The sequence below is a fragment of the Tubulanus polymorphus genome, chromosome 4 (genome assembly GCF_964204645.1).
Source record: "Tubulanus polymorphus chromosome 4, tnTubPoly1.2, whole genome shotgun sequence".
In the NCBI taxonomy this organism is placed as follows: Eukaryota; Metazoa; Nemertea; class Palaeonemertea; order Tubulaniformes; family Tubulanidae; genus Tubulanus; species Tubulanus polymorphus.
The window spans coordinates 17658654-17946013 of record NC_134028.1 but is presented as its reverse complement, the minus strand read 5'-3'; the positions used below and the strand labels follow the sequence as shown (position 1 = coordinate 17946013).

General features: G+C 35.9%; 3 protein-coding genes, 1 long non-coding RNA gene and 1 pseudogene across 8 annotated transcripts; 3 read left to right on the top strand and 2 right to left on the bottom strand.

The window, feature by feature from the left end:
• Positions 1–38036: 38036 nt before the first annotated feature.
• Positions 38037–39297, bottom strand: LOC141904354 (protein NYNRIN-like). The gene is made up of 3 exons (XM_074792939.1): positions 38861–39297; positions 38408–38766; positions 38037–38293 (listed from the first exon to the last, which is right to left on the bottom strand). The coding sequence occupies exons 1-3, from the start codon at positions 39295–39297 to the stop codon at positions 38037–38039; spliced, it is 1053 nt and encodes a 350-aa protein (XP_074649040.1).
• Positions 39298–61236: 21939 nt separating this feature from the next.
• On the top strand, positions 61237–262158 carry LOC141904732 (von Willebrand factor A domain-containing protein 8-like). Of its 5 annotated transcripts, XM_074793377.1 has the most exons (40): positions 61237–61431; positions 67252–67436; positions 67520–67600; positions 67902–67957; positions 71825–71899; positions 72138–72248; positions 81056–81223; positions 84458–84672; positions 85649–85757; positions 85830–85934; positions 91626–91754; positions 95489–95617; positions 100952–101190; positions 101272–101385; positions 123599–123842; positions 124040–124155; positions 124559–124668; positions 124738–124844; positions 124923–125071; positions 125423–125634; positions 141599–141718; positions 141823–142028; positions 154240–154391; positions 154898–155139; positions 155541–155758; positions 176839–177032; positions 191472–191597; positions 191705–191775; positions 202672–202805; positions 203047–203342; positions 203485–203686; positions 203789–203891; positions 207611–207767; positions 235551–235659; positions 235745–235870; positions 241348–241506; positions 247167–247244; positions 247618–247716; positions 258684–258922; positions 261399–262158. In XM_074793377.1, the coding sequence occupies exons 2-40, from the start codon at positions 67256–67258 to the stop codon at positions 261499–261501; spliced, it is 5784 nt and encodes a 1927-aa protein (XP_074649478.1). In that variant the 5' UTR covers positions 61237–61431; positions 67252–67255; the 3' UTR covers positions 261502–262158. The 5 variants fall into 5 exon arrangements, 3 of the variants coding, with proteins under 3 accessions (XP_074649478.1, XP_074649479.1, XP_074649480.1); XM_074793378.1 differs by lacking the exon at positions 247167–247244; XM_074793379.1 differs by lacking the exons at positions 247167–247244; positions 247618–247716.
• LOC141903285 (uncharacterized) lies at positions 76834–79493 on the top strand. The gene is made up of 9 exons (XM_074791383.1): positions 76834–76952; positions 77112–77301; positions 77391–77675; positions 77804–78044; positions 78149–78326; positions 78571–78753; positions 78894–79065; positions 79145–79290; positions 79417–79493. Exons 2-9 carry the CDS (start codon positions 77132–77134, stop codon positions 79491–79493), a joined length of 1452 nt encoding a protein of 483 aa, XP_074647484.1. The 5' UTR covers positions 76834–76952; positions 77112–77131.
• Positions 114107–114911, bottom strand: LOC141903284 (uncharacterized; annotated as a pseudogene).
• Positions 211278–216382, top strand: LOC141903077 (uncharacterized). Its single transcript, XR_012619043.1, has 3 exons — positions 211278–211388; positions 211819–211858; positions 216268–216382. It is a non-coding gene; the product is annotated as an uncharacterized LOC141903077 (long non-coding RNA).
• Positions 262159–287360: the final 25202 nt, after the last annotated feature.

The following is a 287360-nucleotide window of genomic DNA, read 5'->3' as shown; positions in this document are numbered from 1 at the left end:
TGATATTACTTTTGTGCACAACTAATTACCTAATCCAATTAATACAAACAACTCATCGATGTTGATGCCCCATTTCACATATCAATATCAGGCTGATTAATTTACAAGAGAATTATATTTAGCATTATCAAACAATATTACATCCACAAGAAACGTTAATATACACTCCGATAAAAATCCAAATTAAAGCAAGGAAATGTACTGCATGATACACCTCCCTTCTTCGAAAACTTTTGCCCCAAAAGTTTCGGCAGAACTTCTCACTAAGAGTTAAATATTTTAGTCTTGAATCATTAAAACGAATATTATTGAATTATTTTTCTGTAGCGTTTCACGCCGTACTCCAAGAAAATTTTACGGTTTTGATTATTCGGTAAATAACGAATTGCGAGTTCCTCCGGTAATAGATATGAACTTTTTTTGGTTGGCATCGTTACAATGAATACAGAGGAATGAATTTCGAATTGCACTGATAACTCAGTAAGCACATCAGAAATCGACAGAGATTTTAGCATTTCTCTCAGGAACTCAAATTCAGATTCTGGAAAATTGATTTCATACTCATTTTAAGATCAGAAACAGTGTCTTCTGAAAATGGCTTCAAATTCACCTCAACATAAATATCTCGAATATTTTTGTAAGTTTTTGGTTTGAACACTGGAAACGTATTACACTCATTCATAAGTTCAAAACGCGGGAATCCCTCTAGGACGGAGTCTGAGTCTGATTCAGAGGTTGTTTTACATGGTTGTGCACATTGAACTTCCTTAGATTTATAAAAATTCAACTCAGCTTCCGCTTTATCCAATTGTTGCTCCACAAATTTTAACTGATTTTGTTGTTCGAGTAACTTATTTCCAAAACCGACTGATTTTCTTTAAGTTCCTGTAGTTCCCGATTCACTAATTTACAATCGCATTCAATGTCACACATAACCGCTTTATGTTTAATCTTTTGGAAGTGTTTAACCGGCAATGTCTGAACACTAATATTTGAAACCTCTGACTGGCACATTATTTCTTTATCAAATTTTATAACTTCACTTGTCTGGTTTGCCGCATCACATTTCGAAACAGAAACAATAGTCTGATTTTGTTCGCAATTAACAACACAATTTTGTAACGGAAATTTTGACTTCCTCGTACAGTCCACGCCTTGAGAAAACCAATATGAGTAACATACCCTGGCATAGTGTCCTATTTTGCTGCAATTGTAACATCTCTTGGAATTTGCTGAGCACTGATGTTCCTTGTGATACCATATATCCCAGACTCTAAATCCACACGAGAAGCACTTCTTTTTCCTGAAAGTTCTTCTACCATTGTTATATACACCGTTGAAACTGCTATTCCGACGTGATTGGTACATTTTCCTGACTTGGGCAACTTCTAGCTTCGAGAGGTATGGATCGGGCAGTTACAGTTTTACAACTGCCCACAGGTTCTCCACCAGTGTCATGACGTGAATATCTTGTCCTTTTCTCATCATTGAAATAACGTCATGATCTTGAATTTAGATGATTTATTTTCAACTTCTATTTTACAACTCCAACTAGAAAACTGTGTGCTTAACATTATTTTTGTTTATATATAATGGAGAGAGTACTACTGTATGAGTACTGCTGACATGTTTTGACACTGACATGTTTGTGACACTGATATTACTTTTGAGCACAACTAATTACCTAATCCAATTAATACAAACAACTCATCGATGTTGATGCCCCATTTCACATATCAATATCAGGCTGATTAATTTACAAGAGAATTATATTTAGCATTATTAAACAATATTACATCCACAAGAAACGTTAATATACACTCCGATAAAAATCCAAATTAAAGCAAGGAAATGTACTGCATGATACTAGTCTTACGATTGACCAAGTGGAATAGGAAAACAATATTAACCAGCGAAAGAACGACAGTTATGCAAGTTTAATTATGGGCATTTTGGACTTGACAATTTTGATCCCTTGAGGCAATGACATAAAACAACTAAAACTCAAACTAAAAATATTAACTACTCGGGACAAACAAAATCAGAAGATGCTATATAAGTTTTTCAAATTTCAGGGCAGTACGTATTAAACCAGGACGGCCGGTTACTGTTGAAATCAAGTTCATCAACTGAGTGAATGTGGCTTTCAATATTTTCATTCATGATGTCACGACTCATGTGATAGTGTTTATAGTTAATGTTTATGACGGGAGAAATATGTAAATTGTCTCATGATATGTCACATGTTTTTGAGTCTTTGTGGCCAAACTATGTGGCGGTATACAGAATAAATCAGTTTTCATCCAGAATTAGCAGTCAACTTCTTTCGTATGTCCTAGTACAGTCAGGATATTTGGTCCCACGAGCCGGGAAAAACTATCACAGGGTACAAAGCTTCCATGACCTATCTGATTCAATGACTTTCCATGACCTTTTCAATCCCAATTCAATGACCTCTCCAACCCTAATTTCATATCTGAAACCCCGAGGAATGACCATGAAACGACAAACTTAACTATAAAAGAACAAACGTTAAAAAGACAAATTATTAATTTGTTAGAATATTAATTTTATTTCATAATTATATACTCATATACTTCATGGTGCAGACAAATGATTAATCTTTTATTTACATAAACCTAAACCGGTAAAGCATTGATATATCAAAGTAACATCTTAAAGTCCTTTTAGTGCTTCTTGTTTTTTATCAATAAGTTCTGAAATGTCATTAATTTCTGCACGTTTATCATTGGCCGATTTGCGGAATGACACTGATTTCGTAATCAGTGGACGAACATCTTTTAAAGCTGTTGCCTGTTCTGCTTGCTCAATAAACTTATTTGCGGAGGTGGTGAGCGACTCGATGTCAATTTCAAGCAATTTCTTTTTTCGTTTTAATTTCTCCAATTCGTCACATTCGGCTTTACGCTTAATACCCCTAGCACTTTTTTCTGAATCAGCCTTACATTTCTCCAGATAGGCCTTGTACTTCGAATATGCCTGAGATGCGGAAAGAAGTAACTCCTTGGTAATTTGTACTTTCAGCACACCACCTACGGATCGAATGTGGTCTACAATCATTCTTTGAGCTTCATACGATTCATTAGCTAGGTTTTCAACCTCGATCTGCTTATTTACCGAAAACCCTCTCTACAGAAGCCTGCCCATGAGATAATAACAGCAGGTTGCTTATAACTGACCATAATTTATCAAATGATGAATTGCATTGCATATGTTTATGATAGAAAGTATCTAATCGATCTGTTTTTTTGTTGAAGCTCAAAAAATCCGATTTAGTTTTTACGACTACGCTATTGATGAATTCGTCCATATGGTTTAACACGGTATCACAATCCGAATCATCTATATGATTCGAGCTCGACAATAAACTTATTATTCTCTTGAACTGAGCGCGACTTTGGTCACAATTAGCGGCAAGCTCGTTCGGATTTAAACATACCATATTTCTAACCAAAGAATATTGGATCGGCGCTTTGGCTATTATTTTATCCACTAAACTGATAAGAAATTTTCGAGTGTTCATTCTCAGATCGAGAAACTGGCGCTGACTTGCTTTTCCAACTGCAATAAGTTCCTTAACTTTTGCCCCCGCGATAAATCCGATGTCGATTTTAGAATGAACGCAATAATTCGATTCCTTTTTTGTATCTATCTTGATCAACTTAGTGAAAGTATCTGCTTCCCGAATTATATCACTTTTGATGAATCGCTTCATCAGTAATCGGAGAACATTATGTATGTCTTCCGCCAAAAATGGCAGCATTGGCCTGTCCGTCTGGTAGATGGTTAAGAACGGTGTAACTGTTTTTGCAATATATACATACGCATGCAGTCTCGGCAATACCATATCAGATGACGCTAAGTCTTTTATGTATAAATATGGTTTCGATGTCGGTATGTTAGCCTTTTTCAAAGTTTGAACGTGCTCCACGAATTTTATGATATACGGCCATAGTTCAATCGCACGTTCTGCAGCTGGCAGGTTATCCAGCCATCTAAAACAAAAATAGAAATGTTGAGTTTAACTGCTAACATACGGCAAGGAGATAAAACAATAATTGATAACCAGGGTAATTTGGATTGCCTAATTAAGTACATGTATTTTAATAACAACTAAAATCCAATTCACTTACCTAGTAGAGCAAAATTTATATGGAAACTTCTGACTACCAGTGACCTCAGTAAACATTTCTCTTCTGACAGGAGCATCTTTGAACAAATAACGCAGGTTGATAAGAAGTGACTCCAAATCCCAGTCAGTAGCATGGTCGCCGGCTTTGAAGGCATTATGCATGACATGTAAGCCACAGCTGCCTATGTTCAGAATAGACTTTCGAGTATTACACATACTTGAAATTTCTTGTTGCAACAATTCATAAAATTTCCAATTCACATTTGGACCATCCATGGACAGTTGATAAAGATTGGAGTAATTGAGATCTCCAAATGTGTCCATAAATGAATGCAGCATATCTTTTGCAGTCGCTCGTCCAATGAAGTCTGAACCGTAATACGAAGACCTTACTACATCATGGTCCCAGAACCTAATTAACACATCCAACTGTTTAGTTTGCGTACGCTGATTCAATGATTCGTCGAATAGTAACACGTATTGTTGGTCTTTGATTTTCCGTCTCATTAGATCCTTTACATGTGGCATAATACCAAAACGAACTAGATATGCTGCTTTCTGTTGACTAAGTGAAAACATCTCGGCTATTTGACTGTCTGGAAAGCATGCCTTAAGTATGTCATTCATTCCAGAACAGGAATTGTAACTGTGGTGATTGTTTATCATATTCAAAGCATAAATTATCTCGGATTTCAGGACAGTATCTTTTGCAATATATGAGTCCATTATTGGCCTGCAAAATAAAAATAATAATTGTAATAACTAACATAGTTGTAATAAATTCAATTGTAAAATATTAACAATTCTGTATATTAATGATTAACTTACCTTGATGTTTGACGATTACTTGCTGTCAAAATACTGCTTGTTGTATTACTCGAAAACATGTTAGGAATACCTCTTGTTGAATTAGCCAAGGTCATCGATGACACATGGAGTTTACTTTTAATGTGACTTTTCAAAGCAGCCTCTCCCATATTTGCGATGCTGAAGTTCCGAAGACATTTCATACATCTGGCTTCATATTCTGATTTTGTTTTTCCTATCCAAGGACTATAATCCTCATGATTAAGCCAGGAATCTTTAAATCTACACTTTCCGGGCATACTGAATATTTCTTTAAGGACTGAACTCTGATGGATGTTTCCTCATGCAGATGCAATACATATCTAATGAAAGGCCCAGTTTTGCTAGGCCTATTATTTAGTTTCAGAATGAAATATTTAATAAATTAACCATGTGAAATGCATTGTTCTAACAGACCCAGTTTATGTCATTTAGAAATTAATCACAGTTATATATGTTATAGGTAGGCATAAGTAGAGTCTGAACACTGAAACGCTACTAATTTAACTGCTAATTACCAATTTCATTACAATTCAAGCAATTATCAAGACTAACATTATTTAGACTGCAAGCCTTTACAATAGAAGATTGAATTGAGGAATGAGCCATCATAATTAACACACCTCTTCAATGGTATACTTCAATGGTCAATGCATTCAGAGTGCAATTTATAGTAACTTAGGTCCCCAGGGCTTAGGATATGTATTATTCATCAATTAAGTGGGTCCCAGTCTGGAATACACAATGATGCATGTTGTTGGATATAGGCCTTTAAACATGTGTCAGGGTTCTGTATCCTATGCACAGGGTTTATGGAAATGCAATTCCATGACCTTTCCATGACCTAGGGACATTTAGGGGCAATTCAATGACTTTCCAGGCCTGGATTTGACAATTTTTGAATCCATGACTTTCCAGGAAATCCATGACCGCTTTGAACCCTGCTATCAAGATGTCAATCGATTACGACAAGAAACTAGATGTGACTATATCGTATCACTCACAACAACCTTTGCAGGCTAGTTGGGCTTAGGTCTAATTCCAATTCAGTGGCTCTAACGCATGCGCATGAAGGTGTTCGACTGTACAAAAATTTAACGATAGTGGAAAGATGATGAAGAGAAAATAGAATGTACTGAGTGATACTCGAACCCGGGTCAATTGATTGCAACTTCTCCCCACTAGACCACTGAGCTCGACGAGATCCCACTGAGTGCCTCACCTAACCCTAACCCTAACCCTCTGCAACCTTTGCTCACCCTCTTGAGGCGTTTGACCCTAACGCAAAACCCTAACACCTATACTAGTACCTATATTTTATTATATTTTATCATATATAGAGGGCAGCAGAATCGATGGATAGGAACTAGACCTAGCCATCAAAAGGTGGTTGTGAGTGATACGATATAGTCAAACCCCAAGAATCTCGGAATCAGAAAGGCGGTTTCTTCAAAACGCAGAAATGCAGAAACGCTAAACAAAATTGGTGTGTTAATTTTACGGATAATGTTAAGGTTTCATCAGAGCTGCATATGTAGTCGTAACCAGTCTGTGGTTTATTTTCACGATCGGATATTTTCACAAACCAAATGTTGTAGCCAATCCGATTATAAAAAGCTTACCACCAAACGATTGGGACTAAATAAGCTGCATGCAAACATATTTTTACTACAGTTGCATCCAAACGAATTTGACCTACGAACTCACTCACTCTGCTTGCTCGTTTACGATTTGGTTGCTGAGAAAATAAACATTTTTGTCTCATCAGCGGGCTATTTATTTACCACAAGTTTATCTGTTAAGCTGTAGATGGAAACGCTCGCAAATTGGTTTGGGTGTCTAATTAGAGAAAAAGATCTTCCGATTTTTCAACGATTCTTTTGAACCACAGCAAGTGTTACATCTTTGATATGATGAGTTTCCTTTTTCGTCGGTAAATGATTATCTATGAGACGCTGAGTATTACATTTGCAGGTTATGCATAAAAATATTGCCCCCTTCCAAATCTTATATGATTTGATTTTTTTTTGTGAGTAAGGTAATATCTACATTATTTCTAAACCGTTGTCGGCACTTTTTTTGTTTTTGTGCCTCTCGGCATTGGGTTTTGAATTCTTTAGAAGCAGCGCATAAATCTCAGTTTTTTTATTTAATTGTAAATCATTCATCGTGGCTCATAACGATTGTGAATTTGGCTATGTCGTCTGCATCATTTCAAAAACAAAGAATAATAGAAATGATTACTGAAATTGAGCTGGATAAAGTAAAATTCAATTTAGTATTATTGTCCGTAAAATTAACACACCGATTTCTGCATTTCTACAATTTGAAGAAACCGTCAGAAAGGCCGACCGTGATCAATTCACAAAAATCTATACAAAATGTGAGTAATTGGGAAAGTAGGCTTTCATACCAGAGGTCGAGCGGTCGAGACACCACTCATCACCACAAGTAATTTTTTTTCCTAATAAATGGGGGAGAATGAACACCAGCCAGAAAACAATAATGTTAATAAAAATCAATATTATTGCCAATATTGTAAAAAATACATCGATAAATCCCAAAAATCACGACATGAAAAAACTGAAAATCATATAAAAAATGTAATAGATTTTGAAACTCCAGAAAATTCCAATGAAAGAAAAGAAAGATTAGAAAATATGAATGAAATAAAATGTGAAGTTTGTAATGAATTTATAGTAAAAAGGAATTATAATAGACATCTCGAATCACAGAAACACCGCCAAAATTTGAGTAATAATGTTTTAGGAAAAGATTATTTTGATGATAAACCTCAACAAGTAAAAAAACCAACTTCAAAAACTAAATCCATTTTAAATAAACCTTACATGGAAAATGTTAGAAATTATATTGATTCACTAGAAATAAAAGATACAATTGAAATTTTAGAAACATTACATAGTAAAATTGGTCCTGCAGCTATTATATTTAGATTTTTTAAAGGAACAACAATAGAAGATTATAGTAAATTTAATGAAATAATAGAAAAAATACTAGATTTGATAACAGATGTTGAATATCCAAAAATTAGTATCTCTGGGAAGGTAAGTTTTATAAAGTCAGAAGAAAAAATGAATTATAATATTCAAACACACTCTGAAGAAATTATTTCAAAAACACAAATAAAAGAGAAGTTAGAAAAAATATTTAATGAATTTAAACGTCATATTGAAGAAAGATATTTTGATGGTTCTGGCTTAACATTGAATTAAATTATATATTTAGATTTAAATGTTTACAATACAAAAAGGAATAAAACATCAAAAAGTAATAAAATGTTTAAAAATGATTCAAACTTTACAACAGAAATGGATATTAAAGCATCATCTTATATTAAATTACCATTTACAACAAAAGCAGTAATAAATGTTCAAAATGAAGATAATAAATGTTTTCTATGGTCAATTATTAGTTGTTTACACCCAACAGAAGATATGACGCATAGTTTTAGAATAACAAATTACCGGAAATATGAAACATTATATAAAATTGATCAATATCCAGTAACTATAAAAATGATTCCTAAAATAGAAAAAGTTAATAATTTAAAAATTAATGTATTTGAATTAATGCAATTACCAAAGACAAAAGAGGAAAATATTAAAGATTATACATTGGAAGCTTTATATTTAACAGAATATTATGATGATGAAAATGCTATAGATTTGTTATATTACAAAAAAGATGAAAATGAACATTATATGTGGTTAAAACAAATTGATTTATTCTTTAGAACAGAAAGTGATCACCATAATAAAATTTATCTATGTAGAAAATGTTTATCTAAATTTATGACTGAGAATACATTATTAAAACATAAAGAATTATGTGATAATAAAGATTTTTGCAAATTAATAATGCCAACAGAAAAAGATTATAAATTGAAATTTACTAATCATAAATTTAAGAATATTGTTCCATTTGTAATTTATGGGGATTTCGAATCGTTGAATAAAGAATTAACTGATCAAGATAGAAAAGAAATATATAACAAAAAGCAATTATTAAAATCAATGGATAAAGGAAATGAATTAAATGAAGACACAACACAAGACCCACCAATTATAAATACAATTAAAAAAGTTCATCAAAGAGCTGCTGCTTATGGAATTTATATAAAATCAAATTATCCTGAATTATATGAAAGTCAATATATTTCTTTTAGAGGTGAAAATGTAGTTAATGATTTTTGTGATAAAATGATTGAATTAGAAAGTGATTTTGCAATATTATTAAACAAAAATAAAAGAATAGTTATGACAAAAGAAGATGAAATTGATTTTAATTATGCAACTCATTGTTGTTATTGTGAAAAACGTTTTTATTCATTTGATAAAAAAGTTAGAGATCATGATCATTTAAATTCAAAATATCGTGGAGCTGCTCATGAAGATTGTAATTTACAAGCTAAAAAAGTAAATTTCGTTCCAATATTATTTCATAATTTATCAGGCTATGATACCCATCTATTTATAAAACAATTATCAAGGAAATTGGGCACAATTAATCAAGAAATAGAAGAATATAATGCTTTGAATGGTGTAAATGTAAGAAAATATGATTTTAAACTATTAGCTAAAACATCTGAAAATTATATTTCATTTCAATTTGGTTGCATTAGATTTTTAGATTCTTATAGATTTCTAGCAAGTTCATTAGATAATTTATCAAAAAGTTTAGTTGATAATGATTTTGTTATAACTCGATATTATTATCCAAATGAACAAGATTTTAAATTATTTAGATATAAAGGCGCAATTCCTTATTCATTTTATAAAACACACAATGATTTTAATGTAACAGAATTATTAAAAGATCAATTTTATGATCAATTAAAAGAGGAGTATGTGAAAAACGAAGTGTTTAATAGAACATTAAATATTTGGAACCATTTTAAGATGAAAAATCATGGTGAATTAGTTGATTTATATTCAAAATCAGATGTTATGATATTGGCTGACATATTTGAAAAATTTAGAGAAGTTAATTTGAATCATTTTAATGTTGATCCTTGTTATTGCTACTCTAGTTCTGGTTTACCCCGGCAATGTGGTTTAAAATATACAAATGTAGAATTAGATTTATTAAAAGAACCAGATATGGTTTTATTATTTGAAAAATCAATTAGAGGTGGAATTAGTGGTGTTATGGGAGATAGGTGTTTTAAAGCAAATGATGAATATAAATTATTATATATTGACGCCAATAATTTATATGGTTGGGCAATGATGCAACCTCAACCATATAAAAATTTTATATTAACAGAAGTTGAAAATGATGATTAAACTAATTGGGAAAGCGCAATTATGAGTTTAGAAGATGAAGCACCAATTGGTTATTTCTTTGTAGTTGATTTAGAATATCCTGAAAATATAAAGTTTAAAACAAGAAACTTACCTTATTGCCCAGAACATTTAACTGTAGATGACAGTTATTTAAGTGAATACCAGAAGAAAATAAAACCGAAAGATCATGTTTTTACAGAAAAATTAATACTTACTCAAAATAAATACAATTATATTGTTCATTATAGAATGTTAAAATTTTATCTAAAACAAGGAATGAAATTAAAGAAAGTACATAGATATATTGAATTTAATCAATCGAAGTTGTTAGAAAAATATATAGATTTCAATACTCAACAGAGAACCATATCAAAAACAGATTTTGAAAAAGATTTCTTCAAATTAATGAATAATAGTTTTTATGGTAAAACATGTGAAAATATTAGAAATAGAAATGATATTGAATTAGTAAATAATTCTGAAAGATTAAGACATTTACAATCAAGTCCTAGACATTTAGGAAATAAAAGATTTGAAGATTATTTAACAGCAGTTAAATTAAAAAGAACGTCAATGAAATTTAATAAACCTATATTCATTGGTTCAACTGTTTTAGAAGTATCAAAATTATTAATGTATGATTTTTATTATAATGTTTTACAACCACTTTTTGGGGAAAAGTATATTGAAATATTATATTTTGATTCTGTAACAGCTGACACCCCAATATTATTAAAATGTAATGATAAAATATTGATAAGAAGAATTTCAGAAATAATTCCAAAACAAAATGACTGTTATATTTCATATGGTGAAAAAGAATTAATACAAATAAATGGATGTTTGGACAAGAAATGGGTGGAAAAAATTAAAGAATATTATTAGGCATAAAACAAATAAGAAAATCTATAGATTTAGAACTAAATTAGGGTTTGTAGATGTTACAGAAGATCATAGTTTAATTAAACGAAATGGTGATGAAATAAAACCAACTGATATAAAAATTCTAGATGAATTATTACATAAAAGATTTTTCCAAAGAATGAATCATATGTCATTTGATGAAATTACTGATAATACTTATAACATAGAACCCGAAACATTAGAAGAAAAAGAATATTTTATCAAAGGATTTTTCATGGGAGATGGTTCAGCAGGTGTGTATAATTATGTTTGGGGTAATAAATATTGTAAGTATTTATGCAATCAAGACTTAAAATTATTAGAAAGAATTAAGAAATTCTGTGAAGAAGTTTATTCACATAAAACATTTAGAATCATGGATCATATGAAATCAACAGCAGTTTATAGAATACTTGTAAACAATCCTAAAGATTTTGCTATAAAATATAATGATGAATTCTATATTCATGCAATAGTTAAAAATAATACTTCAACTAAAGAAAAGATAGTTCCAGATTATGGTTCTTCATTGGATTCTACGCAGCAGATGGTGCTAAAAAATTTACAAAGGATAAAAAGATAACCTTTGCACAGAAAGGAAAAGTTGCTACTTCAGGGTTAAATATATTATGTAATTCATTAGGCTTCAATATGAATATTGGATTGATTAAATCTAAACCAAATTGCTTTAATTTAAGCCACACAGAAAAAGATTTAACTGAAGAAGTTAAAGATTTATTTGAAATATATAACCCAACAGATTATGTTTATGATTTATCAACTGAAGATGGTACATTTAACTGTGGATTTCCATTAATAGCCAAAAATACGGACGCCTACATACTAAAAATCAAGACAAATGACATAACAAAAGACTTAAAAACATTAAAACATCATTTTGATTTTAGCAATTATCCCAAAGATCATGAACTATTTAGCAATGATAATAAAAAGATTCCTGGTAAGTTTAAAGATGAATTAGGGGGTGATGAAATGATTGAATTTGTTGGGATAAGAAGTAGAATGTATAGTTACAGAACATAAGATTATGAAAAAAAATGCTAAAAAGTTAAAAGGAATAACAAAACATGTGGTTGATAAACATATAGAATTCCAAGATTATATAAAGTGTTTATATAACTCAATGTAATGAAACACAAAATGAATTGTTTAAGATCAGAAGATCACGAGATGTACATTAATGAAGTTGAAAAAACTAGTTTGAATCAATTTGATGATAAAAGGCATATTTTAGATGATGGTATAAAAACATTACCTTATGGCCATTAAAACAGAAAATCAATATCATCATACTCGAAATCACTATTGGCTTCTTCATTTTCATTTAATTGTTCTTGTATAATTTGTGTAGGTTCTTCCATTTCATTTTTCTCATTTAAATAACGTGTTATATTATTCCACATTTCATCTCGCTCTCTTTGTTTCCTTTTGTTTGTTAATTCGTCAAATGGAATTATAATATCGATGTTCAAATAATTTACAATCTTATTTAAAAAGAATTCATAATTAATTGAATCTGTTAGTCTATTTTCCAAATGATACATTAATATTTGTTTGAATTTTTTTTTTATATTTTCCATATCTTCTTCTGTTAATTTAGGTTTTTCATGATAATCGTTAAATAATAAATATAAATACATTTTCTTTTGTTTTGTGTTAAATGTTGATGGAATAATTGTTTTTATAATATCTTTTTTAGTTATTTCACCATTTTTATTTTCTATTATTTTCATTTATTCAAGCCATTGCATATATTCTGGTGTATGATCTTCTATAGAAAATATTTTAAAAATTTCATCAAGATAATTTAATTTTGGTTCTATGAGAAAATCTCTAGTTTTTTCTTCACCCCATAAATTCTTTTGCCATCCACATTCATTACAAAATAACACAGTACCTTCTTGTCTTAAGGTCGCATAACTACATTGTGGACATTTTCGTTTATAATTTATTGGTAATAGATCTTCATTAAGCTCTTGGTATTTTCTTACGTTTTCTTTATGTTTTATTGTTCTATTATGTAGATTGCTTGTTGTAATAATCAATTTACAATATTTACAATAATATGTTTTTCTTGTTAATTCATTATATTGTTTTTCTAACTTTTCAACTGTTTCTTTATTATCTGGTAACGTTTTCTCATATTTTATTTTTTCTAATAAACTATTTTTTCTTTCATTGAATTCAGTTTCAAATTTATTAGAAATTTTATCTATATGTACTTTACGAAATTGATGATTCTCCCAATCTTCTATATTTTCAGGGTTATATTTTATTCGACAAGGCTCGCAGAAATGATCTTTTATATTATCCTTGTCATAGAATAAGAAAGGTCTTTTCCAATTAATTTCAGGTTCAACTTCAACAGAATTACTATTACTTTCATTACTATCAACATTAGCCGTTGCGCCATTAATTTTACACTTCTCTGAATGTTTTTTAACATAATTTCTTGAGAATAATTTATTAAATTTTGGACAGTTTAGTTTAGGGGGTTTATAATTTTCATCATGTTTTTTCATATGTCGAGCCATATTACTTTTTCTTAGAAGTTCACCACAAATTTCACATGCTATCTTCTCATCCATTTATTAAGGAAAAATTTTATTAAAATTAATTTTTTAAGTAAAGAGCGGTAATTTTTTTATGTTATAAATAATGGTAGAATTAAAAGAATACAGAATATTTGTTGATTCTAGAAAACTTACAAATTATAAATCACATAATTTACTAGTTCAATTAGATAGAGAATTTAAGAATTGTGTAGATTTAAAATTAGTAAATATAAGTTTATGTAACTCATTTTACAATATATCGGATAAAAGTCTAGAACATTTAATTTTTTCAATCTTTTACAAAAAAAGGAATAATGGTTTTTTATATATTTAAAACCAGGATTATATAATTTAGATACATTAGCACAAGAAATTAATAGAAAAGCTCGAGCTAAATTAGGAAGTGATTCCGGATTTAGTATTAGAATTTTAAAAAGTGATAGTTCTAATAAAATAAAGATTAGGTTAGCTAATGACGAACAATTTAAATTTACAGTAAGAAAATCGTTAGGTAAACTGTTAGGAATTAACCCAGATATTGTTACAGCATACGCAGAAGGTCAAACTTAATACCTGTTACACACTTTTATATTAATGCAATTTAATTGATCCTACAAAAACATTCGAAGCAACTAAAGATACAATTTGTAATTCTAGTATATTAAATATTTTACCATTAAAGAATGTTAAACAATTTGGAACGCAAATAAATTATAATTTAACTGAATGTGATTTTAAAACTTGTATTCCACATTTCAATAATTTTAAATTAGAAATAAGAAATCATAATGGTTATTTAATTGATTTGAATAACTTTCCTGTAATTTATGAATTAGTTATAAGATGTAAAGAGTAATTTTTTCATTATATAAATGAATATAACTGTTGGACCGAGTATATGTTTTGGATTTGATTTTAAACGGGAGAAAGAAATGAAATTTAACATTAATGATGTAATTACACATATCAAAAATATTGCATTTTCTAATGAAACAACATTTGAGTATGAAACAACAATAGATAAAGAAACTTTAAATGTAGAAAAGATTACTAATTTAATTAGAGAATCTTAAGATTTTATGAATTAGATGAAGATTTTATCATAGATGATATTAAAAACATATTAACCGAAATATATGATAATCATGAAGTAGTAATGAAATAAATGTTGAATTAATCATCACTAAGATAACTAAATATTTTGAAGATAGTAATTTTTTTTGATTAATAAATGAGTGATAATAAGTGGATAATAACTGGATTATATAATGGCGCCTTACTATCAGTTGGAACTGTTGGTTATTCAATGGTATTAAAAAAAGTATTTAAAATGGGAAGAGTTAATGTTGATAGATTTGATATAAATGATATTTTAAAATTAACGTTAGCAGTTACTTTATCTAATTTAACTATTGATTATTTAGAAAAACAAAAATATATTCCTCCCATATAAATGCATAATTTTTTTGCTAAATAAATGGCTTCTCCAATTATAACTATTATAGGATCGGCAATTGTTAACGCTTTAGCATTTACTGGTGGCGGTTATTTATTTAAGCATATTGATAAAAATAGTTCATTAGGAGAACAAAGAAGACATAATTTAGCATTAGAGAAATATAATAAAGCAGCAGAAGAATACAGAGAAAAACGAAGAAACTATATGGATTATATTAACAAGGAATTATATGATCAGAAGATTTCACATAGAGATTTTCAATCAGTTGATGATGCAATGAGTTTATATAACGCAGTAACCAATAAAGAAAAATTACATCTATACAAACCTAAATTATCAGATTATTATACCCCAAGTAAAGAACAACAGAAATATGAAATAATTTGGATTTTAGGTGGAACAGTTATTGTTATATTTGTAGCATATAAATTTACTAATTAGTAATTTTTTTTCTAAATAAATGGAAGATAAAGTTGATAGTATTGATATTATTCCTCATGATATGTATAAAATTAAATTGAAAATATATTTAGAAAAACAAATATTAGAATTTGAAAGTGACTTAAAGATAAAAAAGAAAAAATATTTAAAAAGTAAAATTATATATTATCTTATTATTAGTGGTTCGGTTACAATTAGTTCTGTAATAACATTTCTAGCAATATTCAGTCCATTAACACCTTTAGCTATATCGATTGGTGTATTAGGATTAAGTTCAAGTGTTTTAACTTGTATAAGTTCAAAATTAAATATAAAAAGTAACAAAGAAAAAATTAAACTAATATAAAAGAAATTAATAAATTGAAGAATACACTAGATTATATAATAAGTTTAAATGGTCATATAACAGTTAAAGAACAAGATAAATTATTAAAAGAATTAATAAATAATTAATTTTTTAATTAAATAAATGGTAGATAGTTTTCCAAAAGCTTTCCAATATAATAAATCAATTAAATATAATATTCCAGCAATAGATTTTAATAAAGATATTACATATAGAAATGAAGTTTTAGATTCATTAACTAATTTAGAAATTTATGTTACTGAAACTAATAATTTTAATGCAAAGATGGAAAATATATTTCATGTATATTTAATTAATTTAAAAAAATTGAAAGATGAAAAACAATGGTTATTAAAATCTAATATGAAGTATTGGCAGAACCAATTAAATTTTGCTGTTTATTGTGCAACAACAGGTTGTGGAATTAGTTGGAATGATCATTTGAATAATTCTAAATATAAATTAATTCAAAGTTTATTTAGATTTCATACATACTTTCAAATCAGAATAATATTAAATGAATTAGAGTGCGCTTTACCAGGATCTAGATATTTTAAAGAATTAGATAATAATATTAATTTATCAAAGTTTCATAAAACTTGTAATGAATTTAATATAGATATAAATAATTCTGATTTTAGAACAAAAATTGGAACAATAAGATCACTTCCTTGCCCTAAAAAGATTGCAGAATATTGTGCACTTCCCATACCATCTAATAGCTTTTATAATATCTATAGTAATAAATTAGGTTATGGTAAAATAGAAACTAAGGATTTAGAAACATTAAATTTCACTAAATTACCGAAATTTTATGATAATTTAAAACAAGAAAACAATAATGGTTAGGTTTATTTCATTTTAGAAAATAATGAAGGTTTTACAAAATCAGGTATACAAAGAATAAATCAATCTATTAGACCTTATTTGATTTGTATTTTAGGTGCGCAAGTTGAAACAAGATCCCCAATAATTGGAAATTTAAATACATCATTTGATACACAGAAACAATTCAAAGTTTTATTTGAAGATTCAATTCATAATGATAAAAATAGATCGATTCCAGAAAGCATTGTAAGATATCAAAATCATTTAGATAAATCTCATGTAAGACTAAATTATTGTATAGGCCCTAATCTATTAATTATTTCTAATGATTTAGTACTAAAGATGGGAAACATAATTGGTTACAATAATCTAATTAAAACTGCAACAATAAATAATTCATTTGGATTAAATGATATAAATAAAAAGATTATTACCGCTCCAAAATTAATGGAAGGTGAAAAAAATAAAAAACATATTCAATCAACAGAAACTAAAACTAAGAATATTAAATTAAATAATGATTCTAAACCGGATTATAATACATCAGAAAATATTAAAACTGATAATATTCAACATGATATAATTAAAACTGATAATGATAATAAATCCCATGAAAATACTAAATTAGCTTTAACTTGTATAGGAATTGTTATAGGAGGAATATTATATTTTAAATTTTAATTTTTTTATTATATAAATAGATGTAGAAGGTGGAGAAGATATTGGAATGGATAATTTTGATGAATCTGGCATAACTGATGAACAACAACCTGATTTTAGTGAAACAAGTTATAATGATGGTAATGAGCCAGGATATAATAATGATTTAAATATGCCTGATTATATTAAAAATGCAGAATCACAATTAAATCATGAAAATTTAGATCCAGATTTAGTAAAACAAGATTTAAATAATTTAAACAAAATAGAGAAATTAGAATATATAATTGAAAATTCTAAACTTAACATAAATGATGAAGACGTTGGACCTTTAGCAGATAAATTAAGATTTTTAGATAATGGTAAATGTTATTATCGTTTGAAAGGTGATTATTATATTGATATCACTAATCAAAGGACAAAACTTAAAAAAATATTAGTTGAATCAACTTTGAAAAATTTAGAAACATTTAGAATTAAGAGAATAAGTAATAGTAATGAAATAACTGATGTTACACAAAAAGAAATAGATGATAATATAGACGTATTTAAACAAAGAATTAATGAATTATTTGAAATAATCAAAAAGAAATCAGAAACAGAAACATCTTCTGAACAGAATATAACTTCCAAAACTAGTAAACTTAAATCAAATAAAGTTTCAATTGAAAAACTTTTACCGAATGGATTAATTGATGCAGCAGATCAAGAATTAGAAGATTTAAATAATATATTTTCTGTTGAAGCAATTAGAGAAATTAAAAGTATAAGACTTGCATCTGATAAAATTGCGCATGATAAAAATATAAGAGATTTTAAAATTAGAACTTTAGAAAAAGAATTAACTGATAAAAATAAAGAAATAGAACAATTAAAGTCTGATTTAGATCATCAAGTAATTTATGAAATAGAGTATAGGCAAAAAGAATTACGATTAGAAAAAGAAATTAATAATTTAAAAGATAATTTAGAAGTACAGAAAGAAGAAATTAAATAATTATTAAAATCATATGATTATAATATTAATAGATTAAAAGTTATTTTTAAAGATTTGTTGATAAAACCAAATTCTGAAATATCATTGAAAGATAGAATAAAGTTATCATTTAAATTAGAAGGAATAACAATTCTTTCAATTCTAACAGCTGAAACTATGTTATTTACAACAATTGGTTTAGCAATATCAAATGCTTTAAAATCTACTCCTACTCCAAATAAACCAGATAAACCCCCAGGTAATAATTCTATACAAGATAAAGTTAAAGATGGTTTAAAGAAATTAGGAAAATATTTATGGGAACTATCTAAAAAATCTGCTGCAGCTTTACCAGGAATTATTGCATCAATTGTTGGTTTTATATTGAAATCTGCTGGGAATATTCTTAACTTTGCTGCTGAACATATTATTTTATTTTTAATTACAGTTGTAAGTGCTATTATTTTTGGTTTAGTGAATATGATTAAAAATAAATAATTAATTTTTTTGTTAAATAAATGAGTGGGAGTTATATAAGTCCTTCTAAGATTTCTAGAATATCTAATGCTATTAAAGCAGAAAGATCGCATCATATAATTACTCATAATCCTTCAAATATTAATCCCGATGAAACTTTATAAATTAGAATTCCTAGATAAACACAAAATACTTTTTATGTTCCAAATAGTATTTATTTATCAGCTGATATAAAAGTAATTGGTCATGATAATAATTATGTTGTCGATAATGTTGGGAGATATTTGATTAAAAAATTAACTATAAAGATTGGTCCAGAAACAGTTTTCTCATTAGATGATTATAATTTATTTATGCATTATAAAGATTTATGGTTAACTAAAGAAAATAGAAATAATATGATATTTCAAGGCATTCAATCGGAAAATCATAATAAATTAAGATCAGGAGCTAATGACGCAATAGTAACTCGTGCCACAGATAATTTGATTAAAAAGATTTATGGAAGCAAATATAAAATTCCATTAGACTTTGAATTGATAAATAATAATGCACCTTTATATAAATATGTAATTCAAGAAGATATTATATTTGAGATGACATTTGCTCCTGTAAATGAAATTGTATTATCTAGCGTTGTTAAAGATATGGGTTATAAATTATCAAATATATGTTTAGAATATGACACAGTAACTAATGAAAATATTGCTAGCACAATTCAAACTCAATACAATCAAGGATTTTCATTATTATATGATTATATTGATAAATTTAAAACTGTAACTATTAATGCAAATGATGAAATAATTAATGAGAATATTAACTTCCCAAGAAGATCTATTAAAGGTATATTAATATTTTTACCATTGCAACATATACTAATGGCGCAATAAATGTTGATAATTATTATAATCCTGAAATAACAAAAGTAGAAATAACTATCGAAGGAATAGCAAATAAAATATTTTGATATTAAATATTTTAATATTAATCAAATTGATTATTATACCGGTAATAAATATGCATTATGGTTAGATTTTAGAACAACAGAGGATGATTCATTACATGGTTCTGGGAAAAAACTGCAAAATACTAAAGATGGAATACAATTATTCATGGCGAAGAAAAGAGGAGACAAAAATTTCAAAATGCACATTTATATTATATCTGACGCACAATTAAATATTGTGAATTCACAATTAGATAGTATTCAATATTAGAAATATAAAGTTAAAATTAACGATATATAAATGGGCGGTAAAAAAACTCTAAAGAACAATATTTAAGAAATTTATATTACAACCCTGAGAGTTCGGTTGCTTATTCTTCTAATATAAATGATAAATATAATTGATATTTTTAGTCGTTATGTATGGAGCTTCCCACTTTATAGAAAAGATGCTGTACAAACATCAAATGTTTTAAGAAAATTTCTTTCGAATGAACTAAAACCAGAAAAAATACAATTTGATGATGGAAAAGAGTTTGATAATTCACTTGTTCATGAACTCTTAGATAATCATAATATTAAATATTTTAATACAAAATCGGATAAAAAAGCAGCAGTTGTTGAACGATTTAATAGAACATTAAGAACAAGAATGTGGAAATATTTTACAGCAAATAATACTTTTAAATGGATTGATGTTTTACCAAAATTGATAGAAGGATATAATAATTCTTATCATTCTTCTATTGGAATGAAACCTATTGATGCTAGAAAACCTGAAAATGCTGAAATTGTTTGGAATAATTTATATGGAGCATTTCTTGTAGATGATTTTGGTGAACCTAAATTTAAATTTGGTCAAAATGTTAGAATTTCTAAGTATAAAAAGATATTTGACAAAGGATACGATCGAAATTTTACTAGGGAAATATATAAAATAAAAAAGGATTACATTAATTTAGATAGTGAAGAAGTTGATGGCTACTTTTACGAAGAAGAATTAAGTTTAACTACTGAAAATCTAGAACAAGAATATAAAATTGAAAAAGTATTAAAAACAAAAACTATTAAAAGAAAAAAATATTCTTTAGTAAAATGGGTTGGATGGCCAGATAAATTCAATGAATGGATATTATCAAGTAAAATTAAAAATATATAAATGAATAAGGAATTATTAATCAACACCCATTTAAATATGAATTTATTTAAATTCAACTAGCTTGTTAATCTAGTTGAATTCTAGTTACATTCTAGTTGAATTCTAGTTATTGGTAGTTGTAACAAAAATCAACTAGATTTAACAATATTTTAACTAGCTTGTTAATCTAGTATATTTTTAGTTACATTCTAGTTGAATTCTAGTTATTAGTAGTTTGAACAAAAATCAACTAGATTTAACAAGAAATAAATAAAAACAACAATATTTCAACTAGCTTGTTAATCTAGTTGAATTCTAGTTGCATTCTAGTTGAATTCTAGTTGCAACAACACAACTAATTTATTTGTTATATAAATGGGAGGTGAAAAGAAAATAAAATCTAAAAATGGTGAAGTTCCAATCGAAAAAACTTTAGATGATTTAGGAATAACAGAAACAAAATTAACTCCAGATGATGGTGCTTTAAATAATGTTACAACAAATAGTAATTATGAATATTATCTTTATTGTAAACATCAATTAGAAATATTAATAGCATCTGGAAAATGTAAAAATTTAACTTATAATGAATTAGATACAATGAAATCAGATGAAATTATTAGATTATTTAAGATTTATGAAGCCGCGAGAACAGCTAGAATTAATGACGCGATATCAGAAAATGTAGTAAAAGGTTATAGTAAATTATGTAATTATATACTACCAATTGAAGATGAAAATAGATTATATTCCGATTTAAAAAATGGTTATTTAGTTATGACTGAATTAAATAAATGGATTGGATATTTATCATTTCAATTAGGTGGATTTATGACATTATTATCAACTGGAGTTATAACATTTTCAAATATTGAAAGTAAAGATATTTCTATAATAAATGAACAAGGTGGAAGAAGTAGAGGAATTAACTGTGAAGAAAAAACCGAGATCACAGAAACAATTGAATGGTCTCGGCAATTAGGAATTAAATCACAAGAATATAAAAAAAGCTGTAAAAGAAAAAATAAGTAATAAAAATGTTAATAAAAATGGTGAAAATATTGTTATTTCTACTCCTTCTAATGATAGAATATTTGATAAATGTCTATATTTTACAGTTGGATTTGTAATTGTATTCATTTTGATTGGGTGTAATTGGTATAAGAAATCAAATAGAATTCATGATATTAATAATTCTGAAACAACTGCTATCAAAAATGAAAATACTTCTGAAATTCCAAAATTGACAATAAAAAAATGGATTAATATTTTAGAAAAAAAGCAAAAAAAATAATTGAATATCTCACTACTTTCGTCTATCTATGCGGAGCAATTAAATTGTCCAGATAAGTCATTTTGGATTCTAGATATTCATTATTTTTATTAATTTATCTTGTTTTTTTAATTTGAAGTTTTTACTTGAATATTGTATTACAGTCGTTTCTTATTATTAGTTTTTTCTTAAATTGAAAGATGGCAGCACTGGGTGAAATGGTAAAATGAATATTTGAATTTGAATTTGTTAATCAATTAACATGGTAATTGATTACTAATTTGATTTAAAATTATATCATAATTAAGTTAAAAATCCATAATTCATTTATCAGTTTTCATTACTATATTCTTTTCATTCGGAATAATTCATAATTTCAAATTTCACATATTTCTTTAGTAAACGCCAACAACATTTACTTAGGTGTTTTAGCTAAGTATATAAGGCAATTCATTCCAACGCTGAAGTAGCTCTGGCCAGCAGAGGCATTTTGAAAATGCACCTTCGTCCACTCTCCGGGTTTCTCCTTCGGTTTCGAATTTCGAGATTGGTAGAAATTACATTAGGCGCCTTTAATATAATGTGATTTCTGCCAATCATTGAAGGAGATCCCGGTTGACGTGGGTCGCGGATGTGTAAGTAGAAATGCTTGGGGATAGGTATCTCGTGGCGCCTCTCAATAACGGGATGCTTATCCCCTAAAAACTCTGCGAGTCAAGTCGGGTGGTTTTGTTAAAACTTACCGTAAAAAACATTGAAATATTCCTTTTAATCACGAGAAACAATGTATCCTCCTGTCCTGTGTGTGTTGTATGTACTGCGTGCTTATTATATAACTGCTATAACAACAACGTTGAATTGCAACACCTGTTTGATCGATCAATATTCAAATGAAGCACTCTCTTATAATAACATGTAACAGATGTTTGACTGTATGATTGAAGTTGTTTGTAAAACGACTAAGGTCATTTTGGATTCTAGATATTCATTATTTTTATTTTTTATTTAATCAATAATTTCTAAATCATGATGACCGTCTTCATTTTTCCCATGATAGATTATTTTAAATCCTTCTAAATCTTTTAATTCCTCTGTACTCAATGTAACCCATTTATCAGGTAAAAACACTTTAAATTCTCGCGATGTACTAATATTACAGTAGCTTGAATTCGCTGATACTTTCTCTCCATATATAGTTTTTATCTTTTCTAATTTCAATATTTTATGTTCAATTTCTTTTGTAACATCAACTAACTTTTTTATTTCAAATTGTTTTTTTGCTGGTTTAATTCTGTTATTTATTGTTGCTAAGAATGCTTTTCTATCTCCCATTTATTAGGAAAAAAAATTACTTGTGGTGATGAGTGGTGTCTCGACCGCTCGACCTCTGGTATGAAAGCCTACTTTCCCAATTACTAATGTGAGGATTCTTTGCAGGAATTGCAGGCTCATTCGTTCAAGGTAACTTAAAACTTACACCGCGAAACTACTTTTTTCTGGAAAAGTTAGATGATGAGATAATCAACAACGCCGAATTCAAAACCACTGACGAGCTGTCGAATTTCGTAATAGAAAGTGATGATTACTAAAATGAGAGACGAACGAGGCTGACGCGTTTAGAATTTGCATGCAACGAGCTCTCGTTCCAACAGTCTACATCGAATCAAAGGCCAAATCAAAAGGGAAATCCGTAATCCGAGTCTCTCGGTCGAATCACTCTACCCAAAATAGAATTACCGAAATTCTCTGGAAACGTTCTCGAGTGGCCCACATTCTATGATTTATTTACTACGACCGTTGATTCTCGGTATCCTTTTCTTATCAGATATCGAAAAGCTAAGGCATTTAAAGTGTCATCCTGTTGATGAAGCGAAATTATGTATTGAAGGTTTACCGTTAACGTCCGAAAATTACAAAATCGCGAAAGAATTGCTCATCCAGAGATTCGGTCAACCGCGCCTAGTGATCGAAGCTTATTTGAAATCTCTTATCGAATTAAGAGCACCGTTTAGGGATGCTACTTCGATGCGCAATTTCTACGATATATCCGTTTCCCCAGTGACATCAACTCCCCCTATGTATACTCGTCTACTATAGAGTATTGGGAGGAAATGACTTTTCGCGGACGAATGTACACGGAGGCAAGAAAAATAGATATAGGGAGGGTGGGAGGGAGCCAAAAAAGCGGATCGTAAGTCAACACCAGAGGGGAAACGCGAGGGTCCACCCAGCCACAATACGGACTCAGTAATAGGGAAAGTGTTGTTTCATACCAAAGGTCGAAGGGTCGAGCTCATAAAAAATAGAAATAAATTCTCGCACGCTCGAATTTATTTTTATTTTTTATTCACTCAACCCTTCAACCTTTGATATGAAACTAAACTTTCCCTATCACTCTAATAATATTCATATATATGAACATTATATAAATGAATATTATATAAATGAAATCAATTTTAATAAGAAATATGTATAAATAAAGGTTCAATGGCCCTGTGGCTCACCATTAAATGAATGAGTGTATATTGTCAAAAATACTATACTAACTATGAATTAATTTGGATTGCAATCGAATGTAGAATTACCGAATTAAAACCATCAAATGACGATATGCTGTCCCCGAACAAACAACAATCATTTATTCTAACTCTGAGAACTTCATTAATTCTTAGCCCCTTATTACACGATTAATACAAATAAGTGATTATTATACTACATGTAAATCAATTTGCATATTTTATTATCCTTGAATAAAAATATGCGAGCGGCGCAAGTTTCCCAGTCTCCTGTTTCTTTTTTTAACAGCACGTGTGTGACTATGCTGTACATGACTATTGATCGCTTCGCACGGATTTCCGAAGTACATTAGCGATGTACATGTACATGTAAAAGGTGTATGTGTGTTGACTAGCTCCCACCTATAAATCGGTGTTGAGAAACTGACTGTTGATTAGATGAAAAGCTGAGAGCATTCCACTGCCCGCTATTGTCTACTGGCTGTTTAGTCTATTAATTCATCACCGCTCACAATTCTACCTAAGAACGTACTAAAATTGAATAGAGTAGAGCAGTAACACGGTTCACAAAAAAAGCCGACCGACGGCCGCGGTTAAACCGTGCGCGTTAGCAGGTCTTTAAGGCATTGACAAGACAAATCTAAGCCAAAACTCCATTGGTATCATCATATTTGCAAGTTTGGATACTGAATTGAATAGCCTACTCGGCTATTTTCGTAACACCGGACAAATTATAAGCCAACATACGATACCTAGTCGAATGAAATTCTCGCCATTTTGCTTCAGCGAGTTCCACATGGGGCTTTCCCAATGGGCTTTCGCAATTACATCAGAAGCGCTGAAATTCCTGGAATTTCCCGTATATCCCACAGACAGCCAATCACATTCATTGTAGCTCAGGAAACAAGGTCAACTCAAACATAAAGAAGCTTGAAAATTTAGGGGGTTTATAAAGTGAGGGCCTGTAGGTCGAAAAGTAAATCGAGATGAGTCGCACAAAAAATGGCAACACTTCCGGGAAGGATTGAACTTTTATATATTTCAATTCCAAGTATGCAAATTGTCGTATGTAAAAACGTGCCACTACTTAGTGCTAAAAAGCAGGGTTTTTACGTGTTTTTCAAGAATAAGTCCCTTAAAAATAACTCGATCACTATGAAATTTCTGTGGGCTCAAGAACTCACTAAGCCAAACCATGACACCAAAAATCAACACTATTGGTTCAACAGCCAATGTTTGTGCCTTGTTGACACACCGGTACTCTATTCATTTTCAATGAAAACTGCTTCACCAGACTGTTTGCATAGGCAAACCTACGGTTCGCCAAAAATGGAGAGTAAACAAATACACAGTGATATAGAATTAAAGATACTACAAATGTCAAATTTGTAGATTATAAATTCAAAAAGTTAACAGAATTAACATTACATAAGAAATATTTAATTACAAATATTGAAACAATTACTAATAGATATGGTAATAAATTAGTAATTCACTTAGAATATGAAGGATTAAAAGGTAATAAATATAAGTTCAGAACATATTTACCAGATAGATTTCATAGATTATCAAGTGAAGATCTAGAAGAATTATATTCTGGTGATTTCTATTTCATATAGTGTGAGAATGAAAAAGGATGTCATGATATAGATTTCGAATAAAAAAAATATGTGAAATAAATGCAAGATAAATTAAAAGAATATAGAATATATGTTGATTCTAGAAAACTTACAAATTATAAAACACATAATTTACTAGTAAAATTAGATAGAGAATTTAAAAATTGTGTAGATTTAAAATTAGTTAATATTAGTTTATGTAATTCGTTTTATAATATATCTACTTCTAATATAAGTCTAGAACATAATACTTCTTAAATTCATATTAGAAATATAAATAAATGGTTTCATCTATTTTTAAAACCAGGATTATATAATTTATAAAAATAAGCGCAAGAAATTAATAGAAGCGCACGATTAAAAATTAGAAGTGATGATAAATTTTCAATTAGATTTATAAAAAGTGTTAGCAAAAATAAAATTAAAATAAAGTTAGATGATGAAAACGAACAAGCATTTTTAGTTAAAAAACCAATAGCTAAAATGTTAGTAATTAAACCGCATATTGTTACTGGAAACGCAGAAGGTAGCTCAAATATAATACCTTTTACACACTTTTATATTTATTGAAATTTAATTGACCCAACAAAAACTTTCGAAGCAACTAAAGATACAATTTGTAATTCTAGTTTATTGAATATTTTACCATTAAAAATGTTAAATAATTTGGAACACAAATAAATTATAATTTAGCTGAATGTGTTTTTAAACCTTGTCTTCCACAATTTAATAATTTTAAATTAGAAATAAGAAATCATAATGTGTACTTAATTGATTTAAATAATTTCCCCGTAATTTATGAATTAGTTATAAGATGTAAAGAGTAATTTTTTGTTATATAAATATGAATATAACAGTATGACCGAGTATATGTTTTGGATTTGATTTTAAACGTGAGAAAGACATGAAATTTGATATTAATGATGTAATAACACATATTAAAACTATTGCATTTTCTAATGAAACAACATTTGATTATGAAACAACAATAAATAAAGAAACTTATAATGTAGAAAAAATTACTGATTTAATAAGAAATTCTGTAAGATTTTATGAATTAGATGAAGATTTCATTATCGATGATATTAGAATAATAATAACTGAAATATATAAAAATGGAACTTTTAATATCATCAATGTTGAAATAATTATAACTAAGATAACCAAACATTTTGAAGATAGTAATTTTTTGATAAATAAATGAGTGATAATAAGTGGATAATAACTGGTTTATATAATGGAGCATTACTATCAGTTGGAACTGTTGGTTATACAATGTTATTAAAGAAAGTATTCAAAATATTAATGTTGATAGATTTGATATAAATGATATTTCAAAATTAACATTAGCAGTTACTTTATCTAATTTAACTATTGATTATTTAGAAAAACAAAAATATGTTCCTCCTGTATAAATAAATTTTTTACTAAATAAACGGCATCAACAATTATAACTATTACAGGATCTGCAATTTTTAACGCTTTCGCATATACAGGTGGTGGTTATTCATTTAAGCATATTGATAAAAATGATTCATTATCAGAACAAAAAAGACATTATTTAGCGTTAGAAAAATATAATAAAGCAGCAGGAGAATATAGAGTAAAAAGACAAAATTATATGGATTATATTAACAAAGAATTATTTAATCGGAAAATTTCACATAGAGATTTTCAATCAGTCGATGATTGAATGAGTTTATATAACGCAGTAACAAATAAAGAAACATTACATCTATATAAACCTACAATATCGGATCATTATACACGAAGTAATGAACAAAAGAAATATGAAATAATTTGGATTTTAGTTGGAACTGCCATTGTTATATTTGTAGCATATAAATTTACAAATTAATTGTATATTATTTTTTGCTAAATAAATGGATGATGAAGTTGATAATATTGATATTATTCCTCATGATATAAATAAAACTAAATTAAAACTATATTTAGAAAAACAAATATTAGAATTTGAAAATGATTTAAAAGTTAAAAAGAAAAAATATTTAAAATCTAAAATTATATATGATAATAATAAATACTAATAATTTATTTACTTATAAAGCGCATTTCTATAAAACAAAATCATTGCACTTCACATTATTAAAACAGATAAGACAGAAGCAGATTAAAACACTAATTGTACAGATTTCTAAAATAAAAAGTTTTTAAACGTGATTTAAAACATGAGACAGTTGGACTTTCACGAATTTCCTGTGGTAAGACATTCCATAAAGTTGGTGCCATGAAAGTAAAAGCTTTACGTCCAGCAACACGACTGTTATTAAGTTCAACTAAAATTGTTGGGTCATTGCTAGATCTAAGAGGTCGACTTGGAACATACCTAGTTAAATCAATTAAATCAATTTGCTAAACAATATCACTCGGTAATTTCTTGCGAGCTTGAGGGGACGGCAGTACAGCAAAGTCAGTTTTATCGCCATTAGCCTTAAGTTTATTCACATGCATCCAGTTAAAGAGTACTCTGACTGAATTACTGAGTACAGACAGCGTTTCATACACTTGCTCGATGTTATTGGGATTAATAACCTTGTACAACTGGTCGTCATCAGCATATAATGGTAGGGATTATTAAAAGACCTTATAATTTTACCAATAGGCTGCGTATACAATGTAAAAAGTATTGGCCCCAGGACTGAACCTTGGGGTACACCACAGAGTAATGGTTTGCTAGACGATTTAGAGCCATTTACTACCACAGTTTGAGTTCTGCCAGTAAGAAAGGATGATATGAGTTTCAAAATATTACCATTAAAACCGAAATCTTTCTGAAGGCGATTTAATAACACAGAATGATCTATAGTGTCAAAAGCAGCTGACAAGTCTAGCATAACTATAAATACAACATTGCATTTATCAATTGCACAAGATATATCATTGCACACCTTAAGAAGAGCTGTCTCGGTACTGTGGGCAGCCCTATATGCGGACTGATAAGGTTCATAAAGATTGTTAATTGTCAGATGATTTACAATACGATATATTATTTTATTATTAGTGGTTCAGTAACAATTAGTTCTGTAATAACATTTTTAGCAATATTCTCACCATTAGCTATATCAATTGGCGTTTTAGGTTTAAGTTCAAGTGTTTTAACTGGTATAAGTTCAAAATTGAATATAAAAAGTAATAAAGAAAAAATTAAATCAAATATTTAAGAAATAAATAAATTGAAAAATACATTAGATTATATAATAAGTTTAGATGGTAATATAGCAATTGAAGAACAAGATAAATTATTAAAAGAATTAATCAATTATTAATTTTCATTGCAAGTTGCAGTTTTTTAATATTAGACACAGATGTACCAGCCAACAGAGAGTTTGCATAGTCTAGCCTGGAAACCACTAAAGAGTTAACAGCATTTTTACACGTTTGGTCATCCAGAAGGTGACGAATTTTGCTAATGCAATAAAGATGATAATTTGCTTTGCGGCACACATTATTGATATGATCTGACATTGACATGTCCTGGTCAAACAATACCCCTAGATTATTAATTACTTTACTAGGTAGAATCTCATCATCATCAATTTGCTAAACAATATCACTCGGTAATTTCTTGCGAGCTTGAGGGGACGGCAGTACAGCAAAATCAGTTTTATCGCCATTAGCCTTAAGTTAATTCACATGCATCCAGTTAAAGAGTACTCTGACTTAATTGTCAGATGATTTACAATACGATATATTATTTTATTATTAGTGGTTCAGTAACAATTAGTTCTGTAATAACATTTTTAGCAATATTCTCACCATTAACACCTTTAGCTATATCAATTGGCGTTTTAGGTTTAAGTTCAAGTGTTTTAACTGGTATAAGTTCAAAATTGAATATAAAAAGTAATAAAGAAAAAATTAAATCAAATATTTAAGAAATAAATAAATTGAAAAATACATTAGATTATATAATAAGTTTAAATGGTAATATAACAATTGAAGAACAAGATAAATTATTAAAAGAATTAATCAATTATTAATTTTCCTATTATATAAATGGGTTTTCCAAAAGCTTTCCAATATAATAAAGCAATTTAATATATAATATTCCTGAAATCGATTTTAATAAAAATGTTTCATATAAAAATTGAGTTTTAAATTCATTAATTAATTCAGAAATTTATGTTACTGAAACAAAGTTTTTTATGTTTAGAATGGAAAATATATTCAATACATATGAAGTTACTTTTACTCGGGATGAAAATAATATATATAAAATCTAATATGAAATATTGGCAGAATCAATTAAATCTTGCTGTTTATTGTGCAACAACAGGATGTGGCATAAGTTGGAACAATCATCTTAATAACTTAGATAAAAATTTGAATATTTCTGATTTAAAATTAATTCATAGAATATTGAGATTTCGCACGTATTTTCATATTAAAATTATATTAAATGAATTAGAATGTCCTTTACCTGGATCGAAATATTTTAAAGAATTGGATAATGATATTAATCTATCCAAGTTTTATAAGATATGTAATGAATTTAATATAAATATGAATAATTCCGAATTAAGAGCGCATGGTAAATTGCATGGTGTTGGTGAACAGTTTAGAAATATAAAGAATTGATTATATGCATAGAGTTGGAGCTTATCATAATTATAAAATTGATAATAATAATGGTTGGATTAATTTTATTTTAGAAAATATGAAGGTTTTTCCAAGCCTGGAATACAATGAATCAAAGATCAATCTATCAGAATTTATTTAATTTGTATATTAGGATCACAAGTTCGAAACAAGATCCCCAATAACTGGAAATTTAAATATATCATTTGATACACAAAAACAATTCAAAGTATTATTTGAAGATTCTATTCACAATGATAAAAATAGAATAATAATTGATTCCAGAAAACATTGTAAGATATCAAAATTATTTAGATAAATCCCATGTAAGATTAAATTATTGTAGAGGTCCTAATTCATTAATTATTTCTGATGATTCAATATTAAAAATGGGAAATATAATTGGTTATGATAATTTGATTAAAACTGCAACAATGAATAATAAGTTTGGATTCAATGATATAAATAAAAAGATTATTACTGCTTCAAAACTAATGGAAGGTGAAAAAATTTAAAAAAAAAAATTCAATCAACAGAAACTAAAACTACAAATATTAAATTAAATAATGATTTCAAAATAAAAGATTACAATACATCAGAAAATATAAAAACTGATAATATTCAGCGTGAAATAATTAAAAGTAATAATGATGATAAATCACATGAAAATACTAAATTAGCTATAACTTGTACAGGTATTATAAAAGGAGGAATATTATATTTTAAATTTTAATTTTTATATTATATAAATTGAAGTAGAGGGTGGAGAAAATATTCCAATGGATACTTTCGATGAACCCGGTATAACTGATGAACCACAACCTGAAACTAATATTGATAATGATAATGAAACAGCATATAATTCTTATTTAGTTGATGATGATGATGAATTATATGGTAAAATAATAGAATATTCAACAGCTCCTTAAAGGGGCGTAATTAAAACTAGAACAGAAAGAAAAGATTTAATGAATAGATTAGTAAAATCAACAGAATTTCCTAAAATATCAAAAGGATTATATTTTATGAAAAGTAGAGTAATAGATACAGTTGTAAACGAATTATTACCAAGAGATGTAACAGATAAAGTTGATTCGGAATATATTGTAGAACAAATTTTAAAAGATGACCCACATTTCATGTATAATTTAGAATTTAAAAATGATGCATGGTATTATAATGTTGAATTAAATAACAAAATTGTATCAATATAATTATCTAAAATACGAGAAGAAAATATGTTTGAACCTGGAATGTTAGCAAGATCTACTATTGAACATTGAAAAGGTGGCTCAGAAATTCTCAGAATAATATGGAATGCACTCGATAGAATAAATGAAGAGAAACCAAATGTTGTTATTGATATTAACAAATATTCACCATTTAAAAATCCAAATTTAAATCCTTTTGATGTTGATCTAGAAACTGATGAAGAGTTTGCAAATAGATAAGATAAATTAAGATCTTCAAAACCAGAAACATCGAGAATAGACACTCAACCAATTAATAATGATTCAAGTCAATTACAATTAGTAAAATATTTGGATAACTTAATAGTTACAATTAATTCATTTGAAGAAGATATGAGTAGTATTTTAGATACATCAGGTACTGAAACCGGAACAAATCAAATGCAATCTTTATTAAAAAAAGGATTTCTTGATTTAACTGATGGAGATTTAGAAACATTTCCTGAACAAGCACGTAGAGAAATTAAAGGTGTGCAAAAATCAGCTGATAAAATTGCGCACGATAAAATAATTAGAGATCATATAATAAACGCTTTAGAAAAAGAATTATTTAAATCAAATAAAGAATTAAAACAATTAAAGTTAGATAGAGATAGTAACGTTATTGAATAAATTGAATTTAAAAATGTAAGTTTAGAGAAAGAAATTGATGATTTAAAATATAATTCAGAATTACTGAAAGAAGAAAAAAAAATTATTAAAATCATATGATTATAATATTAATAGATTAAAAGCTATTTTTAAAGATTTGTTGATAAAACCAAATTCTGAAATATCATTGAAAGATAGAATAAAATTATCATTTAAATTAGCGGGGTATAACAATTCTTTTAATTCCAGAAGCTGTAACTATGGTATTAACAACAATTGGTTTAGCTATATCAAATTCATAAAAATCTACACCAAGTCCTAAACCACCTGATAAACCACCAAATGATAATAATTCTATATAAGATAAAGTTAAAGCTGGTTTAAAAAAGATATCAAAATATTTATGGGAATTATCTAAAAAATCTGCTGCAGCATTACCCGGAATTATTGTATCAATTGTTGGTTTTGTTTTAAAATCTGCTGGAAATATTATTCGTTTTGCTGCTGAACATATTAGTTTATTTTTAATTACAGTTTTAAGTGCAATTATTTTTGGATTAGTTAATAAAATAAAAAATAAATAATTAATTTTTTTCTTAAATAAATGAGAATTCTATATAAGTTATAAGAATTCTGGAATATCTATTTCAATTAAAGCAGAGAGATCTCATCATATAATTACTCATAATCCTTCTAATATTAATCCTGATGAAACGTTATATGTTTGAATTCCTCGATTAACACAAAATACTTTTTATGTTCCAAATAGTATTTATTTATCAGCTGATATAAAAGTAACTGGTAATAATTATAATTATGTCGTAGATAATATTGGAAGATGTTTAATTCAAAAATTAATTATAAAGATTGGACCAGAAACAGTTTTTTCATTAGATGATTTTAATTAATTTACGCATTTATGGTTAACAAAATAGAATAGAAATAATACGATATTTCAAGGCATCCAATCAGACAACCAAAATAAATTAAGATCTGAAGCTAATAATGCAGTAGAAACTAATGACGTAGATAATTTAATAAAAAAGATTTATGGAAGCAAATATAAAATTCCATTAGACTTTGAATTGATAAATAATAATGCGCCTTTATATAAATATGCTATACAAGAAGATATCAAATTCGAAATAACATTTGCTCCTGTTAATGAAATTTTATTATCTAATGTTGTTAAAGATATGGGTTATAAATTATCGAATATATGTTTAGAATATGACACAGTAACTAATGGAAATATTACTAACACAATTCAAACTAAATACGATCAAGGATTTTCATTATTATATGTTTATATTGATAAATTTAAAACTGTAACGATTAATGCAAATGATGAAATAATTAATGAGAATATTAACTTCCCAAGAAGATCTATTGAAGGTATATTAATACTTTTTACCATTGCAACATATTCTAATGGTGCAATAAAAGTTCATAATTATTATAATCCTGAAATATCAAAAGTAGATATAACAATTGAAGTATAGCAAATAGAATATTTTGTCAAGGAATGAGAATGATAGATCAGTGGGTAGAAATTAAAAAACATTTTATGAATGAAAAAATAAAATCATCTGAAGATTGTAATATTAATCAAATTGATTATTATACCGGCAATAAATATGCATTATGGTTAGATTCTAGAACGACAGAGGATAACTTATTGCATGGTTCTGGGAAAAAATTACAAAATACAAAAGATGGAATACAATTATTCATAAAAAAAGAGGTCTAAATTATAAAATGCATATTTATATTATACCTGACGCGCAATTGAATATTATAAATTCTCAATTAGGTAGTGTTATGTATTGATAAAATGTATTAAAATTTTTATTTTAATAAAAAAATGTAAAAATAAATGAATGAAAGTAAAGTATAGAAACATATACCATACAATGATAGACATGAAAATAATGATGGTCTATATTATATAATACCTTGTGTAACAAAGTTTGTTTCAAATTAAAAATCAGATGGTATAGATTTATATAGAGATTTATTACATGATTTTTTATTTAAGGAACCTGAACTCAGTAAAGCTGAAATAGATTTAACTGATGCGAATCAAATATTAGGATCAAACATTGTAAATAGAATATAAGGGTCAAACACTAAGAAAGAGGATAAGGAAAATATAGTTACACGTAAAAATATTGATTATGATTAGGGAGGTTCTAAGAAATTGAAAATAGAAAATAAATTCATGTTAAATTTCGATATTGGTAAAACGTGATCTATATGGAAATAATTTCCATGATTATCTATATTCATTTTATCATTAGATTGATATATAATCCATGAATATAGAATCGCGCCTTTATATCTCATTAATTGAAAATCATCATTATTTGGATAACGTTGTTTTAATATTTTTAATTCGTCATTAACTTATGATTTTGATAAATTATCTAATGAACAACTTAAAAATCTATATGAATCTATAAATCTTAGACATCCAAATTGAAAAGATATATAATTCTCAGATGTTTTCGCTAATAGCGAATATCTTAAACAAAGAAGGAAAGGATGGAAGTAATCTGTACCAGGTTGCACTGTATTTCAGATGGATGTCGGTTGTGTATAACCCGGCAGTATCCGATTTCCCCAGGTTAAGATTTCTGGATTCACGCCCGGGTAATATATTTCATCCCTAAAGCGTTAATAGTTTGGTTCTAGACAGAGTAGATAGATGGCGCATGGACTGCTGCGTTCGTTTTCGAAACACAGTAGACTGTTTAGGTGGTTTTACTGTTAAAATGATGAAAAAACGGCACGGTTTTTGTTGAATGCCAAATCCGGAAAAGTTCATTTTCAAATAATTTGATCGAGTAATGGAAGTAAAATTATTAATCTGGTCAGAAAAAAAATTATATCCTCGGAAACGTCGACACGCGGTCGTTTCATTTCAGGCCTCACAATTGTGGAAGAACTTGTACGACCGTCTTTTCCGAGATATTAAAGCGGTGTCGCGCTCCAACCAGCTACGGGTTTATTTAAAATATTAGGCAAACCGGTATTTATTCATGTAAATTTGGAAGTTTAAAAATCCATGCTTAGCCATTCCAATTTTATATCAAACGATAGAGAACGTTTTAAACTTTTTAAATGTTGCCTCACAAATTTTTAACTACCCACTGAAAAAAAAATTACAGAAGTAGAAAAAAGCATTCTATTCATTTCTATTGAAACTGTCAATCGATTTTGCTGTGTCGCCGAACGTGCGCATTGATGGATGCCGGTGAAAGTTCGACATGTAGGCTACATGTAAACCAAATATCAAGACTACGTTGAAGCTACACAAATTCCCAGAATAACTGGGTAATTCCGTCTAGTTAACATTATCTGAACCCTAACCCTCTAAACCCTAACCCTCTAAAACCTAAACCTCTAAGCCCTAACCCTCTAAACCCTAATCCACTAAACCCTAACCTCTAAACCCTCTAGTTTACATTATCTAAACCCTAACCCTCTAAACCCTACCCCCTAAATCCCAACCCTACCCTAACCTAACTCTAAACTATTCTAAAAGAAATGTAAGGATAGTAGAATAGTAGAAGAGTTAACTATTCTAAAAGAAATGAAAGGATAGTAGAATAGGGAAGTAGAATAGTAGAATAGTAAATTATTCTAAAAGAAATATAAGGATAGTAGAATAGGGGAGTATAATAGTAGAATTTTTTACTATTCTAAAATAAATATAAGGATAGTAGAATTGGGGAGTAAAATAGTAGAATAGTTTACTATTCTAAAAGAAATGAAATGATAGTAGAATATGGAAGTAGAATAGTTGAATAGTTAACTATTCTAGAAAAAATATAAGGATAGTAGAATTGGGGAGTAAAATAGTAGAATAGTAGAATAGTTAACTGCTCTAAAAGAAATGAAAGGATAGTAGGATTGGGGAGTAGAATAGTAGAATTGTTTACTTTCCTAGGTCCGGCAAACAGGACAAAACACGATATATTTAACAGAACATATGATGTTTATTTCTGCTTGACTATCATTACCACGTAGCATACAGTACACGTATACAGAATCCGGTTTTCAGTAATATACGGATTGGGTTAAGGCAATTTAGCAATACAAATATGATCTAACTTCAACATCCCCCTTTCCTAAGATATTATGACCCATGCAAACTATCAAACTACAAATCTCTAATCCTAAATGCAAATTAATCAAAGTTATGAGTGTCTTCTTATCATAACACAATATCTAAAACAAAATACCAATATTACTAAATTAAACATGCATAGGTGATTGCTAACAGCAACTGTATGGCTACGTATCGACTTGATGCATACTAATTAAAATTATCAGCAATCTTAACTCAAATTATGTGTCGATTACATAGTCCTTCAAGTGCTTGGGTTGTTTGCGGCACGGATACGCTGCGGCCGGCAGATACGGTTTCCAGAGTATCGTCAGGACTCTCACCAGCCACAGGGCTGTCATTTTCGCGATCAGCGGGTGATACAGTCGTTTCGTGATTCTGAGTTTCAGACTCAGATACGGAGGAGTGAGCACCACGGCTAGTGTCACTTGCTCTCAATTCCGCATGTTTCGGAACTATCGAACGTTCAAATAATACGGTTTCGCTAGGATCACCGACTAGCGGACGCGGTTTGACACAGGTTGGGCGGATATCACGGTTTCTGCGATACACGCCACATGACGCACAGTGTAGGTACGATCACCATTCGAATCAGTGATTTCACCTAAAACCCATCTTTTTCCCTCCTTGTGCTCGAAATACACGATTTGACCCACTCCGAGAGGGTGGAGGTCGCACGCGCTTTTGTCATGGTGACGTTTTACGGTTGCTTTACGTTTGACTCGCTTCTCTGCTGCACGCGAATACCAGGTTCCATTGGCGTTTCGCCACAAAGATGGAAGCAACGAACGATTACCACGACCGAATAACATCTGCGCAGGACTAAGATCGGTGTCCTGCCTTAGAGTGTTACGCTGCTCCAAGAGAGCGAGAGATTGGTCAGTACCATATCTGAGCGCTTTCAGCATCACGTGTTTCATCACTTTCACAGCAGCCTCGGCTTTTCCGTTGGCTGAGTGATGGCCGGGTGAGGACATAACGTGAATGAATCCCCACTATCACGCAAATTTCGCAAATTCCGACGCAATAAATTGCGGACCTGGATCGGACACAATACATTTCGGAGTGCGGAATCTGGCAAAATGCTTCTTTAATTTCTCAATGACCGCTGAACTTGTCGTTGACGACATGCGACCTACCTCAATGAAGTTTGAGTGGTAGTCGATCGAGACTAAAAAGTTTCTCCCTTTCACCTCAAATAGGTCTACGCCTACTTTGTCCCACGGTTGAACATCCGCATGTTGTTTCAGAGATTCTTAATGATTACGCGGACGCATCTCTTGGCACAACTCACAACTGTCGCTGAGCTGCTTTATGTCGTGCGCTATTCCGGGCCAAAATACCGTGTTTCGTGCACGATGCAACATACTTTGGTATCCGAGATGTGCGGAATGAAGGCGACGCTTCATATCGGAACGGAGTGCAACCGGAATAAACACGGCTCCGCCTTTTACGATGACACTGGAACTATCGATACTCATTACATCACGCATATCATAATACGGTTTCGCGCAATCTGGCACGAGGTCCTTGCGGTTTGGCCATCCGTCCAGGATCAGTGATTTCAGCACTTCCATGGACTCATCAGTGTCCATAGCAGTCATTATTTCTTCAACGAGCGCATCAGGAATTCCTCCAAACTCTCGGACTTCAAGAATTCTCGGGCGATTATCATCGCCGTCCGCACACGCCCGACTTAGCGTCCACGAGCTTGGATCCCTCCAGGAACTGAAATTCGATATCGTAACGATGAACACGCATCATCAATGCTTGAAGACGTTTTAGTGCGAGATTTAACGGTTTTTTCAAGATCGACGCTAACGGCTTGTGGTCATTCTCGACAGTGACGCTACGGCCATACGTACACTGGTCGAATCGTTCCAACGCAAATACGATCGACAGCATTTCCTTCTCGATTTGAGCCCAATTACGTTCGGCAGAGGTTAGGCTACGAGAGGCATATTCAACGGGATGTTTGTCTTGTAGTAAGACGGCTCCGAGCCCATCCTTGCTGCTGTCCACTTGCAGTTCAACCGGTTTAGCTGGGTCGAAGTATGCCAATGCAGGTGTGGTCGACAGGCTTTGCTTGACTTTTTCGAACGCAGCTTCACACTCAACCGACCAATTCCATGGGGCATCATTTCTGGTCAGTGCACGAATGGGTTCAAGGTCACTTGCCAGGTTCGGCAGAAAACGAGCAAGGTACTGCACCATACCACACAACCGTTTGATACCGGTGACATCTGTGGGTGCAGGCATCTTACATATTGCTGCAATCTTTGACTGGTCTGCCTTGACAGCCTCATTCGGGAACAGATGACCATGTATTTTGATCGCTGTCTTTCCGATCTCAGCTTTGTCATTGTTCAGAATTAGGCTATATTTCGCTCTTCACACCGCTTGTATATTTTTTCTAGTTTCCCTTGATTATCGGTAGTCGCTTCTGCCATCGTATTGCCGCATCCAGCAACAGTCAAATCATCAGCGATCGAGAAAACACCCGCAATACCGGACAGCGCTTCATCGAGCCGCCGCTGAAAACATTCACTGCTGACCTTCAAACCGAATGGCAAACGCGCCCATCGGAACCGGCCTAAAGGTGTGATCATTGTGGTTAGCAGACTTGATTCCTGATCGAGACGAACGTGCCAAAAAGCTTCTTTCACATCTAGCTTACTGAATACCTTCGCATTCCGTAACATGGGTAGGACATCATCTACCGTCGTCAGCTTGTAATGTTCGCGTTGTAACGCATCGTTTAGCGGCTTCGGATCAATACATATGCGGAGGTTACCGTTCGGTCTACGGACCACTGCCATCTGGCTGACCCATTAGATTGGTTCGGTAACAGGAACCAGCACACCGTGGTCAACTAATCGCTCTAGTTCATTCTTTACATCGGCATGTAGGGCTAACGGTATCTTCCTACAAGAGAGCTGTCACGGGCGAACATCAGGATCTACAGTCAGGTTGGCTATGCCAAGATCACCCAGTGGTTCGGGCTCTGTTTTCACTGCAGAAATGAAATAATCATTATTCACAGTTATTGAATTCATGTCTTGTATCGTTTTGAGACCAAGTAGACATATAAACTTTTTCGGCACGACGGTATATCGGACTCGATGTTTCTCGTTGTTACGCAGATTAGTCACTGTCAACGTAGTTTCACCAAGAGGCTTCATCTGAGTGTGGTTCCACATTATGAGATTCTTCGTTGTTTCACGAACTTGTTCCTTTCGTACGAAACGTTGGCAAATAGTGTTCACATTTGCACCGCTATCGACTTGACATTTGATATCGCAATCATTCACTTGCATCCGTGCATGTAAAACCGCTGTGTCAGCCTGCACGGCATTAAGCCAGCAGTAGTCTCCATTTTTGAGCGGGTTTACACTCGAAATATCGACTGTATGTATTTTCGACTTCTTACATTTTGCTTTAAAATGATCCCGACCGTTACAGTTCTGACAGGTTTTACCATACGCGAGACATCTTTCTTTTCCAGCTGCATGTTTGTAACCACAGAAATCGCAGTCTGTAATTGGCTGGTTTTGATTCTTCGGTCTTCCCTTTCCTTTTGCAGCATGTGCAGCTCTTGGTTTGGAAACCATCTGGTTCGTACTGATTCTGTTCACTTTAACCCCATTTCCGGATTGAACATGCGCATCGCGGATTTCTCTCGCATGAGATAACGATTGTTCATATGCTCGGCATATGTCGACCGCTTTCTTTAGGTCCAGCTTAGGTCCAGTTTTACTGGAACGGAGAAAACGATCTTATCATGAATCATTCGATCTTTCTCCTTAAAATTACACTAATCCGCTCGAGTTCGAAGCTCGGTGAGAAAAACATCGAATGGTTCCTGCCATGTAATTGACTGATTGATTGAAACGATGAGTCATCAGCTCCTCATTCTGTCTTGGGTTGCAATATTTCTCTAATGTGCTCAGGACAACATCTGGTTTTAACTCATCCCCTTCGTTTTCCCATTCAAACTGGTCATATATCTCGATGACCTGCGGTCCGGCACACTGCAGAATGATGCCAGTCTGTCTCGCAGGTGGCTTCTCTTCGGCACCACTCGCTTGCAAATAAAATTCCAACCTTCGTTTCCACTTTCGGAAATTTTCCGCAATGTTCCCCTCCGCTATATTAAGATATGTAGGGGGCTGAAATACAGCAGCAGAATCAGCCATCGTCTCTTCTCTCCGATGACGATAACAGCAAAACGAAACACTTGTTTTTGTTAAAATCAAACCGGTTACTAACAGGACCAGCGATTAATTACCAATTTACCATATGAGTCAGTGAGTACGTTTCGACTTACGCTGCCACCATGTTGACTTTCCGAGGTCCGGTAAACAGGACAAAACACGATATATATTTAACAGAACATTTGATGTTTATTTCTGCTTGACTATCACTACCACGTAGCATTCAGTACACGTATACAGAATCCGGTTTTCAGTAATACACGGATTGGGTTACGGCAAACTAGCAATACAAATATCAGGCCCGTAGCGTGGGGGGGGGGGGGGCTTGGGGGGTTCGGACAAAGTTCATTTGGTTTGCAAAAATGTCATGATTCTTTTCTTACATAAATACACAGTACGGCATTCAGTATCCTAGTTTGATCTACGAGCAATTATCTAAATAGATTTAGATAATTGCTCGTAGGTTTGTTGTTGTCTGGCCAGCTGTCCGCACGTGTGTCTTGCACTGTACTACTGTTTTGACTACGGTGTAGAACCTGATGGAACTGATAAAAAACTGTTTGATGTGCCGCACTCAAGTTCGAACACCCTGTTCAGTTTGTGACAGAAAGTTTTCTGATCGTGGAAAGAAGGCTCTTCCAATCGTGATCGGTCCCCTCCCCTAGATGGGCTCTTTCACCCATAACAAAGTCAAACATTTCAATTGAATTAGCATGGAATATATTCAAATTTAGTAAGGTTATTCATAGGCGCCTAAATGTATTTTGCTTATTCTACTCTACTACTACTGTTTTATGTATCGGTTAGGTTTTCGTCGTGAAAAATGCGGTTCCTGAACTTCGCTGAAAAAGCTGAAACACTGAAAAGCTGAAACGCTGAAATAAAAACGCTGAAATTTCAGGGAATTTCCGAAAAACGCCGAAATTTCAGGGAATTCCCGAAAAACGCTGAAATCGTGCTAGGTACCGACAATACACGTTTTGAAAATCATTCTGGGCCGGTGTCTGCTGACGAGTCCTGAACCGTGTTTTATGCTCTTCCTTCGGTTACAGAGACATGCCTTAAGGTCGTCGTCATGATTGACTTGATCGATTGCGTGGATTGTTAGATGTGTTTTTTGCCATAGTTTTATTTGCATATACCGGTACGATCTAACAATGAAGTTATCACTTCATTTGAATAAATTCTTAATTACAGTAATATTAATTCACAATATTTTTTCTTATGTTTGGTGATTTCTTGCAACTTATCATTGCCAAGTCTCATACAAGTAGTAGCTGAATGAAAGTACAGTTAGGCTGAACCTGATAACCCAAATTAAGTGCTAGCATGGAACTAATGATTATTTTGATTCTATTTTCGGTGTCATTGAAATTCGTTAATAAAGGTTCAACCGTCATAGTATACTGTACTTAGCATAGCTACGATTGGGTGCCATATTTCAACAATTTCTACCAGGAGGAAGGAGTCTTTAAGTGTCTTTGTTCCCCGGTAGGGTATGGGGTAAAACCTGGTTTACTTTCTCTTTCGACTTGCCGGAGACTATTATCTGCAATGTATTGCATGCTTTGATTTGTCTGGCCTATAGGAGTCGAACGATATTTTCCCATACACAGGCTTGGCTTTAGTGTAGATGAAGGCTAGGCACTGCACATTGTGGATTGACTGGAACTCTTAACTCACAAAATTAAACGAGTCAACAAGAAAGATCCAATAATTGGACGTTTGTCTAACTATATTATTTAACAGCTTGAAATAATACATATTCTGCAAGAGTACACAAAGGAAATCAGTTCTTACATTAGGCTATATCAGAATCAATAGTTCGCTTAACTCTGGCTAGAATTCTGGTTCCATTGCTTCATATTCTAATGAAATCCACTAGCATACCTTAGAATATCGCTTAGCTTAAGACTAAAAATTAGGTACCAGGAAACAGGGAAGAAAAGTGCGTGTACTGTACATCCACAATTGACTTATTTCTCTCTGGTTGAATCAAGTTATTATTGAAATAGCATTCGAATAGCCATTTTATTTTTTAAAATTGTGTCGTTCAGCTATCCTGCTGCAAATTTCGCAGTTGAAGTTTACTGGTGCCATCTGATTTCTCAGTATCTCAAAGAATTTGCACATTCTAAGCCTGAATCTAAAAATAGAAAAAGGTGCATTTTAGTAGGATATAAAAGAATAGTGGCTAATACACCCTGGACTATATAGCCTATGGGGTGGGCCTAGTTTGAAAGCACTGCGGTCCGAGGGAACAGCACTTAATAAATAAATACTGAAATTAAACTTACAAAACACCAAGTACTTGAGATGATGTACTTGACAAGAAGTGTCTCCAGCTAAGCAAATCAACTTTGTCTATGACTCCTCCTTTTATAGATTCAGTAGTAGTCTAAAAATAAGAATCGGTACATTTTCCTAACAGTTGGTATGTCATTTCTTTAAAAAAAACTAATTATTATCACGCCACAGCAAATAAATTATTCACAGTTGTTGAATGGTTCGCCCGATTTAGATTAATTGGTTGACGCTAATCAGTATGACCCATACGTAGGGGCCTACTGCATGCCATTGGCGTCAATCCATTCCATTCCACAGTGTCAGTGAATTAAAAAGAAATTTAGTTAGATCCCTTTTGTCCAAAAGCTGCATCACTTATATAACTAGCTGTCAAATTTAATTTACCTCCTTCAGAGAATACCATAATAGTCCGTCGCCCATCAACGTGTTGACAAAAGAAAAGTTGCTCCATGTTTTATACATGAACGTTCAAATAAGATATTTTGCGTCTTGCAGGCAATATTGAGCATAGTGTTTAAGTTGGCTTGCACGGTTTGTGAATGGGTTTTCCTCATTATGCTGCCTGTATGCATTAAAAATCCGGATTTCAAGCGAATTAATTTGTCCAACAAGTGGCCCTCTAGAAGTATACTCCACACATACTGTCCATGCATGTCTCTGTAACCGAAGGTAGACCTAAAACACGGTTCAGGACTCAGCAGCGGACACCGGCCCGGAAAATATTTCAAAACGTGTATTGTTGGTACCTAGCACGATTTCAGCGTTTTTCGGGAATTCCCTGAAATTTCGGCGTTTTTCAGAAATTCCCTGAAATTTCAGCGTTTTTATTTCAGCGTTTCAGTGATTCAGCTTTTTCAGCGAAGTTCAGGAACCGTGAAAAATGACCCTTGAAATTTGGTCCACAGACTCGCTCAGAAAACGTTTTATCACTTCTTTTTGAAAAAGTTTTCTGGGGGTCGGACTCAGTGGGCGTCGCACCTGCGGCGCTCGCGCTGTAGGCTTCGCCTCCAGCTTAACTCACGATATGGTCCATATTTATAGAAAAAGAACCCCCCCACCGAAATATCACGCTACGGATATGAACTAACTTCATCAACAAGAATAGGTTAGGCCTACTGTCTGTCACACATGCTCTTCGTGCGACGTTTTGGTCCGTAATTTCGTTAATAATCGGTTGATCTGTAAATATTATGCATCAATTTGTTCAGTAAGGAATTTGCATTCAGAAATAAATCATGAACTGGCAGAAATTTGTTTGTGTTTTCTTCTATCAGCGATAGTTTACCTAGCATACGCTCGCGTAATGCTGAAAAACGGCTTTTATGGCCCGTCACGTGGCGCCACCTACTGTATTTTGATATGCTAATGAGCTGGTGATGACGTCACTGTAACGTTTCCGAGCGTCCACGGAGCGGATTTTTCAGCATTACGCGAGCGTATGCTGAGTAAACTATCGCTCATAAATGAAAACAAAAACAACTTAAGTGAAAATTGTTGTTTATTTCTGAATGCAACCAAAATATTGTTTTGTCGCGGGTGACAAAACCAAATTAATGAATTGTCGCGGGCGATAAAACCAAAATAATGAATTGTCGCGGGCGATAAAACCAAAATAATGAATTGTCGATGGCGATAAAACCAAAATATTGAATCGTCGCGGGCGACAAATCCAAAATCATGAATTGTCGCGGGCGACAAAAACAAAATATTCAATTGTCGCGGGCGACAAAACCAAACTAATGAATTGTCGCGGGCGATAAAACCAAAATAATGAATTGTCGCAGGCGATAAAACCAAAATATTGAAGTGTCGCAGGCGATAAAACCGCGACAAAAAGAAAAAAAAATTGTCGCGGGCGATAAAACCAAAATAATGAATTGTCGCGGGCGATAAAACCAAAATATTGGATTGTCGTGGGCGAAAAATCCAAAAAATGAATTGTCGCGGGCGATAAAACCAAAATCTTGAATTGTCGCTATTGTCGCGTGCGACAAAACCAAAATAATGAATTGTCGCGGGCGATAAAACCAAAATAATGAATTGTCGCGGGCGATAAAACCAAAATATTGAATTGTCGAGGGCGACAAAACCAAAATATTGTTTTGTCGCGGGTGACAAAACCAAATTAATGAATTGTCGCGGGAGATAAAACCAAAATAATGAATTGTCGCGGGCGATAAAACCAAAATAATAAATTGTCGCTGGCGATAAAACCAAAATATTGAATTGTCGCGGGCGACAAATCCAAAAGATGAATTGTCGTGGCAGAAAAACCAAAATCTTGAATTGTCGCGGGTGACAAAACCAAATTAATGAATTGTCGCGGGCGATGAAACCAAAATAATGAATTGTCGCGGGCGATAAAACCAAAATAATGAATTGTCGCGGGCGACTAAAACCAAAATTATTGATTTGTCGCGTTATTTTAGTTTTGTCGTTTTGTCATAATGTCGCCCTCATTTGCATATACGTATTTTTTTTACGCATGGCCCTTATCAGCCACCATACTAAAGCCTTAAGGTCGCGTATCGAGTTTTACGGTAAAACTCGATAAACACTTCAAGCGACACAGCGAACGATCTCCTTTCCCCCACAGCGAAAGCTTAACCTAGTAGAGGCTACTAGCCTATGTAGGCCTATGTATATGCGTAGGCCTAACATCCGGACAGATTGGTCGTAGGCCTATTGAATTTAACAACCCACCTAAATATCTTTTTTTTAAATAATTAATTTTGTTTTGAAGTTCAATCCAATGAGTCCGTTAATAAACGCAACAATTGTACTGTGTTTGTTTGATACAGTAAAGCTCAGTACCGGTAGGCCTAAAGCCGCGTCAAACTCGATAAACACTTCAAGCGACACAGCGAACGATCCCTTTCCCCCACAGCGAACGCTTACTCCGAATGTCAAGTGTGAGTTCAGCATACGGATAGGAGTGTGTTATATACTTGTATTTAGTAAACACCTTGTGCATTTGACAATGATCGCTATGTACTGTAAGAAATATAGAGTATTGATGGTATTGATATAGAGGTTGAAGCCCGCGGCCGAATAAAGTAATATATTCTTTTATTTTGATACCTCGTCGACATAACAGCTTTTCTCCGCTATATCTCTTCGGCGTGTTTAGTTTAGGCCTACGATTCCCCGGTACACTAAAGATTTATCTTAGTAAATGCACGGTTAATTCGGTAAAGAAAAATAGAAATTGTTGTACTAACTCCTTGAAACCCGCAGCCAAATCACTGGTAGTAATAAATTAATTTGTACTCGATTTGATTCTCATGATGAGGAGAAACTCGCAGCTGATCCCCGGAACGACGATGTAGTAACACACGTCGATTCGTCGATGTTTACGGCTCGACAGTGCTTTTAAAATCTAAAGTAGTAAATTTCCAGTGTATCGGTAATATGATTTGATGAGGAAAATGGGCTATTGTAAAAATCACTGTTTGAAGACCGCGACTGAATTTGAAGTCTGCGGCAATAAATTAGTTCATTTATACTTGAATTGATAATCGAAGTGACAGTCGGCCTGCGGGTTGATTTCGGGATGATGACTCGAAAAACATGTCGCCCCATTGAATGGGGCTAAATTTTCGATGTTTACGGCCGCTATTTGTAGATCTCAGTAAGCTGAACGATATTATATGGATTGTATATGAAACAGCGGTAAGGTAACAAAGCCTATGTTCTTTTGGTAAAAATAGTGTGGAAGAAAATAATAATAATAATAATCACGCGGATATCAATAGGGTTTTCTGTGAAATAACAGAAAACCCTAATAAATGAGTGATGATGTTAAGAAAAAGGCTAGATCTGAAAAACAAATTAAATGGGCAAGAGAATTAGGTAAAAGATCTTCAGAATTAAAAAAAGCTCAGAAAAAGAAATTAACTGATATAAATGAATCACAGAAATTATCTGATATTAATTCAAATAATAATCCATCTGATTCTTCTAATGCTGGAAGTAATTATAAATTATATATTACAATTGGATTAGTAACAGTTATTATATTATCCGGTGTAATATATAAATCAAAATTCAAATCTGATGATAAATATGATTCCAATGACAATAAACCTATCATACCAGAAAATAAATCAAATCATAAAGCCATTGAAACTAAATCTAAATTATTATTAATGGATTAAAATAAGATGAAAAAAGAACAATATTCAAGAGATTTATATTATAACCCAGAAAGTGAAGTATCATATTCTAACGTTACAGAATTATGGGGTAAAATTAAATCTGATAAGGAAAATGGTAATATAAAATATAGTGAATTGAAATCATGGTTACAAATCAACCAACATATCAAATCCACAAGAAAATGGATAAAACTTATTTAACAAGAAAAGTTATGGTTTTATATATCGATCAACAATGGCAAGCAGATTTAATTGACATGAAGAACTTAGAGGAATACAACAAGGGATATTTCTGGATACTGAATGTTATAGAAATATTCAGTAGATACGCATGGTCAATTCCAATCAAAAATAAAACTGGTAAAGAAGTAACAAATGCTTTTAAATCAATATTTAAAGAAGCTATTCCAGATAAGATACAATTTGATGAAGGTAAGGAATTTTATAGCAAACATTTGAAAAAACTATTATCTGATAACGATGTAGATTATTTTTCAACACACTCAGATAAAAAAGCATCTATTATAGAAAGATTTAATAAAACATTGAAAACTAGAATGTGGAAATATTTTACTGCTAATGAAACATATAAATATATCGATGTATTAGATGATTTAGTGAAAGGTTATAATAATTCTAAACATAGTTCTATAAATATGAAACCTATACAAGCTAGAAAAGAAGATAATTCAGAAATAGTTTGGAATAATTTATATGGCGCATTTGTTACACATGATTTCGGAGAACCTAAATTTAAAATAGGACAACACGTTAGAATATCTAAATATAGAAAAACATTTTATAAAGGTTATACCCCTAATTTTACAGAAGAAATATTCAAGATTAAAAAGATAATATTAACTAAACCATTTGTTTATAAATTAGAAGATTTAAAAGATGAAGAAATATTAGGTTATTTCTATGAATAAGAATTATCATTTGTACCAAATCCAGATGAAATAGAATACAAAATAGAAAAAGTATTGAAAACAAAAACTCTTAAAAGAAAAAAGTATTCTTTTGTGAAATATAAAGGATATGATGATAAATTTAATGAATGGATTTTATCTAGTAAAATTAAAAGAATAAATGAATAAAGATTTATTTATATTTGAACCGTATAATATGTTAGTTACTGGAGTAACCAACTGTGGTAAAACACATTTCATATTAGATTTGTTAGAAACTATTTATAAGAATCATTTTGATAATATAATATTATTCTGTCCTACTTATGAAATGAATAAAACATATAATAGAGATATAGTTAAGATAAAAAAGTTTATTATATTAAATCCTAAAACAGTAAAAGAAAATTTAGATAATTGTATAAAAATAGCAATTGATACTTATAAAGGATCAAATACATTATTCATTGTAGATGATTGCGCAAATTTACATGATTTAAAAGTGAGAGAAAGTGAGTTATGTTATTTAGCTTTCTCTGGAAGACATTTTGGGATAACAACATGGGTTTTAAATCAAAAATATAATTCAATTGTTAAAGACTTTAGGGAGAATATAAGATTTCTAGTTTTATTCTACAATAAAGATATAAAATCTATGCAACAATCATTGGAAGAAAATCAAATTATACCTACTGAATTACATGATGAATATATGAATAAATTAAAGAATAATAAAGGTTCAAAATTATTACTGAAATTACATTTTCCCTATGAATATACATTTATAAAATAACTATTTGTATACCTATGTATTAGATACCCTAATACCTTAGATACCCCTATTAGATACCTTAAATACCCTTTTTAAAATAAATATTATTTATACAATTTTCAACCAATTAATTTTTATTTTTTTCAACTAATATATGAATAAGTTTGAAAATAATAACGGTTATTTATTATTACTGAGGTTTCAATTTCCATATGAATATAAGTTTATAAAATAAGATATTTTATGTATTAGATTGTATTAGATTGTATTAGATATGTATTAGATACCTTAAATACCTTAAATACTTAAAACCCCATTTTTTATTTACTATTATTTTATACAATTTTCAACCAATATTATTATTTGTGTTAAATGTAATTAATATCTTAATCACTTTCATCATCAGAACCTAACAATTTATTCAAACTCTCTACCGTATCATCATCAATAGTTGTTTTATTTTCATACTTATTCTTCACCCTTTTTACCGCATCATCCATAGTTGTTTCATTGTTATGCTTATTCATCCAATCAAATTTATCATTATTTTCTACTTTATGTTTCATAGAATCTTTATTATCAATATCTGTAACTATATCACCATGTGGGTGCCGTATGGTACCATTTTCATTATTATCTTTATTAGTGTTTGCTCCTAATATTTCATTTACAGTGTTTGATCCTAATATTTTATAAGCATCGGTTAACTCTAATTCATCTTTATTAGGTGTTGCTAATAATAAATCTTCATGTAATTCTTTACCATTTACTTTTTTATTTGAAACAAATTTTGTAACATATCTAAATGGGTGTTCTATAAATTCTCTTAAACCAACACGTTCTATAACATTAGTAATATGTACCCTTGTATTCATATGTTTATTCCAATTTGATGGAACGTTTGAATATTCACCTTTACAATATCCACAATAATTTCTATTTTCACTAACATTTAATATTATTTCATTATTTGAAGTAGAAGGTATTACATTATTAGATGTAGAGGGTATTACATTATTAGATGTAGAAGGTATTGCATTATTAGATGTAGAAGGTATTACATTATTTGATGTAGAAGGTATTACATTATTAGATGTAGAAGGTATTGCATTATTAGTTGTAGAAGGTATTACATTATTATCAATTACATTACTTAAATTATCAACGACACCACTTTTATTATTATCGATTTCTATTAGTTTAGTTTTATAAATTTTGAAAATAGGATCAAATATCAAAGCTATATTACAAGGTATTACATAATATAAACCATCATTATTTTCATGTGTATCGATGTATGGAATATGTTTATATACTTTACCTCCTTCCATTTATTATATAAATTTTTATTAAAGTTAAAATTTTAATACATAACACTATTTAATTGAGAATTTACAATATTTAATTGCCCGTCAGATATAATATAAATGTGCATTTTGAAATTTTTGATTCCTTTATTCTTTGTCATGAATAATTGTATTCCATCTTTAGTGTTTTGTAATTTTTTTCCAGAACTATGTAATGAATTATCCTCTGTTGTTCTAAAATCTAACCATAATGCATATTTATTACCGGTATAATAATCAATTTGATTAATATTACAATTTTCAGATGATTTTACTTTTTCATTCATAAAATGTTTTCTAATTTCTGGCCATTGATCAATCATTCTCATTCCTTGAAAAAATATTTTATTTGCTATTCCTTCGATAGTTATTTCTACTTTTGTTATTTCAGGATTCTAATAATTATCAACATTTATTGCGCCATTAGTATATGTTGCAATGGTAAAAAATATTAATATACCTTTAATAGATCTTCTTGGGAAGTTAATATTCTCATTAATAATTTCATCATTTGCATTAATAGTTACAGTTTTAAATTTATCAATATAATCATATAATAATGAAAATCCTTGATTGTATTTAGTTTGAATTATACTTGAAATATTTTCATCAGTTACTGTATCATATTCTAAACATATATTCGATAATTTATAACTCATATCTTTATTAACGCTAGATATTACAATTTCATTAACAGGAGCAAATGTTATCTCAAATATAACGTCTTCTTGAAATGCGTATAAAGGTGCATTGTTATTTATCAATTCAAAGTCTAATGGAATTTTATATTTGCTTCCATATATACTTTTTATCAATTTATCTATAGCATTAGTTATTATTGCATTATGTGTTTCTGATCTTAATTTATTTTGGTTTTCTGATTGGATGCCTTGAAATATCATATTATTTCTATTTTCTTTAGTTAACCATAAATCTTTATAATGCATAAATAAATTATAATGAGAAAACTGTTTCTGGGCCAATCTTTATTGTTAATTTTTTAATCAAATATCTTCCAACATTATCAACAACATAATTATTAATATTACCGATTACTTTTATATCGGCTGATAAATAAATACTATTTGGAACATAAAAAGTATTTTGTGTTAATCGAGGAATTCTAACATATAAAGTTTCATCAGGATTAATGTTAGAAGGATTATGTGTAATTATATGATGTGATCTTTCTGCTGTAATAGCATTAGATATTCTATGATTCTTAGAAGGATTGATATAACTCCCACTCATTTATTTAACAAGAAAATTAATTATTTATTTCTTATCATGTTTACTAAACCAAAAATAATTGCACATACAACTGTAATTAAAAATAAAATAATATGTTCAGCAGCAAAGTTAATAATGTTTCCTGCAGATTTCAATATAAAACCAACAATTGATGCACTAACTCGTGGCAATGCTGCAGCAGATATTTTAGATAGTTCCCATAAATATTTTGCTAATTTCTTTAAACCATCTTTAACTTTATCTTGTATAGAATTATTATCTGGAGGTTTATCTGGTTTATTGGGAGTAGGAGTAGATTTCAGTAAATATGATATAGCTAAACCTATTGTTGTAAATAACATAGTTACAGCTGTTAGAATTGAAAGAATTGTTATTCCTTCTAATTTAAATAACAATTTTATTCTATCTTTCAATGATATTTCAGAATCTGGTTTCATCAACAAATCTTTAAAAATAACTTTTAATCTATTTATATTATAATCATATGATTTTAACAATAATTTAATTTCTTCTTTTGTAATTCTATGTTATATTCTAAATCATCTTTTTCTTTTTCTAAACGTAATTCTTTTTGCCTATATTCTATTTCATCAATTACTTGATGATCTAAATCAGACTTTAATTGTTCTATTTCTTTATTTTTATCAGTTAATTCTTTTTCTAAAGTTCTAATTTTAAAATCTCTTATACTTTTATCATGCGCAATTTTATCAGATGCAAGTCTTATACTTTTAATTTCTCTAATTGCTTCATCAGAAAATATATTATTTAAATCTTCTAATTGTTGATCTGTTGCATCAATTAATCCATTCGGTAAAAGTTTTTCAATTGGAACTTTATTTGATTTAAGTTTTGGAAGTTATATTCTGTTCAGAAGTTGTTTCTGTTTCTGAATTTTTATTGATTATTTTTAATAAGTCATCAATTCTTTGACTAAATTCTAGTATATTATCATCTCTTTCTTCTTGTGTAACATCAGTTATTTCATTACTATTACTTATTCTCTTAATTCTAAATGTTTCTAAATTTTTCAAAGTTGATTCCGCTAATATTTTAGTTAGTCTTGTCCTTTGATTAGTGATATCAATATAATAATCACCATCCAAATGATAATAATATTTACCTTTAAAAAGTTTTAAATTTTCTACTAAAAATCTGGCGCCTCTATCATTTATATTATACCCAGACCTTTCAAATACAGGTTGGAAATTATATATAAATTCATTATTTTCTAAATCTTGTCTTGATAAACCTTGATTTTCATTTTCAGGATTTATTCTCGATCTAGTTCTTCTAATGTAATCCTCAGTTGATGGGGCTTTAGAACCACTATCTGCTAAATTAGAATTATATGCTGATTCACTACCATCATCAATATTAGTTTCATTAAGATTAGCACCTGCATCATTATAATCATCATCAATATATCCTTCATTATTATTTCCCATGTCACCCAATGGAATATCTTCTCCACCTTCTACATCCATTTACATAATAAAAAGATTAAAATTTAAAATATAATATTCCTCCGATTACAATTCCTATACAAGTTATAGCTAATTTAGTATTTTCATGGGATTTATTATCATCATTTAGTTTAAACATATCATGTTGAATATTATCAGTTCTAATATTTTCTGATGTATTGTAATCTTTTATTTTGGAATCATTATCCAATTTAATATTCTTAGTTTTAGTTTCTGTTGATTGAATATGTTTTTTATTTTTTTCACCTTCCATTAATTTTGGAGCAGTAATAATCTTTTTATTTATATCATTTAATCCAAATGAATTATTTATTGTTGCAGTTTTAATTAGATTATTATAACCAATTATATTTCCCATCTTTAATACTAAATCATTAGAAATAATTAATAGATTAGGGCCTATACAATAATTTTGTCTAATATGTGATTTATCTAAATTATTTTGATATCTTACAATGTTTTCCGGAATCGATCTATTTTTATCATTATGAATGGAATCTTCAAATAATACTTTGAATTGTTTCTGTGTATCAAATGATGTATTTAAATTTCCAATTATTGGGGATCTTGTTTCAACTTGCGCACTTAAAATACATATCAAATAAGTTCTAATAGATTGATTTATTCTTTCTATACCTGATTTAGTAAAACCTTCACTATTTTCTAAAATAAAATAAACCCAACCATTATTGTTTTGTTGTTTTAAATGATCATAAAATTTCGGTAATTTATTGAAATTTAATGTTCCTAAATCCTTGGTTTCTATTTTACCATAACCTAATTTATTATTATAGATATTATAAAAACTATTAGATGGTATGGGAAGTGCACAATATTCTGCAATCTTTTTAGGGCAAGGAAGTGATCTTATTGTTCCAATTTTGTTCTAAAATCAGAATTATTTATATCTATATCAAATTCATTGCAAATTTTATAAAACTTTGATAAATTAATATTATTATCTAATTCTTTAAAATATCTAGATCCTGGTAAAGCGCACTCTAATTCATTTAATATTATTCTGATTTAAAAGTATGTATGAAATCTAAATAAACTTTGAATTAATTTATATTTAGAATTATTCAAATGATCATTCCAACTAATTCCACAACCTGTTGTTGCACAATAAACAGCAAAATTTAATTGGTTCTCCCAATACTTCATATTAGATTTTAATAACCATTGTTTTTCATCTTTCAATTTTTTAAAATTAATTAAATATACATGAAATATATTTTCCATCTTTACATGAAAATTATTACTTTCAGTAACATAAATATATAAATCAATTAATGAATTTAAAACTTCTATATGTAATATCTTTATTAAAATCTATTGCTGGAATATTATATTTAATTGATTTATTATATTGGAAAGTTTTTGGAAAACTATCTGCCATTTATATGATTAAAAAATTAATAATTTATTAATTCTTTTAATAATTTATCTTGTTCTTCAACTGTTATATGACCATTTAAACTTATTATATAATCTAGTGTATTCTTTAATTTATTAATTTCTTTTATATTAGTTATAATTTTTTCTTTATTACTTTTTATATTTAATTTTGAACTTATACCAGTTAAAACACTTGAACTTAATCCTAATACACCAATTGATATAGCTCAAGGTTTTAATGGACTGAATATTGCTAGAAATGTTATTACAGAACTAATTGTAACCGAACCACTGATAATAAAATAATATATAATTTTACTTTTTAAATATTTTTTCTTTTTAACTTTTAAATCATTTTCAAATTCTAATATTTGTTTTTCTAAATATGTTTTTGATTTAGTTTTATTTATATCATGAGGAATAATATCAATATTATCATCCATTTATTTAGCAAAAAAAATTTCTAATTAGTAAATCTATATGCTACAAATATAACAATAACTGTTCCACCTAAAATCCATATTATTTCATATTTCTGTTGTTCATTACTTGGGGTATAATAATCTGATATTGTAGGTTTATGTAGATGTAATTTTTCTTTATTTTTTACCGCGTTATATAAACTCATTGCATCATCGACTGATTGAAAATCTCTATGTGAAATCTTCTGATCATATAATTCTTTGTTAATATAATCCATATAGTTTTGCTTCTTTTCTCTATATTCTTCTGCTGCTTTATTATATTTCTCTAATGCTAAGCTTTTTGTAGGATCGATTAAATTGCAATAAATATAAAAGTGTGTAAAAGGTATTAAGTTTGGTGTAGCTTCAATATTTGTAAAAGATTTATCTGGAGGAATTCCTAACAGTTTAGCTATAGGTTTTTTTACCATAAATTTATGTTTTTCAATATCAGCCAACCTTATCTTTATTTTGTTAGAACTCTCACTTTTTAAAAATCTAATATTAAACCCGGAATTATTACCTGACTTGTGCCAGGCTTTTCTATTAATTTCTTGTGCCAATGTATCTAAATTATATAACCCCGGTTTTAGATATATATATAGGCCCATTCATTTTTATTTTTATTAAAAATCAAAAAGGATCTATGTTCAACAGTTTTATTCGATATATTATAAAAAGAATTACATAAACTTATATTTACTAATTTTAAATCAACACAATTTTTATATTCCCTATCTAATTGAACTAGTAAATTATGAGATTTATAATTTGTAAGCCTTCTAGAATCAACAAATATTCTGTATTCTTTTAATTCCGCCATTTATTTTACATATTTTCTTATTCGAAATATTTCATGGTGCCCTTTTTCATTCCTACCTTTGTATACGAAATAGAAATCTCCAGAACATAATTCTTCTAGATCTTCACTTGATAATCTATGAAATCTATCCGGTAAATATGTTCTGAATTTATATGTATTTCCTTTTAATCCTTCATATTCTAAGTGTATAACTAATTTATCTCCATATTTGTTAGTAACTGTAACAATATTTGTAATTAGATATTTCTTATGGATTATTAATTCTATTAACTTCTCAAATTTATAATCTACTGATTTGACATTTGTAGTATCTTTAATTCTATCTAGAAATGATTTGTTGTTCTCACTGTGCGTTTGTTTACTCTCCATTTATAATACATATTTTTATTAAAATTTGATTAACACGTTAGAATTCTTTTCATTATCTCGTTCTCTTTTGTTTCTTCTCTTTTAAATTTTAAGTATTCATCTAAATTACAACCATAAGCAACTGTATGAATTCCATCATCTAAAATATATCTTTTATCATCAAATGGGTTTAAACTTATCTTTTCAATTTCTTCAATAAACATTTCATGATCTTCAGATCTTAAAAATCTCATCTTATGTTTTCTAACTTCTTCATTGAATAAACAATTGATGTAATCTTTGAAATAAATATTCTTTTCTACTACACTTTTGGTTATTCCTTTTAACTTTTTAGCTTCATGTTCTTTAGTTTTATATGAATAAATTTTAGATCTAATACCGATGAACTCTATCATTTCTTCGCCATCTAATTCATCTTTGAATTTACCGGGAACTTTTTTATTATCATTGCTAAACAATTCATGATCTTTAGGATAGTTACTGAAATCAAAATGATGTTTTAATGTTTTTAAATCATCAGTTATGTTGTTAGTTTTTATCTTTAATATGTAACTGTCAGTATCAAAATATAGTATTTCTATATGTTTTTCTCCAAAAAGTGGTTGTAATACATTATAATAGAATTCATACATTAGTAATTTTGATAATTCTAAAACTGAAGCGCCAACATAGATTGGTTTATTAAATTTCTTTGATGTTCTTCTCATTTTAACTGCAACTAAATTGTCATCAAATATTCTGTTACCTAAAAACTTAGGATATGATTGTAAATGCCTTATCCTTTTACCATTACTAACTAACTCAATATCATTTCTATTTCTAATATTTTCACAAGTCTTACCATAGAATGCATTATTCATTAACTTGGAGAAATCTTTCTCGAAATCAGTTTTAGCTTCAGTTCTCTGTTTGGTGTTAAAATCTATATATTTTTCTAACCACTTAGATTGACTTAATGAAATATAACTATGTACTTTTTTTAGGATCATTCCTTGTTTTAGATAAAACTTCAACATTCTATAATGTACTACATAATTATATTTATCTTCTTGAGTAACCATTAACTTTTCTGTATGAATATGATTTTCGGGTTTAATTCTTTTTTGATAATTTGATAATTCTTCATGAGTTACAGTTTTATGTTCTGGACAGTATGCTAGATTTCTAGATTTAAATTTAACATGTTCAGGATATTCTAAATCTACAACAAAGAAGTAACCAGTATCTGAATCATCTGCAATATCTAGGATTCTTTTCTTCCAATCAAATTTATCATTATTTTCATGTTGTGAAACTTCACTTATTTCAAATACTCCATAAGGTTGTGGTTCCATCATTGCCCAACCATACAAATTATTTGCATCTATACATAATTACTTATATCCAGAGTTATCATTTACATTGAAATATCTATCACCTAATACACCTGAAACTCCTCCTCTTATAGATTTTTCAAATAATAATAATTGATCTATATTTGTTAACAAATCCATTTTTATATCTGTAAATTTTAATCCACAATCCCATGTTAAACCTGGACTAGAATAACAATGACATGGATCAATATTGAAATATTTTAGGTTTACATCTCTAAACCTTTCGAATATATCGGTTAATAATAATACATCTGATTTTAAATATAAATCTACTAATTGCCCATGATTTTCTATTTTGAAATGATTCCAAATATTCAATGTTCTATTATATACTTCATCTTTAACATATTCATTTTTTAATTCATCATAGAATTGTTCTTTTAATAATTCAGTTATATTAAAATCATTATGGGATTTATAAAATGAATATGGAATTGCGCCTTTATATCTCATTAATTGAAAATCATCATTATTTGGGTAGTGTTGCTTTAATATTTTTAATTCATCATCAACTAATGATTTTGATAAGTTATCTAATGAACTATTTAAAAATCTATATGAATCTATAAATCTTAGGCAACCAAATTGGAATGATATATAATTCTCAGATGTTTTAGCTAACATTTTAAATTCATAAGTTGGTATTTTATCTTTTGATCTATTTGAATTTAATCTTTCTATTTCATTATTGATTTCTTCTATTTTATGGCATAACTGTTTGATAAATAAATGTGCGTCATATCCTGATAAATTATGAAATATAACTGGAACAAAGTTAATTTTCTTAGCTTGTAAGTTACAATTCTCATGTGCAGCGCCTCTAAACATTCCATTCAAATGATCATGGTCTCTTACTTTTTTATCTCTAAAATTAAATATATTTTCACAATAATAACATTCATCTGCAAACACAAATTCTTCTTTATCTTCTTCTGTCATTATAATTTCTATATTTGTATTCAATAATTTACTATATCTTATTTCATATTCAATTAATAAGTCACAAAAATGATTGATAACATTTTCATTTCTGTAATTATAATATTCACTTTCAATTAGTTCTGGATAATCAGATTTAATATATAACCCGAAAGCAGCAGCTGATTGATGAATCTTTTTAATTGTATTTGTTTTTGGTGGTTCATCTGAAAAATCATTTTCATTAGAATTTAATTTCATTATTTTATAATATATTTCTTTTCTATCTTGATCAGTTAATTCTTTATTTAATGATTCAAAATCTCCATATATTACAAATGGTACTTTATTTTTGTAATCATATTTTTTGAATTCTAATATTTTATCCTTTTCATTTGGTAAAACTAATTAACAATAATCATGATTTTCACATAATTGTTTATGATTTAATAATGTACTTTCATTACTGAATTTATGTAAACATTTTCTACATAGATATATTTTATTATGGTGATCACTTTCTGTTCTAAAGAATAAATCTATTTGTTTAATCCACATATAATGATTCTCATAATATAATATATCTATAACATCATTTGAATCATAATCTTTTGATAGATATAAAGGTTCTAATGTATAATGTTTTATATTATTACCTTTTGTATTTGGTAATTTGATTAAATCAAATACATTTATCTTTATATTATTATCTCTTTCTATTTTTGGGATGTTTTTAATTATAACAGGATACTTATCTATCTTATAATTATTTTCAAATGGTTTATAATTAGTTAATCTACAAATATTATAAGTTGCAGGATGTAAACAACTTATTATAGCCCATAGAAAACATTTATCATCAAAATTTTGTACATTTATTACAGCATTAGTTTTAAATGGTAGTTTAATATAACTCGATGCTTCAATATCTGGTTCTTTATAATATGATACATTATTTTCATCTATTGGTTTTGATTTAGTTAACTTATTATATTTTGTGTTATAAACATGTAAAGTCATAAATATTATTTCATCAAATATTAAACCAGATCCTTCAAAATATTTCTCTTCTATTTTAGTTTTTACTTCATTATAACATTTATCTAATTTATCATCTATATGTTGTTTATATATAATATGTTGTGAATGAGAATTTATATTATATATTGGTTTATCTTCAGATTTTATGAATTTAACTTTTGATGAAATACTTATTTTAGGATATTCAACATCTATTATTATTTTTATTATTTCTTTCATATTTTCTAAATGTTTTTTATTTTCTTCTAATGTTTTTCCTTTATGAAATTCAAACTCGATAGCTGCTGAGCCAATATCACTTTTAAATGCTTCGGTTATCTCTATATCTTTTTTATTATCCAATAAATTAATATATTTTCTTACATCTTCCATGTATGGTCTTTTATTGTTTAATTTATTTTTTATGCTTTTAATTGTCTTCTGTTTCTTATCATTATCTTTATCAAAATAATGTTCACCTAAAATATCATTATTCATATTTCTAATATGACTTTTAGATTTTAAATGTTCTTTATAATATCTTTTATCACTGAATGATTGATTACATGTATCACATTTATATATTTCTTATTCATTCCTTAATTCATCTAATTTAGTTTCTAATATATCATCTTCATATTCTAGTTTCAATTTATTCTCTAAATGTGTTTTAGTTTTATTGTGTCTTGCTTTTTGGGATTTATCTATATTGATATTACATGTTGGGCAGTAGTACTTATTTGCTTCCATTTTAATACTAAATTTTTTATTAAAATTGATTTTAGAAGTTCAATGATTTATATCATGTATTATTTCAATCACACTTTACTAACACTTTTAATGTTAAAAAATCTAACTCATACAAATATGAATATTGAAATAATGTTTAAAATGTATCTATATATCTATTCTATAGGAGCTTACACTTTTATATTGAATAATCTGTCAATTTAAATGTTATTCATTTATATTTTATTCATGTATATGTGAATATCTTAAGAGTAATAGCGGTAATGGGCTTTCAGGTTAAAGGTGAAGGGGCGAGTGAGTAAAAAATGAAAATAACAATAATTTACAGTTGAATTAGGAGTGTGCGCGACTAATTCAACTGTAAATTATTGTTATTTTCATTTTTTACGAGCTCGCGACCGTTCGACCTTTGATCTGAAAGCCTATTACCCCTATTACTTATACCGTTTCCTTCATTCGATCTTTTCAATGAAAAGTTTAAAAAAATCTAATTGACTTTTTAAAATTCTTGGTAGGTTTCACTGATCGTTCTTCAACCATTTATCACATGCGAAAAACGAATCCGATACGCGCCGTAGTGTTTTAGTTCAATTCATCGACTGCGATGGCGCTATTGTACGGTAGGGTCGAGACGGGAACGGGTCGAGACAGTAGGCATAACGTAACGGGTCGAGACGGGAACGTGGATGGCTCATGGAAAATTCAGTAATTCTCTGTCATGTCAACATGTCAGGCCTACAGGGAATCCAGCCAAGTTAAGAATTTGTATCTATGAAGATATCACTTACTATCAACATATCACACTACTAAAGGCAGACTGAAATATCCGAAAGGTACCTAAATCTAATGGTGGGTGGTTGGTGTAAGGCTCGTGTTATTTTGCGTAGGCCTGTCTAATAAAAGTAACGAAGTGGATAACCGTATACCAACGGCAAAGTGTTTACTTCCGCTATTTTTGCCGTACATATGGTATTCACTATAAAGTAACAATGAAATCATTTTATCGGGGTTAGGGTTCCGATTGGTTTCTAGGGTAAAGCACAGGGGTTTGGCGATAGGCTTGGATTTTATTTCCAGGTTGTTGATAATCTCGCGAGAATGGCGCTAAATATGAACTGCGAATAAATTCAAAATATCATGGAAATAGGCCTACCTTGTGTTTAAATTGTTAATTTATCCGCTATAAAGTTCCGATGAAAAATTGGTCGTTAAGGATCATCACCAGGCGGTCGTCACGCTTTAGGCCTACTATATAAAATCACAAGGGATGAAACGCATTTCAATTTGTGCCAGCCAGAAAGTTGGGACAGTCACATGACTTAGCCTAACGCTTCTTATTTGACTGAATGCAAACCTGAAGCATCTAAGATGGAAACTATGATACGAAAAATATTTGAGAATAACTTAGCCTACATTCAAATGCATTTTTGTCTATGAATTATATATTTGATCATAATTTATTCTTTATAAGTTATTAATTTCATATGAATCATAATCTGACAATTAGCCTAATTGATATCGGTCTGTGAATATGTTAACTTTTCATGTTAAAGTTTTAAATATGATGACATCATCAAAATGTCACGTGACTGTCCCAACTTTCTGGCTGGCACAACTCTGAAGGCGTAAGCGAGCTCGGTGGTCTAGTGGGAAGACGCCGCTACTAATGACTATTTCAACCTGACTTAAGAGCATTCCGGGTGGCCTAGCTCAGTCAGTTTTGGTAGTACATACCTAAAGTCTATTTATTTTTGTTTGTCCTCGATCTTTTTGGGATATTTCGCGTAATTTTCAACGTACATACCTCAATTAGGTCTTAATCGAATCAGTAGAGTTGTGCAGTCCAGAAAAATCATCGTTTTTATATCCATTTTGTACCGAGTGGAAGGATTGATTGAATATTCTCGAAAGTTGAGCTTTAAATCGGCGAGAAAGACCGCCATTTGGTTCCAGTTTGTTTACTTCTTTATGCAAATGAGCAGTGTGTACCATGTGATCTGGGAAAGTTAATTTTTAGCCCACTTGGGACTTTAGTCCCAGCGGGCTATTGCGTTCACTTTTCGTCCGTCGTCCGTTCGTCCGTCCGTAGACGGAATCCAGTTATTTTGGGAAGTTTTGGAGACGCTTCAAGGTAAGTCTTGATATTTGGGTTACACATGTATCTACCCTAGACACATCTTCAGCCCAAAAACTGGCCCCGTCAGATTCAAGATGGCCGACTGGCAGCCATTGTTGTTCGCCAAAATCAGCACTTTTTACACATTTTTGAACTTTCTGAGGGAAATTTTGAAGACGCTTTGATCAATTACCTTGATCTTTCGGATATATGTGAATTCCCCCAGGGCCCATCAGCATAACAAAAATTGGGTCGATCAGACTCAAGATGGCCGTCCTATGACCTTTTTAGTGCCAAAATTTGGGCAATTTTGGCCCAAATTCTGAGTCCTGTAGCTTCCTACTGGTTTATCATTTCTCATTGCAATTTGTGATGGTTATTCTTTGGAAAGGGATGTTTTATACCTGAGACAGGTATTTTTCATCAGCCAATTATTACGCAATTGGCGGCCATCTTGGTGTCAACAGTACTCATTCGTAAGTGGGAAAAAGTTTTTCCACATTATATTGATACCTAAGCGTATTTTGCTACCACAATCATTTAGAAAGTTGTAGCTCATAACGTGTTCTATGATTGTGGTGAGTTTCAAGGTCATTGGTTTTTGTATATGGCAACCAGGGGGCGTTGAATAATGCAATATCTTAGTATTTCTATATTATATAAGTATCAATGCATATTTTGTAACCACAATCAATTGCAAAGTTGTAGCTCATGACATCATCTATGATTGTGGCAAGTTTTAAGGCCATTAGTTATTCTATATGGTCACCAGGGGGCGTTGAATAGTAGAATAACTTAGTATTTCCTTATTATATTGGTACCTAGGCATATTTTGTTACCATGATCAATTACAAAGTTATAGTTCGTGACATGTCCTATGATTGTGGTGAGTTTCAAGGTCACTGGGTTTTGAATATGGTCACCAGGGGGCGTTGAATAGTAGAATAACTTAGTATTTCCATATTAAAGTGGTAACGAGGCATATTTTGTTATCACAATCAATTACAAAATCGTAGCTGCTGACATATTCTATGATTGTGGTGAGTTTCAAGGTCATTGGATTCTGTAATGGTCACCAGGGAGCGTTGAGTAGTAGAATAACTTAGTATTTCCTTATGATATTGGTACCTAGGCATATTTTGTTACCATGATCAATTACAAAGATATAGTTCGTGACATGTTCTATGATTGTGGTGAGTTTCAAGGTCACTGGGTTTTGAATATGGTCACCAGGGGGTGTTGAATAGTAGAATAACTTAGTATTTCCATATTAAAGTGGTAACGAGGCATATTTTGTTATCACAATCAATTACAAAATCGTAGCTGCTGACATAGGAGCCTATTCTATGATTGTGGTGAGTTTCAAGGTCATTGGATTCTGTAATGGTCACCAGGGGGCGTTGAATATTGGAATTGTTAGATTGTTGAGCATTTGGAACCACTTCCCAAGTGGGCATGGTGTCCCTGGACCCCTAGTTTATGGGGAGAGTACGTTGCTCGCACATGTTTCACTACGTGGGTACGGCCATAATGGTTGCGCTATCATAGGCCTTAATCAATGCCAAACCACATTGTTTTGATACCTTTGACAAAGCCGGCTTTCTAGAGTAATATTGTGAGTCGTTGATTGGTCTCTTGGCGACAAGAAGCTGCTACATCCCCATGATATAATTGACGCATCCTCGCCTCATTGCGCATGTGTGCAATGCCTCATTTGCATAAAGAAATAAGCAAAAACGAACAAAATGGCGGTCTTTCTCGTGGATTTAAACCTCAATTTTCGAGAATATTCATCAATCCTTCTAAACAGTGTAAAATGGATATAAAAACGATGATTTATCTGGACTGCACAACTCTACTGATTCGATTAAGACCTATTTAAGGTATGCACACTCAAAATTAAGCGAAATATCCCAAAAAGATCGTGGACAATCAAAAATTAATAGACTTTAGTACATAGAAGTCTTATCAGGACCAGAATGCATTGGCAGTCGACCTAAATCATCATTTTTTAATCCATTTGAAACTGTATTGAAGGATATCCAAAAAATATGCATTGAGAGGGGTTCCTGAGAGAAAAGAGACTCCATGATTTGAAAGTTTAACAATATGTTTCCATGCCTACGTATCAAATTTTAGTTGGTAGGCATGGAAACATATTGTTAAACTTTCAAATCATGGAGTATCATGTATGTACTACCAAAAATTAGCGAGCTAGGCCACCCGGAATGCTCTCAAGTCAGGTTGAAATAGACATTAGCAATATAGGTAGGGCCTAGTGACCTTCCCATTCCTGACTGTGGTTTGTGAAAATATCCTATCGTGAAACTAAACCATAGTCAGGTTACTGACTCAATTTAGCCAAGAAAAAAAAACATTGTTTGCTGGTAGCCTCCCCTTAGGAGACAGCCACAGGTCAGATAGTCATGTTTTTCGCAACCTATGTCTATGATAAGATGATAGGCCCTATTCATCAATATTTTCAGAGTCACATAATCTGCACACATAGGCCTATTCATTTCTGTACATCTAGGCCTATGTAAAAGGCATCCTAGATAGGTTGAAGTTTCTGCATTCCTTTTAGATATAGAAAATAGATAGGCCTAATATTCGTTATTATTAGGCCAGCCGTAGGCTGAGCCTTTTACCATACAAATGGAGCGAATTTAAATGACATGGTTCCAGATCAAAGGGTCTTTTACTGTGCAACTGAGCATATATTCATACAAATCATTCATTAAAGCATTATCCATTCTCCAAACTCTACGCAGCTGAATTTTGAAAGAGGGCCTCGTTAAAATTTATATGAGCTTTTTGGCGAATATCTGATTGCAAAAATATTGGTTTTGAAAAGCCAATCAGAAAGCAAAGACTCTTCTGATTGGCTTAGCCGCAGAAATCAGCAGGTGTTCACGTGAACCCGCGGTATCGTCTACTGTTTTACTTTTGGGTTGTATTTTAAGATCTAAAATTGTATTTCAAGATCGATTTCTGTGAAAGCTTTAGTTGATTTGGTTTTTGGGAGGAATATTTTTATTTTTGGAAGACACTTAATTGTTTTTTCCCAAGAACATTCGCTGAACATCAATATACAGATAAAATAAATTCTCTTAGTTTGATCATCTTGAGAATCAAAATGAAATCATCATGACCACAATTTCCTCTGCTTTATCTTAACGGGCCAACTCTGGTCCCTTTGGTTAATGTTAATTGGCCAACACTCTGGTCCCTTGCTTAATCTGAACGGGCTCCGGCCCCCCGTTTAATCTTTTTTTTTTTTTGATCTTAAAATAGGGATTGTCCCTGTTGTTTATTTGGTTTGTAAATTTTGTCAGATTTTTTGATTGAGTGTCCCTTACAGACCCACCACACCTGCCGGGAGCGAAACAGGGGGTTTGATTTTGAAATCGGAAATCGAAGTACAGATATAGTTGTTTGCTCGCGGTCTAATTTACAAAATTTTCTTTTTTAAATCGAAGTACATAATTGGAAATTCGGTTCCGGTTCATTCAAACAATCTTCCAAGCAGTCTAAAACGGCAAGCGACTGATTGGGGTGAATGAAAAACTGGCCCTGTCAGAATCAGGATGGCCGACTGGCAGCCATTGTTGTTCGTCAAGATCAGCACTTTTTATACAGTTTCAGACTGCCAATCCGTACGGTTTCTCCGTATTTTCATATACGGCTGTGGGCTTTTTGTGTACGGTGTTGTGGTTACTCTCTATTTAGTAGGGTTTTGAATAGAATTTTGAGCCACTTTAAAATAATTGACTCAATAGTCAATAGTGGGCCTACAATTAGCAGTTTAGCCATTTCGGTATTGAAACATATCATTTTTCCAAATAGTCCAAAAATGATTTAAAAAAAGTATAGGGGGAGGTCCGGCGCCATTGGTGATCGGGTGAACCGTTCAGCGCCTGTTTTACTTATCGATGCGTATTGCATTGCAACGCTGATTTTGTATCTACTACGATATGTATTTATTTTATCGATGGGTTGCAGACATGTGCGTGCCGCAACAGTAGTAATGTATATAGGCCTATTACTGTTGCCACACGCGTACGTGGCAAACACCTTAAGATATTATACACTGTGTGATGATTTTTAGTGAGCATTCATGAATTAATGAAGATGTGCCACATTGGAAATAGCCATAACCTTCCAAAATATAATAGTTGTTCATGGGTTCAAGATCGCTCTAAGTGTTTGGAAAACGCTTTTAATTTCTAAAATTATCTTGGGGGAGGGCCCCCAAACCCCCCCAAAATATTCAGTGCTATAAAATTTTGCACGTTCAGAGCTGTGCCTTAATGTGCTTGCCTTATCTAGCGATGATGTCAAATTCATTTCAATAGAAATCTTTGATGGCATAGGCCTATATATTTTGTTTTGGTATAACAAAATAGCTGAAAATTGACCTATTGTTTCAGAGTATCAATACGTAAAAACAGAAACAACCCTTTGGTTTCAAACTCAGTGCTTTGCTTATACATGTACATATAGATATGAATCTTCTATTGGTCTTCTTTGTTTTCAGTGAAATGCAGTTATTACACTCAAATATGTCTGCTGTCAGTGGTCGAAATATAGTTCGGAAAGTGAAATGTATTGCAAAAATTTTATTGAAGGCCAATTATAAAACTCACTCACGTGCCGCAATGTGGGGTGTCGAGTGCCAGCAGCATAAACATTACAGCTCATTATCTAGTCATAATAAGCGAGGTAATTATTCATAATCTATTAATCTAACACAAGAAAAAGATTATTCTATATATACATATATATATGTATATATATTGTTGTAGGCGGTCGAACTATTAGCATTGGAGATATAGTAGCTCAATTGAAGTCGCCTACAACACCTGAGTTGGTGCCTAAAGGTTACTGTAAGTATTCATGGACCCTTACCAATCCCTGAACCAATCAGCTAGCTCCATTCATATCGCCGCACACCTTGAGTTTGTATGGTTTCATAGCCCTTGCAACACCAGGGTTATTGTTGTTTGTTAACCCTTACTCTAGGTTTGCTTGGGCTAGAGGTGGTCAAATGATCTCTACATGAAGCCCTTTTCTAATGAACTAATAAGAGATCCTTGTTCTGTCTAAGTGACAATAAATTCCTACATGATCCACCGAGTAACCCCTTAACCTTTATCTCACATTGAATATTCACTTACTATTTTGCAGTACCAGCGGACATTCCACAATCTGTTTTACATCATCTAAAATGGATGATACAAAAGGTTGGCAAAAATAGAAGATAAAAACATTCAAATTTTGTATCAGATAAAATGTGAACATTGAAATCCTATAATTATGAATATGCCTGTATTTCTTATAAACTATTTTTGTTACCTGAAGGTTATAAGATGGTAGTGAGTCGATGATGTCATTTTCGTGTCGCCACTTATAACTTGTTGGTGGGAGTTCAGAGGAAGATTTGTCAAACGAATAAATACTTAAATCTTTTTTATTGCAGAGTGTGAAATTTGTTTAAAATATTTCCCTAAATTATTAGAAAATGCTGATAGTAAGACCGTAGGAAAGTTTTTATCGTTGAATGGGCGAATCGCGGCGGCAGAGTGCACCTGTGGTTTATTAACTTTTTTCAATTATAGTGCTGCTATTTTCATAATCAAATTGCTAGATTTCGATCGTTTCTCTTGTAATTCAAGTGTGAAGAGATACATCGTGACTAGCGTAGTGAATGGCGGCGCCATTTTTAAGCTGCGCGTCAATCGTTGAACAGTGGAATTATTGGGTGGAATTATCTTGATTGTATCTATACGAAGTTTATTAGCCCACTTGGGACTTTAGTCCCAGCGGGCTATTGCGTTCACTTTTCGTCCGTCGACGGAATCCAGTTATTTTGGGAAGTTTTGAAGACGCTTCAAGGTAACGTCTTGATATTTGGTTTATACATGTATCTACCCTAGACACATCTTCAGCCCAAAAACTGGCCCTGTCAGAATCAAGATGGCCGACTGGTGGCCATTGTTCGCCAAAATCAGCACTTTTTACACATTTTTGAAGTTTACGAGGGAAATTTTGAAGACGCTTTGATCAATTACCTTGATCTTTCGATTATATTTGAATCTACCAAGGCCCATCAGCATAAGAAAAATTGGGTCCATCTGACTCAAGATGGCCGTCCTATGACCTTTTTAGTGCCCAAAAATGTCAATTTTGGCCAGAATTCTAGGTCCTGTAGCTTCCTACTGGTTTGCCATTTCTCATTGCAATTTGTGATGGGTATTCTTTGGAAAGGGATGTTTTATACCAGAGACAGGTAATTTTGATCCGCCAATTATGACGCAATTGGCGGCCATCTTGGTGTCATTAGGCCTAGTACTCATTCGTAGGTGGGAAAAAGTTTTTCGACATTATATTGATACCTAAGCATATTTTGTTTGAATTAGAAAGTTGTAGCGTATAACGTGTTCTATGATTGGGATGAGTTTCAAGTTCATTGTTTTTTGTATATTGCCACCAGGGGGCGTTGAATAATACAATATCTTAGTATTTCTATATTATATTTGTACCAATACATATTTTTTTACCGTTTTGTTGTTTGACATCATCTATGATTGTGGTGAGTTTTAAGGAAATTAGTTATTCTATATGGTCACCAGGGGGCGTTGAATAGTAGAATAACCTGGTATTTGACTGACCTTGCTTGAGCTTTCGCTGCCGGCGCACCGCTTCAAACTTATGAATAAAGTATTATATAACTATATGACATACAACAAATTTACCTTTAAAGAAAGGAACTTAGTGTCTGACATTCTACAAAAAATTCCGGATTGATTCACCTCATAGTTTTTTCATAGCAGGAATTTTAGTATATGAATCAATTAAGATGATTGACGGACGCGGGTGCGGTTGTATCGGCTTTGAAGACAATCGATGTAAACAATGATTTTAACCACGTGCGCGATGAAAACAGGGACATCAAACTAAGAAGAATTGAATTTTTTAATTACATGTGATTTGAATAGGCATCTGTGCTGGTTTTTCAAAAAGTCAAATCTTAATTGACTGCTATTGCATAGGCCTAAGCCAGACCCTTTGGAATTGAATTGAATTCGACACAGTAATTCACCAGTAATTTGCGATGAATCTTTTTGAAAATTAGCTTGAAGATTGGGTCTGACGAGATGTCCACCCCTATTGTAAAAAAATGTCATTGGTGATCAAATATGGCTGCCATTTGGGTGGCCATCTTGAATTTCTTGTTTGCACGATGTAGCCTGCAATTCTTGATGGATTATCACAAAATTTGGTGTGAGGATCAGGGTAGATAAGCTGTCCATGCCTTTAGTATTTGGAGGTCATTGGCTTTCAAATATTGCCGCTAGGTCAGCCATCTTGAATTTCTTGCACGAAACAGCCTGCAATTCTTGATGCATTTTCATGATACTAGGTGTAAGAATTTTGGTAGGTGAAATGTCTACCCCTTAAGAAAATTGAGTTCAAGTATGGTCACCAGAATTGCCATCCATCTTGGATTTCTTTTCAGCACGATGCCTACACCAATTCTTGATGCATTTTTAGCCCACTTTGGACTTGAGTCCCAGCGGGCTATTGCGTTCACTTTTCGTCCAGTTATTTTGGGAAGTTTTGAAGACGCTTCAAGGTAATGTCTTGATATTTGGGTTACACATGTATCTACCCTAAGCACATCTTTAGCCCAAAAACTGGCCCTGTCAGATTCAAGATGGCCGACTGGCAGCCATTGTTGTTCGCCAAAATCAGCAATTTTGAAGTCGCTTTGATCAATTACCTTGATCTTTCGGATATATGTGAATCCCCCCAGGGCCCATCAGCTTAACAATATTGGGTCGATCGGACTCAAGATGGCCGTCCTATGACCTTTTTAGTGCCCAAAAATGTTAATTTTGGCCCGAATTCTGAGTCCTGTAGCTTCCTACGGGTTAACCATTTCTCATTGCATTTGTGATGGGTATTCTTTGGAAAGGGATGTTTTATACCTGAGACAGGTATTTTTTATCAGCCAATTATGACGCAATTGGCGGCCATCTTGGTGTCACCAGTACTCATTCGTAAGTAGGAAAAAAATTTTCCACATTATATTGATACCTAAGCGTATTTTGTTTCCACAATCATTTAGAAAGTTGTAGCTCATAACGTGTTCTATGATTGTGGTGAGTTTCAAGGTCATTGGATTTTTTATATGGCCACCAGGGGGCGTTGAATAATGCAATATCTTAGCATTTCTATATTATATTCGTACCTATGCATATTTTGTAACCACAATCAATTGGAAAGTTGTAGCTCATGACATCATCTATGATTGTGGCAAGTTTTAAGGCCATTAGTTATTCTATATGGTCACCAGGGGGCGTTGAATTGTAGAATAACTTAGTATTTCCTTATTATATTGGTACCTAGGCATATTTTGTTACCATGATCGATTACAAAGTTATAGTTAGTGACATGTTCTATGATTGTGGTGAGTTTCAAGGTCATTGGGTTTTGAATATGGTCACCACGGGGCATTGAATAGTAGAATAACTTAGTATTTCCATATTAAATTGGTAACCAGGCATATTTTGTTTTCACAATAGATTACAAAATCGTAGCTGCTGACATGTTCTATGATTGTGGTGTGTTTCAAGGTCATTGGTTTTTGTATATGGTCACCAGGGGGCGTTGAATATTGAAATTGTTAGATTATTGAGCGTTTGGAACCACTTCCCAAGTGGGCATGGTGTCCCTGGACCCCTAGTTTCATGTAGTGTGATCTTTGGGGCAGCTAAAATGGGCTTGTCTTTTCATGTAAGGATATATTAACAGAAAATGAACATTATCATCACATAGCCTATACTATCTTAACTATTTTAAAACTTGTTACATCGTTACAATGTCAATCTTTCTGTAAAACTTTGAATGCTGAATCTTCTTTTACTGCCTCATGAAGTATAAGGCCCGTGGGCCTCTTGTTTATTCATAATTGTGGGGTTTCATGTTTACTACTTCATCGTGATTTTATTAATTCGTGAGATTAAGTTATTTCACCAATCAACCATGATGTAATTTTCATGCGATAAAATTGTAATAATTATGTGTTTGATTCTTCATGAAAATAGGATTTGTTGGGTCAGGATATGTTTTTAATTGGTCCACCTGGGCCTTCACGTAGGACTCTAGCCATGATGTATCTTGTAAGTTGAACACAGAAGACTTCAAATATTTGTATAATTGTACGCAAAAATTTCAAATTTCATCTGTGGAAATAGATGCGGAATAACAGTGAGTCTAAAACTAATTGTCAATGAATTCAGTTCAATTCTAGAACTGTTGTTTCTTAACTTTTTCTATGGATGGAATTTAGACTCAGCTGACCTCATCAGTTGAAAGTAAATCAGTAAATTCAGCACCGGTAATTTCTTTTTATTTTAGGAATTAATGCAGAAAGAAGTAGAATATGTATCATTATCTAGAGACACGACAGAATCAGATTTAAAACAAAGGCGTGAAATTAAATCAGGTTCTGCCTTTCATATTGATCAGGTCTGTTGCCACAACCAGAATGTACATATGTAAATATTTGCTATGGGTGTGGGGGACAATTTAACCTAAATTCTTGACAGGGTACAACGAATGATGGCTAAGCAGCATTATACAATATTTTAGATTTTGTATTCATGAGTACAATATTTTAGTTTTGCTGATGATATCTTGATTGATTGAACTTATATCGGCCTGAGGTTTGAGAAAAAATGTATTGAATTTAAAATTTACTATAGTTTAAGTCCTGTTCATAGTCCCTATTTCAGTTATGTGCATTTTAAAAGCCCAATGCAGCTTAGCCCACTTGGGACTTTAGTTCCAGCGGGCTATTGCGTTCACTTTTCGTCCGTCTGTCTGTCGTCCATAGACGGAATCCAGTTATTTTGGGAAGTTTTGAAGACGCTTCAATATAATGTCTTGATATTTGGGTCTCTTCCCTAGACACGTCTTCAGCCCGAAAACTGGCCCTGTCAGAATCAAGATGGCCAACTGGCAGCCATTGTTGTTCGCCAAAAGCAGCACTTTTTACATGTTTTTGAACCTTTTGAGGGAAATTTTGAAGACGCTTTGATCAATTACCTTGATCTTTCGTATATATTTGAATCCCCCACCAGGGCCCATCAGCATAAGAAAAATTGGGTCGATAGGACTCAAGATGGCCGTTTAAGTGCCCAAAAATGTCAATTTTGGCCCGAATTCTGAGTCCTGTAGCTTCCTACTGGTTTGCCATTTCTCATTGCAATTGCTGATGGGTATTCTTTGGAAAGGGATGTTTTATACCTGTGACAGGTTTATTTTTATCAGCCAATTATGACGCAATTGGCGGCCATCGTGGTGTCATCAGTACTCATTCGTAGGTGGGAAAAAGTTTTTCGACATTATGTTGATGCCTAAGCATATTTTGTTACCACAATGAATTCAGGGATGAAAATCTTCCGACCATTGACGGACTTCTGACCTTTTCTTACATTTTCTTTATTCCTGAGAACAGTGTAAATCACCTCAATCCCTTAAATCGCCTCAATGGCGGGCGTCACATCGGAGCGCTCCGTAGTTAGGAGTGCTCCTTAAGACAGTTTTTGGCTTTTGTAAGCACAACTGTGGAGTCGGAGAAACCAATATAGCGTCTCATTCACAAAGGGCCTCTAATTCAGGCCCAAACTATTAACATTTTGACCAAAAGGAAGTAAGTTTTTTGGCTAAAAGTTACTGATTTTTGTGCCCCAAAAAAATTCTTTTTTTTGGAAATATTTTCCGACTTTTTCAATATGGGCCGTTTTCATCCCTGTGAATTAGGAAGTTGCAGCTTATGCGCCAGTCAATGAATGTCCCCGTCCTACGGGGGCCGGGAAACGAAAATTAGCGCCGGCGCTAGGATCGCTCAATCGGGACTTTTTCCACGCTACCGGTAACGTTATTTTTATCGCTACCGTAGCGCTATGGATAGCCTACACACACGGGGATTCCTGCGCTATGGATCGCTTAAGTATGTGGGGAATTGTGCGATAGGATCGCCGTGGGGTACCGGGAATACTTGAACACTAAAAACTGGCATCTGCAGTTTGAGAACTGTAAAAATTCTGAAATTCGATTTCTCTAAACAGTATCATCAGAAAAATATTACAAACCAATGTTTGAAAAAGTGATCTTATTGAGCTCTTAAAAACGGTAAAAATACGAATTTATGGAAATAAAAAGTTTGTTGTGGAAGATGGTGCTAGCTAGCGCTGTGGATCGCTATGGATGGACGTTGCGGGTGAGGACGTCAGCGCTATTTGACACTGTGGATCGGGCCCGTACATAAGGACTAGTCGCTAAAGCTGCGCTGTTACCGGTATGTGATCCACTCATTTTTTCGCTCTATTGCCTCTGTCCCGGCGCTATGGAGCGCTAATTTTCGTTTCACAGCGCCCGTAGGCCGGAAAATTTCATTGACTAGTGCATTATAACGTGTTCTATGATTGTGGTGAATTTCAAGGTCATTGGGTTATGCAGATGGTCACCAGGGGGCGTCTAATAGTAGAATAAGTTAGTATTTCCATATTAAATTTGTAACGAGGCATATTTCGAGGATATCACAATCAATTACAAAATCATAGCTGCTGTCATATTCTATGATTGTGGTGAGTCATTGGTTTTTGTCCCAGCAGGCCATTTCGCTCACTTTTCATCTGTCCATAGGTTGAATCCAGTTATTTTGGGAAGATTTGAAGACACTTCATTGGGTTGTCTTGATATTGGGTTCATGCATATATCTACCCTAGATACATCTTAAGCTCGAAAACTGGCCTTTTGAGCTCAGACCACTTTTCCAAAATCTTTTATATCCTATGGTAAAAACTATTAGTTAAAATGTTTAGTTCATATGTAAGCACATAAATTCAGGGGGAATCCTGCTTATGGCTCATAGGCCAGCATCTTAGCTAGGCATTAAAGTTTTTTTCACCCCACATACAAAGCCCTAACTTTTGAAATAATCAAACCTTTAGAAAGGAGGGGCATCCCAGTACAGGTATGCCAGTACATCCGAGCTGAATATCTAAGGGAATCCCCCACAGTGTTTGGTACCCTTACTCCAGGCAAGAGAAATCCAAAGAACATGGGCGGATCTAGGATTTCTGGAGGCAGTGGACAGTACAAAGTGGGGCACAGCTTTTGAAGGCAACATGGGAGTGCCGTAGGCGTGAAGCCTCCAAGGGGGGCTTGGGGGACCTCCCCCAGAAAATTTTGTGTTCTTAAATGTGTTTTCCGGCATTTCAGAGCGTCCATTCTAGGAGAAAAATAAGTCAGTATTTAGACTGCATTTTATAACCTTAGTGTCCAGGAAGGTTCCACGGATGGGGAAAAACAAGCACATAAAATTTGAGTTTCACACACGTCAAAAACTCTTTTTAATTATACTCTGCATAATGGTAATTGCACAAAAACACTGTAATCCCACAATAATTTGTCAGGTTTTATTGCATTATTTTCCTCTGAAAAGAAATTATAATTTTAAAAATAAAGTTAAACTATTAAAGCATTTCTTACAAAGGTCTTAAGGTCATAGACTACATACAAATTTTTAACAAACACCCCATGGAAAGATGCATCCTCAATGAATACGATTGTCAACGAAAACCTTCAATTTCACAAGCTTATCTCTTATTCTTTACTCTCGGTATCAAACAACACATCAGCTGTTTCTGATAATGGCCGCAAATTAGCATCTGCACCAGAACAGGCAGTTTTTGACTTTCCAACACTTAAATGAAAGCAATAGATTAAAGGGTAACTGACAGATATTTTATTCTGGCATAATTTCCTTGGAAAAAATATATAGAATACGGATTTGTAAAGGTTTTTTGCTCTAAAAGTCATAGATCTATTAAAAATAGTACTTTAGTAACTGCATTTTCTTGCGGTGTGTTGAACTAGTTTCCGTAAACAAACATCGGCAATTTCCGGAATTCTCAAGTGCGTGACGTCACTACATGTACCAGGAAGTCTTTTGTCTCAGCGTTTATCTATACAAATGATTATTTACATGTTTACTTTTCCAATATGGGACTTCGCTGTGTCGCTTATGGGTGCAGTCATGGCAGTGCTGACAAAACAAGTACATTCTACTGGCCAAGTGATGATAAGACGAGGGCCATGTGGACGAAATTTGTATGCCAGAAGCATTTAAACTGGACAGGGCCGACCCGGTATTCGGTCTTATGTCGGTATCATTTTGAAGAAACAGCTTGTGCAAATAAGATGATGTTTGACGCAAATTTCGCGAAAAAGTAAGCTTCATAATAAAACCCTTGAAATATAAATGAATAAATCCAGCCCATATGACTGGAACCTCCTGATTTAGGAGTATAGTATAGGATTTGGATGATACTGAAGATTTATTATTTTGATGAGATGGTCCCCGGACAACCTGGCCTGTAAAAAGCTATAATAGCGCTATCATCATATGCAGGCATGGTACTACAAAAAGGGACCATTTCACAATATTAAATCTATGAATTACTGAGTGAAAAGTATCTTTATCTTATAATAATAGACTACTCCATTTATTGAAAACAAGATAAACATAGCTGTCCTAGTAGGTCATAGGTAGCACAGGCCACAAATCAAAATGAATATCAAAATGCAACATATAATATCATTATGAGAGCTTTGCCAAATGAACTGATTTCTGAAGAAAATGTTTTATTTATTCAGGTTACTGCTAAAGTCAGGAGCTGTACCAACAATTCATATGCCGGTACAGCCAAGTCAATTAAACTCAGCTGACGAAACGCTTTTTTCACCCCCCAGACCAAAGGGCAGGGCTGCATATGAAAAAAGAGAAAGAAAAAGAATATTTAACAATGTGGCGAACCCTCAAAAAGCCTCAGCTGTAATTCCCGATGATGAATCTTCGTTTCAAGACCCGGACTGCCTAGTTGAGTCCAACATTGCTGCCAAATCTAAAGAAATTGGCATACAAAGTGCACCAGATTGTGTGTCGAAAGGTGAGTATCTTTTTCAGTAGTGCCTTTTTCATTGTTGATACTGGTTTTTCACAGAGCAAAAGTTTAATTATTGATCTTTTGATAAATTCAGCTATTCAGACACTTAAGACACCAGCAAAACCGAAAGTAGTAGTAAGGTACAAAACAAAACCTGTTTATGTATTCAAAAAAGTACGCCAAACCTCACGGGGGTTCAGAACTCCTGCAACAAATAGTAAGCACTGTATTTAGGAAATATTTTCAATATAATCAATGAGTGACTAATTTCTTATCAGATTTGATCACAATCCTATATCAATACTTATAATGAAAAAGTAAAAAAACTTCATTTAGGCCTATAGACTATTTTAAAGTTTTCAACCATCCATTTCAGCGATTGCCACAGGGGTAAATATGACGAGGAAAGGTCGGCCCCTTGGAAGCAGCAGGAAGACCTTTGTTGTTGATAGCAGTTCGTCTGAGGATAATGATTCTGATGATGAATACATTCCATCTGAATCTGACTCGGGTAGTGATAATAACTATGATTCTGATGAAGAAAATATTATTTTTGATGAAATGAGGTAACTTTTTTATGAGTATGTCTCAGGTAATGCTTATTGCTGATGATTACTAGTGCCACCCTACAACGATCTATCTATCCAATTTTCAGAGATGACAGCCGGCTAGATTATGGGAAACAAGCTAAAGTAATCGTTTTGGAGCATAAACTTTTTGAACTTTTCCGTCATTGTAATTCTTGCGTTGGTTATAACAAGATAGAGAAAAGAACCAAAGGCACATTACTAGTTGTTCAAACAACATGCCAGTTGTGCTGGAAACAGAGTAGTTGGCAGAACCAGGATTTCATTGCAGGGAAACCAGTTTTGAATATTTTGATAAGTGCGATGATCTTGCTTACTGGAAACTGGCCAACAAAATCTATACGGTTGTTCAAGTAAGTCACCAGAGATGTGAACTTCTGATATTGTTAAATATTCAAAATTGTGTCCTAAATTCATTTAGGCCTAATATCCTCTGTTTCGATAGTTGAAAATTGATAGTGGGAACATAATTTTTTTCCAGGTTGCTAAATATTGCCATTCATTCAACGAGATCGTTTTTCCGCTACCAACAAAATTTCTTTCATGGAGCAATTAACTGGGTTTGGGAAGTCAGCAGAAAAACAATTTTGGATGGTTTAAATGGTGAGCGATTACTCGGTGGTGATGGGAGATGCGACTCCATGGGACACTCTGCCAAATTTTGGAGTTACTCCATCATGGACATCAAGGCGAAGAAAGTTGTTTCACTGCAACTAGTGCAGGTAGATATACTGACGTAAAAGTTTTCCGATTGAAGTTGTGAGTTAAAATCTATTTTTTTAATAGCCATTGATAAAAAATGCCATATCGTGCAATTCCTTTCTAGTCAAATGAAGTTAAAAACTCAAATGCCATGGAGTTGGAGGGCCTAAAACGCTGCACAACAGAATTAGGGAATATACCGGTAAAGGCATTTATATCAGATATGCATTTGCAGATTGGAAAATGGATAAGGACAGTATGGAAAGTTAGTCACTATTATGACTGCTGGCACGTTGTCAAAAGTAAATTAAAAAAATCTTTGCATAAATGTCTGTATAAATTATAAATGCAGAAATACAAATTTGACTCAAATCTATGATTTTCAAAACTATTTGATTGAATTGATAGATCAGTTTCGAAAATTGCGCATAGAATTGAGTCAAAATGTAAAATACCCTCTTAGTTTTTCTTCACATTTTGGGTCTTTCAGCAATCACTTTTTATATCGTTGGATAGCTTGAAAAATCTAATAATCTATAATTTCAGGTATAACAAAAAAGTTAGAGAAATTAGCGAAGACGAAAGCCTTTGTGGACATTCAAGACTGGGTGAAATCATTAAAATATCATCTATACTGGTGTGTTTCGTCTTCCCCGAAAGACGATAAGGAATCAATCAAGAAAAAATGGCTCTCAGCTGTGGAACATGTTCAGGGGGTACACGTCAATTTTTAACACAAACCTTATGTGGCTCAGAAAAAGTGGTTGTTACCAGGTATTTAATTGAAAACCATGTACTAGATAGAATAGTTCTATACCCAATCCTGATTTAGAAAAATGTGGAAGTAATCTATCAATTTAATCGTCTAGGTACGCCAGCAGGTGACAAGATTGAAGAAGTTTTGAAAGGAACAAGATTAGTGAACAAGGTCACCAAAATGTCACCATATGGACAGACAAGCCAATTAGAATGTTTACATTCTGTCTTCAACCATTTTGCCCCGAAAATGCTTCAGTTTTCATACAGAGGACTCCTCTCAAGGTCAGGCAAAAGCTCAAAACTGAATTATGCTATTAATTCTATTCTAATATGCTATTAACATATTTTAATATCATTCTAGGCTCCACATTGCAGCATTGCATTTCAATGAAAACAGCTCCAGGATGCAAAAACTAAAAAAAGATGGAACTGGTCGTGTGTCATTGATATACCCAAAATATAAGAAACGTCATGTGCTTCGATTTTTGCTAAATGATGCAACTTATGGTAAGAAATCCATATTAGATTTGCACTGACGTCTGCAGTTAAATGATTCAAAGATAACTTTGTCGCTTAAGGTGTCTTAATGTCAATTGAATAGCATATTTTAAATCAGTATTCTATTTTCTTCAGATTATGTCAATGATTGTTTGAATGAAATCATAGGAGATATCAAAAAGAAACAACATACTAAAAAAAAATATTGTTAGCGTTCCTCAAAGCCTGACCAGTGGTCGAGAACGAGTTTCAAAGGAAGAGGCTTTGGAACTGCATCGTAGTAGATTTGAAAAGAATATGAAATGAGTTGAAAATGAAATGTAGAAAGATGAAAAATTTTTATTCTGTGATAAAATTTCATATAGAAAATTTAATACTGAGGTTATTTAACTAAATGAAATGCTATGGCAATCAGTCTTCTTTTTCTTCTAACGCTGGCCATCGGAAACCTTTGTACAAATCCTCATCCCCATCTTCAGAAGGAAAATGAGCCCGGATGCAGGAAACGACACAGGACGGCAAAATAACACGATTTTTTCTGCCACAGTATCCCAAACACCATCGGGTAAATTGTCGATAGGCTATGTGTCAATATTTCCATATTGTTGTTTGAATGTTAACCAGGCTACCTGCAACACCCATCTATCTGTACAAACAGAGGCAAATGCATTAGTGTCAGTAATGCATTTAGGAACGGCCTCGTGGTGTTCAAATTCCAAAATTTCTGCCAATTTTTGAGTGACCTCTGGACTCTCCTGGCAACAGCAACATTCTGGTTCTGTGGGCAACACCTGGCAGTGAGTACACGAACACCTTAAAATAAAAACAATTATTGCGAAAATTAGACTTGGGTTCTAGAAAGTGTCCATAAGTTCAGCTCGGCCCTAACCTTATAGATTTCTACTGACAAGAAAATAACAAGCAACCCAGTACGGACACAGTACACGACGACGGTACAATGCTATGAAAATTTATTTTTGGTCTTATTGTTATTGAATTGCATGGCATGCATCAATGATAAAAAAACAGGGTAAGTTTCTATCAGGGTTGGTTATTTTAACCATAAAATGTGCATTATCAAAAATGCATTTATATATAAAGATACAAACACATATTAGCAAATATCAAACCCACCATTCGTGTAAATTATCCAGGTTCAGCCTATTGAGTCTGTCGGGATTGTTCGATGGAACAATGGATACATTTGTCTCATCTGGCTCCGGTTCGTATAGATACGGCCCAATGACTTCTTCATTTTCTGAATCTCCAGATGTTGAAGACATGATATCTGACACATCAGAGTTGCTTGTTGAACTATCAGATGAATAATCTGACGGACTGGTGTTCGAGTTCGAGTTATCAGTAGACGCCATGCTGGTTCGATGTTGTTATTCATGCTGTGACGTCAGCATGACACGTGGTTAATTCGCACGTGTACAGTCGGAAATATGTAAACAAAGGCGACCGCTTTTATATGATAATTGAGCACACCGAGTTCAAATACAATTTTTTTTTCTTAAAACTTCTTATGTAGTTTCTATATGATTTTAGACATCTAAAAATACCAGATTGTAATTATCTGTCAGTTACCCTTTAAAAATTTACCCATATTTTCATACATTAAAAAATGTAAAATCAACTGACTTCAGCAACAAAGATGCATTTCATCCTAAGAATACCACCGTTACAATACATCGCTACTGTTCCCGCCCGCCAGCTCTCAGGGAAAGCTTTGTTGGCACTCATTATTAGAGCAGGCTGTTGTTTATTTTAGTGTGCTGTAAGGGCGGCACTGTATGGCAGAGTTTTGATACTAGACGGAATTGAGAAAGCAGAAAGAAATGTTTTACCCGTTTTAAATAATCTGTTAGAGAATAGAGAAATGCAGTTGGATGATGGGAGATTACTGGTTTGTGCGGATAGATATGACAAACTATTACAGGTACGAATTGATAGACCCAAATTCATCTCTTTTTAGCCCCATTGGACTTAAGTCCCATCGAGCTATCGTGTTCACTTTTTGACCGTCATCCATTTGTTCATGCGTAGAGGGTGGATATCTCATTATTTTGTCACATTAATAAGTATTCCTGATGACGACTTTTAGGATATACATGTAGTAGAAAAGTTGAATTAACTATTAGCTCAAGGAAACATTTCAGCCTTGATTTTTTAGTGGGATTTTTAGCCCACTTGGGACTTTAAGTTTTGAAGGTGCTTCAATGTAATTTCTTGATATTTGGGTTACAAATGAATCTACCCTAGACACATCTTCAGCCCAAAATGACATCTGTCAGACTCAATATGGCCGACTTGCAGCCATTGTTGTTCGCCAAAATCAGCACTTTTTACACATTTTTGTACTTTTTGCGGGAAATTTTGAAGACGCTTTGATCAATTACATTGATCTTTCGTATGCATTTGATACCCCCAAGTGCCAATCAGCTGGAGAAAAATTGGGTCGATTGAATTCGAGATGGCCATCCTATGACCTTTTTAGTGCCCAAAAATGTCAATTTTGGCCCGAATTCTGAGTCCTGTTGCTTCCTTCTGGTTTGCCATTTCTCATTGAAATTTGGTGATGGGTATTCTTTGGAAAGGGATGTTTTATACCTGCGACAGGTATTATTGATCAACTAATTATGGCACAATTGGCGGCCATCTCGGTGTCATCAGTACTCATTCATAGGTGGGAAAAAGTTTTTCCACATTATATTGATACCTAAGCATATTGTGTTACCACAATCCATTGTAAAATTGTAGCTCATAACGTGTTCTATGATATTGGTGAGTTTCAAGGTCATTGCTTTTTGTATATGGCCACCAGGGGGCGTTGAAAAATACAATTACTTGGTATTTCTGTTTCATTTTCGTACGTACGCAATTTGTTACCACAATCAATTGCAAAGTAGCTCATGACATTATCTATGATTGTGGAGAGTTTTAAGGACATTAGTTATTCCATATGATCACCAGGGGGCATTGAATAGTAGAAAAACTTAGTATTATATTGGTACCTAGGCATATATTGTTACCATGATCAATTGCAAAGTTGTAGCTCATGACATGTTCTATGTTTGTGGTGATTTTCAAGATCATTGGGTTTTGCATATGGTCACCAGGGGGTGTTGAATAGAAGAATAACTTAGTATTTCCATAGTGAGTTGGTAACTAGGCATATGTTGTTATCACAATTAATTACAAAATCATAGCTGCTGACATGTTCTATGATTGTGGTGAGTTTCAAGTCATTGTTTTTTATATGGTCACCAGGGGGCGTTGAATATTGAAATTGTTGGATTGTTGAGCATTCGAAACCACTTCCCAAGTGGGCAAGGTTGCTCTGGACCCCCTAGTTATAGATTTACCTGCGTCTGAATACGCTGCCGCCGCCAGGTATGTTACCAGCCTAGAGGCTACAATTGTTAACTGATTTTAAGTGCCGCTGTAACCGAAAATCAGCGGAGATTCAATCAGCGGGAAGATCTGTTAGGCCCTATCGTCTGTCCATCCGTCAATATTTGCTTCAATTTGCTACTAGGTTTCTGATCTTGACCCAACTTGGGATGAAGCTAATATGGGCCAAGTGCAAAAAAGTTATAGGCCTAGAGCTTTTTTCCCAATTTGACCTTTAGGGGCGCTGTACAGGTGGCGCTTGTAAAATCTTTAAATCGCTACTCGTCCTACACTCATTATCTTTTCTTGACGAAATTTGGTATGTAAATACTATCGGCCATGGGCTTAAAAGTTATAGGGCCATTTTCCGATTTAAACACTACGGCGCGCTGTGCAGGTGGTCCTTAACATCGTATTATAAAACAGCTGAGCAGTATCAGCCAACTAGTAGGGCATTACTTGGGTCAGAAACCTGATTGAAATTTGGTGAATTCGATCCAAGTTATGGCCATCAGGGGCTAACATGAAAAACAACGTTAACAATCAAGAGGCCACAATTGTTGACTGATTTTTAGCCCAGTTGGGACTTAAGTCTCAGCAGGCTATTGCGTTCACGTTTCATTTGTCCGTCCGTCCTTAGACGGAATCCAGTTATTTTGTTTAAGACACTTCAATGTAATGTCTTGATATATGGGTTACACATGTATTTACCCTAAACACATCTTTAGCCCAAAAGCTGGCCCTGTCAGAATCACGATGGCAGCCATTGTTGTTCGCCAGAATCAGCACTTTTTACACATTTTTAGGATCAACTGTGTTGATCCTTAAAGAATGGTTCTGAGAGTAACTTTCTGTTAGCTCTTGGTGGCACAAATTGTAATCACTGGATATAAACAGCTGATATTTTGTCTTTAGACGGGAAATAGGTTCCATCAGCTCTAAGCCATTTGGATTGGATGTGCTAGGAGAGAATGTTGAAAATTTCAAAGAATTTTTCCCCGATTCTACGAATGGATGCTTGAACTAGTTTCATGACATCACAGGGAAAGCCCTTCAAATCCCTCTAGAAGGGCTTTGCCAGTGCAGATCTGCCAACCGTTACGGTTTCGCCGTAATACGTTACAGTTGGTATGCCGATAATACGGCGTTCGAATCTGAATGAAAAAAATACAGTGGAAAAAATAAAGTGTTACGTTGTTCTGTTTTGGTTCTTTAAAATACGATTGAACTGTAAACATGTTACGTTGTTCTGTTTTATGTCTAATAAATTACGGGTTTGAGTTCGTCAGCGGCAATAAAATCCAATTTTTTAGCCCACTTGGACTTTAGTCCCAGCGGGCTATTGCGATTTCCATACCACAGACGGGATACTGGCATACACAGTCTCTCGGGAATCGCTCTGGGGGGTGCAGATGCGTGCGTTGGTGGTTAATTTTATAGGAGAGCGTTCAAATGATGTAGTAACTTTGTACAGGGGGAGGGGGTCAAAGACAAATGTACGTACTTTTCAAAATGAATGTACGGGTGGTGTGGTCAATAGAATAAGTACAAAGATCGAAGGGGAGGGGGCCTAAAAACGCCTGGGGCAAAATTTACCGTATACCACCGGACGGGGTCGTGGATGTGTAGGGTAAGTTCCAAAAGACCTGAACTTTTTTAAAATTAATGTATAACGGTGGGACTTAAGTGCTTTATTACTATATCATAGAAATGGATATTGTGATTTTAAGTGATTCTTTTAAACAGTTTAAAGAAATTGAAACAAATCATTTCATTTTAGACTCACAGTAAACAAGAATTGGATGATAGTAAATTAGTGCGTGTTAATGAAGCTTTCAGAGTTATAGCGTTGGGTTTACCCGTACCGAGGTATCAAGGAAATCCTCTAGACCCTCCATTAAGATCAAGATTTCAAGCTCGCGATGTACAACCATTGTCGTATAAGGAAATGTTAGAACAGATCGAAAAAGTAGGCTGGAATATTGCTGATAACAGGTAGTGTGTTCTTAAGGTTCAATACTCTAATTACTGTAGGATTTTGGTTTACCCATGCCGTCATTTTTGAGCGAATGGGTCCGCTTTTTGGTTGCACAAAATTTTATGCCAATAGTGGTGCTGATTTGTATGAGCGAAAAAAGATCATGACATGAGCGCTTTGCTGCATGCAAAGAACTGGGATCGTAGCTATCAATTCCTCAGAGATTTTTCTGATCCTCCGTTTTATGGCATAAACGTCTGAGCACCTGCATTTATGATGTTTCGATGGAGATTCCTCATTAACAGGGTTCCCTATGCATTGCATCAACCAATCAGAGCTACACGTACCTGCCATGGGAGTCCGTCGGTAGACCGTTTAATAACATTTTTACCTTGCCAAACTTGTATTCTAAATCTATATTGTATGAATGGAAATATTAATTCGCAAATATTTGGCCATCTAAAATTGATTTATGGTGCACCAGTGGTTATTTGATGCATAAAATGAGCGTAGGAATATGCCGACGAATTTCACGCAATACTTATTTGCATATAGAAAACCCGGAACAGGTGAAGTAATATTGTCTAGGATATAATCAATTTTCATTTGCCTGTTGTTGGGTATACGTGCATTTTGTCTGCATTTTGTCCTGACACTGACTGCATGTGAGACTCGATGATACTTAATGCGTGATTGAATCGGGCTTAGGGTTGTTGATGAACCTGTCGGTCAGGTTGCTGGCTCGGTATTGCGGCTTGTTCGTCGGGTCGATGATCCGCTGATGTAGCTGCCACTGAGAGTTTCTCTGATGGGGACCGATAATGCTTGACAATGGAGTTACTTATATATAACAGTGATATCTATATTTTGTTTTCTGATATATTTCGAACTTCATTAGATCATCTTATCCCTCCATTTCATCTGGCTGTGGTAAACTTCTTGGCCCATGGGCAGTTATTTGTGGGTTTTATATGCATGTTTATATGTTTCTAGGTTGTCTCAGATTCTGTCATTCTCAAGTACATTGTTAAGCACTGAATTGCAGTCCCTTGGATTACCTGACTTCCCCATCACAAATCTTCCTCTAATTGTGAAGATTCTTGTAAGTTATTGTTCGTTTCTTCTGATGATAGTTTATAATTCAGGGTTGAAACAGTATATAATGTATTTGCAGAATCTGACCCCGGATTACGCTGACAGTCAGATATTATCAAGAATATATCCTCATAAACTCCTGTTAAATCAGGAAGGAAGAACAGCGGTTCTAGAAATTATGAAGGTAAACATTTCATCAGATTGATGAGATCTTCAAGGAACAATATCATGTATTTTAAATCAGAGATGATTATTTTAGACGAGATTTCTACCTCTGAATTCGTTTTGATCATTTTAGCCGACTTAAATCCCAGTGGGCAATTGCGTTTACTTTTCGTCCGTCTGTTAGGAAACCAGTTATTTTGGGAAGTTTTAAAGTTTCAATGTAGTGTTTTGATATTTGGGTTACACATGTATCTACCCTAAAGTCTATTTATTTTTGGATTGTCCTCTATCTTTTTGGGATATTTCGCTTAATTTTCAGCATACATACCTCAAATAGGTCTTAATCGTGTTGTGCAGTCAAGATGAATTATCGTTTTTATATCCAGTTTGTACCGATTTGAAGGATTGATAAATATTCTCGAAAATTGAGTTTTATATCGGTGAAAACGGTTGCCATTTTCAGGCCAGCCGTAGGCTGAGCCTATTACCGTAAAAACCGGCGTTTAAGTCTACACGGCGTATAAGTCGAGGTCGATTTTTAGACCTACATTTAATGATTTTAACATATATCCGGCTTTTAAGTCGAGTCCCTTCTCTAAGAAGAATAATTACTTGTATCATTATATTGAATAGTTTGTTTTGATAACGATGTGCGCCTTCACACACGCGGCACGCGTCAGCCTGATTGCTGCTGTGTGTTAATCAATAGACTGTTACACACACACTCAGGTATAATACACTACCATACAGTGATACAGTAGTGTGAGTCACACGCTATATATAGCCTAATGTATTAAGCGCTGCTATGAGCGCGCTTATATGAATACATCGTTTTAAATGAAGCTGTATCAAAATGAAAGAAGTTTTTTTCATTAAATAACTTTACTTATCATGAATAATTATTCAAACTGTTATAGCAGTGAGAAGATGAACACTGTCTTTTTAGCCCACTTGGGACTTTAGTCCCAGCGGGCTATTGCGTTACATTTTCGTCCATCCGTCCGTCCGTAGACGGAAACCAGTTATTTTGGGAAGTTTTAAAGACGCTTCAGTGTAATGTCTTGATATTTGGGTTACACATGTATCTACCCTAGACACATCTTCAGCCCAAAAACTGGCCCTGTCAGATTCAAGATGGCCGACTGGCAGCCATTGTTGTTCGCTAAAATCAGCACTTTTTACACATTTTTGAACTTTTTATTTGTGATGGGTATTCTTTGGAAAGGGATGTTTTATACCTGAGACAGGTATTTTTCATCAGCCGATTATGACGCAATTGGCGGCCGTCTTGACACCAGTACTCATTCGTAAGTGGGAAAAAGTTCTTCCACATTATATCGATACCTAAGCGTATTTTGTTACCACAATCATTTAGAAAGTTGTAGCTCATAACGTTTTCTATGATTGTGGTGAGTTTCAAGGTCATTGGATTTTGTATATGGCCACCAGGGGGCATTGAATAATGCAATATCTTAGCATTTCTATATTATATTCGTACCTATGCATATTTTGTAACCACAATCAATTGGAAAGTTGTAGCTCATGACATCATCTATGATTGTTGCAAGTTTTAAGGATATTAGTTATTCTATATGGTCACCAGGGGGCGTTGAATAGTAGAATAACTTAATATTTCCTTATTATATTGGTAGGCCTACCTAGGCATATTTTGTTACCATGATCAATTGCAAAGTTGTAGTTCATGACATTTTCTATGATTGTGGTAAGTTTCGAGGTCATTGGGTTTTGAATATGGTCACCAGGGGGCGTTAAATAGTAGAATAGCTTAGTATTTCCATATTAAATTGGTAACGAGGCATATTTTATCACAATCAATTACAAAATCGTAGCTGCTGACATGCTCTATGATTGTTGGATATTGAAATTGTTAGATTGTTGAGCATTTGGAACCACTTCCCAAGTGGGCATGGTGTCCCTGGACCCAGCCTAGTTTGTCTGGTAGAATCAATATTTCTTGTGACCTGAAAATACTTAATAGAAAACTGTACTCGGCGTATAAGTCGAGGTCAATAATTTTGTGGTAAAATCAAGGGTAAAAAACTCGTCTTATACGCCGGTTTTTACAGTATACAAATTGAGCGAATTTAAATGACATGGTTTCCAGAGCAAAGGCTCTTTTACCGTGCAACTGAGCATATATTCATACAAATCATTCATAAAAGCATTATCCATTCTCCAAACTCTACGTAGCTTAATTTTGAAAGAGGGCCTGGTTAAAATTCATATGAGCTTTTTCGCGAATATCTGATCGCAAAAATTTTGGTTTTGAAAAGCCAATCAGAAAGCAGACTCCTCTATGATTGGCTTAGCTGCAGAAATCAGCAGGTGTTCACGTGAACCCGCGGTATCGTCTACTGTTTTACTTCCGGGTTTTATTGGTTTACCTTTGTCAGAAGTATGAGGTTGGCATTGAGCCAATTCATGTAAAATCTCGCTTTATTTTTTTATGTGAGCATTTTTTTCATTGGTTCTGGGGTTAAACGATGTATTATTGATGCGATTGAAGACATGACGAACCTCCGTCGATGACAGGGTCAACTTTGTTTAAATTCGACGAAAAACTGTTTTTGGCTGGAAAATTCTTAGCTCTTGCGTATAAAATTGCAATGACCTCGATCGGGGGCGTTGTCTCTACGAGCCAATGTGATTGGCGTTTTTTGGGATATACGGGGAATTCCGGCGCTACTAAAATAATCATGGGAAAGCCATTAATGGCGAACGTTTCATTGGACTGGTGCCGTATATGTGCGAATTTTAAATGCTCATTGCTGGTGAGAATATAATTATTTCACATATTGCCATAGGTATTGTTTCATTTTAATACCCGGTGATTGGAGATTGAGATTGAAGTGAAGCAAACGTTCACTACACAAGTCCTCCACTTGCGCAAGAGTGCTAAACATTAGACTGTTGCACACACCATGGACGTATAAACAAGTTAATACGTCCATGCACACACAAACACACGCTCATACTGACTACTATATGGTGATGCTGTAACGCTGCTTGGTGCGTGCTTGTTTGGTATGATAACTGGCTGAATAATCGTTGTAGCAGAAGATGAGCGCTGTGTTTTCTGTTTGATAGAATTTGTAATGAATTGTAATTTCTCGTGACCTGAAAATACTAAGCAGCAAACTATAGGTCGAGGTCTGAATATTGTAGTGGTAAATTCCAGGATTTAAAACGATCTAATACTACGCCCCGGTGTTTTAGCTTCCGCGGCCATACATTGGAAGTGGTTTCGTTCCCAAGACTCAATATTCAGCCACCCTCTGATATGTGACGTCATATGAATTTTATTTGAATATTTTTTTTTTAAATATGAAATAGTTTCCCAGCCGCGCCTGCCTGTACCTTACGAAATTTTGGACGTAGACCATAAACAAATGTTTATCTTTGGTCTTATTTGACTACAAAATAATACTGTAAGAAAGATATAAATATAAACTTCTAGAACTTTGAAGTCACGAATCAATAAGATTTTTCAAGCAATGCCCTTACTCCAAACAACCTCTAGGTTTCAAGGTAAACCACACTTTGCCCATGGGCAATTTATTTTAAGATCCCAAATTGTATTTCAAGATCGATTTCTGTGAAAGCTTTAGTTGATTTGGTTTTTGGGAGGAATATTTTTATTAGCACTACAGAAAATATCGTTGACCATTGTGCAAAGTCTGGGAAAAATAGCTTTTTCTTAAATCGGATAGATGACCATGATATGCTAATTAGCCATGTGCTCAAACTACAAATTCAATCAAATTTTATTCCGCAAAAAATATCAAATCCAATTCAATTTACTTTCTGAACAACTAAAAACATCAAATCCAATTCAATTATGTTTTATTGAGCAAATTTGAGAAAATTCAATTCTATTCCGCATTAAAATCAATAAGACCAAGAGAAAAGATTTATCTGAGGTATTTGTTGCCAGATCCAGTCGCTGTCTGTGCTACTTTTGTATTCTACGATTGTATTGTGTAAATTATTAGGTATTGACTCTGAGCTGGGAGTGTATTTTGACAAATTTAACCCACAGAATGCATCATCATTTGCCATTTTAAGAATAGCTGACAGGCTGGCCATGGTGCCCCTTGGGGCTCTTGTGTTTGTTTATTTCTTTATGCAAATGAGCAGTGTGTACCATATGATCAATTACCTTTTTCATGGGGAAGATACATTGCCCGCACGTGTTTCTCTACGCGGGCACAGCCGTAATGCTTGTGCTATAATAGGCTTAAATCATTTCCAAACTGCATTGACGCGTGTGACAGTTGTTGGAAAGTCTTTATTTTCTTGTATAAAACCCAAGTAAACAAGTAAATTAAACTAATTTTTGATTGGTCTTTTGGCAACAAGAAGCGGCTCTACCCCTTTTTGAACTCACATTTTTTACACATTTTCAGCGACGTTGAAAATTTTGTATGAATGATTCTGAAGTAAATGTGATTTATCGTCATTAATTGAATTAATTTGTATGGGTTTTTGCATCAGCAATCCATTTTGGAGCCTGAGTAGTTTGATCACTGCGACACAGTGATGAGATTAGTGCGTGTCGATACCAACATTAAGTACATTCCCATAAGCAATATACTGACATATAATCTACTGACATATACCTACACTTGATTCATCAAACAGTCAATTGAGGAGGTAGGCTTATTTAGCTTTAATAGCTTTTAATTCTATTGTGATACTTATTAAAAACCATGTCAGTCGAGAAAGTTTATTGCGCCTGTAACCTAAGGTGCATCTGATTCTTTTTTTTCGGTCCAGATGATTAATGACAAAACTGAGTAAATTCTCAGTAAGTTTGTACCATATTGTACCGCGTCATGAATTTTAAGCTTTTTCTGTAAGGTTTAGTTGTTTGTGTCATTCTCTCTCTGGATCTATTGAAATTATGAACATTGTTGAGTCTAAACTTCCCCTCATCAATCTTTTGTGGGTATCAAGAATGTCATTTTGATAAGAGACATTCAAAAGTTGACACTGACCAAGATCGAGTCAATTTCAAAAATTTTTTTTTCCTTGGTCTATTTACATCCATTTAGATATTGATGCCTTCTTGAGACAATTCACCCCAATCATTACTGATCTTACACAACAAATTTGCAGCTCATGTATGGGGTAAATAGTCTCTTTGGTCGGCTGTCAAATGTTGTATTTCAGTGCCAAAAAGTCGTCTCCTTGCCTCTACAATGTTCCATCCTCCCCCGGTAGGGATTCGAACCTGATGGCATCGAGATTGTCAATGTGCGAAACCCTGCCACACTAGACCGAGCATGCAGCTACACGCAGAGCTTAGATGATGTCATCGTCAGCCAATCAGATATCCTGTTCTATTTAAGCCTGGGTTTTCCCATTTATAGTTCTTCTGTGAAATTTATCTCAGCGATTATACAACAAGCAATCTGATTAGTGCCGCAAGTTTTCGTGCAGCAAAGCTGCGCATGCACCTGTACATACTGCGGCAGGGGTTCATGTCGTGGCTGAGTGTAGCGATGCCATCAGGTTCGAATCCCTGTCGTGGGAGGATGACAAGGTTCCAATCAAACCCTCCACATTTTCCTGCCTGAGGCACTTGCATTGTTCACGCCTTCAGCTCCCAAAATCTTATTTTTACCCTTTAACCATGCATGTTATCATCCCTATGAATTCAAATAATTTGAATCGTTGATTTTTGTAGAAGTTTGAGCTTTTGCCGCCCTCTGGCAGGAAACCACTGGACCGTGTGATAAGAATGACCAATGATGATCCAGATTTACAGCAGAAGATTTCAACTCTATTGATTAATGATAACAAGTATGAATTAACGGTGAGAAATAGGTTTACTGATGTGATTGAGGACTCGTTGAAATTCTCAATACAGTTCCACAGTTGTCAGTTAAATTTCGGTCATAGAGTTAGAATCAATCAATTTGCGATGTTTAAACCCTTTCAGGACTGGCCATATACCCAGCCACCAAAGAGGTACTGTACCCACCGAGGGCAACGTAGTGGCCAAACATTTTGGTGGCAAAGAAATTAATTTTTAGACCAGCCGTAGGCTGAGCCTATTACTATACGAATGGAGCGGATTTAAATGACATGGTTTCCAGAGCAAAGGCTCTGACTGTGCAACTGAGGATATATTCATACAAATCATTCATTAGAGCATTATCCATTCTCCAACCCCTATGAGGCTTAATTTTGAAAAAGGGCCTCGTTAAAATTTATATGAGCTTTTTCGCGAAAATCTGAACGCAAAAATATCTGTTTTAAAAAGCCAATAAGAAAGCAAAGACTCCTCTGTGATTTGCTTAGCCGCTGAGATCACCAGGTGTTCACATGAACCCGCGGGTTCACTTTCGGGTTTACTTCCAGGTTTTATTTTAAGATCTAAAATTGCATTTCAAGATCAACTTCTGTGAAATCTTTAGTTGACTTGGTTGATATTAGTTTACTAAATGGTGCCGACTGATTAGTGTTGCACATCTCCGCTGAATCTGTAGCATCTAATGCTATGAATCTTATATCAAAAGGACTTACAGTTGTAGGGTCATAATTTCTGGTGGTATAGATATCTGGTGTATCTTATTTGGGCCTTGGGGGCTAATTTCCATACGATTTTGGGAATTTCTAGAGTGACATGTGACATCATTTTCGGGTGGAGGCGGACTGCAGGGCACCCATCTGAGTGACATTTAAACATGTACATATACGCGCTGTAAAAAGATCCTTGTACCAGTAGGCCTACATTGTGTCGCACGAGTCTGAAACTGCAAGTATATTCTATGTAGATGCAATCGCATATCGTCCCTTAAGCCTGTAATCATACTTTAAGGGAAAATATAGTTTCCATGCGCTTGAGCACATGACTATTTACTTTCAAAGCTGATTCTCACGGTCCCCACAGGCACCTTGTTGGTCTTTTATTTCACTACAGAAGATATCATTGACAAGGCCACCCCAAAATAATGGTCTGTTTGCCGTAACCCGACCGACCCGACTTCAAAGGTACCGAGTGAAAACTCTTTCTGGGATTCATTGAAAAAATTTTTATTTTTGATAAAAACGGCCGACTGACTGACCCACTGCTGATGTATGAGCTACGTATGTTTGAAGTCATCGTGTGAAAACATGCCTTGACACGTGGCCTAGTTTTCCACGAAACTGGCTGTGTTCAAATAAGCTGCCATTCATTCTAAAAGTGACTTTATTAAAGCTGGTAATGTAAGCGCGCATATATTCAATACAAATTTCCCATGCACAATGAAGATTTGCAATATTGTTTCCATGCAAAAAAAAGGTGATAAATTGAGTCGGTGTAACGGCAAACAGTCAATTATTTTGGGATGGCCAAATTATGCAAAGTCCGGGAAAATAGCTTCTTCTCAAATCGGATGAATGACCTTGATATGCTAATCAGCCATGTGCTCAAACTGCAAATTCCATAAAATTTTATTCTGCAAAAAATATCAAATCCAATTCACCCTTACGTTATTGCACAAATTTAACGTCAAATCCAATTCAATTTTGTTTTATCGAGCAAATTTCAGAAAATTCAATTCTATTCCACTTAAATCGATAAGACCAAGCGAAAAGATTTATCGGAGGTATTTGTTCCTGCCAGCTCCAGTCGCTGTCTGTGCTACTTGATTGTATGATTGTATTGTGTAAATTATTGGTATTGACTCTGAGCTGGGAGTGAATTTTGACAAATATAACCCACAGAATGCATCATTTGCCATTATATGAAAAGCTGACAGGCTGGCCATAGTGACCCTTGGCTCTTGTGCATCACGTGACCTAATTAGCATAATTTGTATAAAATATAGGCCTAATTCAGATATCCTACCAATTGCTAAATGAAGCCTGCTTTTCTATTCTAGTATGTTCTAATGATTATCTGAGAATTTGATGGTAAAATTCCCATGGATTTAAAGATTATGGCTGTGTTAGTGTAGCAAGGTAGTCCGCACAATAAGAGAAATATATTAACCCTTTAAATGCCACTCGGTGAGCTAAAATCATATCCCAGAAGTCCAGCCGAATTAGAGTGTGCAAGCCTAACAGTTAGTGGTCGCAGTAAAAGCCATCTACAGCAAAAACCGTTAAAAATCATGCATTACAAGTTATGTTTATTTGATTTAGAATTAAATCTAATCTTGGAGTTTCATCATTGGGGTCTAAATCACTGTCATCTGAATCATTGGGGTTATGATCAGATTCAGAATCATTAGCGGAATCATAATTTATATCCGATTCAGCATCACTATCCTCCGGATTATCTTCAGCATCCTCAGCATCAGTACCCGATTGATTTCCGGGTTCAAAATCACCGTCTGATTCTCCGGAATGTTCAGATAAATCACTCACTTCAGTATCACTGTCCATTCTAGTGATTGAATAAACTAACAAAATTGTCTAAATTTACTTGAAGAATTGTTCAAAATCGCCAAAAGTACCTCACAACATCATCATTTTACTCGAAAAGTTGAATAGTAACGTATATTTTTAAAACCGGAAATGAATTCCCTAGACAAAATTGAGTTGTTATGTACCGGCTGTAATAAATTTCTACGGATTTTGCGGGTGGTGATGATGTCGGAAAAGACCCGTGATGCTACGGACGCTTACGGGCGCTACGGACGTCTATCGTCACGGGCGCTTTCGGGCGCTTCGGATTTTATAGGGTTAATTGATATTGATCCACTAAATGTATTTCGAAACTACTGTTTGTACAAAGTAACTGAATTACTCAGAAGGTTTGGCGATAGATGGTGCATGGGTATTATGAAAATTCTCTACAAAAATGCAAGTCACCGTTGACCGTGTACTACGTAGTGAAGCTGTGGTACGAAAGTCACCGGTGACCGTGTACCACACAACGAAAGGATTTACTCGACCAAAACCCGTAGAACTGAATACTGACTTACGCCTCTAAACTTGTTATTTCAACATGAAACAGTGAATCAAGCATGTTGTAGTTTTTAACTTTACCCTACCGGGTTTATGCATGCATGCAAGCCAATCTTGCTATCATAGGGATTAATTACTTACTTGGTAAGGCAATAACTTCGTTTCTACTTCTTAAGGCTGTGATATTCTGACAAGTTTCATGCACTAATAATGTTTCTTAAGTTCTTTTCGTTTTGCTATATTTTTCACATATTTGTTACATAGGGCCTATTCCTTTTATTTATTCATCGGTTACCATGTGCATGCCTCGTTTTAAAAGGTTTATACTTCATGTTCCTAAATAATTTGTATTCATGCATGTCAAAAGCAGGGAAACTTCTGACATTTTTGACAGCGATAGAGGTACATGTTTATGGAAGGAGTTACGACTAATAGTGGGGTTTCAATGTATTAATCTCGATTCAAGATGCCAATGCCTTTGAGGCACATTGTCTAGCAGAGGACAAAAGGCCATGCATGTATTCAAACTGAAATCAGCTCATAGACCCTACCATATAATGAATGATGATATTGGAAAACGAAAACATACGGGCTGAATGATCCTTTATAAATATTTTGGTTATGTTATTTCTTGTTTTATGTCTTCAGGTAAAAAGTGGAACCTTAGAGAAATCAGCGTCGAAAGAACACTTCGTGAGAACAGAATATCATGATAATTTGTTAACAGAAATGATTCAGTCTCATTCTGTGCATGATTTCTGTGTGATTGGACCAAAGGTAAATCTCTCATAGATAGGTTTAACTCTTGTTATATTTTTACCTTCATGACTATGACTATTATAAGATGGCAGTGAGTCGATGACGTCATTTTCGTGTTGCCACTTATAACTTGTTGGTGGGAGTTCAGAGGAAGATTTGTCAAACGAATAAATGCTTTAATCTTATTAATGCAGAGTGTGAAATTTCGCTTTTTAAAATTATTTCCCCAAATTATTAGAAAATGCCGATAGTAAGACCGTGGGAAAGTTTTTATCGTTGAATGGGCGAATCACGGCGGCAGAGTGCACATGTGATAAGGCGGAAATAGTAGTTCCATGTTAAATGATTAGACAGTCGGAGGTGATTTATTAACTTTTTTCAATTATAGTGCTGCTATTTTCCCAATCAAATTGCTAGATTTCGATCGTTTCTCATAAGTCAACACTTGTAATTCAAGTGTGATTTTGATGTGTGTAGAGATACATCGTGACTAGCGTATTGAATGGCGGCGCCATGTTTAAGCTGTGCGTCGATCGTTGAATAATGGAATTATAGGGTGGAATTATCTTGATTGTATCCATACAAAGTTTATCAAAGGTTAGTGTCATCAAATGGTCCATTACAATCCCTCTCATTTATGTAGAGAGTAGCTCTTAACCAAAATCGTGGTCTGTTTCGTGTAATCGTTGGCCTACGTGACTGACCTTGCTTGAGCGTTCGCTGCTGGTGCGCAGCTTCAAAGTTATGAATAAAGTATTATATAACTGATTGTAAATGACATACAACAAATAAACCTTTAAAGAAAGGTACCTAGTGTCTGACATTCTACTGAAAAACTCCGGATTGATTCACCGCATAGTTTTTTCATATTGAGCATTTTAGTATATGAATCAATTAAGATGATTGACAGACGCGGGTGCAGTTGTATCAGCTGTTGAAGACATTCGATGTAACCAATAATTTTAACCACGTGTGCGATGAAAACAGGGACATCAAACTAAGAAGCACTGAATTTTTTAATTACATGTGATTTGAATAGGCATATGTGCTGGTTTTTCAAAAAGTCGAATCTTAATTGACTGCCATTGCATAGGCCTAAGCCAGACCCTTTGGAATTGAATTGAATTCGACACAGTAATTCACCTGTAATTTGCGATGAATCTTTTTGAAAATTAGCTTGAAGATTGGGTCTGACGAGATGTCCACCCCTATTGTAAAAAAATGTCATTGGTGATCAATATGGCTGCCATTGGAGTGGCCATCTTGAATTTCTTGTTTGCCCGATGCAGCCCGCAATTCTTGATGGATTTCCACAAAATTTGGTGTGAGGATCAAGGTACCGTATTTTCCGGTGTATAAGTCGAGTTTTTAAGACCAAAAATCATGTCCAAAAAACGTAGATCGACTTATACACCGGCTGCACTTTTGATATCGTTTTAAACTGACGATGTTTAGAGTTCAAGGTCGCCATGATGAAATGGAATATCAATTTATGTTAGGCTACACTCATATACCAATTAGAATTTAGGATGTTGATAAAAATAGTTTCTTATAGTTGGAAATATTTAAAAATTAACTAATGTTAAAAATCAAAAGAGAAAGAAAACCGCGTATATTCATTGTACAGTGTTTATATAAGCCGCGATGCTGTGGCAGCGTGCCAATAATCAATACACAGTCAGTCTAATAATAGACTACAGGCGCGTGGCATTCAACATATACACTATACATTCAACACGTGGATACAAACAATGAGCACTAATCCGGTAATTTAATATTAGAAACAACAGATTCCAATGATTTAATAATGCAGTTAGTGGTAAAGACTCTCTCAACTACTATGAGAATGACATCGGCACTGTTTTCAATGTGACATATGAAAAAGCAACTCGACTTATACACCGACTATAGCCCTAGCACAACTTTTTAAACTGAAAATTTGACCTCGACTTATACACCGGGTCGACTTGTACACCGGAAAATACGGTAGGTAAGCTGTCCATGCCTTTAGTATATGGAGGTCATCGGCTTTCAAATATGGCTGCCAGGTCAGCCATCTTGAATTTCTAGCACGAAACGGCCTGCAATTCTTGATGCATTTTCAAGATGCTAGGTCTAAGAATTTTAGTAGGTGAAATGTCTACCCTTATTGAAAATTGAGTTCAAGTATGGCCACCAGGGTTGCCATCCATCTTGGATTTCTTTTCAGCACGATGCCTACACCAATTCTTGATGCATTTTTTCATGTAGTGTGATCTTTGGGGCAGCTAAAATGGGCTTGTCTTTTCATGTAAGGATATATTAACAGAAAATGAACATTATCGCCACATAGCCTATACCATCTTAACTATTTTAAAAACTTGTTACATCATTACAATGTAAATCTTTCTGTAAAACTTAGAATACTAAATCATTCTTCTTCTACTGTGTCATGAAGGTATAAGGCCCGCTGGCCTCTTGTTTGGGGATCTGTGTCCATCTTTGGGTGTGTTCCTTTTCAATTTGGCCATCCATCCTCCTAGTCTGTGGGACTCTCTGGCTAGTATGTTTTGTAGGGAATGTATATGAGGGGAATAATTAATTTTTAGTATGAAAATTTGCATTCCCAAGTATACTTACTAGCAAAACATACTTTTTAGTCCCTCACGCCTCCCCGCTCGTTGCGTAATAGTAACCTAAAAATTATATGAGCGTACTTCCGGTGGCGCCACCGGCTGGTGGTAGTAGGCCAAGTTGAATTTCAGGTGGTTATACCAGCAAGCTAAGGTTATTGGCTAGTATGTTTTGCAGGTAAGTATACTCGGGAATACAAATTTTCATACTAAAAATTGTAATTTTTTACTATCATCAAAAGTTAAGATTTTAGGTACGATCACTATCAAAACTAGTTTGTTTTGAATGTTGGTAGGTCTGCTGAAAACTGGCCCGTCAAAATGAAGATAGATGTCTGGCAGCCATTTTTGTTGGCGGAATCCACACTTTGCAGATTCCTATTTGAATTCAGGTTGCTGAAGTTTAAACTGGGGCCATCAGGGGGCCGCATTGGAAAACGATGTTAGCGTGATAGAGCCTTCATTTCTCGATGAATTATTTGTTTTACCTTTGTTTGCGATATGAATTTGGCATGAAGCCAATTCATGTAAAATCGCGGTACATTTTTTTAATGTGAGCATTTGTTTCATTGGTTCTCTGCTTAAACAACGTATAATCGATACGATTGAAGACATGGCGAACCTCCGTCGATGACATGGTCAACTTTGTTAAAATTCTACGAAAAACTTTCTGTGGCGGGAAAATTCTTAGGTCCTGCGCATGAAATTGCAATTACGGGGAATTCCGGCGCTACTAGAATAATTATGGGAAAGCCATAGAATGGCAAACATTTCACTGGACTAGGTGCTGTATATGTGCAAATCTCAAATGCTCATTGCTGGTGAGAATGTAATTATTTCACATATCCGCCATAGGTCATGTTAGATTTTGAAACCAGGTGATTGTTTTGATTGACATTGAAGTGTTAGTGAACATTCACTTACACAAGGCCTCCACGTGCGCAGAGTGCTAATCATTAGACTGTTGCACACACAAACACACGCTCGTACAGTACACTACTATATGGTGATGCTGTAGCGCTGCTTGGCGTGTGCACGTTTGACACGAAAAAAGGCTGAATAATCATAGCAGAAGATGAGCGCTGTGTTTTCTGTTGATTTAATTTGTAAGAAATTGTAATTTCTTGTGACCTGAAAATACTAAGCAGCAAACTATAGGTATAGGTCGAGGATTTAAAACGATCTAATACGCCGATTTCTAAACTGTACCGGTATTTTAGCTTCCACGGCCATACATAGGAAGAGGTTTCCAGGACTCAATATTCAGCACCCTCTGATATGTGACATCATATGAATTTTCATATTGTGAAAAATATTTTTTTGAAAATATACAATACTTTCCCTGCTGCACCATACCCTATGAAATGTTGTATGTGGACTGTAAACAAATGTGTATCTTTGGTCTTATTTGACTACAAAGTAATTCTTAGATAAAAGATAAAATACAATATAAACTTATAGAACTTTGAAGTCACGAATTAAAAAGATTTTTCAAGCAATGCCCTTATGGTAATAGGTACATTCTTAGTTAAATTCATGGTCCTTGTAATTTAAATTATTCCCTACAGGGGCAGCATTGGAGCCTTCATTTCTCAAGACATTTTTTATTAACTTGGTACACAGGTAGGAAATGGTCTGAGGTACATGCCTATTTAGATTCAGGTTGCTTTTGTATGAAGTGTGGCCACCAGGGAGCCCTTGAAAATTAATGTAAATTGGTAAATATCTAAAACATGGTACTCGGTTTCGACATAGTATGAGTTCATTCCTATAAACCAGATAGCGTTACCCGATTGTTAGCTGCGGAATTGGTCTTACAAGCGGGGGCATCAGAGGCGTACCGACTCATCTAGTTCTGCTATGAGCTGAGTCATGGGGAAAAACCCATTAACATGTTTAATATCATCATAGTTGAACCTGCTTTATTACAGTGGCGTATGTGCCAAGATTTCACAGATTTTTGTGCTCAAAAGTAAAATGTACTCAGTTGATCCTACTGGTCCCATGGTCCTTTATCAAAGTTTTCGAGGGAAAATTTGAAAACAATTGCATCAATTAATTTGATCATATATATTTGCATCCCCTCAATGCCCCATCAACATAAGAAATAAGGTCCATTGGATAATGCTTGCTCCCCAGTGATATTTTTTTGCCCAAAAATGAAAACTTTGGCTTGAATTTCAAGACGTGTAGCTTCCTAATGGTTTGCCATTTTTCATTGAAATTCGTGATTGGGTATACTTTGTGGCAGGATCTTATAGATATTCAATAAGAAAATAAAGAACAATATTTAGAGGCCCATGGGCCTTGTGAAGTATAAGCGTCAAAGTATTTTGCGCAAATAATCACAGGATTTTGTTCTTGATATTTCTTGTCCACTCAATGTGCAAAGCACTGGATATGTACAGTTTAAAGAAGGCTCTTAGACAAAAATTTTTGAACTCTCTTGCAGAAGAGGCCTAGATGTGCGTACACAATCGGCAGTTCGCATTAGTGGCCTAAAAAGCACTGCGAACCGTACAAGCCTTCATTTTGTCTGTTTTCCCAAATTCCTCTATGTTGTATACATATGTGAAATGCGGAAAAACCTAGTGCCGGGTATGTGTGATCGCAGCTATATCTGTGTTTCAGACATCTGCTTGGGCCGTGGCCGGTACTGAGGCCTTGTTTCTGAAATATAGAGGACTTCAGTAGCGATGATGAACTTAACTGAGTTAGACTTTATTTCTTGGGTTTTCAGGGTTGTGGTAAAACTGCTATAGTTAATGAATTCGCTCGTCTACTCAGTTATGACCTTGAACCTATGATGCTCTATGAAGATATGACGGCACGTGATTTATTGCAACAAAGAATGACATTAGAGAACGGTGATACCATGTGGAGACCATCGCCATTGGTTACCGCAGCTATAGAGGGACGTATAGCAGTGTTAGATGGGCTACATAGAATCAACCCAGGAACGCTATCAGTATTAAACAGGTTAGGCCAGTGTGGCTGCTGAGAAAAATCACCAATGGTTTAGATATCAAATGAATTAATGATAAATGTATTTTTTGTCAGGTTGATACACGATCGAGAATTAACCTTGTTTGACGGAACAAGACTTACCAGTCATGATCGATACGAGAAAATAAAACAGGACACTTATCTAACCGATCAACAGCTAAGAAACAAGTAAGAAAAATATATAAAACATCTCTGAAAATGTCAAATACTTTTGTCAGTTACGTGAAACAATTTTAGAGTGTTTGTTTTGAATGATGGTGAATGGTATATAGCTTCAGAATCATATTAATTTTGATGCTAATTATTTGCAAGATTGCTGGCCATATCGGATCTTAAAGTCTTCCCGATCGGATTCAAGATGTCCAACTGGCAACCATTGTTGCTCACCAAAATCTGCACTTATTATATGTACATTTCTTTAAGGGGAATTTTGAATATGCTTTGATCTATGTCCATGTTTCATATGTATATGTATCCCCTAGGGCCCATCATCATTAGCAAATTTTGGTCAATCAGACACAAGATATTGTTCAAATTTACAGAAAAATGGTTTTTCTCCTCACAACATTTTTAATCCAAATTTCTCGCCTCACTCGTACCCTCATTATATAAACCCTTGTAAGCTTGTTTTTCTTGGCTTGTTACTTCCACTCGCTCACTCCTGATTATTCCTTTCATGTTCTTGGCTTTTGTTTTGGTTGATCAGCCCTTAGTTCTGGCTTTGTCTTTAAATTACCTTGACTCATATGATATTTATCCTTACCGGTAATTGGCTTTCATTGTTCTGTGTTTTTTTCAAGTCAAATTACTTTAATCTTAATCCTTTAATCTTTATCCCATTGTTTGATGCTTGTATAAATATTTCGTTATTAGGGTTTTCTGTGACATCACAGAAAACCCTATTGATATTCGCGTGTTAATTATCACTATTTGACAACTTCGTCAAAACTGCAAAGGCTTTCTTACCTTACCGCTGTTTACCGCATGTTACCGCGAGTTACAATCCATTTCATTTCATTAAGCTCACTTCGATCTACAGATACTGCATGGGAATTTTAATGAATCAACGTTGAAAAGCACTGTCAGGCCATAAACATCGAAAATTGAGCCCCATTCAATGAGGCGACATGATTTTCTGAGTCGTCATCCCGATATCCACCGCAGGCTGCTCGTCACTTCCATTATCGATTCAAGTATAAATAAACAGATTTATTGCTGCAAGACTTCATCACTTTCAGCTGCGGTCTTCAAAAAGTAATTTTAACAATTACATATTTTCTTCATCGCTACACTTTACCGATCCACAGGATATTCACTACTCTAAATATTATAAGCACTGTCGAGCTGTAAAGATCAACGAATCACCGTGTGTCATTCCATGGGTCCGCTGCGAGTTCTCCCTGCCATGAGATTCAAATAAAATACAAATAAATTTATAACTCCAGTGATTTGGTCGCGGGCTTCAAACAGTTAGTCCAACAATATTCTAATTTCATTTACCAAATTTGGCGGATATTTTCTACGATGAATCATTTAAGTGCCGGCGCCAGCCATAGATCTAGACTAAACACGCCAAACAGATGCAGCGGCGAAAAGCTGTAGTGTTGACGAGGTATCAAAATAAATGAATTTAATACTAACAGTATCCTGCCTTTGGAATCCTGCAGTAAAAATTTCAAAAATAATGAACTGATTAACCTCTAGCATGTTTTCCGGTGGTGTTCCGAGTTTGGCAGCTGAACTTATAAATGTTTGTATCGCTTGGCAGGTGTGACTATTCTACCCAGAGTCACGTATTGTTTGAGAAGAATATCCATGATAAAGCTTTCTGAACTATTGTAACTTAGCCGATCAGTACTTTTATAGTAGAACGGCCAGCGTGTATTCATTTCACCTGTATAATCTGGTCTGTCGAGCCTCGTTGCTCCTGTTATTTAGTTTCCATATCCATGAGACTAAAAAATGCAAATAGTTGGCTCCAACTTACCTGTCCCTTAGAAGTTTAGATAAATACGTTTCCTTGTTCGCGTGTATATGACAAAAGCATTTTTCTTTGCTTTTTTCATATGTTACTTAGCTACTAATTGATTTAGTTTCGAAATTTATCAATCAATCTAGTTCTAGTTTGAAATATGCCAAAATATTTTTATATGGATGCATCTTTGAATAGTTGTAGAAGAAATATCCTTTATTGGTGCCTGGAGGCTAGGCATAGGTAAAAATGCCTGTAAATTACTTGCATGACAGAGTGTGTGCTGGAAATTTCAGAAATTGTTTTCTATTACCTAGGTGTAAGAATATAGACAATAGCCAATTTTGGAGCCTTATTCTAATTTCATTTAAAATTCTTAAAATCATCCAAATAGGCATTGGCTTGTTGATCTTGATATGCCTCTTTGAACTGGAAGTGTTTGTTTAAGTTACTGCCTTTTCGCTGTGTCTTGTGAGTTGTACTAGTAATGTACTTATTCTAATTGTTGTCATATATTGTTGGCTTGCAATAATAAAACGTGTATCTAATCATACTTATCATGTCCGTACTATCATACTATTGCTCCATGGATCACTAATCATGATGTTTATCCCTGGCTCATATATGTGCAATATATGTTTTGGGGGATTTCAATAGCAAACATAATTTATGCTATAAGCATGATATTACAAGTACGCCTGGCAGGCAGCTTAAGGATGTAAATGATGGCTGTAATATGACACAATTGATACATGAACCTACCAGGGTAACAGGAAATAGTAAATCGTGCATTGATCACGTTTTTACAGATTCACCAGGTAATGTAAATTGTGCTATTGTCTCAGAACCGATTGGAAATTCAGACCATTGAAATTCAGCGTATCAGTTGTGTCCCTTCAAATTCGTATTAGTAGAAAAGAGTCGTATAATAAACGAATCTGGAATTATGAGTCATGTAATTTTGATAGACTAACAGAAAATTTCAATCTAGTGGACTGGAATGATATATTAAATATAAGTGACCCTGATTATATGGTGACCGAATTCTCAAACAAACTAATGGATGTTTATAAAAATTCTATTCCGAACCGTTTTGTTACTATTAGAAATACTTCAAAACCATGGTTTAATGATAAGATTAGAAGTGAAATAAATCGTAGAAATAGGTATTATCGAAAGCATAAGAAAACTGGTAACCCTCATTATTGTAAATCGCCTGATTGCTGAACAAAGAGAGAACCATAATAATAAATTACTAAATGGCCACGGAAGTACATCATCATTAAAACGTAATTACTGGGTAATTATTAGAAAACTAGTGGGTGATAAATTTGATTGTGGTATACCAACTCTTTGATCAAGAATCAAATAAAGAATGTACCTCGAGTTTCGAAAAAGCTAATTTATTACTGAATTCGGTGACAAAAAAATATCATTTTGTACCTCGTAATAAAATATCATAATGTACCTCGAGTTTCGAAAAAGCTAATTTATTACTGAATTCGGTGACAAAAAAATATCACAACGTCAAAAACTTAATGATTTTCCTGATTTCCCAGACCGATGTGTAAATAATGTTACAATTAACTTAACGTCTCCGGATTTTATCTCCAAATTGATACAACAGTTACCTATTAATAAAGCCTGTGGTCCGGATGGTATAACAAACAGAATGTTTGAAGCTTCAAAAAGGGTTGCTTTTACCCCCTTTCTTGTAGATACAAGACACGATGCCTAATTTCCACTTTTCTGGGAATGATTCTTTACTAAGTAGGTTATTAAATAGCTCAAAAATCAGAGGTGAAACTTAAAGATGAAATTGGATGGTTCAAAATCAGAGACAGTGGAACGGTTTAGTAGAAGAAGATACAAGTATCAACTCCGCTGTATGTTTATGGTACTCTAGTCAATCAGGTGCCCACTGCCAGTATCCCAACTCTTTTGATGCAGTCTGTGTTGAGGTTTGGTGTTGAACTTGGGTATAAAACAGTATTCCACATCAAACAACTGTGGAACAGATGTGCAGATAACTGTTGTCAGTGATAATAAATCAATTGAAACCATCCTGAGGATGGTTTTGATGCTACAACACAAGAGGGAGCTCACATAGCGGGGATGATAATCTTTCGACCATGGACAGATTTCCGACTTATTATTCCATTTTCTTCATTCCTGAGATCAGTGTAAATTGCATCAAGCGCTCTAATCATCTCAATCATGTGCGTCACATTGGAGCGCTCCTTACGATGGTTTTCGGCGGTAGTTAGCACAACTGTGGAGTCGGAGAAACCAATATGGTGTCTCATTCGAAAGGCGGCTCCCTCTAATTCAGGCCCAAACCATTAACATTTTGATCAAAAGAAAGTAAGTTTTTTGGCTAAATAGTTACTGATTTTTATTCCCCAAAAAACTAACTTTTTTGAAATATTTTCTGACTTTTTCAATATGGGCCGTTTTCATCCCTGACATAGACAGCATCCATCCCACATTTTCTAGTGAACGCTGTCAAGTTAATGCTGCTGATTGTTAAGCTGGTGGAACCCCTGCTGACTACAGTAGCCATATTGTAACTTCATTTGATCGAATCCCTAAACCGCTCCCTGCATATAAGCAGATACGTTATCAGGAGTGCAGCACAGACGTGATAACGTTGAATCTCTAATAGTATGACTGATAGAGTAAATACAAACCACGCTACATCATTCTGGTTAATAGAGCTTGGGATCTCTTACCGGATGCAATTGCCAACTTAAGACATTGCATCAACAGTTCATTCTTTCCACTATTTAGAAACAATTGTATGGCAGAAAATAAAGTGTTACGAATGAACAAACTCCGTTTTGTAGACGGCAATGGTGACCCAACTTGATTTAAAAACGTGTTAATGGAAAATCACTTACTTTCATCTCCATATATTTTTCCATATATGTGGGAAATTCTTTTGCCACTGAATTCTTGGACTCGGGAACCCATTGCAGTGGATTGAGAACAGCGCTGAAAGCTGACTTCAGCCATGTTTCTCAATAGTGCAAATTGCATGTGGCCTGGTTGATTGGAAAATTGCCCACTGTCCATGGAAATTCTACCCATTCCAAGAGACTGAGATAAATCATCTAGATGGAATAAATGTAATGAGAAACGTCCTGGCCACCATCGGTGAGCAGAAGAACAATATTTTGTCTGTCTTTACTAGAGAAAAAGACTTTTTTTTAAATCCCTGAGTTCAGGAAATTCGTGGAAAGGGAGAGCGCTGAGCAGACAGAACCAGCTATGTAAATACGATGAGGTTCTGTTTGCACTTCGACCACAGCCAAACGATGTCTCTCTGTTTTCTAACTACATGGACAAATTTCTCAAAGCCACGATCACTGTATTAATGATCACCGTCTATGACGTCATGCAGATTCTTGTAAAATGGATCTTCTCATTTTCATAGTAACCTCAAATTGTCACTTCATTCACATAAAACATTAGAAACAGCTGAAAATGACTCAAAATAATGTTTCAATTATTCCCCACAACAAAACGCCGCCAGATTTCTGATTAAATTGTCCAAAAAGTTATTCTATCGCATTTTTCTCTTAACACTTTGGCTGCTGCAATTTTATGTACGCCTAGGACCCACTGTGCTGCAATTTTTAGCAAAAATAGCAAAAATACGTATTTTTCAAATATTGTTCCTGAAATGAATATAAAGGGTAAATAAACTATTGTAATTACCTTGACTTGCCTTTTATTTGTTTCTGCATTGTTTTAAATCCAATAAATCCTCTTGCTGTGGTAACTATGGTAACACTGATCGAGATGAAGAGGGACGTTGCATTGTTTACAGTACATACGAGTCTCACTTCGTAAGTCCCTCTTGCGACAGACAAGACAACAGCGAGCTGGCCTGGTTTTCTTTGCTGTTGCTGGATATGTAAGTAAGGTGTGCTGACCCACACCACCTAACAGCCTAGTGGGAGGATCAGCCTTCAATGAAGCTGGTATCTTCGCAGCAGGGGGCCATCATCTGCCTCGGCATCCGATGATGCCGAATCGTCTCGACCGAGTTTCACCATTGACTTGATACACTGAGTTGAGAACTGCATCAAAGTCAACTTTTCCTGGTCATATTTGTTATACAGAACATAGGCATTTAGCAAACACAGATGTAAACCTAGCTTTCTACTCCACTTGGCTGACTTTCTAGTACAGGGGTAGTAGCTACCTAGTCGATCGATGAAATCAACACCAGACATATATTTGTTATACTGTAGTACACATTTTGGTTTCATTATTGGATTTCCCTGGCGGTCTTTCTTCCAGGAATCTCCCATAGATGCATCATGCATTGTTGATACCATCTTTACAAGCCGCTTGTCTTTCCAGCCAAGTAGTAGAATGTTGCCGTTCTGACGGGCGGCAACTTGTCCATGCTCCAAGTTGTTTGATTCAATGACCATTGACGGCGGAAAACCACGATTGATTCTAATAGTCCCGCATGTATGAACGGAGTTCGCAAGAAGATGTTTTGTCACTTTTACACTATTGTAGAAATTGTCCATATATACTTTATAGTTCTTTCCGTAAAGTTCTTCCAAAAGATCATCACATATTTGTGTAACAGATCGATGCATGCGGCAATATAAACTGTAGTTCCACAAATAACCTGATGTAGCTTCGCTGAGAACGTAAGCTTTCATCCCGTACTTGATGGGTTTTTTAGGGTTATACACCCTAAAAACCAGACGCCCTCGCCATTTCAGCAAGCCCTCATCGAGTGATAAGTGTTCCTCAGGGACATAAACTGACTGAAACTTGTTGATGATGTAGTCGTAGATCCGTCTCACCTTGTACAGTCGGTCAGGACATGGATTCGGTTGCTCATCATTATCATTGAAGTGGAAAAACCGTTGAATGCAAAGATACCTGTCTCTGCTCATGATCATCCCAAAGAATGGGGTGGCTAACACGGGTTCCTTGGACCAATACATTTGTATCACAGGTTTCCTGACAATACCCGTATGGAAGGTGAGTGCGAGATATTTCCACATTTCATCCCTGTCTACCTCCTTCCAATGATGAACGTGCGATTTCTGTTTTAGAGGAGTGTCCCGGATAAATTGTGTCGCATATAAGTTAGTTTCCCCAACTAGAATATCAACTAAATTGTCCGTAATGAACAACCGTAAATAGTCCACCGGATCTGCGTCTGCACCTTGCTGAGGGTGATTTACAATCCCCGGATTACCAGTGAAATTTCCGACATTTGGTTGTGTGATGTTTGCTGCATCCCATCCAGCTTCTGGATCTGGCCGATTTCCACCACCACGTCCTCTACCACCTCCACGACCGCCATCACCACGACCTCTGGCTCGACCTCTTGACTCTGCCATGACCACCGTCACCACGACGACCAAGGGCGTCACCATGACCACGCCCACCACGATTAGGCCTACCACCACCTGCATTCCCACCTCTACATTGTCTACGTTGCCTGCGACTATTTCCAGCATTTCTGCGGTCGTTACCAGAATCCACACCTGACATTTCCGACTCGAAGTCAGACATGTCGTGACCTTGTTCTTGATCCCCACTAGGCCTACTAGTACTACTATTAGAATCACTATTGTCTGTATCACCTGTTGCACCCAGAGATTCAGTATCAGATTGTTCATGGGTTCTTGGGCCAGGTAGAGGTTCAGAGTCCATATCATGAATATGGCCATCTCCAGCACCTACTGTGGCTGCACTTGGACCTGGTTCCCCCATTTCACCCTCGTTTTCATCCGATTCAGACAGTTCCCCATAGTGAGCTTGGTCACTCACGTCTCCCGACGATTCGGAACTACTGTTTTTACCAAATAATTCTCCACCACTATCCGAATCGGCGAATAATTCGTCTAAAACATCGCTGGTTTCTAAACGTTTTGTAGCTCTCCTGGACGCTGCCATTTTGGAATGACGTCACTCAATTCTGACCCCCTAGTCCGATGTGATGTATGACATTCATTCAAAATACGTTAGAATTCTTGGAAAATACTCTCTGGAGACTTGCAAATAACCGCTGTTTTGAAATTAGTTCTCTATAAACCCACAGTAGGCCACGACCTAGTGTCTTAAAAACATACACCGTACGTGCTTAGCACAGAAATGCAGTCCGAGCAAAACGTACGGTGTACGTGCTTAGCAGCGAAAGTGTTAAACACTATGTAAATGCGGACATATCACTCAGGATTGTTTAACCCACTCTCACGGATAACTAACGAGAAAAATGTGATAGAATAACTTTTATACACTGTTATTTCAACTATTAGTTGCCATTGGATTTTAGGATTAATTCTCAGTGTCAGAATGTGTAGTTCTAGAGCAGTGGAACGGCAGGCCTACTCATGACTCATCTTCACCCGTCAAGGGATTCGAACCCACTACGCTAAAGCTGTTCCCCGAACCCCTTGACCTCACGAGTCGTTGGAGTCATTACTAGCCGACCAGAATCCGGTCGTACCAATCAGAGCGCTTGTAACAAACCGTCAGTAGACTTCTGTTGGTTTTCCCGTTAAATTGACCAATCAGCGAACGTTTTACCGAACAAGGAAGTATTTCGCAAATCGATATATGACGTCACGCGCAACAGCGCCAGTAATGAAATCACGCTTCGTGAGGCCAGGGGGCTGGTGGAAGCGAGTTCGGGAGTGATACCGGACCCCTGGCAAGCGAGGATGCTCATGACTGAGACCCGTAAACTGGGATGAAAATCTTCCGACCATAGATGGATTTCTGACCTTTTTTTCCATTTTCTTCATTCCTGAGATCGCCTAAATCGCCTCAATCGCGCACGTCACATCGGAGTGCTATGTATTTAGGAGTGCTCCTTAAGACGGTTTTTGGTGGTAGTTAGCACAATTGTGGAGTCTGAAAAACCAATATGGCGTCTCATTCTAAAGGGGCTTTAATTCGGGATACTTCAATATGGGCAGTTCTCATCCCTGCGTATAGGTAAGTTATGATCGTGTGGGAACGCCTTTACTAAAGTTAAAACTATTTCATGAAGCATCAAACGGTAAGGCTATCACCATGATACGATATCACCAATAATGATAGATCATTTTATCAGGCCAGCCGTAGGCTGAGCCTTTTACTATACAAATGGAGCGAATTTAAATGGCATGGTTTCCAGAGTAAAGGCTCTTTGACTGTGCAACTGAGCATATATTCATACAAATCATTCATTAGCGCATTATCCATTCTCCAACCCCTATGAAGCTGAATTTTGAAAGAGGGCCTCGTTAAAATTTATGTGAGATTCTTCGCGATAATTTGATCGCAAAAATATCTGTTTTAAAAAGCCAATCAAAAAGCAAAGACTCCTCTATGATTGGCTTAGCTCCAGAGATCAGCAGTTGTTCATCTATCACCTACCGTTTTACTTCCGGGTTTTATTTTAAGATCTAAAATTGCATTTCAATATCGATTTCTGTGAGATCTTTAGTACATTTGGTTTTTGGGAGGAATATTTTTATTTCCACTACAGAAAATATCGTTGACAATTGTGCATAGTCAGGGAAAAATAGCTTTTTTTCAAAACAGATGGATGACCTTAATATGCTAATTAGCCATGTGCTCAAACTGCAAATTCAATCAAATTTTATTTTTGCAAAAAATATCAAATGCAATTCAATCTTACTTTAATTAACAAGGTAAAACAGCAAATTTCAGAAAATTAAATTCTATTCCGCATTCAAATCAATAAGACCAAGGGAAAAGATATATCTGAGGTATTTGTTCCTGCCAGCTCCAGTCGCTGTCTGTGCTACTTATGAAAACACGATTGAATACTTCTCTTCAGATGATTTTAATGTTAGCCACCGCCGTTAGCGATGCTAGTGTTGGGTCACCTACCTCAAAGACAAAATGCATTGAAATGTGGGTGACTTTTGTATTCATCCTAGAACTACATTTAAACAGAGATCCTCTACTCTTACAAACTCCGAATTGTAGAAGGTTCCAAGTGTTTTATTTTTTTTGAGATGATCAAAACTATATTTTGAATTGGTTTCGTAGCTCTTTTTGATGATTTTATTGGAGAAGTCTAATCCATCATATTAGAATCTACGCAACACGTATACTCGCTTGCCGCAGCTTCGTGATAGAATCTCAACATCTACAGTTTTAAAGTCATAATTCTGTTATTTTCTCGTCTTATTGGTATCATTTATCGTTCTTACTTATATGGATAACTCCTTAGTATCTTCAAGATTGTAATGGTAGATAGTTTCCAAAAAAATCTGATAATAATGAACGTATAGTAGGTTCGAGTCCTGCTGACTCTAAAAAGTGTGCGGGCAACACGTCAAAGGCCCTACCGTCGTGAATTTAAATGAACAATCCAATAGGGTTAGCCTTGGGAACCCAAGATCCAAACGACGTAAAGCCAAACAAACAAAAAGACAAACAAACAATTGTCAGCCGGCCTCAGTGACACCAGCTCTCTGTGACATTTTGCATGCATTTAATTTACGTACCTATTATGCATCAGAGAATCTAGTAATTGCATTCAGAAAAATCTTTCTGGTTTTATTTTCATATAATTCAGTAGGGTCTCAGTCCATGTATAAAAATGGGTTTTTGTATCCGAATCTTGATTGATATAAATATCTTGGCTAGGACATGATGGAAAACATCAGAATAAACTAGTTTCGTCTTTGTAACAGAATCGCATTAATGAGGTTAAACAGGACAAATAGACTGGGTTAAATCGTTCGGCAGAAAAGAAATTCATTTTCAGCATGAAAGAAAATCGTACTAGACAAATTGACCTTTAAGTCTGTGGTCCTGCCAATCAACATCGTCCTAGAACATTTGCCGGCAGATGTATAACATTATAACCACTAAATACCTTACCACAGTATAATCTACCAATGCTTCAAGGCCCATGGGCCTCTTGTTATGTAGATTATGCGCCCAGAAGAATCGCATAAATGAGTTCTTGGGTACTTTGAATTACCAGAGCAAGACCACTTGGTGCAGTTTTCTGTCATGCAAGCTAGACAATATGATGCAGAGAGCTGCAAGGAGGACAGGAAAGTTTTAAGAGACGTTTCACTTTGGCGAGTGTATAAAGTCCAAAAACGCTGTATGGCTGATTGCAAAAGAATTGATAAGATGCTAGTTGAAGAGGTTGGGTAAGTTTCCTGATCTAGAATCACATCAACTGCAAGAATTAACAGATCTGCTCTCTAGACAACGTATCAGTCGAGATATCGGACACTACTGGCATGATGAGAAAAATTTTCAACTTTTCTATTATGGGAAGATAGAAGAAAAAGAAAACTGAGCTATGCCATATGTTCCCCAATAGATAAGCTATCATTCCTGTAAGTTTCATAGCTCTATATTGAATATAAAGGAAGTTTTTCATGCATTTCGATAATTGCTTATGATTGTTGATTGACATTGTTAAATATCTATAACTTTTTGAATAATGAATATATATAAACTTTCGAAACTTATATATGCGGAGCTCTTGTTATGTTCTATTATCCCTGCGAGTTACATGGTGCGATTTTCTATATTAAGGTAGTTAAGATACTTTTTGCGCATTTCTTACTTATTTGCAATCATACTTATCCTTTTAGTATCATTTTCATAAATTCCTTAATATTTGAACTAGAAAGACAAACCAGGCATTTTTAGAAAGGATTTTCCCTTCTCTAGCTGTGTCAAATAATCATTGTAGAACACGACTTTGAAATTTTCTGCCACGTACCTACACCACATACTCCATATTTAGTATAAGTGTTGGTCTCTAGGTGCCCCTACAAAATAGCTATATGTTCCTCCTCTGCACAATGACGTTTTCGAAGCATAGCCTTCACCATTTGCCAGGGATGATAATTTTCCGACCTTAGTCGGATTTCTAACCTTTTTGATTCATTTTGATCATGTCTGAGATCAATGCAGAACCATTGAAAATTATGGGGGGAGGATTCGGGAGGATAATGGCATCTTAAGGATAGATTGGTATGACCATATAAAAGCGTTGCCCGTACAATTGAGCTGTAAAGATCGATAATCAACGTGTGTCATTCATCGTCGTTCCGCGGATCCGCTGCGAGGGGTCCTCACTATGAGAATCAAATCAAGTACAAATAGATTTATTACACCAAGTGATTTGCCCGCGGGCTTCAAACAGTTAGTTTTACAATATTCTATTTTCCTTTACCAAATTTACCAGATATTTGCTACAACGTAAATCACTTAAGTACCGGCGAGTCGTAGGCCTAAACTAAACAGGCCGAACAGATTCACCAGAGAAATGCTGTATGTAGTGTTGACGAGGTATCTGTCAATCTTGTTAACAGATCGAATGGTATCATCATACAAAATACTGCCTAAGACAGTGAAGACAAATACGTCTTATTCGGTTGAGTTCAAAAAATAACTGGTTAAACTTTATTTTCCTCAAAGGTTACATCATGAGTCGTTGTGGCACACATCTGTTGAGAATTAGCCTACATAACTAATGTCAGTTTTAATGGCAGTTACAGTCACTGAGAATTACCTAAATTTTAACAGAACTCGCTAATATGTTATCGACACATCCGCGGCCGGCAGTTAATCTTGGCACCGAAAGGGTGAAATTGTTTACAGAAACGTTTTAATACAATCAGTTAATTAATACAATGAAATATCCAGAAAATGTGTCACAACCAAACATAGAAAATTCTAATCAATTTACAAAATACAAGTGTTATTACATTCTTCATTTATGTTAACAAAACATCATCCACGTAAAACGGTATAATATTTCAACCTAAATCCGGTTCATCTGACAATTGACGGTTGATTAGCATTCTAGCTTGTTTAGCAGCCGTTCTGACAGGCCTGTTTTCAGTTTCAACAGCTACCTGTTTCGGCTCTGATTCCCCAGAATCATTTAGTATCCACAGTGATTTCTAATGGGTATAAACGTCCAATAGCTCTGTGCGATCTTCTGGTGGCCGTTCGTACCGTGGCTGACCGAACCTTTCTATCGCTACCGACATGTAACTCTTCAATAACTCCCAATTTCCACCTGATCCTAGGAAGATCTTTGTCAAAAACAATAACTACATCTCCTGAACTTATGGTGTTTTCTTTTGCATACTGTTTACTGACCTCATGTGAGTGTCGTTCACGTAATGTAGCTAAATGTTCTGAATAGAACCTGTTTCTAAAATGATTTATAATCTTAGTTCTATTAAACGTCGTTTTCTCTAGATCCGATTTGTTATTACCAAACGACGGGTCGAATTCATCTTCAAAATTCTCACTAGGTAGCCCGGTGGCTTCATACCCAAACATAAGTTTATTTGGAGTTCAAGGTGTTGGGTCTCCGATGTCATTTGAAGTATATGTCATAGGTCTGTTGTTTATTACTGACTGAATTTCTTTGGTTACTGTATTAAACTCATCATACGACACCAAAGCTTTACCTAGACAATTTTTAATTGAATTTTTGCACACGCCGATTAAACGCTCATGTACGCCTCCAAACCAGCTGGCTTGGACGGGCATGTACCTAAAGCTAATACGATTTTCCGCTAAGTGTTCCTGAAATCGTTCATCATGTGTGTTTTTGTACAATCTTTGCAATTCTAAATCACCCCCCGTAAATGTCTTGGCATTATCACAAATTTGGAATTCCATACGACACTGTGAATCTTCTAAACGCTCGTATAAACGAAGCAACCGACATGTCTGGAACTACTTCCAAATGCACTGCTCTCGTTGTGCAGCATGTAAATAAGCATACGTAACATTTGTCGATGTTCTTTCCGAATTTTACGTATATATGAGCTGTGAAATCCATGACGGTGGATTGAAACGGTTTTACGTCATTTAGTCTAAATTCGGGTAATGGCGGAGCAGGTGGCCTAAGATAAGGTCTTCCTGTCATCTTTTTACATATTACGCATTCACGAAGTGTCTTTTTGACAAATGATCGCAAACCAGTGATCCAGAATCGCTTTCGTACAGAGCACTTTGTGGCACCTAATCCATAGTGCACCATTCTAAGGTGTGCATCTTTTATCAACAGATAAGTGAAGTGACAGTGATGTGTTCTGTTATCTTTCTTTTTAGGGCCCTTTTTGCATTTGCTTGGGAACTCGTTACAGTGCTGCGTGCACATGTTAGGTAACAAAATTGGGTTCTTATTTTCGTAACGAAGGTTTGCGTGTAGCAACCTCCCGCCACAGCGAATTACTTCATTACTATCCAAATATAACCCTAGTTGCTGAACGATAGGCGGGGGCTTCGATTTCCGGGGTTCCGTATCAATCAAATAACTATAAGCATCCGAATACTTCGATTGTTGTACATGCTTTACCCATAAGGTCTCAGCTTTATTCATTTTTTCCTCTGCACTGATAGAGCGTTTGTTTTTCAAATTCTTCCTAAAGGCTTTCTGAACTAGGGCTGTAACCCGAAGTAACCGAGTGTAACTACTGTATTTCGACACCTCTATCACTGCCCCGACACCATTGGCCGGGTCGGGCACATCAAAGTCGCTGTCCTCAATGCCAGCTGCTAAAGCAACCGTCATCCTTTGCGATTGAGACAAAGGGTTAATTATCTAGTTTGGGTAATTTTAGCCATCTTGGCCCGTTAACCCAATCTGACTCGAGCAATTCTATGTAAATAGCTCCCCTAGATAGGATGTCCGCTATGTTTGCCCTACTTTCGACATGATACCACGCAGAAATCTTTTAGTGCCTGGTAATAAAATTGACTCTGTTTTGAACAAATGGCTTTAATTTATGACTGGAATTGACCCAGTGCAATGCTATCTCAGAATCCGTTATGTATGTAACTAGTATATTTGAGTAACAATCTTTGTACGTATCTTTCAACCTATCGGCGAACGCTATACCCATTGCCATAGCCATCAATTCCAGTTTCGGGACTATAAATTCTGCGTTTCTTTGAAACGATCTTGTTCTTCGGTACATCGTTTTTTCGCTGCTGATATCTCGTTGGCATACTCCGTAGGATTCTTTTCTGAACCGATTTCAATCTTGTCGTTGAGTTGTAGAATGTTTTCGTGAGTAACTCGCAATTCTTCTAGATGCGCGGACGTTGTTTCATCGTCTGATGTCGTTTTCTTCTTGGACCATTTGACAAAGGTTTTTATTTCTTCATCAAAACTGTCCATCAGCATCTTTCTCTTGGCGATTTTCATCTCCATGGTGATCCAGGTGACTCTTCCAGTCTTAAAATGGTCAAATTTGCGTTGTGATTTTTAACCGCAATAATCCTGGTCATGGCACCATGTCGGTTTTGTTGACAGATCGAATGGTACTGCCTAAGACAGTGAAAAAAAATAACTGGTTAAACTTTTTTTTCCTCAGAGGTTACATCATGAGTCGTCGTTGTGGCACACATCTGTTGAGAATTAGCCTACATAACTAATGTCAGTTTTAATGGCAGTTACAGTCACTGAGAATTACCTAAATTTTAACTGAACTCGCTAATATGTTATCGACAGTATCAAAATAAATGAATTTATTACTAGTGTTTTGGCCCTGGGCCAAAAGTTTTTCATTTAACAATAACTAAAGAACAAATTTTTTGTCAGAACGAAGAAAAGTTTTCATTCGAACAAAAAGCATATTGTTCCATGAAATGGAGTTGTTTTCATTTGAACAAGATTTTCTTGTCAGAACATTAAGTTTTTTGTTTGAACAGATATATTGTTCAATTGAAGTGTTTGTTGTTCCAAAGAGCAAAATTTTGGTGGAACTAAATAGTCTTTTTGTTGAGTAATCTTTATTCGAACAAAATGATCTTCTCATTTGAACACAAAGGAATTATCTGAACCTGGGTTTTCTTTGTATCCAATATCCATATCATGCCTTTCTGGTTGAAGCCCATCTTCCATGTTTCTGACCATGAACGGAACACAGCTTGTTAAGGTCGTTTTTTAAATATACTCTGTCCGGAGATTTTGAATTACTCTGTATATCATCTATCAGGAGAGTGTAGAGAAGACGACTTATGGTACTACCTTGCGTGACTCCGCTAGTTAGACCCATTTATTCAAGATGAGATAGTTTCGTTGATTACGGCCACCTGTTTTCGTTAAGAAAAATCTGCTGAGCCATTTAAGCGACCCATCATTGATACCGTTTCCAAATAGCTTGTTTAGTAATTGCTGATGTTGGACCTTATCAAATGCTTTTTTGAAATCCGTAAAGACTAGTTGAGGCCTAACAGTCGATTTTCTAGAGTCAAATAACCATCTGGTCCAGTCATCCATGGTTTCAAAGTAGGCCTTATTGACTGTTTGTCAACCGTCCTTTTCTAAAACCGTTTTGACAGTTGAACTTTGGCATGGAAATACTGTCAAAATTGAAATAGCATTTTTGACGCGTCAAATTCACTTTATTGAATTTATTAAAATTTTATTCACTTTATTAAAATGTAATCTTATTTCATACATTTTATAAGCATCTATTGTTTTTTTTCTTTTCTGGTTGCTCTGCCTGCTGATTGATTGATCAAAGCACCTTCAAAATTTCCCTTGAAAATTTTAAAAAAGAATGTGTAAAAAGTGCTGATTTCGGCAGTCATCCATCTTGATTCTGATCAGGTCAGTTTTTGGGCACAGGATCACCGACGGGGGCATTATTCCTGTTATATATGGGTGCTATTTTGCCCATAGTAATTTGTTCTGATTAGAATCCCATACTAATTCCACGACTCAAAAAATCTGTAGAAAAAATACAACAGAGAGAAAAGAACAGTATTCAAACTCAGGCCTGCAAGCATTAGCACAGTGACACTGCTAGACCACCCAGGCAGGCAAATATAGTTGGAATGTTTTACTTACACATAACCCTTAACCTAATCTTAAACCAAATCCTCTGGACCATATAGATCTTTATTAAATGCATTATGATTAAATGCATGATTTATCTTGTTTGAAAATGAGATTAATACTGATTAAATTTAATTCAATTTCTTTAACCCTTTCAGTGCGTCTACACCGCAGCGCGGTGTATAATTCGGTGATCGACTTTGCTAGTACACCGCGACACGGTGTACCGTTATTCACCGATGATTTTCAGTGAACGTACCCTGGCGCCACCTTCTGACAGTTTCTAACACTAATTTACATACGTAGGAATACTATAGACACGCGCCTGTAGTAATATGCGGGTAATATTGCAGTATTATAAGTATTGATTTCATCGAGTTGTAAATCGTAGCGTTTTGTTTTTGTACAAAATGGCGGCGCATCGTCCGAAGCGGCGTAGATTTACGCTGGATCAAGCACTGGATTCTATCGCTATGGATGAAGATTCCGACCAGTCTGGGGATCGGGACGATGAATTAGACGCTGGCCCCTCACATGCTGACTCCGATTGGGAATATTCAGATAATAGTGGCGGTGAATTATCGGAAGAAGGTGAGGCTTTTTTTCTATTGGCTATAGCAGTAGTAGGCCTAATGTACTGTACAGGCACGTTGCCGTTGAAAACAAATTTTGATTGCCGCCGCGAATTGTCGATTTTGACAGGTTCTGCGGTGAATTTACTACTACATGTATGTGTCAAAAACATGGTATTCGAAGAAAAAAACGTAATTCAGTAAATTATTGCCGCGGTATTCGTCGCTGCAGTTCAAACGCCACACTGTAGTGTAGGCTATACCCGTAGTGTATACCGTGATGCCTGCTGATGTATTGACAGTGTGAAAATACATGAAATCACAGAATATACTTATAATTCATAAGAACACTCACTCATTCCATAGGCCTACTTTAATTGTAGCGATTTCCAGGATGCCCGGCGTTTTATATAATGATAATCAAAACATTTAGGCCTATAAATAAAGCGCTCCAATATACAATATCTGCCTATTCTAGTATAGGCTATATTTTGAGGCTGCTTATTGACAGCTGTATTCATTGGCTTTAGCCCTAGGTCTATTCAAAAAGGTAGTCATACAATCAATATAGGCCAATATTACACTAATTATTTCATTGTTCTCTTTTAGATTCAGATGGAATAACTTTGAATGAAACACCAGCGCCTGAAGCCGCCAGTGACGCTAGCAGTGACCGATTGAGATCACGGAGCAGCAGTTCTCTTGATGGTAGGCCTGATTCACACACTCTGCCAGTATTTGTTTTTTTAGCCCACTTGGGACAATAGTCCCAGCGGGCAATTGCGTTCACTTTTCGTCTGTCGTCCGTCCGAAGTCATTTGTTTTTGTAAATGGTCACCAGGGGGCATTGAATAGTGGAATAACTTAGTATTACCATATTATTTTGGTACCTACGAATATTTTGTTACCACAATGAATTTCAAAATTTTAGCTCATGACATGTTCTACGATTGTAGCGAGTTTCAATGTCTTTGATTTCAAGATATGTTCACCAGGGGGTGTTGAATATTGAAATTGTCAGATTGTTGAGAATTTCAAACCACTTTCCAAGTGGGCGTGGTGTCCCTGGACCCCTCGTTCTACCTGAACTGCAAGTTATTTTGGCCAATGCTAATTAGTTCATTGTTCTCTTTTAGATTCAGATGGAATAACTTTGAATGAAACACCAGCGCCTGAAGCCGCCAGTGACGGTAGCAGTGACCGATCAAGATCACGGAGCAGCAGTCCCATTGTAGGTAGGCCTGATTTACAAGCTCAACGTGGACGTGGGCGTGGTCCTCGCGGGCGGGGATGCGGTGGTCGTGGAGGCGGTGCACGTGGACGCGGTGGTCGTGGAGGTGGTGCACGTGGACGTAGAGGGCGTGGACGCGGTCCTGGTGCACGCGCTGCACGGCCTAACATTCCCCCACCTCGCCAGTGGGCTGTAACGCAGTCACCTGATTACACCATGGATATACAGTTCACAGGACAAGAAAGGTTGCGCATACGTATACTCGAAGCAGACAAAAATAAAGCATACACATACTTTTCGTTATACATGACAGACACAATTATTGATTTGATTGTCCAGGAAACAAATCAGTACGCTGAACAGTACATCCAAAGTAACAGGGAAAATCTGAGTGATCATTCCCGTGTCAGTCAGTGGACGCCTACAAACCCAAATGAAATTCGAACCTTCATAGGACTTGTACTCCTGATGGGAATCGTTCATAAGCCTGAGATACCCATGTATTGGTAAACAGATGAATTATTCATGACACCGTTATTCGGCCAAGCGATGACAAGAGATCGTTTTCAATTGCTCTTGAAATTCTTGCATTTCGCTGATAACGAACACCCAGACTTCAATGTGCAGCAGGAAAATCGTGATCGTTTATACAAAATTCGAAATTTCGTGCGTAAGGTCAGGCAGTCATGTGCTCGTGTTTATTCTCCTGGTGAGAATATTAGTATTGATGAATCTTTATTGCTGTATAAAGGGCGCCTGATATTCAAGCAGTTTATTCGAACGAAACGCTCTCGCTTCGGGATAAAGTTTTATGAACTTTGTACAGCAGACGGAATCACATTAGATTTCATGATTTATACTGGGGAGAATCTATTCCGAGATCACGCGGACCCAAAACCTGAAATGAAACAAACCGAAAGAATTGTAATCAATCTAATGCAATCTTATTTGAATGAGGGACGTACGCTTTACACAGATAATTTCTATACTTCACCTGATTTAGCGCAATATCTGCTGGATAACGGGACTTACCTGTGTGGTACAGTCAAGGCAAATCGTGCTAATTACGCCGCATGTTTGAGGGGCACTGAATTAGAAAAAGGTGAGATGGCCTGTGCCCAGTCGGATGATAGATTTCTAGCTGTCAAATACCGCGGATCTCAGGATAAGGCCGATGGGAAGCCAAAACAGGTTTTCATGCTAACGACTAAACATACTGCTGATATGGTAGAGACTGGAAAAAAAGATAGAGATGGCAATAACATTATCAAACCACGCTGTATCAATCAATACAATAAGCACATGGGAGGCGTGGACACTGTATATCAACAGTTACATACAATGCCAGCAATCAGAAAAGCGTATAAGTGGTATAAGAAGATTTTCATAAGACTTCTGCTGCAAGTTTGCCTGAATGCAAACAAAGTGATGAACAAAAATATCAATGGAAACATGACGTTCCTCTCATTCATGCATGATACTGTTGGAACTCTATTGACATTCACACCAAGATTGAACAACGAATTGTATATCATCAATGTTGTCACTCGTCTCACAGGGCGCCATTTCCCTACACAGAAGCAGCCTTCATCGGATGCAAAAGCTGATCGTCGACCCACGAAAGCTTGCCGAGTTTGTTGGGCCCAAGGTCTTCGTTCTACTATTGGAAGAGAGATAAAAACTGTCTGGATCTGCGCAGATTGTCCCGATAAACCTGGCTTGCATATTGATAAGGACTGTTTTAGATTGTACCACTCAAAACTTTATTACGGAAACGTCTGAATGAACCGGCTACCAACCAACTAAAAGAAAAACTAGATATCGCAATTTTACATGACTTTATATGCATTTATTGGTTCTAAATGAGTTTATACGCAGTTATTTGTTATACATGAGTACAGTTATTTGTTCTAAAGAGTTTGAATTTGTTTTTGTTGTGTTTGATAACTTCACTTTTTTTATGTTATACAATTATACTGTTTCGTAAGCGAAAATCAAGGTTTTATTGCGTCAATTATTTTTTGTTGTAGTGTTACAGACTACCACCAGGGGTCTATATATATATATATATATATATATATATATATATATATATATATATATATATATATATATATATATATATATATATATATATATATATATATATATATAATCTAGATTTTTGAAATTCCTGGAAAAGCGCCAAGTTTTACTAAAATCATCATTAAAACTTCAAATTATGTTGAAATCTTTTGAAAATTGATGAAACTATAGAATTTATGTGGCAGTATATACATCCATCCTCAAAAGACTCATATTCTGAAGATTTGAGTAGCTAGGGTTAGTTTTCTGAACAGAAATGGTCCAATTTTTGAATTCAAGATGGCCGCCAGGTCATGTGACATCTCGTTGCCATAGCAACCGCAGCTTTTTTCGCCATTGCAACTTAGCCCTTCATGTCCCCTAGTAGGATACATCAACAGTTTTTGGATTAGGCTATTCTTAAGTATTTTATTAGGGCATATTTAAAAAGACCCAAAATAGCCCAATTTATGCTCAGCACTTTAGGGGGAAAATACCCAGCACTGAAAGGGTTAATCAACAAATGAAATATGAAATTAAAAGTATATTTCTAAATGATACTGATTAAATTTAATTCAATTTCTATAATCAACAAATGAAATATGAAATTAAAAGGTGGTAGGCAACTATTTTATTCCGGATTTCAAATGGATGTAATTACCTTTACTAGATGTGTTAGGTTCAGTTTGAACAGCTACAGTCTCCCACATTTTACCGAGATCGCCATCGCCATCAATTCTAAAGTCAACACTTTGCGGCTCTGGTTCAGCTACACTTGGCTGAGTCGCATCATTGACCATTGCTAGCCTCCATCTTTTTTCAAAAGCTGAACGTCCTTTCTGCATCTTCAGACTCGAAAAATCAGCTTTCTGAGGCGAGTCAACAGAATTCCACAAAACAGAATCATTGAGATGCAAAGTTGGTACAAAATCTTTCTTTAATCGAAAATTGAAGTGAAAAATGCATCATAATAGTCAGTTGTTTTCTAAACTAATTATACATAACATGCTTAGGTTCAGGTCACTCAAAATTGAATTGAGTATGATTTGTTTCAAAAGCTGTAGAATCAAGGTATCGGTTAATCAGGTAATAGTCCAAACCTATTAGCAAAACCAGCATTGTACTCCTTATAATTGTCAAAGGCCTCTGTTGTGAATGTTTTCTACAGAGCACACTTGATGAAGAAGGCTTCCATTGTGCTCGCTTTGTACTCACAAAAGCAGTCCAGAAATATTTGGATCAACCGGCCATTTGAATAACAAGGAATCTTGTGTACTACAATTGTAGTACACACAACGCCGTGGCATAGTTTAAAATCGTTTTAAAATCTTTTTTATAATCACTTAATCTCCTGTTGTTATCGCTATCTGAACGAGGCTGATAATACTTCTGGGTTGTCAACATCTCGCGCTGACGTCACCACAGATTGCTGAGCATTGCAACTATGTATGAGCAACTATGTATATTTTGGTTTGCCGTAGAAAGAAAAAACCTCTTAAAAGTATTCGAAATGAAAACAAATATACCTAAGGTCATTAGATTATCATTTATTACATCATAATTTATTGATTCAAGGAAATTAACAAAATTGTTCAGTAGTCCTTTAACTATCCGTATCTTGTTTTCTAAAGATCTTCATATGCTTTATGTCATTGCTATAGCTCTAGTGGAAATGTGAGATGTTGTTTATTTTTCAGAAATTGTTTCCCAATTCATCGTTCATTTCGTATAATTGGTTTATCGGAACCGCCAAGAAGCAGTAGTTCCCTTCATCAGTGGCTTGGGTCGGACCAGTTGACCATGTTCCTTTATCATCAAATGCGCCCTCTTTCAATCAATGAAGAAACTAGGGTCCTTGATCAAATTGTTATGAATGGTGACCTACAGATGAAACCATTGTTGAATTTAGCTCATTTATTGAGGAAATCCAATGATGCAACTGTGAGTACAAAGATATTATTAGAACCTCTAAATGTCTTCCCAGCATTAAACATGTCTAAACAACAGCAGCTTGGCTTTAGACTGCACCCAGAACTTCTGGGCTTCAGACTGCAACCATCAGCAGCTCAGCTCCAGACAGGAACCAGACACAGCCAGAGTTTCAGGCTTTAACAAGACCTGTTGATGTCTATTTTTAGATGCAGTCTTTAGCCTCATCTTTATCAACGAGGCAATTGATACGAATTACGCGTAGATTAGCCACAAATCCAACTGAGAGTTTGTATGAAGCAGTTCACAAAGCTTGTCTCTACAGGTACATGTACATACAACTGATATCAATCATCAGCCTTCCACAGTTTCATACCTGACCTAAATCTAGGAAAAAATTAGGCCCAATTTCACAGTAAATAGATTTTGGTAATTCACGCGATTGAATTAAGTTCAGTTCTAATTAGTTGATGTAGACTCAGATTTTACCCATGATTACGGAACTGGCTCCTGGTGGATAGTTAACTACTGGATAGGTTAACTTTAATTGTCCAAAAATCTTTATTGAATTCTTTAATTGAGATCACATCCTATATCAGATGGATATTGAGACTGCACTCTGCTAACAGGTCAATTAAGATCCTGAAACTCTTGCATTCTCAGATATTTATTCTCATTCCCGTATTTCACTCATATACGTACGTACATGTGTATATTGTTGTCTTTAGGTTTCTACCTCATCTTGCTCGTGACACTTTGGATCAAATGTTAGAGAAATCTGGAATTTTCCGCGATGATCATAAACAACAAACGATGACCAATGATGAGCCTATAACATGTGAGTATCAATGCTCCTTCTTATTCCACCAATCAAGAGCCCCGACTAAAATAACTGTCATATCTACAGGTAAAATCAAAGGTGGCATTCTAACGATTGGACAAACTTCAGTTGAGATTTATCAACCAGAAAACAAAATTCAAGTTCCCGATGTTTTATTCTTTGAAAATGATCAGGTAAACTGCACAATATCCATAGATACACAAGATACATAGCTACATGGGATACTGAGTATGTGATAATTTTCTTTTTAGCATCTGAAAGTAATGGAGGATATGTTAAAAGATTTCGTGTTAGGAGAACATTTACTGCTGGTCGGTAATCAGGGTGTCGGCAAAAATAAAATTGTTGATAGATTTCTGCATTTATTAAACCGTCCTCGCGAATATTTGCAGCTACATAGGTAAATATCAGGGGGTGTGGTTGCTCAATGGTTGGTTAAAGTTAATGGGTGGAATTCAATTGTCACTATGGTATTTATCTACCAGTTTACCTTAACCAACTTTGGAGAAACTAGCCTCAGGTTAACCCGCAGATAAGTGACATAGCAACAATAAAAGCTGGTTAAAATTTACCAGTGGATAACTGACGTAATGACAATGAAAACTCTCGTTACTTATCCAATGGTTTAACTTAACCAATGGTTTAACTTAACCAATGGTTTAACTTAACCAACTTAGAACAACAGATCCCTTGTCTGCATCCTTATGCCGTGACAGGGTTAAGGATTTTAGAATGTTACTGATTATTGTAGGGATACTACTGTACAGAGTATGACTATTCAGCCTACAGTAAGAGATGGAGTCATTCTGTATGAGGATTCACCGTTAGTTAAAGCTGTGAAATATGGAAATATTCTAGTGATTGATGAGGCAGATAAAGCACCTACTAATGTTACCTGTATACTGAAGACATTAGTGGAATCAGGAGAGATGCACCTAGCAGATGGACGCAGGATTGTACCTGGTAGGTGGAACATCCAAATGTATATCTACTATTTGAAATATCAAATTGTTAAATCCAAATTTGCAGAAACAGGAATTGAAAATTAAAATGAACTGAAATGTTTAATTAATATTGTATTTCTATTGTTATTGCCGTTATCAAGCACACTGTGTACTTATATTAGTCGAATGATCAGTTAAGCAAGCATGACTATGTGTTAAGTCAATGTGTTGCACAGACTTTTCAACAACTGGTATGTTGAATCGTTAAAATAGTGCAGAAAACATTAAACATGTCAAGCCTGCTTGTTGTCTCTGTTGTATGTCTATGGCTAATTGATTATTTCTAGAAATATTTCGAATTTTCATGCTCACCGGTTAGTAGCAGGCGTTTTTAGTATGCGTGTGCCAGAACACAAAGGATATAGTAATTAGCTTCATTGGTTATTTACTGATGCATAGATTAGTTCGAATCATTTGGAAGTTTGCCAAATGGAGTGAATTGAATCCATTAGCACTCAAGCCACCTGCCCTGCCTATTACTCCTCAAGCCAACAGATTCCGCCCTGCCACTTTTTTCGTATGATGCACAAAAACAGTTATAGCTTATGCTAACAGGGATCCCAATCTTCCGACTTCAATTGGAATTCCGACTTTTTAAATGTTTTTATGGTCTTTGAGATCCATAAAGATTGGATGTTGAAATAAAGGGGGTAGGGGGTTATGATCGGTTATGACACTTGTGGTGAGTTCCGTCGACTTGCCGTGGCTAGCCTGAGTGTACATCTAGAAAATCGATACAGTACCACGTACTGTGAGGTACAGTATTGTAGGCAGCCACGTGCTGACACGATATGAATAAGAAAATAGTGGAACGATGTGGTTTAAAGGCCGAGGGGCAGTATAAAAGCCCAATCAATGTCAAAGATGGTAGTACCCATGAAGCCATAGTGCAGTGGAGAGCTCCAACGGTTGAAACTGGAATTCTCCTATTTTCTCTGTCAGTTATCCGATTTGGATCCTCCTTTTTGTCAGACATATGTATTAATGTGTAATATATTCATTTCTGCAGTCAAAAATGTGTTTTAGGCCCTCCTCTTCGAGAAATAAAGCTTTTCAGTTAGCATTTCCTTCAAAATTTGAATCTTTGAATGACATAGAGGGAGGAGTTATCCAGTGAATTAGTGTAGCTCACAGAGCACAGTAACAGTAATATGATACCTATAGTCATCAGTATACATAAACAAAACATAGCCTCATTCATAGTACCAAAATTTGTCAACGTCAAAACTTTTTCTATGGTCAATCGATCAGTCTGAAATTTCGTACACTTGTTTAGCTATCTACTATCAATGTTGTGTCCAAATTTCATCGAAATCGGATGAAAATTAATGATTTTCAAAAAATTTGAAATTTCTCTAAAATCTTTAATCTTGGCCCTATCTCTACAAAAAGTTATAACTAGCATCAGATTTTCATTCCCACTATGACTAGATTGGTTTAAATTAGTTTAGAACTTGATACGAAAACTTTTATGAGTATGTCAAATTTAACTGTGTGACCTGCAGTTAATGGCGTGAGCCATCCTCGCTCACTCTAAACATTATAAACAAGTTACTGTAGTTAGTGGGACGGCCGATCTCAAGTGTTTGCCACCCGGTTAACTAGCATCCATACTCCTCCGCCTTTAAACGATAGAATTCATATACGCGCTGCACACTAGTGAGCAGTGTCTATACATTACTTCGTGCACTACAGTGATGACCAGACTGATGCGTGTGTGATGCATACATGTCGTCAATAAAAACTATTCAATTAATCAATACCAACGGATTCAAAATGTCCACTGCCCGTAAATGTATTTTTTAATATTTGAATAAAATTAATTATAATTATTGAAAAATCTCTCTGTCGAGAAAATAGCTGCTGCTTCAAGGATTCGAACCTGCTTTCAATTGTTTGTTTGAAGATTTCAACCACCAATCAGAATCTTCGATACATTTTCTATAAATCAAACATGGCTTCCACATTAAACTGATACTAATTTTTGCAAGATTCCGGTCCCGATAATTTCCCAGATGCCCAGAAATTGTCTCAAATTTCAAAAACCCCAAACCCCCCGTAATGGCTTCGCACCGGTGCGAAGCGTAGCTTTGTGCGCCTACGGCACAGAATGAGGTCAAATTGATTTCCAATCTTTTTGGAAACTACTGTTGGGATCCCTGGATAAACTAGACGTATCGGCCCCACACCGCATGGTTGCGCCACGGCGCGGGATTTATGCGAAGCAGCAAACACAAACATGGCCACTCTCTCAATTTTCAATGATAGAAATCGTGTGTGCATTTCAATTATTTCGGCTGTTAGGGTTTTAAGGCACAATATAAGTTGATGATGTGATATTGCGATGTTAATTAATGATAATTCCGCAGTGAAGCTAGTCACGAACGGTGCCGATTGAGTGTACAGCTGCCAAAAACACTGAAATGTGCGTAGTTGCGTAACTATTTGCAGTGAATTGTAGACGAAACATGAAGCCTTAACAGCCGTTTAAAAAAAAATTATACCAATCGCAATTGTAAAATAAAAATGAGATAGAACCTAAGTTAAAATTCTGGCCATTTCTAAAATGTTATTACTAATTTTTAGTCAGTGCCAAACGTTTAGTTTTCCAACAATAATGAGGGGTGGTAGGTAGTCATGCAATTCAAGTCATCATTTGTTACACGTTACTTCCGTGTTGTTGAAAATCTCGCGAGCCCTGGACCAAACCCCATTGAACAATGTGATCTGTGTGCTGGCCACAAATGCACACTGATCACACTACACTACCCATTAAACACTCCAGTACCCACAGCTTTCATATATCCATCCAAATATTTAGAGTGTCTTTCTTCCTGGACACCTAAGTCCTTGAAATACCATACAGAAATCAACATCCTACTGTTTAAATTTTTTGAGTATTTGGAGTAAACATGACAGATCCGAGCGCTCACTACAAATCCAAGTAAGTTTGGTTGAATTTCTGAGTACTGTCAATTACTCAAGGAAATTCAAGGGAAAATCCAAGTTTATCACGATACCAAATAGCTCATCAGCTCTCGAGGAACAAGCTATTACGAGCGTGTCGGCATCATATCGTGTATGTTTACCACAAACCAAAGCACACCATTTTTACAGTCATTGAATTAGCGAAAGATCCGATAAATGGTATAAGCTGCAAAAATAGATCCGGCAACTTTGTATTTAAGATTATTTCATATTATATTGGGTTAAAGGGTGATAGAAGTTGATCACAATAATATTAAAAAGATTTTTGAATAATATTTCATCAATAATTTGTTCGGATAAATTTATTTTACAAGGTGAATTGATATGCGGATGACTTAATCACTTGGCATAAACTGGCACCTTGCACCAAGGGTCGGTACGGTAGGGGTCTTAATTCCTTGTTTTGTGCTGGGAAAGTCAGTGGGAGTCTTTAAATTTGAAAAGTTAGTATAGTATAGTATAGTAGTATTTATTTTCATTTGGTTGTTACATTAGTACATGATTGATATTAGTACATGATTGATATTATATAATATACTATTAGGTTGGCAGACAATGTCCTTGAAAGCCTTTAATTTTTACAGTTAGACAGAAATTATCGCCAAGTTGTATGACAGTGTGGCATGCGTTTATTCATTTACTGCAGACGTATTGCGTAGCATCAGTCGGCGTCTAGCCATATCAGTGTACCTACATTAATGACGTTTTGACGGAGCTTCCTCATTAACGGGGTTCCTTATTCATTGTAACAACCAATCAGAGCTACGCGTACTTGCCACGGAGTCCCCTCTGTTTGGAAACACATTTTCTTTGCCAAACTTGTATCCTATATCTATATTGTATGAATAGAAATATTATTTAAATATTGATTTCAAAATATAATCAATTAAAATATTTTGCATTCTTAAATAGATTTTTAGTGCACCAGTGCTTGTTTTGGTGAATAAAACGTGCTTGATGGATTTTACGCAATAGTTATTTGCATATAGAAAACACCAAACAGGTGAACTAGTATTGTTTAGGATATAACTATCGTCATTGTTCGAAACGTTACGGCTTCTCCGTAGCCTTCCCACCTCATGGGCATCGTGAGGGGAGAATAGGTATTATGCCTGCATTTCGCCATGACGCCCTGATTTCCCTTGCGGCTGCAGCTGTGGCTGCGGATGCCTTTAAATGCGATGTTGCGATGAAATCGGTCTTAGATAGTTGTGAATTTATAGGAAAAGAGGCTGGTGCGGTATCGCAGCTCTGCAATTCTTTCCGTGCATCGCCTGTGTAGTTGTGGGTCGAATCTACTCGTACATTTCAAATTGCATCCCTATATTACGTTTACTGACATGTTTTGAAACTTCGTCAAATCATTTCATCTCTGCATTTCATAAGGCTGTGGTAAATCTCTGGGCCCATGGGCAATTATTATTGGTTTACCTTCGTCAGCGATATGAAGTTGGCATTGGGCCAATTCATGTAAAATTGCGGTACATTTTTTTTATTTGAGCATGTGTTTTATTGGTTCTCGGCCTTAACGACGTATAATTGATGCGATTGAAGACATGGCAAACTTCCATCGATGACATGGTCAACTTTGTTAAAATTCTACGAAAAATTGTTTCATTTTAGTCCCCGGGGATTGTTTTGATTGTCATTGAAGTGTAAGAGAACATTCACTTACTTGTACAGTATATTTTACAATAGAGCTAGTGATACTGTAACGCTGCTTGCTGGCGCATGCACTTTCGAGGTGAAATACGCTTTAGGCCATCCCAAAATAATTGTCTGTTTGCCGTAACTCCGACTCAAGTTTTCAGGATGAGTCGGTAGGTAGGTAGAAATTGTTTTTGGCAAAATCTTTGGCCAAAAAACCAATTTATCACCTTTTCTTACATGGAAACAATATCACAAATTTGCGTTGTGCACGGGAAATTTGTGTTTAACCTGGATTTCAAGAATAATTCTAAAATTATAACTTAGTCCAGAGCTTCATCTCTGTGTTCAAAATGAAATGGTACATTGAATATATACGCGCTTCGTTACCAGCTTAAATCTACGAGCAATTATCTAAGTTAGATAATTGCTCGTAGCTTAAATGTAGTCACTAAGAATGAGTGGCAGCTTATTGGAACACTGCCAGTTTCCTGAAAAACTTAAACTAGGCAACACGTCAAGGCATGTTTTCACACTTCAAACATATGTAGCTCATACATCGGCAGTGGGTCGACCGTTTTTATAAAAAATAAAATTTAGTTCAATGAATCCAAGAAAAAAGTTTTCACTCTGCACCTTCATCCCAGAAGGGGCCATCAGCTTAAGAAAAATTGGGTTGATTGAACTCAAGATGGCCGTCCTATGACCTTCTTAGTGCCCAAAAATCTCAATTTTGGCCCAAATTCTGAGTCCTGTTGCTTCCTACTTGTTTGTCAATTCTTATTGCAATATGTGATGGGTATTCTTTGGAAAGGGATGTTTCATACCTGCGACAGTTATTTTTGATCAGCCAATTATGGCGCAATTGGCGGCCATCTTGGTGTCATCAGTACTCATTCGTAGGTGGGACAAAGTTTTTCCACATTATATTGATACCTAAGCATATTTTGTTACCACAATCAATTAGAAAATTGTAGTCCATAACATGTTCTATGATTTTTGTGAGTTTCAAGGTCATTGGTTATTGTATATGGCCACCAAGGAGTGTTGAATAATACAATAACTTAGTATTTCTATATTATATTTGTACCTATGCATATTTTGTTACCACGATCAATTGCAAAGTTGTAGCCTATGACATCGATTATGATTGTGGTGAGTTTTAAGGAAATTAGTTATTCTATATGGTCACCAGGGAGCGTTGAGTAGTAGAATAACTTAGTATTTTCTTATTTTATTGGTAAATAGGCATATTTTATTACCATGATCAATTGCAAAGTTGTAGCGCATGACATGTTCTATGATTGTGGTGAGTTTCAAGGTCATTTGTTATTGTATATGGCCACCAGGGAGCGTTGAATAATACAATAACTTAGTATTTCTATATTATATTTGTACCTATGCATATTTTGTTACCACAATCAATAACAAAATTGTAGCTAGTGACATGTTCTATGATTGTGGTGAGTTTTAAGGTTATTGGTTTTTGTATATAGTCACCAGGGGGCGTTGAATATTGAAATTGTTAGATTATTGAAACCACTCCCCTAGTGGGCATGGCGTCCCTGGACCCTTAGTTTTTAGATAGAGAACCTGATTTTAGGATGTCCATGAAATTTTCAATAAGCTTTCGTAACCTCAAGATAACTAAATATTGACGGATAAGTATTATTTCGATGAAATCTTTGTAGATGCTTTGCAGATAATATTCAGGGTTTTCTGTTATTTCACAGAAAACCCTATTGATATCCGCCTGATTATTATTATCATTATTTTCTTCCACACTATTTTTACCAAAAGAACATAGGCTTTGTTACCTTACCACTGTTTCATATACAATCCATATAATATCGTTCAACTCACTGAGATCTACAAATAGCCCGCGTGTTTTTTCACGAATCATCGTTACAAAAGCGCTGTCGGGCCGTAAACATCGAAAATTTAGCCCCATTCAATGGGGCGACATGTTTTTCGAGTCGTCATCCCGAAATCAACCCGCAGGCCGACTGTCACTTCGATTATCAATTCAAGTATAAATGAACTAATTTATTGCCGCAGACTTCAAATTCAGTCGCGGTCTTCAAACAGTGATTTTAACAATAGCCCATTTTCCTCATCAAATCATACTACCGATATACTGGAAATTTACTACTTTAGATTTTAAAAGCACTGTCGAGCCGTAAACATCGACGAATCGACGTGTGTTACTACATCGTCGTTCCGGGGATCAGCTGCGAGTTTCTCCTCATCATGAGAATCAAATCGAGTACAAATTAATTTATTACTACCAGTGATTTGGCTGCGGGTTTCAAGGAGTTAGTATAACAATACCTATTTTTCTTCACCGAATTAACCGTGTATTTACTAAGATAAATCTTTAGTGTACCGGGGAATCGTAGGCCTAAACTAAACACGCCGAAGAGATATAGCGGAGAAAAGCTGTTATGTCGACGAGGTATCAAAATAAAAGAATATATTACTTTATTCGGCCGCGGGCTTCAACCTCTATATCAATACCATCAATACTCTATATTTCCTACAGTACATACCGATCATTGTCAAATGCACAAGTTATTTACTAAATACAAGTATATAACACACTCCTATCCGTATGCTTGACATTCGGAGTAAGCGTTCGCTGTGGGGGAAAGGGATCGTTCGCTGTGTCGCTTGAAGTGTTTATCGAGTTTGACGCTGCTTTAGGCCTACCGGTACTGAGCTTTACTGTATCAAACAAACACAGTACAATTGTTGCGTTTATTAACGGACTCATTGGATTGAACTTCAAAACAAAATTTACGATATTTAGGTGGGTTGTTAAATTCAATAGGCCTACGACCAATCTGTCCGGATGTTAGGCCTACGCATATTCACAGGCCTACATAGGCTAGTAGCCTCTACTAGGTTAAGCGTTCGCTGTAGGGGAAAGGAGATCGTTCGCTGTGTCGCTTGAAGTGTTTATCGAGATTTACGAGACCTTAAGGCTTTAGTATGGTGGCTGATAAGGGCCATGCGTAAAAAAAACACGTATATGCAAATGAGGGCGACATTATGACAAAACCACAAAACTAAAATAACGCGACAAAACATTATTTCGGTTTTATCGCCCGCGACAACTCATTATTTTGATTTTATCGCCCGCGACAATTCATTAATTTGGTTTTGTCACCCGCGACAAATCAATATTTTGGTTTTGTCGCCCACGACAATTCAATATTTTGGTTTTATCGCCCGCGACAATTCATTATTTTGGTTTTATCGCCCGCGACAATTCATTATTTTGGTTTTGTCGCACGCGACAATTCATTATTTTGGTTTTATCGCCCGCGACAATTTTTTTTTTGTCGCGGTTTTATCGCCCGCGACAATTCATCATTTTGGTTTTATTGCCTGCAACAATTCATTAGTTTGGTTTTGTCGCCCGCGACAATTCAATATTTTGGTTTTGTCGCCCGCGACAATTCAAGATTTTGGTTTTATCGCCCGCGACAATTAAATATTTTGGTTTTATCGTCCGCGACAATTCATTAATTTGGTTTTGTCACCCGCGACAAATCAGTATTTTGGTTTTGTCGCCCACGACAATTCAATTTTTTGGTTCTATCGCCCGCGACAATTCATTGTTTTGGTTTTATCGCCCGCGACAATTCATTATTTTGGTTTTGTCTCCCGCGACAATTCAATATTTTGGTTTTATCGCCGGCGACAATTCATTACTTTGGTTTTATCTCCAGCGACTATTCATTATTTTGGTTTTATCGCCCGCAACAATTCATTATTTTGGTTTTGTCGCCCGCGACAATTCATTATTTTGGTTTTGTCGCCCACGAAAATTCATTATTTTGGTTTTATCGCACGTGACAATTAAATATTATGTTTTTGTCGCCCGAGACAATTCATTATTTTGGTTTTATCGCCCGGGACAATTCATAGTTTGGTTTTATCGCCCACGACAATTCATTAGTTTGGTTTTGTCGCCCGCGACAATTCAATATTTTGGTTTTATCACCCGCGACAATTCAATATTTTTGTTTTATCGCCCGCGACAATTCATAGTTTGGTTTTATCGCCCCCGACAATTCATTAGTTTGGTTTTGTCGCCCGTGACAATTCAATATTTTCGTTTTATCACCCGCGACAATTCATTATTGTGGTTTTATCGCCCGCGACAATTCATTATTTTGGTTTTATCGCCCGTGACAATTCATTATCTTTGTTTTGTCTCCCGCGACAATTCAATATTTTGGTTTTATCGCCCGCAACAATTCATTACTTTGGTTTTATCTCCAGCGACAATTCATTATTTTGGTTTTGTCGCCCGCGACAATTCATTATTTTGGTTTTAATATTTGGTTTTTGTCGTCCGCGACAATTCATTATTTTGGTTTTATTTTTTTTTTGTCGCCCGCGACAATTCAATATTTTGGTTTTGTCGCCCGCGACAAATCATTATTTTGGTTTTATCGCCCGCAACAATTCATTATTTTGGTTTTGTCGCCCGCGACAATTCATTATTTTGGTTTTGTCGCCCGCGAAAATTCATTATTTTGGTTTTATCGCACGTGACAATTAAATATTATGTTTTTGTCGCCCGAGACAATTCATTATTTTGGTTTTATCGCCCGCGACAATTCATAGTTTGGTTTTATCGCCCGCGACAATTCATTAGTTTGGTTTTGTCGCCCGCGACAATTCAATATTTTGGTTTTATCACCCGCGACAATTCAATATTTTTGTTTTATCGCCCGTGACAATTCATAGTTTGGTTTTATCGCCCCCGACAATTCATTAGTTTGGTTTTGTCGCCCGTGACAATTCAATATTTTTGTTTTATCACCCGCGACAATTCATTAGTTTGGAATTGTCGCCCGCGACAATTCTTTTTCAGTCCACTTGGGACTTAAGTCCCAGCGGGCTATTGCGTTCACTTTTCGTCCGTCCATCCGTCCATAGACGGAATCCAGTTATTTCGGGAAGTTTTGAAGATGCTTCAAGGTAATGTCTTGATATTTGGTTTATACATGTATCTACCCTAGACACATCGTCAGCCCAAAAACTGGCCCTGTCAGATTCAAGATGGTCGACTGGCAGCCATTGTTGTTTGCCATAATCAGCACTTTTTAAACATTTTCGAAGTTTTCGTGGGAGATTTTGAAGACGCTTTGATCAATTACCTTGATCTTTCGTTTATATTTGAATCTACCAAAGGCCCATCAGCATAAGAAAATTGGGTCGATCTGACTCAAGATGGCCGTCCTATGACCTTTTTAGTGCCCAAAAATGTCAATTTTGGCCAGAATTCTAGGTCCTGTAGCTTCCTACTGGTTAGCCATTTCTCATTGCAATTGCTGATGGGTATTCTTTAGAGAGGGATGTTTTATACCTGGGACAGGTATTTTGATCAGCCAATTATGACGCAATTGGCGGCCATCTTGGTGTCATCAGTACTCATTCGTAGGTGGGAAAAAGTTTTTCCACATTAAATTGATACCTAAGCATATTGTGTTACTATATTCAATTGGAAAGTTGTAGCCCATAACGTGTTCTATGATTTTGGTGAGTTTCAAGGTCATTGGTTTTTGTATGTGGCCATCAGGGGGCGTTGAATAATACAATAACTTAGTATCGCTATATTATATTTGTACCAAGGCATATTTTGTTACCATGATCAATTGCCAAGTTGTAGTTCATGACATCGTCTATGATTGTGGTGAGTTTTTAAGGACATTAGTTATTCCATATAGTCACCAGGGGGCGCTGAATAGTAGAATGGCTTAGTATTTCCTTATTAGATTGGTACCTAGGCATATTTTGTTACTATGATCAATTGCAAAATTGTATTTCATGACATGTACTACGATTGTGGTGAGTTTTAAGGTCATTGGGTTTTGCATATGGTCACCAGAGGGCGTTGAATAGTAGAATAACTTAGTATTTCCATATTTAATTGGTAACGAGGCATATTTTGTTATCACAATCAATTACAAAATCATAGCTGCTCACATGTTCTATGACTGTGGTGGGTTTCAAGGTCATTGGTTTTTGTATATGGTCACTAGAGGGCGTTATGTATTTAAATTGTTAGATAGTTGAGCATTTGAAACCACTTCCCAAGTGAGCATGGTGTCCCTGGACCCCTAGTTTGGTTTTGTCGCCCGCGACAATTCATTATTTTGGTTTTGTCGCACGCAACAATTCATTATTTTGTTTTTGCCGTCCGCGACAATTCATTATTTTGGTTTTATCGCCCGCGACGATTCAATATTTTGGTTTTAACGCCCGCGACAATTCATTATTGTGGTTTTATCGCCCGCGACAATTCATTATTTTGGTTTTATCGCCCGTGACAATTCATTATCTTTGTTTTGTCACCCGTGACAATTCAATATTTTGGTTTTGTCACCCGCGACAATTCATAATTTTGGTTTTGTCGCCCGTGGTTTTGTCGAAACATTAAGTTTTTTGGTCGAACAGTGTGTTAAGGTCGTTTTGGAAATTTACTCGGTCTGGTATATTTTGGATTACTGTGTATGTCATTTGTCAGGAGATTAAACAGAAGACGACTTAGGATACTACCTTGCGTGAATCCACTAGTTAGACCGTCTCATTCCAAGATGAGGCGTTCCGTTGATTTCGGTTACAAGTTTCCGTTCAGAGATAACTGCTGAGCCATTTGGGCGACCTATCATTGATACTGTTTCCTAATAGCCTGTTTAGTAATGGCTGATGTTGAGCCTTATCAAATGCTTTGTTGAAATCCACCGTTGAACGGGATTTTAAGACTGTGCAGAAAACCCGTTATCGCTGCTTTGCAGCTATATTTATTAGGGTTTTCTGTTATTTCACAGAAAACCCTATTGATATCCGCGTGATTATTATTATTATTATTTTCTTCCACACTATTTTTACCAAAAGAACATAGGCTTTGTTACCTTACTGCTGTTTCATATACAATCCATATAATATCGTTCAGCTCACTGAGATCTACAAATAGCCCGCGTGTTTTTTCACGAATCATCGTTACAAAAGCGCTGTCGGGCCATAAACATCGAAAATTTAGCCCCATTCAATGGGGCGACATGTTTTTCGAGTCGTCATCCCGAAATCAACCCGCAGGCCGACTGTCACTTCGATTATCAATTCAAGTATAAATGAACTAATTTATTGCCGCAGACTTCAAATTCAGTCGCGGTCTTCAAACAGTGATTTTAACAATAGCCCATTTTCCTCATCAAATCATATTACCGATACACTGGAAATTTACTACTTTAGATTTTAAAAGCACTGTCGAGCCGTAAACATCGACGAATCGACGTGTGTTACTACATCGTCGTTCCGGGGATCAGCTGCGAGTTTCTCCTCATCATGAGAATCAAATCGAGTACAAATTAATTTATTACTACCAGTGATTTGGCTGCGGGTTTCAACGAGTTAGTATAACAATACCTATTTTTCTTTACCGAATTAACCGTGTATTTACTAAGATAAATCTTTAGTGTACCGGGGAATCGTAGGCCTAAACTAAACACGCCGAAGAGATATAGCGGAGAAAAGCTGTTATGTCGACGAGGTATCAAAATAAAAGAATATATTACTTTATTCGGCCGCGGGCTTCAACCTCTATATCAATACCATCAATACTCTATATTTCCTACAGTACATACCGATCATTGTCAAATGCACAAGGTATTTACTAAATACAAGTATATAACACTCCTATCCGTATGCTGGACTCACACTTGACATTCGGAGTAAGCGTTCGCTGTGGGGGAAAGGGATCGTTCGCTGTGTCGCTTGAAGTGTTTATCGAGTTTGACGCGGCTTTAGGCCTACCGGTACTGAGCTTTACTGTATCAAACAAACACAGTACAATTGTTGCGTTTATTAACGGACTCATTGGATTGAACTTCAAAACAAAATTTACGATATTTAGGTGGGTTGTTAAATTCAATAGGCCTACGACCAATCTGTCCGGATGTTAGGCCTACGCATATACATAGGCCTACATAGGCTAGTAGCCTCTACTAGGTTAAGCGTTCGCTGTGGGGGAAAGGAGATCGTTCGCTGTGTCGCTTGAAGTGTTTATCGAGTGTTACGCGACCTTAAGGCTTTAGTATGGTGGCTGATAAGGGCCATGCGTAAAAAAAACACGTATATGCAAATGAGGGCGACATTATGACAAAACGACAAAACTAAAATAACGCGACAAAACAATAATTTTGGTTTTGTCGCCCACGACAATTCATTATTTTGGTTTTATCGCCCGCGACAATTCATTAATTTGGTTTTGTCTCCCGCGACAAATCAATATTTTGGTTTTGTCGCCCATTACAATTCAATATTTTGGTTTTATCGCCTGCGACAATTCATTATTTTAGTTTTATCGCCCGTGATTATTCATTATTTTGGTTTTATCGCCCGCGACAATTCATTATTTTGGTTTTATTGCCCGCAACAATTCATTAGTTTGGTTTCGTCGCCCGCGACAATTCAAGATTTTGGTTTTTCTGCCGCGACAATTCAATAGTTTGGTTTTATCGCCAGCGACAATTCATTATTTTGGTTTTATCGCCCGCCACAATTCATTATTTTGGTTTTATCGCCTGCGACAATTCATTAATTTGGTTTTGTCACCCGCGACAAAACAATATTTTGGTTTTGTCACCCGCGACAATTCATTATTTTGGTTTTATCGCCTGCGACAATTCATTATTTTGGTTTTATCGCCCGTGACAATTCATTAGTTCGGTTTTGTCGCCCGCGACAATTGAATATTTTGGTTTTGTCGCCCGCGACAATTGAATATTTTGGTTTTGTCGCCCGCGACAATTCATGATTTTGGTTTTATCGCCCGCGACAATTCATTTTTTTGGTTTTTTGCCTGCGACAATTGATTATATTTTGTTTTATTGCCCGCGACAATTCATTAGTTTGGTTTTGTCGCCCGCGACAATTGAATATTTTGGTTTTGTCGCCCGCGACAATTCATTTTTTTGTTTTGTCGCCCGCGACAATTCAATATTTTGGTTTTATCGCCAGCGACAATTGATTATTTTGGTTTTATTGCCCGCGACAATTGATTATTTTGGTTTTATCGCCCGCGACAATTAATTTTTTTGGTTTTGTCGCCCACATTTTTAGCTTTTGAATAATTAGGCCAATTAATAACGTAATAAAGACTTATGCTTTCGCCTATTTTGAAGTCGATTAATCTGATACAGTACGGAAGCGATAAAGGGCCTCGAGTTGTCACGTTCAAACTCGACAAGTCGCCATATTTATGTCGATATATCGCGATATATCGTGTCAAGTCCACATGAATATGTCTACATATCGTGACGTTTTCACGACAAATTTCGCTTATTTGCTCATTTTCCACGGGACAAGCCGTCATTTGAAGACATGTCTAAATGTAAGATGAGGACGCCAGTAATATGACGACTGAGTTTCAAGTGGTCATGAATATGGCGACTTGTTGCGAGGAAAATGGTTGAGAAAACGAAATATGTCGTCAAAACGTCACGATATATCGACATATTTATGTCGACTTGACGCGATATATCGCGGTATGTCGACAATTATATGGCGACTTGTCGAGTTGGAACGCGTCATCTCGAGGCCCCTCATCGCTTCCGTAGATATAGTGTCGAATATTAAGGTCATTTTGGCAGATTCTTTTTTTTTAAAAGTGATATTAAAGCGATCATTCAAGTGATCCTACTTAATGAAAGATCTACGGAAGCGATAAAGGGCCTCGAGTTGTTGCGTTCCAACTCGACAAGTCGCCATATTTATGTCGATATATCGCATCAATTCGACATGAATATGTCGACATATCGTGACGTTTTGACGACTTGAAACTCAGTCGTCATATCACTGGCGTCCTCATCTTTCAGCAACGCCAGTCACATGGAGTCGTACGTGTTCTACTTTCTGCGACGCGACACGACTGTCACAACCAACCGATGCGCTCTTGCGACTGGCAGAAAGTAGTCGCACACAATCGTATTGCAAGCGACTTGCATCGAAACTTGCGATACAACGCGAGGATCGCATCGTGTCTCAAGAACAACCTACGTCTGGCTTTAAGTTACTGCGGAGCACCAGAAATATCTTTTTTTTCGTTCAAAAGATCTTTCGCTTGAAAATTCTTTCGTCGGAACAAAATTTAATTCGTTCGAACCAATAATATTCTATACAATTGAACCAATTTGAAAAAATCGTTAGAACAAAGTTGAACAACCTTTTTTTTGTCCAAACGAAAGGTTTTTCGTTCGAACAATCATTCAATTGAACAGAATCGTTTTAATTTGAACAGAATTTTCTTGTCAGAACATTAAGTTTTTCGTTCGAACAAGTATATTGAAAAATGTTTTTCTCCGAACCGAAAGTATTAAGTATTTCGTTCAATCGAACAGAATTGTTTTCATTCAAACATTCGTTCGAAAAAATTGTTTTCGCTCAACCTAATTTTTTTTCATTTCAACAATAACATAGCTTTTTATTCGAACACATTTTTTGTCAGAATGAAGAAAATTTTTGGTTCAAGGAAAAAGCGTATTGTTCGATCAAACAGAATTATTTTCATTCGAACAAGATTTTCTTGTTGGAACATTAAGTTTTTCGGTCAAACAGCGTGTTAAGGTCGATTTGGAAATTTACTCGGTCTGGTATATGTTGGATTACTGTGTATGCCATTTGTCAGGACAATAAACAGAAGACAACTTAGGATACTACCTTGCGTGACTCCACTAGTTTGACCGACTTATTCCAAGATGAGGCGTTCCGTTGGTTTCAGCTACAAGTTTTCGTTCAGAGATAACTGCTGAGCCATTTGGGCGACCTATCATTGATACTGTTTCCTAATAGCCTGTTTAGTAATGGCTGATGTTGTGCCTTATCAAATGCTTCGTCAAAATCCACCGTTGAACAGGATTCTAAGACTGTGCAGAAAACCCGTTATCGCTGCTTTGCAGCTATATTTATTATTTTTTATTCTTTCCAAACAGGTGAACCTTCAAATCTTCTCCATCATTTCTCAATGATGCCATGTGTGGCGCTCAGTGGGTTGAGGGGTATTTAAAAAACCCACAAATCCAGTGCATTTTTTACCCCTGCAGGTGGTGTCGCAAAATTAGCCTTATTGTATGAACTGATTAGATTGGATGCAACAAAATTTTGTATGCTTCATGGTATGGCCATATAAACCAGCAAGGCAGAATACCTGTTATCACTGCTATGCAGCTATACATTTGAAGAGTTTCCTCTGCATGTGTGTCTAATTTCAGTGAATTTCCCAGGTGCTGATTCGGAGAAGTTAATTCATTGTCATCCTGATTTCCGAATGATTGTTCTTGCAAATCGTCCCGGTTTTCCATTCTTAGGAAATGACTTTTTTGGTGCCATAGGTAAGCATACAGTAACCAGAGTTAATTTTTAATGGATAACTGTGTAACTGTATTCAGGAAGTCATTCTATGTTGGTGTCTTCAGAATTTGATGTATATTTTCAGGAGATATATTTAGTTGCCATGCTGTTGATAATCCTGGCATTGGATCAGAAATGGCAATGTTACGTCAGTATGGTCCAGACATTTCTGAAGAAATCCTCATGAAACTTGTTCTAGCATTCGGTGAATTGAGGATGTATGCTGATAGAGGGTTAATCGATTACCCGTATTCAACGAGAGAAGTCATTAGCATTGTGAAGCACTTGCAGGTTAATTTTCTTATCTTTTTGCTAGTATGAGGTCGTTTTCGAAATAGATACACACAATTTTCCCACTCCCATGAAATCTGAAATAACTTGCTTACAAAATGTCGCGTATCAATGCTCAGCTTAGAATTCTCTGCAGATATAGTTGGCCTCCTTTTGTCGCATCACTACGGGATGAGTAGGGTTTTCGTGATGATAAAAATATGTCTGGTAGTCATTATTGGGGGAAAATTGTACAAGTCTGTATCTGTGCCTAGACAAACAGCGCAAGCCTAAAGCCCAAAGGGGAGTAATGATGATTTTTTGGAGCCATTTTAAGAGCATTCTACTGTTATCATGTGGTCTATGCCATAATAAAAAATACCACTGAGTAGTGCCTGTCACGTGAACTTCTTTCATTCATTGAAGTATCACTCAGAGAACACTGCCTACAGAGAGTTTCATTTGCTAACATGTATAGACTATACCATTATGGAAAATAGGGTGGGTAGGAATGTGTAACGTTCTACTCGCTCTATGCATTTTACCTAGTGTGTATGTACATGTGCTTGTAATAATTGATGTAACAAGTTCTTTGTAAAAGACACGTGATATCTAAAATATCTACATGTATAGTTCGTGTTCTCTGGACGATCATTGGAGTTATACTGACGAATCCTCTACTTTTACGAATGTCTCCTCTCCTCTTACGAATGTATCCTCTCCTCTTATACGAATAACCGAGAGATGTATCTCATCTCCGGTAACGATAATCGGTATTGTACAACAATCTGGTAAAGGTAAATGTTTTAGGCAATATAGGCGACGTTACAAGAGTCCTCCTGCGGGGGTAGTTGTACCTCCACAGGTAAATATATAGTGCTCAACATTCCGATGACTGAAGTGGCTTTAAAGAATTGCGAAAATCCCCGACTACACTCAGGTGTGCGGCTCCCGGAACTCCCACGGCTTGAGATGAGAAAAGTTACCACACACAGCATCACGCCTAGGGCTATTGGCCACTCAACCCGAACATGATACGCGGTAACCAGCGCGCGCTTACTCCAGACCTGAAATCGCCCTATCTCATTCTATAAGGGACTCAAGCCTCGTCACTCATCCCTCCTGCCAGCGTGACAGTATGTCCAACGCCACAGGATACAAAGCCGACGAACGCTGCATCGTACCTCGAAGGACCTCGGGGCCTTATCCGATGATCCTCTACTGCCGAGTCCGCAACACACCTGCTCAATTACAATTCAGGGGTACTCGCACATATAAGCCACAAACAACCAAAATCAACCTAAATGACCACATGTTTAAAGGAAAATGAATCGATGTACACTTTATTTTCATTAGAAATACACTGTACGGACGGACGGACGGACGACGGATGAAAAATGAACGCAATAGCCCGCTGGGACTAAAGTCCCAAGTGGGCTAAAAAGGAGGCAACAATTATAAAATGCATTTTTATATCATATCTGACGCGGGATTAAATATAACAAATTCACAATTACACTGTGTTATGTATTAAAATTTTAATCTTTAATAAAAAATTTTATAATAAATGGAATGTGGAATATATGAAATACAAACTCCAAGTGAAATGATATCAGATATATATTATATAATACCTTATGAATATAGTAAGTATTTTGGAGAATTTTATCAATTCAAGTATAGAATAAGTAAAATAGAAAAGAATATTGAAACTAAAATAGAGGATAATATTGAATCTAAAATAGAAGATAATATTGAATCTAAAATAGAAGACAATATTCTACCCTTCACTTCTGCATCTAATAATGATATCCCTTCTACATATGATATTGAATCAAAAAAAGATTATTATAATCCAAAATATTGTGATACATGTAAGAAATATATTTTATATAAAAATTGGGCATCAAATAAGAAATCAAAGAAACATGTAGCAAAAGAAAAGATTAATAATCATAATATTATTGAAACTAATGATAATAATATATAGATTATCATATAAATTATGGTCTCTTTTCTCTCATTCGAATGCGTTACGGTAAATAAGACTTTTTGGCAATCTTCCAGTGCAAAATGGATATAAAAATGATGGTTCATTCATGCGCTGCAGTTTCACTGGTTGTGTTAAGACCAAAATGGGCTATTGGTATGTGTCCAAACATTAAGAGAAATAACCCCAAAAAATCTACCCCACACAAAAATAAAAAGACATTGGGCTAAAATTTCATACCTTATGCTTGAAAGTTGCAAAATATTTCGTTTTGCAATAAATTTCAATAACATTTCATTTGCTGGTTGGTGCCGCAGGGCTCGTATCAGAGTTGTAGGTACTGTAAAAATGATAATCAGTTAATCCAGTGTCTATAATAGGCCTATACATAGCCTAATAAGTACTGGCAGACAAAAAATAGACTAATAGGCTTCTTTCCACTTATATCTACTTATTTTCGTGTGACATTGGTTCTTGGGGATTTTTGCTTTATGTTTGAACTTTATGAAATTAAGAAACTGCAGTCTAAATAAACCACATTGTATTGTAGGATTGACAAAAAGCCTTCATTTTCTCATTTTGAAATGAGAAAGGAGATCAGCCATTTTTGAAATTCTAACAACGAACCTATGTGAACTACGAATTTTGATAGATTTGAAAATAATTTTAAATGGTAGGCATGGAAATATATATTGTTAAAATTGATTTATTACATAAAATGGAGTCTATTTCCATTGCTTTAATTTATTACAAAATGGATATAGAAACGATGGTTTATTTAGACTGCAGTTTCACTGGTCATCATATCAAGGCAAAATTGAGGTTTGTGGTCAAAGTTTAGGTGAAATATCCCAAACAAGCAGCCTATCGGCTGATACAGCTCCGCTGGTTTTTGATAAGATTTTACAAGGACCGCCTACACAGCACTCTCAAAAGTTCAAATCCACAGCTCTATAACTTTTTAGCCCTTGGCCCATAGTATCTACACACCAAGCTTCGTCAATATCAGATAATGATTAAAGGACTGGTAGCAATTGAAAGATCTTTACAAGTGTGACCTGTACAGCGCCCCCTAGATATCAGATTTGCAAAATGGCTCAGTAACATTTAGCCCATGGCCAAAAATATTGACACACCATATTTCGTAAGATTGGATAATAATTGTAGGACAAGTAGCGATTTATAGATTTTACAAGCGCCACCCATACAGCGCCCTCTAGAGATTAAATTTGAAAACCGCTCCATAAGTTTCTAGCCCTTGGCCCATAGTATATACATACCAAGTTTCGTCAACACCAGACTATATTTGTAGGATGGATAGTGATTTAACAAGTGTGACCTGTACAGCGCCCCCTTAAGGTCAAATTGGAGATGGCTCTAGGCCTATAACATTTTGTCCCCTGGCCTGTAGTATCCATAAACCAAGTTTCATCAAGATCGGATTATAGCCTAATTGTAGGACAAGTAGATTAAAGATTTAACAAGCGCCACCCTTACAGCGCCCCCAGAGATCAACTTGGGAAAATGGCTCCATAACTTTTTCAGACTATAATTGTAGGACAAGTAGCAAGTAGGACAAGCTGTACAGCGCCCCCTAGAGATCAAATTGGGACAAGGAGCCTATTGGCTTATATAGCTCTGCTGTGTGATTTGAAGAAATAGAAGCTGCATACATAGGGGTGCCCCCTTTTGGCCAAATCCAAAAAATATTTTGTAGGTATTGGTCCATAGAACATTCATACCAAATTTGGACTTGATCTGATTAAAACTGTAGGATTAGTAGCAATTTGAAGAAATAGAAACTCCACCCCAAGAGGCGCCCCTAGGGGGAAGAATCCAAAAAATGGCTCTGTAACTTTATAGGCCTCTCCATATAACATTCATACCAAATTTGGAATTGATCTGATTAAAACTCAGGGATGAGAACCAGGGTTTATGAAAAAAGCGGGACTTTTGATGAAATTTCTGATAATTACTGAAATTGCAGCTAAACTGCAACATAGGCACGAAGCTGAAGGTGGGTGTTCCCAGCATGATTTCCAAAACAGTCTTGGTTCAATTCTAGATGGCAGCACGAACTGATTATTTTTTCACAGTAGTTTATATTGGCAATACCAGATTGCAACACATAACGAACATCTTTTTTGGGCTGAGCACCGTCAAGCATGCTAAAAATACTCAGTTTTGTGAGCAGAAACATAATGCCAGAGACAGCAAACCTTCCAACCCCCTACCCCATTTCTCAATGGATCTGGACAATTTGGAAAGCTTGTATTTTAAAATTTCTCATCACAAAAAAAAGCGGGAAATTGCAGAAAGCGGGAAATGCTCATCCCTGAAAACTGTAGGACTAGTAGCCTTTTTCCAACAAAACCACTATGTGAAGAAATAGAAACTCCACCCCTCAGGAGCGCCCCTGGGTGACGAATCCAAAAAATGGCTCCGTACCTTTACAGGCCTAGGTCCATAGAACTTTCATACCAAATTTGGAATTGATCTGATTAAAACTGTAGGACTAGTAGCGATTTGAAGAAAAAGTTGACGGAGCACGAACGACGAATGAACTAACGAACAAACGGACGAATGACGACGGCTCCCTCGGTCCTTCGGTCACAGCGGAACTAAAAACAGCTCTTTAACATTTTAGTCCTTGGCTTGTAGTATCTGCACGTCAACATCGTACAATATCTGTAGGACAAGTAGCGATTTAAAGATTTTACACGTGCCACCCGTACAGCGCCCCCTAGAGATCAAATTGGGAAAACGGCTCTATAACTTTTTAGCCCTTGGCCCATATTAGCTTCATACCAAGTTAGGTCAAGATTAGGAAAGAACTGTAGCACTAGTAGCAAATTGAAGCAATAGTTGACGGACGGACAGACGATGACGGATAATCACTCTAACCCATCAGCTCCACTGACCTTCGGTCACAGCGGAGCTAAAATACAACAATGTGGCCCCAGTTACGGAGTCCATAAACGGAATGCGATAGCTCCGGTTACGGAGTACGGTTAGCGCATGACCTTGAAAAAATCGAATGACCTTGAAACTCACCACAATCATAGAACATGTCAACAGCTACAATTTTGTAATTGATTGTGGTAACAAAATATGCCTAGTTACCAAAATGATATGGAAATACTAAGTTATTCTACTATTCAACAACCCCTGGTGACGATATGCAAAGCCCAATTACCTTGAAACTCATCATAATTATAAAACATGTCATGAGCTACAACTTTGCTGTTAATCACGGTAACAAAATATGCCTAAGTACCAATATAATAAGGAAAGTTATTCTTCTATTCAACGCCCCTAGTGACCATATAGAATAACTAAAGTCCATGAAACTCACCACAATCATAGAACATGTCATGAGCTATGACTTTTCAATTGATTGTGGTAACAAAATGTGCAAAGGAACGAATATAATATAGAATACTAAGTCATTGCATTTTTCAAGCCCCCTGGTGGCCATATGCAAAAACCAATGACCTTGAAACTCACCACGATCTTAGACCATGTCATTAGCTACATCTGGAAGCTGGATGAGTTAATTTATATATATCCTCACCTTACCCTAACCCTATTCCTTCCCGATGCGCGTACATAGATATAGACAAAGTGCAGATTCCCCCGTAACTGGAGCCAGTTTAAAAAAACAAACCTAACCCAATATTTAGCCATTGCCACATTCCCGCAAAAACCGTAATGTTTCCAATGTCTCCGTTTTTAACGCATGCGCATTAGGCTTAGTACATGTTGGAAATGTCCAAGTCGAAAAATCAGTACAGTGCGCAGGTGCCATGACAGTGTTTACATGTTTCAAAACTGGGTCATGTCAGTACGGTTTTCGCTTGAAATGAACCAGCGTGAACTTTGGCCACAGGATGTGATGTCTAAATAATCTCATGTATCATATGCTTGTGTATCATATGTTAGGCTAAAAAAAATTGATACCTTGTTTCTCCGCTCTGCTGAGCTTAAATGTTGACCCGGCCGGCCGCCTATCTACCCTATACATTACTTTTTTTAAAATCGTGATCAATTTTACCATAACAGACCCGGCCGCTATAGAAATGAACTGTTTATAAATTTTATCATATTTTACAAAAATGACCCGGCCGCTGCGGAGAAATAAGGTATCATTTTTGTTTAGCCTTAATACAATTAAATAAATTGTCCAAATGATTTAACAGTGACATTGGGATCACCATAGAAAGTGCACCAAAGTTCATAATGGTTAGCATTTCGAGATCAGCATTTTCGGGATTCGAACATGATAGCGCCGTATGAAATAAAGCATCCAGCTACACTGGACGCTGTTAGTCAGTAACTTGTCTGTGGTTTAGTTTCACGATCGGATATTTTCACAAACCACAGTCAGGAATAGGAACATCATTCTTGTATGCAATCTTCGTCAGCCAATTTGACTGACGGGTAATTTGCCTGGCATTTTCTGGTCGTTTAAGATATCCGCCTGATTTTTGTTGTAATCGATGCACAACAGATTCCTAGTTTGTCTGATACCTATAACGCCTCACCTGACGATCTTAATCCATGTGCAAATCGGCCGTAAAGTGAGAGTAAATTTCTGTCGAGTCAACAGCTGCCATTTTGAAAATTACTGGAGGGTGCTGGCACCTGTGGACTAAGGCCAGGACAACAGCACAAACTACGAAGCGAAATGACGAAATTGAAAAAATTAAGAAATCAACATTAATTCACATTTTTCTTCATCCAGAATTTATTATTTCATTATTTATCATGGAAAGCACGAAGATTTGAAATACATGTTGGAAAACCATCAAAAACTAGGGGTCCAGGGACACCATGCCCACTTGGGAAGTGGTTCCAAATGCTCAACAATCTAACAATTTCAATATTCAACGCCCCCTGGTGACCATATACAGAATCCAATGACCTTGAAACTCACCACAATCATAGAACATGTCAGCAGCTACGATTTTGTAATTGATTGTGATAACAAAATATGCCTCGTTACCACTTTAATATAGAAATACTAAGTTATTCTACTATTCAACGCCCCCTGGTGACCATATTCAAAACCCAATGACCTTGAAACTCACCACAATCATAGAACATGTCACGAACTATAACTTTGTAATTGATCATGGTAACAAAATATGCCTAGGTACCAATATAATAAGGAAATACTAAGTTATTCTACTATTCAACGCCCCCTGGTGACAATATAGAATAACTAATGGCCTTAAAACTTGCCACAATCATAGATGATGTCATCAGCTACAACTTTGCAATTGATTGTGGTTACAAAATATGCATTGATACGAATATAATATAGAAATACTAAGATATTGCATTATTCAACGCCCCCTGGTGGCCATATACAAAAACCAATGACCTTGAAACTCACCACAATCATAGAACACGTTATGAGCTACAACTTTCTAAATGATTGTGGTAACAAAATACGCTTAGATATCAATATAATGTGGAAAAACTTTTTCCCACTTACGAATGAGTACTGCTGACACCAAGATGGCCGCCAATTGCGTCATAATTGGCTGATGAAAAATACCTGTCTCAGGTATAAAACATCCCTTTCCAAAGAATACCCATCACAAATTGCAATGAGAAATGATAAACCAGTAGGAAGCTACAGGACTCAAAATTTGGGCCAAAATTAACATTTTTGGGCACTAAAAAGGTCATAGGACGGCCATCTTGAGTCCGATCGACCCAATTTTTGTTATGCTGATGAACCCTGGGGGAATTCACATATATCCGAAAGATCAAGGTAATTGATCAAAGCATCTTCAAAATTTCCCTCAAAAAGTTCAAAAATGTGTAAAAAGTGCTGATTTTGGCGAACAACAATGGCTGCCAGTCGGCCATCTTGAATCTGACAGGGCCAGTTTTTGGGCTGAAGATGTGTCTAGGGTAGATACATGTGTAAACCAAATATCAAGACATTACCTTGAAGCGTCTTCAAAACTTCCCAAAACAACTGGATTCCGTCTACGGACGGACGGACGTAATAACGGGCTAATCGACTATAACTGTTCTCTGACGTATTCTTCCACGACGGCGACGCAGCTCTATCTACGTTGACACTCTACTGTCACTCCCATCAGCTCAGCAGGGGCGTATCAGTGAGAAAGAAGGAAATAACTCTTTTATATATACACGGACTAAATTATCCCACACCAAAACTTTCGCCACGCACGCGACTCAAGGTTCGTCATACAAAACGTCACGGGAACATAAATTTATTACACACTATTAAACGAGGTCGTCTCCCTCCACAAAATATAACTTATACGCATGTACATGATAACACCCGAGACTTTACACCATCACACTAGCGCTTCTCTACACCAATTCAATTCAAACCAAACTTTATTGTCGGCCCGCAACCCTGAACATCATCTGTATACGAACGACCAGACATACTGCTAGGCCTACTACTACACGCGGATATACGCACTAACGTCCGAGCGATACGACTAACTCGCCTCGGGTCCCGACACATTAACATTGCATGTATAACTTTTATTTATCCACTTATTCCCGTACCATAGGGCGTTGAACATTAAAATACGACTTCCTAGGGACACACATCCCCCTCGGAAAAATGTTGGGGACTTGTTTTACTATATAAACAAAGGTACGGACGACTCAACTACGACGCGTACCTATTACAGGCCCTTCAACTAAAAACGCGCCCATACGGCGCCACAGCCCCGCAGGGCGAACACACAACGAAACTCAACCACTTACATCTTGCTGCAACTGCTCTTCTACTTAAACCCTCAACGGTCGAGAGAAGACTGTCTCGAGTCGGCGAATCGCACGCCTTTTATGGCGAGATTGCCGACCCCGGAGTGTCGCGCCACGCTTTTTGTTGATTTCGCGCCGCATGAATGACTGTGCTCGGTTCGAACTTTCAAACGGCTCTAAAATCTTCGTTTCTTCACCGATTCCTTTCAAGTAAACATTTCCTGAAAGCTTCTTTCTGAGGTTAATAGATAAAATAATAGAAACCGGCAGAAAAATTCTTTCCTTTGAACGGGAAGGGAGGGAAGGGCGCGTAGAAGCCGGTCTCGGCAACTGGCGCGCACTTCGAACCCGGATAAAACGCTCACGGCTAATTTCAACTGGATTTCTTCATAAACGTTCTCATGCACTTCAGAACTATAAAATATTCACGACTACCTATTCGGGAAATATCAGGTGACTCTAATTTAATTACAAAGGGAAAACGACGATTATCCGGAGCGTGACGAGGGATGACCCGGAAGTGATTGACAGGGTGACGTCACATTCATAAACAACTCGCACGTGGCATCCGGTCCGGGGTACTTGATACTAAACGTTACTAAACTCCACCAATCAACACCCTCCAAATCCGACCCGAGGCATCAGGAGAATGGGTAAGAATGCCACAAATCGCATTATCAACTAACTCGATTTTTCTCATGACTCCGAAAAGAAAGGCAACTCAGAATACGCCCGCGAGGCTCACAGTACAACTAAATACCGTCACAAACTGACGTAATACTGACTCCTGAAATTTTGTTACAAATGTCATTGACCTACTGTGTGGGTGATTACACTATGCTTTGTAGGGAAGGTAGGTATGGCCTCTGGCTATTGGTACTACACTACACTATATTGTCAGCCACACATTTCATTATTGATACAGATCGTTGCATTGAAATAAACTGAAAGAAGTACACTTACCTACAAAGAACGAATAATCAATTTATTTTCATAATTCCTCGGAGGAATTTTCAGGAACTGGGGAAAATAGGACCACTTTTGGCTGTCTGTTTAACAGTAAATATAACAGCCTCACGGAATCCCTGATTCTGCCTCGTTTATTATTTCCTTTCAGCCAAAAATATCATAACCTGTGTGAAGCCCTAATGCATTTGATCGATCAATTGCCAAATCAGCACATAGCAAAAGTTATATTGTATATCACTAAGTTGCAGTGTGGCATAGCACGTAAGGCATTATGCACTGTGATAACTGTGAGTGAGCATTCAACAGCATCAACTTGTTGTTCACTTTTAGGATCAACTGTTGATCTTTATAGAATGCTTCTGAGAGAGAATAATTTTAGGTTTGCTCTTGGTAGCACAAATTGTAACCACTTGTATACATAGCTGATATTTTGTAGGAGGGAAATAGGTGTTGGAATTAATCTAGACATTTCTGTGTAGCCTCTAAGCCATTCGAAGTACTGGGAAAAATGAGCAAAATTTCAATGAATTTTTCCCCATTCTAATGATCAGCGCTTGACTTTATTTCTTGATGATGACATCACTGTATAAGCCCTTCAGCGTCCATGTTCAATGTACATACATCGTATTGATTACTCTGCCACGTGCTAGTGAGTCATTGGTAAAATCTATTGCCACGTATATCATCATCGTTGAACCTTCTTACTACAGTGGTGATGTGCACCAAGATTTCAAAGCTTTTGTTGGGCACTCCCACAAGAAAATTTTTGAAATTAATGTGATAGCGATACTTTATTGCAGAGACTCAGTATAGCTAATAAGGATTCGTTTCAACTGGGACAAAGGGATCCTCACGAGTGACGAAACTCACGACCCGAAGTCTTCTGTGTAATCTAATTCTCGGCGTTGATCGCAGCGACCAGTATGGTCGATTCACCTTCCAGACTGAATAAATAACATACAAGGATTATAGCTAATAATACGGTTTATTTATTCTCGACGAATCACACGTCCCTAATGCACGGAAGTGTCAAGTGAATGGACCAAAACATCATTAATCCAATGACCTATAATTAACCATCAAACTATATAATATATAAACATACATAAAGCAAAGCCTACCCCATGACAGAATGCTACCATTTACATGTTTATATTTTTCCTTAGTACACAGACTATCTAACATCCAGCCGCCCAAACCCGCTACTTCCGGTTAAACATAATTAAACCTCAGAACAGCTAAGAAATAAGATCGCAATTAATACGTCTTTGAATATAGCGTCTAAATGACCCTACAACAGCAGTTTAAAGGCCAAACAACATTATAACGAATAACGAGCACATTCGCCACTCACCTGAATAAATAAGATACAAGGATTATAGATAATAATACGGTTTATTTATTCTCGACGAATCACACGTCCATAATGCACGGAAGTGTTAAGTGAATTGACCAAAAGGCCAATTAAGTTAATCTAAAGTGAAAAACCTGCGAGTGGCGCTACTAGCTGGCAACACGAGTAAACAAATAACTAAGAAACCGAAACGACGATCGGCTGCCTGCCACATTAATAGCGTTTTCCGAGCACTTAGAGCGATCTTGAACCCATGAATGACTATGATATTTTGGAAGGTAATGGCTACTTCCAATGTGGTACATCTCTTTCATTACGGCTCGAGCTCTGAATTATTGCAGTTAAAATGCGCTGATGAATGCTCACTAAAAATCATCACAGTGTATAATATCTGAAGGCGTTCGCAACGTACGCACAGGGCAACAGTAGCTGGTTCACGTGTGTAACTCAAGAGAAAATACAGCAGACCTTATATATCAGCATCCTCATCCTTGTGACATGTTCTATGATTGTAGTGAGTTTCAAGGGCATTGGTTTTTGTATGTGGTCACCAGGGCAATAGTATAATAGCTTAGTATTTCTATGATTGTGATAAGTTTCAAGGTCATTGATTTCGGTATATGGTCATCAGGGGGTGTTGAATATTGAATTGTTAGATTGTTGAGTAATTTAAACCACATCCCAATTGTGCCTGGATCCCGAGTTAGATATTTGGGCATTATATTTAATTCTGGAAAGCAGCAATCATGGGTTTGTAAACAAAGAAAAAATGTTTTTCTCATAAGTTTCAACAATCTAAATAGTTAAATAATTTTGAATTCTACAAATGAGTGATATGTATATTTTTGCCATATTTAGAATGCATGAAAAAGCAATATATTTGATAACTTAAAAATATTTGATAACCTAAACAACGTTGAGCCCCAGTGTGCCCGGGGGATCTTGTTCATTTTCTTAAAATATCTGAAACTTCTGATATTCTCACCGAGACTCAAGGTCAATGGACTTTTTGTATCTTAAGTTCTGGTAAGAATTTTCTGTGATGAAAGGGGCAGTGGGCTATTTCCCCTTGAGTTCAGACAGGGGTAGAGCGTCTTAGATAATTTCATGTGAAAGCTGTGCCTTCGTATGTAAATCTTTGATTTATTTTTTAGAAATTTCCTAACGAAGGACTTGCAAAAGTCACGGAGAATGTGCTTGATTTTGACCTGCAGAATAAAGAAATGTTGGAAAAAGTTGTCAAAACCCTTCAGAAACATGGAATCCCTATCGGAGCGAAGTCTATCAATGTTCATCTGGCTAAAGAGTAAGAGAATGAATACTGGCTCCAGTTCTGCAGCTGTCAGTTTCTATTTAACAACAGATATAACCAAAATACAGATAAGATCTCACAATTGTGGAACTAAATCCACTATTCCTGATTGATTTGATTTCAATGCATGTTGGCAATATGTGGGAAGAAGCTAAAAATATTCTCAAGCACTTTACTAATTAGAACTCAAAACCCAGTTCCACACTGTTCAGGACCTAGTTCCACAGTTGTCAGTTAAGATTTGACTCTTATAGTTCATTTCCCTCATCCAATTTTCGGCAGGAACTTGAACTGGGTTTTGCGTTATATTACTGTGTGTTGGAAAAATTTGAAGTGATAGAATATATTAGTCAATTCTCATCAGCAATAAGTATTAGGGTAATAAAACATTCAGAAAACATATGAAATTGATTTCTTTTGTTTCCTCAATTTTTCTGCTCAGATCAAATACTACTGAATTCAGAAATTCTGTGAATATCAGTTTATTGTGGATTTTGCAGATTTCCGATCCCGAAACTAGCACAATGCGGAACGTGGAGGATTGATTTAAATCGAATCACTGAAATTGGCGGACCTAATCACATGAAACCCATAGAAATCAAAGGCCCAGTGAAACTAGAGATTGAATCCCATCTTGTAGAGACTTACAGTGCTCGAGGGGAATATTTCAGTGAATTGATGAACCATTTCATGCTACCTATAGATGAATACAATGTTATCCTGGATATCGCAGTCACTAAAGGTACAGAATATTATTTTTTATGAATAGCAGTTTACGATAAAGGTTTGACTACAGTTGAAGTTTCCCAAATGATGGTGAACCTAACCATAACCCTAACCCCTAGTAATGCTTGGTAATAAGGTAAAAAGGTGACCCATAAAGTGCATTGAATCAAGATAAATTTGCTCCATACATTGAATTACAAGATCTTAGTTCCGCAGTTCTAGGTTAAGGCATTTGAGTTGAAACATTGAAAATAACTAATTTTAACTACACATCCACGAAGTCAAACCAAAATTATAAACTGTGGAAGTGATCCCAAGCTATTAGACTGTTAGTCTCTATAAATATGATATTTTTCTTGCACAATTGTTCATGATTTTACTTTTCAAAGACATGACACTATTGATAACATATTCTAGCACGGGATCAAGTGACAAGTAAAAATCCTGAAGATTCAATCCATGTTGTCACTGGTAACCCGATTACGCTATATACGACAGCACCATCTGGAAGAAATGTTTCACGTATCGATTTGAGCGATGTATTTCCCCGAATTCGTGGATCGTTCCGTCCAAGAATCAGGTTAACTGCTCTCGGTGCCCCATTAGAACATAACGTCATACTACATGAACAAGTGGTGAGTTTATCATTACACAGGTATAAGAGGATGCACCTAATAGAGGCATCTTTGAAACAAATGTATGATTATGTCCCTTAAACACTTCCTCTTAGGCTAAACAAAAATGATACCTTGTTTCTTCGCAGCGGCCGTGTCATTTTTGTAATCGGTTCACGTAGTGAATGACCACTGTTATCCTTCAGGGCTCGAATTTCAAATTTTGGTCTTTGGTAAATGAGTTCAAAATAGGCTACCCTAGGACATTTCTTAATATGCAAGGCCAAAAATTTTAATGACCAGAGAAAGACAAATTAAGCCAAATTTCAAGAAACTGTTATTTATTCATAAAACAATACAAAACAAAGAAGTTGTTTCGGCCGAATAACCACGCCACTTATTTTTTCTCAGTCATTTATTCTAGGAAATAAATCCAATACTTATGTGACTTAGAAGTACAATAATCTGAAGCCTATGTTGTACAAATTTTTTTCAAAACGAGGAATATGGAACAGTTACAACACATGGCATGATACTACATTGATTGCATTTAATAGGTTTACTTTGTTTATTATTAAAGACGATTCAAAGCGTGCGCGGTTGTGCGCGATCAATAAAATATATACACGGCGCGACCACACACATACACACAGAGTATATGTATATATACAGCACAGTGAATGACTCACCGCGAGTAGTGCATTCATATACTGCGAGTTCATACACTCGCTAATGCGCAGCAAATCTGATGTTTCACACGTGTTTGAATGAAAGAAGTTTATTTTGCGCATAATTGCATTTTTTATCAAGAATAATCATTTAAAGTATAGCGGTGATAGAAGATATGCAAAAGTACTATAGTATTGTCCATTTTCATTTCGTGGAATTTGTAATAAAACTTCGTCAACCAATATTTCTTTTGACCTGAAATATATACATGTACTAAGTAGAAAACTGTACTCGGCACCGATATTTTGTTTAGAAATGACCCACGCTCGCACGTGGCTTTGTTTAATACGAAGTAGAAAACTATACAATGCGCTTCGGCATGGTAGTACAATACACTCCCTGGTACTGCGCGTGACTCGTGTACATAGATAGGCGCTGTGGTAAAACCAGACTTGATCATTCTGCGCAGTGCCGATCGTATTGATAATTGGGCGACAGTTTTTCAAATGCTGACATTTTCTTGTCAGACATTTTCAAAAATTCGTCGGCCAATTTTGAAAGCAAACCGACGGCAAAAAAGTGGCCAGAAAAATAACCCCATTTTGCTTACCCCACGGACATCACAACCAACTATGATGATGTTTCCTCAAAAATTGGCCTTTTTATTCAGTTTCCTATATTTGATAAGTAATCAAAAGCAATGAATCCACTCACTAACTAATTAAGCGCACCTATTGGTTAATTACTAATGAATTCACTCACTTATTAAGCGCACCTATTGGTTAAATACTTATGAATCCACTCACTCCCTAATAATGAGTTCTCATTGGTTTTGTTTAAATGCACTATATTAAACATTTTTGAGTCTTTTTAGGACGACGGTACGTAGTACACGTCGTCCTATTGTTATCGTGAAATCCATCACGTCGAACAATTACGTCTGTTTAACGCCACGTACGTGTCTGGAATTTTCACAGTCGCTTAAATATGAAACATAGAAGGTTGAGTTCATATATGGTGAATTTTTGTTATTTGGTTAATTAAATATTGCCAAAATAAAAAAATTGAAACTCTTAAACTCTTAAAGTAGCGTCACCCCTGTCTAGAAGTAAAACTGTATTAGTCCGCGCTTAAAATAGTGCCATGCATACATTTTTGAAATAGCACTTTACATAGGCCTATTCCATGATTTAGTTGTTTATTTCCGTATTGTTGTTTATTGCCCGAAATTTCCGTATTTTCTTGGAGTATGTGTGAACGGATTAATCGAATGTTTACGCATTGGTGATATGGACTCGGTGAGTACACATGCTACATCGATTCAACTGCTGCTGTTGAATCGATACTCGTACGTCGAGCAACGCCGAAAACTATCTTACTGTTACTAGTAAAATGATTTATCGTCAATAATTCTTTCGGACTTTTGTGTCAGCGATCCGTTTTTAGAGCCCGATTATGTGTATCTAGTTTGCGGCACAGTGATGAGAGCGCGCGTCGATAACATTAGTTACAGTCCCGTAGGCAATATCGCCTGATATACATGGCGATCGTGGTATGTATCAGTAATAGATAATGCGCGCTACGGAATGGGTCGCGCGTAGGCTACAATCCACACGCTCCTTTTATCAAAAAGGTCTTGAATTAGCAGAAAAAATATTATTCACGATAACTTTTACTATAAAAAATTCCTTTAGTGAAACCATTTAAACCTTTAAGTCGGTAACTAGTTTTAAAATCGACTGTAGCCGGATTAGTTTCACGTTCGGATATTTTCCCATCCGATTATAAAAGCTTTAACCACCAAGTGTGAGATTTCTTCATGTATCAATGACACGTATTTTCAATATAACTTCTGAGTACGAGTTCAGAAAATCAGGAAAAACAGTGCAAGACATTCACCTACCAGAGTATATTGATTTTTACGTGTATGACCCACTTTTTCTCTACTGTAAGGAAGTTTGTTAAACACATAGCTACTCTTAGGATGTGTATTCACACTATGGGCATTGAGAAATAATAGCAAATATTATGGCATCTGAAGCTGGCACTAATGGTGAGTAATCATTCATAATCCTAAATACTGGTTCATAAAAATGTATTTGAATATATTCAGACTTAGAATCCCAATTTGTTGTTGTTCACTAAAGGCCCAACCTAGGTGGAATGATATCATGATTCAGGTTCCTAGAAACTATGTTTCACTTTACCCAATTTCTTGTACAGGAAATGATGACCCTAGTGAGGTATGTCATATCTGCTTAAAGCCATCAGATAATTTAATGGTCTGATGGTCTGATACAACTTGGCAGCCATTTAATCGTTCTGCTGATGTGAGACGCCATATGCGGAGCTATGATACCTCAATTTATCATAATGCTATTGAAAAGAAGCCGCATCATTTACCGACTATTGGTGGTTATCACAGTAGGTGTTATAAGAACTTCACAGCTATTTCAAGTAGAAGTGCCCAGTCACCTGGGTATGAAAATAATGTTCCTGAGCAAAGATTGTTACGAAGTTTTTCACCCCATCCATCTACCAGTCAAGGAGAAACTACAAGTACTGTTGGCATTTTTCCTGACGCTTGTTTATTTTGTGATAAGCAGTGTAAGAAATCAGGGGGCAAAAGAGTATCTTGGTCAAATACAAACAAAATCTGCAGAGGAAACTATCCGCCAAATAGTTAGTACATTGAATCTTCAATCTGTAGCAGTAAAAATCGCTGGAGTCGACTTGATCGCTAAGGAGGCAAAAGTACATCACAGCTGTCGTGCTGCTCTGATCAGCAAGCTCAGTCGTATAAAAAAGTTACCTACTACTGATGAAGAAGTAGAACCAATTGACAATAAAATTCCTCTGGATAATGCATATGACTATGTTAAACAAAAAATCATAAATGAAAAGCGTCCAGAATTACTACTTTCTGTTTATAATAGGTACATAGACTTTTGTAATGACATGGAACTTAATGGCTCCCCAATAACTAAAGTACAATATTTTGGAGAATTGTTGTTGCGTAGATTCCGTAATCAGATAAAGTTTCATACCCCTGAAAAAAAACCAGATGGGATAATAGTTTATGCGGCAGAACTTGACTATGCATCCCTGAAAGTTGTTTTCAACTATAAAACATCTGAAGAAGGGCAGATTATTCATGCAGCACTATTATTACGCAAATTACTGAAAAAGATAGAAAGGGAGCCATTACCGAACCCTTTGACGATTGAAGCAATGAAAAAAGGAGAAGCTCTACCTCCCAATGTAGTGAAAACCTTTTTTGCAACTTTAATTGGAGGGCCAAATCACCATGATCATTCAGACACTGCTAAAGGTCGAGATGATGCTTTCAGTCAAGGTGCACTGTATGCAATTAAGACTGGCAGTCTCAAACCCCCGAAACACATTCTAACAGCCATGACATTAAAGTCACTAACTGGTTGTAGGAAGGTCATCACAATGATGAATAAGTTTGGTTATTGCATTAGCTACAACAAAACTGAAGGTGTGTGAAGTTAGTTTGACGATCGACGAATTGACGATCGACGAACGTTCGTTCGTATTAGCCGTGAAATTAGTTTGACGAATTGACGATCGACGAAACCGTCAAAATGACTAAGACAAACTCAAAAGCAATAACCACATCGCACTAATGATAACCGCGGTAAAATTATCGAGTCCGGTACCAGGTTTCTTGTATCGGTCATAGCCAGTCATGGGCCCGGTCCTCGATGTGATATGACCCAAAGATCCACTTTTGAAGAAATATTATCTCCCGCGGTCCGGCAGTCCAAAATGTGTTTACTACCCGGCCCGGTCCTGGGGTGATATGACCTGGTAAACTTTAACTTTTTGGCTCGAAATACACTGTAATAAAGTTATGTGCATCTAACCGTATGATAGATTCGTCAAAATTAGTCGTTCGTCACTTTTGGTCGATTCGTCATTTCGATCGTCACTTCGTCACTCTGTTTGACGAATTGACGAAACCGTCAAAATGACTAGGTCAAACTCAAAAGCAATAACCACATCGCACTAATGATAACCGCGGTACAATTATCGAGTCCGGTACCAGGTTTCTTGCCTCGGTCATAGCCAGTCATGGGCCCGGTCCTCCATGTGATATGACCAAAAAAAAAACGTCTGTAGACTAGATAAAGGACGAACATCAATCCTCTTTATTGAAATATCATCTCCCCCGGTCCGGCAGTCCAAAATGTGTTTCCTACCTGGCCCGGTCCTAGGGTGATATGACCTGGTAAACTTTAACTTTTTTGCTCGAAATATGCAGTAATAAAGTTATCTGCATCTTACCGTATGATACATTCGTCAAAATTAGTCATTCGTTACTTTTGGTCGATTCGTCACTTCGATCGTCACTTCGTCAATCTGTTTCACGAATTGACTATCGACGAATTGACGAAACCATCAAAATGACTAAGTCAAACTCAAAACCAATATCCGCCGCAGTACAATTATCGAGTCCGATACCAGGTTCTTGCCTCGGTCATAGCCAGTCATGGGCCCGGTCCTCGATGTGATATTACCCAAAGATCCACTTTTGAAAAAATATTATCTCCCGCGGTCCGGCAGTCCAAAATGTGTTTCCTACCCGGCCCGGTCCTAGGGTGATAAAGTCAAGCTCATAAGCAATATTCACATCGCACTAATGATAACCGCGGTACAAGTAAGGAGAGAGAGAGATCCTTCGGTTTGAATGACTTCCGATTATAGTGACACAAAATTATTTCCAGAAACATCCAAGTTAAAAAGGTTAATCAAATAAGGGTGCAGTGTACAGTACAGTGGAACTACGTTATAACGAACTCGGATAACATACTGGGTATAACAAATTTTCGGTTATAACGAACGGACTTTCTGGTCCTCTGAAGTTCGTTGTAACGAGGTTCCACAGTATAAGTTCTTACTACGGTGCAAGTTGGACCTATGTCAAGCTACGATGATACAGAACCGACAGATACCGACCTTTTCCTCAGACATAAGACGTGGCAAAATGTTTTGCTTATCAATTCTATTCTGAGAACCGTCCCCAAGAAGACCTATCTTCAAACTTCTAGTTGAAAATTCGGCCTATCTGGGGCAAAATAAGCATCTGGTAAAAGAAAACAACCACGTTGCTACTAGAAAAGTAACGAAAAGAAAGCAAACGAATTAATAAAATAGAAATGACATAGACATAGAAATGACAATCCAATCAATAATATTCCTACACAATAGGATAAAGACAAAGTCTGCTAAATGTCTAGGTATCAATGTAGGTGAACATTTGAAGGTTTTATAATCAAAATACGATTTTGAGAAACTTTTGTCCATAAACCACATCTACACTAGCTCGTTGAACCCGGGTTTCACCGGGTTCTATCCTTCATTCATTCAACCATTTTTGTTATAATTTCTCTTTAAAAATAGAGTATGTATTATACGACAATAATGTGTATATATGAAATATGATGAAGTATATTGGAAAAAAAATATCATTTAATATTGGTCACACAATATGTAATCCTTCAAACATTTACAATAGCCACAATAATATCCAGCGCAATGACTCCTAATAACTCGAGTAGATCAAGCACTGCAATGAGCCTGATTCAGTTGAGGTTCTACGAAGTTTTCCTTTCAAACCATTATATGTCAGCCAACCATGTTTTTTCGATTTGACTAGGCTGACAAAATGATCTTTACGATGTAGCGTTACCCCACAGAGATAAAACTTGATACCAGACACGTGCAGTTCATCATCAATATCCCAGTACTGCGTTCTGAAGATACCTGCTGCCACTAAATCATGCACTTGTAACACAATCACCGGAGGAAATTGTCCTTTCAACAAAGAACGTTGCATCGATTTTATGCCTGTGCAGCACCAAACAGTCCTGAAAAATACAGGAAACCATTATGTATGTATGTATGTATGTATGTATGTATGTATGTATGTATGTACGTACGTGTGTATATGTGCGTATGTATTAAAAAATCATATGTATAAAATCAACAACATACTTTTTGTGACCATTGAAGTCCTCTTGTCTCTCCAATGCGTCGACATTTTTCCCGGGAAAAGACACATACTTTTGATTGCATTCAACAACTTCTTGAGCTAACCAGCTGTCAACCAGATTTTGTACGCTGTGTGTACGTCCATCGTCGATTTGCCTGAAAGAATATGACAATGACAGCATTATATACAAATACTTCGAAGCACTAGTCGAACATTTATTTAGTTAAGATTATTCAATATTACTCACCTTAGAACAATACCACGTAGAACTTTGCAAGAAGTGATTTTATTTTTTCTTGTTCCAGGACAATGACGATTTGAACACAAAACCTCCATTATAGAGGTAATGAGCTGATCGATTTCCTTTACGAATGCTTCATACTCTGTGCCATAGAAATCCATAGCAACAGAATCATCATCAGTTTCTTCCTCGGACCATACAAATTTAGCGTCCGCGAACTTTCCCTTTACCATACTCCATACACTGAAGCAGCTTAAAAAAAACCATATTCGTGTCACGTCTCAAGTCTTTTTCCAAATCTTTGATCTTCCAGAAATCGCACATACATCATGGTTAGAAAATTATCCAAAGGACATGTATTTATAAGTTGTACGCCATTTGATGTTATGCCGCCCCACGATGGTACCATTGGTAATCTTGTTGAGTTATGCTGTTTATCACTTTCTGGATTTCTTCTGGATTTCCTAGCTGTAGGAATCCCGGGTTCTTTCTCAGTTTTCTTTTTCGGTCTACTGCAAGGTTTGGAGCCATTAGATGTAGATGTAGCGCTTGGTTTGTTGTTCAAGGTTTTCTGTCTATTACTCTTTTTAATTGTAGACGTTTCAGATCGTGCTCTACGTTATCTTCCTTATTCGATTTTCTGGCGGGTTTGGAGTCTTTTTTTGATGAATCATTCGCAAGCTTTTTATGTCCTTTTTTGCTCCAATATTCCTCTGCCATCTCGTAGTAATAACCTTCATTTTTCTTGTTTTTGTTCTCTCTTTGTGCACGTCCGAATTCTGCTTCCAGGGCTCTCGACTTGACAGTTTTATATAGCTTTAAAACAAGTGCCGATGGGCGCACCCTCGCACCTTTACAAACATTTTTTTTAACGACTTTAAACCAGGATTCAACAGTTGCATTACTATCTCTCGTTAGGTTATTTAATGCTTCTTTTCTTGGGAAGCATATCCCTGTCCATAACGGGAGTACAGCTGCATATTTGTCAACAAACATTCGAATAACTTCCTCGGCAAAATATTCATTGACATTCTTCCCTTTCTTTGCTATCTTCAGATTCGTGACTTTTTGATTGATTTGCTGATAGAATGGTGATGATTCTTTGATTGTTGTCCCACTCTCCAAGCATATTTCATTATTTTCCTGATTCCTCTTCTCTTGGCCACCATCAACTTTTGGGAGCTTAATACATCTCTCCTCGACAAAAGCGGCTATCTCTGCGATGTTACGATCTACCTTTGTTGACTCATGTTTTGTTAAGCAGATAACTGCCCATTTTCTTATCAGACTTGTTGCTTCGTCCAAAGCTGTAGCGTTCTGTATCAACGCAAACACAAACATACAAAATTTCTTCAATTTCTTTTGTTTTTTTCCAAGGACCTCAACGAGGCTTACAGAAAACAGTTTCGGCATATGTGCACAGCATAAATGCACAATTGTTATTTGCTTCAAATAATTCTCACTGAATTTTCCCCTGACTAGGTTCCAAGACACATTCAAGTAGCCTTTGACAGTCATCCTGTTGAATGCAGCTAAGACGCTCTGAATTAATGCGTAGCTGAAATCACATTCTGCTTTAGCTGGTTGCAATGACTTGTGTGTTTTTTCATAATACGGATGCCTAAATCATGATTAAATTTCCTTAATCATGATTAGTTAATTTCGATTAAAATTCGGTTTCACGAAAGGGTTTAATTACAAAATTAACTAATTACATAATTAGGCAACTTAATTACAATTTAACTGTATCAAAATGGTGGAACTTTAGACAGCCATTTGCTGTCCAAGCATCAACAACCTTCCTTGTTTAGAGGAAAAGAGAAATTCACTCCTTTGGGAGTTAAAGATTGCTCTGAAAGGTCTCAGGAACCAGTGAAAAAACTTAGCAAGATGTCTCAAAAGTTTTTTAATAGAAACTCACCTCCAGTCAGCAAAATAAAATCCTCGTAAATGGGGTTTATTTCCGAGCAGTGATTAGCACTTTTTAACACTAACTCCATAGATATGTACTCTACTGACAGAAATCTATCATATGTATGGACAAAATCAATTAATTCAATACTTCTAAGTAGTGGTGGTCGTGCTGACAAAAACATAGGACGTTTGAATATGAATTATTTCACTCACACTTTACTCGTTACTTTTTAAACATAAAAATAAGAATTTAACGCATATAGATATAAATATTCACTGTTTTAAATATGAATTATTTCACTCGTTAATTACTCGTTACTTGGGAAAAGTTGAAAGTTAGATCGTAGCATACATAAAGAACAGACCGTAAAAGTGTCTCATAAAACCGGTGCTACGATCTCTGAAATCTTTTTTACAACATCATTGCGAAACACCGCTGTTGTCTAGAACCACTGTGCAGATCAATAATGTACATGTATATACACGCAATACCGCTGCGCGGAAAATCTATATTTAGAATCTGCGGTCGCGCACTTCGATTCATCCAACAAAGCCTACATGCTCGATGAAAGTACTTGTAGTCATTGTTTTAATTCAGGCACAATACGCTTGGCTTGAGTGATAGATTGGAAGATTATAGATAGGGGCTCCTCTTGGGACTCTACTATTTATTCACACGATCTACAAACATATGCCGATTTTTAATTACGGTGGTATATAACGTAGCTTATGCGGCCATACATTGTAAAAGATTGTCAAGACGATTTAGCCACCCTCTGATTAGTGATATCATATGAATTTTATTCAAATATTTTCCATATAGTGAAAAATATTTCCAAGCACTTGGGGTCAGGAATGGAGCAGAATAAGATATATAGAGCCTGTAAACATGTGAGCAATGATAGAAATAGATAAAAAGAAACAAAGCTCAATTCAACACTGACTGAGAAGGTGTAAGTTTATATTTGGTTATTATTTACAAAAATACTACTGTCTCCGCCATCTCCGGTTGAGCCATGCTCTGGCTGCCTGCTCGAAGTGGAATGCCTCATCTGGAAAAGCAGCATATTTCACTCGAATAAGGCGATCTAGCTGAATTATATTTAGGCGGTTTCTGAGGTTTGTCTTGACTCTGTTTTGAACAGAAAATGCCCTCTCGGCTTCAGCATAGCCCATCATAACCAGGCAGCAAAAGGAAAATAGCTTGTACATCCCTGAAAATGATTTTAGTTCGGTTCTGAGAACATTTAGAAAATCGGTTTTGTTTTGGTTAATGTAATTTATGAAGTAAGGTACCTTGAAACAGCTCTCTGTGCTCCTGATTCTCAAAAAGGACCTTGAATAGTTCAAGAGGTCTCCTGCGATGTTGTTGTTCATCAACAAGGCTGTGCCGCACCATTACACGTTTAAACATCAGGAATTCTTGATGACACATCTACAATGAGTAGATGAATAAATAACAAGTTTGCAATGGAATGAGTGCAGTACCAGCTTCAATACAAAAGGCCTACCTCAGCATCTACTAATGGGGGAAATACTCTGTTATTAACCATTTTCTCCTCTCCGAGGTGACGTAATAGAGCAGCCAAGTGGGCAACACCCCATTGCAGCAGGTTATCTTCAGGCAGTGATTTACAATCAAAGATCTAAAAGAAAATTTCAGGTAAACATCACAATGACTATACACCAATATATATATATATATATATATATAACTGTAACTATATATTGAAACTGTAAAAATCATCTTGGTAAGGCCTACCTGCATTGCATCGATCAAATCAATGGCTGGAAATCGCTTTTTAGATTATCTAAGAGACTGTTGAGAACAGTAGCTCTCAATCTCCTAAACTGGGCAATTTGGTTTCCTTCAGCTGCATCACCACCAGCTGCTCTCCGACCTGGTGCTGCTGTTGTAATATTATTGCCCTTATATTGTCCATTGAGGTCAAAACTTTCCTGGAACTCAGTCAGATTATCCCCATTCTGGTCAATCATATCTCGTATTGTAGATTTAACGTCGTCGAGCTAAAGAGAATTCCGTAATAAAGCAAATCAAAATATATTATAAAAAAACAATGTCTAAAAAAACTCATAAAAAAAAGTCATATATGTTAGCAAATGGATATAAACAGGTTATAAATTTTTGCTTACAGCTGATTTCACTGCACTGAATGAAACGTCCCTGTACTGAAAAATTTTTGCGAGGTGAATTAACGCATTTGTCACATCAGCCACCATATGAAGAAGAGCAAGGTACTTGTATGATGTCAACTGTTGATAGAGCCCAGTTGCTGTTGCATCTCCTTTTCCAGCTTCTTGGGACACAAGCAAAGTAATAATTGATCTCAGACATTCACCAAGTGAAGGCCATCTGATTTCAAACAGTTTTTTGGATTTCAGTGAATCAACTTGCCATGTCCTTAAACATGACCAGTCTTCTCGGGGATAGCTGGATGAAGGTATATATTGTAGATACCATGGTGGCTAAAACCTGCAATTATAAGACAAGTTATGTTAATACATGTATCTTTTAAGTTGAAAGAAGAATTTTGAATGACTAATTTACCTTCATAGCTCGAATATTCTTGCACACTTGACTGATGGGAAGGTGTAATCTGTGGCATATGCAATGTACAGGGATTGCAAATGGATTATCATTGCATAGTTTTTTCGCAACGCCATTTTCTCGACCAGTGAATACACTGGCTCCATCCGAGCCAAAGCCAATTATAGACGTTGGGTTTAAACCATAATCCTCCAACACTGAAAGTAATGTATTGTATATACCTGATGCTGAACCATCTTTTAATTCTTTCATTTTCAGATAAGTTGTAACGACATCTGCTGAATCTGGATTTATGTATCTGAAGAAAATATTTTTCACAAGTTTTCTTTGCGTTGTGACTAGATATAGTTATCACTGCTGAACAGAAGAGAATGCATACCGAATGATGATGACTGAATGTTGCTCGGATGACCTGTCAGGACTTTCATCCAGGCCAATTCATACGAAGGGTGATTTTTTCAGGATTTCTTTTAATTTATTATCGAGGACATCACTCAAGCAGTGTAACATCTGAAAGTTAATTAATGTGAAACATACCGACTAGTGGAGAATATATATCATATTGAATTGAAATGTTTGTATGATTTTGAAGTTCTTTAGAATAAAAAAATGTCTATTCACCTCGTTAAATGTTTCAGGAGAATCATGAGAATCATTTCGTCCTTTTCGTAGGTCATGGAGTTCTTTTATGTCCATGTTGCGTCCCCATGATTGTAAAGGCTTAAACTTACTATTGGGCAATTCATTCATTACGCAGAAATACACAGTTTTCAAACCAGCAACAGCTGCATTTAAATTATTCATGATATACCGGCTGTGTAATTCTTATGAGTCATCAACGAACTTCTGCTGATTAGGGTCGTTCATCTCAACTGCGTGATGATGATCCACAGACTGGCAGTGGTCGAGAAGAGACTTTTTCCTGGAAGATGCATTCTTTATTCTAATATTCCATTTAACAGTGTACATGTAATTGATGATTAATATACATAATAAGCGTTTCTTTGCCTAAAATTCTGAGATCCGTTATTGCCAAATGGTCCCGATTTCCCAGCCTTCTTGCAAAGGCTACTAAACATTCTGTTTTTAGCTTGATCATATGAAAGCCAGGTGTATTGCTTCCATTTTTCGGAGAAAGTCTTTTCATTTGTTTTTGCAACTTCAGTGTCACTGGTTGATGCAACGATGCTACTGGTGGTGATTGGTCATGACGGTTCCGTGGTGGAGTCATCAGTTTCGACATCGCGATTTTCAGGGTCTAGTGGTAGATATGAGGTTGGGCCTGCTGGAGATGCAAAGAATCGGCTTATCTTCATCTGCTGTATTAGTGTATTATCGGACTTCCTTTTATTCCGTTAAAATGAATTTTTATATTTCTATGAAGAAAATAGACTGCTACTGTCGTGCAACAAATAATGAAAATCTAGGCCTAATAACACTATTCGGAAATTAATTTTCAGAATTTCAAAATTTCCATGAAATAAACAACACGAGCTGATTTCATCAATGTTATTATTATTTATTCTTGACATAAGCCATGTGCATGTGCGCAAGCACATGGTATTGTTATTGTTTACACATAGGTATAAACCAATCAAACACCGGCAATAGATGACGTCACTGACTCAGTAGAATAATAACGCAAAGGAGAACTGGGTATCATGTCATTTCAACTATTTCAAAGTATTATGCAATATCCATGAGTTTTTCAATACAATGGCATGGATATGCTTTAAATTGGCAAGATATATAACATGATATGCCAACAAGAGCAGGAAACGAAAACATCAGGCCATTAGCAATAGGCCTACTGACAAATCATTGATTCAGATTGTTTTCGGCCATTTAGCAGTTAAGTATTACCACTCTGCTGTTTCAAAGGGAGATTTTCTGTGTTTAACTTAAGATTACTTATAAAGATTACATATCTATATATGTCATTTAATTTAACTCCTTATTTCTTTTTTATGACGTTAGTGACAAAACATATCAATAGCTATATTACTGAAAAACTAAGTAAAAACAAACCTGTAGCAGACATCGCAGCTAGCACTGATATTGAAATTACATATATCGATTCATTCAAAACGAGGCTATGCACTGTCACTAGACACTCAGCACTGATATACATAACATCTGTTTGTGGTTCGTCGCTAAGCATGGAAGCTATTTTTAAGTAACAGCCTACAGCATCATGACTTTCTCCATGAAGGGTCATCATTTATTTATGGTAAAGTGTCAGATGGATTTAGAGCAAAATAAAACGCCTGTCATGTTTACACAGCGTGTCATATTTGAGAAAAGCTTTACATTCTGAGCCGTAGACTGAAATTTGACCGTCCCGTCAATTTATGTTTTTAATTTTCTCCCCGTCGTAAATGACGGGTAGGACGGGTGCTGGCTAAGACCCTGGCTGTTAGCGAACGTATCTGAAAGAAGATACATTCTTGATGTCCTTTCCTTTTGTTTTTGTCTAGTTTGTCCCTGCTTCAGAATTACTCTGGGCTTTGTTTTTAAATTACTTTAATCTCGCGCTACTTTACCCTAAGTTTGTCGTTTGCCTTCTTTGTTTTCTTCCTTAGTGTCCTGGTTTTTGTTTTTAATTACTTAAATCTTAAATCTTAAATTTGTTTTTAATTACTTAAACCATCATCGCCTGATGATGGTTAATAGCATTAAGCCGAAATGTTGCTCTTAAATATAATAATTTTGATATAAAACTTTTCATTTTTGGCTTCATTATTGTTGGATTTCTCTCGTTAGGCGCTTTTTTAAAAATTGCTTGGATTTCGGGATTTTGGGAGGAAATCTTCGGTTGGGTAAAGGGAGAAATTAAAAAAAAAAACCTTTTTATTGTGAGGTGGTGTACACTTTTATGTGGGTGGAAAATTTTAAAGAAGGAAACATTTTTCAGTTAAGAATCTAAGATTCCAAAGTAATTGAGCTGTTTTATGAATTGCTTGGATTTCTGATTGATCGCCGAGAATCCAGTCATGTAAGAATTCCAGTTTCATCTCAAGTATATAGGATAGCTAATGGCTCTCTATTTATCTACAGAGTCAAGTAAAACCTCATCATTAAATGGAGATGTATCGAAACTGCTCTGTGTCAGACTATTACGGACTGGAACTTACGCCATTTCACTAGACAGTTTATAAATCCACAAAGAATAGAATTAAATTAACACACTGATGAGATTTCAAGCTTCACATGTATTTTAGTTGCATTTTCCTCTTGTAACAAGCCCTTAAATAACTACATAATCTAAAAACAGGCCATGTTTCAGTGCCAGGTGGCAGCACATGACGGCACGATTTAATTGTTGCGGGCTATACCGTTAAGGGCTCGAGTCCTGGCACAGTCAACTTAACCAAATGAACGCGTTTTTGCAATATGTGTGTATGATGCTCGCAATTTGGTTAATTTTTTTTCGCTCTGGGATAGAAAATACTCGCAGGGAACGCTTAAGAAAATGAGATAAAAGATTTTTATTTTTCTTATTTCCGTTTTACGTTAGGGCTGATAACGGATATAGAAATTAAGAAAGATTTTTTTTTATTATTCAAGAAAACTGGGAATTCTCGGCGTCAGATCCAAAATCCAAGTAATTAGAAAAAAAGCGCCTTATCAACATACACTGATATTGTGTATCTTCTCGTCCCATCATGTTTCCCACGGATCGAAGAATCGTTCTTCAATTCTTCTTCATAACCTTATAGCATCTCATCCCTTGCTTTTGGAATTATGAAAAATGGCGCATACAAGAAAAAACCGTGAAAACCAAAGTGAAATTTCTTTTAGATTTCATCCACGGAAAGTTGGTTTCCCGTTCTATGAATTGGATCAGGAAATTCATGAGCGTTTCTGCAGCAAGCAAGTATTCAACTTAAAACAGCCATTAGTAAAGCTAAAGACGATTGTGATTACCATTTCTTTAGATTGCGACAGGCTTATAATTATCTTAGACCACAACTACCGGACCCGCATCTATTTACTCTCGTCTATCGTTATAGACTCTGGTAACTGTCATTTTTCAACTCTGGCAAACTCAGCTTGAAGTTACATCAACTCATCGGTGCTAGTCCTTGGTCTAAGTATAATAACAATGACATCATTGTGAATCTCTCAGTGCATCATCTAGCATTAAAAAAGGGCAGGGTGCTGATTTCAAATAAGGGCATTTTTACGCGTGATTCCATTGGAGCAAGGGCACATAATAACGCACTCACGTCTGTTTTAGGGGCAACCTGCAATGTTCCCTATTGCATAGAATCGAGGTACCCCCTACTACAATTGAGGACTAGAAACTATGTTTCACTCTTGCCATGAGTGACACACTTGATCACAGTACATCCTTACACCTATGCCTGTCAATGAACAAAAATAATCAGATAGGGCTTTCAAAATTATTTGGAAAACCAGTTGCAGACAAGAATGGCAGAAAAAAGCAATCTCAAAAAGCAAATGATACAGCGAAAAAAAGCCAGCAATAGTGTATAGGCCTACATGAAATTGCATTTTTTAGTGTTAGAAATATCAAATTAATTGATTTAAATTGATAGTGTTAGTGATTGGCGAGTGACTGTTGATAATTGGTAGGCAGCCAGCTTAAGAACACATTATTGCTATTAGGCCACTCAAACTAAATTGTCTCTGCGAGTCTCTCTGTGAGTTCACCGCAAAAAGTTTTTCACATTGTGTATATAAAATTTGTCTAATAGTCTAGAATTCAAAGATCCAGAGCATCACGATGTGTTCAAAACGAAACAATCCATCGAATATACACTACCAGCTTTACAACGGCAGTCGCTAGAATTATTGGCAGTAGTTTGGAAGGCAGCCAATTTCTTGGAAACTAAAACTAGGCCACGCGTCTGAGGCACGTTTTCACACGATGCACACTGACTGCAGTACATTTAAATATAACCACTGATCACATGAGCTACTATCGTTGATATCATACGAGATATTTCATAGCCATCGCACGATTCTTACTAACAGTCGGTTGTGAAAGCTTATTTTGAAAGCCCTGACTGATTACTCGTGACTCGAGGGCGGACCAACGGCAAGTGATGAGGGTACAAGGGCGAGCATGGGACACATCTGAAGGGCACAAGGGCGGCTATTTTCGGGGGCGGGGCGGACCGCCCCTCCATTTTTGGCTAGATGAAGCACTGATCTCTCCTCAGTTTCGCTCTCAACATTTTACCTCGAATTTTTAGGATTGACCTTGCTGAACTAAAAAAATTGGAATTTGTTAATTGAAATTTGAACAAGTCTTTGGCATGTCTATGGGGAACCCCCTTAGCCCCATTTTAGCCAATTCATTCCTCGAACACGTTGAAACTGAATTATTACCTCTACACTATCACTCCCCCTAAGCTTTAGTTACGATATGCCAATGATGTTCTTGCGCTTATTCCTTGCAATTTTGATATTGATTTATTCCTCTCCTTCATTTACTCTTTTTACCCCTTGTTGAACTTCACATTTGAATTGGAAGTTGATGGTAAAATCCCATTTTTGCTGAATCTTTTAGTATAAAACAGAGTGCTGGATTAGTGTTGACCGCTATCTCCTCCGAGAGTGAAATGATTCATGAGCTAAGGTCTGCATTTAGTTGGCTGTTATAACAGCAGCTTAGTGGCAACTGCTTTTGAAGTCTATTGATGAAGCCTAAATTTGGTAAATTGGCAATTTTATGCCGTTTTTGGGGATTTTAGCGATGTAATGTGACGCCATCTTGATCTTCTAATGTCAACGACATGAGAAGAATTGTACAACATTTGCTGTCGAATTTACAAGTAGGCTTTTTATATATTACTGATACAACATATAGAATTCTCCAATGAGAAAACTACAAAAGAAGAAATGAAATTGACAATGATTTTTCATTTGCTGTGCTGAAAATTGCATGTCGATGCGCCACATCGTTTGCAGTATTTACTGCGGAGCTGTGATGATAGCGCCCTTGTCTTACTAACATGTGAAGCTCCCCAAAATCAACGAAGCCGTTAATTTTTGGATAAAGGATATTCTGTTAATAAAAAAAGATTTGTTAGAAAATATTTGAATTGAAATTAATAATGCATACGCTCGGGATTATCTTGACGAAAAAAATGTTTGTATCAATATGCAGATGAATTTTAAACAATTCTAATTCGCACTTAAAACACCATACATGTCGACCAATATTGTGTAGTATACACTTGAATTCGAACACGGCGTTTGTGGCGGCTGACTAGCTACGATCCTGCCTATGCGTGGGAACCGTCTTCGACCTCATCGTCTTGCTTGCACTACTGTTTGATGACGCTAAGGTTTATGATGAGATGGTTACGTTGTAGAGAAGCCACGATCCACACCCTTTCTCATACGGCGTGGTTTAAGCTGCTTCGCTGATAGAATGATACTACGAGGGAACGTTGACTGTCCCTTCTGTCCGGCGAATAGATACTGCTCTCACATATATATTGTTCATGTCGAGCTGGTGCACTGTAGTGTAAAAATAGATAGGCAAACCTGACCACACAGAAAGAATCTGTTTAGGTGTAAGATGTTATTATCTTTATCAGTTGATTTCTAAACCGCCAGGTCTGATATAGTAAAATATCATTGATCATGGTTTAAAAACAGTAATGTACAAGGTAGATATGTGGCCCGCTGTGTCAACTATTAAGCTCAGCAATGAGTGGAGGGACAAGGTATCAGTTTTTTAGCCTTAGGTCTTGGCTTTGAATTCTGAAAATCCCGACAGAGTTTGTATGGAACTTAGAATACTTTCTTATGTCTCAATACAGCAAGATTTGATTTCAGCTTCAGCAACAAAATTATGAATATGACATCTGAGATGCTTTTGATTTAATGAAACCTTATCATTTATTAGGAGGCTTATGATTTATAATGATTATATGTATTTCATTTCAAAATCTATTAGGCCTACTTAAAATGGGTTACGTATTTACCTTCTCTTCCTTGTATAAACAATTGTTTTCATTTAAAATCTAATTACCTTATACTTTCATAACATGCATTTCCTTTTATGTCAAGTAAGCTGATAGAGGACCTTACTAAACCAATGTATGGTCTAGAATGGTGGATATGATTAACTCCATCAATTCACTAAATTCTGCACTGAATCTAACATCGGCACCTTGTTGGGTGTGTGCATTCATAATTGTCTGTCGTGTTTGAAATTCTCAGTTTATAGGAAACCCACTCATTCTGGATCCTACCTGCATTATTTTTCCTTCACTACTTATAGCGTAAAACTCGATGTTACTCAAGGATTATTTCTTCGTTCTTATAGGATTTGCGACCCCCTTTTTCTAGACCATGAACTCACCCAGATTAGGAATTCCCTGAAAAAGTTAGCTTATCCTAACAACCTTTTGAATAAAGTTCTTTTTCGAACCCGTCGCACCCATTTCTGTAATTCTCAGGTTCCGCGCCCTCATATGGGCCATCGTCGTACTTTTTGTTCCTTTTTTGGAAAAATAAAAAAAACACCCTTCATCTCCTTAACAATCAGCTCGTTTTCACTTACAATAATAAACTTATTCATAATCTAACTCACAATTCCTGCAAAACGGAACCTTTGAACATCGGTGTATATAAAATCTCGTGTAAAGTCTGTAATAAATCATATATTGGTGAAACTGGGCATGATTTGAACAAGCGCCTCAGAGAACATGAAACTGACGTAAAATTTTAAACCCGATAGTGGAGTAGCTAATCACGTTTATGAAACTAGGCACAATTTTGATTTTGATAATGCCGCTATATTTTTTCCTTGTCCCGAGAAAACCAAACGTCACATTATGGAATCTGTCCTGATCATTGAAAATATGGATAAAAGTGTCAATTTGAATAACGGTTTTTTTCCTCGCAATATTTTTATCTCTAAATTTCTCGCTTCGCTTGTACCCCCATTATTCTAAATCCTGTTAGCTTGTTTTCCTTCGCTTGACACTTCTACTCACTCCCTCTCTCACTCATCCCTTGATTATTCCTTTGATGTCATTGCCTTTTGTTTGTCCCTGCTTCAGAATTACCCTGGGCTTTGTTTTTAAATTACATTAATCTCGCACTACTTTACTCCTAGTTTGTCGTTTGCCTTCTGTGTTTTCTTCCTTAGTGTTCCGGTTTTTGTTGTCTAATTTCTTTAATCTTAATCCTTTAATCTTAATCCTTTGTCTGATTCTTGTATAAATATTCTGTAATCTTATTTTGTCCTCAGTATGCCTGATGATGGCTAATAGCATTTAGCTGAAACGTTGCTCTTAAATATAATCATTTTCATATAGAACTTTTCATTTTTGGCTTCATTATTGTGGGATTTCTCTTGAGATACATCTTTTTGAAGAATTGACTGGTGAAGAATGGATAAATAATGATAATCAGCAGGATTACAAGAGGGTTTTCTGTGAAACAACAGAAAACCCTGATAAGCATTTTGTACTTTACTTAACTTACCATGTTGATGCATGGCATAGTTTGCAATATTTGGAGCTTTTCTTTTCTGCGCCCCCGTTGATCTTTAAGTAAAAGATAGTCTTGATAAAAGGATTTGTTGGAAAATATTTGAACTAAAATTGATTATGCATACGCCCAGGGTAATCTTAACAAAAACTTTTGTATCAATATGAAGATGAATTTTAAACACCATACATACATAAAAAACACCATACAGGTGGACCAATATTGTGTAGTATGTAATAATATCTACAAGTCAAGTTCATTTCATTGTCTTTGAACAGAAATTATTATCTTGTTGCGAACCCGACCACATAGAAAAATTTTTTTCTAGCTGTACATTTGCTTGCGGATGTAAAACATTGATCACTTAATACCGTATGATACCACAATCTATCAATGCTTCAAGGCCCAGTCTTGTTATGCTAATACTGCATCTTAACCACGGTCATACAGTTAACTATATTGCAACAAGGTGGTGTTTTCAGAGCAAATGACTTTAAGCCTACAGCAACCAAACTATGCACATTGACCATGACTCTTTGACTAAGAGTAAACCTGGGTCAAGATTCTCTCCTGATTACCCTAACCAAGGCTAGACCAAATATGCCGGTTTGAGAAAATTGGTTTGCTCAACTTTAAACATGTATAATTTTTCAGTAAACCTCATCGTTTTGGGTGAACCAAATGCGCCTGGAAGTCTCCCACATCTGGTCGCATGGTGTATCCGCTCGGCGTGTATGCCTAATGTCGCTGTGCAATTTTCCGTAAATAAATTTGCAGTGAAAATCGCATAGGGGGTTCCTGGCTTTTCTGTTACCATCGACCAAACCCAGCGGGAGCTATCTCAGCTGACAGGCTTCTTGTTTGTAGAGATATTGATATTTCATTTCAATTGATATTTCAAATGTGAAAGTTAGAGGACATTATTAGAAGATGAATAAAGGTTGTAATGCCATCCAGAATAGCTAATTGGTGGCGTATTTGATTCCACACAGTACATTTTGGCCGCTAACTGTGAATATTTCATATAGAGCAATGATATGTAATGAAGTAAATGATTTTTGGGGAATAACTATTGAGATACCAAATTATTGCATTGCAAATTTCACGATAAGCACATTTTGTTCTGGACCTTTGTTTTGGAAGTTATTTTGGGGATTTGTTATTGTGGTTATTTTGACGATACATAGTTGTATATATGTATATTTCAGACGAATGTACTACTAAATATTGACAGTAAATCAGGCCTCGTATCAAGGTTAAACTGTACATTGCTGCCAGAAACTACATTTGCGAAAATATTCAACGCTTTAAGTAGTAAAGATACCACAGCGAATTGTCACCAGATGATCAGTTCATTTTCGCACATTCCAGGTTCACAGATTGTGTTCTTTAAACAGAACAGGTACAGTGACTTTTATTGATATACTTTAATATGATATTAATGTGGATCCAGTTCCATCATTCTTGGTAAGAATTTGACTCTTAAGTGAATTTATATTTTTAAGTTAAAGTACTCTGGAACTGGATTCTACACATCTCAGATCATTATGATGAAATACAGTCACCCTGAGAATATATTTGTAGTATTGGAAAAAGCAGCCTTTGAACTTGAATGAGTTATAAACACCTCTGACTTCTCTGAGGAATCAGAATTTGGTGATGTTTGACACATCTGCAGCCAAAAAACTGGCCCTATCAAATTCAAGATCATTGACTGGTGGCCATTGTTGTCCACTGAAATAAGCACTTTAAACACATTTTTAATCCTGTTTTGACTTTCGTCCCAGCAGGCTATTGCATTCACTTTCTCTCTGTCCATTCGTCTGCAGACATCATATCCCAGGGGGTACACACCTGACGATGATCTCTAGGGTGAGATCGAAACGTCGTGTCTTTTATATATTTTAGATTTAATAAATAAATTCTGGTTTTTAAATTCTTTTAATCTGTAAATAGTGGGATTTTATCTTATTATCCCAGGGGGTATTCAAACCTGAGGACATTGAGACTTTTTATGGACTTCTGCTCGAACATTTTGCCATTTTTCTCTTGTCCAGAATAAATTTCAATGTTGCCATTCAGTAAAGCAACAAAAAAACCAACAAGAGTGACTTAAATTAGGATGTGATTTTTATGCAAAGATACGCAATTAGTATGCAATAAGTGCCTTTTAAAACTTTACTTAACAAAGATGAAAAGACGCAGTTTTTATGGTTCGCTTCTTATGCCAACGGTCTAGTTGGTCTTGTGCCAATATTGCTAGAAAGTGATGTTAACAAGCCATATTTTGAAACGGTGATAGATCAAGATACTCGACGTCAAGATACTCGAAGAAACGGTAGGGTATTAACTTCCACCAGTCGTCGGGTATGGTACATGTACGAGGGAGGGAGGTAAGTGTTCAGTTTCTCCTGATGAATTAACGAATCACAATGTATATCCAATAAAAAGACCATCATTTTTTGTGACTGGACCTCGTTTGTAAAAAAAATGCCTGCTGAATCGGAATACAAACTTCTTTTAGCTATATCGTTTGCTACTATAGTTATTAGGAGAAAAAAATAATCTTCCACCCCTCTACTTTTTACTCAATGGATTTACTGGCCTTGCGATTGCACAATACCGATTAATGATGGCAGCACCAGCTTGCCAATTGAGAGCTCTCCACATTTCCGGCTGTCCCTGAAGCTATTTTAATAGAAGTACGGTCATCTCGTACCCAGGTCAACTCGTACCTGGTCAAGTCGTACCCTATCTTTGGTCAACTCGTATCCTATACTAGCCAACTCGTACTTTCCCGCTTTCGTTGTTTATAACTTTCAAAATGATATTTCCACCTTGCCTATCAAACCCGGCTTCCTAATCGGCATAGTTCCAACAAAAAATATCAGTGTTTATAATCCCGTGGCCGTGTAATTTACAATGACATCTATTGGTAACTGTCGACACTACTCCAGGATATTCATGTTTTTTTTTCAGAAACATATCTAGAAATATTCTCAAAGAGATTGAATTTAAGTTAATTTGTATGATATCTTTGAAACAAACATGCATGAATAAAATCTATGTATCGGAATACACTGGGTTACGTTTTGTATACTACGTACAGATGGCAGTACTGTAGTGAATAAACGGGTATTCCAATCCGGGCTGCTGAAGAGTAAAAGACAAAGCCCGTAGCCAGGGGTTCGTCCGTTCGAACGAACGCCCCTTTTTAAAAGTGCCCTTCATAATTTAAGTAAAATAATTTTTTCGATCCAAAAACATTTGAAAACAAAATCCAATAGTTTGATCGAGTATGAGTGAAATATTCACTAGATGCTCGGAGAATGCATCTTGGGGAATAGTTTGAAAAACATTTTTTGGGGTCGGTCTGGGCTTGCTTTTGAGATACAGTACATGTAAAAAGTTTCCTTTTTATAATCTACGAACGCCCTTTTCAAAATCCTGACTACGGGCTTGAAGACACGTCGTTAATGTTGTCGTTACAAGTAAAACGGATATCAAAACACACTGGTCGTACTTATATTATATTTTCTGGTTCTTAAAATCAATCGTCAAAGCCACGTAAACATATCCTGCGTGCTCATGACTGGTTAGATTTATTTGGAAATGATCAACTTTTTCGACATCATTCATTTCACATGATCAAACTTGTAAAAGAAACAGCCCCGGAAGATGAACTGATTACAAATTTTATTATAGCTTTCAAAAGATCGATTATCATTTTTAATGAATCTAAATTTTTTTTTAATTCAACATGCGTGTATTATCATATTGCCTTGAACTGTGTGAAATCTAGTCATGAAATTTAGACGAATTGTTTGGATAAATTAGCACTTAGATCTAGATCAAAAGGTAATGTATAGTTTGTCTGTGTGATATTAATTTTGAAATCTCGTCATTCAATCTAGACAAATTGCTTTGGTAAATTCACTTAGATCTAGATTAAAAGAGAACTAGTTTGTCTGTGTGAAATTAAAGTTGAAATCTAGTCATTCAATTTAGATTATTTAGTTGACCAAGTCGACCGCCTATTTTGGTTAATTAGTATATACTTAGATAGATCATAGGGAAGTTTGTGCAAACTGAAATCTAGTCATTCAATTTAGACAAATTTACCGGTACCATTTAAATTTAATTGGTGAACAATTATGTACGGGCAAAATTTACAATAGCGCAAATCGCCAGGTAAATTAGTTGATAGTCAGTTAGCATGCATCACACAGAAACAAAAGAAAAATATAATTGGTGAACAGAATTAATCCCAACCACTATATATAGGGACATATTTTGATAGTGAGATCATATCCAGCTAGTCTTTGACAGCGAAATATACACAGCGTTCAAGAAATTTTACAAGATATTACACAACCTTACACAACGAGATGGCAGTCTATCCATGCGGTGTCTGTAGTAAAGAATGCGAAGATGAAACCGTTTTCTGCGAGAAATGTGAACTCTGGTTTCACCGAAAATGTGAAGGTCTCACGCTTCAACACCTACGATGTCTGGCGAGAAGCAAATACGATTACATTTGTGGAAGATGCACCGAACAAAACGGAAAATTTAACTGTGTTGAGTCAATCAAGAGACTCCAGTCTGCAGCAGATCGTGGAATTGGCGAACTGAAGGCGGCCGCAGTAGTAGAAAATGTATTGCTGCGTAAAGTAGGCGGCCCACAGCCAGATGAAATAGCCATCTTTCGTACTGATGTCATCGCCGAAGAAATCCTACTTCAGAACGGGAAACCCGATGATCGGTTGCCTGCTGCAGTGAAGGCAGATGGGGATTGTCTATTCCATGCGCTTTCATTGGCGGCGTATGGAGACGAAGATAAAGTCGCGATTGAACTGAGAGCAAGAATAACCGTAGAACTTGCGAACAATGAAACCTGGTACCTCAAGCAGTACAACCCAAGTCTCGACTTAGTGTCCCCGCCGTTTCATGAAGTCGTCCTGGAAGCATGCAGAAATGGAACGTACTCGTCAGCGTGGTGCATGGCAACTGCAGCTTCAGTTTTGAATAGAAATGTAGAATCGGTGTATCCGGCGGTTAATGGAAAAGAAGACTCCATGATAAAAATACTTAACCGAACTTTTCTGCCGAGATTGTTGAAAAGAAAAGCAGCCACACCAATCACTATAATGTGGTCAAACATAAAGAGAAATAAAGAAAACAAGTTATGGACACCGAACCACTTTGTCCCTCTACTCAAACCGCCACCAAGTAAACGTAACCGCGACGAATCCGAAGCCCATCAGAACTCGCCTAAGAAGAACAGAAACCGCAAAGAAACTGACATTAAAACTGAACCACCAACTGAAACCACAAGCGACAATTTCAATGTGTCTACGTCATTCGAGATACCGAACACAACTGCAGAAGATTCAATTGAAGACCCAAGTCCTAATGACGAGTCACTGAAAACGACTGGGCCGCGATTTGAAATCGTGGAAGGTGTTACCCAGAGAGGAAAGCCAATGCTGGTAGACAACAATGGCTACACGTTCACCGTTAAAAAGAAGACAAAATTGAAAACATACTGGTGGTGTTCAGTCAGGAACAAGACGCAGCGATGCCCAGCAACAGTGTCAGAAATGAATGGCGAATTTACAGAAGGCAGTGCTAAGCACACTCATCAGGCAACACCTGGAATTTTGGCATCAACGAAAACTATCACCATCGCGATGAAAGAAGGAATGAACAATTTATTCAAAAGTGCTGCCAAGATTGTACAAGAAGCCATGGTAATCTGTGTCGATGTCGAAGTTCCCTGTCCGACACTATCAGACCCAACGCAGCAAGCGAGACGCGTCAACCGCCACCGACAGAGTAAACGTCCATCAGAACCGTCTACATGTGATTTTGAAATTGACGAAAATTTCATCGGCAGCGGTTTTTTGCGCGATGATTTGAAAGTCAATGGAATGCGCCACATAGTATTTGCAACCGATTTACAGCTACGACTTCTGAGCAAAGCGAAAACGTGTTATGTGGACGGTACTTTCCACGTCGTCAGAAAGCCTTTCACACAGTTATTTTCGATTCACGCCTTCCTAAAAAACAGCGAGGGAGAAATTAAGCAAGTTCCATTAGCCTTCGTTTTGATGTCCAGAAGGACAAAAAGAGATTACAAGAAAATTTTCAAATCCGTGAAACGTATGCTGCCAGAACTATCGGTGAAATCAATTATTACAGACTTCGAGACCGCGGTTTGGAAAGCAGTCGCCCGTGTCTTCCCTACAGTCACAATGAAAGGTTGTGCGTATCACTGGTCGCAAGCTGTCTGGCGAAAAGTGCAAGGTCTGGGTTTGCAACCCTCATATACTAACCGGGATGGAACGTATAAACTCATCAGAAAGATGCTGGTACTGCCGTTTATTCCAGCTGAACATATCGCGCCAGCTTTCGAGAAATTAAAGGTCCAGTGTCAAATTAATGAACAATTACAAAAGCTGGCCGAATACGTGGAATCTACGTGGATGAACAGTTCAGTGTGGCCCGTCCGCTCTTGGTGCGTTTTTAAACAACCGATTCGTACCAATAACGATGTGGAAGGATGGCACCGCAGACTAAATGGTCGGGCTGTAAATAACAACTTGCCATTTTACGTTCTTGTTCCGCTACTCCAAAGAGAAGCATCTTACATAGAATTACAACAAAAACTTCTCTGCAATAATAAGCTTCGCTGCTGCCAAAGGAAACGCTACCAAACACTGCAATGTAAGCTGTTTAAACTGTGGGATGCGTATTGCAGCAACCAAACATCGACTAGTGGACTCCTGCGACAGATAGCACATCTGTATGGACCTGTATAGTATATAATTGTGAACTTGGAATATTAGTTTATGTTATCAACCGATTGTGCTGCTAGCTAAATATTGCGTATCAAATATTGTGCATTCTTATTCATAAATTTTTTCAAAATGCTTTTTTGTAAAAATAAAGATTTAAATCTACTATGTAAATTGTGCTCGAGATTGGTGCATTTTAGATTAAAAGATGATGCAAAAAATATGAACAATGGGAGATAAATAACATATGATAAATATTGGTGCATTATATTTTTTATTCATTCATTTTTTCTATATCGTTAATGCTATTTTGTAAAAATAAAGTATAAATACCTATAAACTAATTTTGGTTGTTAGTATTTTAATTTGAAAGTCACCGGTTAACAAATCGATGAACGGAATAATTCTAGACCCCTAAAGGAAAAGGAAGGTGAAAGTAAATAAATCCAGATAAAATCTTTATTCCAGACTAAATTTTTATGTTCCAATGAACATAAGAGAAAGTAAAACCAAAGGAAATCTTTATTCGGGGTTCGAACCGCTTTCAATCCACGACTATCGTGGCGTTGGAAGTGCAGCCTCGAAAGCCGCGGCAATAATTTACTGAATTACGTTTTTTTCTTTGAATACTACGTTTTTGAAGAAATTAAGTAAATCCGCCGCGGCAATATTTAGAACCTGGCAAAAATCGGCATTTGCCGCGACAATCATAAATTGCTTCAAATTTTATGACGACATGCGCATCCGATTTTCCAATGCGCATGTGCCGTATTGTTTAACAACATTCTTCATAACCTGTCTACAATTTCTTCGTTTCGATTCTAGGCTTCTCGATATGAGACATGAAAGAAAAAAAATCATTATCGAGTGGTTACGAGTTAAGAAAACATAGGGTACGAGTTGACCAAAGATAGGGTACGACTTGACCAGGTACGAGTTGACCTGGGTACGAGATGACCGTAAATCTTTTACTAGCGAATGTGCAATTACTGAATTATTTCCGAAAAAAGTTATAACAACATAATTAAAGACCTGATTTAGCGATATGAATGGTGGGTTTGAATTGCTTTGTCTTCTTATCTGTCGCTACAATGCGTGTTTGTGCATGCAAACAGTTTCTTCAATGATTTTGATAGAACATTGCACAGGCATTTAAAACATTCCTTGAGGGTGGCCAGGCTGAAATTTCGAGATGATGCGAACGAACTTAATATTTTAGCATAATTTAGCAACTCGCGATATTTGGTCATTAATTAGTTTGCTAGGGCAATGGAATACAGAAGCATCAGTAAAACATATATTTTCTCTTTTTAAGATGGTAGTGAGTCGATGACGTCATTTTCGTGTCGCCACTTATAACTTGTCGGTGAGAGTTCAGAGGAAAATTTGTCAAATGAATAAATACTTCAATCTTATTAATGCAGAGTGTGAAATTTCGCTTTTTTTAAAGTTATTTCCCTAAATTATTAGAAAACGGGAAACCATAACCTAGATACATGTACGACGGAACATCTGAACTATTCAAGATTCAAGTTATTGTAAAAAAAATTAGCTTGTTATTTTGCAAAAAAATAAAACATTTTATTATTTATTTTATAAGTGTTACCTCTCCATCTCACGGTTCTTTGTCAACTAAGCTTTGCTTATTCCCCCCCCCTCCACCCCAATTTCAAATGCAAGGTTCAATGTTGTCACAGGATTGACTGGTAAGATTAACAATGCCAGACTTAATCTCTCGATGAGATCTTCCTGACCAATTACTCATTGGGACCAGGTCAGCAGCCACTTCTTTGAAAGCATATTTCGCTTTCTTCCTTTTGCTTCTCAGATTATCATGTCGGTGAGCTTCTGGGCCATTGGTCCTTTATTAGTTTTTGCAAATATATGTTCCATCCAGAATATACCTTCATTCGTCTCCGTGGTGATCAGCAGTGATCACGTGAGCTCTTATACCGGCCTTAAACGGTTCAGGCCGCGGCCTACATAATTGCGCTTTTTGACGTCATCATGGAAAAACTGCACTCAGATTGGTTGGTTAGGGAATACACTAAGCAGTTGGGGGCATTCTCCAAACAACCAGTTAAGATGAATGAGGAATACACGCCTCTTTGGACGTCTATTAGGCAAGTGAATTTTATCTTTTTCGCCGAATATGATAGAATTATCTAATGTAGTGTACAAACTCAGTAAAGTATGGTAATGTTATGTCCAATGTTGATGGAATTCTGACTGTTTTATTCTGTCAATGCCTTAAGCTGGCAAAATTCCTTGAAAAAAGTAAACAACTGTGATGCCACGTTGTCATGAGCTTGTATTTTCTGTTGATTTATCTAGTGGCAAACCTTGATCCACCAAGGTAATTGTTTTACAGGGCTACATACCTTGTATTGTTTTTAAAGTATACAGCGTAATTTCATTTCAGGCCTAGTATGAAATGATTTATTACGCCTGTAGACCATCTGCTTTCTAGCTGCATAGGACCCCATGTAACCATAAAATGAGTAGAATGTTTCCACTATTTAGCCCACTTGGGACTTAAGTCCGAGCGGGATATTGCGTTCACTTTTTGCCTGTCCGTTTATCCGTCATGGTGTCCAACGGAATCCAGTTATTTTGGGAAGACGCTTCAATGTAATGTCTTGATATTTGGGTTACACATGTATCTATGCTAGATACATCTTCAGCCCAAAAACTGGCCCTGTCAGATTCAAGATGGCCGACTGGCAGGCATTGTTGTTTGCCAAAATCAGCAATCGATCTGACTCAAGATGGCCATCCTATTACCTTTTTAGTGCCCAAAAAAGTAAATTTTGTAGCTTCTGTAGCTTCCTACTGGTTTGCCATTTTTCATTGCAATTTGTTTGGAAGTTTTCTTAGGAAAGGATCTTTTATACCCGAGGCAGGTATATTTGAGCAGGCAATTATGACGCAATTGGCGGCCATCTTGGTATCATCAGTACACATACGTAGGTGGAAAAAAGTTTTTCCAGAATATATTGATACTAAAACATATTTTGTAACCACAATCGATTGGAAAGATGTAGCTCATGAGATGGTCTATGATCGTGGTGAGTTTCAAGGTCATTGGTTTTTGTATATGGCCACCAAGAGCCATTGAACAATACAATAACTTAGGATTTCTATATTATATTCGTACCTATGCATATTTTACTACCACAATCAATTGGAAAGTTGTAGCTCATGACATGGTCTATGATCGTTCTGAGTTTCAAGGTCATTGGTTTTTGTATATGGCCACCAGGGGCATTGAACAATACTATAACTTAGGATTTCTATATTATATTCGTACCTATACATATTTTGCTACCAAATTCAATTGGAAAGTTGTAGCTCATTATATGGTCTATGATCGCAGTGAGTTTCAAGGTCATTGGTTATTGCATATGGCCACCAGGGGCGTTGAACAATGTGATAACTTAGGATTTCTATATTATATTTGTACCTATGCATATTTTGTTACCTCAATTGAAGAGTTGTAGCCCATGACATGGTCAATGATTGTGGTGAGTTTCGAGGACATTAGTTATTCTATATGGTCACTAGGGGGCGTTGGATAGAACAACTTGGTATTTCCTTATTATATTGGTACCTAGGCATATTTTGTTACCATGGTCAATTGCAAAGTTGTAGCTCATGACATGTTCTATGATTATGGTGAGTTTAAAGGTCGTTGGGCTTCGCTTGTGGTCACCAGGGGGTGTTGAATAGTAGAATAACTTAATAATTCTGTATCATATCGCTAACTAGGCATATTTTGTTACCACAATCAATTACAAAATTGTAGCTGCTGACATGGTTTTTGATTGTGGTGAGTTTCAAGGTCATTGGATTTTTTCATGGTCATTGTATGGGGACGTTGAATATTGAAATTGTTAGATTGTTGAGCATCTGAAACCACTTACCAAGTGGGCATGGTGTCCCTGGACCACTAGTTTATTGTTTCAGATTTCAAGTGGATGTTGAATGGTGCATACAATCCCTATCTACACTAGACACTGTCAGTGGATTCAGTTTGTCCATACAACATCAAACACCACTTTCTATGATATTCCACCTGAGTAAAGGCATTTCTGATCTGAAATAACTTCGTGGTACCCGCACGCACAAGCCATAGATCAGATGTTAAATGTAACATGTGGGACTTCCTTCAAACTGTGCATTTAACTAAGTTGAACTTAATACAGTCTCTATGGACTATCTTCTGTTCATCAACAACTTGTTGGCAGTCAAACTGAAACTGTTGTGGGCTTTCAAAAATATGGAGAAGCAGATTGATCTTGATTGAATCACGTACGATTCATTCAGCCACCTTATGTTCACTACAAATCCAGAAAATAGAGAAATGGTGCAATATTTGTTTTGGTGTGATGATGAAATAAGTTGTCCAAGTTGATTAACATGTTAAGGCTAATTATTCATACTTTGCTAGTGATATCAAGTAACCTTTAACCCTTAACTTGCCGTAGGTGACTGTAGTCGACAGCCCGACCCATCTTGCATTGTTCTTATGTTACAAGCGCCTTGCAGCGTGTTGAGCCATAGTTCTTAGCGCACCCCAACTGCTGATACTTGAGAATCCAAACCCGGAAGTGATTTCACATTCTAATACAGTCAACCTCGGTTAATCCGTATCACTAGGGACTGAGCTTTAGTACGGATTAGGTGATGTACGGATAACAGATAACTCGTAAGTTATAAGGATTCACTATTACCCGTTTATTGACGGCCGTATGATTTGAATGCACAATCCATATAATAGCTGGTTAAGTTATCTCTCAAACCGTGGATGACTACAACAGTAGAACCACGTTCTAACGATCCAAGGGGGGAATAAAAGGTTCATAGTATCCGATGGTTTATTAGATCCATTTGATATCATTTATACATGAAAAGAAAACACCCCCTGGTGTGATGAAGCACAAACCAACTGGTTTCAGTAGGGTAGGACTCAGTATTTTGAAGCCATCGTGTGTCTATTACAGATAACTCACAGGCCATTTACTTGACTTGCTGATTGACAGATAATAGCATCTGTACTGAATATATAGTGAAGCTTGACACTATGACATTGATGAATTAACTTCAGTATTTTCTGGAGTTCCTACTGACCACATAAATCTCATTAGATTATAGATGTTTATACTTTTTTTCACTTCAAGACACAGAATTTTAAAGGGAATAACGTTACTGAAAAACGGTACCAATTTATTTATACAGAATAAGCAGTTATCGGGTTTAACCCGAGACGGATTAACTGAGGTTGACTATTTTGAAGAATTTTGACCTCAAAAACTTTGATATTTTGATATGTTATAACTTTATATTATTAATTTTTGGTATACCTTTGTCAGCGATATGAGGCGATATTAGCATTGAGCCAATTTCATGTAAAATCGCGGTACGTTTTTTTGTGTGAGCATTTGTTTCATTGGTTCTTGGGTTAAACGACGTATAATCGATGCGCTTGAAGACATGACGAACCTCCGTCGATGTACATGGTCAACTTTGTTAAAATTCTACGATAAACCAACTATTTGTCTATACCAGTTAAAATTTGCTAACTCCAGCATTACCTCTATGGACAGAACCTTCTAATTTATTGTACTAAATATCGATTTCAAAACGTGTAGGATATTATATGAAATTAATGTATGTATATTTACAGGTGACTCCATCATAGGTCTGGCAGAAAATGACCTTCAAAAACAGCCTAAAGCCTCCACCTCTGGTAAATTATATTTCCTCCTTAAAAATTACACATCATTAGTTAATAGCTGGCTAAATCAAAAATTTAGTCTAAACTCAAACTTCTGAACAATTTAGACTATATGTGCAAGGTCTAAAACCAAATGCATGTAGTCCGTTCATCAAAAATAACCTGTTTGTACATATACTTATTCACTTCATTTCCCTCCTTAAAATATCCTGCAATATTATGATGCAATTGCTAATTTTCATGATCCAATCACTGCAATTTTCTTCCATGATAACAAAAAAAACTTTAAATCAAATTACTATGAAATCTCCCAAAAACTTTCTGGTAACATATTTATCATGGCAACGTGAATAATGGTCTGATAAATATTTTAATTTGGCAGGGAGTAACAAACCAGATGTCACGACTCAAAACAATGTTTATGAAGATCCTGACGCCCGTCTACTGGATGAGGATGAAGATTCTGACGCCTGCCTGCTGGATTAGAATATCTATGTCCAACTAGTGTTATCAAATCATTTCTGTTACTATGACGTCATTTTAAACAGTACGCAACGATGATTCCAATGCTAGCCTGCAGGATTAAAATATCTATGTCCAACGGGTGTTATCAAATCATTTCAGTTATTATATCTTAATTTTATACAAATACGAGGACAATAATTCTGACGCTAGCCTGCGTTGTTAATATCTATGTCTTTCAGTTAGTATATCTTAATTTTATGCAAATACGAGGACAATAATTCCGACGCTAGCCTGCGTTGTTAATATCTATGTCATTTCTGTTATTATATCTTAATTTTATGCAAATACGAGGACACTGATCACGATGCTAGCCTGCGAGATTAAAATATCTATGTCCAACTGGTGTTATCAAATCATTTCTAATATTTTATCTTAATTTCATTGAAGTTTGATAATTCAACTTTTTTTGATTAATTACTTTATAATTCATCTAAGAGCAGTTGTAGAAAAACATTGACTTCTGTTAAATTAATTTTAATTCTATGACGCAAATTAATCATTTCATTAAGATATTTAACAAGGCACTTTTATATTTTTATAGTCTTTGCTTCTATACACTTGACGACTTCAATTTTATACACTGTAATATGATTTTGGGAGGCAGCCTTATTTGGTTAATACATCCAAACATTGAAATCAATTTAATCAACAACCATTCCACGTCTGATGATGTCATCCATTTTAAATGAATCGTAGTGTTATATGACAAATCTCTTTATAATGCTAATTCACTGTATTTACCATTAAAGCATTTATTCATTTTTAAAATGTTAACAGAGTTATTTTATCGCATATTGTTATTTGATAAGTATTATTTTTAAATATGTAATAAATAAATTTAGTTTCTATACAAAATTTAGATGTTTTTCTCATTTTACTAAATGGTATCCTTGACAACCATCAGCACAACTAAAAATTTGAGACTTCATATATTTATTTCCTAAATTAACAAACCAAGACACAATATTTGACAACAATTATTGAATTTTAACTTGATTTAATCCTATTAAAATGATGTGTCTTTGTTGTTAATTGATTGAATTCTCGTCTGCTGTATTCCATATTTAAATCCTATCTCCACTGAATACAACTTGTACGTACTGCCATGTATTCAACTATGTATAAATGTATTTACTGAAGAATCCACTTAATTAGGAATGACAACAATTTATCCTATTTACGCGAGTCTGTATTAAAAGTGAATGACTATCGTCAACAAACTAATACTATTCGAGGTAAACCACTTTGCCAAGGGGCAATTTGTTTTTACTTTTTTTAGCCCACTTGGGACTTTAGTCCCAGCGGGCTATTGCGTTCACTTTTCGTCCGTCCGTCCGTCCGTAGACGGAATCCAGTTATTTTGGGAAGTTTTGAAGACGCTACAAGGTAATGTCTTGATATTTGGGTTACACATGTATCTACCCTAGACACATCTTCAGCCCAAAAACTGGCCCGTCAGATTCAAGATGGCCGACTGGCAGCCATTGTTGTTCGCCAAAATCAGCACTTTTTACACATTTTTGAACTTTTTGAGGGAAATTTTGAAGATGCTTTGATCAATTACCTTGATCTTTCGGATATATGTAAATTCCCCCTGGGCCCATCAGTATAACAAAAATTGGGTCGATCAGACTCAAGATGGCCGTCCTATGACCTTCTTAGTGCCCAAAAATGTTAATTTTGGCCCAAATTCTGAGTCATGTAGCTTCCTACTGGTTTATCATTTCTCATTGCAATTCGTGATGGGTATTCTTTGGAAAGGGATGTTTTATACCTGAGACAGGTATTTTTCATCAGCCAATTATGACGCAATTGGCGGCCATCTTGGTGTCAGCAGTACTCATTCGTAAGTGGGAAAAAGTTTTTTCACATTATATTGATACCTAAGCGTATTTTGTTACCACAATCATTTAGAAAATTGTAGATCATAACGTGTTCTATGATTGTGGTGAGTTTCAAGGTCATTGGTTTTTGTATATGGCCACCAGGGGGCGTTGAATAATGCAATATCTGAGTATTTCTATATTATATTCGTATCAATGCATATTTTGTAACCACAATCAATTGCAAAGTTGTAGCTCATGACATCATCTATTATTGTGGCAAGTTTTAAGGCCATTAGTTATTCTATATGGTCACCAGGGGGCGTTGAATAGTAGAATAACTTAGTATTTCCTTACTATATTGGTACCTAGGCATATTTTGTTACCATGATCAATTACAAAGTTATAGTTCGTGATATGTTCTATGATTATGGTGAGTTTCAAGGTCATTGGGTTTTGAATATGGTCACCAGGGGGCGTTGAATAGTAGAATAACTTAGTATTTCCATATTAAAGTGGTAACGAGGCATATTTTGTTATCACAATCAATTACAAAATCGTAGCTGCTGACATGTTCTATGATTGTGGTGAGTTTCAAGGTCATTGGATTCTGTATATGGTCACCAGGGGGCGTTGAATATTGAAATTGTTAGATTGATGAGCATTTGGAACCACTTCCCAAGTGGGCATGGTGTCCCTGGACCCCTAGTTTCTTGATATTTTCCGTCCTTATTTTCGATCTATCTGTAAAAAGTCAGCCTTTTCCTATCATTTGAATTCAATCCAATAGTTTTCACTATTTTTCATTTGTTCTGCTTATAATCTCTAATCTACACTACCAATGTTTAATTTTGATGCTGATTAAACATACACTCATGTTAATTTAGGAAAGTCCATATTAAGAATTTCGTTTCTTGTTTAAGGTTGGCAGCTCTGAGTATATGTTCATTTATTTTCAGTATGAATTTAGATGTGATGGATGTTTGGAATAATAAATGTCATCCAATTAAACTACCATTCGAAGTAGATAATGTGCAGATGATATCATTGGACACATGGATGCTCACTGAGTCGGATACTATGCAGTAATTATGAAAGATTGAAGATTTCAAGAATGAAACATTTGATCTACCAGTACTGTTCGATTATGACCTCAGGGAACAGATGAAAAAGTTTGCTTGAATATTTACAGGAAATATTTACTGTCAAGACAAGAATTGAACTATCAACTAAAGCCAGTAATAGAGGAAGTAACGACTCAAGGTGAATATTGACTTTGAAACTACATTCTCTTTACAAGTCAAATGTGTGGAGTCTTTGCAGTGTCTTCCATTGCAAAAACATTCCCAGGGGCGGTACGTACGTGACAACGAGCATTTATCGGGAGAGGGGGTCCGGGGGCCTCCCCCTGAAAAATTTTCTATTTGTAGCTGCTCAGATGCAGTTTCCCAGCATTTAGGATCATCAACTAGTTAAAGTTCCGTAATTAGGGTTTTCTGTTTCTTCACAGAAAACCCTATTGAAATTTGCGTGATTATTATTATTTTTTTTTTTTCTTTTCCACACAGTTTTTGTTAAAAGTGTTAAGGCTTCCTTACCTTACCGCTGTCGCCGATACAATCCGTATGATATCCTTCAGCTCACTTCAATCTCCAGATACTGCATGGGAATTTTGATAAATCCACGTTATAAAGGCACTGTCGAGCCGTTAACATCGGAAATTTGGCTCCGTTCAATTAGTAGCCATGTTGTGTTTTCTTTCCGAAATTTCTCTCTTCTTTATGAGGAAGAGCTATCGAATTATTCCCTCTCTTCTCCACAATCAATTCCATAGTCAATTTTATGAATTTATTGCTCAGCGGGTCCGAGTCCAATAGTTTACGAGTCCGGCGTTCGCGTGTCTGACAGGTTTACGGGCATTTGTTTGTTACCTCTTTAATATTTTTGATTTCTTGTTATTGCGGTTATTTCATTTAAGTATATTGCTGATCAGTTCATGTAACCAAAAGCGTCAATAAACAGATTTTGAATTGATCAAGTTTAAATCAAGGTCGTTGAGTCGCAGAGGGCTACTAGAATTACGGTGCAGAATTACGTTCGTCTCAGAGAGAAAACAAACGACAGAAAAGTATCAGGTGGTTATCGATAGCCTACTACGGTACACACAGTTGACAAACAGTGTTAGGCCTGTGCCGGTTGGTGCGTACTGGGAATAAATATACTGGTTGGTCAGTTGGTTCGGTTGTGAAGTGTGGAAGCTAAGAAAGCCTACCGGTATTTATTTGTCTATAGGCCTATTATATAGTAGCCAATACCATTTTTTAAGTACGAAGTTGTTACGCGTACGTGACTGTACGGTGATATCCACAGGTTAACCGTACGTGAGTTCCCTAAAAATGCCTTACGTGAGTTCCTATAATCTGCAAACGCGCATGCGTGAAAGAATAGAGTTTGGGTTAGGTATGGCTAGGCTATTTGTAAATCAAATTTCATCCACCCTGCAGTTACGTTCTGTGGCACCGTGGTGGGTAAATCACTGGACTACAACTGGATTTTTTTTCGTTTGGTTTTCGAATCCCAATATTGCAAGTCTGAGCGTCAACGTACTCACATACGGCTAACCTGTAGAAATCACCAACCAGTCACGTACAGGTAACAACAGCATTTTAAGTATTAAGTGAGTACAACAAGCCTACCATGCCTATGTACTACAAACACAACTTTTTCCCTCTCGTCGGCCCTACAGTGATGTTACTATAACTGGTGCAATTATAACATGGATAGGATTTGGTCAGGACTAGCCTAAAGTCTAATTCAGTCTTTGTACTAATTCACTCGATAGGCCTATTTTTAAAACAATACAGTGAAGTATTCACACGAAGAAAGGCTAATTGATTTGAGCCATGTGATTAAATTTGGCCAGGCCTTCTCTGACCTGCTGACATTAATAGTCAAACCAAAACGTTCATGTGGTCACGGCTTGTATACCAGAAATCATTGTAGGCCTGTACATTTTGCTGTTCGTAGGTTTGGTATACCGATTTCTCCATACTTGACTGATAAGTGCTGCTGTACGCATTATACAATTGTTCCAATGGGAATAGGGCCTATTTATTGGGCTTATTATTTCCTGCTTTAGAATACTGAAATAAGCCCTACGTTCATTCAAATCACACCTGCCAACCGTTACGTTTTTGCCGTATTCCGTTCCGGTGCTACCCGCGGTAATACGGCGTCACTGGCACAGGCAATGGAATACGCTTTTTTCCGATATCGTTCCGATGTTACGCGAATGAGCAAATAAATACGGCCTCAATAAAAATCTCCTTTTATTATGTCAATAAAGGTAATTTTGCAGTACATAATCGGTATTTTAATGGTTTATTAACATTTATTACGGGGAAATTTGGTTTTTATTTGAGTAATTGTCACGAAGTTTCCATACAGCCGGGAACCAGTCTAGCGAATTTTCGGTTACAACGAGTAATACCGGGAACCAGTCTAGCGAATTTTCGGTTACAACGAGTAATTTTCATCGCTCAAATTGTCATGAATGTTGCAAATGGCGGACGAAGTTCACGACGTTTTGTCAAATCTGGAAAATTCGGAGGGTTCTCCGTCTTCTTCGGAGTCAGAATCTGAAACTGATACTGCGGTAACAGGCAGTAGAAAACGTATGATTAAGAAATATCGGAAACAGAAGTATAAAAAATCGTACAGCGCACAATATCCATTGTTTCATAGCATCGAAATTAAGTAAATATCATGCAAGATGTACGATATGTCAAATCGATATAGTGATCTCACATGGCGGATTAAATGATATTTCACGTCATTGTGAAAGAAAAGGACATAAGGATAAAGCGACAATTCGTTACTGGCCATATTGAAAATGTTACTGACAAAGGTCACATCAAGTCTAGTGGGTCACTGGCAAAATCTAAAAAATACTGGCAAATTTGAAAAATGTCTTTGTATTATCTATTGTATTAAATGTCTTTGTCTATGTACTATCTTGAAAAATTCAATGTTGGCAGGTCTGTTCAAATATCCAACATCGGTGAAAGTTTGATTACTGTATACATGTACTGTGGGTTTTCATGTTGTATGAATATTTTGCAGTTCAAATGGGTATGATGCTGATTCCAATGTCAAACGCATGAAGTTAGATGGTCAAGGACAGTCAACACAAAGATATCTCTCTTCGACCGATGTTGCACCATAGAAGATCTGATTCTTTCAACTCAAGGAAAGTGATTCAACACGTTTACAAAGCATATCATTGGTTCATACAGTAATAAAGATTAGGACAGAACAAATATTATTCCAGAATTTCCAAAAAGGCAATGAATTTCTATAACTAAATGAACATTATTTTTCTAATAACTTGGATCAAGAGTGACTCTCCTGTTTATGAGGAAACACAAGCAACTAGTGGAATAGGTTTGATTTACACACATGTTGCAGGTATCAATTGTTTATCACTATAGAATTTATAATCCATAAAAGCCAAAATCAACATCAGCCAGTAAACCAGACCGGATTAATTCATAATTTATTGATTGAATCTACACTACAATATGTATTTATTCAAATATTTCAATAAAAACATTAACTTCTTAAATCTATTCTAAATCATAGTACGTTCTTATCTGTAAATTCACTCAATCTATCGACTCAGCAGGTGCTTAAGATGAGTTCTTAATAGGACAGATCCATTTTTAAGGATGGTGATAATACAGTATCATGATGTTTGAATGCCAAAATAAATGCCTGGTCAAATAAATTAATATTTGTGATTGTACGTCCGCGTATGTTCGGTTTCAAAGCTGAATCATATTTGACGTTTACACAGCATATTAGGTTCGGATCTGTCAATGCATTTTATTCTATGTAGGCCTATCGATATTTCAATTTACTACAATTCCCATCATTCTGAATGGCTTTGCAGAAAACCCGTCATCGCTGCTTCGCAGCTATATTTCTAATAGCCTTTGGCTAGAAAGTGATCGTCAGCAGTTTGAAGCACTTTTCTGCTGGAGATTGGTAGTCCTACATGCATGCATAAAATAGTTTGATGTTTTTCCATTTATATAATTAGTTTGTCAATAAAGTTCAGCAAGCATTCGACAAATTTAAAGCATTAAATTTATTTCCATTTGGTAACCTTATGTTTGAAAAATATTTCGGTAAACATAACAGTTAATAAAAGTTTTTCGGCTGAGTGCAGCAGTGTTAACTTCGTAGTGACCTTCACGCGCATTGATTTCAAAAAGAATTTTTAGCACGCAGGGAAATCCCAGGATATTTATAAGGCTACCTGATTGGCACTACGCCACTCCGTGGTGAGTTGTTTCTACGATTATTAACGTATGTAATAAAATTTATATGGCATGAAGCATTTGTCTGACTCACTATCTATACAATTATTGATGTACTGCCAGTGTTTCAACTTATTGGGATGACGTAGATCAATTTTTTTTGTAGGGGCGCATGACTTTTATAGAAGGGTGGTAAAAAATAATATGATCAGAATTTCAAATTTTCAAGGGGCGGCCCTCCCCTCAAAAACCCCTTACGTAGGATACTGCTTTGATATGTGTATCGCTTCCGATGAGTAATTATATAGCAACCAAATTATTGTTATCCGGTCACCACTGGGAATGAAGCTCAGAAAACGAGAGTTTCAAACTAAAAAATAACAATATTTCATAGATGTAATATATATAGTCTTCGGTATTTATTTTCACTTGTTGATGATGAGTATTATGAAAAATAGTATTATAGAGACTAGACCTAAATCTGATATGACGGCCTATCTAACTACGACCTACATATTGAAATATAAAGAGTTACAAGACATTTGACTTACCTAAAAATAACAATATTTCATAGATGTATATAGTCCTTTATATTTATTTTCACTTGTTGACGATGAGTTCCAGAAATCGACTGAGGTATCAGCCCTAGTTTGGGCCCCCATATCGATTTCCTCAACTCACCGAACAACGTCACTGATTGGTTGGACTCCAGAGGAACTCGAGCTCTGATAGGTCACCTAGGAACCCCAAAATAGAATCAGAACAAAAGCTGGCAGATGCGTATAGTTCCAGGTCTCAACCAGTGACAATACAGGAGGAGACACCGGGACTGAGTTTGGCAGAAACAGACGGTGTCAACTGCCATACTCGAAGACCGTCACAAACTACTTACTAGTTACCACTCTATCCCTTGATACTATGATATCTCCTTAACTTGCCGTAGGCGACTGTATTCGACACACTGGGGAACTGCTGTAGGCGACTGTAGTCAACAGCCCGACCTATCTAGCATTTAAAGTTTGTTTTTATGTCACAAGCACCTCACAGCGTGTTGAGACATAGTTTTTAACGCGCGGCACTGCCCATACTCGAGAATCTTAACCCGGAAGTAATTTCTCATTTTGATATTTTGAAGAATTTTGACCTCAAAAACGGCCCGTAAATTCGATATTTTGGGATTTTAATGAAGATTCAAACAGAGGTTTTAACGATGGATATAGTAATCTACAGAGTCTTTATTTATGAATATCGACAATGTTACACAAAATTGTGAGTATTCTGACTTTCTAGGGGGTCGTTTTGCGCTTGACCCCAAAAAATGACCCCACCCAGTGGACCCCCTCTTTCATAAATTGGAAGTTTATTTTTTCAGCACTATCCCGTGGCTATGACTATAAACTACAACTTTGTGAAGTTTCAATGCCCTATATACAATAGTTTGGAAGTTATGAGGATTTGATGAGTAAATTTCATTAACACGCAAATCATTAACACGGGTTAAACTCTCAGAATGGCAATTAATATTTGACAGGTATCAATGAAATGATTATATCCTGACACCTTTCGTTATGATAACCGCATAGTTTAGGAATAATGATTATGATGAGAACAGTTATAACAATGATTCATATATGATAAGTTGAGAATAATATTGAACGTCTAAGTCCCACTTGTTACTGTTAGTCTAGTATCTAGGCATTCCAGGGGCAACCGGTATGGTCATCTGGGCGCAGCCAAGTTTGACTTGAGTTAAAATGAGTTTATTTCCAATGTTTTAAACCTCAAATCAAATCTTAAGCCTCGCTTGGGTTGCCCTACGATGCATAGGTGATGGCATTGTTACTGTTCTCGACACTTGTATACATATGGTTTCATGGTCCTGCTGACTTGCTGTTGTCCCCTGAGCGTTACGAACATTAGTTAGGATTTCTGTTACTTCACAGAAAACCTTCTTGATATTCATGTGATTATTATTATCATTAATATTGACTATTGACTAGAGAAAGCTGTGTCTTCATAGACCTAGTTGATGTCTTAGAACTACAAATTAAGTTATTCCATCTCGTGTACCTTTTAACCCTTTCATTACGTGGTACACTGTGTAACACAGTCACTGGCAATTTTTGTACACGTGGTTCACGGTCACCAGTGACTTGCATTTCCATAGAGAATTTTCATAATACTCATGCACCACTTAAACAGCCATATTTTTTATCCATGGGAATTTTACTGTTTAATTCTCAGATAATCATCAGAACATACTGCATAATAGAAAAGCAAGGGTTGTGCAGACCTGCCAACTGTTACGATTCTTCCCGTAATCTTTACGGATTGACAGCACAGATTTTAGTCTATTTTCATTACGTTTTACGAAAACTCAAGCAATGTTACATTTCTTAAAAAATATGTCGCCATAGAAGTTCAAACATGTTGATTTTGTTATCGGAAACTAAAATAGGATTTCTTAGCTCATGCCGCGCATTTTTCTAGTTGACATACGCGCCAAGCATCCAATCAATATCACTGTTACACAGACCACTGGCATACACGTGGCTTCCTGCATGCACTCAATACAGTACATCTATCAGCTGGCTGTCACTGGGGCAACCTACTACTATAGATCTATTGTACATACTCCTTCGCGTGCCTTATAAAGATACAGCACACACTGCTGTAAAAATAACGACGATTGCTTGCAGGCGTTGAATCATTTTTTGGAAGTAACCTAACTAAGTTAATTTATTTTTATATCGATCGATGATTCTGCGTTGTTTATTTGGTCAAAATGAAAAATAAATTAGAAGAAAAATATTTCTTAACAACGAACTCTCACCGCCAACTAGTCGCATTGGTTCTATGCTGTAATCAGAGTGGTGTACATGGTGGCTACTGCGACCAGGTAGATGTTAGATCCTATAACCGACTTGTCGCGCATGCGCTCCCTGGACTTAGAAAACTTTTGAAAAGTAACAAAAAATCAGGATTCGAACACGCAACCACGTGAGCGTAAGCATAACGTTATCTCAAGGCGCTAGCGATGCTAGCTTGCCGGTTCCCTGGTTTTATTGGCCAGCCGTAGGCTGAGCCTATTACTATATGAATGGAGCGAATTTAAATGACATGGTTTCCAGAGCAAAGGCTCTTTGTCTGTGCAACTGAGCATATATTCATACAAATCATTCATTACAGCATTATCCATCCTCCAATTTCTACGTAGCTGAATTTTGAAAGAGGGCCTCGTTAACATTTATATGAGCTTTTTCGCGAATATCTGATCGCAAAAATATTGTTTTTGAAAAGCCAATCAGAAAGCAAAGACTCCTCTATGATTGGCTTAGCTGCAGAAATCAGCAGGTGTTCACATGAACCTGTTTTATTTTTAGATCTAAAATTGTATTTCAAGATCAATTTCTGTGAAAGCTTTAGTTGATTTGGTTTTTGGGAGGAATATTTTTATTAGCACTACAGAAAATATCATTGACCGTTGTGCAAAGTCCGGAAAAATTAGCTTTTCCTTAAATCGGATAGATTACCTTGATATGCTAATTAGCCATGTGCTCAAACTACAAATTCAATCAAATTTTATTCTGCAAAATATCAAATCCAATTCAATTATGTTTTATTGAGCAAATTTCAGAAAATTCAATTCTATTCCGCATTAAAATCAGTAAGACCAAGGGAAAAGATTTGTCTGAGGTATTTGTCCCTGCCAGATCCAGTCGCTGTCCGTGCTACTTTTGTATTCTACGATTGTATTGTGTAAATTATTAGGAAGTGACTCAGCTGGGAGTGTATTTTGACAAATTTAACCCACAGAATGCATCATCACTTGCCATTTTATGAAAAGCTGACAGGTTGGCCATAGTGCCCCTTGGGGCTCTTGTAACTACATATAGGCTTACCTAAAGCTACCTTATAGTAATAAGCTGTAAAGCTTCACCTAACCCTAACCCTAAAGCCTCACCTTACCCTTCCCTAACGCCTCACCTTACCCTAACCCTAAACCCTCTATATACCAACCCTTCTGATCTTATCAATTGAAAAAGCCACCATTTTGTGTACGACTTGGTTATAGGATCTCACATTTACCCCGCAACCAGGATTGCGATGATTTAATAGATTAAGACGTCATTTTATCTGATATAAGTCATGAACCTAATCAATAACGAACCGGCAACAAAGAGAAGGAAGCCCACCATTTTGCAGATGATACACTCTTAAGTTTACTTGCACGAATGTTTCGTAGATGTAGAGCCTCACACTCATTTTTGGTTTACCTTTGTCAGCAATATGATGTTGGCATTGAGCCAATTTATGTAAAATTGCAGTACGTTTTTTTATGTGATCATTTGTTTCATTGGTTCTCGGCTTAAACGACGTATAATCGATGCGATCGAAGACATGGCGAACCTCTGTCGATGACATGGTCAACTGAGTTAAAATTCTACGAAAAACTGTTTTTGGCGGGAAAATTCTTAGCTCTCGCGTATAAAATTGCTATGACCCCGATTGGGGGAGTCGTCTCTACAAGCGAATGGGATTTGCTGTTTTTGTGATATTCAGGGAATTCCGGCGCTACTAAAATAATTATGGGAAAGCCATAGATTGCATACATTTCATTGGACTGGGTGCCGTATACGTGCGAATTTCAAATGCTCATTGCTGGTGAGGATGTAATTATTTCACACATCCGCCATAGGTATTGTTTCATTTTACTACACGGTGATTGCTTTGATTGAGATTGAGGTGAAAGCGAATATTCACTTACACGAGGCCTCCATGTGCGCGGGGAGTGCTACACGACACACACACAAGCTCGTTCAGTACACTACTAAGGGTGATGTGGTAATGCGTACACGTTTGATATGAAAATAGGCTGTATAATTGTAGCAGAAGATGAGCACTGTGTTTTCTGTTCGATAGAATTTGTAATAAATTATAATTTCTTGTGACCTGAAAATACTAAGCAGCAAACTATATGGTCCGTCGAGGTCTGAATATTGTAGTGGTAAATTCCAGGATTTAAAACGATCTAATAGCCAATTTCTTCTGTACCAGTATTTTAGCTTCCGCGGCCAACATTGGAAGAAGTTTCCAAGACCCAATATTCAGCCACACTCTGATATGTGACATCATATGAATTTTATGCCGTCCCAAAATAATGGTCTGTTTGCCATAACCCGACCGACCCGACTTCAAAGGTACCGAGTGAAAACTTTTTTCTTGGATTCATTGAAATAAATTTTATTTTTGATAAAAACGGCCGACCGACCGACCGACCCACTGCCGATAAATGAGCTACGTATGTTTGAATTCAAGCGTGCATCGTGTGAAAACATGCCTTGACATGTGGCCTAGTTTAAGTTTTCCAGGAAACTGGCAGTGTTCCAATAAGCTGCCATTCATTCTAATAGTGACTATATTAAAGCTGGTAACGTAAAAGCGCGCACCTATTCAATGTACTGTTTCATTTTTGACACAGAGATGACTCCCTGGATGAAGTTATAATTTTGGAATAAGGTGAAAAATTTGTTTTTTTTGGAATAAGGTTCACACATCCATAAGGTTGTTTTTTTGCAAAAAAGAAATTTCTACCTACCTACCAACTCATCCTGAAAAGTTGAGTCATCGTACGGCAAACAGACAATTATTTTGGGATGGCCTTATTTGAATTTTTTTCATATTGTGAAAAATATTGTTTTGAAAATATAAAATAGTTTCCCTGCCGCACCTACCTGTACCCTACAAAATTTTGGATGTGGACCATAAACAAATGTATATCTTTGGTCTTATTTGACTACAAAATAATTCTTTAAGAAAGATAAAATACAATATTAACTTGTGGAACTTTGAAGTCACGAATTAAAAAGATTTTTCAAGCAATGTCCTTATTCCAAACAACCTCTAGCTTTCAAGGTAAACCACACTTTGCCCATGGACAATTTATTTTTGTACTGACTAGTGACTAGTTAAGTATTAGTAGTGTTAGGCATTGACAATTATAATCTACTCGTCTCATGCCGGTATTACAAACGTACAACATCATATTGACAATTGAAATGAAAAAACACAACGCAAAATCAAGTTAAATTAACCATTTTTTTTTCAATCCAGTGTCATATTATACATTACACGCTTGTTAATGAAAAACTTCAGCTGAAAATTGATGATGATGTTCCGATTTAGTCAGACATGGGGTTGGCAGGTCTGGTTGTGTAGAAATTGGTAGTATTTGAGCTTTTTCTGAAAAACTTTTTAAATTATGCTTATTAGGTCATGTGATGCACAAAATTCGTATGAAAATTAATTTCTTATTACCAAAATGTTTGCCCACTGTGTTGCTCTCTGTGGGTGCAGTACCCCTTTCAAGGCACTTATGGTATGGTAAAATCACCAAAAATTTCTATATCTGGCTCAGTTCGTTGGGTGGGTATATGGCCAGTACCGTAAGGGTTGATATAATTTTTATGGTAAAAGCTTTTGTGTCAGCTGGTCCCATTTTATAATTATAATACTGATAGTAAATATGATAATAAAATTTGCTATTATATTGTGCTATTTTCGAAAGACTCACTGTGCTTTACATAAAACAATTATTCAACCCAAAGATTAAAATACTAGTATTTATGGAATGATCTACCTTTTATTCACACAGTTGCACAGATATTGATGAATTCAAGTCTGGTGTGAAGTGAAAACTAACCTTTTTAAGCAACATTTTACTGAAATGTTATACCTGAGTTAGGCTTTGAATCAGAACTATGGAACTGAATCATGATAGTTTGACTAAGGACATCTGAATATTATTTTAAGTATTCTAACACTTTTTATTTTCTAGTGAATGATATAAGACATATTGGCAGTGAACCTATAGGTGAAAATGCTATATTGCATTCAACGGATTCAGCATCTAGATTGTTCATGTCCTCTTCTTCTTATGCTGGGATGATTAGAAATTTCCCGGAATCTCAGGTAGGCTTCCATATTCAAGCATCTGGGGTAGGCATCCATATCATATCCATATGAATGTGGAAACCTCTCGGGCAGACTTGATGTCCTGCCTTTCCTTAAATCTAAAAAAGTTGTAGTTTAATAAGTGTTATACACAGCAGATATGCAGAATTCATCTTAACTTTTCCGCACTATTCATCTTAAATTTCCTGCACTCCTCCCTCTCTGCAAGTTGATTGTAACTATTGCCATATTTTCCTAGGGACCGTTTGAAATTTTAACAAGTTGTCGAGAACCGCTTCATGAAAAGCAGGTGTCCACTCCTGAACAGCAGCGTCAAGATCTGTTTGGCATACAACAACAATCTACACTCCCTACTTCATACCCAATATTCCTCTCAGAATCTGGATTTATCATTCAAACGTTACCAATTTGGAGAATACCGCAGAATGTTTTACCTGAAGATGTCAAACATCATTCACTGTTAGATACGTTGAGTGGGTTTTTGGAAGTAGTGAATCCTGGCACTCAGAGAGTGAAATATGTTCCTGTTCCCAGGTATCAACTTTGATGTTCTTATTTAGTAACTTGTTAGATTTAAAATTCATCAGTTCACATCTTAATATACACTTATCTCATGAATAAAAATCTCAACCTTAATGATTATATAGAATAAACTAAACATCTATTTATTTCATAGAGCCTCGCAGTCCTCTCCAAATTCATCGTGGTTAAATGCTATTTCTGACACTAATATTATCATGGCTCCGCTGTCTAATGATGGAATAGTAACTGTGGATGCTGGAGGTTGTGTAAGATGCTGGGAAGTGGTACCGACTTATATAAACAGTTCACTTGATAAATGGCATCATATGGTTGGTGAAGATGGGCGACCACTACAGGTTTGTTTCGAGCTACTGGGGTTTTTTTCCTTTGTTTCTTCTCTGAGCTCTCCCGCCCCAACCCTTACTTTGTTTTATAGAATTTGAATTCTTATTTTACAGTTAGAACGTCAAAGTGGTAATGATGTAAACAAACCTAAACACGGAAAAATTGACCCTGAAAATACTCCTCACGTGGGCGGTAACACTTGGGCTGGTGGTACAGGTAGGTATTACATGGTCTTGCATATGTTTAAACCTCAGTAATGTTGATTACTTATTCCTTATTAGGATCAACTGTGTTGATCCTTATAGAATGGTCCTGAGAGTCGCTTTCTGTTAGCTCTTTGTGGCACAAATTGTAACCACTGGATATTCATGACTGATATTTTATCATTAGGTGGGAAACAGGTGGTGGAATTCGCATGGCAAGTTTTGTCCATCAGCCCTAAGCTGTTAGGAAGTACTGGGAGAAAATGTGCAAAAGTTCAATAAATTTTTCCCATTCTAATAATCGATGTTTGACCTAGTTTTATGACATCCCAGGGAAAGCCCTTCAGAAGGGAATCACTTGGAAATCCCTCTAGAAGGGCTTTCCCAGTGACATCAATATCAAGAACTGTTCTACCATGTACTTGTGACTCATAGAGGAATTCATAGGGTTTTTCCTAATAGGGAAAACCCATTACCATGTATATAAGTTGGACATGCTTACTACACAGAAGACCATAATTTCATCTTCATCAGCTGTTCATACGTAATTGCAAATCCAAGAACAAATCGATTTTTGTGCTCAAAACTAAAATGTACTCAGTTGATCCTACTGGACCCATGGTCCTTTATTTACAAATGTGATGTTCATTACTGGTTCCCAGTTCATGGTTTCATATTCAACAATTTCATGTCTTTCATGTCACTACTGCTATTATATCCGAAAGCACTATCAGTAAATAAACATCCCTTATTACTGAAAATGTTGATAAAACCACAACTGACGTTTCATACTTATTGGAATATCTTGGTGACTTATTCTACCTCTGCATCAAAATGTAGGGGGATATACTGCTGTCCATGCATCGGGATATCTCCTTAACTACTGGCTCTTCTGCTAACATAACACATAAGTCTGTTTGGATATGTTGTTGTGCACATGCATTTCATTTTGTGGTTGGAGCCAAGATGGTTGACTGGTGGCCATATTTGATTTCTTTGATGCTTATAGGACATATGCCATCAAAATTATTGGTTCACCTTTGTCAGCAATTTGATGCTGGTATTGAGCCAATTCATGTAAAAATCGCGGTACGTTTTTTTATGTGAGCATTTGTTTCATTGGTTCTCAGCATAAACAACGTATAATCGATGCGATTGAAGACATGGCGAACCTCCGCCGATGACATGGTCAACTGAGTTAAAATTCTACGTAAAACTGTTTTTGGCGGGAAAATTCTTAGCTCTCGCGTATAAAATTGCAATGACCTTGATTGGGGGGGGGGGGGGGGCGTCGACTCTTCGAGCGAGTGGGATTGGCTGTTTTTGGGATATACAGGGAATTCCGGCGTTACTGAAATAATTATGGGAAAGCCATGGTGTACGTTTCATTGGACTAGGTGCCGTTTACGTGCAAATTTCAAATGCTCATTGCTGGTGAGGATGTAATTATTTCACACATCCGCCATAGGTATTGTTTCATTTAACTACCCGGTGATTGTTTTGATTGACATTGAAGTGTAAGCGAACATTCACTTACACGAGGCCTCCACGTGCGTGCGGAATGCTACATGACACACAAGCTCGTACATTACACAACTAAGGGTGATGCTGTAACGCGTGCATGTTTGACATGAAAATAGGCTGAATAATCGTAGCAGAAGATGAGGGCTGTGTTTAACATCCTCTAGCTTTCCTGCTAAACCACACTTTGCCCATGGGCAATTTATTGTTTTTTGTGATTGCTTAACCAGGTGAAACTTTAATAATGACCTGAGATCTGACTTATCGAAAAATTTATCTCTAATATGCCGTAAATAAGTCATCTATTTATCCTTCTTTTTGTAAATGTAGTTCACTTACAGCGCGCAGTGGCACTATTCATGATTATATATCTGACAGTCAACAAAAGCACGTGTATGCGCTAATACGAGTTAGCCTATGTATAATCAATGAAATAAACATTATTTGTTCGCTGTACTCACAGAACCACGGCACTTCTAAATAATGTATGTTTATCATGTAATGCATAACACCCAGGTTGCAATTAAACATTTAGGAAACATTAGTGAAAAGTTTTTTTAAACATCCGTGATGCTGTTAAAAAACATTACAATAACCTTCTTACAACGTTTTTCACTTGCGTTTATACTTGAGTTTTTACAATGTCAAATGTAACGTTACACCAACATCATTAAGTCCTGTTATAACCTTCACATAACATAATCATTGGCCATAAAACATCCTTTCCACGTTGAGAAAACATTACTCCAACGTAATGTTGTTGTCCAAGGAACGTCTCCACAACCAGAACAGCCAAAAAGTAAATGACACTAGATATGTTTTATTCAAATGATGGGGGAACTGATAGAAATTAACCTTTTTTAGCCCACTTGGGAGTAAGCGTCATAGCGTCTGTCCGTCCATAGACGGAATCCAGTTATTTTGGGAAGTTTTGAAGATGCTTTAATGTAATGTCTTGATAGTTGGGTTACACATGTATCTACCCTAGGCATATCTTCAGCCCAAAACCTGGCCCTGTCAGAATCAAGATGGCTGACTGGCAGCCATTGTTGTTCGCAAAAATCAGCACTTTTTATACATTTTTGAGCTTTTTGAGGGAAATTTTGAAGACGCTTTGATCAATAACTTTGATCTTTCTTATATATTTGAATCTCCCAAGAAAATTTGGGTCGATCTGATTCAACATGGCCGTCCTATGACCTTTTTAGTGCCCAAAAATGTCAATTTTGGCCCGAATTCTGAGTCCTGTAGCTTCCTACTGGTTGCTATTTCTCATTGCAATTTGTGATAGGTATTCCTTGAAAAGGGATGTTTTATACCCGAGACAGGTATTTTTAATCAGCTAATTATGACGCATTTGGCGGCCATCTTTGTGTCATCAGTACTCATTCGTGAGTGGGTATAAAATTTTCCACATTATATTGATACTTAAGCATATTTTGTTACCACAATTAATTGGAAAGTTGTAGCTCATAATGTGTTCTATAATTTTGATGAGTTTCAAAGTCATTGGTTTTTGTATATGGCCACCAAGGGATGTTGAATAATACAATAACTTAGTATTTCTGTATAATATTTATACCTATGCATATTTTGTTACCACAATCAATTGCGAAGTTGTAGCTCATGACGTGGTCTATGATTGAAGTGAGTTTTAAGGACATTAGTTATTCTATATGGTCACAATAAGGGTTGTTATCATCAAATTTTGCCGTCAGGGCAGCCATCGTTAATTTCTTGTTAGCACTATATTGTCCTGCAATATCTGATGAATATCCATGAAATTTGATGTAAGAGTAAAGACAAATGCTGCCCATGGAATGATAAGCAAATTTGCAAGGTCATGCGATTTTTCATTTGGCCTCCAAGTGTGCTGGGTACAGGAAAAAGAGTCGATTTCGGATTTCTTTATTAGTATGTGTTGCATATAAGTAGCCAGTGGAATGATACATCAAAACTTTTATGATATGAATGATAATGGCTTCCAGGGGAGAGTGTTTTGGGTGGGGGTCTATTTTAAGCATTAGTCTAGTTTATTCCAGACACTTTGTGTTTGTTGTTCTTAAAATAATTTTTCACAAACCCCTATTTATTCATTTTCAGTCACATTGATCTGAACTGATTCCCGGGGTTTACATAATTAATGATTCACTAACTAGTATCAATAATGATTGAACTGCTTATTATTTATGATGATTTCGTTGAACACAGGAGGTCGTGATACAGCTGGTTTAGGAGGTAAAGGCGGACCATACAGATTAGATGCTGGGCATGATGTGCATCAAATACCTGACTCTGAGAAAGATGACATACCTTTAGAAGTGAAACAAGCTGCAAGAGAAATGGCTCAGAAAGCATTCAAACAACGGTATTCAAATTGATGAATCTATTACTAAAAATCCCCGTCATGATTTATCTAAGACCACCATCCAGTGCCACAGTTTTGTGCTGAAATATAATAATGATGATAATAATCATAATGATGGTAATAATTTACATTAATATAGCACGGGTATCCATAGAGTCTGTTCGAATGCGCTCCAAACTTGGTATTATTTCCCCAGCCTATAACTCTATTTGTGTATCAGTCATCTCTCCCTGGGGAGAAGTAACATCCGAGCATCTGCCAGGCACTCAAGAGTCATCTATCTGGTCAGGTACCCATTTTACTGTCCGAGGACACTACAATAAAGTATGGCGGTTTGAACCCATGACTTTGCTTCCCAGAGTCGAAATATAACTCTCTGGTTAATACATTGGAAACTTGACCCACTTGTGGCCCACTTGAGACTTGCGTCACAGCCAGCTATTGTGTTCATTGCTCATGACTAAGTTTAACCAAATAAGATGTATGTTATAACTGTCCAATGGGTACTTTTTAGCCAGCCGTATAGGCTGAGCCTATTACTATACAAATGGAGCAAATTCAAATGATATGGTTCCCAGGTGAAAAGCACTGTGCAAGTGAGCGTATATTCATTAAAATCATGCATTTAAGCGTTATCCATTTCCCAATTCTTAGGAAGCCTAATTTTCAAAAGAGGCTTAGTTCACAGGAGGTTTTTCGTGAAAATCTGAATGTAAAAAGACATGGTGTATCAGTTTTAAAAAGCCGATCAGATAGCAGTCTCCACTATTATTGGATTCAGGGGCGGATACAGAGGGTTGTACCTGCGCCACATGCGACCCCTTCAATTTTTCTAGTACCCTATAAAAATATGTAACAGCAAAGATACCGTCCACTGCAGCACCCACAAAATGTCTGATTATTGATTCAAATCCTCAAAGAATAAGATTTGTTTCTAGTAATCTGTAGCCATCCTGGCCTACGCATTTATTCAAACTAAACTATAGGCTACAAAGTCACATGATAAGCTGGATGATAAGTGTCGACATCTGTACATACATATTGGTACTCAAGTTAATGATGATAAGCAATATTGAGATATTGTAACAATTATGTCCGTGAAATACCTGTGGTAGTGCTGTCATAAAAATGGCATTGCTGCGCTTCTCGTCGTTTGGAAGAATTGGTACATATATACAATAAAAGCACTTCCTGAAAAAATCCTGAAAGTGCAGAAGTGATGTTCAAAAATTCAGTAAATTCTGAAGAATTGCTTAAAATGCCTCTAAGGGCATGACTCAATTGTGAAATATTATTAAAAGGGCAGGCTCATATTGCCAAAAATTCTATGTAGGGCATGTTCATACTGTCAAAAATTCCCAAAAGATTACAATTCATGTGCCATCTGGATTTGGGAATGGGATTAGCTGCAGATATCAGCAGATGTTCATGTGAACCTGCAGTACCATCTAATATTTTACTTCCAGGTTTTATATTAAGATTAAAAATTTTATTTCAAGATCAATTTCTGTGAAATCTTGAGTTGGTTTTTGGGAAGAATTATTTTCCCTTACAGAAGATTCATCATTGACAATTATGCAAGGTTTGGGAAAAATAGCTTTTTCTCAAATTGGGATGGATGACCTTGATATGCTAACAAGCCATGTGATCGAATTGCAAATAAAATCAAATCTAATTCAATTCTACTTTATCGAAAAAAATTACATCAAATTCAATTCAATTATATTTTATCCTTCAAAATGACATCAAATCCAAATCAATTTTTTTAGGGCAGCCGTAGGCTGAGCCTATTACTATACAAATGGAGCATATTTAAATGACATGGTTTCCAGAGTAAAGGCTCTTTGACTGTGCAACTGAGCATATATTCATATAAATCATTCATTAGAGCATTATCCATTCTCCAACCCTTATGAAGCTGAATTTTGAAAAAGGCCTAGTTAAAATTTATATGAGCATCTTTGCGAAAATCTGAATGCAAAAATATCTGTTTTAAAAAGCCAATCAGAAAGCAAAGTCTCCTCTTTGATTGGCTTAGCCACAGAGATCAGCAGGTGTTCATGTGAACCTGCGGTATCGTCTACCATTTTACTTCGGGTTTTATTTTAAGATCTAAAATTGCATTTCAAGATCGATTTCTGTGAAATCTTTAATTGACTTGGTTTTTGGGAGGAATACTTTTATTGGCACTACAGAAAATATCATTGACATTTATGCTAAGTCTGGGAAAATAGCTTTTTTCAAATCGGATGGATGACCTTCAGACCTGCCAATGGTTACGTAAATGAAAGTGAAATTACGGTGTTACATTTTTCCAGAAATGTTACATATTTCATAACATTTAAATAAATATCATTTATAACACAAATAAAAGTCGTCATTTCACAATGTTCGCAATTTCTTCAAAATCAGGCTTTCTGATGATTCGAGAGCTGCAGATCCTTTTGTCCTTTAGTTAAGTGCAAATGTATTTCAACAGGTTTTAACTGAAAAGTCTTGATATTTGATATTTGTTACCACTGATATATAAGGTGTCCATATATTGACCATAGGCTACAATGCACAGAGGATCACCTCGGTGTGTATGCATGTGTATGTCTCTTCTCCGGAACATCCTTCCGTGTAACGCCAAACCATGGCTTGAGTGTCTTTTATAAATATAATATTAAAAAAACTCCATGCGGCCGCTAAACTCAGGCCAGGCGCTGATTAGAATCAAGTGATTTATTTTATATGGCTTTATCCATATGGTTTATGGTTTTTGCCACGAGCATGGTTCCCACAGAACAGGGAAATTGGGAAAAACTTCGGAATTTTAAAATAATAATTCCGGGTTTGGAAATATCTTGGAATTTGAAAAATTTTCCTCATATCAGGGAAATATTTGGGAAATTCACTGCATTTCACATATTGCACTTGCCAAGGGCAACTTTCTTCAGCAGTTTCACTTGAAAATCACCTTTATCAACCAGTCGCCGCTAAAATGTTGACTGTAGCATGATGTGTTCTTGCATTTGGGAAAATTGAAAAATCACCCATGAAATACTTGGAAAAACTTGGGAATTTTGAATTCATATAACTGTGGGAACCATGCACCAGTTAAGAGTTGAATATTGAATCATATACAATATGTATTCTTATGTTGGTACCTTGCATATTTCATAACCACAATCAATTGCAATTTTATAGCTCATGACATGTTTTATTGATTTCGTTGTATGTTGACGGAGTCATGTCCAGAAATAACTTACTCTCAAAATGCTGTGTATCGAAACTCGTCTTTTGTACCGTACACTTTTGTTGTGCCATTTAAAACATTATCAATCAAAGATGAAACGGTGAGAAGTTGAATTCGTGAAACGATCCAGTTATGAGGTAATTTGCAGTCAAAGTTTGGTATTTTTTCGCAAAAATATGTTTCATCCGGATATTAATACTTTCATCATGAGATCATGTGGGCTCTTTCAGCTGATTACTGCACTTCAAAGGTTCAGGCCGCGGCCTACATAATCACACTTTTTACCTCATTATGAGAAAGCTGCGCTCCGATTGGTTATTTAGGGAATTCCCCAAACAACCAGTTCAGATGAACAAGGGACATATGCCATTTTGACGTCTTAGGTAAGTGAATTTCATCTTTTTTGCTGTAATTTATAGAATTATGTAATGTAAGAACCCAGTTGGGTCTAATGTTGATGGAATGGATTTATTCTGATGGATTTATTCTGTCAATATCTTAAGCCCACAAAATTCTTAGAAAAAGTAAACAACTGTAACGTTAGTTGGCATTTATCGATTTATCTAGTGACAATCTGTCATTAACCTAGGCTATTGTGTAATCAGCTACATCTTATCGATATCAAAGTATCCAGCATATCATTTTTAGTTGCATGTGATTTTCTTTCAGCTGCATTTGTGTCCCCATAATTATTGATTATCAAATTTATATTTCAACTAAATTTATTTTGCCTGGGCCCTAGGAGACGATCTACTCGTTGCCATGTATGGGCCTATGTTTATAAAATGAGAAAATATTTCCATTTTTTTTCAGATTCATTGTTCTCAATATCTGCTTGGGGAGCTCTGCTTAGGTGAGTTTTTTTCAGTATTTCTGTTATATCAATATGGGACGGGCGAGTTATTGTGACAGGTGTCATAGACATTGGTGTTGTCATATCGCAGAATGAAGGAATCTTTTATCCTTAGGAATTTTTTTAAAACACAATTTCTTCACACTTTCGCTATAAATAGTGACCGGGTTTTCCTGCCAGGATACCCTGTGTCGGACAAGGCACCGGACCAATTGATGCACTGAGTTGGCTATGAATCACACTATTAGTGCACAATTTTATCTGGCATTACTCTATGATACCGTTCACTGGCTGCCAGTTCCCAGCTGCCATAGCAGTCAGAATGTAGTCGGACAAAAAGATCAGCACCAGGGCAAACATTGTTTTTCGAAGCTAATCGACTTTTTGTAATCTTAGTAGATTTGAGCATGGTCGCTCTAGGTTCAGCCATAGTTCCAGATGATTGCAAACGTGAAATGTGTTACGTCTAAACATGTACCGCGGTTCCTTGAAAGTTATTTTTTGTTCCAAGAATGAGAACCTAAGCTTTCGTCAAGTTGCAGTCATGAAGTAACGTCACAGCATCGGCAGATTTTTTTTTTTCAGATTGAGTGATACGGCTCAATGAAATAGGTCCACATACGTAATTCGCTTGTCTTAAGAATATTATGATTATCATGATAGATATATTCAAATACTCTGAATAATATCATTTTCTAAAATCATGCGTAATGAATGCCGATTTAGCGGTTGGTTAAAAAAATCATTACATCTACTCGCGCATAAATACACCATCAATGCTGAGCCTGTTAAAGCGCCAGTACCTGTACGTACAGCCATACACACGTTGATGCCAACACCGGCTTCCACTTCAAAAGTTAAGAACAAAATATTAGAAATATTTACCATCTGATTTACACCAAATAAACCTTTAAAGTAAGGTATTTAGCATCGGATATTGTGACGAAAATTCTAGATTGATACGTACTACATAGTTTTTCAAGTAAGCGCATTTTTAGTGTAAACCAATAATGTTGATTGACAGGCAGGCTCAGCTGCGCGCCTCATTTTATCGATGATGTCAGATGTAAACAATAATATTACCACGTGCGCAATGCAAATGGAAAACAAATTGAATTTTTTTAAACAAACTTCTCTAATGGAATATCGATTTCTCTTCATAATTTGCCTTTCTTTTATGTGATTTATAATTTGTACATCAGACTTTGCTTCTTCGAACCCCAGGACTTTGAAGTCCTCTTGTAATTGAAACCGCTGTCTAGTACCAATGATACATTTTTTAGACCCAAGGAATCAACACGCAGAAGTAACTAAGTAACAGCTTTCTCTTCACAAATAACTGACTTAAAAAAAGATACAATTTTATATTTAATCTTTAAAATCATTCAACTTTTATCAACTCTTCTATTCTAGATGCACCACACTCGCATAAATCGCAATTTAGATGCGCAAGACGCATTAAAAATCCAAAGCCAGAATATGCATAATGTGTATCTGTTGTCGTCTGGTATCAATCATTTCGGGATATTTCTCTTGACCATATCAAAACATACCTCATTTTGGTCTTATACGGCCAGTGAAACAGTGCAGTCTAAATAAGCCATCGTTTTAATGTCCATTTAAACAATGCAGCATTTATCAAATTAGTTAAAGGTTGATAGATTAATTGCATATGTAGGTGTAACAACTAGCATTTTCAGTGCACTGGGGAACTAGCTCGTCAAAATAAATCCAAAGTCATCAATTCCATCTTGATAAAATATCTGTTATTCAAATGATTGGTCGGCCTCCGACCGCGACAACTGCTCAGTACAAACTGCCAACTAAAAGTGTGTGTTGTGTCTCTAATTCTATATATATATATATATATATATATATATGTATATATATATATATATATATATATATATATATATATATATATTCACGCATAGTACCAAAAACTTATGTATGAAAAACAAAGGTGACAGACAGTGGGTAGACAATTTGAGCAACAACATGCCATACACAAAGACAGAAAGAACATATAACTAATTACTTTACAAACACGACAACCAAATACATTGGGTTAAATCATGTAAAAAATAGAAAAAAAACAATAGTATCCAACCATACTTGTTGACCAAGTGCAACAACGTTACAAAATTTTAAAAAATACCATATCTCTAACGTAACAATACTTGTTGACTTTAAAGCCCAACAACGTTACAAAATCATTTTTAAAAACCGTATCTCAACCGTTACAATACTTGTTGACTATAAAGCCCAACGACGTTACAAAATCATTTAAAACCTAATTACTCGGAATCTCATCTTATCCAGAAAACATGTACTACATAACATATGACAAATTACACAATGAACATAAAAACAATTACACAATCAACTAAAAACCACAATTCTAGACATAAGTGCTCAAATTGTTTTAGAAATCTAAGGTGTATATGATATGAAAATAAAACAGACGAAGGGGTTCGTGGTATTTCACAATACATGTGAAACAACGCATTTGACATTGCAATATTGACTAATCTACTGGCATACTTGCCATCTCAATATCGCTTTAGAGATGGCCTCGATTGTATCCAAAAGTTTAATAAGCATCAAATCAATCAGGACACTATTCCTATTCCTTTTATTCCTTTTAAGTTATGTCTTTTTAATCAATCGCAAACGGAACGTAAATTTTGAATTTTCGCATCGAGAATAGAAATATCGGCTGCGGTTTCCTCAGCAGAATACACATTATCTACGAAGATGCACTGATCAGTGACATGATTTGGGATTTTTTCGAGATTGAGATCCAGCTCAATCACGCTTAAAACTGAGTAACTCATGAATTCAAGTAGCTTTGATGTGTCTAGTCGCTCCGGTTGTAAAATATCCATAGACAAATGCTCATTATCCCAATCTAAGATGAAAACAACGTCAGTTAGTGAACTAACCATCATCGGGCACTGATTCTCGCCCAGATTCATGCATAAACCTTCTCTGATGATTCGGAGGTTTTCAATTTGTTTACGCTTATTGAACATCATAAGCCTCTGCAGATCTCAAATTTTCTTCGCGGACTTTTGACGGGTTCGCTTCTCAGGGTTCTATCAACATCGGGCAAAGTGTCCGATGATATAGCAACGGTGGCAGCATGTGTCCTGTGCGTGACAACATGTCCGGCTCCAACAGTAGAGTCCACAATTCTTGCGAAGTACAGCCATTACTTATCCAAAACTAGGCACAAGATTGAACCTGCAGTGCCTGTCAGATCTTGCCAACGGGTTCTCTACCAATTGTAACAACTAGCATTTTCAGTGTACTCGGGAACTAGCTCGTCAAAATAAATCCAAAGTCATCAATTCCATCTTGATAAAATATCGTTTATTCAAATGCTTGGTCGGCTTCCAACCGCAACAACTGCACAGTACAAACTGCCAACTAAAAGTATGTGACGTGTCTCTAATTCTATCTCAACTGACTCTTATATATATATATATATTCGTGCATAGTAACAAAAACTTAGGTATGAAAAACAAAGGTGACAGACAATGAGTAGACAATTTGAGGAACAACATGCCATAAACAAAGACAGAAAGAACATATGACTAATTACTTTACAAACACGACTAACAAATACATTCCTACACAAAACAACAAGTTGCTATATAGGTTCTCAATTTTCTCGTTTGGAAGTATCGTTAATGTGTTGAGTGACAATAGTAATAGATTATCGCATCAGGCCTACCAGGTACCAGTAAAGAAAACATGCGTCCACTGTCTTGTACAATAAGAGGTATCCCGTGGAAAAACACGGTTAATACTCATAGTCAGGGATGAAAATCTTCATTCCGCCATTGGAGGTCAATGGCTGATGTAGATCCGTTGAGAAAATGATGGGGTGGTTAGGGTCTTGGGGAAAAATTCAGAGTTATATCATAGCATACTTAAAGAACAGACAGTAAAAGCGTTTCATAAAACCGGTGCTACGATCTCTGAAATCTTTTTCACAACATCATCGCGAAACACCCCTGTTGTCTAGAACCACTGTACAGATCGATAATATATATACATGTAATAGCACTAGTTAGCCCAATACTTTTATTTCAAATTTTTCCGCATTTTTTAAACACCCCTGTATAGTGGAAATTCCATGATTTTGATAAATTTGTGATTCCTTCATTCCGCAATATGACAACGCCGCATAGATTTGCATGGCTTGGCTTGGTGGGAGCGTCAGTCAATTTTTCTTACTCTTCACTCTAGATATTTATGCAGAAAACAGTAACTGGATCATGAGGTTGTTCATGGCCAGCCTTTGATATCCTAATTTATCAAGCCCCAACAGTGTAATGAATACATTTTATTTGTGTTTTGATTAGGCAGAAACTAAATCGGTCCATTTTTTGTTTTTTCAGGTTTCGTCATGTGGATGTTAAATGATATGTACAATCCCTATCAGTGGTTTCTATTCGTCTATACTACAGTAAACACCACTTTCTTCGGAATGGCTTTGAAATCGATACTCCACCAAAGTTTTTCATTGAAAGTCGATATTTATATTGCAATACTTTTGAAAATATTTTCAATAAAGTTTGAATAAGTTGGACAAACACTTTTCAGCTTCTCTATGAAGTTTTTGCTGTGGCTGTTACTCATCTGCCTTTAAGAGGTATTTGGTGATGTTCAGTTTGAAACTGGAATGGTAGGATAGATCATCAAACGTAAACCTCCAAAGGAATTACTAGTGAAAAGCGTATCTTTGAGAAAATAAGCCCAGAAAACAAGCATAACTCTCAAATTATGACATTTTTGAATTCTAAATTACATTTCAGCAAAAGTGGTGTTCAATTTGTTATAATTGTAATTGATATGATTAACTACATTTACCCAGCCTGCCCGGTGAGGTGGGACTTGTTCCTTTTTAACCCACTTGGGACTTTAGTCCCAGTGAACTATTGTGTTCACTTTTCATCCGTCTGTAGACGGAGTCCAGTTATTTTGGGAAGTTTTGAAGACACTTCAAGGTAATGTCTTGATATTTGGTTTATACATGTATCTACCCTAGACACATCTTCAGCCTAAAAACTGGCCCTCTCAGATTCAAGATGGCTGACTGGCAGCCATTGTTGTTTGCCAAATTCAGCACGTCTTACATATTTTTGATGTTTTCGAGGGAAATTTTGAGGACGCTTTTATCAATTACCTTGATCTTTTAGACATATTTGTATACCCAAGGGCTCATCAGCATGAGAAAAATTAGGTCGATCAGACTCAAGATGGCCATCCTGTGACCTTTTTGTGCCCAAAATGTCAATTTTGGCGTGAATTCTGAGTCTTGCAACTTCCTAATGGTTTGCCTTTTCCATTGCTATTTGTGATTGGTATTCTTTGAAAAGAGATCTTTTATACCTGAGACAGGTATTTATGATCAGCCAATTATGATGCAATTGGCGGCCATCTTGGTGTCATCAGTACTCATTCATAGATGAAATAAAGTATTTCCGCATTATATTGATACCTAAGCATATTTTGTCACCACAATCAATTGAAAAATTGTAACTCAGAACGTGTTCTATGATTGTGGTGAGTTTCAAGGTCATTAGTTTTTGTTTATGGCCACCAGGGGACATTGAACAATGCAATAACATAATATTTTCTATATTATATTTATACCTATGAATATTGTGTTACCACAATCAATTGAAAAGTTGTCACTCATGATATTTCCAATGATTGTGGTGAGTTTAAAGGTCACTAGTTATTCCATATAGTCACCAGGGGGCGTTGAAAAGTAAAAAAGCTTAGTATTTCCTTATTATATTGATTCCTAGACATATTTTGTTACCATGTTCAATTGCAAAGTTGTAGCTCATAACATGTTCTATGAATTGAGTGAGTTTCGAGGTCATTGGGCTTTGCATATGGTCACCAAGGGGATTGAATAACTAGAATAGCTTGCATAAGTTGTTACCGCAATCAATTAGAAAATCGTAGCTGCTGATATGTTCTATGATTGTGGTGAGTTTCTAGGTCATAGGTTTTCTCAATGGCCACCATGGGGTGTTGAACAATTCAAAAACTTAGTATTTCCATATTATATTCGTACCTATGCATATTTTGTTACTACAATCAATTGGAAAGTTCTAGCTCCAGACATGGTCTATAATTGTGGTGAGATTCAAGGTCATTGGTTTTTGTATATGGCCACCAGGGGTCGTTGAACAATACAATAACATAAGTATTCCCTTATTATTTTGGCACCTCGGCATATCTTGTTACCATGAGCAATTGAAAAGTTGTAGCTCATGACATGTTCTATGATTATGGTTAGTTTCAAAGTCATTGGGCTTTGCATATGGTCACCAGGGGGAGATTGGTGCGGGATCTAATAATAGTAGAATAGTGCGCAGATAACTATTCAAACTATTCTACAATGCATTTCTATGTAAATCATATACGATCGGAAAGAGTCACTATTCTATCACTATCCAAAACTTTTTTCTACTATTCTACTATTCTAAAGGATAGTAAAAATAGTAGGATTTAACTATTCTACTATTCTACGATTTTTCTCATTATGACCATCGCTATTCTAACGATCGTTACGATTGAGTACGATCGTAATAGAATAGTCACTATTCTACTATTCTACTATTCTAAAGGATAGTAAAAATAGTAGGATTTTACTATTCTACTATTCTACCATCTTTCTCATTATGACCATCGCTATTCTAACGATCGTTACGATCGAGTACGATCGTAATAGAATAGTTACTATTCTACTATTCTAAAGGATAGTAAAAATAGTAGGATTTTACTATTCTACTATTCTATGATTTTTCTCATTATGACCATCGCTATTCTAACGATCGTTACGATCGAGTACGATCGTAATAGAATAGTCACTATTCTGCTATTCTACTATTCTAAAGGATAGTAAAAATAGTAGGATTTTCCTATTCTACTATTCTACGATTTTTCTCATTATGACCATCGCTATTCTAACGATCGTTACGATCGAGTATGATCGTAATAGAATAGTTACTATTCTACTATTCTACTATTCTAAAGGATAGTAAAAATAGTAGGATTTAACTATTCTACTATTCTACGCTTTTTCTCATTATGACCATCGCTATTCTAACGATCGTTACAATCGAGTACGATCGTAATAGAATAGTCACTATTCTACTATTCTAAAGGATAGTCAAAATAGTAGGATTTTACTATTCTACTATTCTACGATTTTTCTCAATATGACCATCGCTATTCTAACGATCGTTACGATCGAGTACGATCGTAATAGAATAGTTACTATTCTACTATTCTAAAGGATAGTCAAAATAGTAGGATTTAACTATTTTACTTTTTATGAATTTTCTCATTATGACCGTCGCTATTCTAACGATCGTTACGTTCGTTAGAATAGTAGAATATAAACTATTCTATTACGATCGTTACGATCGTAATAGAATAGTTACTATTCTATTATTCTTCTATTCTACTATTCTAAAGGATAGTAAAAATAGTTGGACTTGAAAATGCTTAACTATTTTACTATTCTACAATTTTTCTCTTTATGACCATCGCTATTCTATTATATATAATTAATCTATAATATAATTAATATTAAATAATATATTAATATAAAAGATTAATTGAATAATTAATAGAATAGTTACTATTCTACTATTCTAACCCTAACCCTCTAAACCCTAACTATTTTGAAACCTAACCCTCTTAACCGTAAATATTTTGAATCCTAACCCTTAAAACACTTAACCCTTTAAACCTAACCCTCTAAACACTTAATCCTCTAAACCCTAACCCTCTAAATCCCAACCCTCTAAACACCTAACCCTCTAAACTTAACCCTCTAAACACTTAACCCTCTAAACCTTATACTTAACTATTTTACTATTCAATGATTTTTCTCATTATGACCATCGCTATTCTAATGATCGGTACAATCGAGCGAGTACGATCGTAATAGAATAGTTACTATTCTACTATTCGAAAGGATAGTCAAAATAGTAGGATTTCAAAATGCTTATTTGTTCTATTTTGTTATTCTATGATGATTATAAACATTATACTATTCAAATATGATTATAAACACGTTGGATTAATATTCAGAATATATTTGTAATTCCTTAATAACAATACAGTTAATAACAAATTTTTTCCCAAAGAGCATTTGAAGTCGTTTTACAGTTTACGATTTCATATTTCGTATTTTTGTTGATTGTGTGAATTTCGGTTACACATCAGCTTCTGAAAAGATAAAATCAAAAAAGAGAGTCAGATGATATCTTACGTAGATATTCAATTTGTATGAATCTTCTTATCGCTGTTAAATGTTTTTTTCTTATCATTCAGTAGTTGGAAAAAACTTTAAAATGATAGCGAATGCTAACCAATTTAGCGTCCATTCCGGTATCTTGCTTCAGATATCTTCAATCTTTTAAGCGTGTCCTTGGTTTCAGATGTTAGTTCAGCGAACGGTCTTTTTTTGAATACCAAAGATTTTGTCTTGTTGATTTTATGTACTTGAATTTCGCTATCCCCGAATCCTTTTTCTTGTAACTGTCATAAATAGTCATTATCGTTATACAAGCATATCTATAATTTTACCGTGATAAATATACGAAATTAATACTTATAACAAATATGGAAGAATATGATAATCTCCTTACCTCTTGGAATACACATTCAGCTGCCCATTTAGAATGAGATGTCTTGGCGTCTCGGCGATTTTCCTTTGGAATGCTTGGAAATAAACTGTATTTGCAAGCAGTAGCGGTTGCGAGTGTTTCATTTTCCCGTGTGTACTCTAGTATCTTTTTGAATTTGACATCAGCGTCGAATTTGCACGGATTTCGTTCTGTAACTGAAATAAAAGAATACATTTTATACACAATAGCAGAATGTATTTTGTTTGTACTAGGGTAAAATTAATGCAGTACATGATAGAACATAGCAGTCACCTACTCACCAGCACTCGGATTTCGGAAATCCGGAAGTAATGCGAACTTTGTATCGACATTGTATTTGATAAGCAGTATTGCTTGTTTTACATCGTTATCTGTGATTACAACGTCAGGAGTGTGATCAAAAACCGTACCATCTGAAAACAGTGCATAATGAGGTTAAAATGAGCGTAAAAATTCCTTTAAAATGAAATTAAAATTTCATACACACCATCCACCAGTGCCATAGATATTTTCATGCATTTCAATATTCCGGCTAGCCGAGCACAGTACCCAAGCGCTTTTGATACAACGCCTCGGCGATCATCATCATCCAAATATTCGTTCCTTTTGACTAAATAATAATTATCGTGAAAACGATTGAATTCCTGCTTTGCCGACTCGTCGAACGTATATGTTACGGTTTTTACGTGTAACGCCATTACAACTGACATGTAATCTTTCATGTAATTTTTAAATTTGTCTGGCATTGGAATTCTGTAGTCGTCTGACGTATAAAAACACTCTTTAGGGCAACTTAACAAATATCTGTAATGTAATTGAATATATATGAAACTATATGTTCGTCTATATCACAATATACAACTGTGGACGAGGGTTCCGCAACGAAATTTATGTCTTACCTGTCGTTGAATCCGTCGTAGTCATCTTTCGATAGCATTGCACAAAGTAAGTTCGGCTGCATACAACCAGTGTGATTCAACGCAGTTTTAGGAATATGTTGAAACCCGGTGCAACGGTAATTTCTTGACCAGGATGATCCCCCATTCAAATTTAGAAATTGTTTTCGGTCTATCGACGATCCACTTTTATAAATGTCTAATGACTCGAGCAACACTTTCAGTTCTTCGTATATTCCGATAGCCTATAGTTTAAACAAAAAAATGATATCTGAAAGTTTATGAACCATAATTACTCAGTAGAAAATCATTGATTTGAACCTCTAACGTTAGCTTGCTACGTCAAATTTTGATCAAATCCTCTTTTTCAAATCGCATTTAAAAAAAATATGTAAACAACTTGCGGCACCTTAGAAATTTCAGGCAACAAGACCATTGGTTGAAACTGCCCTTGTCTGAGACAAATAAGTCTACATATATACGTACATAGGGCCTATTCCAATTCAAAATAAGACAAGATAATACTGAGAGTTGAGAGTACTGGTAAAAACACATTTTATTAATATCAAGAATATATTTAACAAACCATTTGAAATTTGCAACACATTTCAATACAATACAGTATTTGATTATTAAACGAACAATGTAAATGTATGATTTTATTCATTCCAAAAATAATCGTTTTTCTAAATAGCAGTTGAAGTCATGGTTTACAATCTCAAAATACAATTTCCTCTTGCTCTTTGTCATGTTACGTGTGCTGAATTTGTATCTATTCAGACGCCTGAAACCTTGTTCGCACGACTCTGTATTGCTTTCATGAATTTCTGCGAAACAATCGAGTTTCGGATGATATCTACATTGTGGGTTGTCCGTCAAAGGCATGCAGCATTTCTTCGTGTGTTTTTCGACATGAAAAATGTCAACCAGGTATTTTCTGTTTTTCAACACTGCTTCTGCTTTCTCGGATCCATTATTCGATAATCTCTCAAGGAAAGGGTGTAATTCGCATGCACGATCGTAGCCGACATAGCGAAGATACTGCTCACAACCGCTGGAAATGTATGTGTCGTATAAAAACAGAAATGCCTGCGTAATACTCTCAGCCGAATACATTTCACACATCCTTACTACAATGCCACATGGTTTGATGATCGCTAGCACTCCAGATGTGGTAGCATAGAATTTATTAACGTTGTTCTTTACATCCTTACAGCCTTGCACTGCATCAGCTACGTCTAAAATTTGTTTCATAGCTTGTTCATTGAATACATAATCTGAAAAAAAAGAAAGAATGCTTATGTTTAGGATCATTGTAATACATTTTAGTAAAGGACTAGAATTTTCTTAATACATCTACCTTTTAAATACGGAGGTATACGTCGTAATCTGATTGCTTTTTCGTCGACGTTTCTATCAGTTGTACTGGAGTTACCTTTACTGGTATGGTACGTTCTGTGTTCAATACAAAATCTGTAGGTAAAGATTGTATTTAAACATTTAAAAGTTACACAGAACATAGTTAAAAAGTAGATATTATAGTGACTACAGCATTTATATAATTAGTAATATTCCATTCCAAATTCCCACAATTATGTAGGTAGTCGAATCGAAATATTTCGTAAATATTAAAATGGTTTGATACGGTTAGTGTTTCCCTGGATACTACATGTATATGGCTTACTCAGTAAACTCGACTTACTTGGACGATTTCTTGTGCATTCCACCATATTGTGGATCATTATGACAAAATTCAACCATACGTATGTCATCACTTTGTATCACGGTTTTAGGTGCAGCGCATATAGTTCGTCTAAGTTTTTCATTACCGTCTAACATAACGTAACCTTGCCTGCAACCTGGTCTTGAGCATTTGTGTTTGAGCCACCTTGTATTTATATCTTGAAATGTCTAAAATAATGATAAATGCGTAGATTAAAACCTATAATCGAGGTAAAGTGATTGATAATTAAAGAGGTCTTATGGAAGAGATAATAAATGATAAACATACCGTTAGTGCTTCATCGCATACACATTCTAAATCTACATGATTTCCATCGGTGTATTTAAATGTTAGCCCGACTGGGTATTGAATTAACCGTGTTATACGATATAAAAACCAAGCCTCTTCTATGCGTAATTCATTAAGATGCCAAATATCACGACCATTCTTCCGTCCGAAATAAGTCGAATTTTTCAATAAACCATTTGATTCATCGTGTTCATCGTTATATGCATTTGCAATAGCCATGAAAGATGCACCATGATGATTTATCTGAGTCGAAATATTGTCAAGTAGATCAATTGTGAATACCGTTTTCGATGATGAGGCGAAGTAATTGTCGACATTCTTAGTGTAATAACGTATGTTCTTTCCTTCAATTTCAGTAGTGAAGTAATTGTGGCAAAAAACAGCTTTGTTCTCACACTCGGCATTTTTACATTCTCCAGTGTACATTGCTCCTACTTCACAACCATTTTTCGTATAAACGATTGGGAATGACGGGACAATGCGTATCGTGATTTTCTTTTTACATGTATGGCAATGTGTAAAACATGGCATTAAGATGACTTTCTTGAAACCGTCCCTAGCGCCGGCATTTAGTGACGACAGGAATTCAAATTGCATATCTTCTTCAAGTAATAATAATTCGGCGTATTCTTCTGATATTACCGTATATAATCCGCGGCAGTGTTTTTCGCAACGAGCATCGAAATCAATAAGTTTGCATTTTGCTGTTAAACTGCTTCTTATTATTGTACATACATTTTCTGGTCTTGAAATCAGTGGAGATGATACAAATCTCCAACTTTAATCTCCAACTTTAGTCCTGGATCGCGCGAGAACAAATATGTTCGTATAAGATCCGTACTATGAACGTTTAACATGAGACTGCACATATAGTAGAATAAAAAAAGAAAAACGTATACAGGTTAATGAACACTCGCGATAATATAAAATGTTACAGTCCATACTGATCAGCACTATTTACACGCGTATCGGATATCGAAATCCTAGTTTCCGTATGATGGCTCATATTTGAGGGGATGGTTTTCCCAGAGCGGGCTAAGTTCTCTTTTGAAACAGTTACTGTCGGATGAAAGTACAATACTTGCGGGCAGCCTGTTCCACTCATCAATATATCTAATTGTGAACGAGTTAATCCTGATGTTAAGTCTATTGCAGTGAGGTTTAGTTAATTTGAGGGGATGTCCGCGGGTGTTATAGCGATTATTGTTGAGTTTGAATAACGGTTTCTTAGTTCGACTTTCGTCATGGATTAGCTTATACATCTGAATCATTGCGTAACGTAATCTTCTGAATTCCAGAGTGGGTAGGAATAGGCTTTTAAGGCGCTCACAGTATGACAAGTCATTTAGTTCAGGGACCATTTTAGTAGCTTTTCTTTGTACAGATTCTAACATTTTGATGTTTTTAATAGTTGCAGGGTTCCAAACGACTGAAGCATATTCAACGTGGGGTCTAATTAGTGATTTGTACAAATGCATGAAACTGGTGATGTTAATGAAAGTAAATGTTCTTTTGACAAGTCCCGTCATAGACCTGGCTTTATTTACGCAGTTTTGAATGTGAATGTCGAAGTTTAATTTTTCGTCTATTACAACACCAAGGTCCTTCTCAGATGTTACCTGTAACAAGGGGAGGTTTCCAGAATGGGTAGTTAAATAGTATTGGCGTTTAATGTTTTTGCTACAAAGGTGTAAGGTTTTGCACTTTGAATTGTTGAAAGGCATGAGCCAAGTCTCTGACCATTTGGTTGTCTTGCTAATGTCATCCTGTAATATATCGTAGTCATCATAGTTCTGGATTCCTCTATACAATCTTAAATCGTCAGCGAACATTAGCATGTCGGAACATAAGCTGTCAGACAAGTCGTTAATATATATTAGAAATAGGGTAGGGCCGAGAACACTTCCTTGGGGTACACCACTGGTGACAGTTGCCCAGTCCGACGATGAACCATTGATAATAACCCTCTGTTTACGATTGCTAAGAAAAGATCTTATCCAGCCAAGAATGTTGCCACTTATTTGGTATGATGCGATCTTGTGTAGAAGTCTTTCATGGGGAACCCGGTCAAACGCTTTGGAGAAGTCGAAGTATGCCACGTCGACGTCGATTCCACGGTCAATGAGCTCCGTCCAATCATTAATTGCCTCCAAGAGCTGTGTTTGGCACGATCGTTTTACTCTAAAACCTGCTTGAGACTCAGATAGGAGCTTGTTCATTTCAAGGTGGGTCGTGATTGATCCTCTTATGATTTTTTCAAGCAGCTTACTGACAATCGAAGTAAGCGATATAGGACGGTAATTTGCTGGTTTGTGCTGTTGACCTTTTTTGAATATGGGGCAAACATTCGCCTGTTTCCACTGGGTGGGGAGTTCCATTTCCCTAATAGATTTTTGGAAAATTAGACATAGGGGATAGGCAAGTTCATCTTTTAGCTTTGACAAGAAGAGCGTGTGTAGTCCGTCTGGTCCGGCAGCTTTGGATATGTCCAAATCGGAGAGGAGATTCTTTACTTTGTCATGTGAGATAATCACGTCAGAGAGCACATTAGTAATTGGGTCTCTATCGAGTATTGGCATATCTATTAGATTTTCCACACTAAAGACCGAGGCCAAGGAATTATTCAGAACAGTTGCCTTTTCAAGGTCCGTGGACACTAGGGGTTTTCCATCACCCTGTTCCAGCTTCGCAATACTGTCATGTTTCGATGTCCTATACCTCACGTAATTCCAAAAGGATTTGGGATCTGATTTTATTTCCTTTGCTAGCAAATTTCTTTTAGCCTTCCTACAGTTAGTTGTTGCCTTGTTTCTTGCCCTAGTATAGGCTTCCAGGTTGCGAGAGTGTAAATATCGCTTCCATAGTTTGTGTTTTTTGTTTATTGGGTTACCACATTCTTTGGTTAACCACTTAGCCCTTTTTTTCCTGTATTGACTTTATTTTGAATGAGCGGGATGTTGGTGTCAATTTGAGCCTGCAGGATAATCTCGAAGGCGTTCCATGATTCCTGTATATCTTTCTTGTTTAGTATGACATCCCAGGGTATGGATTGAAGGTTTTTTTTGATTTGGTCATAGTTCCCTCTCCTGAAAGCAGGTTTCTGTGACAGTTCCAAGGGTTCGTTGGTCGAGTCATAGCAACAAAGTTTATTTACAATTACATAATGGTCGCTTTTACCGTGGGGTGGTCTTATATCTGTTGAGATTATTTGGGGTTTGATTTTTGTGAGAACGAGGTCCAGGAGACTAGGGATGTTTGACCCTCTGAAGCGTGTCGGTTCCTGAACGTGCTGTTCTATATTGTTCGTGATGGCCCAGTCAGGGGCTGATAACGTTCTCCAATTTATATTGCGCAAATTGAAGTCTCCCACGACTAGAAAGTTATCATACTTTAACGACGACATGATAGACAGTTCTTCAATTAATTGGTGATTGTTCTGTGGGGAGCTCGACGGGCTGTGGTATATACATCCACATAGCAGTTTGTTGTTGGAGCCGGGAATGTCGAGTTCACACCACACTGATTCATGAAGGGGCGTTGAACTGGCTGGAACAATTTGCAAGGGGTTCAAGTAACTCTTAATGAACAGAGCGACGCCGAGGGGGCCGTTAGCAGGAGGTTCTATGGCTAGGTAATCTGATGGTACTAATGCATCTATATTAAAAGTCTACCCATTTTTTGGAAAAACTTCGCACAGCCCTATTATATCTGGGTCCATTATTGTTGTTCTGGCCATTAACTCCTCTTTTTTATTTAAGGCACACTCAATATTCGCGAAAAATGTAGTTAAGGGTTTTGCCACAGTTTTATCAGTAGTGAGTGTGGCAGCATAGTATGAAACGGGAGGGTTATGGCCTCCCGCTTGCGAGAAAGGGCTGATGGTCATCAGTTCGCTTTCTGAGCAAGTTTGATGACTCAATGATTTTTCCCCTGTAAATACGTAGATTTTTCTCGCCGTTGTCCGATCTGCGTTTCAATTCATTCCGAAGTGCTCTGAGTTCGTTTTGTTCCATAGGCGTGAGATCTCGGTTAACATAGAGCTTACTCGCTGTTAATGACTCACTGTCTGTGGGGTCGGGAACTATATCCCTAAATTTAATCGAGTGGATGAGGATCTCCCGCCTAAGTTTTTTACCACTAAAAACTACTTTAAGGGGACGCGGTTTTCCGATCTGCATCTTACCTAGCCTAAAAGCGTCTTTGATGGATCCTTCAGGTATGGGTATGCTCAGAAACTTCACAATGATATATTTTAGATTGTTCAGGTCATCCATGAGATTATTTATACGGTTTTCGTGAGTAGATTCGGGCAGGTTGTGAATAATTAAATTTAATTCACGGTTGCGCCTTTCTTCTTGATCCCAAATTAGAGATCTGATCTCTTTTTTGTGGTCTTCAAGTTTTTGATCAACTAGAGATGCAACAACTTCTTTTTCAGGAAGTATGTACTGGCTTGGATTTAATTCGAGCGTGGATTGGATTTTTTTTTGGACATCATCTACGGTGGTTCTTTTAGCTATGGCACCCTCTAAGTTTTCGAATCTCTCGTTATGAGCCTTTAAATTGCATTCAATGGTCTCCAATCGTTTTTTCATAGACAATAAATACGTTTCGCATTGCTTTTCAACTTTGAAATCGGATTTGGTGACATTTAGAGCTGGTTTGTGACATTTTGGGCAGAACCAGAGGAAACCTTTGTCCATAGCATATTTACGGTCATTAATAGTCGTTTCAGAGCAAGTTAAACAAATAAGGTTATCACACCGGTTACACAACATTGCTTTATTAGGGTCTATCGTATCTGTACAGATATAACACTGAGATGTATTAGTATTACACGGGTTTGGAGAGATAGGGGAGTTTGGTGATGAAACGGGTGGGAGATCTCTATAGGCATAATAGTATGAAGTGGACAAATCATCGTTGTTTAGATTATCTGTTATGGTAGGAGGATTGCGTAATCCTGGACCTGTGTCAGGTGAATTTGTCGGAGCCATCCCTATACGATGCGGCATCAAGCTGTCTATGGGTATGGCTAATGTATCGTCTGCTACCAAGTGCTGCTTCTCATTGCGGTATATGCCGGAAAATGGCATTGACGCTGGATGTTGAGGTAAATATGGATCCATAGAGTCTCTTAGGCCTGTGTTCAGATTGATTGAAATGTAATCGTTACCTTGCGTATCAGTGACAGGTTGTTAATACGACGATAAGCTAATGTTACTATCGTTCATCGTTAATTCATTGCCAACGGTAGGCGTTCCACCGGCGGAAGTGACGGTTTCCATGCCAACGGCTTGTAAACAAACCTGAGTATATTGCTTATCGGAGGTTATATAGTCATTAAATCTTGTCGGTTGCGACTTTTTCCTATGAGATCGTATGGGTATTGACCCTTTTTCGATAATACAATGCTGATCCTGGAAGTTCGAGGCCATCGTAATACGGAAAATTTGGTTTTTGTCGGAGCTCAGGACGATCGCGATCGATAGTTAGCGCATGCGCAGTCTCTCAAAGATACAAATCTAGAGATATATTTCCACCTCAGTGGCTGTTCTATCGGAAATAAAATATGCGCTTTCAAAAGTCTCACAATATCAACCACGTTCACTCGATAAGCCATCTTGAAATTCGAATGCAACAGACATTGACGTCTGTGTCATAGGTAGATAGTTGCCTAGTAACCTCTTGGCGCTAACTGAGACTATTAATACCTATTCTATAATTTTCGGAAAATAATGAAATAAATAGGCTAACCAGGCCTACGGAGGTATTTTTCATTAGTTTCTCGGCCCTGCAGCATCCCCTGCAGGTCACTATGAAATTGTTTTATATCACCAATTGTTTCTCGCACTAACTATCATGATACAGGCCTATAAAATTTTATTTTAGAATTTAAAAAAGAACGGTTATAAAAAAACAAGCACATATAAATTTATATAAGTGAAGAGAAGTAAGGTTTATTACTATCCTGATTCACGTATGTATTCGTAATTTGCCCAGAAATTTCCACTTAACTGAAAATATGATTAAAACATAAACATACCTGACCATTATTTCTTTTAAGAACACCATGCAGTTCTTCCATGCTAAACAAATCTATTAGCAATTGTGGAGGTTGATCTGTATTTCCACATTTCTTATTAGGGGTTTCATCTTTCGACGTCCATCTTTTAATCAATTCATCTTGGATGTCTTGAAGGGGTTTTATCAACCGTTTAAGTGCTGGAGATTTTCTCTCTCCTTTTCGTGCAGAAACGATAGTCCATAATATAAATGGCTCTTCCCACTCCTGATGTATTTTAATAATACCATTTACACCTACAAGACCTTTATTAGATAAAGAGGTAAGTAATTGTATTCCGCATATTTTAACAAAAATCATGGTGGGGGCCGATGTAGAAATAGATGTTCAACGTATTTTATTAAACTTTAAATAACATGTGTATATGTCGGAGGTTAGCCACCTAAAATCCATTGTAGAAACGAAAAAGGAATGTGAATTTAGAGTAAAGTGGGCCTCAATTCATTGTAAAGGAAGAATCCGTCTCGTTGGACAGGAATTGATAGCAACCAGGCGCTACTTAAGATTTAGGTGTGTTACGCGTTCAAACGTGGTGGTTTACATTTCATTGCCTTGATTCAGATAGATGGCGTTTTGGTTTGCGATCGATGTCTACGCTTTATTCTAATAATGTAACAGCGGGTAATTATCATAGGCCTAACTGATAAGTTTCAATACCAATTTTTATGATTGATTATGTTAGGTGATAGACTATACTGTGTCTGTAGGCCTAGGAATTAATAAAAAGATAGAATTTACCTGCAGTGATACTAAGGAGTGGAATCATAAAAAATTCATTTGGGCAACCGACTGCATCTGCATGAGATTTCACCAATTCTTCTGCTGTTTGGCAGACAATATCGGATATTCGTGGAAAGATTACAGCTTGAGCTGCTTTAATTTTTGCTGCTACGTTAATCATTGTGATGTGAGGCTGTTAATATATGTGACTGCAGTGATAGTCGTTAGCTGTAGAATGTCGTCTGAACATATAACGATTTTGATTTTTAGAGAAAAATACTTAGCAACAAAAATTTAAATAACATGAGAACACTTAGCAACGAAATACAGTCGATATCGCTTTAATAATCAACGTGCAATTCGTTATTCTGGCTAAATTTTTGAGAACGGATAAATGTTTCCTTAACATTTCAGTGGTTAATTTGTCATTCATAAGTTGTTATTTTGATTTAATCGTCACTATTATGTCAGTCCGTTGGTATGTTTTTCTGTAAAAATAGCATTGGTTAAACAGTTTATTGTGCAAATGAAACAGCAAGTGCAGCACTGTTTATTTATCAAGCTATTCGGTCTAGAATAATTTCTGAACCCTATCCCGCTAGAACGACACACATTACCGGTTTTGTAGAGCGCAACTACAAAAAATTGCCACAATTTCAACTACATGCACCTCATCGCAAGTGTACATCAAGTAATTGAAATATTGGTTTGAAGTCGAAATGATTTACGTGTATTTTTATTTTTACATCATATGGACGTTACTTGGCCCATCGGATATATCCAATTAGCCATTTATTTTGAACGTAGTACTAGTCTGAATGTAACTTTCGAAGTGAAAACATGTTCACAAATGCAGATATTTATTTTATAAACGTGACCACGCAGTAGAGTCCAGTGATTCTTAGCTGACAATATACAAAATATACGGATAGTTTTAACGGAAATGAGTGTTATCAAAATAGATTGACAAGGAAATTTTGAATACATTTTATATAAATGATCAATATACCATCAACCCTATAACCCACGAACCGTCTAAACCCTAACCGTCTAAAACCTAACCCTCTAAACCCTAACCCTCTAAATCCTAACTATTCTAAACCCTATCCCTCTAAATCCTAACTGTCTATATCCTAACCCTCTAAACCTAACCCTCTAAAAACTTAAAACTCTAAATCCTAACTATTTTAAACCCTAACCGACTAAACCCTAACCACCCTAAACCTCTGAACACTTAACCCTCTAAACCCTAACTATTTTGAACCTTGGCCCTCTAAACCTAACCCCCCTAAACCCTAACCCCTAAACCCTAAACCCTAACTATTTTAAACCCTAACCCTCTAAACCCTATCCCGCTAAACCCTAACCCTCTAAACCTAACTATTTTAAACCCTAACCCTCTAAACCCTAACCCTCTAAATCCTAACCCTCTAAATCCTAACCCTCTGAACCCTATCCCGATAAACCCTAACCCTCTAAACCTAACCCTCTGAACCCTAACCCTCTGAATCCTAACCCTCTGAATCCTAACCCTCTAAACCCTTACCCTCTAAACCTAACCCTCTGAACCCTAACCCTCTGAACCCTAACCCTCTAAACCCTAACCCTCTTAATCCTAACCCTCTAAATCCTAACCCTCTAAATCCTAACTATTTTAAACCCTAACCGACTAAACCCTAACCCCCTAAACCCTAACCCCCTAAACCCTAACCCCCTAAACCTCTGAACACTTAACCCTCTAAGCCTTACTGTTTTTAACCTTAGACCTTAGGATAGTAGAATAGTAGAATAGTTAACTATTCTACAACAAACGAAAGGATAGTAGAATAGTGAGTAGAATAGTAGAATAGTAGAATAGTTAACTATTCTACAACAAACGAAAGGATAGTAGAATAGGGGAGTAGAATGGTAGAATAGTAGAATAGTTAACTATTCTAAAAGAAATGTAAGGATAGTAGAATAGGGGAGTAGAATAGTAGAATAGTAGAATAGTTAACTATTCTAAAAGAAATGTAAGGATAGTAGAATAGGGGAGTAGAATAGTAGAATAGTAGAATGGTTAACTATTCTAAAAGAAATGTAAGGATAGTAGAATAGGGGAGTAGAATAGTAGAATAGTAGAATAGTTAACTATTCTAAAAGAAACGAAAGGATAGTAGAATAGTGAGTAGAATAGTAAAATAGCAGAATAGTTAACTATTGATACACCGGTCACAATCCTCTCTTTAATCGTTATCTATAAAATACTTGAGTAAGGCCCTGGCGAGAGAACGTGTCCGTGCACAAATCCGAATGAATAAATTGAAATACCGGATGATAATATTGAAGATAATATATTTTATTTACCTTGAACAAAGAATGATTTTCCTAATCCCTATTGTATATGAATCCCTATCGTTCCGAAGCTTCTCCTGTCCTGCTGTCGACACTCGTCTTACTAAGGTACAGATTCTCCCGATTGACAGCTCTCTCAAGATGCGGGTCCCTTTTATAGAAAGAATCGGCATTCTTAAAATACCGACTCTCCCACTCGACTTTTGGCAAGGAGCAGCAACCTTACTGTCATGACTGTTTTGGTCATATAGAATTTGGCCTTAATGATTCGCTGATCTAAAATTATTTTCAAAACTGATTTGCTAAACTAACTTTTTCCTTCCAACCCTCCTGTCATGACGCGTTGTGATTTACTCACTCCTTGCTAGTCATTGTTGAGAGAGCAGCTATTGTCTGTGAATTACCAACGAGCGCATACAGACAACAGAAACTTCAGACAGCTAGTTTTAACATTTAACACAAATTAATTTTTCTAAAACATTAGCGGTTATTAACAATTTGTTCTTAAACAACATCTAGATTACTCAAATTAAATATCTTTTCAAAACTTTGTTTTCTTTTCTAATTACAGTACAAATTCATTGTTTCTTTTTTAATTATTATAATTAACTATGATTCGGAATACATTGTGATTGATTATCAATTCTTAAATTATTTGAAATACTTATACTAATTATTTTATCTACAATTTAACTAATTCTATTTTAATACAGGATAAGCAAAACAACCACATCTTCCTAAACTTCCGGTTTTTCCTTTTACGGAAAGTAGCCGGGAATATCATCAAGTATCAGCGTGATCCCTTCACGACCCTCATTATAAATACACTCCATTGTTCCGACCCAACCAAATATGGTTCCAACTATTTAAAAGTTTTATATAAAGATTTTCTGAATGTTTGCCAGATCTCACAGCAGAAGAACCGAGAAAGAATTGTTGTTTATAGACTGATTTATGGTTTGCGTTGGTAGATGAAAGCATCAAACAAGAACTTTCGTAATTCTTACTACTAGTACGTTCTTGTCTGACGGCTTTAACGTAACCCCCACGCATACGGAAACAACATTAAGAACATTTCTAAATACTACGAACATTTTCAAATACTACGAAAATCTAGCTGTGGATCACTATTCTACAACAAACGAAAGGATAGTAGAATAGGGGAGTAGAATAGTAGAATAGTAGAATAGTTAACTATTCTACAACAAACGAAAGGATAGTAGAATAGTGAGTAGAATAGTAGAATAGTTGAATAGTTAGTTAACTATTCTAAAACAAACGAAAGGATAGTAGAATAGTAGAATAGTTAACTATTCTAAAAGAAATGTAAGGATAGTAGAATAGGGGAGTAGAATAGTAGAATAGTAGAATAGTTAACTATTCTACAACAAACGAAAGGATAGTAGAATAGTAGAATAGTTAACTATTCTACAACAAACGAAAGGATAGTAGAATAGTGAGTAGAATAGTAGAATAGTAGAATAGTTAACTATTCTACAACAAACGAAAGGATAGTAGAATAGGGGAGTAGAATAGTAGAATAGTAGAATAGTAGAATAGTTAACTATTCTAAAGGAAATGTAAGGATAGTAGAATAGGGGAGTAGAATAGTAGAATAGTAGAATAGTTAACTATTCTAAAGGAAATGTAAGGATAGTAGAATAGGGGAGTAGAATAGTAGAATAGTAGAATAGTTAACTATTCTACAACAAACGAAAGGATAGTAGAATAGTGAGTAGAATAGTAGAATAGTAGAATAGTTAACTATTCTACAACAAACGAAAGGATAGTAGAATAGTAGAATAGTTAACTATTCTAAAAGAAATGTAAGGATAGTAGAATAGGGGAGTAGAATAGTAGAATAGTAGAATAGTTAACTATTCTAAAGAAACGAAAGGATAGTAGAATAGGGGAGTAGAATAGTAGAATAGTAGAATAGTTAACTATTCTAAAAGAAACGTAAGGATAGTAGAATAGGGGAGTAGAATAGTAGAATAGAAGAATAGTTAACTATTCTAAAAGAAATGCAAGGATAGTAGAATAGGGGAGTAGAATAGTAGAATAGAAGAATAGTTAACTATTCTACAACAAACGAAAGGATAGTAGAATAGGGGAGTAGAATAGTAGAATAGTAGAATAGTTAACTATTCTACAACAAACGAAAGGATAGTAGAATAGGGGAGTAGAATAGTAGAATAGAAGAATAGTTAACTATTCTAAAAGAAATGTAAGGATAGTAGAATAGGGGAGTAGAATAGTAGAATAGTAGAATAGTTAACTATTCTAAAAGAAATGTAAGGATAGTAGAATAGGGGAGTAGAATAGTAGAATAGTAGAATAGTTAACTATTCTAAAAGAAACGTAAGGATAGTAGAATAGGGGAGTAGAATAGTAGAATAGAAGAACAGTTAACTATTCTAAAAGAAATGTAAGGATAGTAGAATAGGGGAGTAGAATAGTAGAATAGTAGAATAGTTAACTATTCAACTATTATAAGATCCCGCACCATTATGACCAGGGGGCGTTGTATAGTAGAATAACTTAGTATTTCCATATTATAGTGGTAACTTGGCATATTTTGTTAGCACAATCAATTTCAAAATCGTAGCTGCTGACATGTTCTACAATTGTGGTGAGTTTCAAGGTCATTGAATTTTTTCAAGGGCATTGGATGGGGGCGTTGAATATTGAAATTGTTAGATTGTTGAGCATCTGAAACCACTTCCAAGTGGGCATGGTGTCCCTGGATCCATAGTTTGTTGGGCACTTTGAACCATTTCTCTAATGGGTATGGTGTCCCTGGACACCTAGTTTTAGTTGTCACAAAACTGACAGTCAAAGAATTTCTGTGAAATAGACACATCATATTGGGCCAGATTGTGTTCAGTAAGTGTTTTGGTCATTTGATTTTTTGCAGGTTGAAAGATATCAAGATGTCAGAGTATGATGCACAGTTATATGAGAAATTGAAGTCTAATGTTGACACACAGATTAGATCATTAAGAGTAATGATTGACAATTTACAGGTTAGAAAAATTTAAGAAAGCTTAATGCCGAAAATTGTGACTAGCAATATGTTGAACTTCAGAATAAATGTTTTTTATTTGATAGAGGAAAGGAAAAGAAAGACAGTGGTTAAGACACCAGACGCAGGGTGAGTTAGATGAATCTAAATTGATAGAAGGACTGGCAGGTGAAAAGGGAATTTATAGACGTAGAGGTGAATTGCCTCCTGAGGTTAGTACAGTCAAACCATAAAACTCGTCGCTTAATTCATCATAGCTGGGAGGATCCTTATGTTGATAACTTACCAAGTGCACCTAATTTAACTGCAAATTTGACATTTAAACTCTAAAATAAAAACTCAACCGACATGGCTTCTGTAGTAGTGACTTTAGCGTATGTAACTGTATTCTGAAAGAAACTCAGAATCCACAGTTCCACAGTTATCTGAGTTAGCATTTGACTATATCTAAAACATTGGAAGTTGCAATTTCATGAAAAATGACCGACCTACTGTGCTGCAATTTGTTAGAGCTTCAACTTATTGGCAACATCGGCAGTTGAAAGGGTTTGTACATAATGATAAAGTAGGGAATGCGTCCAATACTTCTATTCAGATGATTTGAATGTTAGCCACCGCTGTTAGCGGCGCAAGTGTTGGGTCACCTACCTCAAATGCAAAATGCATTGAAACGTGGGTGACTTTTGGGTTGACATTTAAAAAGAGATCCCCTACTCTTGCAAACTCCAAATTGTAGAAGATTCCAAGTTTTTTATTCTTTTTGAGATGATCAAAACTATATTTTGAATTGGTTTTGTAGCTCTTTTTGACGATTTTATCGGAGAAGTCTAATCCATCATATGAGAATCTACGCAACACGTATACTCGCTTGCCGCAGCTTTGTGATTGAATCTCAACATCTACAGTTTTACAGTCATACTTCTGTAATTTTCTTGTTTTATCGGTATCATATATCGTTCTTACTTATATGGATAACTCCTTTATATCTTCAAGATAACGATGGTAGATAGTTTCCAAAAATATCTGATAATAATGACCGTATAGTGCTCCCATCTATGGGCCTGTAGCAGCGATTGTTATTGCATTGCTGATGTATCTTATTGAAAGTAATCTTTTTGGGAGACAAAGGCATATAACAGTACATTCATGTACTGAAAAATTATAAAATACTTCAATCTTCAGTGCCCGGTGGCTCTTTATGATTTATAGTTCGTTAATGTCGTTAAATTTTATTCAAACTGTCGATATCGGACGATTTTCGTCTCATTTCGCCTTTGGCCTAGGTGACCGAACACTAGCGCTCATAGCGGTGGCGACAAACATTAAAATCATCTGAATAGAAGTATTTGGATTATTAGCACAAGTAGTAACTTGTGTAACTTGTTACCAAATAGTACAAAATAATACATTAATACCTACAAGTCTGATTTCTTGGAATATAGATTGACCCCCCCATTTGTCTGTTAAGGGGCATTATACATTTTATATATATATATATATACAGAAATAGATCAAAAGTGGTGCTTAGAACAACATAAGCTTACATGATATAACAAAGCAACAACCAGAACAGAGTGTGTTAACAAAACACATTTCAAATAAATAAATTTGGATCAACTGTGAGTTTAACTCGTCAGCCTTATGCATCACCCGAGGGGGGCCCAGAAGGCGGAAATAAGCACCAAATATGACTTGTTAATGGTGATCAAGCGACTGAAAATTGTGGTTCACATGTGGTAACATCCACGCATTGGCGCACATTCCCTGGGTAGTTTCAAGGACAAGCGGTAAATAAGAGTTATTGTCCCTGCCGTATATACCAATCAATAGCGCGCAACACTGCGGCCCACAAAATGACAATATGCAGCATTTACCCTCTCCTACCGGTTCGCATTGGTACTAGTGGCACTTTAGGTCGTTTAGGAGCGTTTGCATTGCTGACATTAACTGAACTGCTTGACAAAGCTATTGAATGCCTTCGCCAGTCCAAAATACCAAAACCGTTGGCGAATTTCACATTCTGTCTTAGTTGTCCCTAAGTGCCTACCAGATAAACCATTATGGAGGTAAGATAGGACCTTAGGTTATAACACAATTGGGTGAACTACCCGGTTTTTGGCTAATCTGCTACCAGGTAGTGGTTTTAAAACAAGCAGGTTTTCCACCATAGCCAAGCTTTCAAATTCGCCTGAGAGAATCCTTGGGTTCGAACCATACTGACGCAGGGAATCAGTATTTGGCTTTGCAAACATTTTCAGACTAATTCTTTGACTACTCTTAAGTCATCATACATATCCTGAGCATTACCAATCTCGCCCCGAGTTAGGACATCCCCATTTACCAATTGTTTGCACAAGATTCTGGTGATGCAGCAACTTGGGCAATCCCTGTGATGCTTGACCCTCTTAAGATTCCGCGAGAGTGAATTGGCGTTTTCTAGCCACTGGTCAGATCCAGAGATGAGAACCATGACAATCCCTAAAAGTGCCTAGAGTCACAGCAAAGGCGCAAACTGCCATCACTTTTCTTGGCTAAGACAATAGGGCTAGCCCCGAAGGCATCTGGGATGGTTCCGCAGTTCCGCAGTGTACCCCTAGACAAATTGCTTGTCATGGGGCGTCAGACGTCGTTGATGCTGCCGGTCTCAAACTCAACAAGGGGTGTCTTGCCAATATCAAAATCCCCCCGAGAAAATACACCCTAGGACCCTCTTCAACTCATCCTGCTAACCCTCTGAAATCTCAACATTATCTACATTTAGTTCTTCATGGGGATCTTGTTTGGGCTGAGGCCATTATAACCGGTTGAATGTTATATCGGCAGGCTGAGTGGCTGGCTGGGGAACAAGCATATGTACAATCTTTATTGCATCCCAGAATGTGAAATGATTATCATAATTTTACATGGCATTTATATACACAATTATGAGTATATGTTTCCGGATTCTTTGGTGTGGAGGCAGATATTTCTCCATCATAATTCATGGAGGGTCTCTATTGGCAGCGATTTCCTTGCCCCTGGAGGACCGACTGTAATCCTTTCCCTGTTTCCACGCAAGTTCCTGGTATAATGACCTCTATCGGAATATGTGTGACACGTAACCTGCGAACATGTATCTGCTGTAGGATCTGGTTCTCGACACCGTTAGCATGTGTTTTCCCTCCCCTGGGGGTAAGACTGAGCCTAAGTGTTTACCCTGGCTTCCAAGCCATCCATCTGGACATTCAGAACCTTGATGAGGCCCACGTGTTCTGAAAGTAGCTCATCGGTCTGACTGGCCTTCACCTCATTTACATGTCGACAATGGGGTCTGGACTCGTGTCTCTTAGTCCAATGCACGAGCCAATGACACAGCATCCAATAGGGAATGTGGCTGAGCCACGTACAACTGCTCCCTATCACTCGAGGGTACCTAGTAACTCGCCTGCAAGCTGTAATCAACCCCAGGGTAGGCGCTCTACGCGAGTTCTGTCAGAGCGTCTGCATAATGCCCAATGTTCTCCTGAAGTTTCTGCTCCCGAGATTTTAACATCATTTTGAAATCGGAAGCTGACCGTGTCAGTGACATATGGTCCTTTTTCCCCAATGAAACTATTGTAATTCAGGGATGGGGCGAGACGAAGGTTTTTAACAGCTTGACATGAAGCTTGACAAAAAGACTCTGTTTAGTAACGCAGAATAATAAAGCCACGATAAAGACAAATCTGCACCCCGAAGACGTTTCCGCACTGCAAAGACATATCTGCGCCGCAAAGTCATGCGCTGAAACGTCAGTAGATGGGGCCAAGTACATGTAAATGATGCCTTCCTGGGAAACGCTGAAATAATTTCCAAAACATGAAAATCATTCAAAAGGAAAGAAATGGGGTTGTCAAAAGAATACTTTTGAAATATTTGGAATATGTTTGTCGAACGAAAACCAACTGATCAAAGTTAAAAGAAAGCCCTGCATTATAGATCCTGTTCTGGACGGTTGGATAATCGAAAAGAAACCTAATTTCTATCCATCACAACAGTTAAACCATTGCGCTCTGACAGATAGAAAAACGAAAAGAAACCTATTTTCTATCTACCGCAGCAGTTGAATGATCCTGCTCTGATGGATAGAAAATCGACACCACCTAAACCTATTATTCTCTATCCACCACAGCAGACACGTGTGCCCTTTGTTTACTTCTGCCGCGCATGCGCTGTGAGGAGATCTGCTGTGGCCGATAGAAAACAACACTCTCCCAGTTAAAGACGAATTATTTCTGGGTTTCCCAAATATCCTTCATTTTAAGAAGATCGTGCAAACTGCTAGGTGTAAAGTTGAAACAGATAACGCTGAAACAATTATTTCCAGACATAATTTATACGTACCTGGCACCATCTACTGATATTTTGGTGCATGACTTCACAGCGCGAAAATGTTTATGCGCCGTGGAATTGTCTTTTTCGCTATGTGAAACAAAACATCATCTTTTTGGTGGGGATTGTCGCCCATAAACTACTACATACACTGGATAATGTGCAGTAGCTCTCAAAACGTTCTAACCCAGACGGGAAAATTATGCCCCATACTGTACATTTGGGGACATAGGACTTATAATCGGGCATCCTCCCTGGTCCCTGATGCTGATTCGGATTCCCTTTTTTAGCTACGTGAGACATAGGGTAATTGAACTTAAAAAGTCATCCAACCCAGCAGTTGGATGGACTCCTTCCTGGGCCGTACCCGGTTGGTCGCATCCGGGTCAGAATGAGAAATACTTAATGTAAATATATTGTATACTGAACACTAATTACAATGAATAAAAATAAAATTTCAAAAGGTAATTTAAGAACCTATCAACCTCTGTGCTTAAACTGTAGCTAGTGTCTGAAATTAGTCCCACTATAAAGCAAGTACCGTATATAAGAACGGTTTAAGAGTATCCGCGATACCGCAGGCGTATGGAAGTAGGTTAGACAGACTACTCACGCTCACGCTTCCAAGAAGTCAAAGGGTAGCGATTCAACTCCAATCCCATTAACGCTGCCACTAGTGTAACAATCCTCTTTTCTAATTTCTAATACAGTCATATCTCGATATACCGCCCCCCCTCGCTTACCACCAACATTTTTCAAAATACGGAACAGCGGTATCTCTAATGCGTTACAATATCCCGATTTAACGCCGATACACCATCTGAACTAATAGTGCTTCTCATTATAATCAGAAAAATGGCACCGATGAGTACGGTATATCTGTCGTAAAATACAAAAGTGAAATTTGTGGCCGGTTTGCCGCACTGGATGATAAAAGTATCAACAATATATCACTGATTTCTTCGCTAAGTTAGTCTTGAGTGGACCATAGTGGTATTCCATTTCGCCACAGATTATATCCGCCATCTTTTCTTCATTGCGTTCTACTGAAGAACGTGTAATTTACGGAATTTTTTCATTTGTTATCAAAAATTATATTGTTTAATATTGTATTTTGTATATAATGCCACTGCCTAAGGGCCAGTATTGTGGTGGCAGGGCAACTTTTATCGCTGGATCCAAGCAAGCTTCCACATCTACCATTTATGATGCCAAATGGGGACATATTGTGAAAAAATACATATTTCAACCCAAGGTCCTGGTATGGTTATACCTAGCCAATAATTTTATCAGGATGCAACAATTGAAAAATGGATATTTCTTTTTCAATTTTTGATAGCTCGGCACTCCTCAAGAATTACCGAAACGATTGCGGCTAGTTGTTGATCTATCTGGAAGTATGTATAGGTTTAATGGTTATGATGGCCGTTTAGATCGTCAAATGGAAACTACTTTAATGGTGTTAGAAGCATTTGATGGCTATCAGAATAAAATCAAGGTAAATTGGTGCAGATAGTCAGTAATGTAGTATAGAAACAATCAAGAAGATACACATTTAAGTTACTCAGGCATTTGCTCAGCCAGGCATAATTGAAGAAGGTATTTGCTCGGCGAGTGAGTGGTTAAATTCGGTGGTCCACTAGGCAGTAAAGTAATTTCTTTACTCGGCCGAGCAAAAGATTCATCAATCGAATTCATCAATCGACTTGGCTGAGCATCATTTTAAGAAGTTGTTTACTCGGCTGAGTAACTGAAATTTACTCACCAAAAGTTAGAATTTGTTTTGCGCTATATACAGTATACATAGGGAATCCATTTACATATGTTTCCCCATTTCGTGACAAAAATCAATAATAGACTTGAGTCACTCAAAATTCAGTGATTTGTGTTGGAGTTGGGTTGTAATTCCAGTTTAGGCTATGATAATTGAATTGATATTTTATTGCAATGGTTGTTAAAATTGAGTTTTAGTGATAATTCTATTTGAAAAGATCTTCCCTATATTGGAATCTGCTGGTTTCTATCAATAATGTATTCTCTTTATATACATTCCCTGCAAAACATACTAGCCAGTAACCTTAGCTTGCTGGTATAACCCCCGAAATGCAACTTGGCCTACTACCACCAGCTGGTGGTGCCACCGGAAGCACGCTCATATAATTCTTGGTGCATTGGCATTGTTTATGTCGTCGAACTGGTTGCCCGTTTAATCACGTGTTTCTCGGTTTGAGACGGCACATCCGCACGTGGTTTTCGACGAATCAGGAAGTGGAAGTTCTACGTTGGATAACCTTTGGATTGCAGGGATCGGCCCAGCGTTGTCCCACTACGGTGTGATTTTCCTTGCCAAGATTCCTTTCCATTATTCAATTCAATTCAATTGTTTCCGGTTCAGATGTTCTTTGCATCGGGTTGTTCCCTCGGTTTGCCCCCGTTCGCGTTTTCAATCGGTTGATCAAGTAATTAATTTTAGGCCTGCGATTCGGAATCGTTTCTCTCTCTTTTCAGATGTTGCATTTTATTAGAGAATGTCCATTTCACCTCTAGCCCCCAAAGGGCAGAAGAGGTGTTTGAACAAGGGCTGCGGCCGGGTGTTCGGTTTATGAGGCACACGGTATGTAGTAGGCCTGCAGCAAGGCAGACCTACCGTTTGCAGTTCAGAGGTTTAATTGCATCGGGTTGTTCCCTCGGTTCGGCCCCTCTTGCGTTTTCAATCAGTTGATAAATTAATTAATTTTAGGCATCATATTCAGAATCGTTTCCCTCTCTTTTGAGTTGTTGCATTTTATTAGAGGATGTCCAGTTCACCTCTAGCCCCCAAAGGGCAAAAGAGGTGTTTGAACAAGGGCTGCGGCTGTGTATTCGGTTTATGGGACTCACACGGTACGTATCAGGTCTGCGGCAAGGCAGACAGCGGTCAGCCCTGCAGTCGACACCTCAAGTGTCCTCACTGCGCGGTGTGGAATGAAGCCTCGTGGAAGCGAGCTGAACGGTCTTGTCCAGCCGCTTCACGGGCATAAGTGACCGCTAACCAACGGCCCTGTCCAGGCACCTGGTCTGAGCTCATGCCTAGGAACCTGTTTGCCATCCGCCATCCTCTGGGGGGCACGTTCAAAGGACTGTGTCCCGGACAAGGTGGACAGTTTCACGGTCACGGGACCCACGGTTACTGGATCCACGATCACAGGATCCAGGGTCATCCAGGTTCACTGGATACGCAGTCACGGAATCCACGTTCACGTTTTTTGGATCCGCGGTCACGGGAGTACCGGTCCCGGTGGGTTTCATGCGCAAGTACCCGTGCCGGTTGCAGGCTACATAATGCTAGAGTTTTGACATCTAGCTCCAGGAAAAGGCATTCCTCTTCGGGGAGTTCAAGTAGTAGCCAGTCAACGAAAGCCCATAGGGTACATTCTAAGAACCATAATGCTCTCGACCTCGTCCAGAGTCCTCAACTGACTCACGTCTCCTAGGCTGGCGAGAGATTACAGGTGGTACTTTAATCGCGGGTCCACTCCCCCTCCACAGGGGCGCAATGACCACAGTGCAGACGAGTTGAAATCCTTTATGGCTACCTGTACACAACAGCTTTCCGCCTTGGTGGAAAACATTTCAAGTATCGATAGCTGAGTAACAGCTGTAAAAGCTGTACCTGCCTCGGAAAACGAGTATGCCACCGCCGCAAGTGACGTTAACAGCCTAGAGGCTCGAATTGTTGACCAATTCATTTCAAACTTGGTACACAAGTAGGATATCACTTGGCCAGAACTGTTGCAAATGACAAACGAAGTCAGTCGATACTTCTCATTGATGCGTTTATTTTCAAATTACGACGACAAAAACAAACGACGAATATTACAGGTAGGGTATTAAGGGTAGGAAATGTTCTAAACAGTTACAATAATTAATTTATATAAACTTGTACAAAACTTACATGACGACTGAGGGAGATTCCAATATAGCAAGCACACAGACAAGCACTGATACTCCGAGGAGCTCCAACGACCAAGTGCCAAAAATATTACACAAAATGCGGGAGTAACCCGGAAACGGATATGCCAATAAACTTTGAGGCGGGAAAATAACAATACCAGACAACAACAACAATACAACACAATACTACAGAATACTGGAATACTGACAAGCGAACGAACAAAAGAACGACCAACTACCGTTACACTTTATACAAACAAATAACTTTACATATAACATATACATTGATAACATATACATTGACTTCACATATAAGTCATCATTTTCATCTTCCCTATTTAAAATTGGGTCGATTCGATTCACATTATGGCCACCAGGGGGCTGATATGAAAAACGATGTTAACAGCCTAGAGGCCGCAATTGGTGACCGATTCATTTCAATCTTGGTACACAAGTAGGATATCACCTAGGCCAGAACCCTATATAAAATTGGATCGATTCGATTCAAATAATGGCCACCAGGGGCCAACATGAAAAACGACATTAACAGCCTAGTGGTGCCAATTGGTGACCGATGCATTTCAAACTTGGTACACAAGTAGGATATCACTTGGGCCAGAACCCTATTTAAAATTGGGTCAATTCGATTCAGATTTTGGCCACTAGGGCCGGCATTAAAAACGACCAGGGGACCAACTTGAAAAACGACGTTAACAGACTAGAGGCTGCAATTAGTGACCGATTGATTTCAATCTTGGTACACAAGTAGGATATCACTTCGGCCAGAACCCTATTTGAAATTGGGTTGATTCGATTCGAATTATTTTCACCAGGGGGCCCACATGAAGAACAACGTTAACAGCCTAGAGGCCACAATTGTTGACCGATTGTTTTCAAACTTGGTTCACAATTAGGGTATCACTTGGGTCAGAACCCTATGTAACCGTATTATACTCATGAAGTAATACTATAGTAATTTACTGACCGACTTAGGATACACAAAGCAGCATCATAACAGTACATGACATAGTTCTCTCATACTGATTTGTACTTCAGTTGCGATTGCAGGTTTTTTGGGTAAGACATTCATTTACGTAATCTTTGGATCAAAATTAATATGATTGGATCGGTTGGCGATATACAAATGTTCTGACCGTGTTGCTGGCCCATACCATACCCAACCTCTCAGAATGGTTCTTGGCGAGAAAATGTACGTATATACCTAACAGACCAGAGATATCATAATTATGTCAAACAGTGATACAAAATATAGAATCCTGATATCATTGTCGCATTAAATTCTAGCGACTATCTAGGCATTTTTCAATTAATCGTAGGTCAAATTTAATATCATGCGATTCGTTGGTTGATGGAGGGCGGGGGCTTTCAAAATGAACGTACGGGTGGTGCGGACAATGAAATAAGTACAAAGATCGATCAAGGGGGAGGGGGACCTGAAAACGGCTGGGGAAAAATTAACTGTTTACCAGACAGGTCAGACGGGGTGGGGGATGTGTGGGGTAAGTTCCAAGAACCCTGAACATTTGAAGCATTTAGATTCATTTCCCGGCCAATTAAAGTGAATGTATTTCATAAGCAAAAAAATATCAGCCTCAGGATTCGGGATTTATGCACTGAGGAGGTGTGCTCACGACCGACACACACGTGGGCTCAACGAGAAAGCCGTCCACTGGATGGGTATTCAGCTAGTAGTATATGATTATGTGGTATTTTTCTGTTGTGTTGTGTTGTGTTAAGAGTTATTTTTGCAATTACAAAGAGAATGTGATCAAAGCTAGAGTGATATGAAATGTGTGACAATCATTCTGTCCTGCAGTATTTCCATGGTTATAGTACTATATTCAACGATGTTAATTATGTATAACATGTGTATCCATTCTTGACAAAATCAAGTCTCAGTTTTTGATATGTGTGCACGCCAGTGTAGCCACATGATTCAATTATGACAATCAATTACTGCAGTATTAGTTTAAATAAAAACATTTAATTTTACTTAAATTATAGGTTTTGCCACTTTTAAAATTTGCTACTTGATATAATTTTGATTTCTGATTTTTGTGGGCATTTTTCCTTTTTTTCCTTAGAAAATACAGGTTCTAATTTTTGGACATGCAACAAATTTTGAAAATTCAGGAATCGCGAAAATACTTAAAATTTTGGTTTGTGCTCCCTAAACATTTTTTGGGGGGTTGGCACCTTTGTCGATCTGTTATAGATGCTCCTAGAATAGCCCTATTGATTGCAGGTTTTTCGATTCAGCGGCTGCGGTTGTCAAGGGATATTCCTCCTTGGGATGTGACTGCAGTTCTGAAATACTTGATGGAGCATCCTTATGAGATGTTAGAGGTCCTTTCTTTGGCCAGACTGACCAGGAAGACCGCTCTCCTTTAATACTTGCTATGGCAGCTCGGAGGTCTGAGCTCCATACCTTGTTGGTGAGCCCTGGTCATGTTTTTTTGGTCCACTCGATCACTTGGTCACCTTCAGGCCTGGGCTTTTTAATTGGCCAAGAACAAAAAACCATCGTCTGCAGGGAAGTCATGGAAGATACCGGCTTAAGCTTACCTGGTTTCGAATGTCTGGCCAGATGGTGCTCTCTGCCCAGTCAGGGCACCAAAGCTTATTTAGCGTGCACTTTACCCTTTAGGAAGAGGAGAGAAAGGTTATTTTTGTCTCTTAAGGAGAATTTGGTCAAAGATATCTCTAGGGATACAGTAGCAAGATGGATTGTGACCTGGATTATAGAGGCTTTGAATAAAGGAGCCCCGAGTCCCAGAATGTACTTTCTCAGGTCAGAATCCTGGCTTCATCCTGGTCCGCCTTCACAGGCACTTCTATTGATGAGATCTGTAAAGCGGCTTTCTGGGGCTCTCCCTCCACGTTCTCGTCATTCTATATCCGAGACGTTTCGGGCCAGTTAGGATCGTTAACGGCCATTGGTTCAGTAGTTATGACTCAGGGGATTAGGCATCCTTCTAAACCGGTTGACTCTCATATTCTAGCGGACCCTTTTTTACAGGGTCTGGGAGATAAGTGATTTTTTAACTTATAGGATTTACCTGGGATTCAGGGAATCGTGTACCTTAGTTTGCATTCATTTACTGTTCGGGACAACAGAACAAGTTGGAAACTTGCACATGTACTGTAATTACCTTGTAATTTTTGTTTTCTCGGGTATGCGATGTTGGCTTGTTGCTCATGTAGAACAGAGAGGGTGCAACCCGCGTAACTCCATTAACCTTTAAAGGGTCTCGTTCGGGTCGCTGTCTTCCAGCTCAGAAGGTGAGCATAGTTTGGTGGGTGTGTGTCTGTCTTCGGCTGTTCCTCCTCCTAGTCTTTTGTACTCTCTGGCTATTTTGTTTTAAAGGGAATGTATATGAAGGGAATATGACAATTTTTAGTATGAAAATATGTATTCCCGAGTATACTTACCCCGCTCGTGGGGTAATTGTTACCCAAGAGTTATATGAGCGTGCATCCAGTGAGGCCACCAACTGGTGGTGGAAGGCCAAGTTGAATTTCAGGCTGTCATACCAGCAAGCTAAGGTTACTGGCTAGTATGTTTTGTAGGTAAGTATACTCGGGAATACAAATTTTCATACTGAGAATTGTAATTTTAGAGTGTAAGAAATAAGTATTATGTTTTATTTTGAAGGTTGATATAGTTGGACATTCGGGAGAGGATTATGATATTGAATTATCAAAATTAGATCAGTTACCGGCTGATAACCAACAGAGATTGCAAGTATTAAAGGTTTGTGCTGAATGCTTTTTGCATTTTTTTCATTAGAAACTTTACTGAGCCAAGTTTGTTTTAAAGGTCAAATCTCTAAATGGAACATTGTGTAGAACCCTATTTTTAAAATTTGATATATTTATAAATGATAAGGATGTTACTAATTTTGATTTTAGTACAGCTTTTACTTGAGAAAATCCACGGCTTATGACATTGTAGTCACACATTTCCTCATGTTTAAGTACCGCTGAAGAATAACAAGCTTTTGATGGGCTTGATGAATAGCAAAGCCATGTCAAACTTATAGATAAGATTAAGAACAATGAACTCATCACATGATTTCTTTCTTGCTGTATTCACTTTCTGTGATGCGCTTGAGTTAGGATAACCAATATGACAATCTTGATCAGTTGTACTTGCAAACAGAATCTTGGAGTGTAAGTTATCTTCACTTCCCTCACCTGCCTCTAAGATATTAACCTCTTAAGCTATATACGAATTTGCTTTAAATGAATAACGAATTGCCATGATCATGAACATCTTATTTTGGATGGGAGTTGGGCTTTTTGGGGAAGTTCTATTTCAAGAAAAAGGGTGCTTTTTCACCGCGAAAAGGCCACTTTCCTATAGAAAAAAGGACAGATCTTATATATGTTTTGCATGAATAATTTGAGAATGGATTACTTCTCATTTTCAAAAAAAAAAACATGAAAAATGTATCCAAAAATCTTGACTAATTTTCAGGCCATCCTTAGACCCTTTGATTGTGCTGTTGTACAAATCATTCATGAAAGCATTATCCATATAGAATTTATAGGAGCTTTATCGCGAAAATCTGAACGCAAAAATATCTGTTTTAAAAAACCAATCAGAAAGCAAAGACTCCCCTACGATTGGCTTAGTCGTAGAAATCAGCAGGTGTGCACGTGGACCCGTGGTATCGTCGACTGTTTTACTTCCGGGTTTTATCAGGGTTTCTGAAACCCTCTTGTTATTCTGTTGATTTCTGACTTTCGTCGAAAACCCTCTTGTAATTCTGTTGATTATTATTATTATTTACATATTTTCCACTTTTTTCATCACATAGAATTCATCTCTTGGATTCGACAACTAACAGCTACTTAGCGGAATGTAGAATTCTGATAGAAGTATCATGCTCCAAATCTGCACACGGATTCTATGTATATACTGTACATCATATTTAAACTTAAAATTGCTTACTGTCAGTCAAAACAGGTGGAAATCCACTATCTGGACTAGCAATTGATTCATGTATTCAGACTAAATACGGAATGCCAGTTCTTAAGAATGGAACGTACGTACGCACGCGACTGAAAAACGCTAGATACATGCATTTAAAATAGCTTCAGTTCAATGTTTTGTTCATGGATATGAATATTATGAATATTCAATAGGTTTTATCTATTCATTGTACACATTTTTTTTTTAATATTGAATTGGTCCGGTCCATAAGGCCGTAGATGTTCTGCTTATGTTCCGCATATGCGGCCATTCTAATTAGCGTCAGAATATGTCAGCGTTGTGGTACCTTGTCATCGCCTATATTAACAGGCCTAAAATCAGTTGAAAATACCTACCCACTGCACCGATAAATACTGATCGCAGCAGCAGTGATAGTAAGTGATGGTACCCATTGTGATTTTGTTTTTATGATCATTATTGGACGTCAAGTTCTTTGAGTTGAAATGAAGTTTCCATTTCATGACTCGCTGGACTGACTTGTTACTCTTTGGCCTTCTTCCCTCCTGCATAGTTAACGCTATAAGTACGGATTGGATATTTCACGGAGATGCCATTTTGAATCTGTCGATTCCCAACAGTGCCTTGACTGCTTTTGAACACCTACCCCACCCAGAATTCTGTTCTCACTCAAATTAGACTAATAAAATAATAATAATAATAATGTTTATTTTTATATAGCGTTATTCTCATTACAGACTCGTAACGCTTTACATAAAACAGGATAAGTAATATGATTAAGAGATAAAACGATAAAACGATACAGAGCCATAACAACATTTCAATCATAAGTTTCATTGAAAAAAGTGAGTTTTTAGCCTCTTTTTAAAAATTGACAGTGACTGGCTATCACGAATAGATTTTGGCAATGAGTTCCACAAAGTAGGACTCACATAACTAAAAGATTTAGAGCCAATGTTCCTCCGAGGAACTGGTTTACAGAGGATTGACCAATCCACGCTAGAGCGTAGTTGACGGCATTGAATGTATGGGGTAAAAAGTTCAGATAGATATTCAGGTGCTATATTATTATTATTATTTGTATGTAATTAACAATATTTTGAAATCAAGACGTTTATGAACTGGAAGCCAGTGGAGTTGTTTTAAAATCGGAGTTATATGTTCTCCACGCTTCGTCGTAGTGATAAGTCTTGCAGCGTTATTTTGAACTAACTGCAGTTTATTAAGTAATAAGGCAGGTAATCCAGTTTAAAGAGAATTGGCATAATCAGTTCTCGAAATGACAAGCGAATTGACTGCAGTTTTACAGGTTTCAAAATCCAAAAGATGTTGTATCTTACTAAGGCAATATAGATGGAAGTTTGCTTTCTTACACACACTCTTTACTTGTTCACCCAATGAAAAAGAATCATCAAAAATGATGCCAAGGTTGACTACACTCTTGGAAGGATAGAGAGCGAAGGCTAACAACAAACTGCAGGTCACACACAGTTAAATTTGACATATTCATAAAAGTTTTCATATGAAGTTCTAAACTAATTTTAACTAATCTAGTCATAGTGGGAATGAAAATCTGACGCTAGTGATAATTTTTTGTAGATATAGGGCCAAGATTAAAGATTTTAGTGACATTTCAAATTTTTGAAAATCATTAATTTTTATCCGATTTCGATGAAATTTGGACACAACATTGATGGTAGATAGCTAAACAAGCGTACGAAATTTCAGACTGATCCATTGACCATAGAAAAAGTTTTGATGTTGCCAAATTTTGGTACTATGAATGAGGCCATGTTTTGTTTATGTATACTGATGACTATAGGTATCATATTACTGTTACTGTGCTCTGTGAGCTACACTAATTCACTGGATAACTCCTCCCTCTATGTCATTCAAAGATTCAAATTTTGAAGGAAATGCCAACTAAAAAGCTTTATTTCTCGAAGAGGAGGACCTAAAACACATTTTTGACTGCAGAAATGAATATACTAAACATTAAAACACATGTCTGACAAAAAGGAGGATCCAAATCGGATAACTGACAGAGAAAATAGGAAAATTCCAGCTTCAACTGTTGGAGCTCTCCACTGCACTATGGCTGCATGGGTACTGCCATCTTTGACATTGATTGGGCTTTTTTACTGCTCCTCGGCCTTTAAGTCGTTCTAATAAAAGGTCGTGGTCAATTGTGTCAAAAGCTGAACTTAAGTCCAACATAGCAAGGAGAAATAAGTTACCATGATCAATAGCACATCTGATATCATCCGCAACCTTCAAACAGCTGTTTCAGTACTGTGATATGTTCTGTATGCAGATTGAAATGGCTCAAAAAGATTTTCTATGTTCAAATGATCTACAACTCTCGATGCAATGATCTTTTCAATGACCTTTGATAAATATGGTAGATTTGAGACAGGTCTGAAATTCTTCAAAATTTCACTATCTAAAGAGGGGTTCTTTAAAAGTGGTAGAACAATTGCATGTTTCAGAATATCAGGAAATTCGCAGACGAAATACACATATTAGCAATCATTGTAATAAGTTTAACAACAGTTGCCATTTGCACAGAAGATTTTATGAACTCAGATGGAAACGGATCAAGTTTACAAGTTTTAGCTGGCATAGAGCGAATAAGTGAACTACCTTCACAGACTCAGTAGTTTGTTGTATTTCAGCGAGCGTATTAACAACATTGGGCTGATGAAGTGCATAGAAAGTAGAGTTATCCAATGTAGCACCCTTATGATCAAGGTTGCTTCTTATTTCTGATATCTTTTCAGTAAAAAACTGGCTCATACGTTCATCAGTAACTGCTTTTTGTTCACCAATGATTTATCACGCGATAAGTATCTTTAACATTAGTCATCTTTCTTTTATAAAAGTCACTTTTTGCCTGGTTTATCGTACGAACCAGTAAGCTGCGCTGGTCTAAATACATCAGTCTATGAATAATGCATAAAATGAATAAAATACACGTTGATTCAAATACGATAGCCAAATTATCCTGTCATTGTTACATTTCTTTTTACTAACTTGAGCACTGTACCCTAACTTAAAGCATGCTCGCTTGCAGAGGTTTAAGTGCCTCCTGCCGAAGCTCACACAACACAAACCCTGCTGCAGACCTTATTGCTGTATTACTCGGGTCTAAGATTTCCTGGGTGGACGGGTTGCCACTATAGCCTATATCTAGTGAATCGGATGTTTAGTATTGATAGAGCGAACCTGCCAGCGAAAAACAACGCATGTGATGTGATTGGCTTAATACATAGACTGGTGGCTGTTCAGCGGCAAACTGTCCACGAAAGAAATCTTGGGAAGTGTAATAATAGACAAATGAAGGTTCTGCGGCCAGGCTTTGTTTAGGCGAGAGCTTCAGCAGGAGGCATTAAAACCCGGGCAAGTGAGGATGTTCCAAGACAATTCAAATTTAAATCAAAAATACCTTTATTGCTCCTAATGACATTAAACATTGTTGCTTTTATACAATAAAGAATTAGATATAAATGATAAATAAGTAAAATATTAGTAAACAGTACACATGTGATTATTGACATTGAATGAAAAATGAATTTATGTATTTACAGTGCAAAACAGCTCTAACTCAATTATCTAGGATATAATTTGAGTCAAGAATCGAGTATTTGGAAGTAATTTGACATGATAATTGAATTTCTGATACACCTATTTAGAATTACAAAGTCCTGTTCCTATTATTTGCGCAGTATCACAAATTAAGCCTGTCTTCTTTGACGGATTCAATGTGATGTCTCTATCGGCAACATTCCCCGCCCAAAAGAAGATGTTTTGTTTCGTAGTAAAAAAGACAATTCCATGCCTCAAAGACGTTTTCCCACCGCAGCTCATGCGCCGAAATGTCAGAGGATGGCGCCACGTATGTTTAAATTATGTAGAAATTCATTCAGCGTTATCATTTTAGCTGCTTTGCCCACAGTTTCAGCATTTTGACTAGCAGTTTGCCCGATCTTCTTAGAATGACGGAAATTTGGGAAACCTGGAAATAGTTTGCCTTTTGTCACACAGATCTCACAGTGTACGCATAGCGGAAATAAACAAACACACAAGTCTGCTGTGGTGGATAGAAAACATTAGGCGGCATCGATTTTCTATCCACCAGAGCAGGATCGTTCAATGTTGTGATGGAGAGAAACTAGGTCTCCTTTCGATTATTTAAATGTCTTGAGCGGGATCTACTGCAGAGTCGGTTAGTTTTTCTTCCACAAACATATTCCAGTTATTTCAAAAGTATTTTTGGTGCGTATAACAGGCAAACTCATTTCTTTCCTTTTGAATGATTTTAAGCCCACTTGGGGCTTTAGTCCCAGGGGGCTATTGCATTCAGTTTTTGTCCGTCGTCCATCCGTTCGTTCGTTCGTCCATCAGTAGACGGAATCCAGTTATTTTGGGAAGTTTTAAAGATCCTTCAATGTAATCTCTTGATATTTGGGTTACACATGTATCTACCCTACACACATCTTCAGGCCAAAAACTGGCTGTCAGAATCAAGATGGCCGACTGGCAGCCAGTGTTATTCGCCAAAATCAACACTTTTTACACAGGGAAATTTTGAAGATGCTTTGATCAATTACCTTGATCTTTCGGATATATGTGAATGCCCCCTGGGCCCATCAGCATAACAAAAATTGGGATACGGACTCAAGATGGCCGTCCTATGACCTTTTTTAGTGTCCAAAAATGTCAATTTTGGCCCGAATTCTGAGTTGGCCATTTCTCATTGCAGTTTGTGATGGGTATTCTTTGAAAAGGGATGTTTTATACCTTTGATACCTGAATTGTTAGATTGTTGAGCATTTGGAACCACTTCCCAAGTGGGCATGGTGTCCCTGGACCCCTAGTTCTAATAACTCAAGATCAAGAGTGACTCTCCCGTTTATTAGGAAACACACGCAACTTGTGGAATAGGTTTGATTTACACACATGTTGCAGGTATCAATTAGTTATCACTATAGAATTTGTAATCCATAAAAGCCAAAATCAACATCAGCCGGAAACCCAGACCAAATCAATTCATAATTTATTGATTGAATCTATACTACAATATATGTATTTATTCAAATATTTCAATAAAAACATTAACTTCTTTGAAACAAAATGTTAAACTCTGATAGTAATATAACAGTCTCTTTCTGCGCGTAGATTCTATGGATGTACTGTGCTTCCTATTTTATACTTAAAATTACTAAAAATTAATGATAACACCGGTCAAATAGCAATCATCAATCATGGCGCGCGTACTGGCGCGAATCTGAAAGTTTGTGACGTCATTTCATAAATAAATAAAGAAGGAAGGCTCCGAGAATATCAAATCACAGGTTACTGTGAATAACTGGGGTTCGACCATTCACAAGTTAAAAATGTACTTCCTTGTTTGTGAAATAAGTTTATTCATACTGTTATTAAAAGCAGTTCCTTTTAAACATTCTATGATAATATTTGTTTTGTTCGCGGATATCAATACAACCAAAATTCAACAGGGTTTATTTATTTATTGTACTGGTACGCGTTTATTTAATTGAATTGACATCGTCCGGTCCATAAGGGGGTCATACTAGTAAGCGTCAGAAAATGTCAGCGTCGGTGATAACTTTTTGTCGTCGATATAAAACGGTCTAAAGTCAGTTTATACATCACATACATTACAAATTGGAGGTCCGTGACACAGCGGCGTTGGTGATGTCATAGAAGAACTAAGTCAGTTGAAAATACCTACCCACTGCACCGATAAAGAATGATTGCAGGTCAGCAACCAGTGACAGTGAGTAATGGGGAGTGATGGTACCGTTCGTGATGTTTTTATAATGGTTATTGGACATCAATTTCATATGTAAATGGTAGTCCCGTCTGATCGCTTGACTTGTCAGACTGACTTGTCACTCCTTTACTAGGCCTTCCCTCCAGCATAGTTAACCCTATAGGCCTCATTTGTGCCTTGGGCCAAATTCGGTTTTCTTATTTAGATCACTATTTGTCGGAACTGATAATAACCGAATATGCGCTTTAACTGTCACTAGGGAATGGTTAAAACACCCAAGCGTTGTTATTCTCGATGTTATTTCCCCATAACTTGGCACATTAGGACTTTGCACGCAGTAGCACTCGTGGGTCAACATAGGCATGTTGTGAGCTGATCCCTAGTGTGGCGCTCCTTCAAAAAGGCGGAATAAAACGAACTGATTTCGGGTGAAATCTTTGCTGGCATCCCTGTATGACATTCTATCCAGAAAGGCAGAAACCCGTTATCGCTGCTTGCAGCTATATTTGTTTTTGGTTTACCTTTGTCAGCGATATGATGTTGGCATTGAGCCAATTCATGTAAAATCGCGGTACGTTTTTTGATGTGAGTATTGGTTTCATTGGTTCTCGGCTTAAACGACGTATAATCGATGCGATTGAAGACATGGCGAACCTCTGTCGATGACATGGTCAACTGAGTTAAAATTCTACGAAAAACTGTTTTTGGCGGGAAAATTCTTAGCTCTCGCGTATAAAATTGCAATGACCTCGATTGGGGGGCGTTGTCTCTACGAGCGAATGGGATTGGCTTTTTTGGGATGTACGGGGAATTCCAGTGCTACTAAAATAGAATGGCGTACGTTTCATTGGACTAGGTGCCGTATACGTGCGGATTTCGAATGCTCATTGCTGGTGAGGATGTAATTATTTCACTCATCTGCCATAGGTATTGTTTCATTTTAATACCCGGTGATTGTGCTGATTGACATTGAGGTGTAAGCGAATATTCACTTACACGAGGCCTCCACATGCACGCGGAGTGCTACACCACACACACACAAGCTCGTACAGTACACTACTAAGGGTGATGCTGTAACGCGTGCACGTTTAACATGATAATAGGCTGAATAATTGTAGCAGAAGATGAGCGCTGTGTTTTCTGTTCGATAGAATTTGTAATAAATTGTAATTTCTTGTGACCTGATAATACTAAGCAGCAAACTATAAGGTCTGTCGAGGTCTGAATATTGTAGTGGTAAATTCCAGGATTTAGAACGATATAATAGCCGATTTCTTCTGTACCGGTATTTTAGCTTCCGTGGCCAACATTGGAAGAGGTTTCCAAGACCCAATATTCAGCCACCCTCTGATATGTGACATCATATGAATTTTAGGCCATCCCAAAATAATGGTCTGTTTGCCGTAACCCGACCAACCCAACTTCAGAGGTACCGAGTGAAAACTTTTTTCTGGGGTTCATTGAAATGAATTTTATTTTTGATAAAAACGGCCGACCGACTATGAGCTACGTATGTTTGAATTTTAGTGTGCATCGTATGAAAATATGCCTTGACATGTGGCCTAGTTTAAGTTTCCAGGAAACTGGCGAGTTCCAATAAGCTGTCATTCATTCTAATAGTGACTATATTAAAGCTGGTAACGTAAAAGCGCGCACATATTCAATGTACTGTTTCATTTTTAACACAGAGATGACGCTCTGGACGAAGTTATAATTTTAGAATAATTCTTGAAATCTACGCTATTAGACAAATTTCCCGTGCACAACGTATATGATTTTTTTGCAATATTGTTTCCATGTAAAAAAGCCCAAAGGTGAAAAATTTGTTTTTTTTCCCAAAAATTTTGCAAAAAAAAATTTCTACCTACTCATCCTGAAAAATTGAGTCGGTGTTGCGGCAAACAGACAATTATTTTGGGATGGCCTTATTTGAATATTTTTTCATATTGTGAAACATATTTTTTTGAAGATATAAAATAGTTTCCCTGCTGCGCCTATTTGTACCCTACAAAATTTTGGACGTGGACCGCAAACAAATGTATATCTTTGGTCTTATTTGACTACAAAATAATTCTTTAAGAAAGATAGAATACAATATAAACTTGTGAAACTTTGAAGTCACGAATTAAAAAGATTTTTCAAGCAATGCCCTTACTCCAAACAACCTCTAGCTTTCAAGGTAAACCAAACTTTGCCCATGGGCAATTTATTTGTTTTCTTATCTCTTTTTTTAAGGTGCTTCGTATTTTCAAGCTTAAAGCTTTCTGAAGTATCCTTGCTGTAAAATCAAAATTATTTATTTTCTTATCACTTTTTGTATGTACAAATGTTATCATATATTTGTAATATTGAATGATAATGTTATATATAATTTTAAAGCTACCATAAAGCTACCATACCATCCCCTAAGACCTAACGGGTCTTAGGTTTAGTGACACCCTCTAAAAAAACTTCTCTAGCTTCGAGAGGAGACAGCCGCCCCGAGCTCCCCCCACTTCGTGGGTGCTTTGCTGTAATTCCGGGGCTATTTTGTTCAATTTTCTACTTATTTTTTCGTAACCTCCGAAATTTCTGCAGATTTGCTGAAGGCCCTGTGGGATCACTGTTTGTAACATCCGAAATTTCTGCGGATTTGCTGTAGGATTTCTGAGATCACTGTCTAGTGTTCTCTGGTGTTGTTCTGTTCTTGGCTCGAGGTACCCATTTCCTGAATTCTGGAGGAATATATTCACGGATGAATAAACCCATATGATTTCATGTTCATAAGACTGATCTAAACTTAATTCATGTTCCCCGTGCGGCAGAGTTGGTATCCGCCTCCATCTGTCCGTCTGTTTCTGCTTGTGATATTTCAACAACCGTTGATAGCGGCAATGATATTACATGGTTTGATAACCCGATGGAGAGGAGGATTTTGGGGTCCAAGGATCAAAGGTCAAGGTCACTAGAGGTCATTCATGTGAAACTTGTGAACATGATTCAGGAACAACTATTCATTGCAGGACATTGATATTACATGGTATGATTACTCCCAGGGAGAGGATTGCCCTATTGATTTTGGGGTCCAAGGATTGAACGTCAAGGTCACTACAGGTCATTCATATGAAACTTTGTGAACGTGATTCAAAAAGAAGTGTTGGTAGCAGGACAATGATATTACATAGCGTGTTATCCCTAGGGAGAGGATGTGCCCTATTGATTTTGGGGAGAAGGGTAAAAGGTCAAAGTCAGTTGACGTAATTTGCCAGAAAACTTTTAAAGGTGATTTATAAATAAACATTGAAAGCTGGACAATTATAATTACCCCTCAAAATGCCTAAGTAATATTGGAGTTCAAAGGTCAAGGTTACTAGAGGTTTTTGTCCAAAACCTTGTAAAATCAATTCTTATAAAGAACCATTCATAGCAGGACAATGCTTTTTCACAGTATGGTTACCCCTGGATACAACTCATCATTTTTGATTCCAAAGATCAGGGTCTGCAGGGGTCATTCCCTACTTGCTATTGGTGGGACAGACACGTAGTTCGACTCGAGATACGCAATATATAACACCTGGTCAGGCATGAAGGTGGCTTACAGAATAAACGCAAACATAATTCAAAGAACATAATTCAGGACAGAGGAGTCTTTATCATTACACATCTTGATCCGTGTAACAAAAAACTACAAGTTATTTTTTTTATACATTTTGGTGGTGATTTTTAATTTTTCTTATTTATATTCTCTGGCAACTTTCCTCCCTGTGACCCTTTATCCCAAAACATGTATTTACACGGTGATATGTATGCTATATGGATGAGCAAGTCCAGTTTTTGACTAAGTTGAAATTTGAATTATTTTGCTGATTGGAAAAGTGCAGTGGTGTTTGTTTTTGTTAAAAAACCTTTAAACAATTCATTGAAAAATTCTTAATGGCTGGTGTCAAGAAAATATTCAAACTTAAATGTCAAGATTTTTTCTGTTTTTCAGACAATGCATGCTCATTCACAGTTCTGTATGAGTGGTGATCATACACTACATGCCACTAAACATGCCATTCACAGTGTATCTAAAGAATTTGCTGATGAGAAGTTTGTTATTGTACTCAGCGATGCAAATTTAGACAGATATGGAATTGAACCTACTCACTTCGCACAAATTTTAACAGCAGATGAAGACGTGAATGCTTTCGTTATATTCGTAGGTTCCCTCGGAAAACAAGCTAATCAGTAAGTAATTTTCTAATTCCTCAGTTGTGAGTTAACCCTGTCATACGGAAAATGACCTGGGACTGTAGATCCTCCAAAGGCATAAAAATAACTCGAAAACTGAAAACTACAAACGAAAACTGAACCCCACTTAATTGCAGGAAAAGGTTTATATACACAATAATATACATGGTTGATCACCCGTGAAACTGTGATCGGTGAAATATAATACGTCAAAAATACACGCTAGTACTGCGTAACAAACCCATTAGCATTCAAGCCACCCGTATCCGCCCTGCCTATTACTCCTCAAGCCGCCTGAATTCGCCCTGACACTTATTTTAAACATGTATTTTGACACGTATTTTTAATCGTCTTCTTGAAGGTATGTACTCATGACCAGGGTTCCCAATCTTCTGACTTTAATGGGAATTCCGACTTTTTAAAAATGTTTTTAGGCTAGCCGTAGGCTGAGCCTATTACTATACAAATGGAGCGAACTGAAATGACATGGTTTCCAGAGTAAAGGCTCTTTTACTGTGCAACTGAGCATATATTCATACAAATCATTCATTAGAGCATTATCCATTCTCCAAACTCTACGTAGCTGAATTTTGAAAGAGGGCCTCGTTAAATTTGATATGAGCTTTTTCGGGAATATCTGATCGCAAAAATATTGGTTATGAAAAGCCAATCAGAAAGCAAAGACTCCTCTATGATTGGCTTAGCCCGCAGAAATCAGCAGGTGTTCACATGAACCCACGGTATCGTCTACCGTCTTACTTCCAGGTTTTATCATGTTCCCTTTTTTATTACAATTATATAAGAATATGTGTTAATTTTCTAATTTCCAATGATCTCAAAATGAAAATATCAATAATTTTAATGAATTTCTTATGTTAGACTTTATTTTATAGATTTGTGATTCTCTTTATTTTACAAATTTGTCATTCACTCTTTTTTATTTTTCATAGGCCGGAATATGTTCTAAACTGTGCATTCATTACGTAAAATCTAGTGTAAATAAGAATTTTCAGGTTCGATGTTAATAAATTCTTCACTAAATTTTCCTAATATTTCCTTCTGGCATTTCTACGCGTGATTTTTCCTTTTTTACTTCTGGCATTATTACCTATGGTATTTATACCTCTGGCATTAATACCTGGATAATTGTAAACTGGTACCGAACACACTGCAACACTGCATACTGCTAAGAGCATATAGCAGCAGATACCAAAGCAATGGTATTCAGAAAATTTTCTATTTCTTAGAATCTGAAATTCCCTGACTTTTCCCTGATTTCAAAGGAAAAAGCCTAGGTACCCTGATTTTCCCTGCAGGGAAAAAAATTCTGAATTCCCTGATTTTCCCCAGTTTTCCCTGATCTTTACGAACCCTGCTGTACGAACTTTCAAAACATTCTATGCAGTCATAAAATCTATTACCCTATTGAATTTCATCAGAACGCGTTGCTTATTTATTAATCTAGTTATTTATTTGTTGTTGGAACTAAATTTAACACATGCGCTGTTAAAATAAAACACATGCGCTGTTATGTATATTAATGCTCCACACCGTGCTAGCTACGTGTATGTATATGAAAAGTGCGCCCCACTAGTTTAAGTTTCGCTGGGAACTGCAAATGATTCTAACATTCTAAATGATTGTAACAACTGCACACCGTATGCAATGCCATCCTGGCAAAAATTCTATATCGAATTTGAACAAGGTTTTCGGAATCATAGAACCAACTCACAATCTTACGAAGTTAGTTTTGAGTTGACCAAGAAGCGTTTTTCAGTAGAAATAATTCACCTCAGCGCCACCTTGTGAACGATGATGGCATGACTAAAAAATTTACAGTAACTGTTGAAAAATGCATCTTGTTATAGAATTTCAAAACTAACTTCGTAAGATTGTGAGTTGGTTATACGCTGATAATAATAATAAAACTAATAAAATAAAATTTTTATATAGCGCTAAATCTCATTATGACTCTTGCTTTGTTGCGAACGCTGCGAATACATAGTTAAAATTCGACGTGTAGTGTTTGCTAGTATGGCGTTCCATAGTGCCGCCGTGATAAAAATTAATGGCAAGTGCGTAGAGTCTTTGAAATAAGAATTAGGCGTATATCTTTATAAATTGTAAATGTTTATGCTGATATACCACCAGCATCGGTGCAGAACGAGAGTATGGCGGTATAAAAGGGTTGTTTTCCTATGTATTTGTATAGAGATGTACATTGAGAACACCTGGCTGTAGACCGGGATGGCGGTATATGGGAGGGCAGTATATCAGGAGGTGACTGTAGTAAATTTCATTGTTTTTTTTTTCAATCACTGCGTATAACCAACCTGTCATGAGCTTTTCGTGAAATGAATTGGAATTTGAACATTTTGTCAAAACCTCATATATATATATATATATATATATATATATATATATATATATATATATATATATATATATATATATATTTCATAATTCCTTGCAGTTTGGTGAAGAATCTTCCGTCTGGAAAGGGATTTGTTTGTATGGACACCGAGACATTACCAAAAATATTACAGAATATATTTACATCAACCGTGTTATCATAACGAGAAAATTCATAGAGGAGCCGTCTAAACCTGCTTAGAAAGAATGCATGTAAAGTGAAAAAGAAACATATAGTACTTTATAGGTTTACTTGTTTATTTGGTGCATGTGCTTTAGCTACTTGAATAGTACATGTCTTTAAGGAAATAAGAAACAAGGGCAACGTGATACATTGTACCAATTAGAAAGAACTGAGTGAGATCGAAAAAGACACCTCGTTTCTCATTTCTGGCCAGATGCAAACAATCTAACGTTTAGGGACCCGGTAAAATAAAACGCTGTGGCTATTCTGACGGACCCGTCCGAGCTATTCTGACTGAACTGGTTTTGACTGAAAGCCGTACAAATAACACCGGCGGCTATTCTGACGGACCCGTCCGAGCTATTCTGACGGAACTGGTTTTGACTAAAAGCCGTACGAATAACACCGGCGGCTATTCTGACGTACCCGTCCGAACTATTCTGACGAATTCCGTACGAATACGTAGCAGTGACTATTTTGATGGATCCGTCCGGGCAGTTCATTAAACTATTCTGACGGACGTGTTTTAACTGACGACTAGCGCTTAATATTGACGGAACCGATGATGCTTAGGGATTTTTAATTTTGAAGGGAGATCGTATTTGAAGGCACCCGTGGAGGAGGTCGACTGACAAGATTAAACTGACACATATATATATATATATAACTCTAAAAACACTTAATATTTACATTGAAAACTCAGATAATTAATTTCAATACAATTGTTCATTAAGTGAAGGACAGCAGTTTTAAAGAAAATATTTAATTTCAAGAGACAAAATACATGTAGCATAACACAGCAGTTATTAAACTAAATTGCACAGTTTTCAAATAGATTGAAACTTCAATATTTTCTAAAAACTCAAGAAAGCAGGTGTATTTAAAGACAAGAAAATTCATTTCAATAATCAAAATACTAGAAACGAAATTCATAGCATAAAACAGCAGTCCTAAATTGCACAGTGCAGATTAAACTTATTTACATCGAAAACTCAAATATTTACAAAACATGTTTCTCATTCAAGTATAAGCATGGTTAACAGCAAATTATTATGTATATGTATAAAAAATATTTAATTTCAAGAAACAAAATACATACTGTATGTTTACATGTAACATAAAACAGCAGTTCTTAGTCTAAATTGCACAGTGTAATAATAGATTATACGATAATAGATTCAAACTTAAGATATTTACATCGAGAAATCGAACATCATTTTCATAATATTTTCATTACTAAGTACTACAGTTCAATCACAACAACTTCGACATATCCAAGTTATTTTTTGGTTAGTGAAGACATTCCAACACACGAGATGTGAAACCATTCCAGACACCTATCACAACGAACTGACTGTTCATTCACATAGTTTTTTTACATGTGACACACAACCATTCATCTTCTTTCTTTCTCAATTTATCTTGTAGTTTCAACAGTTTCACAAATGCACGTTCTTAAAAGTAGCATTTAACTCGAGACAGAGTAACAGTATCATCGGTTATTTTTAACGACACATTTTCTTCATCGATGTCAGCTGTCGTTATCAACCTTCCTTGCATAATGTTAGGGATCATGTTTTCGTTCACTATCATAGCAAGAATTGCGGCAAAAGATACAAACAAATAGCTGAATGAAATAAATACCATGCAACATGCAGATTTTTTCAAAATCTTACGGAAAATATCCAGTTACCTTTTTCTTTGTCCGATGGGGCTACATTCAGAAACGTGTTTTTTATCTGGTTTCACCGGAAGACCAATGACAATTTCCTTTGCAGATGATACTAACTTACTTATTTCCAACAAACATATGAATTCACTATTGCATAATGCTAAAATTGATCTCAATATTATCATTGACTGGTTAAAAACTCAAATAAACTCACTCTTAACATAGATAAGACAAAGTGCTTACTTTTTTCAAAAGATAAAACCATTGACAAATCATTATACAAAATAGCATTTGGAAAACACTCTCTTGAAATGGTAAACTCTACTAAATTTCTTGGTTTGCTAATTGATGATCGTCTAAATTGGGAACCTCATGTAAAACAATTAATCAACAAATTAAACAAAAATTTATATCTTTTAAGAAGCTTAAAAAATCTCATTCCCTGCTGGACTAAAAAACTGTTATATATAAGCTATATCCAAAGTCACCTAACGTATGCACTTATTGCGTGGGGGCCATTGTTATCATCTAGTCAATCCAAAAGGCTCTTTACTATTCAGAATAAAAGCACTAAGACTCATCGAAAACTCAGCTTATAACGCCCCAACAGGTCCTATTTTCAAAAAATATAAAATACTTAAATTCCATGATCTGATTCAACTGGAAAGTATCAAATTAGGATTTCAATACACTCATAACTCCCATCTCCACTGCTAAATTTATTTCATCATAATTTTAACTTCCACTCCCACAATACCAGACAGTTTAACTATGCGAGAGCTGCTTTCCATAAATCCAAATTATCCAGTAAATCTTTCTTAGCTCAGATGCCTAGTATTTGGCGAAATACTCCGAATGTTATCCGTTCATCCACCAGCATAAATTCACTATCATTCCAATTTAAAACACAAATATTACTGAAATACGCGTAATTATTCATCTCCCGTTGAGGAAAAACTTGGTATGTGTTTAGTCTTAACTAAACTTGACTAGACCGCTATACTAGACTATCTATCTTTGTAATCATTATTATCTGTGGCATTTGCTTTCTCCATATTTGTAATCAATCATTATTATTATTATTATTATTAATCAATCATTATTATTATTATTACTATTATTATTATTATCATTATTATTATTATTACTATTATTATTATCATTATGAGTATCTTTACCTAAATTACTGAAATATTAATGGTTATAGTATATTGCCGTAATTATGATTATCATTGTATTTGTATTTGTATAAGTTATTGTTGTCATCATTATTAGAATTTTTATTATTATTATTAGTATTATTATTATTATTATTATTGATTAGCATTACATGTATTATTATTGTTAGCATTATTATTATTATTATTATTGATTAGCATAATTATTATTGTTAGCATTAAGATTATTAATAGCATTATTTATAAGTATCACTGCACATTCCCCTGCACTCTGCACAAGGTTCCAGCGCCTTAATTTTATGTACAGCCTGTTGGCTTGCACCTCGTAACCGGTTTACGAAAATAAATTATTATTACAGTCGATACCGCACCTTTAGGCCTACCACGCGTAGGCATTCTTGGCGGAAGTTTCACATCGCTAAGCTCCAAATTAGAGGTTTCTAAATGGAATTGAAATGAAATTCATGAGACTAATTACATATGAACACAGGAAAGCCATTTAATCCGGAATTCAAAGCACTTACTAGCAGTAGCATCATTTAAAACAGTCGGAGATTCTCCAGACTTGTCTTTTGAAACAGTAGTCTGCTTTCTCGTACATTCACTCACTCCTTTATCCTCTAAAGAATAAATTAAATCATAAAAATTAATTTTTTATTATGTCAAATATGATTAAGTTCTAACACAAGTATTATTAAATATTTTATCATCAATTACCTTCAGCTTTTTGACAGTCTGTAACTCTCAAGTTATACATCTCAGCAAACCGCACGAGAATGCTGTCAACCAAGACAATACCAGCACCACACCTTCCTTTTATTCTCGAATCCAAATTTATAAGTTTTGAAACAATATCTTCAACTCGTCCACCGACTTTTTCCAACATAACTGACTGACTTGTAGATAATTCACGGCGTTCACTGGCAGGGCATCGCTTGGTAATACAGCATCGATTGAAGGTTCACTGACGTTCACTGGCAGGGCATCACTGAGTAATACAGCATCGATCGAAGGTTCACTAACGTTTACTGGCAGGTTGGTTCATCGCTTGGTAATACAGCAAAGCCATCGCCCATGTCTGGTGACAAGTCTGAGTCTTTCACTGAACTCACTATAAAAAAAAGTTGAAAAAAGAATACAGAATTTACAGGTACAGCAGTAGAATACTAAATGTACCATGAACAAACTAACATTCATACATACCATTGCTAGAGCTTTGGGCAGTTTCCCTGTTGCTGGGACACTCTGAATCTGACGCTGGAAAATGCAGAGAATATAAGAGATATAAAAGAACTGCCAGGGTAGAAAACAGGAGACTAGTGCTGCTCAGAGTTTGGCTTACCTAATGGATCTAGTTCTGTAACAAGAAAACGTCTCCTTTGCGATAGTTTTCGTAAGCAGTAAGTACTTTGCTGCATTGTGGCTGCTGTAACGTCGTGAATATATTTGTGACTTTCTTAGTATCACTTGTGATAGGGGAATTCTAGCTAAGTAGAGCGACAACCAAAGAAACACATAAACACCTGAAATTCCGAGAGGAGAAGCAATGTTAGTTTATTGAACCATCAGATGAAACTGACCATTTTCGGACAGTTCTCAACCTTGATGGTTTTGGCCCGTCCCCTTGGATCAGGGCACATACTCAAAATCTCATTGGCTAAGGGTCTCGTTACCCTGGCGATCTGTGTTGTGTTAGTTTGTGAGCACCAAACATTTGGAGTAATTATCAACGTATTGTCTTAAAGATTTGCTCGACTAGTTTTGTCGAGCTGTGAACAATATGTGTCCAGACAGTTCGTCTCTCTTTTAAAACAAAGGACAGATGTCATAAAGTTATATACGCTTTATACTAGATGTAACTTGAAAGAAATACACTTTCTAAAAAATAATAATTCAAGGAAATTGTCATCATAATTAGAAAGCTGAACTAACGCTGATTAAAACTATGTCCAATATGATGTATGTAACATATATAATTGATGAATAACGTATAGAAATGAATTAGTAAAATTGAGCTTGTTATATCCTCCCCTAGTATATCTTTGGTTTTCGTCCCCGAAAGCGCGAAGAAAAAATGAACATTATATGTGAAAAGTTTATAGCGAACACAACATTACGCGAACACGCTGAACGCAAATATACCATGAAAGAACCATAAGGATAAACATGCAAAATATACAAGTGAAAAGAAAGCAATTGATTTAAAAATGCCAATAACATAATGCGTAAGACGTATATAATATTTTTTTTTTTTTAAAAGAAACTAACCCCATATTTAATATTTATACATGTATTAATGAACAAGATATCATAAACATTGTAGCTACTAGTGGCTATACTGTTGCCGTGGCTTCTTAGGAGCCTATTAACATACATACGTAGTAATTAGCATATTATTTTGGTCAGTATCGGAAACAAATAGCGCAATACTGAAATTACAAGTACTGTACTGACAGAAGAAGTTTTTCTGTTTGACATAATGAGATATTATTGTATATCATTCATTTGTTATACGTTTGATTTCATTCAGTACCTTGTAGCTAAAGATAAATACACATATTATTATTTAATAACACAAAGTCATACATTTCGTTACCATAGTCACATTAATCGTTTAACATTCTAGTACATGGACCATGCATCAATTGACATAAACATACAGAATAATTTTGAAATAACACGATGTCATAATAAAGTAATAACAATGAGATCTAACATACGTGTGGAGCAGTATATATACATCAACTAAGTATGTTACTTGTAAATTTCGACTAAACCACTTCGCCTAAAATTTGATGACGCTGGCGCGGTGTATTGGTATCCTGCCATAATTCAGATATGACATGCTTATCTGTTAGCGGAGGGCTAGATAATAGGATAGATCTATTCTGATGAATAAGGACAAAGTGAGCTGAAAACGTAACTTTCGAATTAATGATACGGCGCGCGTGGAGGGCTTGAAAGAATGATAGGCGCAACTTAGTAGGAACGGCGTAAACGATATCATTGATTCTGTTTTGTACCAAGAAATTACTCCAGACCGCAAGCAGTTTATAATTAGGGCCGCTAGAGACTGTTAGATCGGTTATTTTCGGTGTGGTAATATGTAGGAAAGTAGGACAAAGTTCAAAATTCAATATAGGAATATGTATACAAGATGACGTATTTGACAACTCTAAGACAAGCGTAGTATGAGGTCTATATATAAATGTCATATGCAGTTTCCGAATAACCGTAATAATACCAATCAGTAGCAAAAGTGCACACAGGCCATAAAGCGCATATTGAACAAGAGTGTGTACATCTATAGCAAGAGTGTTAGAAGTGGTTTCAATTACTCGACCTTTGAAGTGAAATTCAGGAATATCTGTGGCCGCTTTAGCCGAATGAAAATTTTGTAGAACAGCTATGGCCGTGACCATGGATCGTAACCGGAACTGCTGGTAGACTACAATCAAAAATAAAACACCGACGCAACCAAGCGCTGCCGAAGCGATGTAAGTGTCCCAGCCCTGACCAGACATGTCTATAGCAATGTCACCTGAGGCGAAGGAGTCAGCTAAAGTTTTGTATATATTATTATCCGAGTTTATAGCTTTGGCTATACGTTTCAGACTCAAGTGTTCAGATTTATCATTAGCTAGCAGCGAAGTCATTGAATGATTGTAAATATTAAACTCGGGAGGTGTGAACACCATAGGTTTATCGTATCGCGTATTAGCATAAATAGTCTGATGTAGCGTTTTGTCGAAAAAAGATTGTATGACTGCTAAATTGATCGGATGAATCTTAGTTATGTTAGATTTAGGACGACAAGCATTTAAGCGCGGTCTAAGTTGTAAAGCCTGAGTGTGAACTCGACACAGACATGGAATATGTAGCATACAAAAATTGCAGCCTTTAAGTTGTTTTTCTGATTTATCACAAGACAAGCGTATAGACGGAATTTTATAAACGAGCAGTTCCGAAGGATTAAGTTCCATAATAAGTGGTTTTACATTGGATAATTGTACCCGAAAGTCACAGAGATCAAGGATCTTGGATTTGCGACCTATGAACAACGATGACGAACAAGATAATTCGGTAAAAGACGTGAGCGCTTTGTTTAGCGGGCATTGATAAGCTGAGCCTATTTTAGTACATGATTGTAAATCCGATGATGAGAAATCTGAATAAAACTGTAAATCTTTGGAGGCGATAAAGTAAGGAGGCAGATCTAGTAGCTGCGTGGAATGATCCGAACTATCATTTATCGGAACCGGAAAAGAAGTAATTTTATATAGTTGTAGACTAGGTTCCAGTGACGTAATAGGAAACTTGATACCGATAACAATAGCTGAGCCATTTCTAGTGAAGACGATCTCGGCCAAATCATAATAATATTGAGGATCCTTTTCTGCCAATATAAAACCATGGTAATCTGAAGCAAGTTCAGCATTAATCCTAAAAATGGTGTCTTTGATAATATTTTTCGGTATCAGAGCTGGAGATAATTTACCTCTAAGTAATTCGTATACAGCCTGCTTTATTTCAAGTAATTGTAATTCGGCCTGTTGACTTGCTTCGACATAATTGGTGTACAAGACATTAATTTCTTCGGACGCTTTGGTAAGTTCATTTGTTGTATCCTGGAAGCGTGTGTACAAATCGGATATTGCTTTGTGATTAGACTTGATACCCCTAAATGCTAGATCAGTACGTTTGGACGAGGTTGCCATATACGAGGATAAATGCTTGCCATGGCGCTCAAATGTGGAAGCCATTTTTCGAGTGCGCTTATTGAGGGCATTGATGTGTTGTGCAAGGAGCTCTACATCATGAAGGGTGGCCGTGCCAAAAAGAGTACGCGAAAGCTGACCAATGAATCCTAAAATAGCAGTGCGACGGCTTCGAGACTTTCCCATAGGTTTAGCCTGTACAGGGACCAAGTCCTGTATCAACTTATCTGTATGCTCGATGTGACTGTTTAACCTAGTCAGAAGCTCATTTAAATGAATGGCAGTTTTTCTTCTGAGGGAACAAACCGGACTATCAGCGACACAATCTCCAAATACAGGCAAATTCATAGGTTCAGGCAACGAGAAGCTGAAAGTTTGAAGCCAAAATTCATTTTTCTGACCCATTGTTCCCATATGTTGAAATATCACTCCATAATTCAATGGTTGTTCGAACGCGTGACTCGTATTGACGAAAGTAAAAACGACCAGGATAAAAAACAAACGGACCAAGACACCTGAGGGAAAAGAAAAAATATATATAAGGACAAGATAAGTAGGCGAAAAAGAGCGGTTGACGTCGGACCACTTAGCACAGTTGAACCCTACTAGTTCTTATACTAAATATAATGATTCAAATCCTACATGTCAAGGCACACATTTAAGTTTACGAGACACAAATATGGAGATAATGGGTTCAACATTGAAAAGGTCGAATCAGCCTGAATCGAAGTGTATATAATTAGTTTAATTTATTTTCGCAAATATGAGGGGTTAAATTTGATTGAATCTGAAGAGATTTACTTTTGATGATGTAGCCAAACAAATTAGGTTCATAATGAGCTGAGAGCACTGAGATTTAAGTCAAGTCAGCACTGAGATTTAAGTTGTGGCTGTTCTTTTGAAACATGAGCGCTTTCTACGTTTACCATCTAGCGTATGTGTACGGAAGTATTCCCGTTTTGCGTCCTCATTCAAATCGGTATCGGAAACCCAGGAAGGTTTGGAACCACACGACCACTTAACATAGAAAAGCCTTTTGCCTTGCGCGTGCTTCATTCTAAGAATTTTATCGATGTTGTAATAAGTATCATCGGGTTGTGACACTGCTTGATTAGCCTTTACAACTGTACTCTTAGGTTCAGAATTCTTAACAGTTGGCTTTCTAACTGGAGGCAACTGTTGTTTCGGTTGTGTTTGTTTACTGTCATCATCCTTAGACAAAGACTTATGTGGTTTGTCAGGCTCATTTCGCAGACTAGGATAATCCTGCCTGTCAAAATACGGTTTTAAACGCGCAGCATTGACTGGCGATGGATGATGTTTGTCATCAAAGCACAATCGCAGTCTGTAAGTGAAATTCTTACCGACATGAGATATATAATAAGGCCCTACAAACTTGTTAGTGAGCTTACGCGATCGACCTTTAGCTACTTTTTCGTTCTTAAGCAACACTTTGTCACCTAATTTATATCTCGGTTCTTGAGCTTTTCTGTCATAAAGTCTCTTGTTCTTAGCCTGCGCTGCCGCATTTTGCTTATTCGCTATCGACTTAACCATTTCTAATTGCGTCTTGAGTTTGTCAATGTGTTCTGTTACAGGTTTAGACAGATTTTCTTTTGGAATCAAAGACGTATCTATAGGCAATGGCATCTGTTTGCCGAAAACTACATGATATGGCGCAAAACCAGTTGAGGCATTAGGCGAAGCTCTCAGAGCCATTAACACACTGGGTAGAATCTGAGGCCAGTCAGATTGATCCTCTTTGATATGAGCACGGAAGATCTGACCTATCGATCGATTGGTTCGTTCGCATGCACTATTTGTTTGAGGATGATAGCTGGAAGTGGCCGTGCTAGTGACCTGAAACAACTCACAGACAGACGAGACGAGACTAGACATAAAATTTCTACCACGATCTGATACTAGGGAGCGTGGAGCGCCGTATCTGGAGAATATTTCGTTGTATAGTACCTTAGCTACTTCCGATGCTTCTTGAGATTTAAGTGCAAAGGCTTCACACCACCTAGAATAACTGTCAACTAAAAGCAAGATATGTTTCTCACCAGAGGGAGCCTCTGTCAAAGGTCCTAGAAAGTCCATATGCCACCGCACAAAAGTATCCTCTACCGGCATGTTCGTTAATGGCGGTGGTTTATGATGGGTACTTGATTTTGCTGTTTGACAACGGTCACACGACTGCACATATTGAGTTACATCGCGGAACATATACTGCCAGTAATATTTATGACGCATTTTATTGTATGTTTTCTGTATACCATTATGCCCTCCACCTGCTTTACAGTCGTGGTAGGATAGCAGGACATCCTGCCGCATGGCTTTAGGAACAACTAACACTGGAAGTGCATCTGGGAAATCCCGAGATTTAGGAAAATTCCTATACAATAGACCGTCATAAATATGGAAAGAATCAGCGTGTGCTATCAAGCGTTGGGCTCCAGACTTGTCTTGAGGAAGCGCACCTGACTCTAAATAATCAATTAAGGGTCTGCATTCGAGGCATGAACGTTGAAGGTTTTGTAAATCAACACTATCCAAAGCATTGACACAGATCGGCAAACTGGTGTTCTCAGACGCATAAGTGAACTCAAACTCGAGCGTCTCACGAACTGCAGTTGAAGCAACATTGCTAGGCGAAGGGAAATCATCATGATCTGAATCATCGACAATATCAGGATATGGCCTACGAGAGACTATGTCCGCATTTACATTCTTCTTCCCAGGCCTGTGTACAATGTTAAATTCGTAAGCCTGTAACTTAGTTGCCCACCGCGCTACACGGGTATTTTGATCCTTTGCTTTACTGATATAGGTTAGAGACATGTGATCGGTGTATATAGTAAACGGTTTATTTGATAGATATTCTCGATATGTATCGATACCAACTACAATCGCGAGCCCTTCCTTATCTCTCGTATCCCAACGCCGTTGTGTAGGTGAGAGGGATTTTCCTCCATATGCAATGACACGTTCATGTCCCGCATCATTTCGCTGACCCAAAATGTAACTGATAGCTGTATCCGAAGCATCCGTACAAAGGAAAAATTCTTTGTTGGGATCAGGATAAGCTAAGATAGGCGGCGAAACTAAATGAGTTTTCAGCTCCAGAAAGGCTGCTTGATGGTCCGTAGTCCAAACAAACTTACTGTCTTTCTCTAGAAGCGGAGTGAGCCGAGTTGTTATGAGCGAATAGTTTTGAACAAATCGCCTATAAAAATTGCAGAGTCCTAAGAACGCGCGTTATTCTGTCTTGGTAGTGGGTGCTGGGAATGAATTTATCACCTCGCACTTGGCAGGATCAGCCTCTACCCCTTTATCAGAAAATATGTATCCTAGAAAATGTACTCGACTTTGCGCAAACTTGCATTTCGATGGCTTCAACGTTAAATTAGCTACTCTGAGTCTATCAAAAATTAATCTTAAATGTTCTAAATGCTCCTCAAACGATTTCGAGTAGACTAGAATGTCGTCCACATAGACTAAACAGAAGGACCAATGAAATCCTCGCAATACCTCATTCATAGTCATTTGAAAAGTAGCCGGACTATTTTTCAACCCGAAAGGTAACCCCTTAAACATGTAACAACCTGCCTGACTCACAAAACTACTTTTGTGCATGGTCTCGGGGTCGAGTTTAAGTTGCCAAAAACCCGAGGTCATATCAAGGCTTGAGAACAGAGTCGCGTTAGACTCACCAATTGAGTCAATTACGTCTGGAAGTGAAGGTAATGGAAACGCAACAGTTTTAGTAATACGATTCAATGCCCTATAGTCAACAGCAAATCTATATTCGCCGTTTTTCTTTTTTACCATGACAACAGGGGATTGAAAGGGTGAATTTGAGGGTGCTATTATATCGGCTTGAAGCATTTCAGTAATCTGTCTTTCCTCCTCCTTTCTCATCTCTGGAGGTTTCCGGTATGGGCCTTGAGTACACGGAGGATTATCCCCTGTATCAATTTTATGTTGACCCATACTTGTATGACCTAGTTCATGCAAATTGGTTGAAAACCTATCACGATATTGTTCCAGAAGAGATTTTAATTTCGATTTTTGTTCTTCATTTAGATTCGAGTCTGATAAATCAAATTCTATCGGGTCTACTGTAGGTTTCGAAGCCTCGGGTGCGAACTTCAGAAAATCGCTAGTATCATGAGGTGGTAGATTGACTGAAGAAACAGAAGCAGTACCCTGCCGATCTTCTAAGGGCGTAATAGGGCATGATTCATCCAAATGTGAGACATGTGCTATAACTGTACCTTTCTTGACCGAAATCGATTTTTTAGTAGGATTGATTAACCTCATACGGGATGAACCTTTCGTAACTTTCACAAGACACCTAGCTCCACTAAAATTATCATTAACTAATTCGGGCAATGGCGAAAGTAAAACTACCGAGTGATTTAAGAATTTAGGTATTTCTACAGGTATATCTATTTCTGATTTAGGTGCCAATCGGATATGACTTTTTGTTTTAGCGGTAGGTCCCTGTATTGTAATTGGTAACACATGGATTCCAGTGTCCTCATTCTGAATCAAAAACTCAATTTTACTAATTCCTATCTATACGTTATTCATCGATTATATATGTTACATACATCATATTGGACATAGTTTTAATCAGCGTTAGTTCAGCTTTCTAATTATGATGACAATTTCCTTGAATTATTATTTTTTAGAAAGTGTATTTCTTTCAAGTTACATCTAGTATAAAGCGTATATAACTTTATGACATCTGTCCTTTGTTTTAAAAGAGAGACGAACTGTCTGGACACATATTGTTCACAGCTCGACAAAACTAGTCGAGCAAATCTTTAAGACAATACGTTGATAATTACTCCAAATGTTTGGTGCTCACAAACTAACACAACACAGATCGCCAGGGTAACGAGACCCTTAGCCAATGAGATTTTGAGTATGTGCCCTGATCCAAGGGGACGAGCCAAAACCATCAAGGTTGAGAACTGTCCGAAAATGGTCAGTTTCATCTGATGGTTCAATAAACTAACATTGCTTCTCCTCTCGGAATTTCAGGTGTTTATGTGTTTCTTTGGTTGTCGTTCTACTTAGCTAGATTTCCCCTATCACAAGTGATACTAAGAAAGTCACAAATATATTGACGACGTTACACTGCGAAGCAACGGTAGTCACTTCACATAGACACATCACTTCTACTTTCAACGGTGCCAGAAAATACTCGGTGATTTGATAAGTAGAATGAACGGTACCATCTGCTGGAACATAGCAATTCATCAAACAGTGACATTTCTTGAGTCCGACGATACTTGAATATGTGTCTGCACGGCAATTGCATTACTTTAGAAATTAAGCAGTTACACCGATTTTCATCAGTATCATATTTTTCGAGTGATACATTTTCCACGGACATTTGTTTGACGAGACATGAATAAGCAAAAGGTGTGATCAGCTCTGCATATTTCTTCTCATCACTGCCTATAGCAAACCGGTTCACAGGAATTTTTGATACAATTTCAGCAACCCTGTGATCTCGCTCAACATTCAAGCATTCTACAACTTTCATTAGGTCTTTCCAAAATACAACAATGCTGCTGAAACTGGAAACGACGCTCTTAATTTTAGCATTAATACTCTCTAGACGGTTATTTGTAGATGTCATCAAGTGGGCGTGGTCACTTTTGAGCCCATCAACCCATTCACCTTAGATTTCGTGCCAGTTTTTATTAAAATAGTCCAGAACTGTTTTTATTTCCAGTCCTTGCAATAATGCGTAATGATTCATGTAAATATCCTCGGTCTTGGAATACACTAATTTTGTCAAAATTTCCAGGATAGAAATACGCTGATCGGCGGTGATTTTCATCTTTTCACCAGTTACTTCCCGACGGAACGAACGCAAGGTATGAAACAGACATATTATTGCATGAGCGTGCTCAAATTCTTCTTTTAAAACTTCACGCTCAGTCATGTCTTTATCTGTCATGATGATATTTGTGGAATCCCACTTTCGGTTATGTTTCTTGAAAAATGTAATCATCATTTGTATGGATTCCTTCGTTTCATCCAAAGCAATCCAGAGTCCAAGGATTTCGGATTCCCCGTTTCCATCCACCACAAGCATAACGAACAACGGCATACGCAAATTATTTAGCTTGTGAGGTGCGTCAATCATAAGCACCTCCGGATAGGAATCGTACATACGCCGCATACCCGGAGACTGGCAAAATATTCCCTTCAGCGTATTTTCTTCGTCCACTAACACCTACACGACTGAACCTGTCAAATGGGAAAGACAATCAATAATTGAGCAATATATTGTACGTATATTGTAATGTCCAGATAGACATGCATCTCATACCACCAATATCAAACTACACTATTTACAATTTCATACCTGCAGTTGATTTCCTTTCTTGAATCAAGGACTCAAAATCATTTCCGCCCGATTTGTTCATAGAATGAGCCATATTATGAAGATCTTTCAATTTCACAATTTTTCCAGTTGTTTTGATTACGTGGTTCCGTACAATTTTCTTATTCGAGCGCATGCTTAGCATTGACTGAACCACTTCTTTTTCCGTACCATCAAACCGCCTCACTTGCGGAAGATGTTCATAATATGCCTGAAATAGAAGAATTCGTTTTAAACTAATAAAAGAGTAGTTTCATTAAAGATCTATATCCCAAATCGATTTACCTTGGTCACATCGTGGTTATGAACATCATTCTTTGACATGGCACTCACGACTAATGAATTCCCACCAGGGCTTGTCCTCAGCTTCACAGAAAATGGACAGTTATCCTTGAAGGTCCTGAAAATAGGGAAAATCAAATAAAAATAAAAAGTCTTTTGATTGCGTGACAATGATGTAGTAGTAAGGCTTACACATAACAATAATCGAACAAAAATAACACAACCATCATATCATGGTGGTCTGTGGTTGCATGATTTGTTATGCCAGATCATTTCAAGAGTTCTTAGGTGCACATAAATTCCATGTTAAAATATCATAGTTTTGTATGAGAAAATAAAGAAACTTAAAAAACGTACTTTTGATTAGGACGAACTCCTGTTTTCTTCTAAAATATAACGCTGCACGCCATCACCACAAACACCTCCGTCCGCCATTTTCCTTTCACTGACGCACGTGTAGTGTACAGTGTACAGAGGTGGCGCATTTGTACTGTACGGCAGTACGGACGAAAACAAGTACGTCAGAATAGCGCGGAATACTGTTCGGACGGGTCCGTCAGAATAGCTCGGAATACTGTTCGGACGGGTCCGTACGCATAGCCACTTCGAAAATAAAAACCTGGGTGGCAAAAATTACTGGTACTTGGGATCACAAGTAACAAATTTGAAATTTTATCTCAAAGTCGATGAGCAGTGACGAGTAAACAGTTGTTGTGTCTTGTATTGTATAGTGATATTGTAGAAAGGGTTAATACACACTACAGCTGCTCGCGCGCATGTGAATGCATTAATTGAAGTAGCGTTCAAATGACAGGTTTTTTAAATAAAGTACTATTAGATAAAGCGTTATTATTATTTGTTTATTTGTTTATTGTTTGTTTATTTTTTTTTATCTTTAACAAATAATATACAATTTAAATCTGAAATCTGAAAAGTCACTTACTGTAAAATTCATAGAAAATTTTAAGCGGGTTACCAAAAAATCTGTGTATATCTAAACATTAGGAAGAAAGCAATTTGTTCAAAGATTCTGATGGATGGCAGGGTTTTTATATGAAGTGATAAATTTTGTGTCCATTTACTTTTATAGAAGATCTTTTTAAGCTCGATTTCTACTGTTCGTATCTAATTATTCTGTTGCCACCAAATCGGGTACGTTGCATATGCACCAATGGAGGGAAGACATTTTTGAAAACATTAGGTAGTTTGTTATTCATATAAAGATACATAAACTGTCCACTTTGCCAAAAATTGATGTCGAAATAATCTTCTTTTACAAATTATACGAATTGCCTTCTTTTGTAATTCAACCAGACAATTAAGGTAAGCTAGATATGTACTACCCCAAATGATGTTAAAATATGATAAGTGACAATACATAAATGAATGATATATCTGTAATAAGGTTTCCTCGGACAATATATAACTGCATTTGCTGATGATAGTAATGAATCGGGGCTTTAAATTTATGTAAATTTTGTTATGGATATATTATCAATAATATCAATTTGTTTAAGTTTTAACTCTACTGAAAAACATAAAATGAGTCTTTTTAAAATTTAAAGAAATTCTGTTCGCACGAAACCATAACTCATGTAATTCAGAATTAACCGAGTAAGAGTTTTGATATTTTTATGACTTCTGAAAACATTAGTATCATCAGCAAACATTGTAAAACTCAAAATTCTTTAGCTTAACCAATATCATTAATATATATATAATGAAAAGAATAGGGCCCAAAATCAAGCCTTGAGGAACGGATGTAAGATTAGATACAGCTCCATTAAAAGAGACCGTTTAAAAACTATTTTTAATGTAATTTTCAAACCAAGTTTAAGCTACTTCTCTGATTCCATAATGAAAATTAAAAAGTTTACACAATAGAATATCATGGTTTTTGGCGAAGCGTAGGTTTGCCTGTGGAAACGGTCTGGTGAAGCAGTTTTCATTGAAAATGAATAGAGTACCGGTGTGTCAACAAGGCACAAACATTGGCTGTTGAACCAATAGTGTTAATTTTTGGTGTCATGGTTTGGCTTAATGAGTTCTCGAGCCCACAAATTTCATAGTGATGGAGTTATTTCTAGGGGAATTATTCTTGAAAAACACGAAAAAACCTGCTTTTAAGCACTAAGTAATGGCACGTTTTCACATGTGAGAATTTGCATACTTGGAATTGAAATATATAAAAATTCAATCCTACCTGGAAGTGTTGCCGTTTTTTGTGCGACTCATCTGGATATACTTTTTGACCTACAGGCCCTCACTTTATGAACCCCATAAATTTTCTCGCTTCTATCTATCTGAGTTGACCTTGTTACCTGAGCTACTTCGAATGTTTGTTGGATATACGGGAAATTCCGGGATCTTCTGATGTAATTGGGAACTTAGCCCATTGGGAAAACCCAATGTTGACCCCAAAACAAAATGGCGGGCATTTCATTTGATTAGGTATCGTATGTTAGCTTATAATTTTTTCGATGTTACGAATGTAACCGAGTCGGCTATTCAATTCAGTATCCAATCTAGCAAGTATGGCGATACCATTGGAGTTTTGGCTTAGATTTGTCTTGTAAATGCCTTAAAGACCTGCTAACCCGTACGGTTTAACCGCGGTCGTCGGCTTTTTGTGAAACGTGTTACTGCTTTACTCTATTTAATCTTAGTACGTTTTTGAGGTAGAATTGTGAGCGGTGATAAATTAATAATGGACTAAATAGTCTATAGACAATAGCGGGCAATGGAATGCAGTCAGTTTTTTGACGCCTTATGAAACGTTACCATTATGAAACCTAAACAATGTTAACCATTCAGCGTCATTTTACAAACGACAACCGTAAATCGATGTGCAAAACGTCACAGGTCTATATTATTATTATAATATTATTGACAAAGATGTAGAATGGCTTCCTGTGATTATATAATGCCCTCTATTCGAACGTCGAAATGTTATATTGCATCCAATATCATGAGAAGACGTATTGTAATAGTTAAGGATGTATGATTATATAAGAAGCGGCAGGCATATAGAGAAATGATAAGTCAATCGGATTATTCGGTCAAAATGGCGGATGTATACACGATTTTGTATGCAGGTTTCATGAGATTAGCAATTTATAATAGCATAGCTGTCATATACGGCTCCGCGTCCACTAATGGCATGTGTATTAGGTGAGAATACAATTCTTTATTGATCCTTATCACATCGAAATTCCAGGATAAAATTCCCAAATTCAATAAAGTTACAGATTTTAAAATAAGAATATAGCTGCAAAGCAGCGATAACGGGTTTTCTGCACAGTTTTAGAATCCTGTTCAACGGTGGATTTCTACAAAGCATTTGATAAGGCACAAATCAGCCATTACTAAACAGGCTATTAGGAAACAGTATCAATGATAGGTCGCTCAAATGGCTCAGAAGTTATCTCTGAACGAAAACTTAGCCGAAATCAACGGAACGCCTCATCTTGGAATAAGTCGGCCTAACTAGTGGAGTCACGCAAGGTAGTATCCTAAGTCGTCTTCTGTTTTATGTCCCGACAAATGACATACACAGTAATCCAAAATATACCAGACCGAGTAAATTTCCGAAATGACCATTACACGCTGTTGTACCAAAAACTTAATGTTCCAACGAGAAAATCTTGTTCGAATGAAAACAATTCTGTTTGAACGAACAATACGCTTTTTGTTTAAATCAAAACTTTTCTTCATTTTGACAAAAAATGTGTTCGAATAAAAAGCTATGTCATTGTTGAAATGAAAAACTTTTTGTCCCGGCAAAAAAATTTGGTTGAGCGAAAAAATTTTTTCGAACAAATGTTTGAATGAAAACAATTCTGTTAGATTGAACGAAATACTTAATACTTTTGGTTCGGAGAAAAAACTTTACAACATACTTGTTCGAACGAAAAACTTAATGTTCTGACAAGAAAATTCTGTTCAAATTAAAATGATTCTGTTCGATCGACCGATTGTTCGAACGAAAAACCTTTCGTTTGGACAAAAAAAGTTTCTTCGACTTTGTTCTAACGATTTTTTCAAATTGGTTCAATCGAACAGAATATTATTGGTTTGAACGAAATGAATTTTGTTCCGACGAAAGAATTTTCAAGTCTTTAGAACTGTCTTTAGAACAAAAAAAAAGATATTTCTGGGGCTCCGCAGTAACTTAAAGCCGGACGTAGGTCGGCCTTGCGATGCGATGCGATCCTCGCATTGCATCGCAAGGTTCGGTGCAAGTCAGTTGCCATACGATTGTCAGCGACTGTGTTTGACTAGTTTCTGCCAGTCGCAAGAGCGCGTAGGTCGGTTGTGACAGTTGTGTCGCATCGCAAAAAGTAGAACACACGTACGGAAGCGATAAGGGGCCTCGAGATGTCGCGTTCCAACTCGACAAGTCGTCATATTTATGTCGACATACCGCGATATATCGCGTCAAGTCGACATGAATATGTCGATATATCGTGACGTTTTGACGACATATTTCGTTTTCTCGACCACTTTCCACGCGACAAGTCGACATATTCATGACGACATGAAACTCAGTCGTCATATTACTATTGTCCTCATCTTACATTTAGACGTGTTTTCAAATGACGGCTTGTCCCGTGGAAAATGGGCAAAAAAGCGAAATTTGTCGTGAAAACGTCACGATATGTCGACATATTCATGTCGACTTGACGCGATATATCTCGATATATCGACATAAATATGACGACTTGTCGAGTTGGAACGCGACATCTCGAGGCTCCTTATCGCTTCCGTACGTGCGACTCCGTGTGACTGTTCTTAAAAGGAACTTTATTTCTTCTTTCATATTCATCTAACATTAAACATCAATACGTATGTACGGAAGCGATAAGGGGCCTCGAGATGTCGCGTTCCAACTCGACAAGTCGCCATATTTATGTCTACATACCGCGATATATCGCGTCAAGTCGACATGAATATGTCGACATATCGTGACGTTTTCACGACAAATTTCGCTTTTTCGTCCATTTTCCACGGGACAAACCGTCATTTGAAGACATGTCTAAATGTAAGATGAGGACACCAGTAATATGACGACTGAATTTCAAGTCGTCATGAATATGTCGACTTGTCGCGAGGAAAGTGGTCGAGAAAGCGAAATTTGTCGTGAAAACGTCACGATATAACGACATATTCATGTCGACTTGACGCGATATATCGCGATATGTCGACATAAATATGGCCACTTGACGAGTTGGAACGCGACAACTCGAGGCCCCTTATCGCTTCCGTACGTACGCGTCCCCTTATTGAAATTAGGTTAACTATCTCAATATATCAATGTAACTAGGAAGTCCTTATTTAAAATGTTGTGATTTTTATGTCGACTTTTTGCGATATTGTCTCAATAAATTGCCATACGTATCACGACATTTTAGCTAAAGGAGTGATAATTATGTCGACGGTACGCGGTTATACGGAAGCGATAAGGGGCCTCGAGATGTCGTGTTCCAACTCGACAATTCGCCATATTTATGTCGATATATCGCGTCAAGTCGACATGAACATGTCGACATGTCGTGACGTTTTCACGACAAATTTCGCTATTTTGCCCATTTCCACGGGACAAGCCGTCATTTGAAGACATGTCTAAATGTATGATAAGGACACCAGTGATATGACGACTGAGTTTCAAGTCGTCATGAATATGTCGACTTGTCGCGAGGAAAATGGTCGTGAAAACGAAATATGTCGTCAAAACGTCATGATATGTCGACATATTCATGTCGACGTGATGCGATATATCGCGATATATCGCGATATATCGCGTCAAGTCGACATGAATATGTCGATATATCGTGACGTTTTGACGACATATTTCGTTTTCTCGACCACTTTCCTCGCGACGAGTTGACATATTCATGACGACTTGAAACTCAGTCGTCATATCACTGGCGTCCTCGTCTTACATTTAGACGTGTCTTCAAATGACGGCTTTTCCCGTGGAAAATTGGCAAAAAAGCGAAATTTGTCGTGAAAACGTCACGATATGACAACATATTCATGTCGACTTGACGCGATATATCGCGATATATCGACATAAATATGGCGACTTGTCGAGTTGGAACGCGACATCTCGAGGCCCCTTATCGCTTCCGTAGGTGTCCTCATCTTACATTTAGACGTGTCTTCAAATGACGGCTTGTATCGTGGAAAATGGGCAAAAAAGCGAAATTTGACGTGAAAACGTCACGATATGTCGACATATTCACGTCGACTTGTCGCGAGGATAGTGGTCGAGAAAACTGGCGTCCTCATCTTACATTTCGACGTGTCTTCAAATGTACGGAAGCGATGAGGGGCCTCGAGATGTCGCGTTCCAACTCGACAAGTCGTCATATTTATGTCCATATATCGCGATATATCGCGTCAAGCCGACATGAATATGTCGACATATCGTGACGTTTTGACGACATATTTCGTTTTTGCGACCATTTTCCTCGCGACAAGTCGACATATTCATGACGACTTGAAACCTAGTCGTCATGTTAGTGGCGTCCTCATCTTACATTTAGACGTGTCTTCAAATGACGGTTTGTCCCGTGGAAAATGCGAAAAAGCGAAATTTGTCGTGAAAACGTCACGATATGGCGACATATTCATGTCATATTCATTATAAAGCTTGTCACGTAGAAAATGGGCAAAAAAGCGAAATTTGTCGTGAAAACGTCACGATATGTCGACATATTCATGTCGACTTGACGCGATATATCGCGGTATGTCGACATAAATATGACGACTTGTCGAGTTGGAACGCGACATCTCGAGGCCCCACTAATGACACGTGTAGAAGGTGACAATTCAATTCTTTATTGATCCTTATTACATTAAAATTCCAGGATAAAATTCCCAAATTCAATAAAGTTACAGATTTTAAAATAAGAAAATACAAAATACAAGACACATGGGTAATTCATACAGAATAACATAAGTTATTTAAATGACGATGTCTACTTCAACCCAGACTCAAGACCTACCATGAAGGCATACCTGTCAGTGAATTGTTTATGTCGGTTTTACCCGGCAATAAAGTGTTATCCCCATCTTTATCCTCACATGTGCTCGCGCATTGATAAATCCCTAAGTAGTAAATCGAAACTACTTCGCAGTTCGTGGTTTATTACACTGACAGTGGGAGAGGATCGGTAGATTACTGTCGCTGCACAATTCGTCGCTAGCCTGGATTTTATTTCTTTAAATTACTGCGAGTGAGAGATTTTCTTGATAAAAATTACCAGTATGCGAACATGCTGTACTCTTGGGAAATACCCCGAGTGAGTTAGTACATGTAGTAGGCTAGAGACAGCAGTGCTGTATACGCACGGCCAGATAGCGGCTGCGTCCCGCCTCGTATTAACACAGGCCGACTCAGATTGACTGACGAAAAATAAACCGTTCAGCGCGCGAAAGTAGAAAAAAGGATATAATGTGACACGCAGGGTTTCCGTGATCGTGCAAAGACGACACACATCAGGCGTGAAGCCCAAAAGGGGAAGTTTTGAGGATTTTCAGAGCCAATTTAAGTGCATTATTATATCATCATTTGGTCTTTGCCGTAATTAAAACTACCACTCAGTAGTATGTGCCTGTCACGTGAACTTCATTCATTCATTGAAGCGACACACATAGAGAACAGTTTCATTAGTTGATGTGTGGACTATACCATTATGGAAAGAAGGGTGGCTATAGGGTGTCCGGTCGATTACAATATGCTTTGTAGTGAAGGTAGATCCACGCATTTTATTATTATAAAAAGATCGTTATATTGAAATAAACTAAAATTTCTTTAGCGGAAATATAATCAGTTTATTTTCACAATTCCTCAAACAATTTTTAGATTAGGGGAAAAAAGGACCGCTTTTGCCTGGGGAAAATGTCCATTTAACGGTTAAGAACAGCCTCACAGGAACCCTGGAAATGTGAATTTGTTTTTACTAATAAAACTGATATCTCCTCATGCATCCACTCACTACTATTTAGTCAATTGTTACACCGGTCACAATCCTCTCCTTAATCGTTAATTGTAAAATGTAAAGATCGGTCCCTGGCGAGAGAACGTGTCCCTGCACAAACCCAAATAATTAACTATAGGTGCCGGAATACTGATTGATAATAATAATATAAATGAAGTTTATTTACTTTAAAAACGGTTTGTTATAATTTCCAGCCAAAAACCACAATCCAGATCCTTGCTCTCGAAATGATTTCTAGACTACACTCCTGTGGGCAACTGTTTTCCCGAACAAAACACTCCAAACGAGGTCTTGAATAGAACTCTCGAATCGAACTCTCCTCTCTCAAGACTGCACACCCCTTATATAGAAAGAATCGGCATTCTTAAAATTCCGACTCTCCCTCTCAACTTTTGGCACGGAGCAGCAACCTAACTGGCATGACTGTTTTGGTCATATAGAACTTAGCCCCAATGATTCGCTGATCTAAAACTATTTTCAAAACTGATTTGCTGAACTAACCTTTTCTTTCCAACCCTCCTGTCATGACGCGGACTGATTTTCTCACTCCTTGCTTTATCATCATTGAGCTAACAGTTATTCTTTCCGAGTTACCAACAGACGTATACAACAACAGAAACTTTAGAGAGCTAGTATTAACATTTAACACAATTAATTTTCCTAAAACTTTAGCGACTATTAACATTTTGTTCTTAAATAGCATCCAGATTTCTCAAATTGAATATATTTTCAAAACTTCGTCTTCATCACAAATTACGGTACGAACTCATTTATTTTCAACTTGTTAATATTACTTTTGATTCGGAAATACATTGTGATTAATTTTTCAAAAAGTTCAAAAAAAACGTTTCAAAAAGTTCTACGAATGAAAGTTACGAGGGTATTCTCACACCCTACGCCAGCGGTGGTACTATCCACCCGTCCTTACCAGCGAGCGTAGCGCGGAAAAAGAGTGCACCACGAGAAAACGTTCCTAACGACGACGGGAAATGCATTCTTTATTGTATACTCGCGAATCGAATGTGCGAGCGAAAAAATAAAAAGAGCAAATGTCATAAAACGAAACAACGACTCTTCGATTGGACTTACAGAAATCCCTACGAAGGTCTAGACGTTTCGATGCTCAGTTTTCCCACGTCCCTATCCCGAAATTCGAAACCAGAAACGCTATTTCCATCAACGTTTTCGGGCTAAACACGAATGAAAAACTCTTCGTGTTGTTCAACACGAAAAATCCCCATTGCGTCGAACGAGTAAATTTACTTTACCACCGGAAGCATTTCTATTTGATTAGGCACTTGAGCAGACTTTTGAACAGGAGAGATATTGGTAAACGAAAGGTACACGTTTGCCATTATTGCCTCGCGACGTATAGCAGCAGGAGAAAACTATCGGAACACGGGATATTTTGTAAAAAGCAGGGGCGGATCCAGGGGGATGGGTAGACAGTATTGGAAGGAACCTTTCTGATCTTAGGGCACACCCAGTATCCAGGTCAATGCGAGCGCCGAAGGCGAAAAGTCCTTAGAGGGGGTCTGGGGGCCCATCCCCAGAAAATTTTTAAAATATGGTACTATTTAAAGGCTTTTAGAGGGCTTCTAGAGGCTAGCAGAGCAATCCAGAATAAACGAATTCGAGACAAGATTTCAACAGATGCGGATAAAAAATGAAGCTGGTGAACCCATGAAAGAATGGTTGTCGCCAACTTCGCCTAGTGCCCCTATAATCTTTAAAAGTGCCCCTTAACAATTATACAGAATACGGCTAAGTGCCCCTTCATTGTTAACAATCGGCAAAAATTGCCTCGTCTTCACATTTATCCTTATGTCGTGTGCCATTTTCCAAACCAAAAGTGCCAAACCAAAAATTAGGCAAGAAAGGGCCCTTTTCTTCAACATTTTCCGCGTATAGTGCCCTCTTCTAAAGTACGAGTGCCCCTTTAGCCCTTCCTGAAAAGGCAAGGACAAGGTGCCCTCATCTAAAGCATGAGTGCCCCTTGCAAAAGGAAAGTGCCCTTTTTAATTTATCATGATTAAAGGCTTTACAAATATGATTATCTCTCCTCACTTTCTCGGCAGCAGTATATACCGATTAATTTTATAATTATGCCCGGATTACGGACACGGAATTAGCGGTTGCTGAAATAATGCCGTCAAAAATATTGCCGGTGAAATTTCGAAGGGCACTTAAAAATTCTAGAACGTATTGGGCAATACGGCTAATACGGTCTGGATCCGCCCCTGGTGGTTTTATTTTTGATTTATCAATTTTTTCCATTCTAGTTGGATCTTCATTCACCTCTTCAACGCATTTCTCAAGTTCACGTGCGCACTTGAGTGAATATTTAAACAAGAAAATTAATTTTAATAAATTATTTGACGCCTGCGAAAAAATGTAGAATTTCTGGGATAAGCTAATGTGGAATTGCAAATTTGAAATCGAAGTTTTAAGAAATTTGGGGAATTACGAGGTTTGGCGATTGGGTAGATGATACAGGTCTTCGACTGGTCTAATTTAAAAAAAAATTTTCAACTTGCGACTGACTTTTAACGGCGACGATTCACTTTTGCCTCTAAGCTGGTCTGCAACTTCATTGGCTCCATGGTCGAAGAAAGAGCTCTTCTGATGTCTGCTTCATCATGACTTCGAGCATATCGTGTAGCCAGCCGGCCCGGTTTGTCACTCGATATCCTAGTCTTGAGTATGGGTTGAAGTAGACATTGTCATTTAAATAACTTATCTATGTTATTCTGTATGAATTACCCGTGTGTCTTGTATTTTGTATTTTCTTATTTTAAAATGTGTAACTTTATTGAATTTGGGAATTTTATCCCGGAATTTCGATGTAATAAGGATCAATAAAGAATTGAATACACATGCCATCAGTGGACGCGGAGCCGTATATGACAGCTATGCTATTATAAATTGCTTATCTCGTGAAACCTGCATACCCCTAACATCGAACATATTTTCTAAAACATTTGAATATTGAAATTTTATGTTTACACGTTTTTATATTGACCGCTCGTAGCCGCCGATGAAATTCACGCCGGCCCTACACAGATCGTAGACAGCTTCGTCATTCCACCAGCATCCCCATGTCAGGGTCTGACTTTTATATCAGACTTCCAAATCGTGTATACTTCCGCCATTTCGACCGAATAATCCGATTTACTTATCATTTCGATTTATGCCTGCCGCTTCTGATATAATCATACATCCATTACTATAATTACAATACCTCTTCAATGCAACATAACATTTCGACGTTCAAATAGAGCTCATTATATAATCACAGGAAGACATTCTACATCTTTGTCAATAATATTTTGCCAAATAGTTTGCATGTGTACACATAGACCTGTGACATTTTGCACATCGATTTACGGTTGTCGTTTGTAATATGACGCTGAATGATTAACATTGTTTAGGTTTCATAACGTTTTATAAGGCGTCAAAAAATACCTACAAACTGCAACAGACATACCATGTTATGTAATTCAGGAACATCACAGGCTTTAGAGAGCACAAGTTTTAAATCATGCGACGCCCAGTGATAGTATATGGCTTCCGG

Excerpts from the sequence above, each read along its gene's own strand:
- LOC141903285 (XM_074791383.1), top strand. The coding sequence starts at position 77,132 with ATGACGAGGAAAGGTCGGCCCCTTGGAAGCAGCAGGAAGACCTTTGTT. Across the intron at positions 78,754-78,893 it reads TCAGGGGGTACACGTCAATT|GTACGCCAGCAGGTGACAAG; the intron begins TTTAACACAAAC and ends TTAATCGTCTAG. Across the intron at positions 79,066-79,144 it reads TACAGAGGACTCCTCTCAAG|GCTCCACATTGCAGCATTGC; the intron begins GTCAGGCAAAAG and ends ATATCATTCTAG.
- LOC141904732 (XM_074793377.1), top strand. The coding sequence starts at position 67,256 with ATGCAGTTATTACACTCAAATATGTCTGCTGTCAGTGGTCGAAATATA. Across the intron at positions 154,392-154,897 it reads AATGTTCATCTGGCTAAAGA|ATTTCCGATCCCGAAACTAG; the intron begins GTAAGAGAATGA and ends TGGATTTTGCAG. Across the intron at positions 202,806-203,046 it reads GAAATTTCCCGGAATCTCAG|GGACCGTTTGAAATTTTAAC; the intron begins GTAGGCTTCCAT and ends ATATTTTCCTAG.
- LOC141904354 (XM_074792939.1), bottom strand. The coding sequence starts at position 39,297 with ATGCCTGCACCCACAGATGTCACCGGTATCAAACGGTTGTGTGGTATG. Across the intron at positions 38,767-38,860 it reads GTCGAGAATGACCACAAGCC|TTCCTGGAGGGATCCAAGCT; the intron begins GTTAGCGTCGAT and ends ATCGAATTTCAG. Across the intron at positions 38,294-38,407 it reads CGCACATCTCGGATACCAAA|AATCTCTGAAACAACATGCG; the intron begins GTATGTTGCATC and ends GTAATCATTAAG.